The 288,358-nt window shown below is 40.8% G+C and overlaps 3 protein-coding genes, 1 long non-coding RNA gene and 1 pseudogene across 18 annotated transcripts in view; 3 read left to right on the top strand and 2 right to left on the bottom strand.

Moving 5' to 3' along the window:
* MEGF11 (multiple EGF like domains 11) overlaps positions 1-106,596 on the top strand; it is a 339,010-nt gene extending 232,414 nt beyond the window's left edge. For 3 of the 6 annotated variants that reach the window (XM_081049863.1, XM_081049864.1, XM_081049865.1), the window contains 21 exons: positions 31,025-31,271; positions 32,658-32,778; positions 40,217-40,353; positions 45,077-45,289; positions 51,991-52,165; positions 72,423-72,543; positions 73,834-73,997; positions 75,096-75,198; positions 80,478-80,624; positions 80,985-81,119; positions 86,413-86,541; positions 87,505-87,633; positions 88,138-88,266; positions 88,788-88,916; positions 89,716-89,952; positions 91,718-91,836; positions 93,642-93,708; positions 94,352-94,453; positions 96,944-97,000; positions 103,264-103,470; positions 104,103-106,596. In XM_081049863.1, the coding sequence (XP_080905989.1) occupies positions 31,025-31,271; positions 32,658-32,778; positions 40,217-40,353; positions 45,077-45,289; positions 51,991-52,165; positions 72,423-72,543; positions 73,834-73,997; positions 75,096-75,198; positions 80,478-80,624; positions 80,985-81,119; positions 86,413-86,541; positions 87,505-87,633; positions 88,138-88,266; positions 88,788-88,916; positions 89,716-89,952; positions 91,718-91,836; positions 93,642-93,708; positions 94,352-94,453; positions 96,944-97,000; positions 103,264-103,470; positions 104,103-104,263 (3,029 nt within the window). In that variant the 3' untranslated portion in view covers positions 104,264-106,596. Of the gene's footprint in view, positions 1-31,024; positions 31,272-32,657; positions 32,779-40,216; positions 40,354-45,076; positions 45,290-51,990; positions 52,166-72,422; positions 72,544-73,833; positions 73,998-75,095; positions 75,199-80,477; positions 80,625-80,984; positions 81,120-86,412; positions 86,542-87,504; positions 87,634-88,137; positions 88,267-88,787; positions 88,917-89,715; positions 89,953-91,717; positions 91,837-93,641; positions 93,709-94,351; positions 94,454-96,943; positions 97,001-103,263; positions 103,471-104,102 lie in introns of those variants that run through there. The other 3 variants (XR_013993445.1, XM_081049866.1, XM_081049867.1) reach the window with 3 other exon arrangements.
* Positions 106,597-109,090: 2,494 nt separating this feature from the next.
* RAB11A (RAB11A, member RAS oncogene family) lies at positions 109,091-130,753 on the bottom strand. The gene is made up of 5 exons (XM_081049868.1): positions 130,472-130,753; positions 122,964-123,159; positions 122,520-122,713; positions 121,455-121,535; positions 109,091-113,134 (listed from the first exon to the last, which is right to left on the bottom strand). The coding sequence occupies exons 1-5, from the start codon at positions 130,509-130,511 to the stop codon at positions 112,995-112,997; spliced, it is 651 nt and encodes a 216-aa protein (XP_080905994.1). The 5' UTR covers positions 130,512-130,753; the 3' UTR covers positions 109,091-112,994.
* A 23,326-nt stretch (positions 130,754-154,079) lies between these two features.
* LOC308497884 (ferritin light chain-like) lies at positions 154,080-156,471 on the top strand (annotated as a pseudogene). Its single transcript has 2 exons — positions 154,080-154,110; positions 155,961-156,471. The product of its transcript is annotated as a ferritin light chain-like (transcript).
* Positions 156,472-159,683: 3,212 nt separating this feature from the next.
* Positions 159,684-187,612, bottom strand: LOC308498254. The gene is made up of 4 exons (XR_013993446.1): positions 187,404-187,612; positions 164,800-164,907; positions 163,360-163,477; positions 159,684-162,297 (listed from the first exon to the last, which is right to left on the bottom strand). It is a non-coding gene; the product is annotated as an uncharacterized lncRNA (long non-coding RNA).
* A 140-nt stretch (positions 187,613-187,752) lies between these two features.
* DENND4A (DENN domain containing 4A) lies at positions 187,753-287,568 on the top strand. 9 transcript variants are annotated; one of them, XM_081047310.1, is made up of 35 exons: positions 187,914-188,051; positions 212,165-212,242; positions 217,506-217,603; positions 218,272-218,603; positions 222,947-223,196; positions 228,591-228,660; positions 230,274-230,443; positions 231,417-231,658; positions 235,313-235,379; positions 236,747-236,805; positions 238,835-238,979; positions 239,268-239,443; positions 243,022-243,122; positions 245,632-245,850; positions 247,156-247,301; positions 257,941-258,074; positions 260,505-260,640; positions 261,013-261,219; positions 261,314-261,442; positions 261,704-261,845; positions 262,248-262,379; positions 264,567-264,683; positions 265,285-265,416; positions 270,283-271,376; positions 273,310-273,502; positions 278,259-278,353; positions 279,614-279,789; positions 279,884-280,030; positions 281,063-281,267; positions 281,507-281,761; positions 282,789-282,906; positions 283,026-283,052; positions 283,539-283,701; positions 283,866-283,930; positions 284,965-287,568. In XM_081047310.1, the coding sequence occupies exons 4-35, from the start codon at positions 218,293-218,295 to the stop codon at positions 285,099-285,101; spliced, it is 5,760 nt and encodes a 1,919-aa protein (XP_080903436.1). In that variant the 5' UTR covers positions 187,914-188,051; positions 212,165-212,242; positions 217,506-217,603; positions 218,272-218,292; the 3' UTR covers positions 285,102-287,568. The 9 variants fall into 9 exon arrangements, with proteins under 9 accessions (XP_080903440.1, XP_080903441.1, XP_080903435.1 ...); XM_081047309.1 differs by lacking the exon at positions 217,506-217,603 and having other exon boundaries at positions 187,756-188,051; XM_081047311.1 differs by lacking the exon at positions 217,506-217,603 and having other exon boundaries at positions 187,785-188,051; positions 262,251-262,379.
* Positions 287,569-288,358: the final 790 nt, after the last annotated feature.

The raw sequence follows: 288,358 nt of genomic DNA, 5'->3' as shown, positions 1-288,358 counted from the left end.
TCACTGTGTTTAAATTTTAACTCCTTTCTTCCAGGAAAAAAAAAATTGCATAGATAGGAAGGAGATTCTTTTTTTTAAAGAATAGGACGACAGATTGTTTTGTTTTTATTGGAAAATGCAGGATTGTGATTCTGTTCCCAGATAAAATTCTTTGAACCCTGTAAATGAGGCTGCCTGCTGCTCTCTGGTGGCAGCACAGGAGTATTGTAGGAAAAGCACTCAGGAGGAGAATATTTTGCAAACCTGGAGTAATGAGGGTGGGGTAGCAGTAAAAACTCAAGTGATCTTAACTGATCATTGAAAGAAAAAAACAAGGGGAGGATGGGTGGAGAATTGATAAATTGAAACAAGATTGGTCATTCAAATATATGGTGATGGAAGGAGAACTGACTCTGGGTGGTGAACACACAATGGGATTTATAGATGATGTAATACAGAATTGTACATCTGAAATCTATGTAATTTCACTAACAGTTGTCACCCCAATAAATTAAAAAAAAAAAGAAACAAGATTGGTCATATGCTGATGATTACTGAAGCCGAGAAAAAGTGGTTTTTAAAAATTAGTTAAATAGAAAGAAAAGATAATTCTATAAAAAAAGAAGCAAATTCGTTGCCTTATCTCATTCTATGAGTTGAGGCCTAGAAATGTCAAAGGATCTGTCTCCTGTCACAAAGAGTGATCTCCCGCCCAGCCATCCGGAGTGGGTGGGCTCTGACAAATGTGCTGAGGCTCCACCCTCCCTCCACCTCACTAACCCCCTCAGCAGCACAGGGAAAGAAGAAGGGCGCTGGATGAACAGAGATTCAGAGCCAGGAGAAAAGGGGACCTTGTCACCATCCTCCCAGGCTGAGGCCCAGTGGCCGTCCTTGCACTCCCCAGGGCTTCTAGAGTGGCACCTCTCTAGTGCCATGCATTTGACTATTTCCTGCTGCAGATTTCCTAGATTTAACAATCACTTCCTGAGCCCTTAAGTGTTCCAGGTGCTGCATTGGAAGCTTTCTATGTGTGTTCTCATTCTATTTTCTGGAGCAGACCTCTTACCCCATAGTTGAGGAAACCAATACCTACCCCAAGATATTATCATTTTTACCACTCTAGTCTCCACTGTGAGCTTCTTGACCAGAGACTACGTTTTATTTTTCATTTCTATTTCCCCATCATCCTATCACCGTGAAGATTAAATAATTGTTGAATGAATGGTTAAACCGATGATTAATCATTCAACAAGGGGTTATACTTACCCGGCTTAAACAGCTAGCAAGTACCAGAATGGGGACTCACCTCTATTCCAGAGCTCCTTTGGCAGTACTGCAGCTGCCCAAATGATGCCACCTTCCTCAATGAGTTTTGCAATTTCCGAACTCATATCAGTTGGCTGATGACCACTGCAGAGATGCTAATCCAAAAGGGTGCTGGCTGGTAGGGAGGGGATCGTGTGCATAGACCCCTCCTCACGCTCCCGGGTCTCCAGGTAACTGCGTGCAGTGGTGTTCTGGGGCTGGCTCACTCGCGCTCATTAGGGCTGATTGTGTGCAGCTCTTCCCAATTCTGTGTTGTTACTTCATACTGGTAGCTTACAATTGGCGGGAGTACTTAAACTGTGGAAACTGGCAAATGCTACAAATCAGGGTTTGTGCTTTGTGATTTTTTCTCTGAAGATGTGATTGGTTGGTAAACATTGATGAGCACCCCACTAAGTTACAGCTGATAACAGGAAGCTTCTAGAGTGAAATGTGAACATGAGTACACACCTCCACGTGGTTATTTTCTCTGGGGAGGGCTGTTAATCCTCATAGTTCATTTCCACACTGGCTACACTTGCTGCATGTGCTGTGATGCTGACAAGAAGTCCAGGAAGATAAAAGAAGAGACCTCTCAGCCGCTTTAATTCTCCTGCCTCTTATAGAATTTGGCATCTCCATGTTGGGGGGCGGTGCTCCCCTGGGCACTTAATGAGTGATGGACAACCCAGTTCTTGCTCCAGGGTTGCCCAGGAAATCTCAAGGAGTTTTTGGTGACTATCACTATCCCTTCTGGGTTTGTCCTTCCAAATAGTCTTTCTAAGGTTTCCCGACGAGGGAGGGATTCTGGAGCAAACCGTGCCTGGAAGAAGAATAATGGAAGTCAGGTAGTTATTTCACATCATGGTATCTCACATAGCCCTGGGAAGGAACCACCCTATAAGGCAGGTGGACTATTCCCTTGTGTGCTGGATTGAACAGTACAAAATTCATGTCCACCTGGATGTGACCTTATGAATGTGACCTTATTTGAAAATAGGGCCTTTGCAGATGTAATCCAGTTAAAATGAGATCATATTGACATGCCCAAATGCAGTCTAGGGGTCCCCACGTGTGATCAGTTGCAGGTGCTACCACCTTACTGGAGTCTTGCTGTTGCTGTCTTCCCCATCCCTCCCACCATTGCCTTGGTTCTATGGCTCCTTGGCTTACGCCTGCACCACTGACATACCTTGCTGATGGTCTCCACTTCATCTGGTCTCTCCCCACTCAGACCCATCCTGATCAGATCAAGATCCCGAACCATGGATCTCCTCTGTTCAAAGCCTGAAGCTGCTCTCACTGGCCCCCAGAGAGGAAGTCTAGACTTTCCTCCTGGAATTTGTAAGTCCTCCATGATCTGGCCCCCACCTGTTCCTCCAGCCTTACACCCACCCCCCACCTTTGCACTGTTACTTGCCTTAGGTCATCCTGTATTCACATCAGACTACTCTTGTTCATTCCCCATACTTCCCTATTTTTGCCAGGTTCAAATGTCACTTTGCTGTTTATTGACTGGGTGTCTGGACCCCTTCACTGTGTTGTTATAAGGACCACTTGGTACATTCTAGAGTCTCCACTGTTATTTGCCCCTCCTAATTCCTTTTTCTCTCCTACAAAAGAATCATGGTGGCTTTGGAGTAAGAGTCCCCGGTTCAAATCTTTGCCCCTTATTCGCTGTGGGAATATGGCAAATTACTTTCTCTCCCTGAGCCTCAGTTTTCTCGTACATCTGTCCTTCAGTGAGTTGTGGAAATTAAATTAGATCACGTGTGTAAGGTGCACAGCACAAAGAAGGCACTTAGGAAATGGGGTTTCATCTGGATCCCCAACGACTCAGGATTGCAGGCGGATATAAGTCACCATAATGATATCAAGAGCAGGTGTGGCATCTGGAGAGCTGGGGGTGGGGAATGGGAGACCTGAATTCTCCAGGACTAAGAGGTACTAACGGGAACCAAGCACAGAGCCAGGGGCCAAGGACAGACAGGGCTGGCTCACACTGGGTACCAAGCTTCCGTGCTTGGTAATGGGCCCCCTCGTAGAAAACAGAGACACAAGATGAAACTTATCCCTGTGCACCAGTCTCCCCCAGCTCAGCTGTGCACACTTTCTGCTTCACTTGGATGGGAAAGGACAGGGAAGCCAAAAATTTGAGTTCCAGCCCCAGCTGTGCAGGGACTCAGAGGGCCGTCTTGGGCAAGATGCTGGTCCTCCACTGACTTCGGTTTCCTCTTCTATAAAATGTCCGGAGAGGAGGATCTCCAAGGTTCTCCAAGGTCTACACAAGGGACAGTGAGATGGAACTTGCTCTCCACCCACTGACATAACAGCAGAATTCTAAACAGTCTAAATAAAGCCTAGACCCACTGGCTGGCAGGCACTAGCTGATCCTTTCTGTTAGAGCCCCTTGCGCCACAGCAGGCCGGTCATCAGTCACCTGCCCTGCTTCCTTAGGGAAGCTAACAAGGGTTGGGATGGCCTCCCTAGGGCTCCTAAGGGAAGATCTGCTGCCTGATGGCCTTGGCAGCTGTAGCTCTGGGGCTGGGGGAGGTGGGGCAGGTGCTTCTGGGAGTAGTTTAGGGCACAACAGAGATGACAGCCACATCTGCCCTATGTGTGTTTTCTTTATTTGTTCCTAACAGGAAATCGATGATGTCAGAAACTGTGGGATAACTCTGCAGCCCCAATCAATAGACCCTGATTAATTCAGTCATGGCCATTGGGTAAATTTGCTGCATCATAATTAGAATTATTAATTAAAAATAGGAAATCGATTGACACAAATTAAGCAAAAGAGGAGTCAGTTGGGCCACTTTGACGTTGCTTGGGTAGGTGCTTGAGAACATTCCATGCTTGGCTCTCGCTTTGCAGGTCTGGCATCCCATATGACCCCCCGCCCCAGACTCCTTTGGACTGTGGGAGTCCAGCCTTTGGGCTTCACAGCTAACAGGGGTGCAGAGAGCTCCCAGGGCCCCGAATGCCGGAACTGGAGGCCCCTCAGGAGCATCTCACCCAATACCCTTATTCTTTAACATAGAAAAAAATCATTTAGGGAGGACAAGAAAATCTTTACTTTTGTTCATTATTTTTCATTCTCAGTTCACATGCATGCATTATTTTATCATCATTTTATATATGTATATGTATATATGTATATGTATATATGTGTATATATATGTATGTATGTATATATGTGTATATATGTATGTATATATATATGTGGTATGTGATAGTACGTTCTCTTTTCTCTCAACAACATGGCATAATCACTCTTTCATTTGCCACATAATTATCATTTTGAATGGCTGCATAGTGTTCCGTGGATGTACCATAATTTGCCTAACCAGCTCTCTGTTGTGGACTGTTTCAGTTGCTTAATAATAATAATAATAGCTAAAAGTATTGGGGGTCCATTCTCATAGCTTGTAATATGTGCACATATGTGCACTGTTGTGTCCAACATCACCACAATCCTGTGAATAGTACTTAGTCCTAGGTACTATAATCATCCCCATCTTACAGATGGAGCAACCGAGACTCAGAGGAGTTGAGGAACTTTCTTAAGCAACTTCCCAAGGTCACGTGAGGCTTGCTGGAGGCAGAGATGTAACGAACTGAGAGTTCCTGAGCACGAAGCTATTCTGCCTCCAGTTTCTCTATATTCACAGGAGCGAGTAGCCACACAGTTTCCGACATCTTGATTTTTTCTTCTCCAAATATCATTTTGACAGACAAGGAAACTGAGGTCTGAAGTAATTTGGTCCAAGTCCCACAGCTGGGCAGTGACATATCCAGGAAGAGAGCCAGGCCTCCTGCCTGCTTGGTCAGGAGGCTATCTGCTCCCACTTCCCCACCCCCATGCCACCTTTCTGCTTAGCCCTCTCCCTCATCATTGCTCCCTTGGGGTTCTCTGAAATCTGTGGTGGCCAAATATTGGCAGAGCAGTCCCTGAAAACATCTCTCCTCAACTGACTGCAGAGGCCAAAGCTGCGGGAGGGACAGACTGGGCGGCTTCTGCTGCATCTGGCCATTTCTATCCCAGCTGTGGGACAGTCGCCACCTGTGACTGCTTCTGCCCTGTAAGCACACCCCCACATCATACCACATAGAGAGCCTTGGGGTTCCCCAGCGCTCTACTTGGGGAATTCCTTCCCTATGTGTTCTACCCCAACCCCACTGCTGCCCCTAATAGCTCCCCATCTAACAGGAGCAGACCCCAACCACGTCCTCGAGAGCGGTCTTCTCAATCTGTAGGCCACTGGGACACAGTGATGTATGCTGTTCACATGGGCTGGAGCCAAGAGAAGCTGGCTGTGGGTTATCAACAATCTCAGGGGTCCCTGGTGGTAGCATGCCACGCTTCCTCCCCCATTTAAGAAAACACCTAGGCATGCAAGTGATACAGAGGGAAGTTGTGCACTTACAACCTTGACATTTCTGTTATTTGGTATGAAAAATACATTATTCGCCAGCTTTGTACTACTTTAGTAGCAAGTCACTGTGATGTATGTCACACTCTATTGTGTTACGTTGGTTTGTCACGCGTGACACAACGGTACGAGCACCTAGTCTAAAATACATAGATTGCTTTGCACTGGCACCAAACATTCTTTTCTAAAATGCCTGTAGCTGTAGATTACGTTTTTTAAGACGCCTTTTATTTAGAAGGTCAAGTATGACCCAGCATTTTCACATGCTAGATTCTGCTCAGCAGCTCCAGCCTCTGCTTTGGAAATGCCCACACTCTGCCACTTTCTTTCACTCTAACACCCTTCCTCCCAGAACAGAGTCACTGGGTCTGGGGGAAGAGGATCTTGCATCACAGATGTGAACCTTCCCGGCCCAGATCACATCTTCACTCCCTTCTCTGCCCCTTTCTTCCCACCCCACAACCCGCAGTCCCCCAACCCCTAGCATGGGGGCCCCACAGACAGGACATGCACCTGTCCTCAGAATAAGGTGCATAGCCCCTGTGACTCCCAAAAGTACCATTAAGGGATTGGTTTTCCCTCTGCTGGTAATTTATAGCACTTGTGTTCCATAAAAAAAGTTAGTTTGAAGTGTTCTCTAACCAACTTAATTACCACAAGCCTCCTTCTGAAGATCGTTCCAGCTACTTGAATATTAATCTGCAATTCAAAGAGTCCCAAGGCACAGATTGCAAGGTTTTGTACACTCAAGTAATTAAGACCATAAGTAGACAGACTCCAAAGAACTAGGAATTTTCTCCCAGAATGCAAGTGAAAAGCTCCTATTATGAGCTTCAGAATACGTTGCTGTCCTTCCCACCAGCCTCCCAGCTCACCTGGCAGGGCAGGATGGGACAGGAGTTCAGGTTTTGCTATTTCCTGGGTTCTTGAAGAGGGGACAGAAAGAGCACGAGACTGCGAGTCCAGAGCTTATATTTCACCTTGGGCAAGTCACTGTACCTCCCTGGGTAAGAGTATTCTCACCTATAAAAGCAGGGGGTTAGACCAGACTGTAAGCCCTGTGGGATTGTGTATGTGCCCTCACATGGATGAGTTTCTGTGTGTAACTTTATTTTCCTAAGATTGTCCCACGTGTGGGCTTGATTATTACATGAGGCTAAACTTTGATAAGTTTCATGCTGATAACAATATGTGTTAACTTTGCCATCAGCACCAGGAGGGAGCAGGGCTGTCCCCTGAGCCTTCCTATATTAGCTCACTCAGAGCTGGCAGCATGGACCCCTCCACCCAAGGCAGGTCAGTGCTGTGCAGCCATGGAATCAGAACCTGAATTAGACTTACGGACAGCCATGGAGCCAAGAAGGAAAGAATACTAGGTACAGACATACCTCGGTTTATGGCGCTTCGCTTTGTTGCACTTCACAGGTGTTGCCCGTTTTTAAAACTGAAGGCAAGACCCTCCACCAGCAAAAAGATAATGACTTGTTTTATTGTGATACTTGCTTTCTTCGGATACTCGCTTTATGGCGGTAGTCTGGAACAAAACCCTCAATATCTCCAAGGTCTGCGTGTAGTAGTAGATGGAAAGAATGTGGTGATGTATACCCCTGGGGTAGAAGAGTGAGGGGCTTGTGTGTGCTTGCACAGCTGAATGTTCAGGATCTACTTCCCCTTCATGCACAGTTTTCTCTTTCCTGGAGACTGGACAGGATTCCAGTAGGCTCTCTCCCATCCCTGGAGCCCACCTCTCCATGCTTACTGCTCTGGCCTTTAGAAAGGGCTTTTATGTACACGTTATTCAATGCCATTCAGATATCTTATTCCTGGGGTATAGACGGGAACATAAAGCAGAATGACAACAGCAATGAATTTTCCTATTGAAGGTGCCAGCAGCAGGGAGAGAGCCAGGCCAGAGCCAGAGAGCTCAGCAGAGTCTCTGTTGAGCTCTCCAGGGCCCACAATGTACAGGTCATTCCCGCTTTGGGGCTCAGCCACACGTGAAGGCAAGAGGGAAGGGAAGCCTGCTTACTCTCTGGATTTTGATGCTCGGCACTTCCAATCAGCGATGAAATGGAAATGAACGTTGTTGGCTTGGCCCCTCCTCACTCCCTCGGAGAGCTCCAGGCCAGCATGGCTTTAGCACTGTGGGCTCAGAGAACCCCGGGGGAAGCCTGGTGCTTGGGTATGTAGGACATTTTAGCTGGCAGGGACCAAGTCCCAACCTTCATGCTAGACATGTGGAAGCTGAGGCCGTGCAATTGAATCGTGGTAGAGCAGACTAGAACACCCCGGTCTCTTGACTGTTAGCTTTGCATCTCTCCTCTGCTCCATCCTGTCTCCTTTCTTCCCTCACAGTGATAAAATGGACATGTGGGTGTATGACTCTTCTCCTCATCTTTATTCCAATTACAAGGTCAGGCCTTAGATCTCCATTCTGCAGATGAATACTGACACTCAGAAACTTTAAATACCAACCACTGTACAGTGCTACGGGTTAGCAAGCTCTTTGTTATCCCCAAGGCTTCATTTTACTCTCTGAGCCGTCCTGGTGGATAGATTTTAGTACACTTATTTTCCACCAGAGAAAGCTGAGGACTGGAGAAGTGAAGTGACTTTCCCAAAGTTACACAGCTAGGCGGTGGGTATGTTGGATTTGCGCTCAGCTGCTCTCCACGATGTGAGCAGGTTCGCGGCAGAGCCAGGACTAGAATGTGGGCCTGACACTCAGCCCTCCTCAGTCTCAGTGAGACTGTCCCTCAGCTCACGGGGTGTGAATGACACCACACCATCTTTTCCACTTAGAGATGCTTCACTGCCCACCTCCACTGTGAAATGCTGTCATGTTTGCAAATGTCACCGTGCACCATCTGAAAATGTATTCATTTACCCTCAGGGAAGCCACCTGGACAATTTTTGTCAAAACTTTCTCAAGCGTTCTCTCAGCTTATCTAACCCCCTACATTCACTGCCTTCTTTGCTTCCCATCCTGATAGTTATTTCTACTTCATACTTACTGGAGCAGGAATCATAATTGTATTACCAATTAATGATCATATTGCACTTAGGTGTTTTTGCACGCATGTTTTCAGGCATCCTGTCACCTGCTGCAATGCTCTCCACTTGACAGGTGAAGGAGAATCAGAGGCTCACTATAGTGAAGGGGTTTGCTCTGCGTCGTGCAGCCTTGTCAATGGCTGAGCTAGAACTTAATCCTAAACTTTCTGGTTCCCAGTTCTGTGTCTTTTTAGCAGAAGGTTGGGAAAGAAGCAAATACTGGCAGAATGTGTGGGTGGGAGAAGAAGAGCAAGTACCAGAAACTCCTATAAGAAGGGCTTCTTCCTGTCATTTTGATCACCAGAATGTCCGGGAAGTTGAAGCATTAATCTGTGTATCAGAGTGACACGAATGGAAGGCATTATTCCTCTGCTTTCCACGGCGTGTTCAGAAGTTAATTGGTGTAGAATTCAGTACCAAGGACAGTGCCCCTGGCCCCGTCGCCCTGGCGTTCTCAGACCTGAGAATTAGCTGGGTTCTCTGAGGTTGCAGAGCCCAACCTTCACCTTCTGTACAAACCACTTGCACCACATTTAGAGCCCGTCAGCCTCTGCTTGAACACCTCCTGCAGTGGGGGGTCTTACCACTCCCAAATTCAGTCCTCTCCATTGATGTATGGTTTGCACTTGGACAGGATGCTTCTTTCTCTTGTGAGTGGAAGAGGTCAGGGAGATGGTTACTGCTGAGAAGGGGGTCACCAAATTCTTTTCTAAATTATTAAATATTTGTGACACATAGAAAAATAAAGAAGATAGTATGAAAAATACCCACCACTCAGACTGAAAAAAATCTTAACATTCACTATATCTGTCTCAGATGCTTTAAAAAAAAATGTTACAACAATATTTGAAGCCCATTTTGTGCCTCTTCCTGATCTAATTCCCTCCCTCCCACTTTCCTCTCTCCCCAGGGGTTATATGTGTGGTTGTTAAGACCTTGCAATCCAGAAAGTTATATTGAAGCCAAAAGGGTTCCTGGAGACCTCCTTTTCTTAGCCCCTCATGCAGCAGATGAGGAAACCAAGACCTAGAAGAATGACTTCACTTAAGATCTCAATGGTGGTCCTAAGCCTTTTCCTGGCCATTATCTTCTCTTTCATTTAATCCCAGTCTTTGATGTGGGGTGGGACATGGATTAATATACTGCTTTATAGGCCTTTGGGTTGTACAACTGCCTTTTTAGTTCAAGGTCTCAACTCAGCGATATCAAGTCACCCTCTGTTGCATGTGGAAATATCATGGAAATCATATTTAGAAGAATCCCTTGGATCTTTCCTACATGACCCCATTTCCTATCTGAGAAATTTGAGTCATGATAAAGATAACTGAATCATAAGGTAAATGAAAGTGAATTGCTTTATGGGGGTGTACAAGGGGATTGAGTGGAGCAGGACCTGGTGATGGAGCGGGGCAAATAGCTTTGGCAGAGTGTGAGGCACACGAAGGTAGGGTCTGCTGGGAACCTGGGCCTGAATGGAGGGCCTGGAGGGGCCGGGCAGTAGGAAGGGTGAGCCTACAGATGCCAGGCCCCCATGCACTTGAGCCTGGAGTCTCTGGGGAACAACGGAAGGACCCTCCGTAGGACAGTGACCTCATAGACTAGTGACTTGGAAGGTCACTCTGGAAGTTAGGCAGAGGTTGGTGGGAGGAAGAGACCAGAAGTGGGGCACTGGTTTGGACATTTGTTGCAACAAATTACAGCCACCCATGGCTGCTTTCTCCTGGTGCTAGTGGGTTACTTGGCAGACAACAGACAACTCTCCGGCCCTGATGGCTTATGCTGGGCCACCTTCTCCTCCCTACCCTCCATTCAGCCACTCCCAGGGATAGAAAACTTGTTTTCATAAGATGTGAGAAGAACATGGAAAATAAAGGAAACCACCACAGCCCACTCTTACATGACAGGGAAAAGGCAAGCAAAGGGGAGTGTTTTATACTATTCGTGTATGGCTGGCAGCTGCGGTTCAGCTCAGATGCTCTTGTAGAAGCAGCCCTGGGCCTCTGGAAACCGGCTCTAGGCGCAGTATCTCCACTAATTCGTCATGTGAGCTGGAACAAATCACTTTCCCTTTCTGGGCCTCTGATTCTTCACCTGCACAAGGGGAGACCTGGACTGGCGAATCGCTCAGGTGTCTGCAGTTCTAATACTTTGTAATGACATCACCTATGGGATTCTTCGCTCTGAGTCCTGAAAATAGTCTACTTAGCCTTGGTCCTTCATAATCATAAATGCTAAATTCATTGGCCATCTGTCACATGCTTGGCACTGTGACACTGTGCTAAGCAGTGTGTAATCACATTTAATGACTACAACTAACCTCCCAGGTAGGTGCTATTATTTTCATTTTACAGATGGGGAAACCCAAGCACCAAAAGTTCTAGTAACTCTCCCAAGGTCACTCTATAGAACCAGGACTTGAACCCAGGTCTGTTGGCTTCCACAGCCACGCTCTGAATTCCTACACCTTAATGCTCAGCCCAAGCTCAGGCCCAGGCCGGAACCCCATAGTAGTGCCTTCCAACTTCTCCTTGGTCCGCATCCAACTATGAGGGAAAAACTTGTTGGGGGTTCTCCTGGGCTTTGTGAGTGACCAGACCGCACTCCTAACCCTACCTGGAGATCTCTGCTGAGGAGCCTTCCACCTGCTTGCTCATTTTAATAAGATCGTTCTCTCTCCCCTGAGCCTGAGTGATGACAGGTAGCCAGCTAGAACTAACTACAGTGTTAACTTTGCCTTGAAATCCTCCGTGAGCTCCCCAGCTGGAGACAGTTTGAGCTATGAGCTCATTAAGCAACAGAAGCCTGTCTCCCCACCGCCTAGATGCAAGCAAACCCTTAATAGAAGCGCTTTTTGCATTGAGTTGAAAAGAGTTGTGCTCACCCAGCCCCAAACAACTTGCTTTCTGTCCCCTTTCCACTCACCCCACCCCGTATTTAATTAGCTGCCAATTAGACATCCAGAGTTCCCTAGCCCCCTGCCAGCCCCGACCATGAGCAGGCAAGGACTACAGAGCTCTCAGCCCAGGTTCAAAGGCATTTTGATTGTGCGCCTGAGTTTATCCTGCTCCCTTCACTTGGGCCTGGCTTCCTTTGAAAGTGAAATGCTTTAAACGGAAAAGAAAAGAAAACCCCACACATTTAGGAGGCCCACTGGGACCCCCTTTGGCTCAAACATCCAGTTCAGAGGGCCTCCCTATATCCCAGCAGCTTCACTGAGTCCTCCCACCCCAAGCCCCTTGGGGTTCCAGCCATTGAGGGAGGGAGATGAGAGGGAAAGAAAGGCAGGACAGAGGAAAAGGGGGTGAGAGTGGGGAGAGAGGCAGCAACAATGGAAATGGAGACAGGCAGAAAGAGATGCAGAGACATCTCCATCCTGTCCTCCCAGAGTAGGCTGCGCTGCTCAATGTCCTGCAGGCCCCAGAGAATCGGAGCGACATCATCCTCTACTAGGCTCTGGAGTGCTGGGGCATGAGGTTCGATGGGGTCCCACTCATTCCAGCCTGGGACATTGTCCCTTCTTCCTCAGTTTCTAAGCACCTACATCATCCCTCTCTCCTCCCTTATACCAGCCAAACAAAGCAGCTGTGTACAGATGTTCAGGTTGTGCACTGCACAAAGCAGACAGAGAGAAACATGTGGGCGGCTGTGGGGACTCAAGCAGTCCCAACAGGGCCTCCCCTACACACAGTCATCTGCACACGCTGCCTAGAAGCTCTTCCCCATCCTGACTCTTCCTAGACATGGCCTGAGGTCCCTTCTCATGTGAGCTTTCTGTGGGGACAGAGCCCCAGAGTGCAGTTTCCAGGCTCTCGGCTTCACATAGAAAAGTGCCAACTCAGGTAGTAAATGGCCATCAACTGTGATTGGCTGGCCATCAGCTGTGGCTAGTTGGCCGTCAGCTGTAACCAGTGAGCCATTGGGCGCTAATATAACTGCCATGGCTACGCTAGCAGAAAATGGGGGCTAGTAAGAAAATGGTGGCTGAGCTGGCAAGAGTGGATTGCAGTTAGCACGGCAGAGTGTGGGTTACAGATTGCAGAGAAGTGGACAGCAGGTTGCAGATAGTGTGGCTGCTGCTTCCTGTGTCTTCAACCCAGCCTCCAGCAAGAATATAGTGGTATGACTCCCCTACCTATGTCTCTGTGGGTGTTCCTTTTTGGCCTCACCATGTCCTGCGTTCTTATGTGCGGAGCGGGAGCAGAGACCCCGCCTGACACCCTGCGTGACTCCCTGCACGCCACATGGCACAGCGAGCAGTGTCTCCTGCACGACACTCTCTGAGGCCAAATGTTTGTCCCCACCGCTCCCCCCAGCTCTAACCCAGGTTAGAGAACCTAGAGACACTGGAACCAGACTCTCCTACCAGTCTCCTACACACCTGTGATGACATTTCTGCTCCAGGCCTTCGCTTGGGCTGCTCTTTCAAGCCTCCCCCCTCCTCTCCCTTATACCTAAGTCCACTCTTTCTTTGGACCTAGCTTCTCCTTAAAGCCTTCCCAGCCCCGGAGGCCACCCTTCTTCTGTGTACCTCAAGTTCACAGCGCCCTCACCCCTGCCTGGGCGTTAGTTCCTTGACTTTTAGTGTGACTTTTCCTTTGTCTGTTTTTAAAAAATTATTTGTTTGTTTGGGGTTTTTTTTTTTAGCTACAATTGACACTCAATATTATTGTACTTAGTTTAAGGTGCACAGCATAGTCTTTTGTGGTTTGTGTGTGTCACTGTGCCCCCTCTATCCCCATCCCCAGGTCCTGAGGACCTGAGGCCAGGAGCCATCTTTATCCCCGGCCCCTCGGTCCACCCATTTCTTACTGAGAGTTTGTTGAACAAAACAGACTTGGTTCCTGTAGCAGACGCTGTTGATTCCCCAGACCACTCAGCGCTCACCTCTACACACCAAAGGCTGCTGGCGACGAGCACCTGCCACTCAGCCGTGGGCAAGCAGAAGTACGGAGAGTGAATGCCCGCCCCAGCAGCCCTCAGCCAGGGGCAGGACCGAGAGGTGAATGTGCCTTGGCTTCCTTGCCCCTGGACTGGGAAAACTCAAGGCAGTATTCATCCTTGTCTCCCAGAGGCCCAGATGGATTAATTCCTGTTGCTCTGTAACTCCCTTCCCTTACCCATGGAACCACCTCAAGGTCTGCTTCTGGGGAATTTCACACCAAGTCCCTGCCTGAAGAAGTTTATAACCAGGGATGGTGATAATGACCTATTATTAATGCAGCTAGTAATGCAGCTACCTAAGGAGTTTATCCTTGCATGTAACATGATGCCTTGATGGATGGCTTTGTTTATTGATTTAACGCCACATTTTCTTGACTGGTTTGTTGAATAGTACTGAACACAAAGTATCCTTGAAGAAGATACTTTTGCACCGTCCCCTGAGAGCCCTGTGTTGTGGGTGAGATGAGGAAGCTAAGCCTCATGGGGTGAGGCAGCATGCCCAAGGTCACCAGGTGGCAAGGGGCAGAGATGGATTTGAAGCCAATCTGTGTGATTCCAAAGGTCGGGGGCCTGACTCAGCAGAACAGCAGTAGACACAATGAGTTTAGAATAAGGTGGAGCACAGAAAGATTCCTGAAAGCTTCTCTAAGGAGGAGGCATTGACTCTGCGCCTTCATGGATAAGGGAGATTTCTTTCAGGAGGTGGAGAAGCCCCTCCCCTGTGTGGGGTTGTAGGGCCGTCAGGAGGGACTTGCATGTGGAAGACGAGGACAGCACTGGAGGAGGCCGGGCACCCCCAGCAGGATAAGGGGTGCTGAGGCCACTGCTGCTGAGTGAAAAGCATTCAATTCCCTCCCAAGTCCTAGGCCACTAGGAGCTCACGGGCTGTCCCAGAGCACAAATATGCACGTTCTGCCTGATGAAGGTGCCCGCTGCTGCTGCCCGCTGCAGGCCACGCCTGCGCTCATCAGAAATCCTGAGTCTTTAACCCCTGTGCCCATGTCTTGTTCCTCACGGGTAAGACTGGGCAGTCAGCTTCCAGGGGGGCCCTGGCCTTCCCCACACCCCAAAGCTCTACCTCACGGCTCTCAGCAGCACAGGGGGACCCACCCCTTCTATGACTGGCCCTCTCACCTCTATAACTTCTGGCAAACACAGCACCCATGTGTAGGGATGGGTGAGACAGGCTTCAGGAGTCACTGCTTGGCACCCAGAGACATAACTAATAAAGGGGACTATATTTAGCAAGGCTTCCACTTCTCCTAAAGGGGCCTGTAATTTATGAGATCTCAGCTTGTGTACAACTAACTGTCAGCACATTTTCTGACTCACCTGGATGCCGACGAGCACTGAGCCCCGTCTGACTCCTCTCCTCACTCATGCCCCCTCCCCGGCTGTCTCCTGCCTGGCACTGGGGGGTGGCGGGGGACATCTCACAGGCACCAGGCAGTGCTATGAGCCAATCTGAACAGTGGAGGGACTCTCACGCTCCTGCTCTCCCTCTCGCTCCTTCTAAGCCGGGACAGCCTGGCCTACCCGGGATGACGGTGGGCTGCAGAGAGGGACCGTGTACCTCCTAATCCAGGGTTTCAAGTCCTATCAAACCATGATAGAACCCTTCGAGAGCTTTCCATTGCTCTTAAAACCCCAGCTCCATGCTGCAGCCACATGTGATCTGGCCCTGTCTACCTCATCTAGAGTCCTTTCTCTGTCTCATTGCTCTCACAGCGTTTCAGCTGTCTGCACCCCGTCAGTGCCTTGACTCTGCTAGCCTTTCCCTACCTCAAAACATTTATCCACACTCTTCCTTCTACCCAGAAAGCTCTTAACTTCCTGCTCTTTCCATGTCTGCCTCCTTCCGATCCTTCAGCTCTCGGCATACATGTCACCGCCTCAGAGATGTCTTCCTGGACCTCCCTATTGAAAGGAAGTCCCTCTCATTGTTTTCTGTGAAGCTCTTATTTGCACCTTCATACCCTTACTGTAACTTATATATTATACATAGAATGTATATTTGCTTGTTAATTTATTTACTGGTTCAGCAAACATTGATTGAGTATCTATATGCTAAACGTCGTTCTAGGCAATGAGGGTACAGCAATGAATTAAACAAAGCCCCTGCCCTCATGGAGCTGACATTCTAGTGGGAGTCCCAGACAATATAGATGAAAATAAAAGATGAAAATAAATATACAATTCAGTGATCACATGATATCAGATAGGATAAATTCTAGAAAGAAAAATTAAAGCCAGGGAGATGGGAGAGAGAACTTACAAAGGGTGGCCCAGGAAGGCTCTGAGGAGGTGCCATTTGAGCAGAGGCCAGAATAAAGGCCTTTATTCCTCCTTGTCTACACTGCTGGCCTGTTAGGCCCAGGAAGGTGCCACAGGTGGTTATGCCCTACTTGATCCCCAGTACTTAGCACCTAGTAGGCATTTAATAAAGTCTCATGGCATTAATGAACAAATGGACAGCTGGCCAGGCCTCCTACTGGTGCAGCACCAGTGTCTTTCCTTGGCTTCATGCTTAGCAGATCCCAGGTGCAGCAGGTCCCTGTCCTTTGATAATAACTCTCAGTAGAAGGGAAGGCCATTTGTCACTCACACTCAGGCTCGTCTCTCCAGAGACATCCGAGGTCCTCACTAAGCAGTGATGGATGGAGTGTCCTCTGACTGGCAGGTCTAGCTAGGAGCTACTCTCAGCGTTCTTCCCTGTGCTGGGATGAATGGAGCATGACACACATGACACAAATAGCAAGACAGAGTTGAGCAGGGGACCCCATACCAAAGAGATATGGCTTCCTGCTGATGAGTGGGCCCTGTGTTAAGAGACCCCACTGGGGAACCAGTGCCGTGGAGAATGGTGGGTGGGATCAGAATACCTAGTCTTGACTCTCCTACTAACTGGACTAGTGTGGCCCTGGGCAAGTTGCTTCACCTCTCTAGGCCTCAGTCTATCCATCTAAGCAATGGGAATGCCAGTTTTTGCTTTGATGACCTATAAGCATAGAGCCACATGTGATCTGTGCTTTGGAAGGGCCACATGTGCTTTGGAAGGGCAAAAGTATACAGATGAACAGGTTTATTCCAAACAGAAAGTTAATTGTACAGGGATTTGGAAGAATGATTGTATAAAGTGAGGTAAACCTGAATTTGTTGTCTTTGTTGTGGAAATTCTATTTATGCCTATAATTCAATGGGTGCCTGTGAGCAGAAATTCCGAGCACACACGTGGGTGCCAAGATTCAACACTTTGCTTTCTCCTTTGGATGTACTGTTCTCCGCATCCCTGAGTCTTTGCCTCTCAGAGTTCCTCCAGTTGACTCAGCAAGCTCAGCATGTCTGAGATTGAAGAAATCTTAAGGATCACCTAGTGCTACCCTGTTTACTTTACAAGGGGAAACTGAGGTCCAAAGAGGGGAGGTGATTTGCCTAAGGCCACTCAGAAAGTCAGCAGAGAGACCTAGACGACTACCCGGTGGTAACTCCCAGGCGGGGCCAGAGGCAGGGATGGGATGGAGGGCTTCCCCGTGACTCTGGCAACATCTGGATGCTCTGCTCAGGCAGGATATTACCTATTTGTGTCTCAGTTTCCTCATGTGAAAGTGAAAGTTGTAGGATCGTTGGGAGAGTTAAATAAGACATGACTTGCAAAGAGCTCAGACAGCCCTTCATCTGTACCAGCGTGATAGCTGCTGCTGTCCTGGACGTAAGAGCAGGCAGCAGCCACAGACACTGTGATCAGTGCGTGCCCTGCTCTATCTGTAATGTCACTCTCGGTTACAGTTTTCATTCCCAAGCTTCTATTCCTTTAGGCAGCACAGCAGCCTCTGGGAGTCCATTGGACTTCCCAAAGGAGACGAAGAGGACAGAAATCTCACCCAGACAGAGCTCCAGGAAAACCACCTGTAAACCTGTCTTGGTTGGCTCTTCATCCCTCCAGAGCTGTGTTCTAGCCCAGAGCCACTCAGCGTGGTCGATGGACTCAAAATCCAGGAGTTGTCACTGGCCAGAAGTGAGAGATGTCACACGTTGAAAGCAGACGTTTAGAAACTTATAGCAAGTTTGACATTGCTGTGACAGGCAAGACCATGATTGGTGGACACCTCTGCTGAACAGGGCACAGCCCAGGGTGGGTGTTGTGAGAGCCCCGTGGCGAGCGCCACGTGTGTGGCCCACATATGAGTCGTACTCAGTCAGGACCAAGTTTGTGTCTGTGTTGGATTGGAAAACAAACACACACACAAAAACCCTGGTCCTTCCCCTCGGATAGTTTGAGAAGCGGTGATCTAGTCTTCCTTTAATGTAACAAACTCTTCCACCTGCGTCCCAGGTCCCCTGCAGCCAAGGCTGTGTGCACCCCACCCTCCAGCCTGCTCTGCACCCCGAATTTTCCCTCCCTTTGCTGTCTGCTCCACTCAAACTGTCTTCCCCTCGCTTTCCCCTTGCTATTGAGGTCATATCCCTCTTTCTAGAGCAAACCAAGTCTCTTCGTGGGCAGACTAACCCTTTGCCCACGGCCCGCCAGCGTTCCTTTGCGCTTCCCCCTCCAGCAAGCACCCAGCAATCTCCCAGTGTGTCTCATGTGACCCACGGAGGGAGGCCGCCCATGTGCCTGTGGCCCCTGAGGACCTCCCAGGCCCTCCCATCCTTTTAAGCCCCACCCGGTCTGGACCTAACATCCAATCAGTTCTCAGTAAATGTCAGCCAAGCTGATCCAAAGCTCCAAGAGCACCAGTTGGCTCCAGGTACTACTTTTGCTGGAAAAACAAAGAGGCTCAGGTGTGAATTCTTTTCACTGGGACAATTGCAGTGTAAACCTTGCAGGGCAGCCCAAGGAGCCGGTGTGTCTGCTGGTGAGAACAGGCTTCCACGAGGCCTCTGGGGCATGGCATTAACTCCCAGGATGAGTGACTAGGGTGCTGGGTTCCAGGCTCATCCTGCCCCTGGCCCACAGCCTTCTTCTAGCTGACTCTAAACATGTTTCTCAGGCTGCCATGGCCCAAATTACCTCCACTTGCTTTACCTCTCGCTGGTGCCTGTGAACCGCTAAATGAGCTGCTGGAGCAGCTTCAATACAACCCCCATCTCCCTTTTTCCTCCTTCCCACCTTCTGAGAAAGGCCCCAGCTTTGTCATGAACGGGGCAACAGGTGAGCCAGGCCTTAGTTCAAAAATGCTCTGTGGGCCCCCTCTGCATGGCCTCCACTTGTATTGCTTCTCTTTCTGCTTCCTGAGTATTCTCTGTGGGGGGCTGGCCATGGTGCCAAACAGGAAGTTCCTTAAGAACCGAGACTCCGAGCACCACTTTTCCTGTTTCCCCATGGGCATCCATTGCAGTGCTGGGCTTTGAAGGGGCTGCTCAGGGAGTGAATGCCTGAAGGAGAAGAAATTGCTTTAAACTGCAGCAAGAAATTCCTCAGTCAGACCTAGAGAACTTTCTTTTTTTTTTTTTTTTTTTTAATTAATTTTATTGGGGTGACAATTGTTAGTAAATTTACATAGATTTCAGGTGTACAATTCTGTATTACATCGTCTATAAATCCCATTGTGTGTTCACCACCCAGAGTCAGTTCTCCTTCCATCACCATATATTTGATCCCCTTTACCCTCATCACCCACCCCCCACCCCCTTACCCTCTGGTAACCACTAAATTATTGTCTGTGTCTATGAGTTTTTGTTTCTCATTTGTTTGTCTTCTTCTTTTTGGTTTATATACCACATATCAGTGAAATCATAGGGTTCTCTGCTTTTTCTGTCTGACTTGTTTCACTTAGCATTATTAGAGAAGAACTTTCTGACTGAGAGGAATTAAACACAGACTTTTGAAGGTAAACAGCATCTTAGAAATTAGGTTTTCACCCTCCACACTTTTAGCTGCTTAATCCTTTGTCCTTCTGTGAGAACCCAGCAGAAAATTCAATAGCTCTAAAGCTGTAGAAATGGGGGAAGGGGATTTGAGAGCCTCTGTCATGGCCCAAACCCCCACCCAAAGCATAGGACCTCTTTGGACTCCATAAGTCACGGCTTGACACCCATTCATCTGGGCTAATCCTGTCCCTTTGCCAAGGGGGATGCTGAGGCCTGGAAGGGGGTATCTTGCGCAAGGCCCATGACAGAGCCCGAGAGAGGCTCTGTCCACCAGGCCAGACTTCACTGATTGAAGAAAGTCGAAGGGAGGTGGAATGATGGGAAACTGGTAGACAAGGCCGTGCAATGAGTTCACTCCTCACAGGAGCCGGGCTTGGACCCTATGACCTTCCTGTGTCCTTCTCTGCTTGGTTTGTGAGTTCATTTCCCTTAGAGCCCACACCGGGGGTCTCACTCCCACACTGGGCAGCTTCACCAAGTTCCCTTTGACCCCCAACCTCCCCTCCTCTCCATCCACAGCCTGGGGTTTGCTGGGAGCTTTGAAAGGGAAGTGAGGGGGGACCAGGCTGGAGAGAATACAGGGCAGATGAGGAGGCCCCCTGGCAGGTGTGGCGTCTTTGCCGGCTGCCTTTGAAAGGCTCTTCCAAAGAGGTAATTCCTTTGTGCACAGACATGATTTATGAGGCTTTCTAGGCAAATTGTGGAGATAAATGGTCTTTGGGGCTGGGAAGCTTCAAAGGCAGTGATGCAGGCAGATCAGAGGGAGTTGGGCAGCCGGGAGCTAGGCCCTCATTAAAAGCCTGTTGTGGGGAGAGGGTTGAGCAGAGCTGAGGACAGATTACCTTTTGGCGACCCCTGGGTCCATTTGGGGCAGCCCCCAGCTTATCCCTCACCATGGGCCTCACTGACCCCATAGGTGAAGTGTACGAGACAAAAGTGCTGGGGTCCTTGAGGCGCATTTATCCCAGAGATGGGGGCAGCAGAGGGCAGAGGTGCTGAGAGTAGAGAGGGGTGATGATGAGTTCTGGCTTGGACTCTGAAAGGGCAAGCACCCTTGGAGGGCACGCCAGCCTCTCTGCTCAGCACGCCCCAGAGACTTCAGCTTGGACCTGGCGTCTCACCCTGGCCTGCCTCTCACTAATGACCTGGACAGTCCCTTCCCTCTCTGGTCTCAATATCCTCTTCCACACAAGGAGAGCACAGGTATGAAAGAACTCCAGTGTTCCAGCTCTGCGGTTTAAGGGCCTGGAGTTAAATGCCCCTCACTGAGAAATAGGCCAGAGATCACGCTGGCTGTGAGATCATGAGCAAGTCACGTACCCACACCTAAGCTGGGTTCCTTCCTCTGTCAAATGGGGAGAACTATAGCAATCCTGAGGACTCGTGGCTTACATTGAAGTTAGGTACTTCAAAGTAACTAACACCTCGTTTTCTTCCATAGCTGTCCATAGCTTGCCCATAGCTCAAACCTGTAGCGGTCTACATCCAGAGCAGTCCCTGTGAAGCTGATATATTTGATAACTTTGACTTTCACACTCTGCCATCTCCTCTTTCCATAAGCAGGTTAACACACACACACACACCCCCTTCCTAATCTGGCTCCAAGATCTGCTAATTATCACTCAGATATTAACAGATAACTGGGTATTAACGGCTAATAATGCCTTATGATGTGACTGACAACACCCCCCACACACACACACCTACACAAACATGGGATGATGTACATTTTAATAGAGGATTCCTGCAAACCCTGAGAAATGCAGTCCTGAAGGGGGAATCCCAGGCAGACTCAGCGATATCTTAAAGCAGGGACCCAGTGCAAGTGTCCAGATACATCCATCCACGGAGAGAGGCTGGGCTCTGGTAAAATGGTGTTACTGAGTCTCCCCACTCCCTCCTGATATTCTGGTGACGTAATGTCTGGTTAAAATGGGCTTGGCTGCCTGGAGCTGTGGTCGAGGCTGTGGCGACGGAGATGAGGGAGGTCAGGAGTTGAAGGACTGACTGTGCTTAGGGCATGTTGAGGTGCCCTCCGGCTTAGTTCCCTCCTTCTGCCCTGCTCCCCCAAGACCCTGCCGCCTCCCAGGCCTCCTGACCCCTGACCTGAAAGTGGGGCCCCCTTCCTCGTTGTAGCAGCGTGCCTACCACCCCTCCAGTCGTCTCAGGTTTTGATGGGTCAATGTTTCCTGTTTGTCTGTTTCTCAAACTGACAGTGGGCTTCTCAGCCCCTAGAGCATAGTAGGTGCCACAATGGGATGTACAGATGATGTATTACAGAATTGTACACCTGAAATTATGTAACTTTCCTAACAATTGTCACCCCAATAAACTTTCATTAAATAAATAAATGAATGAATAAATAAATAAATAAATAAAAATTTAAAGTAAAGAACATGGTAGGTTCTCGGTAAATGTTTGGCAAGCAAATAATGAGCCTAACTCATCTCCTAAAAGCTGATGTGATGGGATGGAAAGAGCCTTAGATCAACATGGCCAGCGACTTTCAAATCTAGCTCTCCAGGGCATTAGCTGTGTGGCCACAGGCCAGTCACTCAGCCTCTCTGAGCCAGTTTCCTGACCTGTAAAACATATGTGTGTTGAAGGAGGCAGGTAAATGAGGTGAACACTAACACAGTCTCTGACTCAACTCTCTTTTACAATCAGGGGCGCTTTTGCCCCCAAGAGGACATTTGTTAATATCTGGAGACATTTTTTGTTGTCACAGTTGTCGAGGTGTGAGGCTGCTGGCATCTAGCAGGTGGAGGCCATCAATGCTGCTACAAATTCTGCAATGCACAGGACAGCCCTTGCAACTAAAAGTATTCTGGTCCAAAATGTTGATCGTGCTGAGGTTTAGAAACCCGAATTTACTTATTTAATGTCTCTGAACCTCAGTTTTCTCAGTGGAAAAATGGAGTAATCATTTTACCTTACATTGTTTGCTTCAAATCCTCTTTGGAACAAGGCTAAGTATGAATAAATGGCGTCGGGTTAGTAAGAGGATTAAATGAAATCACCCAGGTGAAAACACAGCTCTCAGGGTTGGGGTTCTTCCTGCTTGTGGGTGTGTACCCCTCCACCCCTGCCTCCCTAGCAGACTGTGGGCCAGGGAGGGGCTGCCTGCTTTCCATGCAGCCACTGTGAATCCCGCCTCCCCTCAGAGGTCACAGGGAGATACAGATAGTATGGTTAAATAACACAGAGGAAGTAACAGTGTAATAAATGGATCACTGAGTAACTAATGATACATCATTATAATCCTGTGCTGTCGGCATCTACTAGGCTTAGGGACTATGTCAGGAGATTTGGGTTTTAATCTATGGCACCTTGGTCTGTTAATTTAACAACAATCTAAAATTTAATTCCAACAATCTAAGTGGTGGAAAGGTAGGGAGCTGAGCGATGGCTCAGCCCAGTCTGGGTAACCACCTCAAATTTTTCTTTTCCGCACAAGGACAAACATACCGCCTACCCCATCCCCTCTGGCCTGTCTCTCAAGTGGGAACATTTAGCAACAGAGCAGGAATCATACAAAATCTGCTTCTTTGTAAACTCAGGAGCAACCCCATGACCCAACAATCAGCTCCCTTACTACTTCTTGCGATGGGTGGGGGCATGGGGACCATGGGGAGCAGACTCGGGGACCATGGGCCGTTCCTGGGAGGTGCTCTGACTGCATCAAGCCTTTCCATTGCTAAAGGGGAGCTGGGGGAGCGTTGGCCCATAGTACAGGCTGGAGCACACTAACCTCGACCCGAAGGTCATTCTTCTTCCTCGCTGACTCTCGGGATTTCTGTCTGTGGAATGAGAGGAACCATCCGTCTTTCCCACCCCCACCTCATCCTGCTGCCCATCCCCTGAGAGGACCAGTAAGAATGCAGATCACCAGGATGATGGTAGTTCTCACCGGCTGAGCTTTCTAAAAGGGCCTATGCTTGGGCCACACCACATCAGCATTATTACATCAGAAGTCCACGAGTGAAGCCCAGGCACAAGTGTTGTTGGCCTCCGGGGGGATGCTGATGAGCAGCTAGGCTGAGAACCACCGTCTGCGGAAGCGACTCCCCGTGAGCAGCTGGGAGGAGGCTCTCTGGTTGCTGGAGAAGAACCAAGCACCCTCGTCAGCCCTGCAGAGGGCGAATCCTGTGCCCAGCTCTGGGCTGGATGCTGGGTGAGACTATGCGTCCTGTAAACAAGGGCACACCCCAGCTCCCCCACTACAACCCACAGGGACTCCAAGGCTAATGGAGGAGATTGGACTCCAGACACCTGAACCTGCTTGTATGGAAGCGGTGACAAAAATTAATGGCCAGCCGAGCTGTTATTCCTAATAGAGAAAGTTAATAAAGACATAAATACCCGGTAGTGCCTTTAATAAATGACCTTCCGGGACTCAAAAAGATACCTGCACACCGATGTTCAAAGCAGCATTATTCACAATAGCCAAAAGGTGGAAACAACCCACGTGTCCATCAAGAGATGAATGAATAAACAAAATGTGGCCTATTTATATTCAGCCGTAAGAAGGAACCAAGTACATGCTACATGCTGTACTAAAAGCAAAGTACAAAATACATGCTACAAGATGATGAACCTTGAAAACATTATGCTAAATGGAAGAAGCCAAACACAAAAGATTAATATTGTATGATTCCACTTATATGAAATATCTAGAATGGGCAAATTCATAGAGACAGAAAGTAGATTAGATATTACCAGAAGGGAGGAAGGAATGGGGGCTTATTGCTTAATGGTTCCAGAGTTCCCGTTTGGGGTGATAAAACAAGTTTTAGAAATAGTGGTGATAGTTGCCCATCACTGTGGATGTAATGAAAGCCACTGAATTAATTGTACACTTAAAAATTATTAAAATGGCAAACTGTATGTTATACATATTTTATCACACAGAGCTCTAAATAAATAAATTTTCTTAACTGAAGAGAATAAAATGATGGGAAATTGGGCCAGTCATGGAAAACCTGGGACCTACAACCACCATTCACACATAAACCAATCCCTGGATAAGGCACTTGTGAAAAATGAGCCTCTTCTTTCTCATCTCTTTGTGAATTATCCAAAGTGGCTGTTTAAGCCCAGGCCAGCTGCCAAAGTCCACGTCATCTCTTTTATCAAAACTAGACCACATCTAATCGTACAGAAGGGATTAGGAGCTCAGACACTCAGTCCCTAGCTGTGTAACCTTGGATAAGCTATTTAACCTCACTGAGCCTCTGTTTTCTGATCTGCGAAATGGGCATAATAATGGCACCCACTGCAAATGGGTTGTTGTGAGAATTAAATGAGAAAATTTACTTTGTGCCTTTATCTCATGGCCTGGCACTTGTTAACTGCTCAATCAACTGTAGTCACAAATTTAAAAGCACGTCTCTGGAGAAGGGAATGATGAAGCCACTCCCCTTCATGGGGAGCCAGGAGCACACTAGTCCTGAGACCCAAAGTCTGAATAGATCAGCAGGGACATGTACTGGCTGGTGACGTGGTCAGCTGAAGGGAACAGAACAAGCCAGGCCATACACTTCTGGGTGCCCCATCAGCCCTCAGTAGCTACCCAGAGAAAATCCATGCACTTGAAAACTCAGCCAAAGCTAAATATAATTAGGAAGGAGCATTTTCATGACAGGAAAAAAAAAATGTGTGAGGGGGTAACATTTTAAGGCCAAATTGGGAAGACTGTGTGATTATCTGTGAAAGAATACAAAGTCCTGTTATAATTTTAATGATGATAGTTTTTCTTCACCTGCAACAGAGTAGATAATTGACTCACTGCAGCTCTGCCTCATTTCTGTCATTACTGGGGAATGAGGTGTTTTTAAGTGGATATTCTAGATAACTGAAGCTTATCCCTGGGAACCGTTTTTTTTTTTTAAATTTAATCACTCCGGCGGAGGGTGGGGACTGTCTGTGAAATGGATTGCACACTTTAGAATATTCTAAACTGAATGTAACCTCTTCCCATCAGTTTGGATATGAGGGGCTACGTGCCCCTATATTCATGGCTACAAGTTGCTTTGCTTTTTAGTCTACAATGTTTTCTGCTTGTTTCCATGGTTTCCTATTGCGATGTAGTGCTCTTGCAACTTATTTTTTTAAGAATCCTGTAAAATACACATACGTGCATGTAGACACAAACATATACATGTGTGTATGCACACACCCCCCGCCCCCAGTCTGTGGGCTGAGAACCCAGATTGTCAGGCTTAATAGAATTGTGTTTGCATGCGCTGCTCTAATGTTCTGAACTGCCCTTATGCTTGCACCTTCACAGTGTACCATAAATGCTGCTCCGCTGGCCCTGTCCCCAGACTGTACCCTCTAAGAGGGCAGGACATTTTCAGGCACTGTCAGGTACTTGCTAAATGTTTGTTGAGTGGCATAGAAGAATGAAAGCCCCCAATGTTAGTGCGTCCATTAGTGGTAAGTGAATGGGTTTTGATGCCCCCTTGGATGTCCCTTAGATACCTCAACCTCAATGACCAAAATTAACCTCTTTCTCCTTCCCCCAATATTTTTTCCCCCTTGTGCTTCCTATAAAGAATGTGGCACCAATATCCACCTAGCAACCTAAGCCAGAGCTGGAATGACATCCTTTCTCCCTCCTCTTCCTTCACTCAGCACTCTCTCAATCACTAAATCCTTGCTGCTTCTACCTCATAAATGCAGCTGGAATCTGTCCCCTTCTGTCCGTTCCAAATGCTATGAGTCCCTTAGTCAAGGCCTCCGCCATCTCTCTCTCATTGTAACGGCCGGTCCCCTGACTCCGCTCTCACTCCACCTGGCCTGCCCACAAATCTGTTCTCACCAGAGGTCTCGCTACAACCACACCTGACCACGTCCGTCCTCTGCTTAGAACACCTTCCGAGCTTTCCGGCCCTTGTATGAAGTCCACACCCCTGCACGTGGCTCACAGAGCCCTTGGACCCCGTGCAGAAATCTGCCTCACCTTAATGTCTACACTCCAGACACACATACCTTTTCCTCTCAGATGTCATACTTTCCCCACTTCCAAGCTTTTGCATCTATTACTCCCTCTGCCTAGATGCATTCCCCACGTGCACACCTCCTCCCGGCCACGTTGTGTTTATCTGCCCAGCCCCCCCAGTCTGGGTTCAAACTCACCTGTGTCTTCCTCTAATGCCCTGAATGACCCCTATTGGAGTCCTTCCACTGTATCCCTCAATGCTGTTCCAGCAGCTCTGTCCCCACTGGACTGTACCCTCCAAGGGGGCAGGAGGCTTTCACGCACTAGCAGGTATTTGGTAGATGTTTGTTGAAAGGACAAGTAAAAGAAAGTGAGCACCCAAGTGTCAGTGCATGGACTTCGTGACAATGTTCCAGCTCCCGTATCAGAGGTATAGTTTTGCCTCCTACTGGGTTTTGGCCGTGCCGGAGAGAACAGAGGCCACTGCTGATGAGCGGAACATAACTGTATGCCCTGGTGTGCACCGAAGACAAACTGGCTTTGGGCTCCAGCCGTTAGGTGCAGAGCCAAGGTCCGAGGATGGTAACTAGGGCCCCGACAGGGAGGGAAATCCCCTGTTCTGGATCCTGGGCTTGTTCACAGTGAGAGGAGAGAAGACATGGCGTCTCTTGTGCTTTGCTGCTGCCACCTTGTCCCCAATGGCACCTCTAAGTTTCTCTCCTCAGAATCATCACTCGAAAAGTGTCGCGGAGCCAGGAGACCTAGGCTGCTCTTGACTATGACCTTGGACAATCCCTTAACACCTCTGACCCCTTTTTCTCCATCTGTACAATGGAAAAATAATAAAACCTAACTTACAGGGTTTTAAATGTCACAAGTGAGCATTACAAATGTGGTTGTTAACATTATTATTATAATGGAGGCACCTCATATGTACATTACACTTATGCAAATTCAACTATATGTGCTTGGCAACAAGAGCCAGAGAAATGATACAGGAAGTAATTCTGCTAGTCTTTCCACTCACTGTGCATATGTCCCAAAGAGAGTGAGATGAGAGACAGCAAACTGCTGGGCATTCTGTCACTCTGTCCTGTGCGCCTCTTTCAGTGTGAATGGAGGTTGTGACTATAACTGGAGTCGATTTTTTAATTGAGATATAATTGACATATAACATTATATTAGTCTCAGGTGCACAACATAATAATTCAACATTTGTGTACATTGTGAAACGATCACCACAATAAGACTAGTTAACATCGTCACCATACATAGTTACAAATTCTTTTTCTTGTGATGAGAACTTTTCAGATCTACTCTTAGCAACTTTCAAACATATAACATGGTATTGTTAACTATAGTCATCATGCTGTACATGACACCCCCAGGACTTATTCATAATGGGAAGTTTGTACCTTTTGACCACATTTGCCCATTTTGCCTACCCACCCCCACCCCCACACCACCTCTGGCAACCACCAAACTTCTCTGTATCTATGAGTTCGGCTTTTGTTTGTTAGATTCCACATATAAGTGAGATCATATAGTATTTATCTTTCCCTGACTTATTTCACTTAGCATAGTACCCTCAAGGTCCATTCGTGTTGTCACAAATGGTAAGATTTCCTTCTTTGTTGTGGCTGACCACTATTCCACTGTATATATAATACCACAGTTTCTATCATTCATCTGTCTATGGACATTTGGTTGCTTCAAGTCTTGGCTATTGTAAATAATGCTGCAGGGAACATAGGGGTGCAGATGTCTTCTTCAGTTAGTGCTTTTGCTTCTTTTAGATAAATACCCAGAACTAGAATTTCTGGTCCATATGGTAGTTCTAGCTTTAATTTTCTGAGGAACTTCCATACTGTTTTCCATACTGGCTGTACCTAGTTACATTCCCATCAATACACAAGAGTCCCTTTTCTCTGCATCCTCGCCAACATTTGTTATTTCTCATCTTTTTGATAATAACTGTTCTAACAGGTGTGAGGTGATATCTCCCTGTGGTTTTGATTGGCATTTCCCTGACGATTAGTGATGGTAAGCACGTATTCATGTACCTGTTGGCCATCTGTATGTCTTCTTTGTAAAAATGTCTATTCAGATTTTCTGCCCATTTTTTAATCAGATTGGGTTGTTTTTCTTTGTTTTTTGTTTTCTTTTTGTTTTTGTTTTGCTTTAGTTTGTTTGTAATTCTCTCTATATTTTGGATATTAACCCCTCATCAGATATATGATTTGATTTACAAATATTTTCTCCCATTTGATCAATTGCCTTTTCGCTTTGTTGATGGTTTCCTTTGCTATGCAGAAGCTTTTTAGTTTGATGGAATCCCATTTGTTTATCATTGCTGTTGCTGCCTTTGCTGGGTTAAATCTAAAATGTCATTTACCAAGACTGATGTTAAGGAGCTTATCCACCCATGTTTTCTTCTAAGAGTTTTATGGTTTCAAGTCTTATATTCAAATCTTTAATCCATTTTGAGTTAATTTCGGAATATGGTATAATACATTATTTTGCATATAGCTGCCCAGTTTTTCTAGCACCACTTATTAAAGAGACTGTCCTTCCCCCATTGTGTATTCTTGGCTCCTTTGTTGTAAATTAATTGACTGTATACACATGGGTTTATTTCTGAGCTCGCTATTCTATTCCCTTGATCTATGTGTCTGTTTTTATGCCAATGCCATACTGTTTTGATTACCATAGCTTTGTAATATAGTGTGAAATCAGGAAACATAATGCCTCCAGCTTTGTTCTTCTTTCTCAAAATTGCTTCTTTGGTTATCAGACTTGATTTTTGCCTAACTCGCTGTAGTACCAGGGGGAAAATTCAGGGTTATGCTCACTCATAATTTGGCAGCTCGGTTTGTGTGTGTGAATGTTTGGGGCACAGATGAAGACGGGTGAAAGCAAAATAGGGTGATTAGGATTCCGGGCCTTGGGTGGTTCCACGTGCTAAAGGATGACAGACAGTCTCCCTGACACTGATCACGTGACCCTTGCCCACAAGTGGGAGGTAATGCAGGGAGTTGGTGGGGCTCAGGGAGTGATTCCTCCATCACCCCGTAGTCTCCACAGATCCACTCACTGGCTTCACTGTAGCTTTGTCCTCTCGTACACGCGTAAGACTTGAGTGCCGCTGTCTCTTAGTTCACACTGAGCCTGCCCCAGTTACACCTTCCCTGGTCCCACTCACCTGCCCTCTTTCCTCTCTGAGTGTCTAAACCCTAGAACCACTGGGCACAAAGGCCAATTCGTCATCTCCTTGTCTCCAGGCAGTAGGGTGACCAGCCCTTCCAGTCTGCCCAGGACTGAGGGATCTCTCGGAATGCAAGACCTCCCAGGCTAAAACTGGGACAGTTGGTCACGTGATAGGCAGGCAAGTGAGCCATCTTTTACAGCCCATTTCAGATGCCTTCTCTTCTAGGAAGGCTTGCCTGGTGTCCTTAGCTAGGAGCAATCTTTCTCTCCAGTGTACATCTCCTAGGACACTAGTGGTGCCTGTCCATGCCTGAATTCCACATCCAGCCCTACTCCAGGATTCGAGTGAATGAGGCTTGAGTTTGAGGATATCTTGTTGTTGTGTGTCCTGTATGCGTGAGGTGAGGGTCAGACTGGGACGTGACAGCAGGCTCGTGCCCTACCTGGTGCTCTGCCATTCAGCCCCTTTCCACAGCTGTAGAGTATGCATTTCTGCAAAGAAAATTAAACGCAAATATATGCGTTTAATTACATATAAAGATCTTGAAGGCTGTCTGTCACCTTCTTTTTCCTGATTCTTCTGAAGTTGGCTACTTGGAAAGTAATGAAATTGAACTGAAGATGAAGCAACGGGGGGAGGGGGGCAGGGATGTAGGCATCACTGAAAGGGAGAAGCAACAGGAGGGAGAGACAGGAAAGGGCGGCAGAAAACTGGAGCAAGGGGAGGGACAGAGTTAGAAGACACGTTCAAGGAGAGTGAGGCGCAAGAGGTGAGAAAACTAATGAGTTTCTGGATGAGAGGGAAATAGTTGGGAAAGATAGAAAATGGGAGCTGGGCTGGGCTGGGCTGGGCTGGGGGAGGTACCAAGAAAGGGAGTAGGGCCACAGAGAAGAGGGGTGGCAGACCCAAAGCAAAAGGGCCTGGCGGAGAGGAACAGAGACAGCCAACCAAGAAGAGTTTGACAAAGGCAAAGGGAAGTAAACAGCTGGCAGTTCCAGAATTTCAATACAGGAGAGGGGGCTTTGGAAGGCATTGGTTGGAATAGAACGGCCCCACTTGGGAGCTGCATTGAAGAAACAAGCTTCTTAGCTGGTATGGTTATTTGGATGGCTTAGCACAAAAGCTGATGGAGGTTAGGAGGCGCCAAAACTTCCACCCAGATACAGCTTACTACTTCCTGTCCAAGGAAAAGCCATGCAGATACAGAAAGCCTCTTGGGCATGGGTTCCCCACCCCCACCCCAAGCAGAGTGCTTGGGTCCCTCAGCCCTGACTGGCTCCTCTCTTGCAGGCTGTGACAGCGACCACTGGGGCCCCCATTGCAGCAACCGGTGTCAGTGCCAGAACGGTGCCCTGTGCAATCCCATCACCGGCGCCTGCGTGTGCGCCGCCGGCTTCCGCGGTTGGCGCTGCGAGGAGCTCTGCGCGCCAGGTACCCACGGCAAGGGCTGTCAGCAGCAGTGCCAGTGCGTCCACGGCGCCAGCTGTGACCCCCGCACCGGCGAGTGTCTCTGCGCACCTGGTTACACCGGCGTCTAGTGAGTAAAACGAACAAGATGCGTGGAGGGGGGTGGGGAGGGGGACGGATCCACCTGCCCTCTCAGCAGACAGCTGCGGGGTCCCCACCTGCTCCTCAGGTGGGCCGGGTGATGGGAACAGATGGACGTTCAGGATAGTCCTGATAAAATATCCTGCCAAAATATTAGAGCCCTGCTATGCGGGCCAGAGGGACTGGTGCAAGCCGAGTCTGTGCAGGGATGGGCGCTACCCGGCCAGAGGAGCTCAGTAACTGCCTCCTAAGAGTCCCTTCCTGGTCAAGACTCAGACCTTCACATGGAGTTCTCTTTTGATCATAACCCAAATGCCTGCTCGCCTAGGGCCTGGCCAGTCCAGGCCATTTGAAACAGAATGCATAGATTTGGGCTTTATTGTGCCTGTTCCTCTCCCCTACTTTCTCCCCTCAGACCCCAAACAGCCCCTCACTCCAGTTCCCTGAAGAGTCTGTATTGACAGGGGACCGCCAAGGCTGCTTAGCTGTGACCCCCTCAGAGGCAAGATTGAAGCGCACACACACACACACTCACTGACACTCTCACACACGGACACAATCACATACAAACACTCACACATATACACACACTCTCACACACACTCACACACACACACTCACTGACACTCTCACACACACACACATACAAACACTCACACACACACACTCACACATATACACACACACACACACAGCAGAGGCTCAGTGGCCCCCCAACAGCCCTGAATCCTGCTAGGACACTCAAGGACTGTTGCCACAGACACATGATTGACTGCAAGTGTTCTCTGCCCCCATATCTGGCCAGCTCCAGCTAGAGGCCAGGGCCACTGGACTAAGGGCCAGGGTCGAGACCCTATGCAAATCCTTCCCCACACCTCAGCAGTGCCCAGTCCCTGCACATAAGCCTGTCCTGGTAGATGAGACCCTTCCAGAGCCTCGAAGGGGCACATGCCCCAGATTTTCCCTCTTTCCGTATCCAGGCAGATTCTGGAAGGCCAGATTCCAGGCCCACTTCTCAGTGTCTTTGCCTATGCTGTTCCTTCTGCCCTTCTTCCCATTTTCCTGGCGAAGCGAACTTCAACTTCAAGACTCAAGTAAAATGTCTCCCTCTGAGGGAAGGCTTCCTCAGCTCTCCCTGCCTAAGAGAACACTCTTCTTTACACTAAAACCCAAGCGTTCCAGTTCATTATACCTGAGCTCTGCTTTCCCCTCCTGGCAGGAAGCAGGACTGCACCTCACCTGACAGGCCTAGTACAGTTCATGACTGTGAACTCAGTAATTCCTGGGACGCCCTGGAGCACTGGAACCGGCAGCACTGGGGCCCGGCCATCTGAGCTGCTTCTGCTGCATCTAACACCTCTGCTTCCCCATGCAGCTGCGAGGAGCTGTGCCCACCTGGGAGCCATGGGGCTCACTGTGAACTGCGCTGCCCCTGCCAGAATGGGGGCACCTGCCACCACATCACCGGCGAGTGTGCCTGCCCCCCAGGCTGGACGGTAGGTGGACCCGATCTGGGTGGGGCACTGTAAGAGGTGTGAGCGTGCCTCACACGCACTGCAGGGCTGAATTCCTCTCCCACCCTGAATACCCTCCCTGCTATTTATGGTCATCAGCATCATTAGACACTGCCCTAGACATAGCTTTGAAGCCTAGGTCTGCCATCTAAGTGCTGTGTGACCCGAGGCCACTTACTTAACCTGTCTAAGTCTGTGGTCCCTCCAAAGAGCTGACTTCTTCTCATAGATTGCTTCTGTCCTTCTGCATAGGTACTCACTTCAGTTGCCATGGGCTCTCACGCCCAATGCTGACCCTGAAAAAAGCCCTCAGTTACTTTGGTCTCTGATTTCCCATCTGTAAAATTGACATAGCAATAGTCAGCCTGCCCTTCTTAGCTGCCGTGGTTGGCAGAAGACTCAGATGAGGACGTGTATATCCAAAGTGCCTTGCAAACTCAAGTGCTCTACAGGTACTTGTTTTATGGGTCCCTGGACGCCACAGACGATCCACAAGCCTCCTTTTAGCCAACACGCTCCACCTGTGGATGCCCTGTCTCACTCTTCCCGGACCCAAGCTCCTCAGAAGCAGCGACTCATCAGGCTGACTTTCCTGTTTCCTGTTTGTGGGGGAAGCTCAGTGACATAGCTCCCCCTGGGGCCTGAAGCTTTGCAAAGCCAGAGAGGACCGGGCTGCAACAGGAGCAGGATATCTGGGGAGGCTGGGAACGTCTCGGTCACGCGGGGTGAGCAGGGCCCATTGGTGTAGGCACAGATTTGCCAGACTTTTTTAGAGCAGGAAAGGACCTGGGGGGTCATGTGGTTCGGCAGCCCCCAAACCTGGCTGCACACCAGAGTCACAGAGATTTGGGGTAAAGGACATTTTCCCAGGCGCCACCAGACACCTTCTGGGGCCCGGGGATCTCTATTTTTAATTAGCTCCTCAGATGATTCTGAGGCAGCCAACTCTGTCTGCAGGTCTGCATTTGGAACCGTAGCTTGTTCTTCTGTTTTTCCCAGAACCTTAGGCTTTCTTGAGGGTAATGGTGGGGATAGGGAGTCTAATAATTAGGACCCTGCTCCATTTTACTTTACATACTTTCTCTATTGAGATTCTAGGTAAGATTTCACATACAAACAGGGTCTCTCAGCGTTAAGATGTTTGAACACCACCGGTCAATCAATACCTTCCTTTCTTATGTGACGTAACTGAGGCCCCGAGAAGCTAAGTGATCTGCCCAAAGCCTCACTGCTGGTTAAGAGGGAGGCGAAGCGAGAATCCAGGTCTCCTGACTCTTGAATACCAACCCTTGGCGTCTGTCTGTCTGTCTGTCTCTTCTGAGGACAAAGGGGCTGCTGCCACCTGTCTCACACCTGCCCACTTCTCCCACCCTGACCCACTCTCTGGAAAGGCCTTCTCATCTGCAGCCAGCTTCTAGCACCCCAGCACCCGAGAGCTGTGTCCTCGGAGACCCAGCAGCAGGCAGTGAGGTCGGTGAGAAGGTGGGGAGAGAGGGGGCGACAGGCAGGCCCTGTGCCTCCAAAGGCCTCTCTGGAGAGAATGATGGAGGCCGGGGATTGAAGAGGGTTTAGGGAGGAAGCCAACATATGGAGAGATTTGTTTTTCTCCCCAACACAGAGAGAGGTCTGTTCTTTCCGAAGACAGGAAACTCTGTCAATAGACGCTTTAGATTTGGGGACTTTAGGTTTTTACTTTTTATTGTAGACAATTGCATTTCTATTTTTGACGCAGCATTTAACTTGCAGATTTGTATGAATTATTAATACCCCTTATGCATGCAGAGTCAAAGTGTCTTGAAGCTGCGTCTCAGACCCGAGGCCACTCCCTGGGAAGGCGAGGGTCAAGGAGAGAGTGCTGGGCAGAAGGACCCTCGCTTTGTCATCCTCCGTGGCTTCACTTTCCTGTTGGCCCCAGGTGGCTTCAGCCACACTCCACGACCCGAAGAATGCAATTGCTAACTCACACAGTGCAGCTCCCCAAATAAATGAGGCATTGTGCAGAGCTGGAGAGGAGCCACCAGGAGAGACTCCTGGCCCCCAGGCCCTGACTGCCCACAGGACACTCCACTTGCCCAGCTGTGGTGAGCCCCTTACAGTAGGGGGATTTGCAAGAGCCTGGGGAATTATTTCCTTTCTTTTTCTGGGCTCTGAGACCTTTCAGAGGAGAGAGACCAGGTGTGAGCTGCTTGACGAGAGGGCACTGCCAACAGACATGGAGGTAGGAGGAGATATGCTCGCTCCCCGCCTCCAGGCCTTCCCATCTGATGGTGCAGACTGGGTATAGTGTGTTCACCTGAATGTGCATAGACACACTCACACATACATGCAAACATCAGGCCTGAGGAGCTGGGGTGCAGGACCAGTTAGCGTGAAGGGCCAAAAGGAGGCGTTGGAGGCTGAGGGTGTACAGTCGTAGACGCTCCAGTTTGGGAAGAATGGTCCATGGAGCTCTGTGCCCTGGCCTGTAGGCTGGGTCATCTCCACAGCACCCACACCACCTGCTGTTCACTGGTTGTTGAGGGCATCGTGCCGTCTGGGACAGCAGTGATACTTAGAAATGCCTTCAGCTGCTTGGAGAAGCAGTTGTCTCATTGGCATGGTCTCGCATCCTTTCCCCACCTTGGCCCCTCCTTTGTGCTCCATTTAGCCACCGTCCACTTAACGTGCGGCTGGTTTTCAGATTTTGACAAAACCAGTTAACTGGTCTAACCAGTTCTGAAAGGAGCAGGACGATTGCTTCCCCTCATCTCCAACCTCCTAGATGCCACACAGCCCGAGATCCCACTGCAAGTGGAGACACACACTCAGTCGTCGATAGGGCATGTGTGTTAGGGCTTTCAGGGCAAAGCAGCACAGATGGGTGGCCTCAGCAACAGGGTTTATGTTCTCTCCGTCCTGGAGGCCAGAAGTTTAAGATCAAAGTGTTGGAAGGGTTGCTTCCTTCTGAGGCCTCTCTCCTTGGCTTGTAAAAGGCCGTTTTTTCCATGTGTCTTCACGTGGTCGTCCCTCTGTACCTGTTTGTGTCCTAGTCTCTTCTTATGAGGACACCAGTCACACTGGAATAGGACCCACCCTAATGACCTCATTTTAACTTGATTACCTCCATAAAGGCCCTGTCTCCAAACAGTCAGATCCTGAGTGCTGGGGTTAAGATATATGAATTTGGGGGGGAAACAACTTAGCTCATAACAGCAGGAGAGAAACTGTAAGGCCACAGCCTTCTCTTAAACTGACGTTTCCTGCCTGCTCTCTCCCGCTGCCTCCCCACAAAAGGCTGTTTTTCCAACCAGCTGTAATTGACTAGTTACAAGGTTCTCTTCCACTCTTTTCAGTCCCAGGTTATACTGGGCTCCTACCCAATGTCACCTTATCAGATACCCACTTGGGTTAAATTAATATTAATTAAGGGTCCGCTCTTTAAGGCCCTGTACTAGGTTCCTTCACATTTCTAATCTCACTTAATCTTTACAACCACCTGGGAGATCTGAGGTTACCACTCCCGTTTTATAGATGAGGAAACTGAGGTTCAGTATGATCACATAACTTACCTTGTTCAATCATTTTTGAATGTTTATGTGCATATGCCCCCATATGTCTTGTTACTAATTTATCCCTAAAACTCTCTGCAGTCATCTGGGAGGAGGTAGAACTGGGATTTGAGGGCAAGTCCTGCACTGGATTGGAGGCCGGTGTTCTTTCCACCACACTCGGCAGCAGGCCTTGCAAGGTATCAACTTATTTAAGGTCCCAGGGGCTCAAACCCAAGGAGGAGCCTGCGGCGCCTGCAGTTGGGGACTACTGAGTGGGGCTAAAAGAGTTGTTCACCCACCTGTCCCAAAAGTCTCCAGGATGCCTAATTTTCCCCAAAGTGTTAGAAGGCAGTATCCTATGCACCAGACTTTCCTCCTGCCCTCTTGGGGGGCCCTGGTCCTGTCTCAGGAACTCTGAAGAGAAAAGGAATCTGCAGCCTAATAGGATGGATGGTGTATGTGCATGTGTATATGCGTGGTGTGCGTGTGTAAGTACATGAGGGCCTCACAGTGCTCCATGATGGGGAGGTAGGAGGTACAAACACTGCCCCCCAAGATGACTCAAAATGTCTTGTCAGGATTAGTGTCCTTCTCCAGGCCAAGACTGCAGAGAACTGACTCATGGTGTCCAGAAAGACTCCTTTTTTCTTTTAAGAATCCCTAGAGTTTTTGGGGTGCAGTGAGAAAGGCAGGCCCCTGCCACACCCAGGGCACCCCCAACCACCTCCAGGAGGAAGAAGGACCCCCCTCTGGTAGCTTTTCCCTGACCCTCTCCTCACACACACACTCATCTCACAGCTGCTGCCTCTGTCCCCTCAATCCTCCCTTTCCTCCTCCCCTCACTCTCAGCCCCTCACTGTCTGACCTGTGTGTGGAAGAGAAATCTGAGCTGAAAAGCCTCTCACTTAATTCATTACAAGTAAATTGGATGATATTGAAAGATGTCTCTGGTCAGCAGGATTTTCCTGACTAAACTAGCTTCCTCGGGGTTGGCAATTGTTGGTACTTAATAATTATGTGTTGAACTAATTGATTAATTAATTGTGGGAGAATCCTTCATCTCTGTAAGAGATATAACTATCTCTGGTGCAGGAGAGACTGGAAGGGCAGCAGGAGACAAGAGCAGGTTCAGACTTCTGTTTGATAAAGACCTAAGATTCATACGTATAATTTTAAATTATCTAACACCACAAAGCTAATACTGGAGGGAGGGGAAAGTCATTCCCCTGCCCCATTCACAAATCCCACTCCCCAAAGGCAAACATATTCAAATCTCCTAGTTTCTTCTGGCATTTCCCTCCATAATTCTTCATAACATGCTGTATTGCCATTTCCTGGCTTTGCCATTGTAGACATTTGCTGAATCTATTGGCAGCCTACGGTAGGATGAGATTCGCCTCTGTCATACACGTGCACACAGGCAACCCTTCCCTCACCTTCTCAATGGAGTTTTATTACAATTTGGTTAATCATTTTTTAATGTTTATGCACATGTGCCCACATATGTATTGTTATTAATTGATCCCTAAATCTCTCTGCAGAACTCTAAAATGCCTTTCTCTAAAGTCAGACACATCAGAAATCTCTCAGTTTGGTTTTCGTTTCTGTTTTGATCTTGAGGCCACGTTCACAAACTCCTGCGTGCTTCTGCTCCTGCTGTGTAGTTGTCATTCTAGGACTTCCTTTCACCACCATCCTGGAATGCCTTTCACCTCTCTCTTCTGTGGAGTCCCTATTTCCAGAAACCCGTGTCTTTCTTTTTTTGAATAATTATTTTTGGTGGAAAAAAAAATCTTCCAGTAGCTTCCGGAGAAAGTACTCATGGAAAGTAAAATTTTTGAGTCTGTTCAAATTTGAAAATGTCATGATTGAATCCCCCCACTTGAATGTTAATTTAGGTGGGTGTAGAATTCTAGGTGGGAAATTATTTTCCTCCCAAAATTTTAAGGCATTGCTCCATTGTCTCATAGTTTCCGGTTAAGAAGTCTAATACCTTTTGATTCCTGATCTTTTGTATGTGAAGTTTCTAAAAACTTTGAGACTCATTTATTTATCCATAGAAATGTAAAATTTTTGCAACAATTGGCCTTAATGTTGGTCTCTCCATTTTTTTGTGCTGAATGTTACATAGGCCCTTTCAGTTCAGAAACCAATGCTTTCCAACCTTCCATTCTAGGAAATTTTCTTGTATTATATTTCCCATTTAATTTACCCATCTCCACTTTTCTTTTTCATTGTCTAAAAGCCCTGTTAATTAGATGTCAGAACCCCTGGATTTCTTTTCTAATTGATTGTATTAATTAGATTAATTAATTCTCTCTCTCTCTCTCTCTCTCTCTCTCTCTCTCTCTCTCTCTCTCTCTGCAGCCTGCTTTGTGGAAGATTTATTCACCTTTATCTTCCAGCTCTTCTATTGCAATTTTTTAAAATTTCTGTCATCTTATATTTACTTTTTAAGCACTATTTACTATTCTCTGGATATCCCCTTTTTAGCTCTCTGTTCTTTCACAGATACAAATACTTCATCTAACTGCCTAAGGATATCCATTTTTATTATAACAGAGGCCTTTTCTTCTGTTTTCTTTGCTCCCTGCATTGTTGCTTTTGTCTATTTGTCTGCTTTGGTTTTCTTTCATGTTAAAGTCTTCTTGTTAGAAGTCTTCTTATGTTAGAATCTTTCATGTTAGAGCCTCGTTTCGAATATGTACTGATCCTTGGCCACCTGCTCATGTTTTACCATAAGCCTCAGAAAATCTGGTTGGAAGCCTGGGGGAAGGAGGAGATGTGGTTGTTGGCTGATGGGATCCTCAAATATCAGTATCCATCGGTCTTTCCTCTTGAGCTCTCAGTGTCCCCAGAAAAGAGTCCTCCAGAATCCTGCCAGAGGGAGTAAAATTTGGGAATGAACATTCTGGGAGTTGAAAGCAAGCGAGGAGAGCAGAGAATCTGCTCGTTCAGCAGGCAGGGTTTCCCAGCACCCCCATTTCTCACAGCCCCCCACCCCCAGCTATGCTTGGTGTCCCTGTGTCCAAAGCCATTGTGGGTCAACGTGTCTGAAAGGTAACTGCCGGTCTTGGGAAGTCACCTGGCTATTTGAAATAGGGGCAAAAAATCTGGGGTCTAATTCCCTCTTTTGTAAGTTTTCAGACAGTTCTCTTGTTTCACCTGCACCTTGGCCTTCTGAAGTTCCTGGTGTCTCTGATTCCTGAGCTTTCTGAGGTTACGGAGCAACCTGATGTCTTTCCACACTTCCTTTGCTGGCGCTTAGCCTTGCTGAGAAAGCAGAAGGCTCAGCAGTTCCATTCCTCCATCTGCTCTTCCATCTTCCATTATGTGACATCTCTTGTCTTCTGCGGTCTCTTCTCCCATTCCTCTTATCCTTCTGGTTTATACCTTTCCTTCTCTCCTCTCATGTTACCTGGGTTTAGGAAAGGAATGGAGATGAATGTGTTTCCAGACTACATGTTTAATCACAGTCTCTTCCTTGTTTTTCCTCAGCACTTTATTGTGTACCAGTGTGAGAGCAATTAGAACCTGGTACTTGGGTTACCTGTTTTCTTTTCTCTCTCCCCAGTAGACTGGGAGGAATCGAGTCTTACTCATATGTGTATATTCTTAGTGTCTAACACAGTGCCTGGTATACAACAGGCACTCAATAAATGTGTGCTGAATAATGGGATGAGCAAATTGGCCTTAGTCTCCCCGTCTCTAAAATTGGGCTTTGGAGCCATGATATCCAGCGTTCTGTGCTTCTGTAATTGAGGAGAACGTCCCACTGAGGGAATGGGTGGACCCTTGGGCTGTAGCAGCTGTGTCATTTCCAGGAGAGAGTGGTCCCAGATTCCATGTCCGAATCACCATTTGTTTTTGTCTTCCCTCCTCTGTTTCAGGGAGCTGTGTGCGCACAGCCCTGCCCGCCAGGGACCTTTGGGCAGAACTGCAGCCAGGACTGTCCGTGCCACCATGGAGGGCAGTGTGACCATGTGACTGGACAATGCCATTGCACAGCCGGATACATGGGGGACAGGTAAGGATGATGTTAACTATTGTCCTTGCTGTTCATGTCACTCATTCTCACAGCAGCCTTGCAGAGACCAGCTGAGGTTTACCAGCCCACAGCATTCTCCTGCCAGCTTTCCCATTCCTTTCTCAGAAAGTATTCTGAGTCCTCCTGCTGGGGAGATTCATCAGTTTATCCTCCCTGACCCTTGGCTTGCTGTGTGTACCCCTCCCCCAGCCCAGTGACCTGAGCCCTGAACTTGCATTGACTCACTTGGGGAAGCAGGTGAGTACCTACTGTGCACTCTACTTTCCGCCCTCTTGGAGGGAGGCAATGGCACCCATAATCCAAGGAAGCTGGGAGTGCCAACTCAGTTTGCACATTTTGCACGATTTCTTCTAGAAGGGGACTTTTATGCCTACTGTGAGTTCTGCCAAATGGATCATGACATCAGTTTGCATCCTCAGAAGGCCTGTGGCTTGAAATCAAACTGAACAAGGACACCAATGTCCTGGGATCAAACCAGCCTTGCAGAATGGGTAATCCACAAACACATAACTGAGGAATTACCGCGTGTGCACATTTGCTACAGGAGGAAGGATGCTAGGATGACAGGAAGGTGCTGTGAAGGAGAAATGAGAAACAACGACCAGTGTGGTGGCGAGTGACTTCAGAGACGGAGTTTTTTGCCTGTAGGACCCAGGCTAAGCCTCCTGCCTCACACTCTCAACCACACGCATGTCTTCAAGCAGAGAGAGGGCCGGGGAGCGGAGGCTCTCACATCCTTGCCTGGTTCTGGAGGATCCATGTTTCATCTCTGACGCTGGGTTTTGTTACTCTTCCCAAACAAGGTGAGGCAAGGAGAATGTTTGTTCACCACTCCTCTGCCTTCCTGGACCAGGTAACATCAGGAAGCACGGATAGGGGCTGAATCAGCCAATGAGTCCTTCTGTCCAACGTAACTGGGCTCCTCCAACTTCCACTGGAGTCAGCCTAAGTCCTTAGTGACAACCTAAAAAGAGCTTTGCCATTGTTAGCGCAGACTTGCTGACCCCTAGCCTGAAGTCTTCAAGACAGACCTGATCTCTTTGTGAATCAGTGTACATCTCCATGAGCTTCCCAAGCACAGAACGTGCGGTGTTACGGCTAGGGATCCAGCCCATCCCTCTGAACTGTGTCAGAGACTGGGTCTCTGGCCAAAGTGGGGGAGAAAGAACTGAAACAGTGAGCCCACCTTCCCGTCCTCACCATCTCCCCCAGTAAGGAAACACTCAGAATGAACCAGGAAGGACAGGAGCCGGAAGACCCTAGAACCAGAACAGGGCCCCTTTGTTTCAGTCCACTTTCACATGAGCAGGAAGGCAGCCCATTTAGAGTTGGAGACGAGCAGGCTCAGGGCTCCGCCTGGCCGTACTCAACACCAGTAGGCCCTGCCTCATTGGCACCCTCGATTTTCAATGCCAGGATGTCCCAAATGGAGAATCACTCTTCTTGTTGGGGCCCAGCCCGTGATCCTGGGGCAGAGAGAAATCCCCAAAGTCATACGGTCCTCTAGCAAGCTTTGCCAATCAACTACAGAGACGAGTTCAACAGAAGGGCCAGGTAACATTTGGGTTTCCCACCTAAATGGGCTGCCTGGTATTTAATATTTTGTAAAATTGCCTCCATTAATTTTGTAGGTGACAGCTGCATTAACCCACCCGAAATCATCACGAGCATATTAAAATTGAGTGGGTGTAATAATGCAAGCCTCCCCAGATAGGCAGAATCCAGTGCAAATTAAACACGAAACATAACGAGGGTTTTGCAGCTCATTTTGTAATTTAATTGAGCAATGTATCTGGTTGTTAATGGCAATATCAGACACATTAGATTGATATGTTGCAAAGGAAGGATGTTTAAGTAGAAAACTAATTCCTGCTGTGATTACCCTTCTGTTCCACAGGCCCTGTTATTAGCGTGCTTTGTGTAAAATTCATTAGCAGTCATTGCTTGATCTCTAAATAAATAAGTTATTTAAATTGTGAGTAGAAAAAAAAAAGAGGCTGATTATGTAAATGGATTAGGTTGTCAATATTTCATTTCCAGATTCTTTTGCTGGGGCTGTGGAGTCAGTCCCTTCATAAACATGGCAGGGAGGGTGAGGGAAATGCCCTTCAGAGGAAACTCACTGCTCAGGGCTCTGCCCTATGCTGCCGGGTGGGAGGGAACAGGAGTGTTCCAGCGACAGGGATGAGAAGTCAAGAGGTATCTCCTGGCTTGGGTTCCTTCCCCTGATGTCTGAGACATCTGAGGAGAACCAAGCTCCATGACTTCGGGAAAAGTCCATTCTGAGGTTGAACAGGGACTAGCGATTCAGGTAGTGATTTTCTAGCTCTTCAATGCTCTGTGTCCTCCCCTTCTGCCTCAGTTTCCCTTGTTACCTCCCCTATCCTGCCTCCTCTCCTCCTTCCTGTCTTCCACCTTCCATTCCTTCTCCAGATATCTCTTTTCTTTCTTTCTTCTTCCTCCCTCTCTTTTCTGTTCTCTTTCCTTTCACGAGGCCTCAGACTGGCTAAAATGCAGCAAGATTTGTAGGAAAATGCTCTGGGGGTGAAGAGTCACCTGACCTGTCTGCATCTCAGCCTCCTCAACTGTAAAGTAAGGGTTAGAGGAATATCTGCTGCTCCAGGGGCCTGGGGACGTGCTTTGGGGCCTGCGCAGCTAGAAGTCCCTCTCTATCCAGTGCCCAGAGAAGAAGCTGGGCACCTCTCTCTCAGTGCCTAGAGAAGAAGACCCCTGCTCCCCCTTCATTCTGCCAGAGTCCTTTTGCCACAGTGGCTCTGAGAGGGGAGGGTGAGTGGCATCTTCCTGTGAGGGAAGTCCTCAAGGCTAGACCCCGTCACCCTCCTCAGGCCTCTGTCGTTATAGGCTCAAGGCAACAAAGTCAGAAGAGAGACAGAGACACCCCAACGTGGAGTTGCCAAGACTTAAGCCCAACACACTGGCGGCTCCATCCCCCGGGTCCTTGCTGGTGGCCGCTACTGCTTCACTGGTGTCTGGCCACTCATCCTCACGACAGCTAACCGAGGCCGCCCAGGCTCAGGGGTTCCGGACCTATTGTGGAGAGCACTGATTCCAACTCAAGACTCCATGAGATTAATAAAGAAGCTAGGAATGTGTTGTTTTTTTTTAAAACATCTTTTATTGCTTCCCCCCCCTCAATTATTGTATAAAACCTGTAGAAAACCTGGAAAATGAGAAAACATGACAATTAAAACACTCTAATTCCTCAGGTCCACTCCATTTTTAACATTTTGGAATTCTTCCCTTCGAGCTTTTCATATCAGAATCTGAGGCAGAAGGTCAGACGGGCTGTGTTATGAGAATTACAGAAACAATATTTGCAAGAGTAACAATAAGTTACATTCCTAATTGAGCCCTTACCATGGGCGGGACACCTTTCTCAACGTTTGTACACTTTATCTCCTTTAATCCTCAAACAACGAGGTGAGGTTTCATTATTATCATCCCATTTTATGACGACGGAGCGGAATTGTAGGTCAGTTCTCCATTCCTTGCACCATTGAAGCAACGCTGGGACACGGATAATCCATAACCTCAGAGGCCATTCCCGCTGTCTCTGGGACACAGGAGTCACCCCCCCGCTTTTACCACACAGGCCCCGAGGTTTACCCCTTAACTTGTCAGGATCCAGTTGCTATGACAACAGATTGGCATCCCCTGGGAAATAGCCCTGCGCTGTGGTGTTGGGCAAGTCCAGGAGGCCAGGAAGTCAGCAGCAGGGGTCACACCCTCCCCCAGAGAATCCGTGACCAATGGCTGTGCCTCTGTAAGTCAAATAACTATCACGATGCTGTGAGCTCTAAGTACCAGGCCTGAGCAGAAGGACACAGAGGGACCAGTCCTACTTTTTGAGGGACTTACCAGTTGTTGGGAGAAGCTTAGCCCCGGCCCTGAGGGGATCCCCAGTCCAAGGAAGAGGAATTCTCCAGTCTGGTCAAAGAAGACGCCTCTTGTACTCAGGGAAATTCCACACTGGCAGAGGAGACACATCTCCTCGTATGACAAAGGGAAACCATACATCTGCTCCAAAGACTCAAAAAAAAGCAAAACAGAAACAGTGAATAGAAATAAAATTATCCCATTTCATCAAATCTAAGATGCCACCAGTTGTAAGATGCGTCATTATTTTATATACTGCTAAGGATAAAAATCACAGATAATTAAACTATGACATGCCATCAGTTATAAGATTTAACTGATTTCAGAAATGTTAAAATATATTTTTAAAACATAAGGTTTAGTGTTTAGTAGGTACAGAAATTTCAGTTTGGGAAGATGAAAAGCTTCTGGAGATGGATGGTGGTGATGGTCGCACAACAGTGTGAATGTACTTACTGCCATGGAACTGTACACTTAACATGGTTAAAATGGTAAATTTTATGTTATATATATTTTACTGTAATCAAAAATGAAAATACAAACACATAAGGCCTATAACTAATGAAATACGATAGTACAAACTCGGTGCTGAGGAATTGAGGGGACCTGGCATGAAGGGGTGACTAAACCACGGAATCCTTCCTGGAGGAGGAATCCTTCCTGGAGGAGGAGAGGGAAGAGGGGAGGAAGCTGTGAGGGGGGTGCAGCACACCAGGCCCCGGCCTGGAGACTGGGGGTTGCATGATGTATGGATCTGGAAGGGCAGGTGAGGGGTACAACCTCAACCCCCTCTGCTGTCCCACAGGTGCCAAGAGGAGTGCCCCTTCGGGACCTTCGGCTTCCAATGCTCGCAGCGCTGTGACTGCCACAACGGGGGCCAGTGTTCGCCCACCACTGGCGCCTGTGAGTGTGAACCTGGCTACAAAGGCCCACGCTGCCAGGAGCGGCTGTGCCCCGAGGGCCTGCACGGCCCAGGCTGTACCTTGCCCTGCCCTTGTGATGCCCACAACACCATCAGGTACAAGCTGCAGACGAGTGGGGTGGGCACAGGTGAAGAGGGGGCTGCTCAGGGCACAGACCGCCACTTCTAGCCTAGTCATCCAGGTAGGACAGTGCAAGAGCCGGGACCTCAGCAATCATCTTTGCTGACCACTTTGATGAAAAAAAGGGAAAACCCGGGCCACACAGACAGAACCAGGACCCAGGTCACCTGCCTCTGTCACCACACTTGGCTGTCAGCATTGCAAATGGGCTAACCTGAGACTCCACACCCAGGAACAAGGAGGGAGCCTGGTGACCCTCAGGGGAACGGGGTAGGGTGGGGTAGAGCCACACAGTCCAGGAGGGGCTGGGACGGCTGGGCTTGGGATGCCACAGGCTCTGGAGACATTGTCCGAGAGAACATTTCACCTCCACATGCTTCACATTTAGCCAAGAGCTTCCCCAACCCCAAACCCAGAAACAGGACTGCCAGGGCAGAAGCAAGAGCCACAGAGGACCAGTACTAGAAGGGACCTTAACAATCAGGGTGGCTTGCCTGGGCCTGGGGAGGGCTGACCCAGCAGCCCCTGACTAGTGTGGAGGAGCAGGAGTGACAGAGAGCAGGAGCTTTGTCAGGGCCTTGGCTTGGGGCCAGCCTCTTCTGTACTGTGTATTCTTTGGGGCTTGGGGACACCTGGGCTGAAGCTAGCCTCACCCCTGTTTCCAGATGAGCCTGAATCTGGGGAGCAGAGAAACCAGAGCTGCCCTGGGCCACTTCTCCCATCTCCCTTCACTTCATGCACCAGCGGGCCCCTCCCTCTGCTAATAAATGAGGCTGTCAGCCCGCAGACAAATGCCTCCACGGCCCTTTGTGTGGCTGCCTCTTATCTGGGTGCAAGACAGTTCAGGGAAGGACTGGTTGCTCCAAGCAGTGGATGCTGCTGCTGTTCGCAGCCCTGACTCTCGGACAGCCAGGACTTAGCCTCGGCCCCTCTTCATTTCCAGCTTTTGATGCTCCACAAATTACCCAAGAGCCTCTGGTCACTGCAAGCAGAGGCATCTTAGTGACTGTTATGGCTTAGATGGAATCTGTCCTCAGTCCTTAGTTCCTGGAGCTGGAGAATGCTATGGTGGTCAGGAAGGCTTCCTGGAGGAGGTGAAATCTGCACTGGAGGGCAGGGCGAGAGCTCTAAAGCTCTAAACACAGGAATTGTGCATGGCTGGTCAGTGGGCTGGGTAGCTACCTCAGACTGTTCCATGATTGGAGGACAGCACTAGGACTCCCCACCCCTGCATAGAAGCCAAGGGAGGACCCTCTCCAGGACAGAAATCAAGGCTGCTGCTGAGGTCGTATGTAGGGTGAGTCCCTGCCACATAGATCCAACCAACCCTCAAATTAAAGAGCTATTGTTTTCCTCCTGTGCTTGAGCAGCCATGCCCTGCATAATTTATCCTTCCTCTGAAGGAGTCCTCGATGCATTATTAATCTGGAAGGACTCCCTCTTCTCCGTCGCTAATCTTAGCCCATCCAATATTGATGATTATTTGCTTTACTGTCTTTAATGCGTGTCATGTTTCAGGGACTGGGAGGCAGTAGCCCTGCTTAGGAGTGGGGGCCCCGAGAGCTCCTGGCAGCCAACCCCTAGGCGGGGCTCCTCAGTGTCTGCATGCCTGCCTCCTGGCAGAGAGCTGTGTCACAGCCCGGGTTCTTTGAGGGCAGGAGCGCCTGGCTCGTCCATGTCTGCAGCCTCAGCACTCTGCCCCTGAGCTGATGTCTGCCCTGCTCTTAAAATACATTTCACTCCTTTCTCTTGGCACACTGCCCCAGTGGCTGAGCCCCCAACATTTACAGTTTGTGTTCAGGCCAACTCAGGGTTTCTCAGCCTCACTGCTATTGACATTTGGGGCTGGATGATTCTTTGTTGTGGGGAGCTGTCCTGTTTTTTTTAGGATGTTAGAAGTTTCCCTGGCCTCTGCCAACTAGATGCCAATAGCAACACCCCGCCCCCAAGTTCTGAGAACCAAAACTATTTCCTGGGTGGAATGGAGGGAGGCAAAATTGCCCGAGATTGAGAGCCTCTGGTCTAACTGAACTCTCTCATGCTGCACTGGCTTTGTTCTCGTAGACATAGAGAACAGCTAGCTCTCTTCCTCTCTGTGGACACAGGTCATTCTTCTCTTCCCATGAAACTTTGTCCCATTCTAGAGCCTTCTTGTGGGATCCAAGGAAAGCGGAAGGGCAACTCTATATATAGCTCCTCATCCCAAAGCAGTTCAGCTGCCGGTTCTGGTGGCGCCTGAGGAGCCTGAGTCCTGACCTCAGAACTACCTCTGTCTAAACAAATGTCCTGATAAGTTTGCTTCTCCTCTCTGTGTCTCAGTTTCCCAATCTGCCCATCACCTTTCATCAGCCCAGTGGGGGTAAATGTTCTCTTGGGGTCTTTGAAAGTGAAGCTTCCATCTAACTCACACGAGATGAAGCATGGGACTCCCAAAAGCCTAGCCTCATTTTCCCGGCTTTTGCTTATTTTTGTCGTAAGCGCTTACAACAGAGCCCCACCAAACCGGCTTGCAAGGCCTTGAGTACTTGTCTTTCCTAGGAAGACAAGTACTCCCAACCCCCACCCAAAGAAAACCCTGCTCATCCAGCCCCAGCCCCTGGAGAGACTGCTTCAAAGAGGTCAAGTCCACATGCCTCGGGAAGGAAGAAGTGGCTGATAAGATTCCTCAACGCTTCATTCCCTTTATAAACGCTTTGTAGCACACACAAAGAAACCATCCTCCTTCATAAAGAATAACCTTGAGAAAGAGAGTGTCTGTGTGCTGGGCCTCTTCCCCCCACAATTGGATTATCACAGACAAATTCCAGCAGCCACCATCATGTATTACCTTTGAAAGATTTGTTTTAGCCAACAGAGGCAACATTGATAGTAATCTGAGAGTGGGGGTGGGAAAGGGCAGAAAAATCCACCCAGAAAAGAATCCTGTATTGTTCAGTTTTCGGCCTCCCGTTAACTTGTGATTAATCTGTGTCTGGGGAAAATGGGAGAAAAGCGAAGAAAAAGAAACAGAGCAAACGGAACCATTAGCCTAACCACCGGATGTCCATGACTTTTGCCTGAGCCTAACCAGCAGTTACTTGCTGGCCGTGTGGCCCACGGGAATGGCTCTGCCACCGCTGGGAGGAGGCAGCAGGAAGACGTGATGAAGGTGCTTGTTTCTCAGTCATCGTCAGCAGTCGTTCCCCACTCTCCTTTCAAAGGGATTTGGGGGTTTTTATAATACTTGACAAGCCATCAAATTAAGAAAATAGAGGTCTCGCTTTTTAAAATAGAATTTTAGAACATAAAAGGAGAGAGAAAGACATGATTTCAGGTTTGGTTTTGAGCTTTCTGGCTCTCGGAGTGGAAAGTGAAATTGGCACAGAGAAACAACCCAGAGCAGCCAAAACGTTGGCAGCTGCGATGGAAAGCGGGAAATGCGGGAATGCTTAGAAGTCAGCGTTTTCTGGTTCACTGCGTGTCTAGTAGGCTTTTCACGGGGTGGTGTTCCTGAAGTGAGAGATTCTGTTGATGGAAAGGCCACAAGGATGCCTGGTACTGTTTAGAAAATCACCCAGGCTGGGCAGAGCTGATCTCTGCAGTCAACGCTGCCTGCCAGGCTATTTCCTGGGTCCAAGCATGTCATCTCCACGACTGTGACTGAGCCACCCTCTAGCCCTAAGTCAAAACCCCAGAGGAGGCCCCTAGAAAGTTGGAACGGAGAAAGGCCATGCCTGCGGGCTTTGCTCGGAGTGTTGGAACAGAGGGGAGAGCGCCACTGCTGGCGGAGGGTCAGCGGCAGCAAATAGGGCTCCCTGCCCCATGGCATTTCCCCTTACAGTGCGGGGCTCAGATCAGAGAGGAATTTTTCTGGAAACACGAAGATCAGGAAGTCTTCAAACACTCATCTTCTACATGCATTCTTCTTTTTAACGTATTTACAATTTTTATCGCTTTGCATCTGTTTATAAATATAACAGATGTTCAGGTTGGGAGCATTAGAGAATATGTAGAAATTTAAAGAAAAAACTCAGAATCACTCATAATTTCTCAACCCAGAGGGGAGTACAAAAACCATTTTGTTGTAATTTGTTTATCCATCATCCATGTCTGTATATATCTGTATCGCTTTTTTCACATTGTAGATCATGACTTTGTATATAATTTGCTTATTTCACTTAACCTGATATCATATCATTAAATAGTGTGGAAAACATTTGAATGCTTCTCTAACATCCTTTCCTGTGAATTGCCATAATTCATTTAACCAGTACCCTGTTTTCAGAGGCGGCATGAGGCATCAGACAAGAGTAGGTTCAGACAGACCTACGTTTGGATTCCAGCTGCCACAGAGTTAGCTATGTGACCTTGGGCAAGTCACATAACCTCCAAGTGCCATTTGTAAAATAGAGGCACTATGTCTAACTCACAGGCTTATTCGATGACTAGAAATATGTGTAAATTGCCTGGTGCTTTAATAGCCTGGTCACATATTATTTATTATTTAAATTGCTTCCATTTCCCACTGTTATAAATAATGCTTCAGGGAATATCTGTGTGCATAAATCTTTCCCCACAACTATGATTATTTCCTTAGGACAGATTCTTAGAAATGGAATTACAAGACCAAAGAGTCTGAATATTTTTAGGACTCCTGATATATATTCCCACATTTTTTTCCAGAAACCTTTACCAGCATTGAATATTATTCCTTTAAGAAAAATGTTTTTACTGTTGTGATAGAGAAAAAGTGATATCTAATTATTGATTCGATTATTAATGAGACTAATTAATAATTCAACATTTTCCAAAATGATGATTAGCTACTGCACTTAACTATTCAGGAATGTCTGCCCCTGTCCATCCCTCATTTTCCGTGAGAAAACCAGGGCTCCCAGAAGAGAAGTACCTTGGCTGGGCTTCATACAGTTAGTTTTTCTTTATCTCATTCGCCAGGTATGTACTGAGCATCCCCAGGGTACCAGGGACCCTGCTGGGTGACAATGCAGAGGTGAAATAGAAGGCCTTCCCCCGAGGAGCTGTCATCTGGTAGGGGAGACAGAAGACAAACAAGTCAACAACACAGAAAATAATTACTTGCAATAAAAGTATTACTCATGCCCAGTATTTAATTGGGCCGAGAATATAAGCCAGGCCTGGAGATCTTCCAATGACCCTGGCGGACAGAGACATGTCCTTGTGGGCCTTAGCAGAACTGAGACTTGTACCCAGGCACCTCTGCCAGCCCAGATGCTCCTCCGGCCACATCCCTTCAGCTGGACTCAGGTGCAGGGAGGCAGGCGTCTCAGGGAATCTCAGAGGCTTATCTCTACCATCCAGCATCTTCTCTGGAGTGTACTCTGGGCCCTCTCAGCAGGAGATGCAAAGTATAAGAGATTTACTAAGGAGAGAGCTGTGAGGGGAAATGGAAAGGACACCGGGGAGGCTGAGAGAGCGGCAGGCTGCAATGCAGTTCTGACCCATGTGAAGGAGAGAAGGAAGGGAGAGAGGGAGGGAGGGAGGGAGGGAGGAAGGAAGGGAGAGAAGGAGGGATGGAGGGAGGAAGGAAGGAAAGAAGGAAGGAAGGAAAGAAGGAAGGGAGAGAGGAAAGGAGGGAGGGAGGAAGGAAGGAAGGAAAGAAGGGAAGGAGGAAGGAAGGAAGGAAGGAAGGAAGGAAGGAAGGAAGGAAGGAAGGAAGGAAGGAAGAAAGGGAGGGAGGAAGGCCTTAGACTGCAGCACAGTTCTAAGAAAGTTTGGTAAGGTGCTAAGTCTTTAAGCCAAAGTTGCCCATCAGAGGAGTCCCAGATCTCCCAGGAATATGCCGACCTCAATATCCCTGCTATGTAATAGCTGGGAGCAGCCCAGGGGAGGTGTGTGGCCTCTGAGCAAATGTGGTGATGGGTTTCAGACACAGCACCTGGGGCCATCAGTCAGTTACACACTTGCAGAAGCTCTGAGAAGCGCAGTCACCATACCCCTTATCCCCTCTGGTCATGAATGGTATTGGCTGCTGGCTCAGACTTTTGCCGACCAGAGTTTGCCCCACCCTCTGGAGGTCATGACAGGCAATTCCTGCCTATAGCCAAGTGGTTCTTTCTCTGACCTAGACAGGTTTGGGATGGACACGATCTCCCTCACGCTTAAGTTGCCCTGGCAAAGCAAATAGAGGGTATCCTCTCCAGTGCAGACGCTGGGGGGTGTAGGGGGAGGGAGGCACCTGCCCGGAGGTCTCAGATGTTCGCTGAGTACCTGTGGTGTGCCACGGGGTCTCCCTCTTGTGCCTGCCCCCACACCAAGCATCTGCCTGGGGTGCAGAGTGGATGAAGCGCTGGACCCCATAGTACCGAAGGGAAGGGACTAAAAAAGGCTGCCTTCTGCTTTGGTCTCTGTGTATTTGTACTATAAAGACTACTTGTTTGGGAGTCTGGAGACCTGTCTTCTAATCCTGCTTTTGCCACTTACTTGCTATGTGACTTTAGGCAAATTATATAACTACCATGAGCCTCATTTTTGGGGGGGCTAATGAGACCACGGGACCTTGGGTTCTTCTGACAAACAAATGAGGCTTCAAGAAATTTCGCCTCCAAGGCCCTTGGATCCTGCTACCCCGGGCAGACCAGACATGGTGTGGGCAGGGGGCGGGACATGCCCGCATCCCTGACCAGACTGTCTTCTTGTTCTTCTCCCCGCTGCTCAGCTGCCACCCAGTAACCGGAGCTTGCACCTGCCAGCCAGGTTGGTCTGGCCGCCACTGCAATGAGTCCTGCCCTGCTGGCTACTATGGCGATGGCTGCCGGCTGCCTTGCCCCTGTCAGAATGGGGCCGACTGCCACAGCATCACTGGGAGCTGCACTTGTGCCCCAGGCTTCATGGTAAGATGGGAGGGGCTTCCCACAGCTCCTGTGCCCCCCACCCCACTCAGGAGAGGAGGGCCAGCTCCTCCTACCTCCAGGTGGGATCAGGGAGTGTGGCCCTATGCCCAGGGAAGAAGAACTGGAGTGTTTCCATGTCCCCCTCAGAGACAGAGCCCATGACCAGAGACCCGCCAAGGCTGTTCTCCAAGGCCCAGTTCTGCTGGGGTTTGTATTAGTAAAAGTAATGGAAGGAGGAGATTTTCTCCATTGTCCCTGTCGCCCCGAAACACCAGTTGTCTTCATGCCCAGCTCCCCCTTGTCCATATTCTTATGCACACAATACAGACAGTCCTCAACTTACAATGGATTGACTTACGATGTTTCAATTTTACGATGGTGTGAAAGCAATAACTCTCTGGAAACTGTACTTCAATTTTGAATGTTGCTCTTTTCCTGGGCCCGTGATCTGCTGTACCTTACTCTCTTGTGATGCTGGGCAGCAGCAGCGCGATGACTGTGCCCAACTGCAGGCTACTGTAAGTACTCTAAGCACGTTTCAGGCAGGCCCGGCTAAGCCATGATGTTCGGCAGGTGAGGTGGATTAAAGGCATTTCTGACTTATAATAGTCTCAACTCACGATGGGTTTATCAGGACATAACTCCATCATAAGTTGAGGAGTATGTGTATTTTTATATCATAATAACCACAGTGCACATGGGCAGTTTTGCCTTCTGCTTTCTTTCCCCCACATCTGCTGCTTCGGGCTTCTTAATTATCATTTTATATGACTGCATAACACTGCAGGAGCTGATATACTCCCAGTTTGCTCAGCCATTCCCTTCCTGCTGAATACTGAGCTGCTTCCAGTGTTCCCAGCAAATGTTGCACTGAGCATCTCCCTACAAACAGCTTTTCCCTGCCTGTTGAATGATTTCCTTAGGGTGAATTTCCAGGGTCAGTAGGCATAATTATTTATGGCTCCTGATGGATGTTGCTATATTACTTTCCTCAAGGGTTATAGAAATCTATACTGCCACCAGCTGTGTGTGAACATACCTATTTCAAAACAACTTTCCTAACATTCTTTTCTTTAATTTGGGCTAATTATATAGGTAGAAAATGGCTCGTCAGTGTTGCTCTAATTTGCATTTCTCTGATTACTAGGGAGAGTGAACCTTTTCCCCACATGTTTGTTTACTATTTGTATTTCCTCATGAATTATGCCGGTCTTTATGAGGTTTGATTCTAGGGAACTTGACAGCGGAAGTGGAATCCTGTTCAAAGGTGGAGGTGGGGTGTGCCCAGTGGGTCTCAGGACTCAAACACTCTTCAAAAGAGAAAAATCTGCTCCTCCTGCAAGTTTCCTCTCTCATGGACCTTTATTGATGTGAGCTGTGTCTGTAACTTCCATAGAAAAATGGAGTGCCCTAGCTTTGGGGTTTGGGTAGGACAGAAGAGTTGTTTGGGATGAGAATCTCACATAGACGAGTGATCAGGTGACTGAAGGGGAAGTCCACTGCCCACAACACACTGCTGGTGGCGCTTCCTGACTCCAGTCCCAGCTTGGCTGCTAGGGCATATCTACGGCTGTGGGCACATGGCTTCCCCTCCCACAGTCCCAGTTCCTTCATCTGTAAATGAGAAGTTTGAGGTGAAACGGGAGAGATGAACCACATTTATAAGATGGTCTCCTATGCAGACTCCACAGACCAAGTCAGGAGACACACCCTTCTGGGGGAAATGAAGGGAAGTAGGAGCAAGGAGGTGTGTGTGTGCGTGTGTGTGTGTGTTTGCAAAGGGGTCTCACTGAGATTATTACAGTCTGATTATATACATTGTCTGTGGGCCTGCTGGGAGTTCCACCTCCCTGTTCCCCATTCTTTACCTCCAGCTGCCGACCTAGTCACTGTTCCTCAGAAAAGGGGAAATCAGGACCCTGGGAGGGCCTAGGAAGGCTGGTGTCTGTGTGCCCACTGCTCCCAGGCCAGAGCTCCAACAGTCTGGGGACCAGGCCACTGCCTCTCTTCCTCCCCTCCAGGATGCAAATGACTTCCTGCTCCTGAACTCTGGGGGGACTTGGCTCTTATAGGAATCACCTCGCTGTGGAGTCCCTCCGGCCTGGAGCTTGGGGCTAAGACAGATTGTGAGCCAAGCTGCCCTAGTGAGACCACGTGAATTCTCATCCATCTCCTCCTGCCCAGCCTCATTATACCTGGAAAGGCTCTTCTGGGCCCTGTCGCATGTTGAGCAGGAGCCGCTGGAGGTGATTACAGAGCAGTCGGTTGTTCTCATGCAGCGTGACTCATTCTTGCATGCACCAGGCTCCAAGGGGGAAATCATCATTGCCACCCTCACCCCAGCTTCTGAATGAATGGGACTTCCTGCAATTAGCCAGCTTTGGTAGGGGAGGAGGACTGGGGCAATGAGCAGAGCAGACTTGGCTGAGACTTCCCCCAAATGTCCCATGGTCAATCATAATGAGCAATTCCTTTATTTATCGGTTGGTTTGTGAATTTATGTACCTGCCTTTTTCCTTGAAAGATTTTTAGGATGGGCAGTTAGAGACTAATTTAAAAAGCCTTGAGTGTTTGGAGACCTTGATCCTAGGCTTATGTCCCTTGGACATGGCACTTCACCTTGCTGGACCTCAGTTTCCTCATCTGCAAGAGAGGAGTCACATCAGTCCTGCTTGCTATTGGATGTGAGTAGCTCACACGGCCACATCCACAGCTGTCCTCCCCCTGCCAAGGGCTCCTTAAGGAGGATGTAGGGATAGGTTTAAGAAAGCAGTCTCCGAGGGCTAGGAATGGTCTCAGGCTCAGCATAAATGTAAGGAGTGCTGGTAAAGTGGTGCGGAACCACCCCTGGGAGCCCAGTGACATACCTGCTCCAGCCAGGTGGTCCCCCACCGCCTGAGATCACGAGCATGTAGGGCAGAAGCAAGTCCTGCCTGGTACTCTGGATGTGCTGGCCCTGACATTCTTTCTCCTTCCTACTCACCTTCCCAGCGGGGGATATGGGAAGTCTAATCATGTACCCGTCCAGCCATCAAGGACCTTGTACCCAATAACAATCATATTCACATTAGCAGCAAGCAGTTATTGAGTCTTTGCTGCGTGCTTCATTTCTATTCCTCACAATGGCCCTATGGAGGTACACTTTTACATTCCTCAGTTTGCAAACGAGGATGAAATTCAAACAGGATAAGTGACTGGCCCAGCATCACAAAGCCAGTAGTGGTGGGAGCCACTGAATTCTCATAAGTGAGATGACAGTCTTTGATTGATGGGTCACTATGGAACCACACAAATCTGAGTTCAAATTCTAGCCCTCCAATCTCCACCCTGCCTACTTACAAGTCACTTATCCTGCCTACGACTGAATTTCCTCATCTGTTGAGAGGAGACTTGGCCATGAGAGTGAGACAGTTCATATGGAAAGTTTACAGTTCAGAGCCTAGAACACAATAGACACCCAGTAAAGATGGTAGTAATTTATGGGTGAACTATGAGAGCATTGCTTTCCCCGAGCTCAGCACCCCCTTCCAAAAAAGTGTCAGGATGAGCTGCTCCCAGATGTTCACATCAGAACAGAGCCATGAGCACATACAGCTGCTAGTCCATAGGTCTGCCCAAGCATTCTGAATGGTCAGCCTCAGGAGGCACGCTGGGGTGGACACACCTGTCAGTGTTTGAGGAAATAGATGTAGAAATGGAGATGGGAAGAGACTCTGGGCATTTTACATGTTAGTGTGGCAGCAGCAATGAAATCACTTGGGGCGTGCATTGCTGAATTACGTTGGTGCTGCCAGGTGGCAGAAAACAGCCCTGGGCTAGAAGGCAAGAAACTAAGTTCCTAGTGTGGTCGTGCTAACTTTTGAGGCTTCTATTTCTCCATTGTAAGGTAGGAATGAAATTCTCTACCCAAAAGAAACAACGGCGTGGGAGACAGTCATTAAAATGGAAGTGCTTCAAGTTGGGAGTGGCATTGTTTCAGCACCTTGGACAGCCCCACAATCTTCTCCAAGGTTGTTCTCGCCCTGTTAGAACCCAGGATCCTCAACCAGTCAGAACACCATGATTAACAAGGGTGAGAAGGGACGGGTGAGGGTCACATGACAGGGGGCTCAGGCCAGCAGAGTCCTGGGAGTGTCATTGTGAGGAATGATCCAGAAAGTGAGGACCTTTTTTCCCGCCCACCCAGGCTAGGGGAGTAGCTGAACTGTGGCGAGGTCACTAAGTGGAACTGCCCACCCACTTGGAGGTTAGAGACACATTACCCCTCTCCACGGCTTCTCATTATCCACCAAAGCTCAAGCCCCAGTCCTCTGTAACCTGCCCTCCAAACCTGACCTCATCTCCTGCTAAGTCCTGCTACAAACCTGTGCTGGTGCCACACATAACTCACTTTTCCCCAAGCATTGTGTCTGCTTTGGGGCTTCAACCTGCGCTTTTCCTCAAGCGTTTTTCTCTTCCTAGAATGCCCACCTGATTACCCTTATCTCAGTCTATGAAAATCCTCCTCTGCCTTTCAGGCTAAGATCAAAGGCTGCCTCTTCCATGAAGTCTTCCCTGAAAACGCTTCTCTTCAGAATTAACCCTTCCATCTCCTCTTTTCCCACAGAACATGGCTCATACTCAGCATCTGTCTCCCTCCAATCCTGCACCTCCTACTGCCCCCTGCACCATGCCTATCATGTGAACATCTTACTCAATATGCTCTTTTTGGAATGAATGAAATTCTTGGGAAGGGCAATGTCCTTCAGTTTCCAGAACTGACCTTTATAGAAAGAAATCCATTGCATTTCCCAGCAGGCCTTACCAGGAGGGCCGGGGCTTGAATCTACTCGTTAGCTTCCCTGCAGTTCAGATAAAAAGGCAGCGGCAGTGGGACTGGAGCAGCTGTCGCCTAATGTCTCCGGGTTCTTTGGTTAAAAGGTGTGAGCTTCCACCTTATGCAGTACTGTATAGTGGTTACACAGACTCTGGAGCCAGACTCCCTGCCTTCAAATATCAGCTTTGCAGCTTATAAGCTGCGTGGCCATAGGCAAGATGCTTTACCTCTCTGTGCTTCTGTTTTCTCATATATGAAAGGGGAATAACAATAAAGTCCATCAGATTACTGAGCTGATTAAGTTAATTAGTACATATAAAATACTTAGAATGCCTGCATATTTATTGGTAATCTTTCAACAAGTATTAACTACTGTTATTATTGATGACGCTGCCAGTGCTATTATTGTTGTCGTTATTTACCCCAAGGGGTCCCCCCACCTGAAGAAGCTGACTGGCCCTGGATTGAGTGCCCTGTTTGAGGGTACAGGTAGAACTGGGGGTGCGAGGAAGAGAGCAAAGTTAGTTGCTGACTGGGAGCTGCAGGCCTGCCAAGGGCAGCCCCAGAACCAAGAATAGACTTTCTTGTCGCGGGGGAGAAGGCCGGTTTCTCAGCCCCACCACACTCCTCCGCTGACCATCCTTCCATAATTAGGCCTCACCTACGCAGCCAGCCTGATGAAGCCTCCTGCGTTCCTCTAGGACTAATTGCTGCCACCTTGGCACCCGGAGTGAATAGCTTGTGAGGTCACTGCCAGAGCTGCAAGGACTTGATTTCCCAGACCCCCTCTGCGGTGCCTCCTCCCTGCATGGAGCCCGTGTGGCTGGGAGATAAGGGGCCCTCTGGTCATTGCTCAGCGCAGATGCTTCCTTTCAGTCCTGGCTATAATCGGGATGGGGAGCATGGGAGGCGGAGGAGAGGGGCCTGGTGTCCCCTCCCGTGGGATTCCGGACCTATATTTCTCCCCTGGATGACAGAATTTCTATTACCTTAAAGGGCTCATCTATTTATGCTGCAATTTTTTGAAGCCCTGTCTGCTGTTATTGAACCCTGCATGCTGGCAAGGGGAGCGGGCACTCCATCACCCAAATGAACAAACTCGTTTCCACATTTTTCTCCCCTTTCTCTGTGCTGTCGGTAGGTCATACACAAACCTCAGCTGCTCTGGCTGGGGATAGCGGGAGGGGGGTGAGAGTTATGAAAATCCAGATCAGTGGAGCAGTGATTGAATTTTCCTCCAAGGTTTGTGATGCCCTTTAAAGATGTCACCCTCCCCCAGCCCACCTCCACTGTCTCACGCTGAGCAAAGTGCGTGTCTGCCTCTTGTGTGGCTCCTAAACTGGAACTAGGGAGCAAGGACAGCTGTGGGACCACAAGAGACTGTAGACTGAAACTCATAGCCAGGTGAGATGTATATAATGTGTGGGTGTGTCCTATTCTAATTGTTTTGTTCATCAAACTGAGGTCTGCAGACTATTAGCCCTAAGAGTAGAAAACGAGCTTCTTATCCCCCACCATTGACTAGCTTCCTAATTATAGTAAAAGATTTTCCTGGATGCGGCCATGGGGATGAGGAATTCACCTTCAAGCTGCCATGCCCAGCAGGGGAGTCCCGGTGAAATGATCCAAAAATATTCACACATACATACACAGACTCCTGTACTCAAATCCCAGTACAGCCACCACTTGCTGGGTGGCCATGGCCCAGTTACTTAAGCTTCTCAAGTCTTAGTTTTTCATCTCCAAAGCAGAGTAAATAAAGGTACTATGTAATACTGTTATTCTTACGATTGAATTAGATAAATTATGTACAGTGCTTAGAACAAAGCCTGGCACATAGTAAATGCTCAATAAATGACTGTCAAGGTTCCTTAGGTAGTGGTAGAGATGACACATTGGAGGAAAAGGGTATGAACTTTGGGGTCAGACAGGCCTGAATTAGAATCCCAAGTTGTTGCTTTCAAGTAGCTGTGTGACGTTAGACAATGTGCTCAGCCTCTCTGAGCCCTCATTTCCCATCTATAAAATGGGTTAATAATGCCTGTTCTTCAGGGTTAGTGTGAACACAAAATGGGAATTATTCTTCATAATGGCAGAGATGGAAGAATGTTCAGCCCTTCCCTCGTGTGTCCTCCCTGTACAAAGGAAGAAACCAGGGTCTAGAGAGGGAAGCTGACTTACTTAGGTCACACAGCAAATCATTAGCAGAACTGAGATGGAAAGCAGGTGACATAGTTCCCAGTCTGATGCTCTTTCCACCTTTGCCTCCATCTCTTGAGTTTGCTGTCCCCAGAGCAGACACCTGCTGATTTTTCCCAGGTCAGAGAGGGATGGATGGAGGTGGGGTTCCCTAGGGTGTTAAATCGTGTTGGCAATTAATCCACAGAGTAGAGTTGGGAAAATTGGCTTTATGTCGCTAAGTCTGAGTCCAGCTTCTTGCTCTGAGACCCCCTGCGGTTTGTGGCTTTATCAGGGAAAACTGCTGACTCTTCTGTTCTAAAAAATAAATGTTCCCCACGTCACACCACCCTCTCCCTGTCACGTCCTTATCAAAGCCCTCATTACTGGGTTCTGCAGCTCTCTCCGCGCAGCAGCAGCAGCTGTTGGGACAGGTCTGAGGCATCTATGCTCTAAACACTCCCAGTTATCTATTTTGTCCACGTCTCTGGTGTTCACTGGGTTTCCGCTGCTGCCCGCTCGCCATCCTGGGCACCCCACAGATGCCTGAGGGTGGGGCTTCGGGTCAGAGGAGCTTCCCTGAGAGGTCCGGAGGAAGTGGATGACTACGTCAGTGTGGTGTCACAGGGCCCAGGCACTCTGCTCTCCACACGTTATTTAATCTTCACAACAGCCTCGTAGGTAGGGGCTGTTAGGATTCCCACTTTGCCGATGAGGGAACAGGCTCTGAGAGAAGTAACCTTCCTAGTTAATTTGTGGCCACCAGGAGCTGAGACTATAGCTGTCTGAACCCAGAACCTGCCCTTCTTAACCACAAACCAAAATGCCTGGAGAGGAGAGGGCTGTGGATACATGGGAAGTAACCAGCTGTGAAACTCTCAGGCCTTTCCCCAGGAAGGGGACCACCTTCTCAGCTGCCGCCTGGTGACCTCCGACCTTTGTCCTCTAGGGGAGGTCGGCTGGGATCTCAGTCTCCCTCCTTACTTTGGGGCCCACTCAGCTCACACTTGAGCTTGTCAATCCTCACAGCTGTCTTGTGAGGCAAGCAGGGCAAGTATTGTTAGCTGTATTTCACAGATGAGGAAACTGAAGTTCAGAATGGTTACGAGTCTTGTCTAAGATGATCGAACTGAGCCTAGAACACAGGGCTTATGGCTCCAAGGCCAGACCCACCTCAGGGCAGCTGGGCGGGGAGGAGAGGTCAGTGCTACGGAAAGGACCAGCCGGAAGTCGGGCCTGGGCGTCAGCCCTGGCTCTGCTACCTACTCACTGTTTGATTTTGCCCACGTCACTTCACCTCTGTGTGCTTTAACTTTATGTTCTGCAAAATGGGGGCACCAACCCTGCTCGCTATGTCCTGGGGCTGATGTAAAGCTGGGCTGAAACAAGCTCTTGGGAAGGACTAGAAGAAATGCCAGGATGTGTACACCGAGAGGCATGAGGGGGAGCAGTGGGCCCAGGGCCCGCAGACCAACCTCCCAGCAAGGCTGTGGGTCTAGAACAAAGGAAGAACCCACTCCCCTCCTGCTACCCCTGCCCTCAAGCTCCAAGGCCCCACCCAGCATGCCTCCCCCACCCCCAGCCATCTCCCCACTTAGTCATTAGCACCAATAATCGCATCTGCAGGAGCAGTTATGGACCCCAGGAGGGGAAGAAATTCCTGCCAAAAGATGTGATTATGTCTGGAAAATGAAAGATGTTGCAGAAAAGGTCATGAATAAATTATTTCAAAGGTGGGGCTAATAAGAAAACTAGCAATGGGAGTAAAACAACGACAACAACAATAACATAAAAACCCTCAAGAGTTCTCTCCCAAAACATGACTAAACAACTGTTCTCTCCTGTTCTGAAAGTTCTGAAGAGGGATATTAATTCCCTGTGACAGGCACAGAGAAGCCAGGCCAGGGCTCCCCGGCCCTCAGGCCCAGGTGGCCCGGATGAGCAGGGGTGTGGTGAATAGGAAGGAAAATAGTGGGCGTGGAGCAGGCTGGGTCCTACATGCCAGGTGGGGTCTGTGCTGAATTCTGCAGGCAAGTGGGAGCCTTGTAGTCTTGAGCGGGGGAGGGGGGAAGGTGACAAAATGGTACTGACTTGACCTCCACAGTAGCGAGATGGTAACATCATAAGCGGAGAACTCAGCACGCAGCAGGTGTTCAGTAGGGCTGGCTCCCATCACTCCCCAGGGTTCCTCAGTAGAGGCAGCTTGGCAGAATGGGGAGAGCTCTGGGAGGGCTTTGAGTCAGGGAAGCCTGTTTCCATCCCAGCCCTGCCACTCACCAACTGCATGACTGAGGGAAGGTCACCTCCGAAACCTCACCGCTCACAGGGATCCCTTGCAGGAGGGTTGTGAGGTGAAACAAGGCAAGCATTGCAAAAGTGGCACAGAACAGGTCAATCTGAGTCTCTTTTCTTACATCTGCCGTAGGCCTAGGCTCTTATTGGGCCGTGCGTAATCATCAAAAGGCCTAAAGCATGTAGAGCACTTTCTGTGGGCCAGGCACTGTTCTAAGAACATTACATATATCCACTTATTTAATCTTCACCGCTACCCTTGGAGAAAAGTACTACTATAATGCCCATTTTGCAGCTAGGGAGACTGAAACACAGAGAGGTTAATAATTTGCCCCAGGTTTGTCAAATATACCCAAGTAAAGCTGAAAAAAATAAAATAAGTTGCCCAAGGTCCTGTAAGTGTCAGCGCCAGGACCTGAACCCAATGGTCAGGTTCCGGAGCCCATGGGCTTGACACAGCCTCCTGCCACCTCTGTGATCTGCCTTTTCCGTGGGCAGACGCTGAGTGATCCTTGCTGCCCCCCACCAGGGTAAAACCCTAACCACAGCCACAGCGGCGCTACAGTCATAGGAGCTGAATTTGGAAGTGGTGTCAAACTGTAGGGCAGTCAGGCGTCCGTCAGGTAGCTCAGGTGGGGTGGATGGAGCACTCCATCATCACCAGGACCTCATCCGTATCACAGCCCTTCCACTACAAAATGCTCTGATATCCATCTCCTCAGGACTTCTCAAAGCTTTCTGAGGTTAGATGCCACTGTTGCCATTTTATACACAAGGAAACAGGCTCTGCGAGGTGACTCAGCTCTGAGCATCTCCACCCACCCCACTCAAGCCCAGGGCCGAGCCACTCCCCCAGGCAAATGCTGCCCGGAAGAACCCCTCCTGCCCCATCTCCCTCCGAAGCCCTGCTCCCCTCTTTTCCGTCTGCCCCTGCAGACCCCACAGCCCCAGACAGGGTCTACCCCAGGCCGGAAGCCACCTCATCCCTTCCTACAGGGAGGTCTGATCTGAACTAAGCTCCCTTCAAACTTGACCCCTGGGCCTCAGGCCTTAAATGGAGAGACGTTCCAGGCCTATATTATGTGTAGTAAAGCATTCTATGAGAACTTGGCTGAGAAACCTCCAGGAGGCCAAAAAAATCCAGCTTTATTAAGACTTGAATAATTTATAGGAACTGGGCAGCGGGAAGGACAGGTCCTGTGACAGTAGAGGCAGCCTTTCCCACGCCCGCTCCTTTCTTGTTCCCTGCGAAGAGCCCCTCAGGTTTCAACTCCTCGGCTTTCTTGGCCTCCAGTCTATGATTATTTTTGTTTTTTAATGATTCCACAATCAATACATGGTTGGATTTGCCTGAGTCTGGACTCTCAACCTCTCAAACAGAAAGGAGTAGCCCAGACTCCTGCCTTGGAGGAGGGCGTTCCTAAAATAGGTGGAATACTCAGTCCCTTGCCTGCTGTCTGGGACCAGCCTATGTCTTTAGGGCAAAGTTTGAGGCCCGGCCCTCCAGGCCTTCTTGGCTGGGCCACTCTGACCTCTAGACTACTGTCCACTGCTGTCCCTCTGCCTGATGCTGGCACGCCAACACTGGTGGCACAGTGTGGATGTTTCTGTCCAGTAGATGTTTCTTTTTCTCTATAAACAGAAAGCTTCTGATTCATGCCTGTGTCCCTACGTTTCCCCATCCTGCCACCTTCCTGACGCCAGCCCACTGCCAGGCCTCACACAGTCTCCGCCACAGAGTTTGATCCTAAATGTTCAGGGAATAAATGCACAGGTAGTTTAGAAGCATCCCCTGAGTCGTGAATGTGCCACATTTTGCTTAGACCTTAGTAAACAACCCCCCTTGGCTTCTGCAGGACCCTCTGTCCCCACAGTCTGGTTCTCACTTGGGACAAGGTCACCATCACTATAGTCAGACTCTGGCTCTACAGGCCACTGCCCTGAGCTCACACCACCCAGCCATCACCCCAGAGGGTCTGGGTTCTGCAACACACATGCACCCCATATATCCAACCCTCACAATGTAGACCCAGCATGTTCATACCATGCACACATGCTCAAAGCCACCATAATCAAATCACCCTTGGGGCTGTGTGGCTAGGATTGGCTCAAAAGTCACACATGCAGATGCTAAGCTTACCCCACAGCTGTCACATCACTGATACACACTCACACAAATCAAACTATGGTAACTGTCACGTGGTTGGCACCTCCAGAGTTGTGCAGTACACAGCCTACACAACTGTCCAGAGCAGCCTCAGGTCACTGACAGCCTATTCATTTTGGACAGACCTAAGGTTTCCAAGCCTAACTTTCAGCCCTTCTCCACCGATCCCCCATGGGAGCCAGACAGAATGACTCAGCTGCAAGGACCTGGGCCTTTCCCCCTCCGCATAGGGAGGAAGGAATAGGAACGTGTGTAACAAGTGGATTCCACCTCTCTCTCCCTCTCATCTCTCTGGCTCCTCGTGCCTTATGCAGAGTTTCTTTTTCCAAACCTGTATTCGCTGTCAGTTGCTGCTTTATCAGTGACAACACTAATTAGGTCCAGCGAGGTTTGCTCTGCATTGAAAGGCTTCTGTGGCTGGCGTTTGGTCCAAGCTGTTCTCTCTTTGCCTTGTGGGCCATGTGTTACCCTTTTCCCCTGGAAAAATCACAAATGCGGCTCCCCACCTGGGAGTCCCAATACCTAAGCCCTTTGAGCTGGGAGTGGGGGTGACTGAGAAGGGTGGGCACTTGCCTGACAAGGGGCTTTGTAAACAGTAAAGCACACACCCCATGTATGCCGGTTTCATTCACGTGACATTGGACATCAAAATCAGCCTGCACTATTGCCCTGAGACTCCAGGAATACCAGGGGAAAGAGGGGGACAGGAGCAACCAGAGGCTCGGGGAGGCCACTGAAGGCTGCCTGAGGAATGTCTGGAAGTAGGGAAGGGCTGTGACCCCTCTGTACCACAGCCTCATCTGGTGCCCTACCCCCTTCCAGCCACTAGGGGCTGAACTCCATGAGGGCAGAAAGATCTGTTCTGCTCGCCGTGTATCCCGCGGCCTTGCACGGTGTCTGACACAGACTAGTGCTTAAAAAGCTGTATTCTAAATAACTGAATTAATTCATTGCATCTGCACTGAGCACGGACTGTGGGCGAGGCGCTGCTAGGGCCACACAGTTGAATAAAACAGATCCCGTCCTTACCCCCATAAATCTTACCATCTAGTGGATGACAGCTGACTTTTTAAAATTAAGTTACAATTGTAGTAAGTGCCACAAAGGGGCAAGTAACAGGGAAGCCTGCTCTGGAAGTGGGAGGGCAGGGGTAAAGTTAAAGAATATGGGAGCTAAAAGGGACCTGAGGTCGCATGTAGTCTAGTGTAATGGTTAGTTCAACCCAGTGCCATAACAATGGTACTTAGACTACAGTAGATGTTCCACAAATGTTAATGGATTGAATGAATGAACAAATAAGGCCAAGTTACTTTGAGCCAGTGTTTTTGCCTTACTTAAACCTGTTATTCTGACCCCAGGTCCAGGCCCTTTCTTGCCTAAACCATCCCTACTCCTCCGACAACAAGACACGTGGGCCAGGGCAACGTTTCTGGCTCCTGTCCCAGAGTCCTCTCTGCTGAGCTCCCACAGGCTGGCAGGAGCATGCCTACCACCTTGGGCTGGATCTAGAAAACTCAGTTCCACTCCGTTTACGCTGCATCCCAGCCACAGAACATATTTAAAGGGACCCAGAGACAAACTTACACGATTGCCTCCCACTTTTGTGTGAGGGAGGGTCAACTACTTTCCATCTTCGTCTTTCTTCCACTCCGAAAAATACTCATTAACCTCTTGCCCATTGCACGGAAAATAGATGGTCCACACAAGAAGCCCAGCTGTTGATTAATTTTCCCAAACAGGGCCAAGCTACAAAGCAGCATGTTGCAGGGGAGAAAATTCAATAAATAGCATTTGAAACAAATTTAATAGAACATATAACTCATTACCCACGGGGGTCTGGGCCTGTGCTGCCACGTTGTGCAAGGAGACCCCTGGAAGGCAGGCTGGAGGGGAGATTTGCATCTTTTTAGCGAGACCAGCTCCCAGGGTTCCATTCTGCGAGTAGCTTTTTCAAATCAAGTTCAAAATGTTAATAGCCAATGCTGCATCTATAATTAACGGGCCTTTGGATGGGAGGAAGAGTTTATATCCATCCTCCATTCACAGAAGGAAGACACTGAGCAGGCCTGGCAGGCTCCCTCCAGGAGAAGAGGAAACCTCAGGGACCCTTCCCTGAGCAAGGTGGAGGGCTCCCTTTCCTGGGCTGGGAGGTAGGGGAGGTGTGTGGAGGTGAGATGAAGATAGATAAGGACATGAAAATACCCAGACATCAACTTCCAAGTGTGGAGAAAGAGCCAAAGCATCTGGGCCTCAGCAGGTGGCCCTTTCTCAAGGTCAAAGCCATGTCCTCTGGATGCTCTGTGCTTAGGTGGTGAGTGTGCTGTTCATATAAACAAAGCAGCATAGGCCACCCCAGAATGTCACCATATCTGGGCTCTTAGCATTCTGTGCTAAAAATGGCAGCCAGGGGGTGGCCGGACGGCTCAGTTGGTTAGAGCACGAGCTCTCAACAACAAGGTTGCCGGTTCAATTCCCACATGAGACGGTGGGCTACGCTCCCAGAAACTAAACATTGAAAACAGCGACTGGACTTGTTGCTGAGCTGCGCCCTCCACAACTAGATTGAAGGACCACAACTTGGAGCTGAGGGGCCCTGGAGAAACACACTGTTCCCCAACAAAAATTTGGAAAAAAAGAGCCAGGAAATTGAAGTTCCAAGCCCACCTCTGTTTAGTATCGGCTGTGTAATCCTAGCCAAGTCGCTTTCCCTCTCTTGGCCTCAGTCTCCTCACCTGTAAAACAAGGCAAAGGGACTAAGTGATTCCCACCACCAAGAGATTGCCACCACCCTTAGCCCTGGCACAATGGGCTATTGCCCCACCATTAGGAATGGGTGTGTGGCCAGTCCTAGGCCACGTACTAGCAGAGTAGGTGGCCACCCAGCTGGTGTAGTTCTTACAGGCCCAGGAGCACTCCCACCCCTGGGACCACTTTCCCACAAATCCTCACTCCTTTGTGTTAAGACCCCTACTGCAGGCAAGAAGATGCTCAGTGATTCAGCGCTGAAGGACCCTTAGAGATGACCCAGCCAGTGGTTCCCAGCTAGACACCTGAAAACGCTGTAGCAGGTGGCCAAGAGTGGTTTTGAACATTTCATAAAGCCAACGGGCAATCTTCCGTTACCTGTGATGAAACGAACTAAAACACCAAGGTTTTTGTTTTGTTTGTTTTTGCTTTTAATTGGAATTAAGTTAACTCTATGTGATATCCCAGGTTAGCATACGCTCATCAGAAGCTCTGATTGGTTGTAGGTGACATCATGGGAATTTCTAGGTCATGGTTGGTGGACAAGATGCTGCCACCAGAATCACATGGCATGTGGTGGTTACTGGCCAAATTGTACCTGTTAAATACGTGACTGGTCTTAAACACCACAGAGTGACAGCAGTGTCTTTACAATTGAGAAGTTTTTGTAGAGGGAGGATATTAACAAGGATTCTTGGTGGTGAAAAGCTAGGGAGACTGATTGATTTCAATAGCCACATATAAAATTGATAAGGAAACCAAGATCTGTCTGTTACCTAGCATGCACGGGAGTCTATCAGAAGAGAAGACTGTTTTCCAGCAGTAAGATTTATAGGAATTCTGGATGGAGATCGTGGGGAACAGCTTCCATAAAGGGCCTTAGGGTCCTCCTGGCTGAGGGAGTGAACAGAGGTGCTAGGCTCTGTGAAGCACATCAGAGGCCAAATGAAACTCACAACCCTGGATTCGCATCCTGCCTTTTTCCAGGAGTGTGAAGAGATCAACAAATGTGAATTCAGGGCTGGTCTGGGCAGGCACTGGGCTAGGGCTGGGGAGGCGGGCTGTAAAGCACGGCCCCTGCAGCCAGTGCCCTAAGAAACACTGGCCTGCAAGTCCCAACTCTACCTCGTGGGCCCACTCTGACTTTGTCTCCTTCTCATGAAGTGGATTTGATCATCTCTAGGATTCTGTTCAGATCAGAGGGTCTTGTCTCCCTGAGTGGATGCACTAGACGCCAACAGGGTACTTCTGGCTGTACTTCTGACCCTTCGCCTGGCTGGGCAGGGTTTGGGTGTGGTGGGAGCATAGACCAGGATCTGACCTGCCTTTCCCTCATTTGTTCAACACTATTTATAGAGTACCTCCATTCTGTGCCAGGTTCTGAGCCGGAGATGCTAGGCAACCCAGACAGGTATGATCCCTGTTCTCATGGAGCTTCTTGTCTAACTGGGGAGACAGTAAGTCAGTGGACAAATAAACACATCTGAATGCAGACATGAGTATGGCCGTGGGCTCTACCTGCGCGTTACCCAGGACAGAGGCGAGTCTCAGGCTCCATCCAGTGTGTCCCGGGGCCCACTACCAGGGCTGGCTCAGAGTTGGCCCCCACTCAGCAAACATGTGTTGAAATGCCTGGCGTGAGAGAGAAAGCATATGGAAAGTGCCCAGTCCTTCTGGTTCTGTCCACAACAGAAGCTAGTGTGTACACACAAACATCTCATTTCAATTAAACAACATTTACCAAGGGCCCATTATATACCAGCAGGATCCCAAGCCCTGAGAATCTAGACGTGAATAAAATTAGATTCCCGTCTCCCTGAGCTCACAGCCCAGGGCTGAGGCTGGCACGTGAGCCAACCAGGACCCCCAGTGTGCTGACACGATGGTAGCTGTGTGTGTACCCAATTCCCACCAGGGCAGGGCTGGGGGCCTGGGGAGGGAACACACCAGGAAGGAAGGACAAGGAAGGAGTTAGAAATTTACACCCGAATCCACACAGATGAATAAACAGATTCCCCCAGAGATGAATATATTGAGCCTCACAGGTGTGTGTGCTGACTACCTACACATGGGCAGACATAGATAACAACCCCGTAGACTCAGACGCCACACAGGGCATCATGATCAAAGCCTGCTATGGTGCCCCAAACCAGGGAGGTGTGTGAATGAGACAATGGCCTGTGTGTTGGGGGATGGGTACCCGGGAACCCTGGGAATCACCAAACCTTGGCCAGGCGCCGCCCTGAGGCAAGAAGCTAGGCTGACTATTGGCTTGCTGTGCATGTCAGTCACCAAAGATGGCCAATCAACTGCACACCAGGCCTGACCAGATCAGAGACCAGAAAGCAGGGAATCTGACAAAAAAAATTAACAGCTAGTGCTTGGGCTTATGGAGGAGTTTGAACGAGGGTGGAGTCAGGACTGTGAGGTGGAGGAGGGAGAGTGCTTGTAGTTAGCTGTACTGGGCTCACATTCCTTCAGGGCAGAACTGTGCACTTTAGAAACTGCCTGCTTTCCCATTTGGACTTTTTTTTGCTATTAGGAGCTAACAAAGGGAAAGTGGAATAGCTCCTGGCACATTAATGCCCCTCAATGAGTGCTCATTCCATCCCCCAAGACCATACCCTTGGCATGTGGTGTTTTCAGTCTGTTCATCTACGAGGAAGGAACCAGGGAGCCAGCCTGGAGGAGGTGGCAGGAAGGGAATCTGTTCTCCTGCACTGATCCAACATTTGTTCACTGACTGAGAGATGGAACCCTCCTCCAGCACTGCCTTCTGCCAAAATCATGGAGGGTTTTGCGTATTCCTTTTATAAGAGCTATTCTTTCTTTGCAGTAATAGCTTTTGTAGTGCTTTCTGCCTGCTAGGCACAGCTCTATCTGCTTCACATATGATAACTAACTTAATCCTTTAACAATCCTATGAAGTAGGGATGTTATTATTCTCATTTTACAGATGGAGGAACTGAGTCCCGAGTGGTTTAGTAAATTGTGCAAGGTTACATCATAGGATGGCCCCAGAGTCTGTTCTGTAACCACTGGTCCCCAGAAGAAAGGTCTGGCTCTTTCTCCTTCACCCTCACTAATACCCTGTGGGGCCCTGGATAAGTCACTGCCCCTTTCTGAGTCTCCATTTCCTGCTCTGGAAAGCAGAAAGTCCTCTCAGCCCGGTGGCCTCCCCAGGCTGTTATAAGACCAAGCTGGCTGATCATGTCCTTGCATGGGCTGCGCTGAGAGAAAAGGGTGTTCAGCCTCTGGGGAGCAGGTATTTCAAGCGAGGTGCTCTGCACTAGCCCCCTGGAGCAGGGCCAGGGTGGGGAGTCCTCTTTGAGCCCCACCTGCTGACCCACAGCTGTTGCCCAGGCACCTCAAGCCTTTCCGGGAGGACCCGGGTTGGGGACACGACTGAGGACGCCAGGAGAGAAACCGCTCTCAATGTAAACTCATGCAGAGAAAACCATAAACTGTGCATGCAATTTGCACCCGGGCCAAGGCCCTCCAAGCTTAACTATAGTCTTATGGGCTATTTATAGTCTTGGATAAATTAGAGTTGTCTGGGTAATGGGAGCACTGACAGACTCCAGCTGGTCAAGGCCTGCCAGGAACTGGCAGAGGAAAGACTAGGAACCGTGGAACCTTCTGGTGCGGGCCTCTGCACTTCCCAGTTCTCCTCCCTGACCCAGCCAGTGCAGGTGAGACAGGAGGAGAAAAAGGCTGGAGAGGAGCCTCCCTTTACCAAGGGCCCATATGGTGGGTCTCTGTGGCCTTAATGGGAGTGACACCAGCTGCCTGGGACACTTAGTGTTGAGAGGTGAGTTCCTCTGCCTCAAACCTGTCTTTTCATAGATGCTGGAATTGAGGCTCAGAGAGAGGCAGTAACCTAGCCAGTGTCACACTAGTGGGGCCCAGTCGAGCTCTGGTCTCGGTGCCCAATCTCCACGTCGGCATTTACACAGTAAGCCTGGGCGTAAGACCTGAGAAGCTGGCTGGAGACACTCCCTAGGGGGAGAGAGTGGGAACTCAACATCCAGTGACCACATACTCCAGAGCAGATAGCTCCAAAGTGGGCTCTGAGTGGGGAAGGCATGTCTTGGGGGGACTCAAAACAGAAAGCCCAAACTCCCTTATCTGGCAGTCAAAGCTTTCAACTCCCCTTTTAAATATTTCCGTCACCCCTCCCTACACAAACACCTTCCTCCAGCTAACCTTAGAACATTCCCAGCTCTCATACCGTGCTTCCCCGAAAATAAGACCTAACCGGACCAGTTCTAATGCGTCTTTTGGAGCAAAAATTAATATAAGACTGGATATAATATAATATAATATAATATAATATAATATAATATAATATAATATAATAAATACTGGGTATAATATAAAATATAATATAATACTGGGTATAATATACCAGGTCTTATATTAATTTTTGCTCCAAAAGACACATTAGAGCTGATTGTCCGGTTAGGTCTTATTTTTGGGGAAACACAGTACTTCTCGGCACTCTTGTCCACACTCTTCCCAGCTGGATTGCCTTTACCCCACTGTTCTGTAACTGAAGTCCCCATTCCTGGTCCCCCTGTCCTGTGACTTGCCTTCACTCTGAACCTAATGGGCTAACAGCCCACCCAAGGAGGCCAGGTGTAATGGATGTTGTGTGTGCCGCCCAAAGTCACAGCTCAGGACTGAGGTCCTCCGTCCTCCCCAGCTGCAGGAAACTTAGTGGCTCCTGGCCAAGTCCTTCTCCAGAACTTGCCCTCAGGCAAAGACCACCAATTCACCTGAAGTCATGCCTTCTGCTCTGGGGCAGCGGACATCCAATGATTGGAGGGGGTACTTAGGCTCTCCCTCCCTTTCCTCTAGTGGGACAATTCTAAGGGCCATCCCAGTGCCAGAGCTTCCTGGCAGATCAGCTGAGGCCATTGTTACAGCTGCTCCTCAGTTCAATTTCTCCCTCTGCCCAACCTGTTTCCTTCCCCTCAGAGGAGCTATTCTCGGGACCTCACTAACCTCCATCTCGGAGAGTGCTTTCCAGGGAAGCTGGTTTATGACACCTGGTAACAGAATGGTTAAGCAGCCAAACTGGGTTTAAATCGAGAGCAACCATTTTTAGACTTGGGCTGAGTTACCTAACTTCTCCATACAACTGTTCTATCTATAAAGTGGGAATAATGCTGAGGCAACAGGTCCGATCTCCCAAGTGTCTTGTGAGGATTACAGGAGATGATGTATGCACAGTGCCTGATAAGCATTAGCTATCATTATTTATTATATTACATTTAACTTCTCTAAGGTTCAGGTAAATAAGAAATTATTATCTGTGTCATAGGGTTGCTGGTGAGAATCAAATAAGATTGCAAGACAAAGAGTCAAATTCTGTGCTGCTGTGACCTGATACAGACTTATGGACATATTCCATAAGTGGGCGCTTTGCCCATCCTGGAGCTGTGGTCTAGAAGCCTGGCCCTCCCCCTATCCGTGAACTAATCCACTGTATTAGTTCCCGATCACTGCTGTAACAAATTAGCACAGATGTAGAGGCTTAAAACACAACACATTTATTATCTTGCATGTCTGCAGGTCAGAAGTCTGATGTGGGTCTCATAGAACTGAAGGCGAGGTGTGGGACGGCTGTGTTCCTTTTTGGAGGTTCTAGGGGAGAATGTTTTCTGCTCCTTCAAGTGGTTGACAGAATTCAGTTACGAGGGTGGTAGGACTGAGGTCCCCTTTCCTTGATGGCTGTAAAACGAGGCTTGGTCCTGGCTTCTAGAGGCCCCCACCTCCGTCTTCCAAGCCAACACAGGCAGGTGGAGGGCTTCTCCAGGCTACCTTTAAGGATCCATGTGATTAGACTGGGCCCACCTGGATAACCCAAGCTCGCCATCTCAAGGTCCTTAATCATGTGTGCAAAGTCTCTTTTGCCACGTAAGGTAACATTCACGGGTTCCAGGGATTAGATCATGGACATCTCGGGTAGGGAAAGGCAGAGATCATTATCCTACCGACCAGTCACCCACCCCACATCGGACAACCTCTGATCCAAAACTCACTCCTTTTTCCAGGGAGAGGTCTGTGCAGTTCCCTGTGCAGCAGGGACCTACGGCCCCAACTGCTCATCCGTCTGCAGCTGTAACAACGGTGGCACCTGCTCACCAGTAGATGGCTCCTGCACCTGCAAGGAAGGTAATGTGCCTTCTTTCCCAGTCCCATCCCCCTCAGAAATGCACACTGCCCAGGGGGTCCACCAGCTGAGGGGTCGGAGCCGCTCCTGCTGCATCCACCCACATGCAGGGTCAGGGAGCCTGTAAGTGAGGTTCCAGCCAAGCAAACTAATGCCAGGGACTCCAATAGCTGGGGTGTAATAAACGGGGTTTGTTACCATGGTGTGAGAAGAGCATATGAGGGAAGGTGAGCAACCGGAGATTAGCAACTGTGGGAGGAATTGCTACCATTCCTAGGAGTGAGGGCCACCTAGTGGGAGCTGGACGAGGACAGAGAGCCTGCACAATAGTGCTGGAGCAGGAAGTCGACAGTCACCACCAGAGCCCTGTCCAAGGCAGAGAGGGAAGAGGAGATGCCTGGTGTTTCTCCTGCTCCTGCCCAGGTCGCCCATTGGCAAGCCCATCTGGGAGCCAGGTGAGGCGGAGCCTGAGACAGGCAGCTGCAGGGTGTGGGGGCAGAGTCCCAGAGAGCAGTTTCCAGGCTCTCGGCCTCACGTGGAAAAGTGCTGGCTCGGTTATTGGATGACCATCAGCAGTAATCAGATGGCCATCCGCTGTGGCTGGGTGGCCATCAGCTGTTACCGGGTAGCTATTAGCCACTAATATAACTGCCGTGGCTGAGCTAGCAAGCGCAGATTGCAGTTATCAAGGGGTTGGTTGGTTGGCAGAGAAGCGGACGGCAGATTGTGCATTGTGTGGCTCCTGCTTCTTATATCTCCAACCCAGCCGCCAGCGAGACTATAGTAGTATGAATCCCCGTCTATGGCTCCATTGGCGCTCCTATTTGGCCTCGCCATATCCTGCGTTCTTGTGCGAGGAGCGGGACCAGAGTCCCTGCATGACACAGGGGTTGGCCCCTGTGACACAGACAGGAACAAGGATGGGGAGAAATGGATCTGAGGGCAAACACTACAGTGACCAGCCTCAGAATGGGAAATCAGGCTGTCCTGAAAACAAGCAGCCTGAGATAGGCTGGCTGGCCCAACCTCAGCTGATTTCCTGTCCGAGGTGGGGTCATCAGCCCAAAGTAAAAACAGTGAGAATGGGGAGGCAGGAGACCCGCATTCTAGCCCCGGATCTCCTAACAGCTGTGCGTATTTCTGAGGGGACTCTTATGTGGAATGTGTGTCCTAACCCAGCGAGCAGAGAAGTGGTGGTTTGGGTGAGATGCCCCGTATAGAGCTGGGGGAAGTGGGCAGAAAGCTGTGCTGGGCCTGAGTGGAGAGGTGACAGCCTCTTTCCCTCCCCTCAGGGTGGCAGGGCCTTGACTGCAGCCTGCCATGTCCCAGCGGGACGTGGGGCCTAAACTGCAATGAGAGCTGCACCTGTACCAACGGGGCGGCCTGCAGCCCCACAAACGGCTCCTGCTCCTGCACCCCTGGCTGGCTAGGAGACACCTGCGAGCTGCCCTGCCCGGTGAGTGCCCAGTGCTGGGAAGGACCTGGTGGTCTCAGCATCCCCTCATGCCCTTTTCCTGTGGTGATTTTTGTCCCCAGAAGAGCACAAGAGACGTGGGGGGAACCCTTGGATCAGGTCTCAGCCCTTGTCCTAACCTCTCTGTGGCCACTTTTCTGCTTCGGGCTTCAGCCCTCTCGTCTATAAAAATGGCAGATACTTGGCATACATGGTGATGTGGCATTCTCTCCCCTTGCTGCTCTCGGGAAACCTTATTAGTTGACTCTGGCATGTTTACCTGAGCCCAAATGCAGCTTCAGAATCCTTCACGACACAGTGCTACAGAACAGCCCTTACTCATCCAACAGAGTTGCCATTCGTTGATCATGTCTAAGCTTCTTTCTGGTTCCAGCAGTCTCTAATTTTCTGATTGGAGTCTGAGAGGACTAAACCAAGCACTACCCGGCAATAACCACCCAGACTTAATCACTGGGTCTCAGTCTAAGATACAAACAAGTTAAACCAACCAATGTGATGTTATTGAATGAGTCCGTACAGTCCTGGGTTCAAATCCTAGCTTTGCCACATTCCAGCTATATAACCTTGAGCGTGATAGTTCCCCTCTCTAACCTTGTGTCTCATCTTTAAATTGTGACTATAATGGAACCATCACAGAGTTGTGAGGCTTAAGAGGAATGAGTTACATAAGGCTCTCGATACCTCATGAGCACACAACAAATGTTAGTTGCCACCTTGTTCCCCGGTACCAAAGAATAAATCAGTCCTTCCTCACGTGATTGATGTTACAATTTACAAAGGGCATTTTCATTTGCAATTTTAATTGATCATTCCACCCACCTGAGCTTGACCATCGAGAAGTAGGGCAGGACCCGTCACTTTGCTCTTTACAAACCCATACTCATTAATGCAGCTCAAGAATTGTTTGGAGTGGCTTCATGACCACGTCGATCCCCAATTATAAAAAGTGCTCCCACTGTGCTCCAGCCCTAGTCTCTCTGCGACCTTGTGGGACAGTGAGTGTTTTGTCATCAAAATCCAACAAAAGTGTGTGAAGCTCTGGGGAGCTAGGTCTGCTTATTTTTCCCCTTCTGTCCACAGGATGGCACATTTGGCCTGAACTGCAGTGAGCGCTGTGACTGCAGCCACGCTGATGGCTGTGATCCTGTCACCGGCCACTGCTGCTGCCTGGCCGGATGGACAGGTAACCCCCCTTTGCCTTGCCACCACCAGTTCTGTGAAATTGGGTCCTTGAGATTCTCCTGCTTCTCTTGGCTGCTCTCGCTCTCTCCTTCTTGCTCCTTAAATATGCACCTATCCCTTTATTTCCTGGGCTTCAGTCCTCCATTCCATTCAATTCGAGTAAACAAATATTGATTAAACACACCTATGATGTCCAGGCTGTATTATAAGGGGTAGGGCACACCTGTAAGGAATCAGACAAAGGCTGACACGTGATGGGTGTGGGTGTTTGCAGAGGATATGGAGAAGGGGAAAGGCACTTTCTCCTTACCCCAGGCTCAGACTCCTTGCGTCTACATGTGGCCTGTCAACCTGCCTCCTAAACATGGCAAATCCATCTACTTTTCTCTATCCCACTGCCCCACTCCGGTGCCTCGGCCTTCTGCTTGGGCTCTGGGCCTCCTCTTGACCAGCTGCACCCATTCTGTACATAGTGGCCAAAGTGAACTTTTTAAAACCCAGGTCCATTCGCATCCATGCCTGCTCAGAATGCCTCAGTGGCTTCCTACGGCACTCATATAAAATCCAAAATCCTGACTGTGGCCCCGGGCCCACGTGATCTCGCCCTGCCCGACTCCTCCATGACTCACTGCACAGCAGCCCCGGGGGCCGTCCACTGTCCAGGCTCCAGGCCTTCGTACGTGCAATCCCTCTGCCTGGACCACTCTGTACCTGTCTCTTCACCTGAAAACACATTCTCATCCAGATTTCAACTTAAAAGTTACGTCCTTTGGCAATGCTCTCTCCCCCTGCTACAACCCAGCCCTTCAACCTGACCAAGACTATATAAAAGCCCCTTTTGTTGATTCTTATAATACCCTACCGTTTTCCTTTCGCAGTATATACCTCAATGGTCACTGAGCTCAGATTAGAGTATTTATTACCTGCCTCCCCATCTCCACCATCAGCTCTGTGGAGACAGGGACCACATCCGCCTTTTCACCGCTGTATCCACTGCCTGCCTCTCACTGAGGTGCAGATAACACAGAGGTTACGAAGTCGGAGCTGGAGCCAGACTACCTGGGTTTGTGACCTTAGGCAAGTCCTTTAACCTCTCAGGGCGTGGACTCTTCATCCATAAAAGGCATATAATTATAATCCTCCTCACTACAGGGTCATTTTGAAGTTGAAATGAGTTAATACCTGTAAATGCTTACCATGCCTGGCACATAGTAAGTGCTCAGTAAATGTAAACCTTGAATGCAGGAAGTGCTTAGTAATGTACTCCGAGAATGAACCCACTGGCCTATCCTAAGGTGCTAGACAGCAAGGAGAAAGAAATGCAGGCATTGCTGGCAGTGTAGGTCCTCAGATAAACAACCCACACCAGGCTGCTAAGCAGCCTCTGTTGTCCACAAGTAGAAAGTTTCTGAGCAGCTCTGGGCCGGGGACCTTGCTTCCTCTGCAGCACCTTCCGCCTGGCTCTCCCTGCCCTGCCCTTGGGTGCACTGGCACCCTAGACTCTTAGCTGGAGCCAAGTGGAACTCCACTTTAATTTTTCACTGCCTTAATTTCAAGTGAGCTGCTAAGATTTTAATGACATCCGGTGCTTAGAAATTCTGTCTTTGATGGACAACCTTTCAGCAAAGCCTCTGCTGTTCTAAAGCTAATTTCCCCAAACATGGTCCTGAAGTCATTTCAAAGGAACGATTGATAACCTGAGGTTTATCATGCAGAAGGGGACCAAGGAGAGAGGGGGGGGGGGTACAGGCCGCAGCCTCCCGCTCAGTGAGCCCTCCCTACCCACGCGACTCCCCAGCCCCTGGCTTGTACCTTGGCTCAACACTGGTTTTCCTCTGCCCTGAGTATATGCATGTCTTCTCCCCTCACCCCCAAAAGCCACAGGCTTCTTGACGACTGGCACCATGTCTAATCCATCTTGCCCTGCACATAGTAGGTACTTATGAAATGTTTATTGAGATCTTCTTATGCTGCAGATGAAAAAAGGGAGTTGCCCAAGGTCTCAGGACATGAGTGCCAAGAGGATGGGAGACACAGGATTGCACTTTTGGGGGAGCCATTTTTTCATTCAATTAGCATTTCCTGACTCCAGCAATCACCGTCTTCATTGAGAGCTACCACGTGCCCAGCACTCTGTCAGGCCCTGCAAAATTCCTGACGTAGGCAATAAATGGCAAAATTCCATAGCAGCAATAGTCTCTGAGTACCTACTGTGTGCCAGACACTGCTGGGCACCAGAGATGCCAAAACAATCAAGACGGCATCTTTGTCCATTACCAGCACCCCATACAGAGGGTCAGAAATGTCAGGAAGCCATAGTTCCTCTTCAAACTGCTGGCAAGGGAGACAGGACTCATATGTACGAGACATTCAAATAACAGGTGAGGACAAAGCTGTATCCTGGTGACTATCACTTAGACGCCTAAAGCCCTGGGCAGACATCCAAGAAGGCTTTCTGGAGGAGGAGGGCTCTAAGCAGCCCCTGAGAGGATGTGAGCTGCTGAGTTGCTGCTGGCCTTGTGGCATGAACTTGAGATCACAATATATGGATTCTCAGCCTAGCTTTGCCCGCCAACATAGACATGTGGGAGGAGTGGGGGCTGAAAAATAAAACGGGGAGATTCCCTAAGGGTAATGAGCATAGAGACCTCTAAGGGGAATTATTATCCCCCCTCAACTCTGGGGAACATGGGGCCTAGAGAAGGTAACTGATGAAGCTATGCCTCTTCAGAAGCTATAGGTAGAGAGCCTCCCAGCAGGCCAAGGTCAGCCCCTTTGAGCACACCAGTAAGTCCCTTTCTAGAACGGGGCACTCAGCGCATGGGGGAATGCTGGACCCTTCTCCCCACGTAGGTCCCAATGTCTTAAGTTCCAGGGAGCTATTAGGACAGAGAAGAACCTCATACAGGAGCCCCACTCCCACGGAACTGGGCCTAGAATAGAATAACTGCCAAGTTCTAGAACCCAGTGGGCCCTTGCTGCCACCTGCTATCTGACCATAATCAATCACTTGCTCCCTGTGGTGCTCAATCTCCAAGAAAGAGGACCCTTTCTGGGGGTCCTCTTTGAGGATCCCACACAAGAGTACCTGTACTTTTAATATCCACCAATTGGGGGGAAACAATAGCAACAAGCTGCCATGAATTCAGGGCAGCATCTGCAGACAGTGTGTTTTATTAATCCTGGTAACATCTGCATATAGTTTGAGGAAAGAGCCGGGTCTCGTATGTGTGATGCGTGTGCGTGGTCAGCCTCCAGAGAGAGCTTGACGCAGAGGTGGATCAGAGACCCCATCAGAGGGTGGGGGCCTCCTTCGTCCGCTGTGCTCCCTGGAAACAGCAGTGTCGCTGGACCTGCAGTCTGAATCCTGGGTTTCCAACGACCCCAGGCAAAAGAATTCCTTGGGGCAGATCACGGCTTCTGGTTTTGCACAGCCCATGGTTCGTGGTTTCCTTCCCCAGGCGCCCCTTCAGTCAATCCAAGCTGCCGGTTTAGAGTTCACCTCTTGAGCACCTGACACTCCACTGGGAGAGAACTCCATCAAGGGGTGAAATGTGGCCACCAGATTCTCACTGGTGAAAGAAACATCCCATTCCTTAGGAAGAAGCTCCCCCATCAGTCCACACGGAGATCTATTTCCCAGAGAGTGGTATCTTAAGCCTGCAACCTGCTGTGAAAGGGAGCCATCACAGGGCAGGGAGCAGAGCAGTGGGGCAGCAGGGCAGGAGGGTAGACTGAGGCACTGGAGGATGAGTAAAGCCTGTTGCCTCCCTTTCCTCTCTGTTCTCTCCATCTCTCCTGCCCCCCTCCTTTTCCCAGCAGCCCAGGTGGACTTGGACAATTCCAGCCGACCTCTAAATTGGTCCCACTGTTCTCCTACCACTGCTAGGCTGGCTCTCTTCACTGGGCCGGAGTGTCTTCCTCCCTCTTTCTTTCTCCTAATACCTGTCCTTGTAACAAGGCAGACATGATTTTTAAACTAATTCTGTTCCTCTCTGAGCTTCTGATATTCACTGTCCAAAGCCATGCAGGTCTCTAGAGCCCACCCAGTCCATTCATCTAATTAATGCATGTCAGACTGGAAGCCTCTTGGTCTGGGAGCAAGCCCCACCCGGCAGCTGGGGCCTCCAGCCTCAAGCCTTTTAAAATTCCTTCTTAGCCTTTGGCTGCAACCATCCCCAACACATATTTCCTCTCTCTCAGCTCAGAAAGAATGTGTAGGCCTTGCTCCTATTTCTTACTGAGAAATTCCATCCATCCCCCATAGGCCGCCGTTTGTCAAAGCGAGGATCATTAAATCCATTTGTTGGGTCACAACTACTAGCTTTTTTTACCTTAATGAATAGAATACATCATAGTGCAGAGAAAATATCAGAGTGCATCACACACAGTAAATGTCGTTTTTCACAGCATTGGTTTCTGTTATACCTATGTGTGCACATATGGTATAAAATACATGTTACACTGAGCCCACCCACTCTCTGGGCCCCTGCCCCAGGGCTGCTTGGCTGGAACCCAGGGAGGGCCAGTGGTTCCTGGGCTAATGTGGGTGGTCATGTAGCTCATTCCCAGCTTGTGCAGCCCCCCATAAAACAATACTTACTTGCCCCATACTGTGTTTCCCCAAAAATAAGACCATGTCTTGTATTATTTTTTGCTCCAAAAGATGCATTAGGGCACATTTTCAGGGATGTCTTATTTTTTCATGTACAACAATCTACATTTATTCAAATACAGTCATGTCATCTTTTTTTGGAACATCGTCATAACATACTAAATGTGTCCGTCTGGCTAACGATCTTAACTGGGGCTTGTTTTCAGGGTAGGTCTTATTTTCGGGGAAACAAGGTAGTTGGTTTCTCCCAGGCCTACTACCCTTGGATACCAACTAATTGTCAAAAACGAAGGAGGCCCTTCATGACCTGGTCCCGTATTTCCACAATCTCATATCTTCCCATAACTCATTTTCTATTTTGTGGTTCAGCCACATGCCACTGTTTTTTTCTTTCAAAGCATGATTCTCTCTCCTGCCTTCTGCCCTTTGCACATAGAGTTTCCTTTAGCTCCGCTCCTCCTTGGCCCTCAGGACTCAGTTTTGGCATCACTTCTTCCTGGAAGCCCTCCTTGACAGTCCAAGCCCCAGCTGGGTTTTAATTCCACATTCCCAGATGCACCATGTTTGCTGCCACCTTTTCACACTGCACGGTGCCCTCTTCCCACCATCCTTCTTTTTGCCCTCACTCCTCTTACCACTGACCTGAGTCTGCCTCTCGCCCACAGGCATCCGCTGTGACAGCACGTGTCCACCTGGTCGCTGGGGTCCCAACTGCTCCGTCTCCTGCAGCTGTGAGAATGGCGGCTCCTGCTCCCCAGAGGATGGGAGCTGCGAGTGTGCCCCTGGCTTCCGAGGACCCTTATGCCAGAGAAGTAAGGCTGAGACCCCCATTCTACAGACCTTGGGCCGTTCATCCTCCCCACTCCTTCCCAGTTGAAACTAGTGCTGGCCTGAGAGAGTCAGGCCCATCAAATCCCTCCCTCTAGTCCCTTCTCTCCCTTCCCTGGCTTTTCTCTCCCCAAGTTCAGGGTCCAGCCTGGCTCCTCAGTGGAAACAGGACCAAACTACAGCTCCTCTCTGCGGAAAGGGACAGGTCTTCCAAGGTGTGGGGTGGGTGTAGGTCTCCCCCTACTTTTGAGGAGCTTCCCTTCATCATTATGTGAGATTGGAGGGGTAGCCAGCCTGGCTGGGGCCTCTGAGGCTGCTGACCACATCTCCCTTTCTCTCCCCAGTCTGCCCCCCTGGGTTCTATGGCCATGGTTGCACCCAGCCCTGCCCCCTCTGCGTGCACAGCAGCGGGCCCTGCCACCACATCAGTGGCATCTGTGAGTGCCTTCCTGGGTTTTCTGGAGCCCTCTGCAACCAAGGTACTGTCTCCAGGGGAAGGCGGGGGCCAGGGAGGTGAGGAGTACTGGCCAGAAAGGAAGGGATTGGGGATTCTCCTCATACCCTGTGGAAGCAGCTCCTTGCCTCTTCAGGGCTTGGGCCTATCTTACTAAGAACTGGGTACCACAGGGCATGAGACAAAGCCATGATGCTATTAAAGGAACAAGCTTAGAGAGGTTAAATCACTTTTCCATGGTCTCACAGCTAGCAAGTGGAAGAGCTGAGAAACAAATTCTGACTCCAAAGCCTTTGCTAAATGGATGAAAAATGAAGTAAGCGTAGGTAAGGTCCACATAAGTGGTCCCAAATGGTTTCTGCTGAGTGCCAAGTGGTAAAGGCAGAGAAGGCTGTGGGAGCTCAGAGGAGGCAGTTCCGGTTTCGGCTGGAGATGGAGACTTCCCAGCCCTTCTCCCCGCGTACTCAGGGCAGCACCACCCACTTTCCTGTCTCAGCTGCAGAATCCTCACAACACCAACTCCAGCCAATCTTTACCACTCACCAGGAGTCGGAAAGGGAGAGAAAGCTTATTTGCGTTGGTGTGCTGCTAAACTGGCTCTCTGTGGGGAAAAGCCGATTTGTAGCATTTGCAAATTTCCATGATAAAATATTCCCACCATGGCTGATTCCAAGCTACCAAAGGTTTAACACCGGTCCAAGAATTCCTGAATATTTAACAACCAGTGTGAAAGTAGAAGCTTGCTCTAGCACACACCATTGCATATGTCGTCCATGGCTTAGTTAGGCCAAGGCAAGGTGGAATTGGGGGACGCCTCCAAGCTGTGCACAGCTTCAGCCAGGCCTGAAGGTCTGGCCTTTCAGGGAAAGGCAGACAAGGAGGACAGGCATTCAGGTAGAAGCAGCAGCCTGGGCAAAGCACAGGGGAGTGGACATGCGACTGTCCAGCAGGAGAGAACGGCTGAAGAATGGCCGAGCCAGGGATGAGAAAGGGGCTGAGAAGGTGGTCTGGGGCCTTCAGAACAGCGTTGAACACGAGATTGCAGAATTTGCACTCTAACCTGCAAAGGAGCAAAGGGATCTTACGCTACGGTAAACTCAGAGCTAAAAGCAACTTCAAGGTCATCTGTGTAACCATCTCATCTGGCTTCTGCTTAAATACTTCCATTGAGAGCCCACTACCTCCCGGGGGAACTGATTCTTTTGATGAATGATCACCACGGAGCTGGGCTATTTTTGTAAGTCTATGGGCCGTTAATATGTATGAGTGAAAGTTTACTCCATGATGCTTTGAGGTCATGAGAAGTTTGGGCCCCAGGGAAACGTATGTGACAGTTTCATTTGCTTGTATCCCTCCTAGGACAGTTAAATCATAAGCTGACACGTTGAGGTTTACTTATTAAACGTCAGAGACCCGGCCATCAATACAGATAAGCTGGGTCTAAATTAGGACCCAAGCAGCCCTAGGAGTAACTCTCCGATCCTGTGATGTCTGATTTATTGCCTGCTGGCCTAATGAGTATTTTCCACATATAGAAGACATAGAGTTTGCTATTAATGGCAACTGCCCTGGTTAAGTCTCAAACCTTGTAAAAAATTGAACTGACACTTTCTAATGACCAGCTTTCCTGCGAGTTACAAATTATAGACACTGCTTATGCAGAATCATTAAACATAGATTAAACATAACCAGATGTTTTCTTTTCGGCCCCCCTTCTCTCCGCTACCCCCCTCTTTGCCTCACTCTTGATTTAGCTAAGAAGTCGACCAATTAATGTATTAGACTGATCGCATTAGCAGCTCCGTGAGTGAATTTGTCAGCCTTGTGTATGTGAGGAAGACTTCCTTGATAAGACTGTCTTGTTAGAGAAGCTCAGAGTTGGTTTAAGGGTTAGGGGGAACAGCTCTGTCACCCCATTTCCCACAGAGGGCCAGGACTGGGGGAGAGGCTCCCTAAATCAAGTACCTCCCAGAGGCACAGAATAGGAGGCTTTTCAGTTAGCTGAAGCTGGAGCCTAAGCTTCAAGCAGGGGAATGAGTGTCAGCCTCCTGGCCGCGGACCTGCCCTGGAAGGAGCTGAGGATCTTGCCAGGAGCACAGGTCCCCAATCAACCAGCCTGCTCATAGCTATTAACCACAGCCTGAGCCCAGTGGGCGAGGCTTATCATCCTCATTTCAAAGATGAAGAAACAGACTGAGAAGGGTGATGTGGTTTGCTCAGAGCTACTTAGCCAGTAAGTGGCAGAACTTCCCAGCTGTGTGACCTTGAGCAAGTTACTTAACCTCTCAGTGCCTCAGTTTTCTCATCTGTAGAGGTAATAATGGTATTACAAAGTTAATTGAACTCATATTTGTGAAGTGCCTTGAACAGTGTCTGCTGCACATAAGTGCCATAGAAATACTTGTTGAATGCATAAAGAAAAATATGACCCGAGCCCAAGGCTTTGGAATGGCGAGCCCGGTACACTATGCTGCCTTTATTATTTGTCCCACCCACTAATCACGTCCAGGAGAGGCACAGAGTGGACACAGATCCCAGGCAACAGGTGCCCACAATCTGGTTGGGGAAGGACTGGCAATATGAGTGCCAGGCAGCGTGGCATAAAGGAGACAGTGCAGCTCAGGGTTTGAGAGACCTAGGCCCTAGAGAAGTTGCTTCCATAAACACTTCCCCGTGATCCTCTGTGTGACCCAGCGCACTGAGGGCCTCAGGGATATAAGGTGTTCCTCCCCCATGACAGGAATGCAAGGAAGCTTCTTCGGGGATGCAGAGCTGGCTGGAACTGGGCTTTGAGGAGAGCATGTTGAACTGAGAGGAGCTCAAAGAGACGGGTGTTTCCAGCAGAAATCACCGGCAGGTCGCTGCTCCTGGGGCTTATTTGGGCCATTTGGGGAAAGTTCCGGAGTGTTTGCTGTATGCCAGGCGCTGTGCTGGGCACTCAGGCCCAACAAAGAATGAGAGAGCCAAGTTCCCTGCCCTCGCAAAGCCCATAGTCTAGAGGGAGAAATTTGTTTCCCCTTTTTAAAATTATTTTATTGCTAACCACTACAAAGACCCACACACGGGATAACAAAAATACCATGAAGAAGTTCTATTCTTCTCGTGGACCCTGGCCCATCTTTGACTTGCTCGTGGCCATGCCGTGCCCCCACACCCATTCTCAGTGGATGTGGGATGCTAGCTAAGCTGCTGGGAAGGCTGGGTCGTTCAGCTGGCTCTGAATCGGAGTAAGTCTTCCCCCTCCGATGGGCTCAACTGCCCTGGAGGGGGCCAGTTAGGCACACATGCCTCCAGGCAAACAGCAATAATTGAGATAGGATGTGCCCAGCAGACACTTCTTCAGATAACAGAAGTTCCAGAGACTCAAGAGGAGAATATTGCCATGGGAGCAGAGGCCCCTGGCCACGGCCTTTCCTGCTCTGTGTAGGACAGCCACAGAGAGGGAACTTCTGAGCTCAGCCTGTCCCAGCAGAACTCGGGGAAAAGGGTAGTCAGTTTCCACACGTTCAGCCAGCATGCCTTGAGTGCCTGTTGTTTTTCCAGGCATTGTGGGGGTCACTGACATGAGTGGAACCCAAGCCTGGCAGGAAACAGGCTCACAAGGCACAGTAACAAGAGGCCAGGGAAGAAACTAATGGAGTGTTCTGGAAACTCAAAAAGGGACACATAACCCCCAGCACAGAGGAGTGAATCAGGTAGGATTGAGTTCAGCTATAAGTGATACAAAAACCTAAAATATCTGGTTTGAAAATGACAAGCATGATTTCCCTCACATATTCTCTCTCTCTCTCTCTCTCTCTCTCTCTCTCTCTCTCTCTCTCTCTCTCTCTCTCTCTCACACACACACACACACACACACACACACACACACACACACACACACACACTATCCAGAAGCAGGCCATGGGGGAATGGTAGGGCAGCTTACAAAGATGTCAGGGGCCCTCCTATCTTGTTCAGCCATCCTCAGCACATGGCTTCCACATCTGAGGAAAGATACCTGCTTGAGCTCCAGACAGATTACCCAGGTTTTATCTGATCCACATTATCCTTCAACAAGGAGGAACCGGCAAAGAGACATACATTTCCACTTACCATTGGCCAGAATGTAGTCACGTGGCCACACCCAGCTGTGCAGGAGCCCAAGAAACGAAGTCTTATCCCAGGTGGTCGTAACCCCAGCTAAAACTCAAGATTCTACTCAGAAGAAAATTGATGTTGAAGGACTAGCAGCCTCCTACAGAGGGATCTTGAGGAGGTGGCATTTAAGATGAGTCTTGTAGGCAGGGTAGGATTTCCACAGCTGGACATGAGGGTCACGGAAATCCTGGAAGGGAACAGCTGGAGTAGACACAGGAGAGGAGAGGCATGGGGTGTATTTGGAAAGTGGCTAATGTATCTGGGTGAGGGAGGTCAGGTGCTGATCTCTAGGGTCCAGATTGTATTCGGGGGAATGGGGAATCACTGATGCCGTCTGAGCAGGCACGCGCTTTAGAGAGCTCAGGTTGTAGGAAGAAGGTAGAGGGTGAATTGCAGCAGGACAATAGAGGCAGATGCTCAAATAACACGCAGACCTAGCCCTGAAGGAGCTTGCAGACTAGTTGAGAAAACCAGCCCTTCCTCCAGGGACCAAGGAGTGACTCCTCCAGGAGGGGCTGAGACCCAAATCCTACAAGTGACTCAGAGTGGAAATGGGAGCTCGTAAAGGAGAGCGCTCTGTGGACGCAGGGGACTCTCTTGAGGAGGTGGCTGAGCTGAGGCGTGAGGAACAGGTCAGACTTGGAGAAAGAGGAAAGAGGTGGACAGGGGTAGACATTCAGAGCCAGTCCTCCAATAGTCTGACTGCAGACAGACCTACCACCTGCATTTGTCCCTCTCCTTCCGGCTACATTCCCCTCTCTCACGGCAATGGGATCAGTGCTGCTGGCGGAGTGCGGTCCTGGTCCTGGGAAACGGAAGGCTGCACAGCAGAGCCTGAGCTCTGGACCCTGTGCAGCGGGGGGTCCCAGCCTCTCCACTTGTGTCTGTGAGACCTAAGTCAAGTGATTCTATCCCATGTGCCTCAACCTGCTCCTGGCAGACGGGGTCATTAACAGAGCCTCCTGAAGAATGCAGCTGTGGGCACAAGAGGGAAACTCATTTGTGAGCAAATAGAGACGGGAGATGGGGGTGCTGAGGTGGGCAGTTCCCACCTGGATCTGTGGCCCCACAGCGACCGTGGCTGTGTCCTGGGAACTTCTGGGGCTGTAGCTGTGGGTGGATGGTGGTCTGAGGATTACAGGTGAGAGGGCAGGTGCCAGGCTGTCCTGTGCCCACAGTGTGTGCTGGAGGGCACTTTGGGCAGGATTGTGCCCAGCTCTGCTCCTGTGCCAATAATGGGACCTGCAGCCCCATCGACGGCTCCTGCCAGTGCTTCCCCGGATGGATTGGCAAGGATTGCTCCCAGGGTAAGCTGCTGCCCCCCGAAGTGACCCTCACCTGAGGTCAGGCCTCAAAACACCCCATTCCTTGCCCAGAATCTCTCTGCCCCTGGTGCCTCCACCTGCCAGGGCTAAAGTCTCCTTCTGCAGATCGGAATGTCCATCTGAGTCCCACCTAGCTCTCTGGCTGACATGATGAGTTATTAGGATTGATCGCTGACATTGTTAAGTGCTGGTATTACAGGTAGTGACGTTTTGGTAGTACCATAAATGCTATTAATACTGAGAATTAATACTTCACCAGCAGCTGAGCAAGGATGGGGAGGGAGAGGAGGCAGGGACGGGCATGCCGGAATTTGGGAGTAGGGAAGTGAGGCCAGGGCGGCCACCTCAGAGGAGTGAGCGTGTCCTTTGGGTGGCCCACGCGAGTGACGGGCGGGCATCAAAAGCCTCCATGCGGTATTGTAGGGGCTGTCCGTGTAAGGTGTACCCAATCTGGCACGGAGTTAACAGGGGTCTCCTAATCTAAGGGCAGCACCCCTCGGGGAGGTCCCACTTAGATGCTCTGGCCTGAGGCAATTTCCATTCTGATGGCGGAGACACAGCTGCCAACCTCCAAGAGCTCACCAGCCAAGAGTCGCTACCATGGGAAAGTTCCCGCCCTCGGGGAATTGAGCACACACCGCAGTCACACAGTAAACAAACGGCAGTGTTTAGTTCACCACACACACCCACACTCCAAATCAGTCAGTCCTGAGAGGGAGGGTTTAGAGCCCGGAGCTGGGAGAGTGGGCAGAGTCTGGGCGGAATGGGAATCATGGGTGGCCGGGCCAAGAGGTGACTGGAGGAACCCTGGGAACAATTCTGTCATGCCCCATGAAAGCCAGGAAAGGCCACTTGGGTGCATCATGGCACGTTGGCTGACATGCACCCCCCTTTCCGTCTGCTCTTCTGCCTTTCCCTCACCCTCTGCATCCTATCCACCCCCAGCTTGCCCTCCTGGGTTCTGGGGCCCTGCCTGCTTCCACACTTGCAGCTGCCACAATGGGGCGAGCTGCAGCGCTGAGGACGGGGCCTGCCACTGCACCCCTGGCTGGACAGGACTCTTCTGCACGCAGCGTAAGCCCCGCCTCCCGGCCTCCCAGCTGTTCTGAATCCCGAGCTGCAGCCTGCTGGCTGCCTGGAGTATCGGCTAGGCCTGCAGGGAGGGAGGGAGGGAGGAGGTGGGCCCCAGGGCTGGGAGCCCTCCCACCCCTAGGACTGGGGAGCCTGGCTGGATTTAGGGCTGGATGGGCCCAAAGTCCTGGAAGGTCTGGGCTGTAAGGTACCCTACCCCTCACCAAGACCAGACCCTTCTTGGACAGTAGGGCCCAGAATGATGAGGAGTGGTCTGTGGCCGGAAAGCCAGGTGACCCCATTCCAGGGCACCCCATTCCAAGGCCTGATTCCAAGGCACCTTTGTCCAAAGGACTCCCCACCTCTACCCCCTCATTGTGAGGGTTCAGAGTGTGGAGATGGCTCGGGTGCATGGCCTCACTCGTCCTCACCTGTGCTCAGAGGTGGCAGAAGATAGGTTTGGTCCCAGCTGCACCTCCGCAGTGGTCCCCACCGTTTCTTCTCCAGGCTGTCCAGCAGCTTTTTATGGCAAGGACTGTGGGCGCGTTTGCCAGTGTCAGAATGGCGCCAGCTGTGACCACATCAGTGGCAAGTGCACCTGCCGCACAGGCTTCACCGGGCGACACTGTGAACAAAGTAAGCTGTCCCAATCCATGACGCTAGGTGTCGCTGCCAGGCCTCAGCCTCCGGCAGGGGAAGACGCCCCCTCAAGGCCCACCCATTCGGGGCTCTGCAAACCTGCTCACTTGCTTCTGGAGCAAACCCCAAGGGAAAGGCTGAAGGCCGTGCCTGCAGCGCTGGTCGCAGTGTCTTCCTCCACTTGGGTGGAGGTGGGGGAATGTTGAGGCACAGCAGAGGCCTGAGCAGGTAATGAGGGACACAGGTGTTATTGATTCTTCTTTGAAGCCCCTAGGACACCCAGCTCTGGGCCCAGCATGTGGAGGATGCTGCAGAAATGTGTCAAGTGACGAAGCGGGTGGCTGTCCCCTCACTCAGGGCTAGAGGAGCTCTCTATTCCCAAGTATCAAACAAAAGCAGGGAAATAGGCTTCCCTGTGAGGCAGAGCTGGCTCATAGGCACAAGTGCCCTCACATGGCCTGGGAGGGCTTAGTATGGCTGCGTCTCCCTGTCTGTCCCAACTCTTCTGTGTTCCACAGGATGTGCTCCAGGAACCTTCGGCTATGGGTGTCAGCAGCTATGTGAGTGCTTGAACAATGCCACCTGTGACCACGTCACCGGCACCTGTTATTGCAGCTCTGGGTTCAAAGGAATCAGGTGTGACCAAGGTAATACAGAGGGCAGAGTGCCCAGGCAGGGGGCTGTGAAAAGGGCCCCATGGAGGCACAATCTAGGGAGAGTCCAACGGGAACAACTGCATTGTATAAGGACACTGTGACTTCCCTTTATTCACATTTGGGAAGAAAGCAGGAGTGGGGTGCGCTGCAGAGTGGGGGGGGTGGAGGCTCCAGGTGCTGGAGAGGCAGATGGAGCAGGCAGCCTGTCACGGTTTCCCTGTGTCACTCTTGGCAGGCTTCCCGTGAGCCGAGCAAGGGGAACCACAAGCTAGTGCTGTGGACAGGTCAGCAGGCCGTCTGAGGAGCTGCCGAATTCCGGTTCTGCCAACCGGCTAGGTGTCCTTGGGCAGGTCATTTCCTTTTCCTGGGCCTGTTACTGCACATGCAGAGTGGGAAGAGGAGATTAATCCTTATCTCCCACCACAGCACAACTCAGGGACTCAGTTTCTTCATTTATGAAAGAAAATGAATGAAATAGTCCTTATTTCATAGAGCTGCTGGGAAGATTAAATGAGTTAAAATCTGTAACTCATTTTTAAAACAGGATGAAGTAAACATTACCTTGTTTCCCACCGACGATTATATTTGTTCCTTGGGAGTTCCCTAGGAGCAAAGGGGGGGGGCTCACCCCCTTTAGGCAGTTGAAGCAACAGGCACAGTGAGGCCTGGGACCCCAGGGATTGAAGCCTAGGTCTCCCAACGTCAGAGGAGCCTCGGCCTGGCAGGCGAGGGCGGAAGGAAGGGCAGGGAGGCCTGCCTCGGCTCAGGCCCGCCCTCCTGCCCCCCGCAGCTGCCCTCATGATGGAGGAGCTGAACCCCTACACCAAGATCAGCCCAGCGCTGGGTACAGAGCGGCACTCGGTTGGTGCCGTCACAGGCATCGTCCTCCTGCTGTTCCTCATTCTGGTGCTGCTGGGCCTGTTCGCCTGGCGCAGGCGGCGACAGAAAGAGAAGGGCCGTGACCTGGCTCCCCGCGTGTCCTACACACCTGCCATGAGGATGACCAGCACGGACTACTCCCTCTCAGGTAAGGGCTACGGCCCCAGCGTCCCCCCACGCCCCCTCCACACACACACACAACCCAGGAAGAGTCGCACTGTATCCTGGGGGACACCCGAGTTTGCGGCCAAAGGTGGGATGGTCGTGCCTGCAGGGCTGGCGGCTGGGGCTGGGTGCTCCGGCTCCCCTAGAGAGAGAATAGGAGTGGAGAGCAGGAGCCCACTTGGGAAAGGTAGATGGGGTTCCCTGGGGTGTCATTTCCTGGGCCCCCAGCAACAAGTGCCTATTAGGAGCCTCCTTCCAATTCCCCAGCGCTTCCCATTCCTCCGCACAGGAGCACCCATACTAAGCAGTAACTTTCCTAAACCCTCCCAGGGAGTCTCTCCCCAGCCTGATGCCTGTGATACCTCAGGAAACTGGCCTTGGGGCCCATTGTCAAGACCCTGTCCCAGTGTTGCTTGCTTGGGTGAAGGTTTCAGAGTACCCCCCTTCCCAGTTCCCAGTTAGGAGGGCACCGTTAGTATGGTGGAGGGGATGGTGTCTGACTTGGGGGACATGTGACAGTGTGGGCAATGTCCCTTTGGCAAGGCCTGCTGGGACCCAGTCTGTCCACAAATGTGGTCACAACTCCGGTGGGAGTCTCGTGGAGTAAGAATAGGGCTGTTGGGCCGGATCCTTCCTCTCCCGAGCCCTGGCCTGCTGCCTTAGAAATAAGGCTTTTTGCTTCTTATTTAAACAAAAGAGGTCAACATGCTCTGAAGTTGCCCATAGCCCTGGGCCCCAGGAGGCAGGGCCTGTCTGGGTGAGCACACGGATGACAGCTCACTCCAGCTGGCTCCAGAGCTCCAGAGCACCCTCCTACATCTTCTGCTTATGAACCAACATCACATCAGCCCATTCCTGCTCCGTGTTTCCCCGAAAATAAGACCTAGCTGGACCATAAGCTCTAATGCGTCTTTTGGAGCAAAAATTAATATAAGACACGGTCATATTATATTTTATTTTATATTATATTATATTATATTATAGATCGGGTCATATATTATAGTAAAATAAGACCGGGTCTTACATTAATTTTTGCTCCAAAAGACGCATTAGAGCTGATTGGCTGGCTGGGTCTTATTTTCGGGGAAACACAGTAGTCGCTGCAGGATCGACAGAGGCAGCCGACACACAGGCCTGGCCTTGAGTCCCTGGCCTGTACCGCCCCCCTCTAGTTTCAGCCAAAACACTATCCTCTGTTGAAAGCCCAGGCCCATAGAGAAGATTTGGGGATTTTCTTCTATGACTACAATGAGCATGGTTGGCCGGGTTTTCCCGTGCCATTCCACTGGAATTCCCCAGGCCTGTGGAGAGGTCCTGGAATCCACAGGGCAGGAGGGCAGGACTGGGGCCAAGAGGAGTGGGTTCTCTTTATGGCCTCACTACTGGGATCTGACCTGGGGAAAGGCAGGGGAGGCTCAGCACAGATAAGCAGTGACTCAGGGACATCTGAGGCTGTCAAAGCCAACACTCCCCCCTCATCCACGCTCCAGCTGCTGGTGCCACCCTCCACAGTGGCAAAACTAACCTGCATCCTGTGTGCTGCGGGGAGGGCCACCCCAAGGGAAGGGGCAAATCAGGCTCCACGAATTTCTGTGGGGGTACTGAATGTCAGGAATTGGGGGATGGGGGACTTGGCTGTCTCTTTTTACAGAGCACTCTCAAGGCTGCCCAGGCCAAGCATTAGTATTGGGGCATCTCATGCCAGGGGCAAGAGTATGATGGTATGTGGCACCTTGTTCTCTTCCCAGATTTGTCTCAAAGTAGCAGCTATGCCCAGTGCTTTTCCAATTCCAGCTACCACGCACTGGCGTGCGGGGGGCCTGCCACCAGCCAGGCCAGCAATCTGGACAGGAACAGCCCCACGAAGGTACCGGGCCCCCGACTCCCCAACCCCTACCCACTGTCCACCCGTTCAGCCTTCACCTCTGCCCAGGAAGGAACTGTACACACCCACAACCATTTGTTATAATCAGAACCAGCGCAAGGGATGTGGAACCCAGAAATCAGCTACAGCCAGTGTTCTTGTTGACAGCGAGTGCTAGGGGCCTCCCCTCACAGCTGCCAGCAAACCCTGGGCTGGTGGCAAGATGTCCTCTTACAGGCCCTGAGGCAAGGATGTCTCAGAACACACGTGTAGTGAGCCCCACACGTGTAGAGAGGACCCCCACTGGGCAGAGTGGGAGGTTCAGAAATGAGGAAGAGCCTCAAGGACCACAAGGTCTGACGGGCTCATGTGCACACACCTCCTGACACCCAAGCATGTGCACGCACGCACGCACGCACGCACGCACACGCACACACAACAGGACCAGACTCCTGGCTTCCTAACACCCATCCTGGACCGGGAACATGGACAGGAGCAGTTTTCATACTCCAGGTCTCTGCCCTAGAGCTCCGGGGAACCTTTCTCCCTGTCGGCCCCACAGAAAATGTCCCTCAGCCAGCCCACAGACCACACCTGCTGCCTCAGAACTGGTGGCAGTGCCGCCTGAACACCCTAACAATAGCACAGACACTGTACAGCTCCCAGGACAACCACCGTCAAGCCAGCACCCCAAGGCCACCCCCTTCAGGAGCGCTCAGCCTCCAATTTCCTATGAAATGCGAGGGCGGCATCAGGACCCCTGGGGCCCCTATGCAAGGCCTGTAGCCATCAGCCCCACACACAGCCCTGTCGCTTCACCCCCTCTTCCAGAGTGTCTCCTCAGCTCAGACCCCATGCCTAGCTTCAGCGTGAGGCTTGTCTGAGGAGCTGAGGCTGAGGGAGGGGGCCCTTGATTAACTAGAGCCACATGATTAAGGCCGTAGCAGGTTCACGACAAAGGATGCCAGGGATGTAGGATGCCATCATTCTTGGTCGCATTCTACCAGGAAAGTGCCAGCCACCCTCCTTCGGTAAGGAGCTGGAGTGATGCGGAGGAGCTCACTTGGTGACCCTCTGACTCAGCTCACCCCAGGGGCCCCAGGTGGCTCTGTGTGGTCAGGGACTCCTCGGCCTGGCACAGTCAGGGCACATGTAGCAAAAGCAGACCGCTGTGATGGCATGGGAAGGATATGGGTCTGGACACTGAGACTGAGTTGACCCAGCTCTGCCACTGACTCCTTGTGTAACCAAAGCAGGGCCCACGAGTAGGACTCAGGTCCCCACCTGTGAAATGCGGACGACCATCCTTGCCTCATACTGCTGAGAATGTAGGAAGAGGAAAAATGGTACCCTAAGTACACTTGGTCATCTGAAAGGGAGACGCACTCAGCCCAGATCAGGGGGCAGAGGTGACAGAGTGTGGCAGGCTTCGTAGCAGCGCAGGTACTCCAGAGCCCCCCCGGCTGACCCGCTTTCCCCGTCAGGACCAGCCAGCGTGGCTCAGGCCAGTTCCTGGCTCTCGGGAGCATCTGTGCCTGTCCTCCTTTGGGGAGCCTAAGCTTCAGGCAGACAGCTTAGCTCAGGGCACACTCTGCCCCCGCTGGCCTCGGCCACAGCGTGCTGGCCTCGGCCACAGCGTGCTGGCCTCGGCCACAGCGTGCTGGCCTGTCCTAGAACACCTAGCTCTCCCTTCCCCACAACCATCTAGGACCAAGGTGCGTCAGGATCCTCAGACGGAGGGTGCATAAGGCTGGGCAGGGGCCCCTTGGGGGCACTAGGCATTAACCGGCTCTCCTACTCTCCCACAGCTCAGTACCAAGTCCCTTGACAGAGACACAACAGGCTGGACCCCCTACAGCTATGTGAACGTGTTAGGTCAGTAGTGGTTTGAGTGTGGTTCCCCACCATCATGTCGCACCCCGTTCAACTTCTTTACACTGAGAAGGGCCCTGTCCTAGCTCCAAGGGAGAGGAGTAGTAGATGAATTCTGAGCATGGTTTCCCCCAGGGAGAAGGGGGTGGGGAGGAAACCCAAGTCCCTGTTTCAGCTCTTCTAAGCAAATGAAGCCCAGGACCCTCTTCATTCCTATACTAGGGGGTAGGGAGATGGTGGCTCTGACCCAGGGACAAGGGAGACAGCCCAGGGCCCCAGATGTGGGGATTCCAGATGAAGGCAAAAGATGCACTCACCATCTGGAAAAGGAACCCCTGCCTGACCCAGACCCTACCAAGGTACCCCTTTCAAGGTTTTCTTCCCTCTGCCCCGCTGGCCAGGTGGACACCAATTCCTGTGGGACGTAGGGGGATGGGGGACGGGGTGAGGGGAAGCAAGGCCAATGGCCTCAGCTCTAGCAAAAGCCCCAGGCCCTGCTGGCCCCAGCCCCTTTGGATGCTACACAAAGAAGCCCTAATTCCTTCTGGCCTGCCCTACCCTGACCCTCACCCTGCAACCCCCACCCCCACTCCCACCTTACCAGGCCCTGGGAATAATGGCTCGTCCCTGTCATTCCTCTCACTAGACTCCCATTTCCAGATCAGTGCCCTGGAGGCCAGGTACCCGCCCGAGGACTTCTACATTGAACTTACACACCTCAGCCGTCACGCTGAGCCACACTCACCAGGTTAGACGCCCCCAGCCCTCCCCTCCACCCCGGGCCCCTAAGGCTCTCAGACCAGTCTAGACCCAGCACTTGCCCTATCTCCCATTTCTGCCCCTTGCCTGACTCACCCCATCTCCCATTTCTGCCCCTTGCCTGACTCACCCCCATTGGTTCCAGAACTTTCAATAGAAAGAGGAGTCCCGCTCCTTCCCGACATGATTAGTCACAGCGCAATTCCCTAACAAGTGAAATCCTTCTGCTCCCATCATGGTCAGTGGATGTGGACAACTTACAACGGTACTAGGTGACCAGGACACGACAGAACTGCATTCCCTGCAGTCCACAGAATACAGTACCAAACCACTGAGAAGGGACCTGGGGACGGCAACGCCTCTGGCGTTCTCTGGGCCCTTGTGGGTGTGGATGATAAACAATTGGTTCTCTGGCCAGAAAGCGCAATATCCCCCAGAGAGAGAGCCCAGAGCCACCTGTGGCCCAGGCCAAACTCTCACTCATCCTAGCGATCTGGAGAGATTGGGGCAGGATTGTGTCAACAACATTCTCTGTGCTCATGTCTCAGCTTCAAACGTGGTGACCTGGGCAAGAGGGAAGAAGGAGACTTTGTAAGTCAGTCCTGCAATGGGAGGATGTGTGTAGGCGTTGCACAAGGAGGTCCCCATAGTGAGTGCTATGAATGAACAGAGAATGCTACGAATAGCCCCTTCAGGGCAGGGCCTTCGCGTGTTAGACAACCTGGGCTCTAGCTGGTTTCTGGAACTCAAGGGAGAGAGAGGCAGCTGTACCAACCCCTGTGGGTCCCTAGGTCCAATAATACTAACAAAAGTGAAGATTCTAAATTCATCTGCTGGTTGAGTAGGCATGGAGGCAAAGACCCTGGGCCTGTACCCAGGAGGCTGTGCTCTTGGCTATGGGATCCCTGGGCGGTATCCAGGGCATTCAATAACCCCACCAATACAGCCCCCCCCCCACACACACACACACACCACCACCCTGTTATCTCCACATGGGAGCGTCCTCTGGGCTCAGCCCAGATTTCGCCCTGCTCTGAGCTCTCCCTCTTTAACCAGTAGAGCCACAGCCACCAGTCATTTTCTGGCTTACCCTCAGGCATGCTGGTGGCCAGTGGGAAAATACTTGGGGAGATCTGGGCTCTAGTTGTCACTCAATGTCTCGCTTGCTAGTGTGGTCTCAGGCAAGTCACGCCCCTCTTTGGGCCTGTTTCCTGTTCTGTGAAACGGGGAGGAGTTAACAGCCCAGCCTCCGTCCCGCAGGGAGGGCAAAGGAAGCCCTTGTCTGGTATGAAGTGCTGAACTGATGCCAGGGACGCAGACTGTTGTGATCGTGTTCTAAAGGGCACAGGTACCCAGAGGCCCTTTAGAAAAAGAGCAAACTTGGGAAAAGCTTAGACCTGGTTCTGCCCTATCACTCAGAAATGTGTGGAAGGCAGGCAGGCAGACAGGAGTAGACTCCTGTTAATTCTAACCTTGGGGACTCTCTGTGGGAAGGGACGGGAGGTACCTAAACAGCACTGGAGTGGTCACCAGTGTCAGAAACCGATGAGAGTCAAGCAGAGCCAAACTGTACTTTCGTAAGCACTTGCTTCAGGCCTTGCCCGGTATTGTGTCCTCAGTTAAAAGCTGAGAATAGAGTGGCTTTGGCTCTGTGCCAATGTCATTACTGTCCCAACCTAAAAATGCTAGACAATTTCTTTTCTGGGATCAGCAGCAGCTATGAACCTGAGCTTGGTCCCTGAACCTGTAAGTCCTGCTTACGGAGGAGCTCAGGACCATCACTGTGGGAGCCTAAGATGCACTGAGCCAAAAGGGAGAAAAGAAATCCTTGGGATTAAAAAACATTGGCAATACTTTACAAAGACAGCTCTCAGGTGCCAGTGGTCCACCCAAAGGAATGGGAATGACTGTACGTCATATAAAGATTAATCAGGAGCCTCAGCCACCTGTCCGCCTCCCTCTCTGGGTCCCATCGGTCGAGCTTGAGATCCAGGAGAGGAAAGGCAGGATCAGAGGTGAGAGGTAAGAAATAGTCTTTAACCCTATTCTAAATCCAACAGAACTGGGCTTTGGAATGGCATGTACCCTTCCCCCAAGCTAAGCACTGGTTTTGATTTATTCCTTATCCTGTACTTTTGCAGCCTGGAACTTCCCCTATAATGACTGCAGGTGGCATCAGAACTGCCTTTGATCACCTCCTGGAAGGCATTCCCCTCAGAGTGAAGGCTAAAGAGGAGGAATGCTGCATATGCCAGGGGGCGCTGTAGACCACTGCGAATGCTTATAAGCCCTTTAAGAATTCCTGTATGGTCAAAATGATTTAGGGTAGATTAAACCCAGAATAACTTTCTAGCACTAAAGAATTATTTATTTTCTGGGTAGGGGAGAAAGAAAAAGAACAAAGATGAAGCCAACAACACATATGCAGTTTAAGTAAACCTCACTCACCCCCATATTTTTTCTTATACTCTATCTGCAGGTGCTTGTGGAATGGATAGACATCAAAACACATACATTATGGACAAAGGCTTCAAAGGTAGAGTATCCAATCCTGACATCCCATTAGAAAGGGCTTAGCAAGATAAAGAGTGTGGATCTGAAATGGCCAGGAATTCTACCAGAGAGAAACTTTATCTTTTCCCCACCCCCGTCTCCCACAAAAAGTTAAAAGACCACAGGACCTGGGGCTGCTGGGTAGCTCTGCCCAGGAGGAGCAATCATAATAATAATGGATTCATCTTTCGATTTCAGTTGCACCTGCTTAGCAAACACTGTGGGTTTTTTATAGATGCCAACTAAATGTCTTCGGAAATGGAGAACGTCATTATCCAACCAATTAGTACGAATTAAATTGATTAAAAAACCTGAAATAAAGTCAATGTACCTGCCCCAGAGGCCTCCTGTCATTGCACTGGTAGGAACGCCACCCTACACCTGCTGGCTTTCTAGGGCACAAAGAATGAAAATGATACCCTAATGTACGGCATTCACCCTCAAGAGAGCTCTGTCCGCTGAGCACAAGGAACCCAGGAATAATCCCAACACATGGGAACTGCAAGTGAGATCATCCTTCTAGGAAGTCCACAGGTGAAGCCAAGATGAAAGTTCAGGTCCTGCCCCTGGGCTTAGGCCCTAGGTTTAAATGACAGAACGTGTGAAATAGGTGGCTTTGGAACTATGTCACTTATTACTCTGTCACTTATTAACTGTGACTTTAGACTGTGAGCTCTCCAAGGCCCACTTTCCTTACCTGCAAGGTTTGGGATAATTGTGCCTGTCCTATTATTGTCTAACAGGTTGTCATAGGCATTCAATAAAATCACAGATGGGAAGTGTTTTTGCATATTGTAAAGGATTGATTGTACCTACGTAATAGGGCTGTCATTTTGTTCATTTTATCTGAGGTCTATTTAAGAGTCTCCCCCAAACTGAGTAAGAAATGACTGAAAGCAGAAGTCCCAATGGATATCCTAAATCTAGCTGTGTACCAGAATCACCTGGAAAGCTGGATAAAAACAGATTTTCACTCCCCATCTCCCCAAGATTCTTATACTGTAGACCTAGAGTGGGGCCCTAGAATGTACATTTGTGCAGAGTACCTGAAGCTATCCATTGTAACGTATCACCCAACTACCGCTTAGAAACCTCTGGTCTACGCTGACCCAGATTTCCCGGATTACTGTTCTGGTCTTTCCGACTCCACTTTGGACACATCCAAGATAACCATTTACTAACCAAGGACAGCTGGTGGTCTACAGCCCTTGGTGGGGTGGCTGTTAGAAATGGGGTGAAGTAGGGGCAGGTGATGGTCGTGAGAAGTGTGTCCTGAGCAAGAGAACAGGAAGGGCAAGTTTCCATCAGCACGTGTAGGATACGCATGGCTTAAGAGAACAATCTGGAGGACCAGAGGTCACCCCAGGCTCCCGGCCAATCAAAGGACACTACTCCCTTGCGAGCATCATTCTGGCAATGTCCTGTGAGTTTTGACTTAAACTATCCAAAGGAAGACAAGTGCCATTACAGTAAGTAAGGCTAAATACAGAAAAAAACAGCACTCCTGTTTTAGTACTGTGACCTGGAGGCTCAGTTGCTTTCTCAGAGGCCTGAGGATTGGGCAGAAATATAGTTAAGAGCTTTTCTAGCTCTGAGAATATGCATGACTCAGTCGTGAATAAGCTGAGACAGGTGCCGACACCTCAGTACATGAGCACACAACTTTCCCACGCACTTCGTCGTCCTGTGCACTGTGAGAAGAGTAGCTCCTCTCAGACTGGCAACCACAAATGTGAAAGCAAGCTCCAGAGAGCCCATCTCCGCCTCAGCGCCATTCTCGTGGGACCACACGGGTCCTGGGGCCTGAGTGCAGACTGTGTCGCCCCCGATTACAATCATCCTTTAGAGAGAAAAGAGGGCTGTGCAGGCAGATGTGACAGAAGGTGGCGGGGACCAACACATCAGAAGAATTCAAAATGAGGAAAATGGAATGTCACAGTTCAAACCTTTACAGAAGCACTTCTCAAAGACAAGGAGTACACCCCACTAACTGGCGCAACTCCCACATAAACACTTAATAAACTAGTCTGTACCAGGAATGAAATTATTCCCTAGAACTACGGAGCCGGATCAAATCACAACTGCTACGAGTCAAGAGCCTAAGTATTCTCTGAACGCAGTGGGAAAGGGCCCTGGTCTGGGGGTTACAAGATTTGGGTTCTAGTGTAGTTCTTGCTGTGTGTCCCTGACTAGGTCACAGCGTTGTTTTCTGGGTCTAGGTTTCTTCCTCTAGGACAGGGGGTACTAACACCATCTGAGGCCCTTCCCAGCTTGGACATTCTATGTCATTACTTCACTCAGTGCTTCCTCTTTTCCCTTACTGAAGACCTCCCCTCACTTTCATCCTGGAGGTCATGAGACCACGCACACAGCTATGCTAACCTCCTCTTACCCTTTAAACACCTCTGCCTCCCCTTCTCCGTCTCCCCCTCAGCACAGTGATTCTACAACAAACTGCCTCGTGTTCAGTTCCTTGTCTATCAGCATTTCAAACTGCTGTAGAAGAAATCTTCCCCAATCCTCTCTGTCAGCTTTAGGATCCTGGAATCCTGGATCTCACTGTTGCTTCCCCTTTTCCCACCTGTATGCTCCTTGGTAATCTAACCAAGTCTCTTCCTGTAGTGGCCTTGTGTCCACTGACATCCTGGAAACTTTTTCAGCTAATGTGGTTCTTCTGAGATCTCCCCATATCATAGCCTTGTCTCTCAATCAAGAGGATGTTAACTTAGGACCCAGGAAGAGAGAAGGCAGTGTAGCTTTCTAATGAGTAGTAGTCAGCTGGGAAACAAGAGATGGATGTTCAGTGCCTGGGTTTTCCCCGACAGTGAAATACTGGTGTTAACTATATGCTAGTGTGAAAGTAAGGCCTGGGTAAGTTCAGATCCCACTCACAAGGTGGCCTGGGAAAGTCACTTCCCTGTCTGGATTTGCTGCTTCCTTTTATAAAATGAAGATGTTTCCATGAGCTCATTTTAGAGGCCCCTTCTGCCACTGATTCCGGCTGTGTGATCTGACGAGAGCAAATGCCAGGGCATTATAGGGCCAAGCCTTCAGTACTGACACTAATGACAGGCCTCGGAGGAGTGACTCCCCAGAGCTTGCTGGATGCTTCCCCTTCTTTTGCAAAATGCCCCGAAGTGGAGGGATCAGCGCGGGGGCGGGGGAGGGGGGTGGGGGGGTGGGAGATACAATGAGGAAGTGTCTAGAGCAGCTGGTTGTTCTTCCCCTCACCACGCCCTCGCCCTCTCCCTCTCCCCTCTCCTCCCTCCCTTCCTCTGGGCAGGCAGGTGGATGACTCAGCTGGAGAGAAAGAGTAGCTCCCTGGAGTGGAGTTTTCTGGCTCGCCTAGACCTTCCCCAAATTCCAGTTCTCAGAGACAAGATTATTCCGTAATTCAATACCTTCCGCCCACCTCTCTCTCCTCTCTCCTCTCTCCCTCTCTCTCTCCATCCTTTGTCTTTGTTGCTGGCCCTTTTATGAAAGACACTGCTTCTCTCTGAGACTAACCCTCTCCCGCACTGTCCCAACTTCTCTTTCATCCATTTAAGTGCACCCCCTGCTGCAGAGCAAACCATTTCTTCCCCCCAAGTTGGAAGCAGCCCTGACTTTTCTGGTGGAAATGAGAAGGGCACTATTGGCGGCTGAGGCTCTGAGGCATTGAGCTAAGGCTTCGAGGCTCTCCCAGGGCCGTAACTGAATCGGTCCTGGCACATCCACAGAAGCTCCAAAGCTTTGCCTTTCTCTCACCTGGGCTTGGCCCCACAGACAAAAGGTGTTCCTTGCTGAGTGAGGGGAAACTGCTGCAGATACAGTTTACATTTCGAGACACAGGAAAGGAGCATGGGGAACAAGATGTGAGGGGAAAACACCTTGACTGGGTATCAGAGAAGACGGGTTGAGTCTTAACCAGGAGTACTTACTAACATTAAGCACATTTTATGAGCTTCAGTTTCCTCATTTCTAAAGTAGTAATACTAGTCCTTCCTGCCCAGCCTCCTTCACAGATGTCACAAGTTTCATGACCTAACCCGAAAGACTAGCTATGGGTGCCACACAAAGTGAGCTATCAGTGCTCCTTGAGTTTGAGAAAATATGCAACTGAGACAGCTGCCAATCAAAGTAAAAGGATGTGTCTGGGACGGGAGGTGGAGAGAGGTGTTAGGAGACTTCTCCCTCAGGAGACGGCCCTTCTTCAAGCAATTCGTCCTCAGCTTCCAGACAAGCAGCTGAGTCATATCACCTTACTCCCTGGCTGATTACGTTTGGAACACCCAAAGGGGGACCCATTAGCCATGCTACTAGGGTTCCTGGACTTAGCCCCACTCCCTTGTTTGAGGAAACAAAGTACTCACTAGAGGCAAATGTATGTGATCAGGCAGGTTATGACCGGGGACCCAGGCAGGTTATGCCACCTTTCCCCATGTAAGCCTCACCAGCAGCTGGGTCGAACTAGCCCCCCTTTAGCCCTTGCTGGGACTGGCTGGGACTGCTCATTATCGAGCAAGAATATTTTCTCCTCTCCAGGGTTCTAGGCTACAAAGAGGCCACAATCTAAGAGGAGACCAAACCAATACCCCTCTCCACTGGGGGCTAAGTTGTGATGGAAAGTGTTTGAGCCTGGTCTAGAGCTTGCTTTGCTACTGTTAAGCAGTGTGACCCTGGAGATGTCACTTCCCCACTCAAAGCTTCAAGTTCCTCATAAGCAATGCAGGGGAAGGGGAGAATAATATTGCTCTACCTACCCCACAGGGTGTCGTGAACACTTGAAGGAACTAATGAGTCGATGTACTTTTGTACAAGATTGAGGAAATGTTACCTGCTGAAACAGACATCAGTAACTCCACACTAATACAAAAGTAAATACCCTCCCAACCAGTCACCTGTGAGGGGAGAAAAGACTGCTTGTGACTGACACACACGGAGTGTTCTGTTCTGCTCTCGCTGGACCAAGGGACATGTAGCTACCCCCGACTTACACGATCACTTTCACTTTTTTACATTTCCATTCATCTCACAAGTTGAAGGCAGGAAGCATAAATACCAGCCCAAAATGTAATTCGTGGTGGTTCTAGTGAAAGATCATCCAAGAACATCACCATCTACTACCACTTGTAGAAATTCCGAGGGGAGAGGCCTCTTAGATCACGCAGCACTTTTTTCTAACCTCCCCCGCTGGCAGCGCCTCACAGAAAGAGCTGCCAGATCACCTAGAGGAAGAGTAATGGAGTCCTGCCTCACTTGGGACAATCTACAGAAGGCGGTGATCTTCTCCCAAAGGGGAATGGTGTCGGGGTTGAAGGAAGAGGGCTCCCCTTTCCTCCTGTGACTCCCAGTCACAAAGAGAACTTTCTGCCTCCACTGGAGCTACTTACTTCACATTTGGAAACTAGTCTGCATTCTTTTGTACCCTAACATACCCTGAAGTCTTGGGGACTTGGCGTGCCTGAGAGGCAGCAGAGAGGAAGCACGAGTTCTCCTAGCATCAGAAAAAGTTACTACTAAAATAGGGTGCATTTAGCTTTCATAAGAACTATGGCAACTGATCCCAGAGGAGACACTGCAGGCTTGCTAGAAAACAGGAATTTTCCAAAGGCTAGCTTGAGACCGAGGTGCTTTTGACAACTCTATTACACTTCCATCTGCCCACCTCTAATCACAAGCTTCTCGAGCCGGGATGCAGCCAGTTTGCTGCTGTTAGCTGCCAAATTGCTGACACCTGTACCAACACACACACACCTACTTCTGGTAGCCAAAAAGAATTCACAAGAATGGTATCACAGAACAGGATTCCCAAGGCATGGATTCAAGTGTTGGCGCTGCCGTGCATGAGCTGTGTGGCCTTAGCCAGGTCATTTCATCTCTCTGGCCTTCATCCTATTAAAATGCGTCCTGGGCCTTCATCCTACAAAATGCAAACTATCAACTATCCTTGAAGGATCTTGTAAAAAATATATAATAGAGGTGAAAGCACGTTATGAATATGCTGAATTAATCTTTCTCGTCCTCTACCCTATACCTGACTACTAAAAAACATGTTCCTATCCCTCCAAAAACAGAGTTCTTTAGAAAAAGAACTCTGCCTACCTAGGAAAGCACTCAACATATTTAATAAGTAAATCTCGGACGACCACAGGCTTTTACAGCTCCAGGATCCTGAAAACACATGACTCCTCTGCAGTCTGCTTCTGGTATTTAAATGAAGTCTTATGTCCTTGCTTGTCCTAAGGAATTTCTCTTGCCTTGCAGATTACATGAAAGAATCCGTGTGCAGTTCTAGCACTTGTTCCTTGAATAGCAGTGAAAACCCTTACGCCACAATTAAGGATCCACCCATCCTCACCTGCAAGCTTCCAGAAAGCAGCTATGTAGAAATGAAGTCGCCTGTGCACAGGGGGTCTCCGTACACAGATGTGCCATCCTTGTCGACAGCTAATAAAAATATATATGAAGTTGGTAGGTGTCTCAAATAAGTAACTTAGCGAAATTAGGATAATAGTCAGCAGCTGAAGTAAAAAACAATCCCTCTCCACTCACCCCATCTTGAAAACACACCCTTTTTTGGTTGCTTTTTAAGGAATCCAAGGTGAACTGTCTTTCCTAGGACTGCCCTCCTCTCTCATGCAGGAAATCGAGTTCTTGTGCCAGCTCTGCTTTAAAAAAACACCAGGACTAGTATGAAGCAGAGACCCCGAGGAAGTGGAGAGTGGGTACACACACACACACACACACAGTTCAACTGACTGTTGATACAAATCCCAGCTTAAAAAAGAAAATCAGGACATTAACTTTCTAAATCACCTTCTACTTTCCCCCAGTTTAACCCATGTCCTTGGGCTCATTGATAAGACCCCTACTTGTAGGATATTCAAAATTTCTTTTTTTGACCAGAGCTTAGGATTCTGACAGTACACTCACTTAGGTTTTTCATTTCATGAGCAAGTCTCAGTACTAATCCTCATACATTTATCAGATTTATAAATCCCTGGCTTCTCTCCCCCCACCTAGTTAAATAGAACTCTCTTCCCTCCAACAAGGCAACCAAAGCTAATGTGTTCTCTGAACTCATTTTTCACTATATTCCTTAGAGCCCACAGTCAGTGTGGTCCAAGAAGGCCGCGGTCATAACTCCAGCTATATCCAGCATCCATACGACCTACCTAGGAACAGCCATATTCCTGGTCATTATGACCTCCTCCCAGTAAGACAGAGCCCTGCTCACGGGCCCTCCCAGGACAAGCAGTCTTAAGAGGGATAAGCTTCTCTCTTGCAATGTGCGCGGCTGAATATTCTCTGACTCTGAAAGAAGACAATCCTTTGACTTGAAACAATGGTACAGACTGACTCCAGCTGCGGGTTAGTTATTACTTTCACCTGGAATTAAAGAAGAGCTTCCAAGTGGGACTGGAATAATTGTTCAAAAGGCCTGTTTGCAAAGGCAAATCCTATCACTCACCCAACCCCAAACCCCAAATCCCTGGATTATATGGTCTTTTAAAACATTTAGGATACAGCTACTCGTCAACATCAGCTAAATATAGTTAGATATATTTATTTACATACTTAATTATCTGAAACATAATGCTTAGAAAACATGTAGAATAAGTTTTACAAACGTTCCTAGGGGGAAACGAGGACTGGGGAGGGGAGTGGATTACTTTAAAGCACCTGGAATAATACATCTGTCCTTTTGGTTGCTGTTCCCATCATGTTTGATTACCTAATTAGTACACAAACTGTGCTAATATCAATCCTGAAGTACCTACATGTCTGGTCCATCAAATTACAATGGCCAAGGTTACAGAGTTAGTATATAGTCTAAGGCTGACAGCTTCCATTTTTTTAAAATAAGACTTTAATAAACACAAATTAACTTTCCCTCTTCTGCCCTGCTGGTAGTAGAACCAAGTTTCCCAAGTGCAGCAGCCTCTTTCGGTCTACGACAGTATTTCTAGGCCAAATTCCAGAACACTGCAAGTCGTCCTGGCCTTGTCACGTCTCCTTAGTCCACCCAACATCTGAGTCATTCCAGGGGAAACACAACTCTGCGGCGTTGCTTTCAGCAAGCAGTCAGACTGATAAGAATTAAGTGTCCCTACAAATGGCTATTTGGCCTCCCCAATTTTTTTGGTTGGCATTCCTTGACTCAGAAGAGTACTTGATTTTCAAGCATTTCTTCATAAATCTTGAGCTTGATGTAATCATTAGACAAAAGTGGATACAGCAAATTTAAATTGTTTAAAGTACATTACGTTTTTTGATGGAACTAAATTGAAATGACCAAAGAAAGAATGGACTGTCACTGGCTGCTGTAACATGATGTTAAAAGCTTTATAGTAAAGAGCATGGAAAGATAGGAAGTACTTCTACCTTAAAACCACCACCTACTGACTGAGATGGCCCAAACTGAATTAAATGAGCTAATGCTCCAGATCCCAGTATTCAAATGTGTCACCTACCATTAAACATAGGTAAACGGGGGCTCAGATGAGTCAAAAATGGAGCCAACTCCCAAACCCCATAAAGAGGACCTCCTCACGAGGATTAAAGATCAAAAGGGCAAAGCAAGGAAGCTAATGGTCACCCCTATACCACTCCATTCTCTGATAACAGTCCAGCCAGTAAAACTACTTCCCAAAAGGTATACAGAAGAGAATCCAAATGACTGCAAAGCTGGAATGGGGGAGTTCTGAAGCCCTTGATAAAATTTGAAGTCTGCCATGGAACCCATTAGTTTGGGTAATAACCAGCAACAGCAAGAAAAAAAAAATGAGTACAAGCCCTTCACCACTTCATTGAAAGCTTAAGCAAATGTTGTTAGGGGAAAATATCTAATACTTACATGAATGCTGCATGTGTGCATGGGAGCAAGTGATCAGCAATAGCAAATTTACTTTCCAAAAAAGCCTTATTAAAATATAAATACTAGAAAATTACTTTGTAGACCCAAGTAAATATTTCTCATACGTATGTAGAAAGAAATATAAATAACTTACCTCAGTATATCAGGGCAGCAAATGCTCGATTGTCTTTGTGAAGCAAGGATCAAGAATCATGGCAAAGTCAGATCAGCAAGGAGAAACTTCATCTCAATCCCAGGTTTTTCTCTTCTCCCCTTTCCCTGCATGTACAGTAACAGCTGCCTGGCAAACTGCAAATAAGCAGCATCACTCAAGTTTCAAGTTTCACCTCTTTTTGCCAACTATCTTCTGGGCAAAATTCAACAAGAGGTGGCAGGGTGGAATTGCTAAAGCACTGGGTCAAGAGATTTGAGTGTTACTTGCCCTCTCTGGGCTCCTTTTCCCCCCATGTGTCAAAAAGGGAGAAGTAAAGATGTGTAAGGGAAACCTAACATCCCTTCAGCTCTAGCATTCTGTTTAAAGAAATGTACCACAAATCAAATCAGACAATACAGGGAAAAGGAAAGACAGAGGGTATGATTAATCTATGGTGGCAACGGCTGTCTTCACGAATATTAAGTTATTGGTGTGAAAGACATTTCAATCTTACAGAGCAACTGTTAGGAACATCTGTCTAGCACTGTCACAGGTAGGGGTCATGGTCAACCTCAACATGTGCACTGTGCATTTTATTGGCAACTTGGAAAGATTTGTTCAATTATTTTACAGAAACTAAGTTTTCAAAGTGATGTGTACATAATTCAAATTAATAAAGAAAACAATTGTTGTACAATAGCACTCAGACTATGAAATGGCAATACTTTTTTAAAGCAATCCAGATTTGTAATATATTTGTTCACTGTGCAGAGGGATCATACCTTGTACAAAATAAATTAATTTCTCAAACTAATTTATGGGAATGCCTACTGTTATGTTGCAAACCAAAAATGTGTCTATAATCTACACTTCAGGTTTAAAAGGTAGAACTAACCTATGTTTTTTGTGGTCACGTTAGACAGAGAAGTGAAAATTATGCCCATAAATGCTTGAAAATAAAGTGAAAAGGTCCTATCAAATTTATAACAAGTCTCTTCCTTTGAAGTAATGAATGGGAGCAACATATTCTTAATTCATGTTCAAAAATTACTGAAAATCTCATAAACATCAGTATACTCAAATAGAGAATTCCTCTGCTGTCACAAAGATGTGGACTCAAAGACAACTATCACAGCCTGTGTTCAGCTCCAGAGACACAAAGGTAGTTCTATGGAATGGAATAAAGGCAAGTATAAAGGCCACCTAATTTGCCTAAGTGCAATGAATAGCTTTCCACTAGAAGTTATCACCTAGGGCAGTATCCTGGGTGAATCTGTCTTTAGGACCTTTTAAAAAACATAACCTTGTGACCTAACTAGTACAGAAGCAGCAGGATTAATTTTGTTATAAAATACAGATGCTAAAAAACAGCTTACTGAATGCAATCAGTGGTGTAAGTTTAAAATTTCTCCTTCATACTTTCAAAGGTTTGTACATAATTCTCATATCTAAGTCAAATTAAAACCTTTCAACTTGTCAGTTCAAAAGGCCTAGGTGATACTCAGTTATTCCCATTTAATAAAATGTTGAACCAAGAATACATTTTTACTAGAGATTAAGAGTTGAAATTCAGAAAAAATCCTCCTACCATCAGATAATTCTCAAGGGCTGGAGCTTGACATCTCAGTGCAAGACGAAGTATAAGCAAGAATTATAAGACAAAAAACGGTCCTTACCAAGAATAATAGTGTCAGATTATGACTTAGGAGGCTCAGAATACTACCCAATACCTAAATGATAACCAAAGGCTTGAACTCAATACAGAAGATCCATTCTCTTAGCCATTCATCTAACCAGAGGAAGACAGAAGAGGCCCATTTAATATGTGCCAAGAGAGGAAACAGAAAATCTTTCTTAGAAGGGATGGATGGATACATTAGGGATTCATTATACTATTACTTTAAATTTTGTAATGTATTAAATTATTTGTAATTTTATACAACTTTTAATGAAAAAAATCATTAACCTGAACGATAATTCTCAAACTATAGCGCCCCAAGCTAAACCAGAATGAACCCTAGGGTTAGCCCCCTTACTCTTTTAGATGGTCCTTATTCTGACATGGGTTTGGTTGCAGGGGGGTTACACAGCAGGAATGTAATTATGAACAAAGCACATTCCCTGTCCTTGTGGATCTTACAATGTAGCAATTTCCAAAGGGCAGGAATAAATGCAGGGACCTGGGGATTAGTGAGTGCTGATTATACATTTTCTTCCCTGACTTGCAGAGCTAGAAAGACTCTGAGCAGTCCTTCTACAGAATGTGGAAGCTCTGGTCTCACATTCCCTCCTCATTCTAGCTTTGCCTCCCAAGCTATTGTCCAGCTCAGCAGATGGCCCTCCAGAGCCTGGGGTAAGAGAAAACACGGGGACCTGAGATCTTACAAAGTCCTGTTACTTAGGCATCCACTTAAATGTAAACCAAAACCAGAAACCTCCTCCAGAGTTGGTTTCCTATCAGATAGCCTACATAAAATGTTGCTTCCTGCAGCTTCGCAGACTGTCCCGTTTCCGGCATGACCTTCTATATTTTTTAGGCCCATATGATGGAAGGCTTTAGCATGGAGGCTAGTACAATAGTCAGCAACTTCTTAAACATAAGGAACCACTTCCCTAGAGGGGTCTGAGAAAATGGTATGTGGAGAGACGGGCAGTTTGCAGTACAGGAATGGGTGCTAAAGGCAGTACATTTATTCGTTGGCATGGGGATAATAAGATCCGAGATTTTGAGACAGGGCAATGTTAACATCCACTGACTCAACATAGGGAAGGAATCCTGTTGGCTACTAATTTTCACTACCATCACTGGTACTGGTAACAGAGTAGTTAACAGCCAATAAAATCTGCCAGGACCTACCCATTCTCTGCTTAATAATGCTTAATAACTAAATTCAAATGTGTAGACTACTAATAATTAGATTACTAGACTAACAGCCAAAGGATGCCATTTCGTATCGTATGTACACACATACACCTATATGCTTGGATTTAATCATTGGTTCTACTGAATTGCTAGCTCTACAGACTGGTGTACCTTCTTGTAGCTTCCTATTAACGACAATAAAAAAATAAACACAAAATGTTTTTAAAAGTTCTCTACCAGACATGAATATATTTTAAAGTATATATTAAAAGCCAGCAAAATTTTAACAGTAAGAATCAAAAAACAAGCAGTTCTCAATGTACAGTTGACACAGCAGCCCATCTCCTCCCCTTAGCACACATATAGTACTTTTGTTACAAATTGTTGAAATTGAAAGTCATTTTGCAAATGATATGAAAGCTTTCATCTTATTTAATGGAGTTAATATGCAAATAAAAGTAACATTCTAGTGGAAATAAGAATATCATTCTAAGGCCAAAAACATCTTGCAAAGTGTACATTTCATTTTTACTTATCTATTATATTTGAGTTAGAATGTATAATTTGGCTCTAGTACCTGAAGAGTTCATTCATAGAATCACTGAATTAGAGCTGGGATGAACCCCAGAAATGATCTAATGTGGTCCCAGGTCCCCTCATTAACTGAAAGGTGAGACTCAGAAATAAAATGACTAGAAGAGCTGAGACTAGAATCCAAATCTGTCACCCAGTCCAGTGCTGTTATACCTGCTACTTTCTATCTTTTAAATCACAGAATTTGCATATTTTCTAATATATACCTTAATATATACCTAGTACCAAGGTCCTTTCAAATATTCTTTATCTTCCAATTCAATTTTCAGAGAAATGGATACTTCAATTAAAATTATCTCTCAGACTATTGGTCTCCCTTAATGACAATAACATTTGGTATTACTTTATTGTTACCACCGGCCTGGTCTCTATAGTTTGGAGAACCACAATCATTCTTTAAAACTTCAGAATGAAAACTTGCAGGGTTTTTTTGGCACATAGTATAGATGAATGGAAAAGGTGACCTGTCAAATCCCAGAAGAGGGTATGGTACCAGCACAGCCCAGGCCAGGAGGACAAAAATCAGTCCTATTCTCTTTAGCACAAATCTGGCTGTTATGCTAACCCATTATATGATGTGGATCCTTTCATGAGCTTCATTCATTTTTTTTTCCACACAGAGAATGGATGCCATGCACAGTCCTTACACAAAACTCATACATATTTTGTTTTGAAAATGTTTTCAGGCTTATGATGTTTGTGAAACATCAAGTAACCAATATCCATATTTCTCCTCTGTTAAGGAAAAAAAAAGTCCACAAACTGAAACCTAACAGGCTGGGATACGTTTATACATATCCACACAGCCTTTGAATTATTCTGCTTTGAATTATTCTGGTATTGACCAAAATTGTTTAAGTGGTAGTTTTATCTCTTTAAGGTAGATGGAAGAGATTATCACAATAGCCCAAACCACTGAGTGTTTGTATTTTATAAATCCAAGTCACTAAATATGTTCATTTTCCCCAATGATGAAATAAATATGACTAGCTCTGATGAGCAATCCAAACTCTTAAGAAGTCTTCCCTTTTCTGCAGAACCCTTCAGAACTTAAAAGACCTCTGGCATAAATCAGAGGTTTTAGAATTTAGCTAACACCCCTTCTTGGGAGTATAGCATATTCAATGCAATGGCTAAATTAGAAAACTTCCCCCTTACAAAGTAACAACTACTATTAGAGAAAAATCAGATAGCACTTAAGAACATTTACCTACAAGGTTAAACCAAGTCAAAATGGCTAACTGACTTCTCAGGAGAATAAGTTAAAAAAAATATATATATATATATTCAAAGTTAAAATAACTGAAAAACAAGGTCATGCAGCAAAACACTTCTAATAAACTGCCTTGAGCCCTAAACGATCATATTATTTTAAAACTTAATGTTTTTTACTTGAGACAGTTCTGTCTCCTCATACTATTCAGAATTAAGCCATTTATTGAAATGCAATCAAAGCTATTTTTCTACTACTGCTTCTGGTTTCTTGGAATGCTCCCAAGAGCCAACCACGCCCAAGGCAACTTAAGTCTATACGTGGTAAAAATTCAGTCACTTTATTCATTTTCAATTCAATACTTAAGTTTCTCCTTCTCTTAAATTAAATTTTGTAAAAAGACTACCAATTTTCAGTAAAATAAGTAGTGATGGAGCCTCTTCTTGGGTATGGTGACACTGTTATTATGAAAGTACTGAGATTAATTACTACCCTTATAGTTTTGGTAATACTTTTTCTAAGAAAAGCATAATTGAAGTACATGTCTAAAATCAAAGCTGAATTCACACAATGGTGCCTCCAATTCAATGTTTACTTTGTAATGCAAGGGCCTATACACTCTCATTCGTTAGAATCAAATATCCATGGCTGCATCCAAACCACTCAAAGGGAAAATGTAATCTGACAAAGAATCGGCCCCCTATAACTGTTTATTAGAATGCAAATATATTCCAAATCAATAACTAAAAAAAGTCAAGTTACAGAGCATGCATAAAATACAAAGTAGCGATTTACAAATAGATAATAGTATCTTCATACCAATACACTAAAATAAAGTGGCTACAGAAGCAAACAGAAAGACCAACCACAGCAATGCCTTCAGTGCGCCCCACACGTCATGAGCATCGCAAAAGACAGAAGATTAACTATGAAACATAGTAATCTATGCAAGCCCACACATACATATTTTGGGGACATTCCACCATCCTGAATAGTATCACTTCAGTTGACACAACTTTCAGAACACTGCAGAGTAAGTGTTTAATATTATCCACAAGAAAGTAAAACTAAATATTAGTGTGCACACTTCTGAATGAGAAACTAGTTGCTCTATTGATTTCAATGATGTAGTGGGAGAAAATTATTTCAGGTCTGTATAATGGCCTAAATGCATTCTATTTAAACTCAAGGTCGTATTTCATCTTAAGTACTTAAAGAATACATGCCTTTAAGTGGTACCACTTGAGGAGAAATTAACCTCTCACTGTATTCTTTTGACATACTGAAACCTGATATTTAACTGGACTATATTCCATAATATACTGCAAAACTCAAAAATCAGCATCATTAAAATAACTACCCATGTCTGCTGGTGGATATGGTGATAAAACTAGGTTGCATTTCATTTAATGGGAGGTTTTAAGACAAAATTAACACTTCACAATTTGGTACTAAGAGCATTAAACCAGTTATTGCCTAAGCAATAAAATGCCACATAAACTACTGTTGGGAAATTGGAAAACTTAAATGACTTATCATTAACTTGGGCTTCTTGATCTTCCAAGAGGCACCTCGGATGGAATTCCACCAGTCTATCCGGTTCCCAGCCTGCCGGGCAGCAATGTCTAACATATGGCCCCATAACCATACCACCCACAAACGAAAATATAAGTCTTCTGTGTTTATTAAGATAATTCTTGTCCAGAAAAAAAGTGCCTCTCGAATCAACTTTGATGCTTACAAAAATTAAAAAACAAAATTTACTAAACTACATAATCCTATTAAGGCATTTTAGAAATTGACTTCCAGAATAATGAAAAATTTTCAAGCTCTCAAAATCCTACTATGTTTATAGGGCAATTCTTAGATTTGCGGATATACTGCACTAAGAGAAGAGTGTATGAATTACAAGCTGCTTGTTATAAGCTGCTCTGTGGCAAAATGATAGCTTATTTCTAAAGTCTTCCTAGTTTGATTTGATCAAGACCAACAGGTCTGAGCTTCAAGTGATCAAGTTCTATTATGTCCTACAGTGACAGGCTTCCATCATGAAAAGTAAACAGTAATTGAGGAATCCAAACATTCAGTTTATTAAACTAAGGCTAGTGAAGCCATAGCATGAAAAAAAGCTGCAGTCATTCGGGACAAGTGGATAATTTTATAAAGCTAAAATCAAAAGACTTAAGACATGGAAAATTTGTAAGTATGAGGAAGTAATAAAACACAAAGGTGACCACAAGAATTACAAATATATTTAAATCTCAGACCTGGGAAATGGACTATACACAGCCTTCTAGGGGAGAAGAGAAATGCCTTATATGTTCTGACAGCATTGCACCTTTGGCTTGTTTTCAGTGGTTGGTGGAACATGAATAGGAACCACATTGTTGCTTGGAGACATGTCATTTTCACGTCTGTCTGACATTTGTTTCTGGGAAACAATGCGGTATATCTCTGAGCGAAAAGAAAAAAGAAACAGCAATACTCAGTGTGAATAGACCCATCAATAGTTGACATAAAAGACACTTAGAGAGAGAAGATATATTTGAAGGAAAAACTGTAAATAAACTGAACAGAGAATGCATAAATTTAAAGTTTCATTTTCAAACAGCCACTGATTAGAGTCAATTCAGTGTATTTAATTTCTCTTAGGGTAAGAAAAGAAACAAATGTTTTCAATTTCAGAGGGAAAAATTCACCAATTAAATCTTGGATTAAAGAGATTACATAGTTTATAGGCTTAGATCTAAATTAAACCATGAGAGTATTTTCATTCTATCCTTACCAAAAAAATCTACATACAGTGATATTGTACCACAGAAAAATAAATTTGCACTAAAAAAATCTATATACAATGACACTGACCACAGAAAAATAAAAACAAATTTGCACTATCAGGCTCATTAGGTATTTTTCTTGGTTGTGTAGGGAAAAAGCACAACTTTCCCATGCCAAAATCCCAAAGGACTCTTGGAAAAGGAGGGAAAGATAATGGTTATCAGTGCCTCCTGAATTAAAGCTAAATTATAATTAAATAGTTATTCAAAACAGGCAATTTAAGATTTTATATGACACTTACCAAAACTAATAGTCTAGTATCTATCTCTTCCACTAAATGTTAAACTCTATGAGGACCAAAACTGTGTCCACCTTATTTATTGCTGCATCTCCAGCACGCAGCATATAGGAGGGGTTTGACAACTAACTGCATGAATAATGTTATTAAATTCCTCTACAACAAGTATCTTTAACACATTTTATTTGGTCTCACACTGCACTGCCTAAAAGTAGTTCCCTCTGACTAGATTACAAACTCCTTGTGAACAAAGAGTGTATCTTTTTTTTGTGATAAAATACTTTTATTTCTAATTTTGAAAGAGTATTTTAGCTCATTTGGAAAATCTTATACCAGACTAGTCATAAAACTGCAAATGTGAAACATATTACTTTTTAAAATATTTTTTTTCAGTTACAGTTGACATTCAATATTATTAATATATTCGTTTCAGGTGTACAGCATAGTGGTTAGACATTTATATAGTTTATGCAGTGACCCCCCCCAGATTAGTCTGTAGTGCCCACCTGGCACTATACATGGTTACTGCAACACTACTGACTATGTCTCTATGTTGTACTTTACATCTCGGTGACTATTTTGTAATTACCAATTTGTACTGCTTAATCCCTTCACCTTTTTCACCCAACTCCCCAACCTCCACCCCTCTGGCAACCATTAGTTTGTTCTCTGTATCTATGAGTTTGTTTCTGTTTTTTGTTGTTGTTGTTCATTTATTTTGTTCTTTAGATTCCACATATAAGTGAGATCATATGGTATTTGTCTTTCTCAATCTGATTTATTTCACTTAGCATACATGATGCCCTCTAGGTCCATCCATGTTTTTGCAAAGGGGAGGGTTTCCTTTTTTATGGCCAAGAAATTGTATCTTACTAATCTCTGTTCTCCCAATGCTCCTTCTCTCAAAAAAAAATACCCTCAAAAGGTAAAGGAACTCTAAAAATGGGGCAAATTGACCTGATATACCTATTATGATGTAACATGAAGGATACATGCATTCCTATGAAAGACATCTATAAAGCCCTCCCAAAAGTGTTTAAAATGAATTTGTCATGAGGAAATAACTAAATAAATTCGGACTGAAGGACACTCTATCAGACAACAGGCCAAGATGCTTCAAAGAAGTTATTTCATAAAATACATTGAAAAGATGAGGATAAGTGTTCTAGATCTGTGCTGTCCAATCCAGTAGCCACCTATTTAAATTAGCTGAATAAAACTAAAAAATCAGTTCCTTAGTCCACTAGCCATATTTCAAGTACTCAATAACAACCTGTGGCCAGTGGCTACTCTATTTGATACCTCACATATAAGACAATTCCATCACTGCAATGTGTGATGTCTAACCAGATCCTAGACTGAAAATGTAAAAACCAAATCTATAAAGTAGTACACATGGAGAAACCTAATATGAACTGCACGTTATATAATACAGTATAAACACAAATTTCTTGCATGATACATGGTATTGTAATCATGCAGGAGGATGCCTTGTTCTTAGGAGGGAAAATGCTCTAGTATTTAACAGTAAAGTGCCACAATGTCTATAACTTATTTTCCAAGGATTGAGCAAAGGGGATAAAAGTATATATACACATGTGGAAATAAACCAGATGTGGCAAGTTGATGATTCTAAATAAAGGGTATAGAAATAATATATATTATTGTATTATTTCTGTAAACCTCAAAATTTTGAAAATATAAAGTTATGGGGTAAAAAAAGAGAAAGTGGACTCTTTTTTTTCAAAATGCTCCAAGAACATATTACCCAAGTGCAATATGAACATTATTTGGATTCTAATCTGAACTGTAAAAAAAAAAATGTTGAAACAGGACATTTTAATATTGTTTGAATAATAGATAAGAAATTACTGCCAATTTTTAAGTGGTTTTGTTGTTACTGGTTTAAGTCTTAATCTTCTACATATACATCATGAAATGTTTACAAATGAAATGCTGTAATATCTGGGATTTGTTTCAAAATACTGGGGGAGGGACTAGGTGGAGGAAAAACTGGCCATGAACTGTGATAGATGAGAGCTACACGGGAGTTCATACTATTCTACTTTATTATGTTGGAAACTTTCCAACAAAAAGTTAAAGAAAAAGAAATGCACTAACTGAATTAATACATTTTCTCCAAATTAAAAACTAATTTCCCTGAAGTTGAATAGCAAACTGTACTAGTCCACTAAATATATAAACTAACAAAAACAGGGACAGCTAGTATACCTTTTCTTATGTTTTTTGGGGGAAGCAAAGGAGTGCTAAAATTTATGTTTAAGAAGGTCGACGGTGGTTCAAAGCTGAAGAACTATCAAGAGGGAAAAAATATTGCAATAAAGGCTATCAACTAGAATTTTAAAAAAACCAAGAACAACAAAGGGTATGGAGTCTTCATTTAGATTATTTTCATTGAAAAGGGACGAGACTGTAGAATATGTCAAGGGTAAAGAGAAAGACAGTCATTCAATCAGGCTGGTGGCTAAGGAATGAAGATAACCATCAAATTACTGTAAAACTATACCATTCATCCTTTATTCTTCATGTTTTCTCTCTAATCCCAAACTGGATGGCTCTTCTTTTTCAAGTGCAAGTGACTAAATGTGACCCTCTATAAATTTCAACTTCTCTACAAGTTGTTTTGAACACTAGGTTAAGGGGAACCAAAGCAAAAAATATTTTGCAGGTTCTTACATGAAAAGCAAATAATGGAAGAGAAGAAAAGGCAGAGTTCTTGGAGAACATAGAAAGTTAAATAATTAAAGAGATCTCATTACTAAGCAAGAAATTTGAGCAGTGTTGTGTAACGGTCTAAAAGTACAACATACTGTTTTGTAGAAATAGATAACTGCTATATTTGCTCCAGTCACCAAAAAAGATGTCTGCTAATAAAAATGATAACCAAGCAACAAATAAAAAAGGAAACTGTTGGTGAGGAAATTAAGAGAAAATTTTTCTTTCGGGTAGAATGGGCACTAAGAGTCTATACAACTAATTTACTTAATGTCTCTGTGGCTAGATGTGTCACTTAAAAAAAAAACACTTTGATAAGAAAATAGGAAGCAGGTACCTTTCTAGCTGGTATCTGATTTAAAGAAGGTTATTTAAGTGGGGGGAAGGGAACAGGAAAAGTAACTTGCTAAACCAGATGCAAATATTTTCCTCTTTCAAGGGTATGTTCTCCTTCAGAACCAAATATATACGACACGCCAATCCCTGTGCAGTCCCTTTACAAGCTGTCCAAACAACAGGTAAGGTTAGAAAGAAAAGGAATTGTTTTATTGTTCTTATAATCAGGATCTCTTATAGATCTAAAGTAAAACATTAATATACAATAGCTTTAAATACAACCAGGTAAAGTTAAATAAAAAAGACATATATGCCTATTTTTATTCTAATGGAAGTATGGATCAAGCTGCCAAAAAAAAAAAAAAAAATTCTAAGGAAGTTAAATGAAACTGTTCCAAATTGGAGAATAAAGACAGATAAAATTGTTCAGTGTCTCCAAAAATTTGAAAACAGCAGTGGCCTGAGTTATTCTACTATAGCCTAGGTCAGAATTTTTTAAGTCTTCTTCAAACCCACTGCTCTCCATTTAAGTTTCTAAAAGATAAAAAAAAAAATGCTGATTTGATACACTGACAAGTATCTAAAAGGTTGCCATATGCCAAGAGCAAAGCAACTACACCTAACTGAAATTCTCACTACTCTAGTAAAATTACAGTAGTCCCACCCCATTATCTGCAGGGCAAACGTTCTAAATGAACGTTCAGTGAATGCCTGAAACCTCAGAGAGTAATGAATCCTGTATATTTTTCCTATAAGTACAAACCTTTTCACTAAATGGAGGAAGTACTTTATGGCTTCTCTTTGGCATATCTGAATTGCCAGCACAACTACTCTTGCGCTTTGGGGCCATTATTAAGTAAAAGAAGGGTTACTTAAACAAGCACTGCTATATAGTTGATCTGAAAACCAAGAAGACTACGAAGTGATTCACGGATAGGCCAGCCTGTACTGCAGGAAACGCAGGACAAAGGGATGAGTCACGTCCTGGACAGGATGGAGCTGGACAGTGCGAGATTTCATCCCACTGCTCAGAATAGCGCGCAATTTAAAACTTATGAGTTGTTTATTTCTGAAATGTAATCTTTTCAGACGACAGTTGACTGCAGGTAACTAAAACCACGGAAAGTGAAACCTCACATAAGGGGTGAGACTACTACTATAATGCCTGGAAACTCTCACCCCACTTTTAAGTGTCAATATGCTAAGTGAATTACAATTCTTTCAACCACAAAAGAATTTTGTCTTTCTACTAAAAAGATGGCTTGGAATTATTAATTACACTGAGAAACTTGTCACATATCACCTTAGCCAAGTGATCAGAGTTAACATTACCAGTAATGAATAAAACAAACCAATATCATGAGCCTCCCTATCTAATGCACTGAGAACACTTTTGTGATGTTCCTGCTGAAATAACCTGAATTTCATCATGAGGGAACATCAGACAAACCCAAACTGAGGGACACCACAAAATAACTCACCGTATCTTTCACAAATGTCAAATAAACAAAAGACTAACAAACTGTTCCAGATTAGAGGAAACTAAGATACAACAGCTTCGGAAATGCAATGCACGATCTGATTCCAGACTTTCTTTTGCTAAATAAAGTCATAATTGGAACAAATGGCAAAATCTAAATAAGGTCTATAGCTAAACAAAGATATTTAGAATTATTATCTAACTCCTGATTTTGATAATTATACTATGGTTAATTATGGTTATGAAAGAGCATGTCCTTATTTTTAGAAAATACACAATAAAAAGTACTTAGGTATAAGGGGCAACACATCATTTGAAATAATACAGAAAAAACATGTATATATTAAGAGAGGAAGAGAAAAGAAGAAATCAGATATGGTAAAATGTCAACATTTGGGAAATATGGGTGAAAGGCATTTGAAAATTCTTTGTACTGTTATTGTAACTTATTTAAAGCAGAAATTGTCAAAATTCAAAGTTAAAAGAAAAAATAATAGATTATGGGAGGTATTTATTGAAAACATTCTTTAATGAATTTGAGGATGAAAGAAAACAAAACTGCACTGAAATGCAGAGGCTACACAATCAGTCAGGCTCACTAATGTACTAGCTCCACGTAATCAACTCGAAAAAATACCATCAGCAAAATTACGTCATGGAGTTACTGTCAAATTCATGGATATCAAATATGCTATGGGTTTATTCTAAAACAAGCAACACATTAACTTTGGAGTAATAATGTAAATAAATTTTCCAATATATAACTTTGCATCTTAAAAATTAAAAAGCTATTTTTTCTTATAACAACATCAAAATGCAATGTAAATGCTCCCTTAATACTGTTAACATTTGAGGTACAATTAAGCATAATGAGATTATTGTTCTCTTTCCTGTTTTGTCTACGCATTAATATTCCCAGTGGTATAAAGAAGTGTAGAACAAACATCCTAACACTTGCAAAACAGCACAGATGTCTGCTGCCATATGCAGTGATCTCTGTACAGATCAACACTGAGATTTATGGGGAAAGCTGAGGAAACAGTGAATAGAGAGACGTGAAGTGGTAGTAAGTAAAGCTTAAGTCCTTTGTTTTCAAGCAACATGAGTCAAGCAATAAAAAAAGTTTAATCTACAGAGAATCATAAGAAAAATAGCCAGATGTTCTTTAAGGACAAAACAGCTCACTTTTAAGTACATATATCACTGCTTATTGATTAGTTCATTAGTTCACTTAGTAGTAGAATAAATGGGCTAGAAATGGAGATCAGAACAGATGAACTAGAAATTACAGCAGAGGAGATTTAATGGGACATAAAAAACATCCCAACAAGGACTGACTAAAGTTTTTCAAGTGAGGTTTGCAGAAGCCGTAAGAGACTCAGACCTTCAAGATTACTCACTCATTTTAAGATACTATGAATCTGAGGATCAGTGACCTTAGATACACAGAGAGTGGGAGCAAAGTGATGGAACAGTAATAGCATACCACCACTCCTGGTTCTAAATTTATACTCTACATATTGACAAAAGAATCCACACTCAGTGTTTACAAAGAATTTAAAAATACCAGATTGGAAGACATACTACATATTTAATCAAATCTTGCTTGCTTGAAACAATCTGCAATGAAACTTGACATAGAGAAGATTCTAAAGGAAAGCTACTGTGTTCCAAAGACTATTTATCCAACCCCAGCACCAGTTCTTTTAGTTACTATTCTTCTGGTTAACAGAAAAGAATTCTAATAAAACAGGCATGCAAATCACCAATATTTAGTTTAGTTTTAATCAGTTATTTTTGCTCATGCCTTAACTGCTACTTAACTACTAATTCATCAACTGTTCACTATGTACCAGCGATAGCTAAGTATTTTACATGTATGAACTCATACACTTATTTTTGGAGCCTAAAGTAGATGTCTCAGTTACAGACAATTCTTTCCTATGGGTTATAGAGACAAAAACCTTGAAGTAACAACATAACAGTCAAGTCAAATCATATGACAAGATATTTATAAATACAGACCCTCTCCAAAAAGAACATAACAGGACTCCCGAAAACATATTTAAATTTTACAAAGAAATTAAGGTCTAAAAAGGTTAAGTAACAGCTAAGATTATAGAGCTAATAATAAGTAGAAGAGCCAGGAAAGAAACCAAGTCAGGCTTCTAAGTTCATGTTTTTAAATCCTAGGCTTATTCCCTACATTTTTATAGTAGAATAAGACATTTAAAGGTTAAAATCTGTTCACCTTTACTACAAGTGCTGCATACAAAGAAAAAATTAAAACCTTGTTAGAATTGGAAACCCACTTATTTAACCATTTCTCCATATAGACTTTTTAGAACACCACATAAGACTGTACTACGTATTAAGACTGGTGAGTTCTTAAAAGTAATATACAATTTTAAAGTACTTAAAACAATCTATCAAAGTACCTAGTAGAGAATTAAGATGAAATTTACTGATAAATTGGTTATTCTAATAAAGTCAAGGTAACTATGAGTTAACACAAATAAAATGCTTTCTTATCCCTGAGATTGACCTGGTCCGCACATCCACATTCCAAAACAGCATGCACTTTGTTCCTTTCCCACTATTTAGTTAAAACTTTTCTATATGCAATCACTGGCTTTTGATTTTCTCCAGAGGTGACACCTAGCTTCTACAGTGTATCACGGGAGAATTTTATTTTTTTGTTTTTTTTCATTTAAATTTTAAGAATATATTTTTTCCCTAGCTGATTTTCTAACCAATCAGAATGAAGAATGTCTCTTCTTTACTGAATTTCAATAGGGCACTTTTATCTTTCCATAGCCAGGATTTCAATATTTATCTAAGAAAGCATATTTAAGCATTACTTTGTGTTTGTGACCATGAATTATGGAATACGTGGACTGGAATATCAGAAGTAAGTGAACAAATTTCAAAGTATTTTTCACACTATAAACCAGATGAATTAGGATGATTAAAGTTCAGTAAGCAAAGGTTGTAACTGATTTTGCACTCTAAATAACTCTTGCTATAGTAGCTCTCATATGATAGTCATTCTCAGATATATGATTTGGTTTCCCAATTAAGTTGTTTAAATTACCTTCCTAAAACTTCCAATTCCCACTAGTATAATCTGAAAATGCAAGTCTTACCTGTCAGAATTGTCTGAAAAGCAGCTTCTACATTTGTAGAATCTAAAGCAGATGTCTCAATGAATGACAAACCATTCTTTTCTGTGGGGAGATACAAAAACTTCAGTCTTGTCCAATTTTAATACAAGGGATATAATATACTCAAGCCTTTGGAAAGGGAAATAAAACACTGCTAAGACCTAAGATCTCCCCAACTTCTTGACTGATAAGAGTACCATTCTATTTACACTTTAGTACATTAAAAATAACCATGAAAAATTTTTATTGGCTTCTTCATTAAAATAAATATTTGTTACAACTAAATACTATCACCAGAATAAATGACACTACTCAAAATATAGTAAATTTATCGAACACCCAGTTATTCGCATCCCTTACTGTCCTTTTCTCCCCATCAACCACATGGCTACGGTATGAATGCGGATGGGTATATGTGATTCACTTAGAATTCTGTAGCTATATTGTTTGAAATATGGTTCTTGACTGGAAAACTTAAAAAACTGTTATAGAAAATGGTACAATACTAGTGGAGGGTCACACACAACCTTCACTAGCCAAGAATGCACAATATTGCCTTCGGGTAGGCTGCCTCTAACAAAACAGGGGCAAGAGACAGGCAGACTCTCTCTAAAGCTAAAGAAGTTTTAACTCCTAAGCAGCTTACATGCCTGTTTGTCCTTGACGCTCCCTGGCCACTACTTTTCAGACCCACATAGAGCAACCTTGGCAAAACACAGAGACATAATGGATAAAGACATGGGGAACACAGAATAAATGTAGTTCATCTAACCTTTCCAAGGAGAGAAAAGATGACGGTCTTTATATTCAATTTTTGGCAGCAAAAACTCAAAATACTATAGTGTTTTAATGACCCAAAGTTAAGCAAAAGAGCCATACAGTCATCACACACTTTCAAAACAACAAGCCTTCCTGAGCATTCATTCAGGTTTACCTTTTCAAAATTACTGTAACTGATTACCCTCACTGGAAGGATTATCAAAACTGCAAGATATACCAGCAAGAAATACAGAATCACTGTAATATCATGGAATTCATATCACTAACCTGCAAAAGCTCTTGCTTCATCTGTAGGAACTGCCCTGAGATGACGCAAATCACTCTTATTGCCCACGAGCATTATAACAATGTTACTATCAGCATGATCTCTCAGTTCTTTCAGCCATCGCTCTACATTTTCATATGTGAGATGTTTAGCAATGTCATAAACCAGTAAGGCACCTACAGCTCCACGATAGTATCTGAAAACAGAAACATGTACTTAACTATCAGAAAACAACCACAAAATGGAAGGGAACACCAGGAAGAACTAAATATATGGGTTATATATATTTTAAAACACACTTATAAATTTCAAAATCCTAATACTGGAATTTTTAAAAGGAAAAAAAAGTACCTTTTCCATTACTAAAACTCAGCTACTTCACTCAATGGCAGCCAACTCACTTGATGGCAGCCTATTTCACAGAACGTAAGAACTGTAAGACTTACGCTGATGTTATAGCTCGGTATCGTTCTTGCCCCGCTGTGTCCCATATCTGTGCCTTTATTGTTTTCCCATCAACCTGGATGCTTCTTGTTGCAAACTCTACTCCAATGGTGCTCTTGCTTTCGAGATTAAACTCATTTCGAGTAAATCGAGACAGGAGATTACTCTTTCCAACACCAGAATCTCCGATAAGGACAACTGAAAAGACAAAGAACTTTATGTCAGATGAATGAGGCAAACACATTCAGAATATCAGCATGCGTTAAAGCAAAAACAAAACAAAACAAAAACGATAGGGCATCTGATTTTTTAAAAGGAATGGGGTAGGGGTGAATTGAATAGCCCAGGTTCTCTACCTGCTAGCAACAGATAAAACCAATTTATTATTTTTATCTTTTTCTACCTGCATAATGACTTCCACGCATCATCTGCTTAGCACAGATACAGTATCCCATCTTACCCATGCCAAAGTCTACTACCGTGTTTCCGCGAAAACAACCTAACCGGAAAATAAGCCCTAGCATGATTTTTCAGGATGACATCCCCTGAACATAAGCCCTAAGGCGTCTTTTGGAGCAAAACTTAATACAAGACCCGGTCTTATTTTCGGGGAAACACGGTAGGCCTGATGACAGGCTAATGCATTAACTAATCATCAATACTATACCTATCTTATTTCTTCAGAAGGTAAAAACTTGACGGATAAATCCTAAACTAAATGAACAATTTGTGATATTAAAATGTGTCAGAGTCATATGAAAGCAACAAAGGATGGTAGTGGGTGGTGAGGAGAGAAAGAATACTATGTTCTACTTAGTTTCACCAGAGTGTGCGACACCTCACACTTTGGTGTGACCAAATCCTGGGTGTAACCTCAGGACTTACACCTATGCAAAAATGAAACACATTTAACATGAGACATCAGGTTTATTAACTTTGCCACCCAGGTCACAGAAACTACAATGACCCTTTAATAGACACATTTATCAGACTGGCAAGAAACCAGAGACCCCTCCAAAAACAAACACCCCATTAAATTTAATAAGGGCCGTAGGAAGCTGACTAGTAAATCTGACTTACTCTGAGTCAAAACCAAAGCAAGGTGGACATACACTTTCCCTTATGACTTCATGAAATTTTTTTTTAAACAGGTTCTGATTAGATGAATTTATTTCTTACTATTACTATAAGAGGCAGTTTATTTACTAACTAAATATATGGAGATTGTTTTACACCGAAGGCAATATTATACCTAAGAACTTCAAAAACAATAGGGAAATAGGCAGTTATACTAAAGCGTTTCCATCTACATTTAATCAACAAAATGAATTCACAGATTTACAGAAGCTGAGAGCTCGATAACACTTTTTTCCTTTGTAGAAAATTTTATAAACATTAGTAAAAAATATTATACTCATTCCTACTGTTGACTACTAATGCTTTTTCTTCTCACTAGCTAATCAATTTAGACACCAGGACTAGAAAATCAAACATCCAAAAATGACACCAAGGAATTAATACCAAACCCTACTAAAGAGATTGGGATTTGGTGGAGGTGGAGAGGGGGTAAACACTGTGAGAGCTCACTGCATTCTGGTCAGAGGGCAGAGAGAATCCATTACGTATTCCTTCCTTGCCACAAGAGCAATATAAGCTGGCCTCTGGACAGTCTTGGAGGGAGTGTATTATCAAATGCATATCTTTTGGGCTTCCTCTATCAGCTGATTCAGCAAGAAATCATCCAGGCGGCAGTGCTTCCATGTAGCACACGGAGTCCTTTCTAGCTATATAGTCAGAGGTGTCAATGGTATTGTGGCAAACACAGATATTATAATAAATACTTTAATCTGGATACCAGGGAAGAAGACATTATGGTTATGAAAGGAACGTACAAAAACAATGCACTTTCAATTTCACAGGAAAGTTGGTGGATATGTTCATTTCCCAAGTCCACCATTCTTGATGTGAGGTCAAATCTCAGGTTCAGCAATAGTTGACCCTATTAATAGGAAACTCACTATTGTTTCTTAGTGCAAGAGGCTGGATGTTCCGTTGAGGAAACCTCCTTGGAATCATTTCTGGTCCCACACTAGCACTGAGATATAAAAGCCTCACTTTAAGAGGGAATAGGAAAGGAAAAAACCAAAATGTTGAACGTTTCTACTTATCGGCACTCAGATATCAATCTACTGATTCAGGAACCAGTCACTTTGTTTAAAGCCAGAAAATAAGACATCTAGAATGATGACAACTTTGGAAAATAAACTCAAAGAACACCCTCCCACAAAAACTCTGAAAACTTTCAAGTTTTTGGTTTTCTCCCTTTCAACCTCCACTTTAACTAATGATTATGTTCATTGCCTCCCCATCCTCAAATCTTTAAGCCATCATAAAGTAAGTTAGTGAGGGTATTTTCCCCCTCAATGTAACCAATTAGTTTTAACATTATAAAAAATAGCACCTTTATCTGAAAATAATTCAAGACTCATGAATGCTTTATACCGGGGTGTCCAAACGTTTTTCAACGTTTTTCACCAAGGGCCATACACGGTAAAATACACAAACAGCCGGGCCACTCACTCGAGGTGAAGTACATATTGCCTCACCTGGTTTATTTAAGTAAACTAAATATATTTTTGGAATTTGCTACGGGCCAATAACAATAGATCATGGCCCGCAGGCCGCAGTTTGGACACCCCTGCTTTATACAGTATAAAAGTCATCTCAACTAGACATGGACAAGATTGTCAGAATTAAGACTAACAACTTCTTAGAGGATTATATTTTATATGACAACAGAAGATATCGGTTCTTTAAGAATAGTGCTGCCAAGATACTAAGATACTGAGAAATGACACAATAAGGAAAGATGCTTCTATTCAGTTACCAAATGAGAAGCCAAACCAAGCAGTAAACATTTAGGCTAAAGAAATAAACTAGAATAGATTAAATTACCTAAGTAACAGAAGAGAATTTACTGGCTCTAATTTTAAAAAACAAACCAAAACATCGTGGCCCGGTTCAATGCAGCGGATGACACTGACATGACCTGCCATGCCCACCAACGGTGATGGAAGGTTACAAGTGGCACTTCAGTGGCACTGTGCTCACTGTATAGTTAGCACCCAACTATTGCTACCAGTGGGCTGCCTGGGCCAGAAGGTCCAGATGGGGGTGGGGAATCAAGGCTGACACACTCTTTAATTGCCACCCTCCAACTTCCAGTTGTGGGAATGTGGCAGCCATCTTGGCACGAGAGGAACATATCCAGAAAGATTTGATCATCTTCCAGGCTGCTCCCCAAGAGACACAGGGCATTCCCTCCAAAAAGCCCATAGCTGACTATTTCCTGTGCACCCCTTCGGCCCCTGCCCCCCTCCAGCTCCTCTAGCCCTGGGACCACTGTGACTGCCTACTTCTTCAGGTAGAGGCTGGGCAAGGGGACGCTGTTCTCAGCACCGCTCTCCCCACAAAGAGGGCATTTCAAGGGTGAGGACTTTCTCTGGAGAGGCTCAGAGCCTCAGCAACATGCTCCTCTTCTCCTTTCTCCCCACTTGAACCATCATCAAGTTTCCAATAATTTTTGGGCTTTTTTTCCTTTTTGTTTGTTTTTACATGAAAAATTTTTGAGAGAAAAAATTCTAATAGAAAATGGTAAAAAAAAAGTTCACGGACTCAAACTTAGTTTCTAATAAAATAACTTCCTCTCATTGACAATATTTAATTGCTTTTTAAAAATGTGCCAAACTATATGATCACATCTATAGTTCAAGAAAGGAATTTGGGGTGACTTTCCTGTTTTCCATAACTAGTTATTTTAGGTTAAAAGTACTTAAACGTTTTATAACTACAGCCATCGATGTAATGTGTATACATACGCGCATGCGCAACAGCATCTATATATGAAACAGCTAAAGCACTTCTAAAATAACCTGATAATATTTATGACCACTTGGTTAACATCTGCTGAATTTTAAGTATCTCTAATAACTAATACGAAATTTGATTCAATAAAATATTAGACTCCAAATGCCTTAAAAACAGGATATACCTATTAATTATCCATTATTTAATTAAAATTCCCACCTCTTTAACCACATTTATTTTTACACACTCTCTCGCAAGCTAATACACCAGACTAAAATTTAATTCAACAAATCAATCATAGCACATTTGACCGACTACAAGTTATCACCTGAAGGAATAAATGGTAATTTCCATACTATTTTAAATAAACAAACTTAGAAATGTTTCCTCTTTCAACTATATTCATAGTCCAATTTCACCAAAAGAATTGTTAAAATAAAATGCATTCAATATGGCTTAAGTCTAGACATGTTTTTCCAGATTCAGCAGAATCTGAGTTGCTCAACCAAAAGTTGTGAAAGAAAAACTAGCAAGCTGCAAGACAGCAAAGTTCCTACGATCATTTCCACTGACAATCAGCTGATGGCTAATTACTACCGACCTTCAATGAGATTAGAAAGAAAGTGGTATAGACAATATATCCGGATAATTTCAGAAAATGTGACTTTGATTGGATTGGTGTCTACCACAGCATTTGTAAATAGGAACTATGATTGATGTTTGTTTCACGTATGTGTCCCACAGGGCCTTAACCACACTGTGGGTAAATACTTGTAGAGTTAAAGTGCTTAAAAATAAAAAGTCAAGTTTTTTAAAACAAAATTAACTCCTACCCCCCAAAGTCTCAATATTCAGCTTAACTAAAGGTTAATGTTCAAGAACAAATACATCATTTAGAATAACTGTCCTGCTCTCCCTATATTACATTTCCATTTGTACCACTCCATCTTATATGAATCAAAATATCCCTTCATTTTCAACTGGTTAGTTACGAACTACAAATTCCCTCAACTATTAACTTTGCTAGATAAGCCTTCTTCCAAGTAGAGCTGCAGCTCATCTCAGTAAATAAATCTCTGTTGAATGAAATCATTTTAAAATAAAATCATTATTGCTTCATTTTTGTTTAATTTTAAATTATAATTGCATAAAGAAACTGGCTAAATAATCAGCACTAAAGTAAAAAAAAAAAAAAAAAAAAAGAACAAAAAAGTGACACATCCTGTTAAGAGCTTTAAAAAAAAGTGGAAGAAATCCTTCTCAGCAGAATTTTTAAACACCCTACCTTAAACGGGAAAATGTACAACAAAATGAAACCAATAACCCATAGAAATATAAAATACTTTAGAACTTTTAGTTTTTAGTTTCTTAATATTTAAGTGCTCTTATAAAGATTCATAGTTAAAAATAACTGACAAGAACCACAGTAACTTCTTTCACATTATTACCATTTATAGAGTATTCACAAGAAGTTAAAATTGTACAGCCAGTCTCGTTTCATTCTCACAACAGTCCTGAGAGGTATGTATTGTTTTCTTTTCATAGATGAGGGAAATGAGGCTCAAGAAAGTTAACTTTCTCAAGGTTACCAAGCAAATTTAAGACCTGGGTCAGGATTTGAATCCAGTCCTGTGTGATTCCAAAACCCTGTGCTCTCAATCATTGTTAGATAGTCTAATCCCAAAATTAAGTTAAAATTCCTTAAACCAATCCAGGATAACATTACTAGTGAAAAAATGAATGGCTTCTATAAGCAATATTTAAGCTCCCAACCAAACAGGAGAAATACTGATAGTCTCTTATTCTAAATTAATTACTTCAAAGGCAGCTAGCGGCCCACTGCCACTGTACCTCATTATTTAAAAAATAAATAAAAATCTCCCTTTAATGGCTAAACCCCAGTCTCCAGGGTCTCACTTAAGTAACTTCACCAGACCTCAGATGACTTCAGCAAACAGTATGTAAACTAATGCACGTTTCCTTTTTGTATTTGTAAAATGCGTTAAGTACCCTCTTCTCTGCAAACGACTTTCTACTGGGGAAAGGGGGATGGATACTGAAGGTACTCACAACATGTAACTGAATTTTCTGGCCCAGAGGAGTAAGCGGTGATAAGAATATATCATCAGCTAGATTGTCAAGATTTGCAAAGTATTGGTAAAGCAAAGACATGTTACCGCCTTCGTTTAGTCATTCTGAGCACCCAATGGCAAAGTCAGAAACTGTCACCATGCTTAACACTCTTTTTAAACTCCACCCTCCACTGTAAAGCTTTAAAGCAATGGCTTCTTCCTCCCTGGTAACGATCTTTGTTCAGTTTACCACTGATGGCTGCCCTCCTAATTCAGTAGCAAAGAAAGAGCGTCAGAGTGAGAGCGCATTCACCGAACAAAAAAGCTCTTAGTGTACTCTTTTTCTCAGGGAAAACTGTACCCTTTATCTGTTGATTAAAAAAAAAAAAAAACTATTTGGATTCTTTCCGGACTGCCCAATCAGCCATTCTTTCTATCCATTCCCCACCCTCCAAGAGGTTTTACTCAAGGGCACTACGATTCTCTCTTATAAGAAACAGAATTTCCCCAAAGGGCACACAACCCCCGCCCCCAAACACACACACACACACACACACACCTTTGGAGAAAGGTATGGAGCCAACTAGGACTCTTCCCTTCTGGTTCTAAAAACACTGAAAGGCTGGACCCTCCCAGCATTGCTGCAGGAAGCAATCAGTCCAGGACGACAACACGAGCTGGTGTGTGTGCGGCGCACAGCCTTTCCTGCTCAGGAACTGGGCCTGCAGGTCTGGCCAGGATAACAGCCACCACCCATCCGCAACCCCTTCCCGCGAGCGGAGGCAGGAGTCCCCCCGGGCCGGCCGGCGCCGGGCAGGGAGGGGAGGAGGAGAAACGGCTCGGAGGGGAACCACATCCCTCCGCCGGGTCACTGCGACAAGTGCGTGCGTGGGTCGCCACAATCCCTCTGGCCGTACTCCCCACGCGCGGGGTCGCACAGGAGACGTGGGAGAGCTCTCAACTATTTGGGGAGGGAAGGCAGAGAAAGAGCCACGGGGCCCGGGGCAGAACTGTGGGACGGGTGGGGGCCCCCGGCCCGCGCAGACTTTCCCGGGGGCCTGGGCCCGGGGTGGAAGCAGACGGCCAGGAGGGCCGCGTCCGAGGGGAGGGGGATAAGACGCCCTGTGGTGGGAGTCTGCGCCCAAGGCGAGACGCGGGGCCCAGGAAGGGCTGGTCGAAGCGGGCCGGGGAGGGGAGCGAGTCCAGCAGGGTGGACACGGGGGGCGGGGGGCGCCAAATCGGCATGGTAGGTGGTGGAGGGGTGACCCCTTAGCCCCGGGACGCAGGGCGATGTGGGCGACGCGCGCCAGCCGGAGAAGGACACACGGTGCGGCGCTGAGAGGCCAGCGGAGGCCTCTGGGCAGGTCCCTCAAAGATCGGTGTGTGGCGACGACTCCGGGTCTGAGCCGAGGCACAGGGGCCGCGCCGCGCCACCGCGGAACACAGCGCACCGAGAGGGAAGGGCCAAGGAAGGCCGATGTCACACAGGGCTGGCCCCCTCGCGCGTCTCCCGGGAGTGCCTCGGGCCCCCGAACGGGACCCGCGGGAGGTCGGAGAGCCCACGACCTCACCTTTGAAGAGGTAGTCGTACTCGTCGTCGCGGGTGCCCATGGCGCGGCCGAGCAGCGAAGGGGCGGGAGCAGCGGTGGTACCGGTGGGACGAGGGGGCGTCGCTGCAGGGGTAACCCGAGCGCCGAGCTTCAGCTGCCGGACCGGGTGAAGAGCCCCGCCCTGCCGCTACGCCACTTCCGGCGGGCCCCAGCCCCTTAGGGGAAGTGCTTCCGGGGGGGTGCCCTGCCCCGGAGCCTGCGAAGGGCGGTGTGCTCGGCCACGGCGTCCGGTTTCAAACTCTTACCCCGTCCCAGAGGTTCAGAGGAGACACTGAGGCTTTGCACTCCAAGCCGATCAGAATCCTAACAGCCGCTCACCCCACTCTTGGTGGCCTCTCCCTCATTCCTCCTGCCGCCCTCCCGGGGCTCTGGGGAGAGCGGCAACCCCGTCTCCAAACGGTAGGTTGGGGAATGGGGGCGGGGTTCGCTAAGCATTAGAGAGCCCGAGGCGGCCGCACACGTGTGGTGGTTCCATGGTGTAATGGTTAGCACTCTGGACTCTGAATCCAGCGATCCGAGTTCAAATCTCGGTGGAACCTATACCCTTCCCTTTTTTTTCTCCCTGGCCACCGTGTTTCTTTTTTCTGCTTAGTTGCTAAGTGATTGTTACACAACTATGGTATATATCGCCCTGAACTCAGTGGAGAGGGAATTTCACAAAATGTAACCTTTGCCTAAGAAGACCTCACAAATTTCCCCCTTCAGTTCTGTACGTTTTGTTACCTGGGTGTCTCCTAAGGAGCCTCTTCACTTCTCCCCGTTTTTAACCTGGGTCCTCGGCCTCAAACCTAAGTGAAAAGCGTCGATGAATCCTGATTCCTTTCGCTAGAATTTTCAACCTCCGATACCGTGCAAGGGCAGGCGCTTTTCACTCGCTCCCGGTCTCGGAAATCTCCAGATGTCATTCAGAGAATTTCGCCCACCCGCCTCATCAAGAGTCATCAAGAACTTCTTAAGCCCCATTTGTCAACCTCTAAGCCAAACTCGTTTACATAATTATTTCATGTAACACGCAAAGGATGGCAATTTTCATTTTAGCGGAAATGTGGATACTGAGACGAGTGATTGGCCCAAGATCATAGCAGCAGGGCCTCCCTAGATTGAAAGAGAGTTTTGTTCCAAAAAGTTTTTCCTATTGCTTTGCCACACCCCCATCACCTATATGCCACCTTCAATTTACCCTTGAGCAGGGGTGCCTGTACTAATCGGAATGATGGCTTCCTAAAGATGTGCACTTCCCAATCCCTGGAAACTGTGACTATGTTCGGTTACATGGCAAATGGAAATTAATGTTGCAAATCCACTGATTTTAAAATAGGGAGGTTATCCTGATTCTCCAGGTGGGCCTCATGTTGTCAGAAGGGTCCTTAAAAATGGAAAAGGGAGGCAGAGGAGGTCAGAGTGATGCAGTGTGAAGGGCCTTCTAAAAAATAATATAAACAGAGCCACGTCAAATCCCAGAGGAACTACCTTGCACACCTTACTCAAACCTTTGTGATGTTAAAACTGGGCAAAATAACCTTTGGACTGGACCTAAAGCAGCATTGTATTCCAAAACAACTGTTTGCAAAACTAACAGGAAGCAGATAGGATCACAGGACTGAAAATTAAGGATATTCTTTAGAATTAGCATCATCAGTATGTTAACTTATCTGTACATATATTCCTTCCTAAGGAAATTCCTTCCTTAGCTTAACACCCATAGAAATTCCTTCCTTGTATTCATGTAATGATTCCTCTTCCCTTTCTCATAAATACTCCATGCTTTTATCTCCTAATCAGAACACTAATTGGGTTTCTCTTTCTGAACCAGTGCTTCCCAAATAGTTATTGTTTTGGATCTCAAATAAAGGCTTGTTGCCTCTCACTTTGGCCTTTTTTTTAGGTTAACAGCTTTGTAAAAAAAAAAAAAAAGAAAAAGAAAAAGAGGAGGAAGAAACAACAGGCGAAAGTGAGTGGAGTCACTTTTGCTAAGCCATGTCAACAAACCAAAACTTAACGATTATGCTAATTGCAGTTTCAGCCTCTCCCAGGCATAGGTTTTTAAAAAGATTTTAATTAAAATATAGCTAGCATGCACTATTATATTAGTTTCAAGTATATACCATAGTTATTCAAACCGGGAATAGAATTTTTAACCAATCTGTCTGGCAGTCTGGAATTTCTTCATCAATTCTATGAGGTAATCTGCATGATAAAACGCCTGCCATTTCCTACCCAGAAGAATGTGACCTGGCCTAAAAATAATCCTTTCTTTTCTTTTGCTAATAACACCCCTGCCATACCTTTCTGCCTATAAAAGTCTTCCCATTTTATACAACCCAATGGGACGCCTTTCTAGTTGCGAGATAAGATGCTGTCTGATTCATGAATTGCTTAATAAAGACAATTAGATCTTCAAATTTATACCATTAAATTTTGTTCTTTAACAGCCTCAGCCAGCCCTTGTGGCCTTGAAGATGGAATGGAAGAAGAGCCTAGGAATGCAGAGGTTTCTAAAAGATGGAAAAGGCAAGGAAATGGATTTTTCCCTAAGGGCTCCAGAGGGAACAGCACCCTTGATTTTAGTTCAGTGTCACCATGTTTGTGGTAATTTGTTACAGCAGCAATAGAAAACTAATACAGTACCATTTTCAGTGCTTCCTGTGACAGTATACAGCAATAAAAGGTGTATCTAAGGCCTAGATACTGCCTGTGTTGGGGTGAACATTATCCATTCAGGAAGCACAGAATTCAAGCAGCCAAATATTATGTGTACTACAGGTTATTTATAAGACACGTTCCCGGCCCTACTCAGGTGGATACTCTAGATGGGCTCAAGAAAAGGGGAGGAAATAAATAACGAGAGTTCTGGTGATATGCGCCACAGTTAAAAGAAACTGAGATAATTCGGAAGAACCCCTTGGAGGAGGAGGAACTAGCGTTGATCCCTGAAGGAAGAAGCAGGGAAGGAAACTCATTTTGGGAAATGAAGGAATTTAGATAAGAACAAGTTGAGCAAAGCCATTAATGCCAGAAGAATAATTAAGAATTTTTCCCCTTAAGTCACAGTTTCTCAATGTCTGTTCTGTCAATAGTGCTCCTCAAAAGGACTGCATGGTCAAATGAATGGAGAACTACACACTGTCTCTCCCTCCCTCCCGTTAGAAGTTCCCTGAACACATTGGCATTTTAAACACTAGCTATTTCACTTTGAAGAAATCTTGTTTTAAACTTGTTGAACACAACATTTATCAAATTCACCAGACCACAGAATTCTCTTCCCATGGAACATCTGTTAGCACCGACTTTGGGAAAGCCATCAAATGTTTGTATACAGGATTGATTGAAGTAAACCCGGTCTTTGGAAAAGTAAGCTGGCTGTGAGCTGCAGGAAAAGGGTGAAGAAAGACTGAAAGTAGGAGTATTAGTTAGAAAGCTATTAGTATTAACCAGGCCCAAACTAATAGAAATGGGGTATAGCTATGGGAATAGAGAAGAAAAAGAAAAATCAAAGGCTGTTGTGGAAAAAATGGTGAGCGGATTCCAACAACAAAAAAGAAAATTTGGGTTTTACTTTCTTGGGTTTTTTGGGGAGAAGGGGTAGGAATTGCTTGATGTCTTTTTTTAACCTCTCAAGAAATATAAGAATTTGATGTAAATGACTTAATACCAAATTATAGAGTCAATCCTTCAATTCCTCCTCCCCCTCCATTCCTGTTCCAACCCCAGAGATAAAACTGCTTTCTTTAAATAATATAATCATGCGCCAGCTACATAACCATGTTTGGGTCCACAACAGACCGTAAGATTAGACTGTATAGCCTAGGTGTGTAGTAAGCTATACCATCTAGGTTTCTGTAAGTGCACTCTGCACAACAACAAAATCACCTCATGATGCACTGTGCATTAAATCAGGTTATGTGGACTGTTCTTCATCTTGAAAAATCTTTCCACATTAGTCCATACTGAGTTAATTTGCTGCATAGTTTTCCTTAGCAAGCATGCACCATAGTGTGTAACCATTCTCATTCCCTTACCTTGGATGTTGTAAATACTAAGGGTTCACTAAATAAAAACCTATTCCTAAGTCATTTCTTCCTTGCCCATTTCCCCTGTAGAGGCTGGAAAAGCCAAATGTTCATTTTCCCAGCTATGCTGAAATATTTTACATACAAATATAAAAATACTCTAGCAATATTTTTAATTTTTGCCCCAGTTTTGCCCAATAATTCCCACTTCTCTGATACCTAGTGAGTATAAACTTTTTCTCTTAATGTTTATTAGCCATTTATATTTCCTCTGAATTGCCTGTCAATATCCTTGTTCATTTTCTTGTTGGCTTGTTTATCTTATTGATGTGAAGGATTTCTTTATATTCTTACCTTTCAATCCTTTCCCGGTTATAGCATAAATATTTTCTCCAACTCTATCACCTGATTTTTAAATTTTATTAATGATGCTTTTTTCTGTACTGAAGTTTTAAATTTTTATTTAATCAAATCTCAGTCGTTTCTTTTTTCTTTTTATAAATATTTTTTTTTCAATTACAGTTGACATACAATATTATATCATTTTCAGGTGTACAGCATCGTGATTAGACATTTATATAACTTATGAAGCAATCACCCCAATAAATCTAGTACCCATCTGACACCATACATAGTTATTACAACATTACTGACTATATTCCTTAGGTTATACCCTACATCCCCATGACTATTTTGTAACTACCAATTTGTACTTCTTAATCCCTTCAACCTTTTCACCTGTCCCCCTAACTCCCCTCCTACCTAGCAACCATCAACATGTTCTCTGTATCTATGAGTTTCTGTTTTGTTATTTTGTTCTTTAGATTCCACATGTAAATGAGATCATATAGCATTTGTCTTTTTCTGTCTGACTTACTCCAGTCAGCACAGTACCCTCTAGGTCTATGCATGTTGCAGATGGCAAATTTCATTCTTTTTTATGGCTGAGTAATATTCCATTGTATATATATACCACCTCCTCTTCATTCATCCATCAACAGACTCCCAGGTTGTCTCCACATGTTGGCTATTGTAAACAATGCTGCAATGAACATACGGATGCACGTCCTTTCGAAGTCGTGTTTTGGGGTTCTTCCAATAAACAACCAGAAGCAGTCTTACTGGGTCCTTCTTTGTGTCTAGTTATAGCCTTTGTTTTAAAGTCTGTTTTGTATGGTATAAGTATTGCTACCCCAGCTTTTTTTTTTTTTTCATTTCCATTTTCATAAAATATCTTTTTCCATCCCTTTGCTTTTAGTCTATGTGTGTCTTTTGATTTGAAGTAAGTTTCTTGTAGACAGCTATATATGTAGGGGTCTTGTTTTCTTATGCATTCAGCCACACTATTTCTCTTTTTTTTCTCAATTTCAGGTATAAAAAGCAACATAGTGATTAAACATTTATGCACATGTTAAACATTTAAACACAAAGTGATAACCCCAATAAGTTTATTACCCATTTAATACTGTGCATAGTTATTACAATATTATTGACTATATTCCCTATACTTTACATCTTCGTGACTGTAACTATCAATACCTTCACTTTTAATCCCTTCACCTTTCTCACCCAGCCCCTCAACACCTCTCCCATCTAGTAACCATCAGTTTGTTCTCTGTATCTATGAGTCTGTTTCTGTTTAGTTTGTCCATTTATTTTGTCCTTTTATTTATTTTTTTAATTTATTGGGGTGACATTTGTTAGTAAAATTACATAAGATTTCAGGTGTACAATTCTGTACCACATCATCCATAAATCCCATTGTGTGTTCACCACCCAGAATCAGTTCTCTTTCCATCACCATATATTTGTATTTTGTTCTTAATATGGTCATATGGTATTTGTCTTCCTCAATCTGACTTGTTTCATTTTTCGTAATACCCTCTAGGTCATTCATTTTGTCACAAAAGGTAAGATTTCATTCTTTTTATGGCAGAGTAATATTCCATAGTATATATGCGTACTACATCTTCTTTATCCAATTGTCAGTTGATGGGCATTTTGTATGTTTCCATATCTTGGCTATTGTGAATAGTGCTGCAGTGAACATAGAGGTGCATGTATCTTTTCAAATTAGTGTTTTGGATTTCTTTGGATAAATACCCAGAAGTGGAATTAATGGGTCATAAGGTAATTCTATTTTCAATTTTTTGAGATACCTCCATACTGTTTTCCATAGTACCTGCACCAATTTGCAATCCTACCAACAATGCACAAGGGTTCCCTTTTCTGCACATGCTCGCCAATACTTGTTTTTTCATTTATTGGTGATGGCCATTCTGACTAGTGTGAGGTGATACCTCATTGTGATTTTAATTTACATTTCTCTGATGATTAGTGATGTTGAACATCTTTTCATATGTCTACTGGCCAGGTGTATGTCCTCTGGAGAAATGTCTGTTCAGGTCCTCTGCCCATTTTTTAATTGGGTTGTTTGGGTTTTTTTGGTGTTGTATGAGTTTTTTATAGATTTTAAATATTAATCCCTTAACAGATGTATCATTGGCAAATACCTTCTCCCATTCAGTATGTTGTCTTTTCATTTTATTGATGGTTTCCTTTGCTATGCAAAAACTTTTTAGTTTGATGTAGAGTCCCATTTGTTTATTTTTTTCTTTTGTGTCTCAGTCATTTCTTTTATGGCGTCTTGGTGTTGCATTTTGCATAAGAAGCCTTCTCCACACCAAAATTATTCAAAAGTTGTTTTCTTTGAATATTTTTATAATTTTCTACTCCATCTGGGTTGATTTATATGGAGGATGACGTGAAGTAGGGATCTAAATTAATTCCACATGGATAGCCAGTTGTTTCAACTTCATTTATTTCAATAGTCCATCTTTTTCCCCACTGATTTGAAATGCCTGATTTATTATTAGTAGTAAGTTTCACGTATGTAAATGAGTCTGTTCTTGAATTTTCTCACCAATACCTCTGGCGGCCACAGAGGATCGCTGCTCAGATGTCTCCAAGACAGAGCCTATGGTGAGACGTGTAGTTAGCTGACCGTCTTCAGCTGCCATGCCTCCAAGATCCACTACAATGTTCTCACTGAAACCGTGCTCCCTCTAGACTGTTCCCAGACAGTGACTGAGCACAGTAAGGGTACTAGAGCTGAATCAGTTCTGTCCAAAATAGGGCTCTTCTAATGGGCAGTGTTTGCTCTGGAGCTCTCCTTTGGCCTGGCTGAGATTTTCTGAGAATTGCATTACAGTCTAAGGTTCTTCCTACCCAATCCTCCTTTCTTCTCCCTTTCCTTGCATAGATATTGGACCTAAATTGTGATCTGAAGGACCTACTTCTCCCTTTTGTCCTTCACAGGCATTTTCCCCAAATGAATCTCTTACGCTTCTAATTCATCTGTTATCAGCTTCTGGAGGACTTGGTCCTGATACAGTCCCATGGGTCACGTTTTATCCCTATGCTAATATCATACTGCTCCAATTATTATAGTCTATGTTGATGTCTCGTACGTGGTACTATTAGGTTGGTGCAAAAGTAATTGCGGTATAAAAGGTTAAAAATAATTGCAAAAACTGCAATTACTTTTGCACCAATCTAATGAGTAAATACTTGTACAGTGTTTAGAATAGTGCCTGACACATAGTAGGAACCATGTGTATTTGATAAATAAAAATAAATATGGTAACTCCCTCTCACTTTTTTCTTTCTAAACTTTGGCTATTTTTAAAGACTTTCTTTTTCAGATGCGCCTTAGAGGAAACTTAAGTTCCAAAAGGATTCATATTGGGGTTTTGATTAAGGTTTCATTACTAATCATTAAGAATGCATTTTTTAGAAATGAAATACAGAAGTTAGACAGGACTTAAGAAAAATATGAGAATCTGCCTATGAAGATAGCCAGAGAGATCTAGGTTTAATATCTATTTGGAAGCGTGATTAACAGAAACAGGGAAGTGAGGAGAAGAAAAAAACAGGAAAAGAGCAAAAATGGTGACTTTAGTTTAAGGCATGTCTAATTTAAACAGTTGGTCAGAAAACAAAAAGGAAAGATCCAGTAAAAGGCCTGGTAATATAGATTTAGAAATATCTTAGCCTTAGACTATGTGGAAAAGCAAGATCTGGAGGACATCCCACCCTCCACAGCCTGAGGGGCAACTTCACATGGTTGTTGAAAACAAAGTGGGCGCTGATAGGTCTGTGTTTAAACTCAGCTCAGTTCACTTGTTATCATTTTTAATAATATACCTAATCCTGCTGAAGCTCAGTTCCTTATCTGTAAAATGAAGACTAACAGGAAGATCGAAAAAGCATATGCCTAGGTGTTAGAACCATGCCTGGCGCATAGTAAATGTTCAGTTAATTCATCAGGTTTCAACAGGGGTCAGTTTGCCCCCAGGGAATTTGATCATGTCTGGAGACCTTTCTAGTGTACATCTGGGAGGTGTTACTGGCATCTAGTGACTAGAGACCAGGGATGCTGGTAAACATCCTACAGTACACAGGACAGCTCCCCCACCACAAAGAATTATCTGGCCCAAAATATCAATAATGCCAATGTTGAGAACCATGAGTTAACAGTAAGGATTAGCCAGAGGCCACGCCAGGGTCTATGATAGGAAAAGAGCGGGATGCTAGGAGCACCCCTCTCTAGCCTAGTTCATTTTTGAAAAGCCTAACATGCTCCCCAGGCCCCAAGAAGGAAGAATGCCTAGGACAGGCACACTTCCCTTCACTATCCCATAAAGCAGGACCCAGGGATCCACCAGCCCGACGTGTGGTTCCTATTTATTTAGTAAACAGACCTCAGTATTCTAATTCTTGACCTAAAAGGATTTTTACAGTATCGATCACTTTGTAACTATTTGTGAAAGTTACAAGTTTCATGTAATTTTTTCTAATGATACTAGGTTTATTTCACACTCAAAAGAATTTTTTGAGAGAGAAAAGTAAACAGACCTTATGAAGTGGTCAAATTTGTATACTGTGCTATTTATCTTTTCTATTAAGTGTTTATTATGAGGTAACATATTGTATACAAGATCAGGAAATTCTCAACTTTGATTGTCTAATTATAGTCACTACAGCACCCACTAGTCTTAAAGAAAGAAATGTTAATATATATTTATATATAAATATATTTAAATTATAAAAATGTATAAAATACATGTGTATTATAAACAGCTTAATATTTATACCAAATGCTATGTAGTGCAATCATAGATTTTTTTTCCCCATATCATGAAATCTCAATTAGAGTAACTTCTTTTATAACAGTTTACTCTTCACATATTCTTAGCCTCCTAGGTTTGGTACTCATAGTTCATATATTATATGGCACAGTCATCTTCCAAAAATTAAAAGGAAGGACACTGTCAAGAGAGTTAAAAGATAACCCACAGAATGGAGAAAACACAAATCACATGTCTGATAAGCAATTAATATCCAGAATATATAAAGAACTCCTAAAAGTCAAGAATAACAAAGAAACAACCCAATTCAAAAATGGGCAAAGGACTTGAATAGAGATTTCTCCAAAGAAGATAAACAAATGGCCGATAAGCACATGAAAAGATGCTCAACATCATTAGTCATTAGAGAAATGGAAATCAAAACCACATGAGATAACTGTTTCACGCTCATTAGGGAGGCAAGGAAGGAAAGAAGAAAGAAAATAAGTGTTGGAGAAGATGTGAAGAAATTGGAAAACTTGTACATTGCTGGTGAGAATGTAAAATGGTGCAGCTGCTGTGTTAAACAGTTTGGTAGTTTTTTAAAAGGTTAAACATACATTTACTATATAATACGGCAATTCAACTCCTTGGCATATACTCAAAAGAAGTGAAAACAAGAACTCAAACAGATACTTACTTGTACACCAGTGTTCATAGCAGCATTATTCACAATAACCAAAAGGTAGACACAGTACAACTTTCATCAACAGGTGAATGGATAAACAAAATGTATATACTAACAATGGAATACTATTCAATCTTAAAAAGAATGAAATTCTGATACATGCTACAACAGGGTGAATCTTGAAAACATTCTGCCAAGTGAAATAAGCCTGGCACAAAAGGACAAATACTGCATGGTTCCACCTATATGAGGTACCTAGAAGGAATAAATTGTTAAAGACAGAAAGTAGAAAGGGGATGGAGAGCTATTACTTACTGGGTACAGAGTTTCTGTTTGAAATCATGAAAAAATTCTGTTAAGGGATAGTGGTGATGATTGCACATCCTGAATGTACTTAATGCCACTGATCCACTTAAAATGGTAAATTTTATGTTACGTATATCTTAATGTACACACAAAACTAAAAGGAACTGGAGCTCAGTTAAAAAAAAGAAAAGATAAAAACAGGAAGCAGAAGGTCAGGGTTAAAGGGCAGATAGTGGCATAAGACTGGGGCTGGCTACTCCTGAGTTCCTCAGTCTCCCAGGGTCCCAGTCATGCTGCGGCTGTTTGCCTCTTTCCTGACAACCTCCCAGAATTCCTGAGTTGGCTGGCTGTCTAGACCAAAGTTAGCTTGTCCATCCTCGGCCATACAGCCCATAAACGACATCCCCACGCCTCTGAAATTCCACTGTTACAGAGTCATTTCTTTGGAGGAGTACCAATTCCCAGCCCCCTTCCTTCCACACACTTCTTCCCTGTGCCTCTACATGTGGTTGTGTGTTTACCACTGCCTGCCATAAAGGTAAATTGGCTTTAGCATTGTGGCACCCCAATCAGTCCGTGCAGTCTCTCACACAATCTTCTCTTAAAAGAAAACACCAGACCACCATTTTTTCTTAGTCGTTTATTTGGAAAAAACTAGACCTTTTAGTAACTTAAAAATACCACAACACTAAATGGGTGAGCAGAAAGAAGAGAAAGGTGACACATTTAGATATAAAGCAAAGTTTAGAAGAGGAATAATTACTGGATGACCCAGTCAATCCACTCCTAGGTATTTATCTTAAAGACATAAAAACATACCCATACAAAAACAAGCATATAAATGTTTATAGCAGACTTATTTGTAATAGCAGAATATTGCAAATAACCCAAATGTCCAATAGATGAATGGATAAGCAAATTTTTTTATATCCACACAATGGAACACTACTCAGCAATAAAAAGTAACTACTGTACTGATACACAAAGCAGATGAATCTCAAAATAATCATGCTGAGTGAAAGCCACAGAAAAAAATACATACTGGATGAATCTGTATAAAATTCTACAAAATGAAAACTGACCTATAGTGACAGGAAGCAGATCAGTTCTATAGAGACAGAATGGAAAAGAGAAAAAGTATGAAGACACCAAAAGTATGATGGATGGATATGTTTGTTATCTTGATTGTGGTGATGGTTTCATAAGTGTGAAACTCATCAAATTTCACACTTTAAATGTGCAGTTTATTTTTATTTTTTTTTAAAGAGAGCAAGGGAGAGAGAGCGTGCAATAGCAGACAAAAGGTCCTCCCTCATTTCTGATATTCTTGGAGGCAAGGTTGGAATACACAAATGTAAAAAAAAAAAAAAAGAAAGAAAGAAAAGAAACCACACATTGCTGCTGTTTCATACACTAACTGGCCCTATGTTTCCTTTACCATATCTCTGAGTGGTGTCCCTTTCCATTCCCACTGGTCAGGTCTAAATTCTCCTTCCCCATGGTTAGGTTACACCCTAGTCCTACCCTCAATCCTATATGCAGGTAACTGTCAAAATAATCTTTTCTTATTGGGGAATATTGGGGAACAGTGTGTTCTTCCAGGACCCATCAGCTCCAAGTCAAATCACTGTCCTTCAATCTTAGTTGCAGGGGGCACATGCCACCATCCCATGCAGGAATTGATCCGGCAACCCTGTTGTTAAAGAGCTCGTGCTCCAACCAACTGAGCCACCGACCCCGCCAGACTAATCTTGACAAAGGACATTTTCAACCACCTAACTCCTATTATCTAGAACCATAATTGGAAAATCTCGATATCACACCTATGCCTGAAAAAAGGCTATATAAAAAACGTTAGCAGTGGTTATCCCTGGGGAGTAGAATTACAGGTGATTTTTGTTTTTTTTTTTGGCTTATCTGTTTTTTATATTTTGCAGTTTTTAAATAAAATATATTTGTTTTGCTTATTACAGAATGAATACTTATTGTAAAATATTCAAATAATATGAACAATATGGGACTGTAGTAAAATTGCAAAGCGGAGCTTATTTCCTTGTCGCCAACACTGTGGTTGCCTCCCCTATAGCCACCCCACCCCTCTCATCCAGGAAGCAGCCAGGCAGTTTGGGTGGGATTATCTCTCCCCCCAGCTCCAGGAGTGGCTTCCGGAATGGTCTAAACCAGTGGTTCTCAACCCTAACATCCAAACCTTATATTGTATCAAATGTTTCATAACACTGCCTTACCATCCTACTTAAAAACTCAGTTGATTACATATTATGATATACTCGTATCTTATGATACAATGCTATAATTGGAAGGAGAAATACTAGGAAAGTTTTTTATAAAATGATATGTCCTTGGGCACAATTATAATAGAAGACATACGAAGTAGTTAGCTGCTTGGCAGAATCACCATTCAACAAACAGTTGTTGAGCACTATGTGTTGGGCTCTGTCCTAAATTTCCTGGGGATACAGACAGAAATCCCTCCCTCATGGAGCTTACATTCTAACAGGGTGGTGGGATATAGACAGCAAATAATCAACATAATAAGTAAGTTATATCTGACATTAGAAGGTGATAAGTGTTACTGGGGAATAAAGTAGAAGAGGGTAAGGGGAAACCAGAGTTCACAGCAGTAGGATAGTGGGTGGTGGATGCAGTTTCAAATGGAGTGGTCAAGGCAGGCCTCACTAGAAGGTGACATTTGAGCGACGATTTGAAGGAGATCCGGGACAGAATCATGCAGGTATCTGGGGGGAAAGTAGGCAGAGGGAATAGCCGGGGCAAAGGTCCTAAGGTGGAAGCTTATCTAGTGAGTGTTGGGCTGTAAGTGGCCAGTGAGGTGGATTGGAGTGAGTAGTATAAGAAAAAGCAGAAGTAGGAGACAGGTCAGAGAGATAACAGAGCCAGGGCTCTCCTCATAAAACAGCGTAAGGCTTGTACTCTCAGTAAAATAGTACATTAGAAGGTTTTGAGCAGAGGAGTGTGACATGATCCGACCTACATTTTAACAGGAAAATCTGGCTGCTCTGTTGATAATAAATTGTAGGGTGGAAGCAGGGAGACCAGGTGGGAGGTTGTTACCAGAATCTAGGCAAAAAAATGAATGCAACAGCTACAAATGCACACCAATATTCAGTACTGTATTTCACAGAATCTAAGATGTCCTTGATTGTAGGATACATCCAGATTTCAGAGATAAAATATCGTGTGAATTGCATTATGCAGGGCTGAACTGGTGACTCAAATACCACAAGTGGTGTTAGTTGTTGAAAGCGTGATTTTTCTGAAATAGTGAACAACTCTTGGTAAAGTTCCAAACAAAACAGAGTACTCTTTTCTCTCAATTTACCCATAATTCTCACATCTTTAAGTTCAGTTTACATTAAGATCATGCAAAAATAGTTCATGTTTATATGTAAATAGAGTTAGGGTCTAGATTCAGATTATTATAAACAGGTTTTATAAATCTACATTAATGTCTAGTGGGACATTAAAAGTCATGCAAGATGTGGGAACATTCTGTAATGCGTTAGACTGTCCTGTACATTATCAGAAATCTAATTATCTCTGGGCCACATTCCATAAATGCCCAAACACTGTGCCCAAACACTGTGACAAACAAAATTGCTCCCTAAATTTACAGAGAGGTCCCTAGAATGTGAAGCCAGCATGGTGCATAATTTAGGAACAGGCATGTGACCATTCCATTATGGTCCAGTCGGAGGGAAGCCCGGGATTGCTGTGTGACAAGTGGAAGGGAGACACCACCCCACTGGCTGGCCCTGAGTGAAGAAGCCCCGTAGGCATGAATGCGTCAGCAACACTCTCATCGCTAGGGGGAGCCAGCCTCGGGGTGAGGATTTTACCTTCTTTTTTAAAATGTGGTAAAATATAAAATTTACCATCTTAACTATTTTTAAGTGTACATTCACTATATTGGGCACCAATATCCATAACTCTTTTCATCTTTCAAAAAGAAACTCTATACCCATGCCCCTCTTCCCCTGGGGGCCGGCAACCATCATTCTACTCTCTGTCTCTGAATTTGACCTCTGTAGATACGTACCTCATATAAGTGGAATCATATCGTATTCGCCCTTCTGTGTCTGGCTTATTTCACTTAACATAATGTCTTCAAGAAGCTTTTCCCTTTGACAACAAAAGGCAAGACAGGAAAAGCTGGTAGCTGAAGGACATGGTTAAATCCCTCCCATCAGCCCTTCACCAAAGCACACTTTACTTCTGAGCACTTTGGCTATTTGGCCAATATATTCCACTATTATATTGGTACATTTATGTCTAATTTTTATTGCCACCTAAAACACAATAACCCTCCCCTTCTTTCCTCATATAGTATTAACAGTTTGGTGTATAGTCTTTCAGACTCTTTAACGTACAAATAAAGATGTAGATTTTATTTTTACATAAGTGAAATCCTATATACTGTTAAGCACCCTAATTTTTTCTCTGACAACTGTCAATGTTAATAAATATAGATCTAGCTTCACTTCTTTTAGAGCTCCCTTGTATGGATGAACCATAGTTTATTTAACCAATCTGCTATTGATAAACATATAGGATCTTCTCAGTGTTTGGATACTACTAATATGCTGTAGTGAACATCCTTCTGTCCATTTATTTCCTTTGAGTACATTTCTAGAAGAAATGCCTTCCCAATGGTTGTACCAATTTCTATTCCTAAAAGTAATTTATGTGAGTTTCTGATTCTCCTTTCAAAATTTTCATGGCTTACCTCGCATTTGTGTTTTCCAGTTGAACTTTAGAAACAATCTGAGAAATGCCAAATAATCTATTGGGATTTTGTTTGGAATTACATTGCAATTAATTATAGATTAATTTGTGAAGAAATGACTTATTTTTGATATTGAGTTTTTCTTTCCATAAAATTTTTGTCTATTCAAGTTTTATGTACTTTAGTAAAATTTTGTTTTCTCTGAAAAGGTCCTACACATTTTAGATTAAGTTTATTCAGAGATATTTTATAGCTTTTGCTATTACTATGAATCAAATATTTTTTCTCACTGGCATATATGTTATTGTCTGTGTTTGTGTTTACATACAAACTTATATAGCATATATATCCTCTTAGCCATCTTGTTGAACTCTTTAAATATTTTTTTCTTCTTTTTTGGAGTTACCTCAATAAATAATGAAATAGTTTCTAAATTTCAAAAGGATTTTAAAAATCTCTTTCAAAAGTTATACCTTTTATTTATTTCTCTTGTTCTATTGCATTAGGCCTTCCAGAAAAACATTTTTAATTAATTTTTATTAAACTTATTGGGCAGACATTGGTTAGTAACAGTATATAGGTTTCAAGTGTACATTTCTGTAATACATCATCTGTATCTTGCATTGTGTTCACCACCCAGAGTCAGTTCTCCTTCCATCACCATATATTTCAGAAAAACATTTAACTGTAGAAGTAGTGAGTGGCATCTTGGTCTTGTTTCCTTTTTTAAAAACAAGTTTTACTAAGCTATAATTCATGTACCATAAAATCTACCTGTTAAAGGATACAATTCAGTGTACACTTAGAAAACTAAGGTGAATCCTAAAGGCACTAACAGTTGGAGGCAGCTAACTATAGGCCTCAGGGCTACTGAGCATCGTACTTGTTGCCATATTTTTGTTGTAATCTCTTATATGTAATCTCACGAAGTTTAGCATATCGTCCTCCTCTTAAAATAATACTTTGAATCCTCCAAAGTGCCTAGCATAGCTTCTTGCCCAGAGTAGGACCTCGTTAAACATGTGTAGAATAAATTAATAGGTACCTACCCAATAATTTCAGAATCTTTAGATAATTCTAGGCAAGAAAGCACACGACACCACCCTTACCAGTGGTGTGCTGTAAATGTCTAACAACGGGTTGTTGGAAGCACTGATTTCTAGTATTTGCTGATTTCCAAGGTATAAATATTCCCACCACGGTTAATTTCGATACCCACTTGATGTTAACTAGTTTGCAAAATTCCTGAAAATTTAACAATCAGTCCTTTCAATCGGGTATGAGCCAGTTCCGGCACACCACTGGTCCTTACCTTCAAAGAGTGTTTTTGTGTGTGCTTTTTCTTTCCTTTGGGTTTTTATTTATTGAAAGATAAAATTAGAATAATATTAAATAAATATTAGAAAAATATTAATATAATAATATTAAATGCAATTTTAAAAACTTTTATCCATAATTCAACTATTCTAACAGCAAACATACCTTTATTTTTCTGTGTTATCCCCCAGTCTTTGCTGTATGCATACATATTTTAACTAGTTATAATCATACAATTTAAAAACATGTTTTATTGTGGCAAATTTTAAACAGATACAAAGTATACAGAATAAAATATAATGAACCCCATGAACCATTACCCAGTCCCCCTAAAACATTAACCTGTGGCCAACGCTGTCCCACCTATATCAGCAGCTACTTGCCCCCCCACCCACAGTTTTTGAAACAAATCCGACACATCATAGCCTTCCATCTGTAAATATTACAGTAATAACCATTCAACCTTTCATTCTGTTTTTTTCACTTGCAGTCTAACGAAGACAAAGACATAGGTAATTCAACTAAGAAAAATATTTAAGTCTTCTGATATTGGCAGTGAGGATTGATTTGGGGGGCAAGGGAGGAGTGTCTAAAAGCTACAGCATCTAAAGAACTTTACTAATGAATCCTTTCATTTTCCCCTCTCCTTTTTGTGATAAAGTACAATAGAGCCTAATTAAAAGTCCACATGTAATCATGTACACACTGAATCACGTGTAATGTGGACCAAATCAGTGTCTCTGCATATGAAAAATACCCATCAAAACAAATTATATTTAATACAACTAAATCCCAAGGCAGTTATTAGTCATCGTTTCCAGTATTAGCTTTTTTTTTTAAAGGATTTCACTACAAACCCCTTTGGACATATTTTATTTTTTAAACTTTCCATCTGATTAGTCATTGGTCCAACATTCCTAAGAAGAAAGATTGCTGTGTCCTTCCCTCATTCTATACTTCCATTAATGCTGCAGTGTCATGAACCATAGGTGAGGCAACATTGAAGCCCAGTCCGAAAAAGAAATTGGGCAAACAAGAAATCCTAATTACTCCCACATTTACCCTACATGGTATTTGACATTCTAGTAGAGTAATTCATGGTGTAAACTGGGGAACCAGAGATTGTCCTTGTTAGTTTTATAAACCCTTAGACTATTAATTACAATTCTGGGCCAGTACACTACCTCTTACCCAGGCTCTACCCTGCAAGGTAGATTTTATGGTATTAAATTTTCAGATGAGAAAACCAAGACTCAGAGAGTCTTATTTGAGATCAAAGACTTCAATGTGATGGAGCCAAGATCTGAACCCTAGTTAATCAATTCGGGTTATTTGGTTGCAAACGAAACAGACTGGCTAAGTTCAGTCCCCAAAGGGGACATTCATTAGAGAGATATTGAACAGCTCACAGAATGAATGGGAAGGTGGAGAAGACAGGGCAGGAACCAGGGCAACAGGAATGACACCATCCTCTATTGGGGAAAATGTGAACATCAACTTGAACTCCATTCTACTAATTCTGTGCCTACATAACACCAAATGAAACAAAGGCTAACTATTTCATATACCCTTAGGCAGACATATATACACAAGCACACATGCGCGTGCACACACACACACACACAAAAAACACAACACAGTTTGGTATCTGATGCAGAAATCTTGAACTAAAAATTTAACAAAAACTCTTCTGTAATTAGTGAAACGTGCAAGGTCTTGGCAGCAGCAAACTGAAACGGACCTGTTGGAAACACCTTCAAAATCAATGGCACATAGAACACCATGGGAAACAACCTTGCTGCAGATAAGCTCAAAGTTAAAATGTACAAATCACATAAGGAAATAAATCACTAAGAGGGAGACTAAAAGAGGGAGAGGCAGAAACAACAAACAGGAAAAATGTACTTTCAAAACTCAAGATAGTCAACAATCTAAAGAGATTTTAAAATGAGTTTCTTTAAAAAGGTTAAGGAATATTTATGAAAAAACAGGACACTACATAAAAATACCAATATGGTAAAAGAACCAATTAGAAATTTCAGAAACAAAAAAATATATATAATCATTGTGAAAAACACTTAATGAACAGGTTATACAGTATATTTGACATAACTGAAAAAGAAATTAATGAATAGAAAGAAATCATCAAAATGCATCACAAATAAATAAGAAAACTTAAAAATAGATCATAGGCATGGAGGATAGAATGAGAAGATCCCACACACATCCAATACCGTAGGAGTTACAAATAAAGAAAATGGGAAGAGTATTTGGAGAAACATGGGTGAAATTTTAAAGATTTGGTTTTTCAAATTGAAGAAGCCCATCAGCCAAGCAGGAAAAATAACAACACCCTTCATCTAGACACTTGGAGTGAAACTGTAGAATATCAAAATCAAAGAGAAAAATCTTAAAACTACCAGAGAGATGATAAAGCTTATCTTCAAAGGTATGACTATTTATTAGACTTAACAGACTTCTCATGAGCAATAATACGTTCCAGAAGACTGGAGTATCATCTCTAAAGTGCAGAGGAACAATGACCTAGAATATCAGACTCTTCTACACTCTCACTTAAGATATTTTCAGACAGACTGAGAATTTACTTTTTACAGGTTCTTGCTGAAAGAGCTATTAAAGGATATACTTAGGAAGAACGAAACTGGACTCTGAAGGAAGGAGTGGGTGCCAAAAGCAATTTTGAACAAGGGACCTGGTAAACATATGCAAATAGCTTATAAAAAATAACTAGCAGATAACGTATTAGGAATTAGATTTTGAAAAAAGAAAAGAGGTGGGGCCGGCCTGGTGGCTCAGGTGGTTAGAGCTCCATGCTCCTAACTCCTAAGGCTGCTGGTTCGATTCCCACATGGGCACCCTCCACAACTAAGATTGAAAGGATAACAACTTGACTTGGAAAAAAGTCCTGGAAGTACACACTGTTCCCCAATAAAGTCCTGTTCCTCTTTCCCAATAAAATCTTAAAAAAAAAAAAAAAAGAAAGAAAGAAAGAAAGAAAAGAAAAGAGGCAAATATTCTGATAGATGGACACAGTTGTAAAATCACCCCATGGTACAAAAAGTTACATAAACAAATGAGAAGATATTGTTTTCATTAATTCTTCATTTTAACAAAATTACTTTCTACCAAATTGTTTTTTTAAACATGTCTTTAGCCAAATCACTGTGTATCTATTATCTCCACCCCATCTCCAAAGACCTTTAGTTATAAAGGAACAACAACAACAAAAATCAATAGTCTCATTTCAACAGCCTAAATTTTAAACATCATTGTGGGTGCCGCACAAGGCACGTTATCCAGGTACAATCCCAACATTTTAGTTAAGGGGGAAAGAAGTCCTTTCCACTCCCAGGCCACATTTGGCTGTTATCTTAATTCTATCTACTACACAGATCAAGTATCAGATGAAATGTCATGACTAATAATCTGAATAATAGCTTCTGGCTTTAAAAGTCTTTATTAGTGATATTCTAAGAGCCCTCAAGACAGGAATGATTTTCTGGGACCATTTTCTCCTATGGAATATAACACTGTCTATTTTCCAAGAATAACATTAGAGATTTTTCTAACCAAAATTCAGGAAGATATCATTACAACAACTTGAGGTAGGAATAAAAATATTTTAACTGATGATTTTAGCTGTTTACTTTTGAGATTACGAACTCAAAGGTCTACATTTTTTTAGCGCGGGATATCTTTGTGCAAACATCAACTTCTGTGTATCTGTCTCTGTGTGTAAAACTCTCAGAACTGTGTTTGAATTTAAAACATCTATTTTTGTGCCTTTCTTTCTTTGTACAACTCCATGTCTCTCTCTCAAAGCAAACCAACCTTATCTTCCCTCTATTTCTTTACCTTAACTTTCCAATACTGAAAAACATTTTTTAAATAATTTGTTGGAGAAGTGATATAGAGGAAAGAGTACAGGTTTCCGATCACACAAGTCCTAGTTCCTCACTTCCAATTACTGTGGACCTTGAGCAAATCATTATCCCTGCTAAGCCTCAGTTTCCTATCTGTGAAGTGGGGAAATGAAGCCTACCCCAGATTTGTCAGGATTACCTGAGATAAAGGTGTGAAACAGCCAACATGGAATAAGTACCAAAAAATACTGGTTCACCTTCTCACTCAAATAGGGTTTTATGATCTTTGTTCTTAACTTTGAAAGCAAATAAATGGAATGTTTTCTATTTCTCTCAAAAACTTGTTTTATACTTAGCAGGCCTGAACTTACTTTCTTCCATTAATAATTAGTGGGCCTTTAATGAAAAACCATTTCCCACCCATCACTGTTTCCCAAATTGTGTTCCATCGAACACTAGTATCATATTAGACATTAACAGAGATCCAATAAGTTTGTATATGATGTGATAACTTCTCATAGATTCATGGTGCACACTAGCCTATTAAAAACAACTCTTGGCGCAATTTCCATGAGCAACTTTAACTCAGTGTTTTCCATCATTAGTTGACCATACCCGTTTTTCATGTAATATCTATTAATATTCTGCGCAACATCCAAGCAACCCATTTTAGAAAATGCTAATCTAGAGAGATGGACGGACTTCTATATACTTCAAGCAATTTTCCATACATATAACTTCTTTCAACAGAGAGATACGAGCTAATAGGAATAGCATCCAATTAAAAGTATATTCTTTGGCCAGGGCCTAAAGCATTTCAGTTTGGTGTTTTGGTTTGTCTTGGTTTTGACTGTTTTGTTCTATTATTTTTCAGTGTGGCTAGTTAAAGGACACTAGCAGAGTGTGCCCTACCGATCACAATGACAAATCACACACACTCCTTTAAACCTCAGTTTTCTTGTCACGAATATGGGAGATTAGAGGCCTTTTTAAAGGCTTGTTGTGAGGACCCAACGAGATCACCCATATGAAAGTGCCACCTGAGGAATATGATCAATAATGTTGTAAAGATCACGTAGGGTGACAAATGGGCACTGGACTTATCAGGGGGATCACTTCATAGACTGTGTAGATGCCTGACCACCGCGCTGCACACCTGAAGCTGAAGTAGAATAGTATTGAATGTCAACTATAATTATATATATTATATCATATTATATCATAATATCATATTATATCATATTATATTATAGTCACGGGATGTAAAATACAGCATAGGGAATATGGTCAATAGTATTGTAACAGCTATATATGATGTCAGAGGGGTAGTCGACTTGGGGGATTATCATTTTGGAGGGGTGTAAATGTCTAATCATATTGTTTTGTACACCTGAAACTAATATAAAAAATAAAATTAAAAAAACAAAAGTGAGTTTTTCTTTATATAAAATATACCTTAATAAACCTATCTTTAAAAAGAAAAGAAAGTGCCGTCTATATCAGAGTAGTTTGGACTGGTTACTGGTTACAAAATAATGCCCTTGGGATACTGTCGATTGCAGGGATAGAAGTAAGGGAGGGACACTTAATGGTTCTAATCAGAAATGATCATTGCTGCACAACTGGATTGGTCTTTAAGCTCAGATCCAACTAGTGTACGATTTTTCTGTCCAAAGTAATTTTAAGGGTACCCAAAACACTCAGATGACCCAGGCCTGGAAATAGAGGTTAGTTGGAGGAAGAAAAGAAAACACACTACCACCTACCTCATAGGGTTGTGAGGAGGGTACAGTAAAAATATAAGAAAGGTTAGCTAGTATTAGAGAGCAGTACGTACTGTACTGTTTGAGATCGCTATATCTAAGTACCTAATGAAAGGTACAAATGCACACCTACAGACCTGAAATCAGGTAAAATACCCTCAAAATTATCAGGAAGAAAAAATTTCAAAGAAAACACAGAGAATCTACTGAAAGACAGAAAAATGAAGATATGCCAAAGAAGCATAAAAGCAGAAAACAAAATAAGATTACAGAATAAAATTATACATAATAATTAAAACAACAAATGTGAATGAGGTGGATTTAATGAAAGAAAAATACTCAAATTGGTCAAACAAACTGAATCAGACTACAAAAGCCATATCTAAAACCAGAAATCGATAAAACCCAATGTTAGTGATAATGGGGTAAAAATGTCCTTAAGTACAGTGTTGATGGGAAAATGAACCCATGTAATTGTTCTGGAAGGAAGTTAGCGTAATGGTATCTAGAAATTAACCTGAAGAGAAAATTGCACAAAAGTAAAAAGCTAAACAGAGGATGTATATCATTATGCAGTTTATGGTACAAATAAATGGGAACAACCTAAATGCCCAACAGTAGGAGACCTGTTGAGTGAGTATATTATAGTTTCTAAATATCCTGAATGGTTAACTAAAATTAATAATCATGGTGCTAATTTTTTAGTTATTGATTGGCTATCCATCCGTTGCATATTGAGTGAAAATAGCTATTACACAAGAACATGTAAATTATGATCCCATGTATGTGAAACTGGACACATACACCTCTGTGTGTGTACACTGCATAGAGATGGCTAAAGGATGTCACCAAAATGCTTTTGGCTCTTGTTCTGGGTGGCAGAGCTTGGGGGGTGACTTTATTTCCTGTTTTGTGCTTTATGTTGGATAAAAACATTGGTCATGAGAACCCTATTTTTATTTTATGAAGTGTCTAAAAACATATATGCTTTTGAAGTCACGGGATTAGCCTCACAAGGTCTCAGATGCCTCTACGCTTCATTCCTATCGTTCTCCCAATGATAAGCATTGCAAAGGGGAAAACAATGGGTGGCTATCAGGAAAGCCATGCCCAGGCAGCCTTCCTGCCTGGAGAAACCAACAGGGACTAGTCATGTAGACCCATCCACCACGCCATCTCTAGGGCAGTACTTAAAGCAAACTCTTAGGACAGGAGTTGAAGAGTTACTGAATGCAGGCCTTTGTCCCTTTGTTTATAACAATTTCTTGGCTTCTATGTTGTCTATAATAAGAGGAAGGGATTTCCCCCAAATTAGAAGCCTACAGTGACTAATTTCTGGGACTTCCTGAGGCTGCTCTGTGCATTGGGCAGCTGCACATGGTGGCTGCCTGGCAGCTGAGGGCTCCTGCAGCAGTGAGACGGGGTGAGCCTCGGAGGAGCCTCCTAAGGCTTTTATTTATTGTTTGACTCTTTTATAGAAAGAGCATCAATTACTTTTGTTAAAACAACCAAGATATTTTTTAAAGGATAGAGTGGTCAAGGGTGCCCGAGTATGAGAAGGCCTGAGACGAGTTCCGTGGATGTAGCAACAGGGAGGTTAGTGAGTGACCTGGCCCAGAGCAGTGTCTGTGTGGTGGGGGCTGGGGGGTAGCTTAAGAGAGAGGGGAAGTGAGGAAGTGAGTTTGGACAACTATTTCTGGAAGTTTGGCCATGACGAAAAGGCAGGAGATAGAGCCAACGAGTAACGGAAGGGAGGAATGGGGAAGCAGGAAAAGGTACTTAATTTTTTTGTTTGATTTTGTTTAAGATTGAAAAGAGCTTGTAGATAGGAAGTGGATGATTCAGCAGGGAAAGGGAATGTTCCATAGTGGAAATGTCTGGAAAGGGGGAAGGGAATGAAAAACAGAGCACCAGGAAAGGAGTTGGCTTTAAACAGAATGAAGATGTTGTAACCGTGGGAAGGAGGAAACACCATGTGGCAGTCACATGGAGAGCTGCCTCTGTAATGATAACAGAGATTGGAATAAAGATGGCCCTTCAGGGTCAGCACCCCTGTTTTGCAGAGGAAGGTATTGCTTTTACCATAGTTTTGAACCGGGAGCACTCATCCTGTTCAACCCTGAAATGGAAAAGCTGTCTGTGATGGAGACGTTCATTGTCTTGACTGTGGTGGTTTCACGGGCGTATACACCTGTTAAAACTCATCAAATTGTACACTTTAAACAGTGCAATTTGTAGTACATCAATTATACCTCAAACCTGTAAAGAATTTTTTCCTGTGGCTTTAAGCTGGCATGCCTCTGTCAACAGGGGGCGTGGTTGTGCACAACAAGAGAGAAAATGGTTTCCCTGAATTTTAGTTTCATGGTTCTGTTTTTCCTGATCTAGTCTCAGATGGCAGAGCTCTTATTTACAAGCATTAAATGAAAGCAATTATATAATTATAGGCATGAAGATATAGGCAAATGGATACGCGAAGGTTAGAGTAAAGCCGGGAGCTGCGGAAAGACTCTCAGTGCCTGAGTAGCAAGCATTTACCGACTCAGCCAGAGAAAGAAAGAGATAGCAGGACAAAAGCATTTCTTCACAGTCATGTGGGAGGTGTGTACAGGATTCTCTGTTGGCAAAGATTACAGTTGTTGCCTTCCAGAGAACAGTTTTGTTACCCATTTTTGTGAATAGGTCAATGCCAGGATAGATATCACACTATTGGCTGATTGGAGAGGTAAAGGGAACAGAATTGAGAAGAGGCTTTTTTGTACCACATGCAGGTTGGAGGACTATCTGGCAGCTTGGGACAGAGTGAGCCTTGGCCCCTGACCCACGGGAGCAAGCGGGGAACATTGTCGTCTCTCCTTTTTCAGTGTAACATTTTGGGGCAATGAATTTCTTCTCTTTGGGTCTCTGTTTTCTCATCTGCAAAATCAAATTGATAATCGTTGCCTTGTCTGCTTCTTAGAATAAAAGTGAAAGATTCTAATGAAAACACTGAAAACGTAAACCGAGCTGTGAATGTGAGAGCTTAATGCGACTGTAACAATTTGGCAACACAAGGGGTAGTCGTGGTTTGTGAAAAGATTACATGTCCCCTGGGCCTCCCTGCCTCTCCCAGCTACTTGTGGCCAGTTTTGTTCACCGAGGACACTGATAAGCGGCTCCTTCATCCCACCCAAGGCGCCATCCACCTTACCTATCACCACACCATAAGGTAGACATGCTAGCCCATCTTACAGCTGCGTAAAAAGAGGTACAGAGGTTAAGTGTCTCTCTTTGGGTTACAAGCTAATAACATAAGAGCTGGGATTTGAACCTAGGACTCAAACACCAATATCTGGCCTACTTTTCTCTGCTATCTTTTAAAACACTAGTATTTCTCCAGTATGCTCAGCAGTCCCACAGACCTGTCTCTTGCTTCAACAGTGTTCAACAGTATAAACCAACCCAGGGACGTCCGTTCTTCCAGCCTCCAACCACCCTCCAAACTCTTTCCCAGCCGCAACCTTAGAAACCATCTCAGCCATGCTCTGCCTCCAGGACCAGCAAATACCTTTTTTTTTTTTTTTTTTTGTAGCTTAACTCCTTATTTCCTAGCAACCATAGGTTCCCAGATTCGTCATAATTATTCCACTGAAGTGGAGGCTGCAGTCAACTGCCTGGTCAACCTGCATCTGTGGGCCTCCTACACTTACCTCTCTCTGGGTTTCTATTTCAGCCACGAACGATGTGGCTCAGGAAGGCGTGGGCCACTTCTTCTGTGAGTTGGCCAAGGAGAAGCGTGAGGGTGCCCAGTGTCTCTTGAAGATGCAAAACCAGCGTGGCAGCTGTACCCTCTTCTAGGGTTGCAGAAGCCATCCCAAGACGGGTGGGGCAAAAGCCAGGATGGAATGGAGCCACCATGGTCATGGAGAAGAACCTACACCAGGCCCTTTTGGATATGCATGTCCTGGGTTCTGCCGGTGCAGACCCCCATCTCTGCCACTTCCTAGATGAGGAGGAGAAACTCATCAAGAAGATGGTCCCCACTAACCTCCACAGGCTGGCCGGGCCCCAGGATGGTCTGGGCGAGTATCTCTTCAAAAGGCTCATTCTCAAGCATCACTAGGAGCCTTTGGAGTCCAGAGGCCTGTGAGGGACCCCTGTGCACCCCCCTGGTGTCAGGCTTCTCGCTGGAGCCCTCTCCCATGCTGTGGACCAAATGGAAACAATAAAGCTCCTTGCAACAAAAACAAAACTAACAACAAAAACACAGTATCTCGAGTATAGTAGTCCCATGTGACTATTTGAATTTAAATTAATGAAAATTAAACTAAAAACTTCAGTTCCTCACTAGCCGCATATCAAGTGCTTGGTAGCCATGTGTTGCTACCATATTGGACAGCACAGACGTAGGATGTTTCCATCATCCCAGAAAGTTCTAATGGACAGTGCTGCTAGCATCTTACTGCATCAGGAAGATACAGTCAGGCAGATGAAATACTTACCTTTACCTGATTCTGTCCCTCTTTTATCATCACCGTGTTTCCCTGAAGATAAGACCGGGTCTTGTATTAATTTTTGCTCCAAAAGATGCATCAGGGCTCACGTTCAGGGGATGTCCTCCTAAAAAATCTTGCTAGGGTTTATTTTCCGGTGAGGTCTTATTTTAAGGGAAACACGGTATATATATCTAATTCTGAGTATTCTTCCCCTTCAGTCTTCCATCTCAGCATCCAGAGGGCATGCCTGGGGCGGGCCTACTGGCTCTGTGAGGTACCCAGCACACAGGGTCAGACACTGGGATTGTGATGACAAAGACTGACAGCCACACTTTGCCTGAGCCCAGGAGACAGCAGCTCTGAAGCATTCAGCAACAGCACCAGTGTGGGAAGTGAACCGCCTGTTTCTATACATCTGCTGTATTTTTGCCAGATCTCTCAGAAGTAGACAGAAGCAGACAGGATAAAGGGAAAAATGTAAGAAGTGAAGTGAGAGGAAGAGCAGTGCAGCTAACGACAGCGAAAACTTGGTGATCAAACTGTCTTCTAGTCCTTCCAGTCACCAAAGTTTATCCATCAAAACTATTTATGACTTCATGTGCCAGTGGAAGGAACTTAATGGTTACTCCCTTATGACATCCACCAAACATGAAGTTATACAATCCTGGATCAAATTATGTGTTAAAGTTACATCCTCCTGATGATGAAGACCCTAGAATTAGTGTTAAAATGAGGTGATGCTGAAAAAAAAAAAAAAGGAAAAAAACAAGGCCGTGGGTGACCTCTTACCTCACCTGTTTCTGTCAACACCTAATGTGTTGTTCTCATGCTGTAGTGGATGGATATTTAGAAGCCTCCACTTTGAAACTCATCCTGCCCCAGAAATCCCTTATTTGAGGACTGGTGAAGGTTTTGGCACTCTTTCTGACATCACAAACTGCCCACCCCATCTAAATGCAACAAGTTTTCCTTGTACTGCTTCTCTAGCTATGTTTCTCCAGCTCTTTGTGTAATTTAGGAAGTAGCACCTTCAGAACGTTATAAAACACGCCTTAAGTAATTTGGAGGTACTCTTTTGCAAGGCCCTGCCTCACTCATGTGAGTATTATTTTAAAATCCTGCCTCTGTATTCTTGGTCTTTAATTTGAAACTTGTACCTGCTTCAGCACTTCCTTCCCATTGAGAGCCTGTGGCCTTCCTCCAAATAACACTACACATCTTCCTCTAAGTATCCAGGTTTCTTTTGATTTCCTGTAACTGAGCTGTTACTCTCTGAACTGCTGTAGGCAAGCCCGCTGGAAGGAAAACAAATGGGCCTCCCTGGCACCACACACAGAGCCAAGGAACTTGGAAATCACCAGGAGGAGCAGCTGAGTGAAAAGTAGCATGCTTCCCTGGGATCCCTGGTCCCTCCCTATGGGGATACAAATGACACTGGAAGCCTGTGCTTATAGTGTCTCAAAGGTCTGGCACTTTGCTCTGTTGTCCCAGTGACTCACATGATAATTTTCCAGGCCTTCAAACTGGGTCAACAAGCTTTGTTTGTCCAGAGAGCTCCCCTGGGAGGCTACTCTAAGAAAAGCAGGCTGAATGGGGATGTTTGGCTAGGTGATTCTTTTGCTGGCTTTTAGCCAGAGGAAATATTATCAGTACTCAGGCCAGGTTTGGAGAATTATAAGCTGCCCAGCATTTGGGCTGGATCAACATACCCCGGTATTATTAGTTATGTGTTAATTACACTGCTAATGGTGGCTCTTGCCATTCGAGAACGGAACAGATGACGGGAAGGCCTTAAACAAGATGTCCACCTCTTATAGATAAGAAAGGCAACGAGCTTGTGCTCTGAATCTAGCCATAGAAGCTTCCATTAACTCTGTGAGTGTGACCTGATCAATTTCTTTTCTTATTAAATAATTGAGTCGCCCTGGGTCAGTAGTTCTCAAATTTGAGAAGTCACAGACCCCAAAAAACATATACGAAGACTTATATGAGACGTGATCAAAAACTATGGTGAATGTTTAAATTTAAAAAAATTTATCATAGTAAAAGACACATTGTCATTAATCCCCCTCAAAATACTACCTCTTACTTCGAATACTTATCCCGTCATTCTTGCCACTTTCTGAAGCGGTTCTGGAAGTCCTCTTTCATGAGTGTCTTTAGTTGTGCTGTCCTGGCTGCCTTGATGTCCTGAATCGATTCAAAATGTTTACCTTTCATGGTCATTTTGACTTTGGGGAAGAGCCAGAAGTTGCACGGTGCCGGAACCAATGAATAAGGTGGATGAGGACACACCGTAATGTTTTTATTTGACAGAAATTGCCTATCAGAAGTGATGTGTGACATGGCACGTTGTCATGATGGAGGATGAAACCGTTTGCCCATTTCATGTTAATGTGCTGTTCATGATCCATGATTTACGGCACACTTTAAAACACACCTTCTCTCAACCATAGTTGACACCCAACTGACTGCACTGAACAAGTTGAAACTTGTCACACACTGTCACTAAGGTTCGCTGCCCGCTTCCCATATTGAAGATCCCTGCCTTTCGGTTGGATGGCACTCGCCAGCAGCATTCACTATATGTTTGGATCACAAGTCGTAGACCCAAATTTTTATAACTTAGAATTAAAAGTTTCTCATAGCAATATTATTCCTAATGTCCAGAAAGTGGAAACAAAGCAAATGTCTATCAACTGATGAATGGATAAACTGGGATACAATGGAAGAAATATTCAGCCATAAAAAAGAAATGAAGTGCTGATACATGCTACAACATGGGTGGACCTTGGAAACATGCTAAATGAAAGAAGCCAGACACAAAAGGCCACATATTGTATGATTCCATTTATATAAAATGTCCAGAATAGGCAAATCCAGAGACACAAAGTAGATTAGTGGTTGCCAGGGGTAGGGGTGGGAGGTGGAGGAAAATATGTAGTGACTGCTAATGGGCATGGGGATTTTTTTGGGGGTAATGAAAATGTTCTAGAATTAGTGATGATGGTAACCATAGTGATGATGGTTATGAATCATCAATCTTATGAATATAGTAAAAACCACTGAATTGTATACTTTAAAAGGATGAATTTTATGGTATGTGAACTGTATTTCAATTTTTAAAAACTTACATGATTATTATTTCAGTTGATTACTAGGTATCAAGAGTAATACTTTGCGTTGGATAGTGAATCCTTGTGTCCTGATTGACTTACGAAGTGCCTAGGCAGGTGGTCCAGAAGGTATTTTATGTTAACTTAGGATAATCATAGAAGGATATCTAAAATTAAAAATATTCATAGATAACCTCTAGATCCCAAGAACTCACCAGTGGAAGTCCCAAGGGTCCATGAAACCTTTTGAGAAAGGTTTGAGAAAGATTGGTCCAAATAACCTCCTAGGATTTATTATGCTTTTACATGCTGCGTAATGAAGACTTTTTATAAGGTGCTTTCCAAACGCAAAGGCTGGCCAGAGACCCCTTGGGATTTATACAAGTCCCTTGGCTAAGCCTTGGTAACAAAAGCAAATTATTTCATCTACACTCCTGGTAGTTGATTAAACATGTGATCTATGAAGATGGAAATGCATAAACCCCATCATGAAATGCAAAAAGAGTTCGATAACCTGTAATCTAACATGGAAAACCCTCTGAGAAGGCTGGGGTCTCATTTGGGTCACGGACTGACCACCCCTGATTGAAACACTATAACCTTCCAAAAAGGGTCCCTAACGATGGAATAAAGCTAGATGCTGCTAACTGAAATCAGAGGGGAAGGCCAGTGGGCATTTATGTAAGCAAGGGGGCTTTCCTACATGGTCTGTTTGGGCATTTACAAAAGTCAAGGAGTATAGGATGTGGTTCATGGCTGGTTCTTCTACTTACTAAACTGGAGGGCAACTATTTTGACCTTTTTTTTGTTTCCTCACCTAGAAAAAAAAATCAGAAAGTATCCCACCTCTTGGAGTGGTTGTTCAGATGAGTTCAGTTCATCAAACTTTTACTAAGTACCTGTTTTGGACACTGAGCTGAGAGGAACTAGTATAACCTCAGCCCTCAGGGAGCCCACAGCCTGGGGGGATACTATTGTACTGAGTGTTATGGAAAGAAACTTTATTTTTAAAGGACTTTGAAAACTACTGAGTGCTCTAAAATATATGGTAATAATGTATCTTGATTACTCAACATGAGTCAATAGTTGGTCTGATTCCTGGCTCTGGATATTTCTCTCATAATATTTTTGTAGAATGAAGCACTGAGGCAGTTATTGAATGCCATTTACCTGGGTAATGACTTACCATCTCCCATAAAGACATTTTCATGTTGTGCCCACTAGGTGTCTCATTATTTTGCAAGAAAACGGAAAAGCACAATGTTTCCACCTGTGTCATGAGTCGACTTGGCTAAAATCTCAGCCACTTTCTGGCAACCATTGTGTAAAATGCCAGGAGCGTAGCTGCTTCTCGTTTGAGAAGTAAGGGAAGATGATGTTTTTGTGGATTCTTTCTTCCCAAAATCCATGTACCTGTAAATTGCTCTCCTAAGAAAGCTAAGAATAGAGAGACCAAGTAGAAATTCTTCTGCAGTGGGTACTAAGACCTTAACAGGCAGCAGCATTGCATCCCCAGGATTCCTGGGCTAGTGTTTAGCTATTGTCTACGTATTCGTATGAGCTGACATTCCCAAACCACACCATCCTTCCCACCCCATAGGTGTCAGTCAAAGGAATCATTTTCATAGTACAATCCAGGGTCTCTTCTTGCATTGTGAATTTCAGGTTTGTAAATGATACACAACTGCTCATCCCAATATTTTCACCTTTGTGTTGTATGACTTTTCTTTAGATGGCCTATGGCAGAACCCTTTGCCTATGAGTGACAGCAGAGAGGAAGGCACCAGATAACAAACAGGAGACTGGTAAGTTCAAAAATCTATTGCATCTTTAAGAGCTTTCACATACTATTAATTGGAGTGTAAGTGCATATAACCTTTCTGCATTGCAATTTGGCAGTATCTTTCAAGAATGTCTTTTAAAACTTGTGTCTGTTAGCATCCCAAAAGGAAAGTGATTTCATCCAGGATAGTTCAAATGAAGAGACTTCAATAAAAGAACTACTTACAGATAGATAGGTCAGGTTAAGGAAGTAATAAGGAATGTTGAGGCACCTAGAGAACAATAGTAGGAAGCTGTTACCATTCCTGGAGATAAATGGACAAAGGTTGGAAATAAACTTATGGAATCCAGTAAGAGCTGAAGTGGTGGAATAGGAACCACCATGAAAGGGGGCTGGGCCGGAGGTGGGGAAGGGCATGCAGGCACTGCCTTAAAGCAGAAAGACAGTGAGGAGGAGATACCCCAACTTCTCTCTCTCTGGCCTTCTAATCTCCTCCTGGTGCCACCCATTGAATCCCAAGGACACCAAAGGGTAAGGAATCCTGGAGATGCAATCTGTAAAGAGAGAATAAAGAAATGCAGAGAAGGGGTAGGGTTAGGAATGGAAAATAACCAGCACAACCTATAACTCCATTTCTAGGAATATATCTGAGAGACATAATCAAAAATGAAAGCAAAGAATTAATTATATGCAAAGATGTTCTTCATAGAGTTAAGTATAAGCATGAATAAATGAAAATAAGCTAAATATCCTATAATAGGAGACTAGATGGATAAATTATAGTTTATGCATACTTTGGAATACCATTATGCCATTATAAACATTTTTGAAGAATCGGTGATATATGGGAATGCTTACAGTAAAATGCTAACTGAAAAAATGAAACAAAACTATATGCATAGTATTAACTCAATTCCATGACCACCTATTTGCAAAAGGAATAACACCTAAAAATGTTAACAATATTTCTTTTTGATGATGGGACTACATTTTTTCCATCATAACTTGCAATGTTTTTCCCTTTTCTTTTCACAATATGTACTTTGTGATCAGAGAAAAAAGTCAATGCCAAAAGGAGAGTCGATCTCATTGAAATGGACTCCAGTCAATTTAAAATATTAATAAGGAACACAACAATTGTTCGAGTAAATTAAAACCAGTGACATGAAGGATAAACCTCAATCTATTTGATACCTGGACAAAAAGTGAAAGAAAAATCAGTCCATTTCTGCATGATATCAAATATCTGTATTTTAGATGATTTTTATTTTTTACTAAATTTTATACTCTTCACTTGAATGACAGGTATCACATTAGTTCAGCTTTAGTTGGATTCATTCTTATTTTGCTACTCAGGAAAATCCAAGAAATTTCTATAATCTAAAAGTTGTTTTTCATATTGAAATAACAATATTCTTTCTTTTAAATTTTACACTTTATCATTCCATGTCATTTTTAAACTACATTTTACTTTTTATCAATTAGCCAAGTAATACACAAAGGCATTCTTGTTTTAAAGATTCAAACAATACAAAGAACACAATAGTTTTCCTTGGCCACCTGTTCACACTGGGTCTCCTTCCCCTAGGTAATCTGTCTTCAGTTTGTTTATATACCTTTCAAGGTATTTGCTTCTCAGGAGTGGGCGGTTAGCTCAGTTGGTTAGAGCATGGTGCTGGTAGCACCAAGGTTGCTGATTCGATCCCTGCATGGACCACCGTGAGCTGTACCCTCCTTAAAAAAATAAAATAATAATAATAATAATAATTTAAAAATATGTATTCTTTAAAAAAAGATATTTGCTTGTCATTTACATGCATATTTATGTATATAGAAATATATAGTTTTACTTTCATTTTCTAAGTAAATGCTGTTATCTTACATTATTCTGCAGCTTGCTTTTTTTCTCACGTTGAAGCTCCATTATATTCCTTTTCAATGGTCATATAGTTTTCCATTGTTTGGATGGTCCGTAATTTATCTGACCACTCCACTTGTTGATAGTTATTTAGGTTGTTTTTAGTTACCTGTTATTTCAGAGAATGCTTCAGTGAAAAACCTTGTGCATGCTTCTTTGTGCCTGTATGTGAGCATTATTTCCCTAAGGGAGAGGTTGAAAAATAGAATTTCTGGTTTGAAGAGTATGTGCACTTATATTTTAACTTGGTACTATCTAGCAGCCTTCCATGATACACTTCCAATAAAATGATGAAAAGATGCCAAGCCTCGCTAATAATTAAGAAAACGTAAATTAAAATAAAAGTAGGACACTGTGTTTACCATTTTGGCTTCACAGATTTTAAGATTGATAGTGCAAAGTGTGGAGGAGGATAGAGACCAGTATCCTCACAAAAAGGTTCATTTTACAACCAGCATCTACACATTAGGGAAAATTCCTTGGAGACTTGTTAAAAGTGATTACACTAGACTGTTATGATAAATAAAGGACATTTCTGTTACAGGACCATTGATTTATATATATGCTAATAGCAGTCCTGCAGTTACCAGGTATTCACCCAGAGCATTTTTATCAGGTATTATTGTTTTGTAATTTCTAATTCCTTATTTACCAAATTGATATGAACTTGTCCATTTTAATAACCACATTTTGTTTTATAATTTATACAGCACTTTCCCATAGGTAACTTCAATTGATCTCTGCTTCAGTGACAGAGTGAGGTGCTATTTTAGATGAAGACACTGAGGCTCAGCAAAGTTAAATGATTTTCCAGGGTCACAAGCCAACCAGTTATAAGTGGAAGGCTCAGGTCCTCTGATCCCAGTTCCATTAGCTTCCCACTTTCTCAATTGCTTTTGAAACAAAGGACAGTGGAAGTCCTCCCAGGCCCTGCCATGGAGTCCAACTCATCCGAAAGGAACCACAGGGGGCAGGCTGGTGCGGTAGCAGATCCAATACTAGGCTGGAAATCTGAGGACTGGCTTTTTGTCTCTGCTCTGTGCTCCTCCCAGCTCTGTGGTCTTCCTTAGGCAAGTCATTTAGCCTCACTGGGTCTTAGTTGCCTTTTTAGAAAAATAGACATGATGGTCACACTTACTAGTATTGAAAGAAGAGGTGATGTTTGCAGTTCCTCCTAATTGTTAGATTTTCTTTAAGCCCAACTGAGACCAGTGTTCCTTCTCTGCTCATACATTGGATTTATTCTCTGCAAATATGAAACCACAAAGGAAAAACTTATCATACAATGCTTTCTTTGATTGAAGCCTAGAAACGTTTCCTTATCTTTTTCTTTTTCTTTTTTTTTTTTTTTAAGCATTATTAGGTAAACCCCTTACTGAAGGCAAAGGAAATCCCCAGGGAACAACAGCAAAGGTTTCAGGTAGCTGGCTGTATCTGAAAAGATGTTTTCTACCTGGATCTCTTACTACTTGGCATGGCCCCAATTCCACCTACATTTTTTTTGTTGCCTATTAGTACAGATTTTTTAAGTAACTCATTTTTCCATCCTACTTTCAATAGTGTAAAAGCTTTAACCGGAACTGTTTTTACAGTTCCAACTTCCATAAGCCAAAGATTTTAGGAGCTGGAAGGAGCCTAAAGAGATCACTTGATCCTGTCCTCTATCTTAGAACAGATAAATATTTTTCCATTTAACAGAGGAAGCATCCGATGCCCAGAAAGCCTGTGACTTATTCAAGGTTTCACAGCTAGAAAGTCTCCTTATACAGTACTTATTCCATTCTTACTGCATGACAATTTATTGGTGATCCTGGCTCTTCCAGAAAATCACATTGCAAGTCAAAATGAGTAAACCATATGATCATTGGTTATCTTCATGGTATCACACTTCATGAATTCTTCTGTTCCTAACCATATTTTGATGCATTATTTATGAGAGCCATCTGGTTACAGGTTTAAAGAGAAAACTCTGGAATTTTGTGTGCTTCGTTTTTCCAGGAAACACACTGCATAGCTTGGATCTATCCTTTACCTACTCATCAGTGATACATGGGGCAACCAGATTTGTTAACTTGCATTTTTTTAATTTGAGGTATAACTTACATTTGTGAAGTGCATAAACCTTAAGTGCACAACTAAAAACATTTTTACATCACAGCAAAGGAAACCATCAATAAAACAAAAAGGGATCCTACTGTATGGGAAAAGATATTTGCCAATAATATATCTGATAAGGGATTAATATCACAAATCTGTAAAAAACTTACTCAACTCAACTCCAAAAAAACAAACAACCCAATTAAAAAATGGGCAGAGGACTTGAGGAGACATTTTTCTAAAAAGGACATACAGAAGGCAAGAAGACATATGAAGAAATGCTCAACCTCACTAACCATCAGAGAAATGCAAATAAAAACCACAATGAGATACCACCTCACTCCAGTCAAAATGGCTATCATCAATAAATCAACAAACAACAAATGCTGGCGCGGATGTGGAGAAAAGGGAACACTAGTGCACTGTTGGTGGGATTGCAGATTAGTGCAGCCACTATGGAAAACAGTATGGAGGTATCTCAGGAATCTGAAAATGGAACTACCCTATGATCCAGTAATTCCACTCCTAGGCATCTACCCGGAGAAATCCAAAACTCCAATTCAAAAATCTGTATGCACTCCTATGTTTATTGCAGCACTTTACACAATAGCCAAGATATGGAAACAACCGAAATGCCCATCGGTAGATGACTGGATTAAGAAGCTGTGGTACATTTATACAATGGAGTATTACGCAGCCATAAAGAAGAAAGAAATCTTATCATTTGCAGCAACATGGATGGATCTAGAGAACATTATGTTAAGTGAAATAAGTCAGAAAGAGAAAGACAAGTACCATATGATCTCACTTATATATGGAATCTAAAGAAAAGACTATGTGAATGAACTAATCAGAAACAGTTTTGGGGACACAAAGAAAAAACCGAGAGTTGTTAGATGGGTGTGGGGGGGGGTTGGGGATAAGGGGAAAGGTGAAGGGATCTGGAAGCAGCTGGTAACCACAAGATGGCCTCAGGGTTTTTTTGAAAATTAATTTGGGGAAGGTATTCAATAATGTTGTAAAGATTTTGTTGGGTATCCGATGGACATGCGTCCTATTTGGGAGACCACCTCAGGGATACTGTGGATACCTGATCATGGCATTGTACACCAGAAGCTAAACATTAATGAATGCCAACTATAATTTTATATATATAATGTGATGGTTCAGTGTGAGGTCGGAGGGATAGTGGATGGGGGGAGGGGGGTTCACAGTGTGAGGGATATAAATGATGAACGTCTAAGTATTACCTTGTCTTGTACACCTGAAACTAATAAATAAATAAAAAAAAAAAAGAAAGAAAAACAACGACTTGACATCCTGGAAAAACATACTGTTCCCTAACATTCCCCAATTAAAAAAAAAAATGAACTAACTGGAAATAATCTAGAAGACCCAAAATATGGGATGCAACTCTAACATCTGCACCTCAGTTTGCCTATCTATAAAATGGGAGTAACAGTGTTGCACTGGATCTGTAGAGGAATATAAATTTAATAAGCCTTTTATACCTCTGCTTTGTAATCCTCAGAAGAAAAGGCACCATGTAAATATGAATTAATCTTATCTTTCTGCCTCATTATTTGAGCTTATATTTACTATAGAAAAGTTATGTGAAATAAAATGGGTACTGGGATAAAACTGCAAAAAAACAAAAACAAAAAAAAAAAATTTTTACATGCGCATATACCATGTAACCACCACCTAGATCAAAATACAGAGAATTACCAGCACCTCTGAATAACTCTTGTACCACGTACTAGTCACCACTCTCTAAGGGTAACCACTGTTTTAACTTCTATCACCAGAAATTAGTTTTGAAGTTCAAAAACAGAATTTTTTGAACTTCATGTTAATGGAATTAGAGAGTATGGACTGTGTGCTTTCTTTCATTCAACATTATGTCTGTGAGATTGTTAGCGGCACTCTAAAAATGTAATTCACTTTCTGGCTCAAGTTCTTGGGGAATCTCTCAAAATTAGGCACAATATACCAGCTCTACACAGGTATGTGTAGTCTAAAAACAATGCAGTGTAGAAAAGAACTTTTTAAAATGACTGGAATAGAAAAATCTATACAGCTCTTGTCACTCCTACTACATATCATCAATTTCCCTCTTCATCTTTGCTTTAAATGGGCTCTGATCCATCCAAGTATTCTCTTTTCTTCTTCCATTAATGGATAAATAACTTATACAATTTTCTTTACTTATTTATGTCCAGCTTCACCATTAGTGCTCCACAATTATTGGTTTAAAAGCTGGGAATGACCTCAATCTATCATTCAACACAGACCCCTCCTCAGCAAGAAAAGCATTATTATCCCCTATTTTCAGATTCAGCAGATATTTACTGAACACATATAATCTTCAATGTGTTTTTTTAGGTATTATGGGGGGAATAAAAAATATAGCAAGCATTAGCCATAACCTCATGAACTTACAGCCTAGCAGAGAAGCAGCGTAGTACAGATATCTACATAAAAGACCATAACACAAGCTATAAAGTGTTAAATGACACCATTGAGTTAAAAAAAAAATGCTTGTTGAGATCAGAGGGAAAGGTAACTTCTAGCTGGGATGGTGTCCAAACAGTTTGGTAGGGGAGTATTTGTATGAGGAGGCTTATTAAGACGCAAGATGTCACGGCTTAGGTAGGTTTAGTCATGCAGAGATGGGTGAGGCATTTTTAGTAGATAACTGCAAGGACAAGCATATAGAATTGGGAAATCAAGCAGCACGTACAGGGAGCGGCAATGCAGTTTGACCCAAGAGGAGGGCAGTGATGAAGAAACTGGGGCCCAAGGTGGTTATGGATTACCCAAGATTACAGCGCTAAGGAGCCCTAGAATGGGGATTGAATCCCAGGCATCTTCCTTCTTTAATGCTCTTCCCATAATTTGATCAACATTTTAGCCACTCCTGCTTCCCTTACAACAGTCCATTATATATTGTCCATTAATTAATTGATTCAACAAACATTGATTGAATGTCTCTTACATTCCAGGCACAAATGGACTCTGTGGTCTCCAAGGCTGATTTGGTATGTGTTACAAACATTTTTTTTTCCAAGTGGGGAGTGGGGCTAATATAATATTGGGCTAAGACAGATTTCCTTTCTCTTTAATTGCTAATACTTTATTGAATTATACTTCAGAGCAAATACTATAAATAACAAAGAGAATTAAATAAACCACAAAAAAGGATCTCTCAATAATGTTTTTCTACGTGACATCAATACCCTGAATCTTAGCATTGACCACACATGTGGTTTTTCCATAACTACTTTTACTGATGTTTGAGCAAGGGGTAAACAGGAGGATCTGAAACCTTCCATTCTTGAGCAAAAGTTTAAAAACATTCCTAATATTGTAGTACAACAAGACTCACTTCCTTTTAGCTTATCAACCACCAAAAGACATTTCCCTTGTTATGTTTAACGTAACTATGGGGATGCAATACTTTCTATGCAACTGACACACAATTCTGGCTTAATGTACTCATTTTCTGAGAAGTATTTAAAAAAACTGTGGTGTGGTCATGAGTAAACCTTTGAGCTACTTTGGTATTTCAATGGAAATCCAATACATGCGTGTAATACAATTCTTGAGGGAATAGTTAAATACCAGGGACTATGGAATCTTTATAATCCCATTGAACTGTTCCTAATTAAAGCTTTGGTGCCAGAAAAAAAAATAAAGGTAATTATTGGAACAAATTAGGCTATCAGATACTTTATAAATTGTAGGGTATATGAAGTTGAGCTCTGAGAGTTCTATTGTCAGGCATATGGCAGGCTAGACATTCAGACTGCCATTCCTACTGGAAACAATTTTGTAAAAGGCTGAATTTTAGAAGAATCCTAAACTTCTTAAAAGCAGGGAACCTAGAAAGGTTCTGTGGACTAGAAAGCAAGGAATTATCAGTTCAAAGAGAAGTTAAGTAGGACCCCAACAGGTAAGTGGACAACACAACACTGTTCAGGTATATAAGACCAAGAGGCACCATTTACAGTCTATTCACCTAAATGATGTCCCTGGAGTGGCTCAGTCCTATGGCCTTGAGGTCACTTTGCTCAAGCTGGTGAACTTCAGCTTTGGCTTCATGGGGTGTGGTGGGGGTGGGAGGGCAGAGCTGGGACAGAATACCAAGTCTAAGGCTTGAAGAATCCTACAGGAGACCTCCCTTCCAATAATGCTTGGACCCTGTAGGTGGGGATAAATAACCTACATACCCATTCATCCTCAGACAACTACAAGGAAAATCCCTGTGGTGCTAAGCGTAACCGAGGGCCAAAAACTCTGCCCCTGAAAAATTGTAACCTCATGATAACCCACAGCCAAAATAGGTCCCCCCAAAACCTCAAGCCATTACTATAAATTAAGTAGGTCCCAGGTGTATGGGAGCAACAAATGCAAATCTTTTCTAGAGGAATGTACCTCAATAACCTGCAAATTATTTTCTCAAGAAAAATAAGCAGCTCACAGTAACAAACACTAAGCACCCAAAGAAATAACTTACTATGAGTGAGAAACCACAGAAATAATGTTCACTGGAAACAACAGAAAGCTCCCACAAAGACTTCAGATATTTAAACGATCAGACACAGAATGTGAAATAACTACATTTTATTTTTTAAAAGTAATAAAATACAAAGTGGAAAACACCTATTCAAACAAGAAACTATAGAAAATAGCCCAGTAGATTTAAAAAAAAAGATGAGAACTAGAGATGAAAAGCACAGAAACTGAAATCAAAATACAATGTTCCAAAGGATTTAAGTATACAGTATACCTCACCAAAAAAGAGGCATGGATGGCACATAAGCAATGAAACATCATCAGTCATTAGGGAAAGTAAATTAACACCATAATGAGTTAGTACCATTATGAACAACAAAAATAAATAAATAAAAATAAATAAATATTTAGAACAACAAAAATAAAACAATCTGGAAATATGAAGAGCTGGTGAGAACAGGGAGCAGCTGAATTCTCTCAGACCTTCTCATACATTGCTGGTAGCCACTGCACAGTCGCACAGCCACTCTAGAAAACAGTTTGGTGGTTTTTTATAAAGTTAAACAGAATTATGACAGGCACAACAATCTCCCTCTTAACTATTTATCAGAGTGAAATGAAAACTCATGTTCACTCAAAAACCTGAACACAAATGTTTATAGCTTTATTTGTAATAACCAGAAATTGGAAAGAGCGCATATGTCCATTGAGTGGGAAATGGATAAACAAACTATAGTACATCCATAAAATAGAATACTACTCAGCAATAAACTGTTGGTACACATAACAACATGGATGAATCCCAAAAGCATTTTGCTGAGTGAAAGAAGCCAGTTAAAAGACTACACATTACATGACTCCATTTATTTGACATTCTAGAAAAGGCAAAACTATAGGAACAGAAAACAGATTAGTAGTTGCCTGGGGTTAAAGGTAGGATGAGAGTTTGATCAAAAAGGGGTAGCACAGAGGAATTTAGGGGGTTGTGTCCCATATCTCGATTGTAGTGGTAGTTTTACCACTCTATACATTTGCCAAAACTTATTTTTACTGTATATTAAATAACTTTAAAAAAAAAAAAGATTGTCAGACTGGGTAAAAATATAATAGGGTCTGACAGTCTCTGTTGGCTAAAGGCAAACATTGCTCAAGAAAAAGTTCAGTTCTCATTCTGAAAACTCTTATGAGATTATGTACCAAACCTCATTAAAAAGTGAACAGTATTTCTATTTTTAGATTGCTAACATCTAGCAGGAAATAAAAACCAATACACATCATAATTAAATATATTTTAATGTACCATAGTTTTGTGTATCTTACACAACTGCAAAACATATAGAGACTAAGAATCAAAGAACCTTTTTGCCCATTATGTTATCGATTTTAGTTGCTATGTTTTTCATTTCTAAAAGTTCTAATTTTTTTAATCTACTAGACTATTTTTCCATAGTTTCTTGTTTTGAATAGGTATTTTCCACTTTGCCTTCTATTTCCTTAAAAAAACGAAATATCTGAAACAATCCAAAAAAATATCTGAAACAGCAAGCTGAGTCCTTGAATTTTTCACTTTTCATCCAGCTGTTTTGCTAATTTTAGAAGGAGTAATCTTATAAAATACAGTGTAATTAAGAAAAGTAGGTTTGGTTCTTTTTCATTTTTATTTTTTTGAGACTTCTAATTCAGAGTTGAACAGGGTGCTTGGTTTTCTGAACCAAGCCAGCAGCCTGAGAATAATCTGAACCACAAATCTAAGGCTAAACCACGAAACTTTTTAGCTAAAGAATCATAGTTAGCTTCTACAAGTAGAATTCCAGCTCCTTTATATTAATGGACTTTAAAATTAAGTTGCAAGTAAAGTTTTTTTCTCAATCTGTGAGAAACAATATGGAAATCATAGTGTGTAATGGATTATTCTTCCTTGCAAGCTGAATGACTGCATTTTCCCTGTAATGCATGTGAAAGGGACATGCTTGCCTATTTTTGCTGAAGAATATAGCTGCTTCCCTTGCTTTCTTTTTCTGATGAGAATTATCACATGGAACACATTACCACATTTTTTGAGCAATGTTTCATTTTGTTTTTTTAATGTAAGGAATCAAACCCAAAGAGTCTACTTCAAACCAAATAATTTAGTCCACAAAAGCCAGGGTAGTCTTCTCCATTTCTCAAAATAACTGAAACTGAGTCCACACCAAAATCTCTACTTTTCATTGTGCCATGTAGACACTGCCACAAATGTAAGAGATTCTTTACTTTTTAGGTCACAATTAGGCCATCCTTTTCATTCTGTTACATAGGTGAACAATGGCTTTTCACTTATTATGAAAGAAAATGTATTAAGAGAAGACAATTTCATGTAACTCCTCACAGGTTCAAGTGCCATAGGAAGAAGGATTTAAATGCTGATAACAGCTTATTCAGTGATGAGTTTCCATTAAACTACTTAAAAAATTTTTATTTATAGAACAATTCAACCAACCTCAAGGTCACCTAAAGTAAGTTATGCAATCAGCCAAGAATCCAAGAAACTTCTATAGAAAAGAAGAAAAAAAAGACCAAAGGAAATTGGCATCTTATATTGTCCTAGAATCATGCTTTTTTCTGAGGCTTTTGTGTCACCTAATTATCATAAAATAATGCTCCAAGTCACACAAAAGATCATGAGACCACTGACTTGCTGAACATAACTTTGTGTGGTTAGGAAAGCATATTGCTGAACTGTTGGCCACTGGCTTGTGACATTTATAAGAACCCACAACCACTGAAAAAAAATTTTTTTTAACTTTTCTTCAAGTGTCCACATTTAAAATGATCTTATGTGTATAGGAATGGAGAAAAGTTACTCTTGTTAGACTGGCTTTGAGTGGACACACCATGTTTATAAAATGTTTCCAGATGGTCAGATAAGCAGTTCTAATGACAGCATATTGCAGTTATCACGAGCCATGTGCGGCCTACGGAGAATTTTCACTCTATCAGAGTGGCCCACATGTTGCTATTTGTCACTTCAATTTCATATCAGAAATAAAATTGAGAAGAAAAAAAACTTTGAAACCCACGCAAGTCATCTTTGGCTAGAGTAATGAAGCCTCTTGCAAACAAGCAAACAAAAAGAAAACACATACACAGAGATGAACACATTTTTGAGAGAGGCTTTGGTTTCAGAGCATTATTGCAGCTGTTTAATTCATTTGCTGTTGCAGCTCAACTACACTGCCACTTGGAGCAAAATTTTTAAAGGGTTTATATGCCCTTAGTGATTTTACCATTTCTAAGAGAAATGAGAAACACTGTGATAGTTACCAAATAGTAGCACTTACTTATTTTCAGATGTTGCATTTTAGTGACAAAAGCAGTACTGGTAGGTAATAGGGTTAGGTCTTAGTTGCAGTCCTTTAACTGAACTTTATAGCAGTTGAGAACTTTTTGCTATAGACAGGGTACAGGTCACTTAAAGATGTCTCCTAAAAAGGTGATAGCTTTTCCTATAAGAAATGGGAATCTAGCAGACACCAGTTTCATTTATTCCATTTGGATTGCTTAAGTTTTCAACTGGGCAGTATTCTATTTCAAGGCCATTTTGTTGCAAAACATTGCCGTGTGGTTATAACATAGCTGTGTCTGTTGTAAGCCGGAGAGGACAGCAGAAAAAAAAAAAAAGAGGAAAGAATACTTACTCCATGTTACTTTTTACATGAAGGTCTTACAGTAGCTAACTGATTTTTAAAACAAAAAATACTAATTTCTCTGAGCTTCTGTCCTGAAGGAGCCCTGTTTTTACTGAAGTTTCTGCAGAGACTAAAGTTTAAGACCTAACTGGACAATTAATTGTCTAAATAAATGATTGTCATCTTTATAATATGAGAATTATGAAGACCAATGCAATAACAACAGTTGATCATCATTTATCAACTACAGATAAGGTATGTAGTCCTATGCAATTCCTTTCGAGGTTTCAGGATTTGAGATGGGGTTTAGGGATAAAATGGGTGACCCAAAATTGATCATATAAAATGATTATCTTGTGTTAAGGTTATTTTTGGTTGATGGAAGAAAGGGAATAAGTCTGTGGAGTTTCTTTTGTAAATACCTTCTTATGTGGATATAGACACCCGAATGTTTTTGATAATGATAATTAATCATTCTATCCAAATACATAAGTTGCTATACACTGTATAATTAAAAACTGGGATAACATATATTCACAAAATGAGTGATAGGCAATATGATGAAAAACCTGAGAAATCCTTCAAATAATTATAGCCATGATCACAAAGTACTCAAAAGGAAGAAATGGTTAAGATTCAGTTGGGGTCATACTCAGAGTGGAAGGGAGGTAGTTCATTGAAAATTAAAGGTCAGATTTTCTCCTCTCAGTATTCCCATATCTGAACTAGGATTTGCTAATATCTTCATGTCGGGCCTTTTGCTCTAGTCTTCATCCTATATAAAATTCCCTTTCCTGGTCCCTCTAAAGTTACAGATTTTTTAAATAAAGGATCTTACAAAGGTTTCTCAGAGTAATCTATCTGCACAGTTCTTGAAAAAAATTAGCATCATAACTTCCCATTCCAAGGAATTTAACTAGGCCAAAAAGAAAAATATTGAGTGAGGTTTCCTTTTCACAAACAAAACATATGTCACAAATATCTTTCCTGTTCCAGTTCAAAAAGTGACAGATCTCACTCTACGCGTACTTAACATCCAGAACAACCCTTGTTTCATAGACAGTGCACTCAATTCAAGCCATAAACTTTTTCTGACAATTCATAGTAGTACCATGTTTCCCTGAAAATAAGACCTACCAGGACAATCAGCTCTAATGTGTCCTTTGGAGCAAAAATTAATATAAGACCCGGTCTTATTTTACTATAAGACCGGATATAATATATGATATGATATGATATATGATATGATATGATATAATATAATATAATACCGGGTCTTATATTAATTTTTGCTCCATAAGATGCATTAGAGCTGATTGTCCGGCTGGGTCTTATTTTGGGGAAACACAGTAGTAGTGACAGGAGCAAATTCTTTTGGAAGATATTTTCTGACCCACTCTAGTTAACAGCATAGATGTGTCTTATTTACCCAAATCACTTTCTGGTCCAGTTATTCAAATTCTTTGAATTTATTAGTTCTGAGGACTAACGTGGGCATTAGCAATTCTTCCTCAAACTTTCATCTGCAACTATTTCTAATGGACTCTAACCCCCAAATGTGCTTGTTTCAATTTCCCTGTTGCTTGGAAATCCCTATATATCATCATTTAGAGTCTATTTTGCATTACTGTAGTTCCTTATAAATAGAATCACTGTGTTCTCATCTCTAGGTATGAAGATTTGTTTTCTACTGATTGTTTTTACACATAAGACTTACAATGTTCTAAAATTTTGCTTTTCCTTAAATATATGCATTAGTTGAAATATTTAAAAAGTCTTTGCATTAAATTGTGTAGATCATATTAAATCTACACATGGTCTGTAGATTTACACAACCTAAGTAAGTGAAATACAGGGTCAACTAAACAATCCAGCAGCGACTCTCCCAAAGCCACAACCACTTCTTACCCTAATTTATAGTTTCATTACCGGCCACACTTTTATTCTGCTTACTTTTTTTAGTTTCTTCCTTAGATCTATCCCTTAGTTTCTTCCTTAGATCTATCCCTTACATATGCTGTTGGATAATAACACTAACCTGTACTGAATTCCTCCTTCTGATGTAAGTTAGCCACTTTCTTTTGAGCTCTAGGTGCCTTGTATGATACAAAAGGCAATGTCCTGAAGGCCCAGGAATGTAATGGTGATATTTCTACTGTCTTTTTTAAGCTATCACCACTAATGCAAAACTATTGTTAAACTACAAATGACCATGCCTACAGTCAATTACATACCCCTGCTTGTTTTGTTTTAATACCTCTGTTTTCAGTTTTCGAGCTGTGAGTATCTGATTTAGTAATAATCCAATCATCACAGTTTCTTGTTTAAAATTTCATGAAAGCTTACTTAACATCGTTAGTCACTAGAGAAACGCAAACTAAAACTACAGTGAGGTACCATTCTACCATTTTAACCAATTAGAATGGCTAAAAAAAATCCCCAAACCTGACAGTGGAACAACTGGAACTCTCATACTGCATTCCTGGTGGGAACGCCATAGGGGACAGCCACTTTGCGGAACAGTTTGACAGTGTCTTATAAATAAACCCTTATCATAACACCCAGCAAGCAGAAGTATTACCGAAGAAAAATAAAGGCATGTGTCTACACAAGGACCTGTGTACAAACGTTACAGAGGTTTTATTTACAATCACCAAAAACTGGGAATGTCCCTCAACTAGAGAACAGATAAACCATGGGTGGAATATTACTCAGCAAGACAAAGGGAGAAATCTTTGATGTATATAACATGCAACATGGGCAAATCTCAAATGCGTTATGCTGAGTGGGAAAAAAACGCCAAAAGGGTATATATAATTCTATATATTTGTCATCCTGGAAAAGGCAATATTGTGGGACTAAAAATCCAATCAGCAGTTGCCATGGGCTAGGACTGACCACTAAGAGGCCTGAGGAAATCTTGGGGGTGATGAGAATGTTGCATATTGTGATAGTGGTGGACGTGCACAGGTGTATATATACCTCTGCCACAACTCAACAAGCAGAACGCTACAGAAGAATGCATTTTACTGTATGTACGTTTTATCTCAATAAACCTGACTTTAAAAAAATTACATAAAAATCTTTATGAAAATGTTGGAAAATGATGAATTTGCCCCTTGTCCCTTGTACCTAGAGGTTTGTATTTCCTCATATTAATTACTGCAAAACTCTTCAAAGAGAATGTCAGCAGAACTTGATGAACTCCTGAAAGATTCCACTATTATACAGGGAACTTAGAAGTAATGAAAATAGGGGAAGAAAAATATTTACAGTAAATCAGCCAGTTACAACTGGAATGTCTGTATTTCACGAGCCATTAAATTTTGACTAAATTTCTTGTATTAAGAGGAAGTGACCTTGTTAACGATCCTTTCCCTACCTCCTGATAGTAAAATAAAATTAAAAATGCTTTGCTTTTGAGTGTAGGTTTTCTGCAATAATTCACTGAATAAGTTTTAATTTTAAAGTATTTTAAACATACAGAAAAATGGAAAAAAAGAAACCCATGTACCCATATAAATGTAATACATGCTACATTTTGCCATATATTTTTAGATGTTTTTTAAAAAGGCAATCCGATACTACATTTGAAGCCCCAGCTTCATCCCATTTCCCAGACTCCTTGTCCAGAGGTAGCCACTATCCTGAAGTTGGTATGTATCCTAGTATGCTAGAGATTTGTCCAGGTCCACATCGTAAGATGTCAGATTTCACTTCTTTTAATTATTGGATACTGTTCCATTGCATGATTATAGACATTTAGTTTTTGTCCAGTCACCATTACTACAAAGCATACCCCAATGAACATCCTCAGGATGTCTCCTGTTGCATATGTGCAAGTTTCTCTAGGTGCAGGGGTTTTCAAGCTTTCACGGCCGATACACATGGTGAGAAATAATTTTACATTCAGATCCTGTACATGCACATATGCACATATCATCACAGACGCGGTTGCCTAGGAAGTAGATCTGAGACGAACATTTGTGTAGGAGACGTTTATGGGGGAGTGTCCCTGGATCTGCACCTGTGGGGAAGGGAAGGAAACAGGAACGGGCAAAGGGAGTTTTGGACTCTAATGAAGCCATAAAGGCCTCAAGTGATCCTGCATTGGCTGCAGTGACTCCTCGGAGTAATTTCGAATTGGGGGAAAGGGGATCAGGCCTTTATACACCTGCATCGATCAGTTACTGAATACAGCTGACTCAGGAAGAGGGGCTGACCTTGGGCAAGTATCTCTCTTCCTGGAGAGGGACTCAGCTAAAAGCTGTCGGCAGTCAACCCTCCTAGCACCTGGGTGAATGGATGTTTCAGTCTTGAAGAGGGAAAGTCTGAGTGGCACGTAAAAGTTCACAAAACAATCCTTACCCTGATATTTTCAGTTCTATTTCATTTGTAAGAAATGTTTGTTGTAACCCTTAAATCGATTTCACAATCCACTAATGGATCATGAATCACAGTTTGAAAAAAACCTTTAGAGTATATAACTAGAAATGGGATTGCTGGATCATAGGGTATAAGCACTTTCAATTTTACTTAATATTGACAAACTGCTTTCCAAAAGGGTTGGGCCATTTGACATGTGTCCACCAGCAGATCAGGAGAGTTCCAGTTTTCCAACAGTCTCAACAAGCCTTGGTAATGCCAGACTTTTTAATATTTTCCCATCGGAGAGATATATTACGTGGAATCTGGGTAATACAGTATACAATCTGAAACATTTCCAATATTGTAGTACATTACTTCCTGCTAGCTTATCAACCACCAAAAGGCATGTGCATTTTCCTGATCATTAGGTAAAGTTCAATTTTTAGTCTTACAAAATAGCAATCTAGTCTGACAAAACTCATCTTTCAGTTTTGTAATCTTTGCTACCTAGCAGAGTGCATAGCATAAAACAGTACAAAGTAAAATACCTGTAGGTTGAAGGACAGAATGTGCCTAAGCACACGGCATTGAAGATTTCACCTGTTTTGAATCTCAGAAGAAGTGTGGTTTGGTAAAAGCCTATTGGCCCAGGAATTGTGAGGCCTGGGCTCTGGTCTAGTCCACCCATGTGATCTGGTGGATTCCTTCCACCTTTCGGATCCTCAGCTTCTTCATCTCCAAAATAAGGATTTTCCTATGTATCTAGCTTACTTCATGGGCACTTTGGAATACTGAGTTCTCAGAATGGATAGATATTGATGCAGTCGAGAAATCAGAGAACTAGGAATCCAATGATCTGGATTCCAGTCCTAGCTCTCCTCTCGCTATTGGATGTATATGACCTTTGACAAATCACAAGTAGACAAATGGTAATTTCTGGGAAAATGAAATGGTCACTAGATGATCTCTAAGTTTCCTTCCTGCTCAAAAATACTTTGTGGTCAGAGAAAACTGAAATCTATTTATGAAAGTGTCACTCCCGTAAAGCCATCATGACGTGGATCAGATGACACATTTTAAATCCGTTCCTAATTGCCTGCCCCACCTCAATTGCTCTATAACCCCATTCATTTAGCCCTACCTTTATCCAATTGCCCTACATGTTACCTGAATTCCACCCTTGAGATGCTCCTTTGCCACCAACAACCATTTTTATTATCTTTAGTATTTCAATTCTTGCTCCTAACCTTACATTATGTGAGCCTTACACTATGTGAGCAGGAGAATGTGAAATGGAAGAATACATTTCTTGTCTCTTTTCATAGTTCCGACTAGTTCCCCCATTCCTGTTTAGCTCAGAGTTTGTTAAAAATGAGCTGCATCATTATACATGCTCACCAGTCTAACATCAAGGATTCTGTGGCTCTCCTTCCTTCACTTACCACCCACTGCCTTCCGGACAGCATTGCACAAGCAGGCAGGACTTCACCAGCACTGCCCTATTGTGTCATTTCCAAGCCTTTCTTCCATTCAGTTCCAATACATTCAGATAAATGCCTCGTGTCAACTTCCTTCTACTTCCCTTTTAGCATAATTTTAAACTCTGTAAGTTAGTATTACAACATCTAAATTCTATTAAATCAATAAGGTGATGTTTATTAAATTAAAAATGCTGCTAAAGTAATTACAACCAAATAGAAAAACATGCAGGGTTACAGGCGGAGAATGTAGAGGAAGGATATCCGTTTCTGGGAGATAGTGACATGATGCTGATACTAGAGAGCCCCAAATAGCCTTAGGAGCGGCTCTGAAGGTCTTTTTTGTCTTTAATTTAAATCTTTGTTCCTAAAAGTCTATTATTCTCCAAATTCCAAATAAGTTAATTGTTAGAGTCTCTTTCCTTTCTGGATTAACTTTGCCCTTAATATAACTGGCTTGATATAACTAACCAATCCATCTCTTTGTGTGTACTTGTGTGGGAAAGGGGAGCACGATGCTGAGGGACTGCAGAGGCTTCAATTCTCTCTCTCAATTAAGAACCTCCTGTCCTGAGTCTGAATGTGTTCCGAATGAGAGGCTGTAGCCACCACACTGGAGAGGGGCAGGGGAGAATGAAGCACAGGCCCTAACGTCCTGTTCTGCTTAGGTAATAATATCAAGAGGGGGCAATGATGAACTTTCCCACCAACATCATAGAAAAAAGAGAGGAGGAAGCTAGCAACCTCAAACTATGTCTGGAACAACTGATCATATTCTTTAGAAAGATCAGCCTGGCAACCAAGAGAGGCATGGATCAAAGAGCGGAAACACAAGAGATGGGAAATCCAATTAGTTGCTTGCTGCAAAATTTCAGGTTAAAAAAAAAAAAAAGATGTGAGTTTGAATTAGGTCAATGGAAATGGAGATTGAGAGGTGAGAAAGGATACAATGGATGTTAAGTAGATGATATCAATTGGTTTTGCTGGTTAAGTGTTAAGTAATGGGGGACAAAAGAGGAGTGGATTACTCACAGGTTTTGACTTCTGAGACTGGTGCGTGGTGGGTACTATTCAAGAAATCAGAGAATATAGGAGAAACAGGTTTGGGGTAAACATGAGTTTACATTAAAAAATGTTGAGTTGCAAGAGTTATCTGGAGGCGGTTGAATACACAATCCTGAAGCATAGAAGAGAAGCATGGACTAAAGATGTGGCTGTCTCTCAGTCTGAAGGATTATATAGAAAACAAGTATTTCAAAGTTTATTTTTTCAATTGCAGGTGTTTCCTCTTACCGGCAGGGTTCCTTAAGCCTTGACAATAAAAAAGCGGTGGCCCTGTCGTCTACCCTTGCAGGATGCATGTCTGGGCCAATTATTAAAAAGAAAAGACTTAAGGTGTCTGATTTGTTCAGCTTCATGTTTCCAAAATATCCTAGCTGTAACAACAGTGCTGAGTACACGAGAAAAGCTGACTCACATTTCCTGCGAGTCAGCACAAATATCCATTCTTCCAAATTATTTGAACCTTTGGCTACTCCCAAAGAGCCAAAGTGTTGGAACAATTTGAGTATCTCTTTCATTTGTTGAGAACAATTCTAATACATCTGTTATAAAGATTCAGAATAAGTTTTCTGCACAGCAAAAGAAACCATCAAAGAAATAAAGTGTCAACCAAGTGGATGAGAGAATTTTGCAAACAACGCCTCCAATAAGGGGCTAATGTTCGAAATGTATAAGGAACTCATACAGCTCAACAACAGCAACAACACAAATCCAATTAAAAATTGGACAGAGGACCTAAATAGACATTTCTCCAAAGAGGACATGCAGATGGCCAATAGACATATGAAAAAAATGCTCAACATCACTAATCATCAGAGAAATGCAAATAAAAACCACAATGAGATACCACCTCACCCCAGTGAGAATGACTATCATCAACAAGACAAATAGTAACAAGTGGTGGAGAGGCTGTGGAGAAAAAGGAACCCTCATACACTGTTGGTGGGAATGCACACCGGTGCAGCCGCTATGGAAGGCAGTGTGGAGGTTCCTCAAAAAATTACGAATAGAATTACCATATGACCCAGCAATTCCTCTCCTGGGTATCTACCCAAAAAATGTGAAAACATTTATCCATAAAGATATATGGGCTCCGATGTTCACTGCAGCTTAATTTATCATGGCCAAGACATGGAAACAACCTAAGTGTCCCTCTGTAGGTGACTGGATAAAGAAGATGTGGTATATATACACAATGGAATACTATTCGGTGGTAAGAAAAGATGAAACAGGACCATTTGTGACAACATGGATGGATCTTGAGATTATTATGCTAAGCTAAGTAAGTCAGACAGAAAAAGTCGAGAACCATATGACTTCACTGAGATGTGGGATATAAAACGGAAAACAACGAAGGAACAAGACAAACAAAGAAACAAAAACTCATAGAGACAGACAATAGTTTAGTGGTTACCAGAGGGTAAGAGGGGAGAGGGGTGGCAGATGAGAGTAAATGGGATCAAATACATGGTGATGGAAGGAGAACTAACTCTGGGTGGTGAACACACAATGTGATATATAGATGATGTATTACAGAATTGTACACCTGAAACCTATGTAACTTAACTAACAATTGTTACCCCAATAAACTTTAATTAAAAAAAAACACGGATTCAGAATAATTTTTAAAAAGCTGTTCCTGCCTTGTACCCCAAACAATGACTCCCTGACCTGTCACAGAAAGTCTAGGTTCTCTCAGGGCTGGTTCAAATTTCACCTGTTTGTTACCTTCAATACTCACAATCAGAATTAATCACTCAACTCCCTCAAGCTCCCCAGCAACAAGTTTATCCATCCAATGCAGAACTTCTAATAGCTTAATTTTTATTAAAGTTACATGCCTGGTGCTTATCTATCTTTGTTTTCCTTCTATGCCTAGCCTAGTGCTTTGTGTATAAATACTGACTGAAGTAAATTTGTTAAAAGTTAAAAAATACTGTCCTACTATTTAAAGAAAGTCAGGGGGCATACCTGACAGTTGACAATGACAGTTGAAAAGACACAACTATGTAGAAATAAGTTTCTTTTGCAGATAATTTAAAAAGTAAAAATTGAATTTAGAAGGAATTTTGGAGAGTGGTAAAAGGTGAACTTGAGGAAGACGTTGAGAGGTGATCATTTTCAAATTTGTGAAAAAGTGCCGAGTTGAAGATACCTATGACTCTTTCATTGGCCACCAAGAAGGTAAAGACACCAGTGGCTCAAGCTGCTCCCCCTCCCTCACCTTCTCCCACCCCCATTCCCAGACACTCAAGTGTCAGGTTTAGAGTTTGTCGTTTCCAACACAATATTTCTCACTGTTATTCTTGCTGGTTATTCAGATAATTTGTCTTTCAAAAGTATTTAATCATATTTGTGCTAAGAAATAATCATCACTACAATTTGACAACATTCTTAATAAATTTCAGTTTGTGTATTAAATATACTGGAATGCCATTCTAACACTGTTTCACAATGAATAGAATTTGGCAACATGTGTTCTGTTTTGGGACATATCCAAAGAGTTTCTAAAGGACTATCAATACTTTCTCACACATGAGGAAGCCTCATGGTATTGAAATCAAGAACTGCTTTATAAGCAGAGAACCCTATGATTTCACTGATATGTGGTATATAAACCAAAAACAAGACAAACAAATGAGAAACAAAAACTCATAGACACAGACAATAGTTTAGTGGTTACCAGAGGGTAAGGGGGGTGGGGGGAGGGAGATGAGGGTAAGGGGGATCAAATATATGGTGATGGAAGAACTGAGGGGGGTGGGGGGAGGGAGATGAGGGTAAGGGGGATCAAATATATGGTGATGGAAGGAGAACTGACTCTGGGTGGTGAACACACAATGGGATTTATACTTGATGTAATACAGAATTGTACACCTGAAAATATGTAATTTCACTAACAATTGTCACCCCAATAAATAAATTTAAATTAAAAAAAAAAAAAGAACCGCTTTATAGAAGGCTCCAGGTTTGCGTTTAAAGATGTGGGAAACTTCTGGCATAGCCATTAAGGTGAATAGATTTAACAGGTGGAGAGGATTAGGCTGTTCCACAACCTGAGCTCCCAGTGCCTTAAACTGTTACTGGTTTCCTAGTTTTTCTTCATTGTTCAAACCACAGTATTTAAAAATAACTTCTAACAAATAGCCAGATAGAGTTCCAGGTGTAAACAGTGACATCATTTCAGAAATGGCATGGAGCCCAAATTTCTAAGGCACCTTTTTCTATCTGGCCCATGTCTGCATTGTTAGACTCCTTTGCCCAAATCACACTGAGGAGTTAAGTTCGTTTAACTGTGACCATAGTGACACATGCCTGGGATGTTGAGGACTCAGGAGACGACTGGTAAGGGCTCTGAGGTACCTCAAGGTGCTTCCTGAGCATGCAGTCAAGGACTGCTTATTGTTGTCTACTGCTATTTACTGTGTTCTTTCAGAAAGTGATTTCTTTGATTAAAAGGAAAAAAGTCAAACCTTCAAAACTTTGGAAACTTTTTAGAATCCCATTCTGTAAACTAGGCTTGCAACGATATGTTTATAATATTTTAATTGGTATTCTGTAATGTAGATGAAAATACTGGAATCTTTTTGCAAATTAAAAGAGTACTTTTTGTCGCTAGTAAAATGTTTTGATACACCAAGCTACTCCTCTAAGAAGAATTGACCTTACCTATGTCCCAACAATTAAAACCTACGAAAGGCTAAATCTGCATCCAATGGGGAAATGGGGAGTTCCTATTTTAATTTTTTTAATAGCTTTATCGAGATATAGTTGACATACTACACGTTTACAGTGTACAACTTGGTAAGTTTGACGTATGTATACACCCGTGAAACCATCACTACAATCTAGACAATGGATGTGTCCATCATAAGGCCAAGTTCCCTTGTGCCCCTTTATGCTATAGCCCCCACCTTGCAATCACTGACTGCCTGTAGCCATGACTTCATGTTGGGGATAAAAACACTGGGATGACAGGAGCAGCAGGAAGGGAGGATCCAACGTGGAAAAGAAATTTAGCTTGTTTACTGGTGCTAAACTGTTGTATCTACCGTGTTTCCCTGAAAATAAGACCTAGCCAGACAAGCAGCTCTCATGCGTCTTTTGGAGCAAAAATTAATATAAGACCCGGTCTTATTTTACTATAAGATCGGGTCTTTATAATATAATATAATGTGATGTGATGTGATGTGATATGATACGATATGATACAATATCATACTGGATCTTATATTAATTTTTGCTCCAAAAGACGTATTAGAGCTGATTGTCCGGCTAGGTCTTATTTTCGGGGAAATGGGGTAGCTAGGATATACTTAAGAAAGAAAAAAGTTATCAACTATTTTCAAGTCAAAATCTTAATCTTTTGAACTTCAAAACTTTATGGAATGCTTGGTTATTTGAAATATAGCAAAAACTTGCTTTCTTCTCTCTTGTCCTTTTCTAATACATTCTTCACAGAAGAGTGATTTTTAAAATTAAATTTACCCAGAGCTGGAATCACTTATTTTTTAATGAAAATTAATAGCATTAAAAAGACATGCACTTAGAGATCGCCAGGTTGTCTGGGTCATTGTGGAGCATACATTTACAAGACACATGTTATTGTCGTGGCACAAAGGTTTTCCATGCTCAAAATTAATCAGTCCTGTATTAGTACTCCTCATTAATATGATGTGTTAGTCATCTGAGCGAAAAACTTACACTAATCCTTATTTCTTGGGTAGTGGTTTCAACTTATATGGTATGGTCCATTGAACCCTTCAATGGGAGCAAATAATCCTACTGATCAAGGCCATCTGCCATTTTGGGGTGGGAGGAACTCATCAGATACTTTTAAAGAATTCATGTCTTAGAAACTAGAATAGGACTTATTGTTTATTGCATACAATTTCGGTTTGGGATAATGAAAAAGTTCTGGAAATGGATATGGTCGCACAACACTGTGAATGTACTTAATGTCACTGAACTGTGCATTAAAATAGTTAATATGGTAAGTTTTACGTTATGTATATTTGACCACAATTTTTTTTTTAATCCATGTTGTGATAGAGAATTTCAATAGAAAACACAGACATAAGCACTTAAAAATACATTTGGAACTATAGCATCAAGAAACTACATATTTGTAACAGTTCATATTCTTTTCCTTAGTAGCACATTGTGAAAACTAAGAAAGACTGGTTTGGAATGCTACTCTGAATCAATTAAAAAATACAATAAATGTGCTAACAAAATACCATTGATTAGGCAACTATACACAACATTAAGAAAACACTTAGAAACAAATTACATTATTTACAAATTTTCAGTGAAAGTAGTATTTTTCTGTACAGTCTTATGTGATACACGTTTTTTAACAGTAAGGTAACTGAAGATCAAAACATATAATTTGACCAAATTAGCATTGAAGAAGCTCAACTCGTTTTTGTTTGCTGTTTTACTTTAAATCCAGCTTTTTTTTTTGCCCGTATATTGCCAGAAATATATAGATGTCAGACAGCAAAGAGCACTGTGCCGAACTCCCTTGCTCTAACAGTCATTCCTTACCCTTCAATGGCTTTCAGTTGCAATTTCAGTAAAATCCAATCTTGTTTCTATGTCATCTACGTCCTGGGGGAATGGGCCCTCACTCACCTCTCCAGTCTCCTAACAGTCTCCTCTTTGCTCTTTGCATTCCTCAACAGCATGGACTCCACGCAGTTCCAACAGCCAAGCTCCTTCCTACCACCGGTCCTTTGCACAGCCATTCCCTCTGCCTTAAATATTCCCTCTTCACTTCTCACATTACTGTCTCCTCCTCATCCCTCAGATGGGCCTTTCCTGACTTTTATTTTTAAGCTGTCCTGCTATTGCCCAGAATTCTGTTCATAATCTTTGTAACATGTTTTCCCAAAAAACGTGATGGAATACTCTTTCCCAATAGACTCAGCTCCACTAAGGCAGAGGGAGCTCTGATTCCCTCAATACTGTCTCTTCAGTGAATGTTTGTTGACTGACCGAATGAATATTACAAGGGAAGAAACGGAGATAGAAAATTAGAGCTACCAATTTGGTTAGTAAAAGGGATCAATGCCTAGTCTGAGCAATTTAGGAAAGTTGACCTGAAATCAGAGGGATTTTTAGGGTCTCACTTCTTCATTTGTCCATGGAATAATACCTAACATTTATTGAGTACATTCAGGCACGACGCCAAGCACTTCGCATGTATTATAGAATTTAAGCCTCAGAGCAACCCTTTAGGGATAATCAACCTTTATTATGCTCATTTTTCAGAGGCAACTTGCCAACAGCCCCTAATAGTGGGGCCATAGCCAGGTTTAAATAGGCCATATCCCATTAATGCAATGTAATCTACACCCTTTCGGTCAACAATAGGTGTTTCATTTATTATACATACTTTTCAGAAAACCCCCCTGAATTCCGCATTTTACCTGACCTTCAGTATCTTAGGATCGAAACCTAGTACTAGGTGGCTGCTAACCCCTCGGGGGCTTTCCTAAGGAATCTGAGCGCCCTCGGTGGAGGAGCCGCCGCTCCGACAAACGCACCGAGCTCCGGCGAGGCAAAGCCAGGTCTCCCGGGGCTCCTGCGCAGGAAGGAGGAAACAGGTCAGTTAGCCCAAGACGGATCCTGACCCTTCGGGTTGTGAAAGGGGAAGGGAAAGTGTGTCTCGCCCACACCCGCCCCGGGCTGGGTATCTCCGCGCGGGAGGAGAACCGCGGCGCATTTCCCCAACAACAATGCGCGTCACCGGCTCAGCTCCGCCTACCTCCTCGCATCACTTCTTCGGAGTTCGCACCCCGCGACCCTCAACCCGGTCCTGCCCCGCCCCCTAGGGCCGGGCCTGGCCCGCGATTGGCCCTTGCGGGACGCGATCCCGCCCCCGTCCCTTCCGTCACTGCCAAGATGGCGCGGGTCGCCGCGGCGGCGGCCGCAGCTGCTGGAACCAGAGAAGGAGGCGGAGGCTGCGGCGGCCGCAAGGGGAGGGGGAGTCCCGTCTGACTGAGACGGCGGCCTGGGCGGGCGGGGGTGCCGCGCAGGGCGGAGCGCCGGGCTGGGGATGAGCTAAGCGGGCTCTGATCGCCGCGGCATTCGGCCCCTGGTGTCCCGCTGCTGCTCGTGAGGTGCTGCTCGTGAGGGGACCGGGCACCGCTCTACAAGCTCGACCCGCCGCTCGCGAGGAAGCCCCCGGTGAGGTGAGTGCGGGGGCGGCGACGCGGCCAGCGGCGGCGAGTGGAGCTGTCACGGCCCGGAGCGGTGACAGCCGTGGGTGCGGAGCGGGGCTGGCTGGGCTCGGAGAGCTGGCGTGGATGGTCGCGACCTCGGTCCGGGCGCTTCTCCGCGCCGGGCGGTCCCCCGCGGGCTCGACCCGCCCCGGGGTAGCGCCGCGGTGCTGAGAGGAGCACGCGCGCCTCTGCGTCGGACGCGTGGGGGGCCCCAGTGTTTTCCTTCGGGTGTCTCTTCGGGGATGGCCTGGGGCTCTGCGTGTTGGGAGGTGGGGGTGGGGACGGGGGCGGTGAGAGGGGAGGTCCTGGGGCTGGGATTTTGACAAGCCGGTTACGTAAGACGGAGGGGGCTTCCCGGAATCCCACCTGCCCGGCGTTTCAGACCGGCGGCCGCGGGAGCCTGGCGGGCCCCTGGAGACCCGGTGTCCCTCCCGGGGGACTGCCCAGCCTACCCTGGCCGGCGTGAGCTGGGCCAGCCTCCGGGACCATCGGTTCCCCGCCACCCCGGGGGGGAGGGGGGTGGCGGTGAAACGATTCCTGCTGGCCACCGTTCCCTTTGAAGTTGATCGCATTCTGGGTGAGGAGAGAAAAGGGAAAGAGCGTGTGACCTAAAACTGGGTCGCAGCGGCAGCTTTGCGTGATCGTGCTTTTAAATGACAGCTGTGCTGGGAGATTTTTATTACCGTCTCAGTGTGCTTTTAAGCGAACGTATGGTTCTGCCTGGAGCCCGAGAGAAGTGTGTTTGTCTTACAGGACAGTTATTTCTTGTTTGCAGCAGCAAGGGCGGGCATCCGTCAACAGGCATGTATTTATTTGCGGAGAAAACGCGTGTCAGTCATCTAGAAACCCGCGAGGGCAGAGATTGTATTCCTCCGTGAACATGTTGTTCTTGAAAATGTATTATGCATTAATGAAAATAGTAGCCCACGTGTCAAACAGCAATTGTACGAGATTACAAGCTGTCGTTCGGTGTGTGTAGCCTCTTTCTGTTTTCTGCGTGCCCTGGTCTACCTCTTCTCGCCTCCTGGTGGAAGGAGGCGGAGCCACCTGTAAACAGCGTAGCCCAGGTTACACTAATCTATTGTAGCCCGTTTGAGATGATTGTAAAAAGTAGTCTCTGGGAGACCTATGAGTGCGTAATAAGTAAAGACTCTTGGGCACATTATTCAGTTTATGTTTAAAGAAGATAGTTCTGGGATTCAGCTTTTGAAACTTAATACAGAATTTCGGATCTATTTGAACCCTGTTTGAATTTACGATGAAACAAAAGATTGTTATTTTGGCCAGAATCAAAGGTTTGGGGCAACTTTTACGTCATTTTCACAATTTCCTTTTGCACTGCAGCTCTCCACTAGGAGTCCAGAATAGAATATATTATTAGCATCATTATATATACTGTATGTTATGTAATTTTCTTTTTCTGAATGATTAAACATAGATCTACTTCATTGTGGAATTTCATAAGAATGTACTTGTTAGGGAAGTTAATTGATCTTGATACCAGCCCAATACAGGGAATAAATATGAGTAAATTTGGGCCTGAGTTTTGAATTTATGGACATAAATCTACAATTTTGAAAACAGGTGAAGTGATATCAATTTTCCATTTGTGCAAGAGAGCCAGAAAGCTCATGCTGATATGTTCTAAATTTTTCCACATGAATTACCGCTGGCTTAGTTATTGATTCTTAAGCTCCTGTAGCTGTTGGCCTATTTATGGCAGCTTGAATAATATTTGGAATAATTAGGCAGCTATAAGAAGGAAGAGATAGAGTGCATGACATATTAATTCATTCAAAAATAATAAAAATCATGACAGAATTGTAAAAGAAAATTTACTGTTTTCTCATTGATTGATATTAGTTACATTATCTTTGTTGTTTACAGAATTTTTCTAAGCAGTCTACGTACAATAAAAACTTGGCTTTAAGCACCAACATAGAGATATTTGATATATTACACATTTTGTGCTATTCCTATTTAAATCCATGGTTTATTATTCTAAGTGGAAAACCAAAGTGACTCTAGCAGGAAAATTGACTTATTCTTCTTGTCCTCTCTGATGTCAGAGACTTATCGTTATGGGACTTTGCTCTTTCTTACTGGATATAGAAGAAGAGAATATATAGATGGATATGGATATAGAAGAAGCATATTTTACAAATGTGCATGTATTTACCAAAAAAAATGCACATTATTACACTCCAACCTCTTTTCTGTTTGCGTCTTACACCCAAACTGTTCTGTGTTGACAGTGCCACCTATTGATGGACTGCTTGACTCAGCCTTTTTCTCATTGCCTCATCAGTCAGCAGCAGCACGTTGGTTTGGAATGTTTATGAAATGCCAGGTACAGTTGACCCTGAACATTGTGAGGATTCAGAGCGCCAAAACCTCCTTGCCCTGTGCAGTTACAAATCCACTCTGACTTTTGACTCCCCAATCACTTGACTACTAATCATAAAGCCTTACCAATAACATAAATAGTGGATTAACACATATTTTATACATGTATTATATGCTGTGTTCTTACAATAAAGTAAGCTAGAGAAAAGAAAACGTTATTAAAACCACAAGGAAGAGAAATACGTTTACCTTATTATTGAAAAAATCCACTTATAAGTGGACTCATACAGTTCACACCCGTGTTATTCAAGAGTCAACTGTACTTTGCTAGTCAACTGAGGATACAGTGGTGAATGAGACATGATTTCCATCCTCATGCTGTGATTGAGAACACTTTCTTTTCTTCTTGGGTCATCAGGGCATATTGTGCACTCTGTTTTTCCTGTTTCAATGCTCATGGCCTGGTACGTCAGGTGGTATTAGGTTGGTGTAAAAGTAATTGCGGTTTAAAAGGTTAAACAATTGCAAAAACCGCAATTACTTTTGCACCAACCTAATATCTTTTTCCTGGTTCTCATATTCTCTTTTTACTTTTTTTTATGGGAAAATATGTTCTGAGTTCCAGACAACTAGTTTACAAATACATTTTTGGGACATTACTTGATTGTATGTGGGGGAATCTTATATTCTGAAGTGCTGCATGTATGTTCATCTGTGGCTGTTACTGTTACAGTTAAAGTGTGTGACAATTTCTTGGTACCTTCTTGCTTCCTTCTTTTAAAAAGCACAAACAGGTAGAAAGAAACAGAGAGAAGAGACAAACTACCGTGTTTCCCCAAAAATAAGACCTAGCTGGACACTCAGCTCTAATGTGTCTTTTGGAGCCAAAATTAAAGAAGACCGGGTCTTATATTATATTAAAGACCTGGTCTTATATAATATTATATTACATAAGACCCGGTATTATATATTATATTACATTACATTACATTACATTATATTATGTTATACCCAGTCTTATATTATAGTAAAATAAGACCAGGTCTTACATTAATTTTTGCTCCGAAAGACACATTAGAGCTGATTGTCCATCTAGGTCTTATTTTTGGGGAAACACATTATCAAGAAAAACGAGGTAGAAAGATATCAAGGGAGTTTTCCTGCTAGTGCTATTTTCACTGAGAATAGTGAGTCATCAAAATGTATAATAAGGGATACTGTTTCTGATTTAGTATCTCTTTTGATCCCTGTAAAAATACATTTTCCATGTGTATGTTAAAGTGTATATACAAATATAAAAGTACAGTTTAGCTGTGTTCATTTCAAAATCAAGCTGAAGTAGGGAGATTGGAAATTTCTTAAATTTCTTTTTTTTTTTTTTGTAATATTGTTTTAGAGTAGATGAGACATTTTTATTTTTGAAAAGTTTTAAAAATACAGAAAATTACAGAAAAGGTAGTAAATACTCACATGTCCACTATACAAAATGTTAACTTTTTTTTCATTTTTGCTTCAGATATATGTTTAGTATAAAAAAGTATGTATATCATAGTTATCACACTGAATTCTAAAAGAGCAGTATAGATCTTTATAGTGTACTTGAACCTTGCTGATCAAGTTAAAGTCCCTTTTATTCTCCCTAATTTCATCCTCTCCCTCTCTCCTCAGATCCCCTCTCAGAGGCATAAATTAAATATGTATCCTTCCAGTTTACCTTTTAATGAACTATATAATATATGAACATGGCCTTTCTTTGGATGCTTTTTAAGAGTGTGGACTCTGGAACCATACTCCCCTGGTTTGAATCTTGATTCTGCTACTTACTAGTCTTGTGACTTTAGGCACGTTTTTAAACCTTACCATGCCTCCTTATCCTCATCTATCAAACAGGGATAATAGAAGTGCCTATCTCGTAAGGTTGTTATAAAAAGTAAATTTCTTTACAGAAAGTGATTGAAACGGTGCCTGGCACTTCTTTTTTTATAACGTGCTGATAAATTTAAGCAGCTATTAATGTGATTGTGTCATGGTAGATGTATTTTAAAACTTGGTTTTTTCATTTTACTCTTTTCCCCCCTCAATCCTTGTTGATCCTATAGGTTTAGTTCATTCTTTTTGACTGGTGTGTAGTGTTTCATTGAATGAGTATACTGCAATTTATTATTTCCTCTGTTGATGAGCATTTAGATTGTTTTTCTTATCTATTATAAACAGTGTCTCATAAACCTCCTTGTAGCTCCTGAAACAGTATGCCAGAATTTCTCCAGGTCGTATAACTGATTGTCAAATTGCAGGATCTTAGGATGTAAGCATTTTTTCTTTACAAGATATTTATAGGATGTTGACAAACAAGTTCTCTTTCTCCATATCCTTCCCAGCAGTTAGTGTTGTCAGACTCTTTGATACAGTATTTTCCAATCTGATTGGTGTGAAATAGCATTTGATTTCTATTTTTATTTCCCTTCATCTTCTCTTAGGTGTGAGCATTTTTGGTTATCTCTTCAATGATTTGCCTGTACATTTATATAGTTTTTAATTGGGCTGTCTTTTTCTTACTGATTTATACGAGTGTTACTGGTTTCAAGTCTGTGTGCCCAACGCTTCAAAAGGCCAAAACTCAAAGTGTTAGGGTTTGGAGTAAGGAAAGTTATCGATTAGTAAAGTGCCAACCGACAAGATGGGAGACTTAGTGGTACCTCAACTCCATCTTAAGAAAGTACAGAGGTCAGGCTTCTTTTATGTCACGGGAATGGGGAAATGGGAGGGGCAAGAGGTGATTGACTATCACAGACAGCTGGGTCTCAGCAGGGCACGGAGACAGGTTGTGCTTAGTATGTTGACCCGCGTTGATGTGAGTCCAGTCCTGATGTTCCTGTAAATCTTTGATAAACAATAAATACATACTTCCCGTATCTCCTCATTAGAGGCATTTTCCAGTATGGGGCTGCTTTTGTAACACTCAAGCCGCAAACAGAATTCCTGTAATGATTAGCATGTCTATATGCAAGAAGCTATTATCCTGAAGGTCCTGGGAACAAAGCTGGCTTGAGCAAGATGGAGTCAGAGAGGCCGAGCATTTCACTCTGTTACAAGAGGTTTTTTATTTGTTTTAAAATAGATTCAAGATAGTTACCAGTGTTAGTGAAGTTTGTTTTTATTTGTTTTTTGAGGTTTCCAAATCTCTTGAACATGACCGTTTTGGACCCAAGTTATTGTGAATTTTACATCATAGCATATTGTTATTAATGAACTTTCCAACATGGTTTCTTAGAATATATATAATTACATTCCTTTCCTTCTGAAACTAGGAGGAAATGTTTCAGTAATGTACTGTAAATATATTTCACCTAAAACTATTTAAACTGTGGACTTGAAAAAGTGGAATTTTTATTAATGTAATTAGTACCACGGCTTTTCTTTAGTCCAAAATTTGAGTGGCCTCCTGCTTAGAGGAGAGTTTTCTGCTCCTAAAGTGCTTACCAACTAAGTAATAAAAATGTACACATATGAAATGACTTTAGGCACTTAACATGTAAACTGTTATAAACTGTTCATGAATGTTGAGATTGTTTTGTACAGTATTCACTGTATTTCCATTTTGGTCCAACCCACTATACATGACTTAAAGGACTAAAATCAATCTGACAATAAGGCAATAGCTTTTATTATGATTATTAACAACTTAATTTTAGAATAGCTTTACATTTACAGAAAAGGTGCGAGGAGTCACCATATACCCTGCACCCGGTTCCCGCTATTGTTAAAGTCTGGCATTTCTATGTTGTGTTTATCACAACCAAGGAACACTGGAACTTTGCTATTCACTAAAATCCACACTTTCTTCAGATTTCATTAGTTTTCACCTAATATCTTTTTTGGGGTTCCAGGATCCCATCCAGAATACCACAGTACATTGAGTTGTCATGTTTCCTTCGGCTCCTCTGGGCTAGGACAGTTTCTCAGATTATCTTTTTTTTAATGATTTTTGACAGTTTTGAGGCATGAGTCAGGTATTTTGTAGAAGGTCCCTCCATTTGGGTTTGTCTGATCTTTTCTCAGTGTTAGACTGGGTTTTTGGTTTGGGAGGATGACCACAGAGGTCAAATACCATTGTCATTCCATCACATCAAGGATACATACTAGCTCAATGATTTATCACTGATATTTTCAACCTCTGTCACCTGGCTGAGGCAGTGTTTGCCAGGTTTCTCTACTGTAAAGTTTTCCTATATTCTACTGTTTGGAAACAAGTCACCAAGTGCAGCCCACCCACTCAGTGGGTGAGGAGTTAAGTTCTAACTCCTTGACAGGGGAGTATCTACAAAATTATTTGGAATTCTTCTGTAGGGGAGCCTTTATGTATTTATGTATTCATTCATTCACTCAATTATTTATTGGTATCAGTATGGACTCATGGATATTCATTTTGTAACTTTGGATTATAATCCTATACTACTTTATTTAGTTTGTTGCTGAAATTGTTCCATGTATTTCAGGTTGGTTCCTGTGACCAACAGGATAGACGCCATTGTTTTCTTTTTTGAGCACTTCCTTACGTTTTAGGACTACAATATACTCTGGGTTCATCTTGTATATTCCCTGCTTCAGCCCTACACCATTTCTCCAAGGTTCCTTGGTTACTTTTCTTAGAGAATGATACTAGAAACCAAGATCTGGGCGCTGAGGGTGCTCATTGCAGCTGGGGTACTATTGCTTCTAGGCCCCCTCGTACCTAGGAAACACATACTAACCCGCATATTCAACCATATAACTGTGTTTCTGTCTATCCATACGTGTCTCTATGAAGCTAAACGTGAGTTCTTATTGGTATCTTTGACTCTACTTCGATGCCATACGGTTCCTTTAGCCTTTCCTCCTTGCTTATCTGTAACCCCCCTCTCCAAAAGTGGAAAACCTGGCTCTCATCAGACTGTCTGGGATTGAAATCTGGCTTTGCTATTTGACTGTTATTTATACCTCCTGTAAAGTGGGGCTAATGATGTCTTTCTAAGATTGTTGTGAAGCCTAAATTTATTAATGCAAGTGAAATACTCAGAACAGTGGCTGATACTTAGTAAATGCTCGGTAAATAATCTGTCATAGCTATTATTGCCCTTAGGATGTTTTAATTTATTTAGCTGTGTCTCTCCTTCCCCCGCCCACTAGCCTAGAATTAATGAATGAATTAACATGTCCTGGGTTTTAAAATGAAACTACATTCCTAGATTTTGAGACTGTCATGGCAGGTTGACCATTAATCTTTCTTTCTAGTAGCTCCAACATTTGGTGTTCTGTCACAAATTTGAAATTGGCATTAATGACGATTCATATTTCTTAGTTATTTAGATTTCCACACACTTTTCTTATTAATAACACTGTTGAAACTCTAGGAAGGCCCTTTATTTACTCTTGATCTTTATATAGCCTGTACTGGAGCATTTAACCAGTCTTTTCTGTTTTAGATTAAGGTGTGAGGGTGAAGCCTCTGCTAAGATTGTGCTTTTTTTTATTAATTTGGAAGAGAAACTAAGCGTGTTGTAAAGAACGATTGAACAGGGTGCAGAATAGAGAAATTGGAAAACTTACTAACTACCTCTGAGCCAAACCTGCATAGTACTCTTTCACTATTTGGTTTAAAATAAATTCTCAGAATATTAGGCACTCATAATCAAATGTAATTTCAGTAAACATTCTAGAGGCAATATAAGTCATTGAAGATTACCAACGCCTCTGTCTTCTTTTATTATTATAAACAATTGAGACTTGTTTACTTAAAATCATTTTATTGCAATCACTGTTTAATTTTTCCGTAAACCTTTCCTTTTATCCTAAATTTAATGTCTCCCCCCGTTTTTGTTTTTGTTTTGCTTTAATACTAGAACTGTGTATATAATCTTGGTGAATTTGATAGAAGTACTTTTTATCCTTTTGTGTGTTTTTGTCTTTGAACTTGCTGTTACCTTTGTAGATTTTCCCAGTTTCACTAAATTTTGATTATGTGAAACTAGTCAGTTTTTCTTACAAATGTAAGTTTGTCTTGTTTTTAACATAGGAACAGTACAAGTTACTGGGATTCTTCTTCACTCTTCATTTGAAAATTTACTAAAGAACCTAGTTTTTTGGTGTTTTTTTTTTTTAAGTCTGAGTGTAAAAAGGAAACTTCTTACTAACAAACTATCAAAATAGAATAGAAGACCTAATATATCAGCCTTGTTTTAGAAGTTAATGCCATGTAATCATGGCTGTGCCATTGGAAAATGCTTCCCGTTTTTATAGGTCACTGTCTTCTAGTACCGACTAAGTATTTTAGTTGAGGATTCTGAAGTGTCCTGTTTTTAAGAGAAATGGGGATAGACGGATGGGAAAAACAGTACAATGATATTTAGGCCTGTTAGATAGAACTAGCTGTTACTAACCAGAAAAGACATATTCCTAACCAATTTTTTTTTTTTTGGTCAAAATTGTAGTGAGTGTATTATTTTTCTTAAAAAAATCATTTGTTCTAATAAGCTGTAAGAGATTCCCTATACCTTAATCTCTCATTTTTTTCTGAACTTTGAAATAGAATTTTATTCATAATGACTCACAACTCTGCTGAAGTTGGATTTATAGGAGATTGTTTGAACCTGTTATAGGTGGTGAGTATTTTCCATTTTCTTATGCTGAGGAATGCCTGAAGATACCACTGTAACAGCCATTTTTTAACAAGGCTTTTTTTCCTCCTATGATTAACTGACATTTTTATATTCATACTTGACCTTTTCTTTTTTAAGGTTTTCTAAATCTCTTTGGTTTATAAGTACTAAAAACCACATTCAAACTAAGGTACTCAAAAAAATGAAGGAAAAAGAAAGAATTACTATTAATGGCAAGGATACTGGGGATTTCACAGTACCTGAAGATAGAAGTACAGCCAGGCTTCACAAGGGGGAGGGGAACCAGGAACTGGAAACTCATCTGTTACACCAGCAGCTATTTTCTCACCGCCCTCAGGCAGCGTGGCCTCCCCGCTTCTCCTTACTTGTCCACTTCATGTTTCTCTCTCTGCATGTTGTCTTTTACTACTGTGCATGGCTGAACAAGTCCTCTACCTCTTAAACTCATATATTCACTTATGGTTCTGTGATCCCATTTAAACCCCTGAGAGAAAAGTCAACTTTGGGCAAGTGTTTCCAGTCCGCTATGAGGGGGGAAACCGAGGTTTCATAGAACATTTCAGGCCCCATTTTGACGGTAGAGGAGTGGATGCAGGACATACAGTTTTCAGAGGAGGTATGTATGCCAAATAAACATCCTAAAAGGTGGTGATTACAAAGGAATACCAGATATGAAATACAATTAAGATTTTTTTTTAAATAAAAAAGAGACCATTCATTGGCTTTTTTATATATTAGTGAAGAATTTAAATTATTTCATCCCCAATCCATAGGTTGTTATTGTGAAAGCTATAAAAATATCTCCCCTTTTCAAATAAAAACCAATGGAGCTGATTTTTTAGCTTCTGCATATAGAATTTGAAGTTTGAGTCATGCTATTTTATGAACACAAATAACCTTATGTTAATATTATTATTAATACATCATGTCATTCTCTATTCAACAAGTATTTACTGACTGCCTATCCACTGCTAGGTTCTGCTAAAACAGATATTTACAGAGATAGAGATGTAACATTGTCTACTTTCAAAGAATTACTAATCTAGTTGATAAAAGTAGACCTTCACAGAAACGATTGCAGCACCAGTGTGGTAATCATAGTAGAAATATGTGTAAGATGCGCTTGGAGCAGAAGATGAGAGAATGACACTCTCTCCTGGGGAAGGCTTCAAAGAACCTAAGATATTATACAGGAGTTTGCCATTTGAACAGGGGCATTCTGGCAGAAAGAACTGGATTTACAAAGGTGGTGTGGAGTTTGATATGACTGAAGTGAATTTTGACACCATTCAATGTAATGAAACAAATGAAAACTTAAAAAATAAGTTTACGTTTCATATTTGCCCTTCACTTGATAGTGAATACTACTGTTTTCAAAGGAGGGTTGTAGATTTTAGACTACTGAAATCATTTTGTTCTATAACTTTGATGGTACTTTTCAAAAGGGGATGTCATTGATCATTTGCTTTCAGCACCCTTCATCAAAGATTTCAAATAGTGGTTGGTTGGTTAGTTTGTTAGTTTACTTTTATGGTGATTTTTCTTGTGCAAGCATAGACCTCCATACAGTGGATGACTGAAAATGCTAGAGTTTATAAAACTTATGAAGATCAATTTTTATAAAAGTAAGCAGTGAAAATAATACATAGTATAAGGCCTACTGTAATTTTAAAAGATAAATCTCTAAAAATGATCTATGTCAATACTGAAATTTTATGAGTTTAGAGGAAAGAGCATACATACACCGTTTTACAAAATGTTTTATATCAGTTTTTTTTCTCCTGTAGAATTGTACCCACCTTGAAGCAAGACCAGTATAAGCTGTTGGCAGAATGCTTTGTGCTTCATCACTCTCATCAGTTCATTAACACCTTCTCTTTTCAATTCCTTTGTCCACTCATTCATGATTCCTACACCACCCCCACCACAAATAACCAACCAACCAAACGAAACACCCCCCGCCCCCCCTCCAAAAAACCCCAGAGCACCATGGTTGACTTCTGAGAAGTGACTGAGGTAGGTGAGGAGAGGGAAAAGGGAGGTGATTGTGGCCAGTTTTGTGGCTGCAGCAGTGATCATGGTGTGTGTGTGTGTGTGTGTGTGTGTGTGTGTGTGTGTGTGTGTTTCAAGCATGAGGTTCATTTTCATATAGCGAGCTCAAAAGTACCATCATTGTCACACAGGTCACCAGTTGTGACTGTCTCCTCCTTTTCTACAGACCCATCAGTTGACTTTTTGTCACTTTTGTCCTTCAAATATGTTTTTGATATTGTGTAGGAAGGAGGTGATGAACACAGAAAAGGTTATATGCCTTTTACTTACTGATCTTTTTGTTTGAAATGCCCTTCCATCCTCTGTTATTCTACTCATATTTCAAAATTTAGGTATCTTTTTCTTTTCTGATTCCTCAAGCCTAAACTGTGTGTCCTTCTTGTGCTTTCTGTGACCACTCCTGTTATATAGACTTATGTATTGTGCTTGCTTATTTACTTGTCACTTGTCTGCCTTCTCTATTATACTCCTGTAAGGCAGGGCTATATCTTCTTTGCTTTTGGGCTTCCGGTGCCTAGTACGGAGCCTGGCACCTGGTAGGGTTACCATTTCAGGATTCTTAGGTGAAAATGAAAGAAATCAACTCCAGTTAGCTGACATACACACACAAAAGGAATTTATTAGAAGGATATTAGTTAGTTTACAGAAATGACTGGAAGACTGGAGAACCAGATTCCGAGAACAAACAGGAAACAAACCAGCCAGCCAACCTCACTGCTAGACCATAGCCAAAGTTATGCCATAGAAATATCTTTTTTAACAAAAACAATAACAAACATATTTTAGAGAGCTCAGTCAGAGGAATGTTTCTGCTTGCAAAAAAAGTTTTTTTGTGTCTAAACCATCTTGCCCACTAAATATAAGGTCTTATTACAATCACTTTGTAACACCGTTTGGCATTATGTACCAGAGTTGAATATACATATATTCTGTACCCTAACAATTTTATTTGTAGGTATTTTTTAAAAAGTGAATGCACTTGTGCATCAAAAGACATGTACAATAATTTGTACATGACTTTACAATTATTATAATAGTCTCACTTTGGAAACAAGCCAAATGTCTATTATAAACAATAGAAGGGATAAAATTATGATATATTCTCAAAGCGAAAAACTATACAGAAATGAAAATGAATAAACTACTGCTATGCATATGAGTATGATGAATCTCAAAAAAACATTGTAGAGTGAAAAAAGCTAGACCAAAAGAATGCATACTGTATGACTCCTTCCATGTTCCATTTATAGCAGGTTCAGAAACAGACAAAACTAATGTAGTGTTAGAAGTCAGGATAGTGGTTCTTTTGGGGAAGGTTGGAGGAAGATTGAGGACTTCTTGTTACTGGTAATATTCTACTTCTTGACCTGGGAGATAGTTATAATGGGTGGTGTGTTCACGTTGTGAAAATTCCTATAGTTGTAAACTTTTCTATACGTATGTTACTCTTTAAATAAAAAAAGTAAAAAAAAAACAAAAACAAAAACGAAAATCAGACTTGTGTATGGATGATCTGGGGGAGTATGGCTCAGCTAATTCCTAAAGTTGCATGGAAAGTTTTATCTGAATATTCGTATGTGTGTTTTAAGGGAGAGATGATTCATAGCACTAATCAGATTCTCAAAGGCGTTCATAACCCCCCAAAAGTTAAGAAACCACATCACCAAAGCCTGCATATTCAGAAAAATTGGTAAAAACATTATTATGGAAAACTTGTTTCTACAATAAGATAAATCCTTACCTCTGTGATCAGACCCTTTATTACTTGGAGCTCATCTCTTCACCCTTTCCTAAGGCTTTTGCTTTTACAGTCACCCTCTTTTTCTTCTTCATCCTCATTTTTTCTTTCTGCTGGATAAGTGCCATTGACAAACCCCCCTTAATTTTATTCATTTTTAAAAAAACAGTCCTGTTGATTCCATGTCTTCTACCCGTTACCACTCCATTTCCTCTCCCCTCTTCACATCAACACTCCTACAAAGGCTTCTGTACCCTTCCTGACTGCCCATTCTCACTGCTCAGTTCATTCCAATTGGGCTTTGCTTCTCATTAACACTTTCTTGAAATGAGTCTTGTCAAGATCACAGTGACTTGAGTTTTCCTGAAACCGGTGATTAAATAGTTCTTTGGGAAGAAGGTGGGTGAGAGCACCTTAGGTACTGAGAATTGATTTTATCACATTTCTTATTTCAGGGCACACTTTCATCATTGACCCCTGTGGCACCCTGCTTTAATTTTATTTTATCCTTCTTTATCCTCCATCTTCACTCCCATTTCCTTTCCCCTATAGGTATCCATTTTAACACGTTTAGCATATCATCCTGAGTATATCTTTGAAAACTATAGTGCTATTTTGAGTGTTTTTAATTTACATAAATAATATGTTGCTGTAGATTCCTGTTTCCTACTATTTTCATTTAACACTAAATTTTTAAAAATTATGTTGCTGTGTTTACATCTATTTCTTTGTTTCTGCCTGCTACATGGTATTCAAATCATGGTATCTGCCACATTTAAAAATTATTCCTTTACTTACGGGCACCTCAGTTTGTTTATTCATTCACTCAACAAATAGGAACCGCATACTATTCTCCAGGCACTGTTCTAGATGCTGGTTATATAGCAGTGACTCAAAAATTTTATACAGCAGTGACTCAAAAATTTTTAAAACTCAAAAATTCCTACTCTCATTGAACTTACAATCTTGTGGAGAGAGATAGTAAATAAAATGAGTGAGTATAGTATGTAGTATATTTATGTTACACAGTGAAAAGTAGTAAGGTGAGAAAATTAAAACAAGGAAAGAGAATATCAGTGTTGGATGTGAGCAGTTGTTGCGATTTTAAATAGGGTGGTCATGGAAAGCCTCTCTTAGAAAGTGACTTTTTAGGAAGAAGGACCTGAAGGTGCAGCTGGCTCAGCACCTGAGATGCAGCTAGCTGGCTCAGCTGGCATCAGGCAAGGTTATTCCAGGCAGCGAGAGCACAAAGTATAAAAAGCCCTCAGACTGGAACATGCCTGGTTTGTTCAAGGATTAGTAAGAAGGCTGGCACGTTACCTCAAAGAGCGCTTTCTAAGAGTTTTTTGTTTAGTATGCTAAACTTTGTCTCTTATTATTGTATTAGGACTTAATTCCTGCCATTTTATTTTATATTTCTATTCACCCTACTTTTTCTTTTCTCTTTTTTCCAATTTTCTAAGGATAAATAAAATTTTTGGTGCCAGTTTGAAAGTTATGTACTGTTTTCATCCTTCTGGTGGTTACCCTTTACTTAGTCAAATTCATATTTACATTTATTTTTCTCTCTCAGTTTTTTAAGCTTGTTAATTATATCTTCCCCCTGAACAAGACATGTATCTTAGAAGGCTCTCACAGTCCTAGATTTTTCCCTCATCTTTGCCCTTAACGTGTTAGGGCTCTCTAGCCTTTTGATCGTCAGGAGTGTTAGGTATGTACTTTCCTTTTTATTCCCCCTTCTTCCTTCCCTCCTCTGACTCCCATTGTTTACTTAGCAATAGTGAACCTTTAAGTTATTTACTCACCCTTTCTTGCCGTATTTTATAGTCCCCTAGAGTTATCTTCTTATTACAATATTTTCTCATAGGTTTTTACTCTAAAATTGAGTATTTAAGGATATACAATTTAAATAACCTTTAGAACAATAGTTTGATTTTTTTGTTTGTTTAACTGTTTTCTTGGTAAACCTTATCTGAGTACATACTTGTATTCCTAATAATATCTTTATTTCACCCTTGCATTTAAATGATAAGTTCAGCTCTATATCAAATTTCCTTTCTTTCAACATCTATAAAATATTGCTCCGTTGTCTTTTTACATCCAGTGTTACTGATTAAAAGTCTAGAGTTACATTTTTTATTTTTTTCAGTGGATGAACTACTTTTTCTTTCTAGGAATTTTTAGAATTTTCCCTTTGAGGTGTTCTTAGATTTCTCTATAAGGTGTCTAGGTATTTTTTTCTTACCTTTATACCAAACTTACATATCTTTAATTCTTGGAAATTATTGGTGATTATTTATCAAGTATTTCCTTATCTCCTTTTGTTTTTTCTCACATTGTGAAAGTCTTATTATTTAGATGTTGACACTCATCTCTTTTTGTAAACTCCATATTTGGGGAGGGGCATCAGAACTAATCAGAACTAATTCTTTTATTTTTTTCCTTTTAAATACATTTAATTTTTCAGGGCAGTTTCAGATTCACAGCAAAATGGAGCAGAAAGTACAGAGAGTTCCTACATGTTCCTGCCCTCAAACAGACACAGCCTCCCTCACAAGTACCATCTCTCACCAGATGGTACAGTAGTTACAATTCATAAGCCTACACTGACACATTATTATCACCCAAAGTTTACAGTTTCCACTAGGTTTCACTCTGTGTTGTACATTCTGTGCATTTGGACAACTATGTAATGACACTATCCACCATTAGAGTATCATAGAGTAGTTTCACTGCCCTAAAAATCCTCTGTGCGCATCCTGTTTATTCCTCCTCCCTCACCACTGGCAACCCTTACTCTTTTTACTGTCTTCAGTTTTACCTTTTCCAGAATATAGTTGGAATCATATATTTTCAGATTGGCTTCTTTCACTTAGTAACATGCATGTGATGTTCTTCCATGTCTTTTCCATGGCTTGATAACTCATTTCCTTTTTTTCAAACTTTTATTTATTTAAGTGTGTCTTTCCAGGGCCCGTCAGCTCCAAGTCAAGTAGTTGTTTCAATCTAATTGTAGGGGGTGCAGCTCACAGTGGCCCATGCGGGGATCGAACCGGCAACCTTGTTGTTAAAAGCACCGCGTTCTCACCACCTGAGCCAACCAGCCGCCCGCTAGCTCATTTCTTTTTAACGCCAAATACTGTTCCATTGTCTGGATGTGTCACAGTTTATCCATTCACCTACTGAAGGACATCTTAGTTCCTTCCAAATTGTGGCAATGATGACGAAAGCTGCTATAAACATCCATGTGCAGGTTTTTGTTTGGAAATGTTTTTAACTCATTTGGGTAAATACCAAGAAGTGTGATTGCTGGATCATGTGCTAAGAGTATGCTTAGTTTTGTAAGAAACTGCCGGACTGCCTTCCAAAGTGACTGTAGGTACCATATCTTGGATTCCTACCAGCAGTGAGAGCTCCTGTTGCCCCACATCCGTGCCAGCATTTGGTGTCGGCAGTGTCCTGGATTTTGGCCACTCTAATAAGGGTGTGGTGATTTCTCATTGTTATTTTACTTTGCATTTTCCTGATGATGTATAATGTGGAGCATCTTTTCATAGGTCTACTTTGCCATCTGTATATCTTCTTTGGTGAGGTGTTTGTTCACGTCTTTTATCCATTTTTTAATCAGGTGGTTTATTTTCTTATTGTGGAGTTTTAGGCATTCTTTACATATTTTGGATGACAGTCATATCAGATATGTCTTTGCAAATATTTCTTCTCAGTCTGTGGGTTGTCTTCTCATTCTCTTAAGCCTCCATATTTTAAACCTTTTAAAATACATATTTTCAGTTTCTTTATGCATTCTTAACATCTCATTCTGATCATCTATTGACTTTAGTTTTTACAACATTCATTCTGTTATTTAACCTACCTGACTTTAACTTTTTTAATTATTATAGTTTTATCACTGAGTATTTTTAGTTGGTTCTTCATTTTTCCTTATTTTCCTAATATCCTACTTTAGTTTTCTGAGGATATTTGTTATGCTTATTTAAGAAATGTGTTCTGTTTGGACCATAAACTCTGTTTCCTCTGGGATAGGGTGTTCTGTTGTTGGATTTTTTTTTCCCCACCTCTCCCTTGTACTCCTGCAATGTTTATTTTTTTTCTTTCCTGAAGCCCATATTCCCTTGAGAATATCAACTACCTTGACTGATAATATGTACATGCAAAAATCCCAGGTTCAAATTTGTGCCCTTCCTGGTGAATTTTTAGAGTGTAAGTTGTGTGTGTGTGTGTGTGTGTGTGTGTGTGTGTGTGTGTGTGTGTGTGTGTGGCAGAGAAGTGGGGGTTTGGGTCTAAAGATGGAGATTTGCCAAAGAAATAGTTCTGATTTGGCTGTTATAGCTACAGATACAGTTACAAAGCAGGCATGTTGAATCTCAATGGAGAGTCATGGTTGGTGATGTAAATTTGCAAGTGAGTAGCAGTTAGTGGGACTAACACATTTTCTTGGGACTATGAAGAAAGGGAAGATCCTGGAGGTTGGTTTGATTGTTGAAAGTAGGTTAAGGGAGTTTAAGAATAGAAGGTATACTTTGTCCAGGGCTGGTGCTGGCCATCAGAATGTTTAGAAAGAGCGATGTGTCATCTAGCTTCACTAAGTTGATCTGCTTGTCCTCTTCAGTTCTGGGTCATTGTTTCAGGCTTCTGTGCAGTAGTCTACATAGTATAGTAGCAAGATATCTGGGATAAGGCGTTTCAGGCCTTGCCCTGCTGCTGATGAACTGCGCTACTTTGGGCAACTCAGATTTGCCTTTCTACACTTGAATTTCCTCATCAACAAAATGATGAGATTGAACCAGAAGATTTTTCAGGTCCTTTTCTACTCTAAAATTCTATGAAACTTTAAAGAGGGTCTAAATAATCTAAACCAACAGTGTGATTTTTTTTAAAGATATTTTCTTGAGATGATTTTTGGTATCTTATATACCAGTGTTTGGTATATATCTTATATACCAAAATAGAATTAGTTGTTGATAGGAATATGATTAGTTTTAAGTAATTGCTGTATTACTTTTCAGAAAGTTTTTTCTAATCCATAGTGCCATTAACCGTTTTTAAGTACGCTTATTTTTCTTACAATACCACCAACCAGCATTAGGTTTAATGTTTTTTGTTCATACTTGTTAATTTAGTGGATATGATGTAGTACGTCAAAGTTTAATTTCTTTAATTATTTGCAAGGCTAACAGTTCTTCCAAGCATTTCAGTATTTGGGTTTCCTTGTGTATGAACTGTTTGTTTGTAGTCTTTCATTATCCAGTAAGTTTTACAAATCAAAAAATTGTATCAATCATTATTAACTGGAAGAATAACAATTCTCAAAGTTGTTTTCAAGTATTAATTCTCAAAGTCCTTTTCAGGTCTTGTTAACTAATGAATTTATTTGTTGCAGTTTGTGGGGAAAAGTGGAAAAGGATATTTAAATAGGTGGTGAAATGACATAGTTCAGAAATTAAAATGTTCGGTATTAATCAGAGGACAAAACTATAAATCTGTACATCTGTTATTCAAGAGGTGATATTTTTAATCAATGGATCTCTTTTTTATTACATATTAGTATAGCTGAATTTTAGATTGCTCATCTTATGCAAATGTCTTTTTAGTTATCCCAAGGAATATTATTTCGAGTAGCTTGTGTATGATTGTGAAATAGAGAATAAAAAAACAGATATTGTGTGTTTGAGAGAAACTTGTGGGAAGATTTCAGTGGAACCAACAATTCATTGTATTAGGTTGGTTGGTGCAAAAGTAATTGCAGATTAAAAGGTTAAAAATAATTGCAAAACCACAATTACTTTTGCATCAACCTAATAGATACTGGCTAACAAATGCTTGTGATAATTCAAAGAGGAAGTAAGAACTTTGCGATATGGGAGTGGTATGCATATGGGGAATTAAGATGGTGTGAGAGACAAAATAAAACTCGACTTCCCTTTCACTTTAGACTGGTAAGCATCATATATTTGCATTTCATGCAGAGTGAAGAATATGAACAGATTTTCAGTATAAGACATAGTTGATTTTTGTTGTTACTGTTAGTTTATACAGACTCTGATTTCAAAATAGGAATGGTAAATCTCATAGTTTCTTAATTTTAAAAGAATGTAAATAGCATTAAAAATTCTCCAGATACCATTTCCCCATCTCTCTTTAACCGTTTCTCACTTTTCCCCATTTCTGCACTGTTTTTTACTTTTATCCCATTTATACTTTCCTCCCTTCATCTTTTGTTTTCTTTTTACACCACATCTCTTTGTGTAACTTATTTTCTTTTGTGTTTTATCCTTTTAATTTTGGTCATCTTTTTTTTACGTGTTAATTGCCCCACTCTTCAACCAGTTTAATTTCTCCCATTTACCTGTTAACTTTTTTTGTCCATCAAAGCCAGTGCTCACTAATTAATGAACAGGTTTCCCCAGGGAATTGCTTTCTTTTTCCATTCTTGAAGTATGGTGTATACTCCACATTAAATGAACAGTTTAGTCATAAATTGATGTATTTGGTCTTAGGCAGGCTGTTTAACTTACATGCTTTAATTTCTTCAAGCATAAAAATAATTGAAACTAAATCCTCCTACCTCTAAAATTCTGTAATTCTGTGGTGTCTTAACTTTCCCATTCTTCCTACTGTGCAGACTTTATTCATTTAATAAATATTTACGAGTACACACTTACCACGCGTTTATAACTGCTGTAAACTATGTGAGAGAATCAAAAGAAATAAAAGACAAGCTTCCTGCCTTTCAATTGTTTATAGTCTGCCTGGAAAGACAAAAGTTACCTGTGTGTTAACATTTAGTTATTTCTCATCTGTGCCTGTTCTGTCCAGATCAAATCTGTATTCTCAAGGGAAAGTCAGCTACTCTAGTTCCAACTTTTTTCTTGAGGGGCAGAGTTGCCCCTGAACACAGTAAAAGACTCCTTTTTATGTTCTTATATATCTAGGAGTCCCATTGTAGTTGTTCTGTAGCATTATTTTATGTTGTCCATTTGATTCCAGTCTGAAATTAAACAATAATAGAAAATTTTATCTCAGAATTCAGGAGATTGATCTTCATTGCAATTTAGTAGATGAACACTCCTTCTTATCTTTTGTGTGCATACATATGTCTTGCATTTATATGTTTGTATAATCATGTTCAGTTATAATGTTCTAGATGGCTGAGTAAATGTGACTAATAAGTCTTTCCACACCGTATATGCTTACACTTTTTTCTTTGGTTTGTTTCTGCACTTATTTTGTAACAGGGTATTGCTTTTAGACACATTATTTTTTCCTTTCATAGGCTGTACGTGTTCTCTGTTAAAAATACACCACTCCACAGGGATTAGGGACAGTGGTGGGGAGGGGACAGGACTTACACAAAGTTAACACTAAGGATCCTTGTGTTGGAACTATTTTGTATCTTGACTTTGGTGATAAATACATGAAGCTGCTCCTGTGATAAATTGCATAGAACTTTAAATGAATGAATGTGTAAATGAAAATGTACTGCAACCCAAAATGTACTGTGTTTTGGGCATAAAAACAGACATATAGCTCAACGGAATAGAATAGAGAGCTCAGAAATAAATCCATGCATATATGGTCAATTACAACAAAGGAGCCAAGAATATTCAATGGGAAAGGACAGTCTCTTCAGTAAATGGTGTTGAAAAAACTGGACAGCCACATGCAAAATAATGGAACTGGACCACTGTCTTCTACCATACACCAAAAATAATTCAAAATGGACTAAAGACTTGAATGTAAGACCTGGAACCATATAACTTACATAAGAAAATATAGATGGTAAGCTCCTTGACATTGGTATTGGTGATGATTTTTTGGATTTGACACCAAAAGCAAAGTCAACAAAAGCAGAAATAAACAAGTGGGACTACATCACACTAAAAAGCTTCTGCACAGCCAAAGAAACCATCAACAAAATGAGAAGGCAACCTACCAAGTGGGAGAAAATATTTGCAAATCATATAGCTGACAAGGGGTTAATATCCAAAAAATATAAAGAATTCATACAACTCAATAGTTAAAAAAAGAAAAGAAAAGTTTGATCTAAAATGGACAGAGGGGGTCGGCCCGGTGGCTCATGCGGTTGGAACTCCGTGCTCCTAACTCCGAAGGCTGCCGGTTCGATTCCCATATGGGCCAGTGGGCTCTCAACCACAAGGTTGCCAGTTCAATTCCTCGAGTCCCACCAAGGGATGGTGGGCAGCACCCTTTGCAACTAACAATGGCAACTGGACCTGGAGCTGAGCTGCGCCCTCCACAGCTAAGACTGAAAGGACAACAACTTTAAGCTGAACAGCACCCTCCACAACTAAGATTGAAAGGACAACAACTTGACTTGGAAAAACGTCCTGGAAGTACACACTGTTCCCCAATAAATTCCTGTTCCCCTTCCCCAATAAAATCTTTAAAAAAAAAAAAAAAAAAAAAAAAAAAAAAAAAATAAAATGGACAGAGGATCTCTAGAATTTTTTCCAAAGAAGGCATACAGATGGATAACAGGTACATGAAGAGTTGCTCAACATCACTAATAGTCAGGGAAATGCAAATCAGACTCACAAGGAGATCTCACTTCACACCTGTTAAAATGGCTGTTATCAAAAAGACAAGAAATAACAAATGTTGGTGAGGATGTGGAGAAAAGGGAAAGCCTTGTACACTGTTGGTGGGAATGTAAAGTGGTATAGCCACTCTGGAAAACAGTATGGCGGTTCTTCAAAACGTTGAAAATAGAACTACTATATGGACCAGAAATTCTACTTATGGGTGTTTATCTGAACAAAATGAAAACACTAACTCCAAAAGATACCTGTACCCTCATGTTCATTGTAGCATTATTTATAATAGCCGAGACATGGAAACAGCATAAGTGTCCATTGATGGATGAATGGATAAAGAAAAAATATATAAACACAATAGAATATTATTCAGCTATAAAAAAGGAAGAAGTCTTGCCATTTATGATAACATGGATGGAACATGAGGGCATTATGCTAAGTGAAATAAGACAGGTAGAGAAACACAAATACTATATGATTCCACTTACATGTGGAATCTTAAAATAAAAAAGCTAATCAATACAGAGAACAGATTAGTGGTTGCCAGAAGTGAGGGGTGAGGGTTGGCCAAAGTGGGTGACGAGAGTAAGACACAAACTTCCAGTTACAAAATAAATTCATGAGGATGTAGTGTACAGTTTGGCAACTATAGTTGATAGTACTATATTACATAAATGAAATTACTGAAAGAGTCGATCTTAAAAGTTCTTAGCACAAGAAAAAAAATTATGTAACTATGGTGAGGGATGTTAACTAGACTTATTGCGGTGATCATTTAACAATATATACAAATATTGAATCATTATGTTCTTTCTACAGATAAAAAAACAATTTAAAAGAATCTGTGCTGAAAGGTAATTTGACATATGTAGCTCCAGGAAGCACACTCTGTGGAGCATGACTTTCCATTTACATCAAAGAATGCTCTACTAAATAAATTTTACCCATTTTCTTTTCCCCCCCTTTCTTCTACCCCCCTAACCCCACCACGCTGGGGCAAGCCGTTGTTTCTCAGTCTAGGACACAGCTCCCTGGCCCATGCTGGTATTATGAGCCTTGTGCTCCCTTGTGCTCATGGCAGCCCACGGTAGCCCACAGTAGCCCATGGCAGCACTCAGCAGCCCATGCCAACCTCCGGCTGCTCACGGCAGCCCAGCCCCAGGGAGAGCTGTTGTTCACAATCTTAGCTGTACAGGGCTCAGCTCACTGGCCCAAGTGGGAATCGAACCGGCCACCTTGGCTTTAGGAGCATGGCGTTACAACCACCTGAGCCACCTGAACAGCCTGATTTTACCCATTTTCTATTCTAAGTTTTCTTATGCATGTATGGAAAATAAAGCAATAGCTGTGATGTGTGTTTTAATTAGCAGACGAACTTTGCAGACAGTTAAGTGATGCCAGTTTTATATTACTCTCATTTTCTGTGTAATGGAAAATCAGTTAATTCTAATAATGGGTCAGTTTTTTCATATAATTCATGGAATCAAAGTAAAGGTTTTTCCTCTCTTAAAATGTATATACATTTTTCTGGCACCCTCTTTATATTAATAAACTCAGTGTAGCAGAAAATGTATTTGGAATTGGTTATAGCACATTCATAATTCATAATTGCATCTAAACAAGCCTGATATTCTACAAATAGCTGTAATTTTCAAAACTTAAAAGTATTTTATATACATAAATTATTTCTACCAGAAAAATTTTGTGATAATCTGATATTAAATTTAAAAATGCTTCAGGAAGTCAGTATTTACATTGTCTCTCTACTACCTACTAAACAACTTACTAACTCATCTTTAAGAAAATATGATACTGGCGTATTGAATCCTATAGTACAGCAGTGTTTGTTACCTTAGACAGAAGACTTGGGTTCCTTGATGAGATCTCAACCATATCTTGTTAAGAATTTGTTGTAACTGATTCTATTTAAATAGTATTTTTAAAACTTGTAACAAAGGGAAAATACTTTCAGGTTGACATCTTTGCAACTTCCGTGTTTCCCTGAAAATAAGACCTAGTGGGACCATCAGCTCTAATGCGTCTTTTGGAGCAAAAATTAATATAAGACCCAGCCTAATTTTAATATAAGTCCCAGTCTTTATAATATAATATAATATAATATAATATAATATAATATAATATAATATAATATAATATAATTAATATATAAAATTCCAAGTCATATAATATAATGTAAGATCGGGTATAATATAATACCGGGTCTTATATTAATTTTTGCTCCAAAAGACGCATTAGAGCTGATGGTCTGCCTAGGTCTTATTTTTGGGGAAACACTGTTGTTATGTATATGTAAGCTACTGGCGTCTATATTTAAACTATCTTAAATGTGTATATTTTTTTCTCGAATGAGATACTATATAATACCTCATAAGTGGCATGTTTTTCTTAACACTCCTTGTTCTATATATTTACTCTTGTGTCATTACCTATTCTAATTCTTTTGTCTTTCTCTCCCTTATCTGCTCTGTGCGTGTGTGTGTGTGTGTGTGTGTGTGTGTGTGAATTCTTGACTGAAATGTGTTTTCTGGAAGAGCTGGTATTTGAAAATTACTTATTGTCTCTTAAACATATGAAAATAATATATGCAAGCATTTTGTTTGAAAATTATCATTGCTAACAGAACTCTAAGTATCCTTAGACATCTTAGGGGCAATGTTTGACTGGAATTAAACTCAATTCTTATTCTTTTCAATGCAGTATTTCTCCAACTCTGAGGCTTGCAGAATTCCCAAGTGAGATCTGGCATCATTTTCAGAAAAAGATCTTCAGTAATGTGTAAGTAGTTTTTGTTTTTCGTTTTGATTTGTTTGTATTAGCTGTTTTCTGTATTAAACATTAAAAGTTTAATTTATCAGATCTCTTAACAAGAATTTGGCATATATTTACCACATAATGATTATGAGTAGTGACACAAAAGAGCTTATTGAAAGAAGATGTCTTCAGACAATAATTTAGTGGTTACCAGAGGGTAAGGGGGTGGGGGGTGGGTGATGAGGGTAAAGGGGATCAAATATATGGTGATGGAAGGAGAACTGACTCTGGGTGGTGAACACACAATGGGATTTATAGACGATGTAATACAGAATTGTACACCTGAAATCTATGTAAATTTACTAACAATTGTCACCCCAATAAAATTAATTAAAAAAAAAAAAAAGAAAGAAGATGTCTTAAGATGTGCCTTGGGTCAGTATTAATGACCATTTATTAGAGGCAGCATCCTCAGATGTAAAGAACACTGAATGGAGGGACCTGAGTTCTTGCCCAGGCTCCACCACTAACTAGCTAGATATCTTTAAGTAAGCCACTTTCTTTGGCTATAAAATGAGAGATTAGACTATGACTAACAATAAGATCCCTTCTCCTTTAAAAGTCTATTATTCTTAACGTTTTTTTTAATCAGGCTTTGGCAGTCTTTCAGACGGGAGCTGTCGAATTATACAATTATGTTTTGATTTTTTGTTGTTGGTTTTTGCTTGAGAATAACTATTTAGAGAGGGGAGGTGGTTCAAAGTATACTAGGGGACAAGTAAGACCCCTTGCTCAAGAAATTTGCCCCACGTAGTCCATCAATTTGGGTTAATAAAACTTACTTTTAAAAAGCCAAGTTTGCCTTAGGTGGGCTAAACCATTTTAAAAAGAAGTTAGCATACTCTTAAATATGATATACAAATAAGATTTCTTTCCTTTCAAAATCTCCATAGAATGCTCATGCTGAAGGAGTGCCAGTTTTCGAGGAGATGGGGAAAAAGGGACAATAAGACAGACGTTTGTGCATTTGGAGCTTTGTGGGGGAAATGGTAGGGAAATGTTGGGCGTGGTAAAGGCAAGCACTTGGAATCTGGAAGGTGACAGAAAAGATGGCTATAGGAGATTGAAAGTACAGAAAGATATGTGGGAAAGTGGAACTAAACAAGAAACTCCTTGAAGGCAGGGCTATTACTTTCATCAGTGTTGTCACTGGCTACCAGAATAGTGTCAGATCTTAGTAAGTATCTATGAAAAATTTATGGAATGAATGAATCAATTACTTATTCAGTAAATTTCTAAATTTGTCTGAGGTCCTAATGGTTTTGGTTTTGATTTACTAGACTCAAATCATCTCGTCTATCTATGTCCTACATTCAACAACTGCAGTATTTAAGGTGATTGAGGTTCAGAAAATTGATTCTGAATTACAGAAAAAAAGATACATATTTAGTCTAATATGCTTGAGAAAGGTTATAGAGTGAACTATTCATTCTTTTAACAAATATTTTTTAAGCATACCTACTTTACTTAGGGTACTAGCTGGGGATGGAAAGATGGAGTACTGGTTGTAGTGTATGCTATTTTTATTTAATGGAATATTATGTAGTCATTTACTATAATTATGAATATTATAGCAGTTTAGAAAAGTGCTTATTAAATAAATATAAATATTTGTATTCTATATTATACCTGTGCATGAGGATTAGAAGGGCATTTCTGTTCTCAAAGGAAAGTAGGAAACATTGTCGATTTATTATTGTGAATGGGATTGTTGAATTTCTTTTTCTTTCTGCCATTCTGTATAATTCATAAAGTTGAAATGAAAATCACATAAATTTAATTTTTTTGAAAAATGCGATGAACAGATATTGACTAGAAAGAGGAAATACTGTAGTATATTGAGCAAAACTACATTTGAAGGGAAGTAGATAGGTTACCTTAGCTGGAAGAAAAATGAGAGATGTTTAGAAAAGATGGGAACGAGGGTCTCTAGTTTTGATAATGTAAGAAACGATGAGCTAGATTAGGTTCTTAACTGTGGAGTTATATTTGAAAAGGAAAATTTCTTCTAGCTTATTTATTCAAGTTAACTGGAGTGAGAGGCAATTGAATTGGTCCAGTTAGTTATCAGCCATTTTTACATATGTCTTGAAATTGTGACTGTTTATCAGGCTTTATCCGAAATACATTTTGCTCCTTTTACCATTTCATAATAGTTTATAATTTGGTAAAACTTTTATGTTCAGATTTTTCCTTTTTCATGTATCTTCAAAATGTTTCCTTTGATTTCCACTCTTGCCTTTTCTTGTTCTTATAGTTAGCCTAGGTAGCAAATGCTTAACTACTCTGACCTCATAGAGTGATTGAAGAAATTTAAAAACAAATAATAAAATAAAATCTGAATTGATTGGTCAGAGATTGAAAGGGAGAAAAATAAATCAGTTGCCATTAGTTGCTGAATGGATAAGAACTTTCTTGTAATGATTTCTTAATTTAGTTCTCATGTACCTTTTGGGGAATTAGAGAACACATCTTTCTTATTTGCTCTTCGCAAAGAAAATAGATGTAATTTGAAGTGAAATACTAGCTAAATGGGTATCTGAAATTTTAAGAAGATGCCTATAAACATTTCATGAGCTAACTCCTTATCTATATCACGTTGAACAAAGAAGAGTTAAGCACAATAATTAGTTAATGATGTATTACATATTGTTATTTCAGCTTGACTAAAGTTGTTTCAGGGTTTTATATTACTGTGGTTCATTAGAGAACTGTTGGATAAAATGCTTGTTTTGTGTGGCCCCTAGTTTCCAAAATGAATTGCAAGAAATTTACCTCAAATAAATAAATTAAATTAATAAATAAGGGAGGGATAGAGGGAGGGAGGGGAAAAGGAAAGAATACCTCCTACTTTTTTAGAGGTTTTTGCTCTGATATACTAAACTAAAAGTCCAATTTGTGTGTGTGACTAAGAATGCTTTCCTCTAATGCTCTTTCCAAGTAATTTTTAGTGGCTCTGCCAATACAAGCATTTTATCTTTATTTAGTATTTTCTCTGTAATTAGTATTTTCCATGAGGATTGTAAATTTCACATGTCAATGGAAGTCTCTTGGTTTAATGGAATTGTTAGAAAATACTATTAATTATTCATTTCTATATTAAAGATTTTCAGTATTTTCTTTGCCTTGTAATTTTTAACAGTGTCTTCCCCCTACCTTCTAAACCTCAAATTTACTTGATTTATTCTATTTATTTTTAATTAAATTTATTGGAGTGACATTGGTTAGTAAAATTATATAGGTTTCAAATGTACATTTTTATAATACATCATCTATATATCACAGTGTGTGCTCACCTCCCAGAGTCAGTTCTCCTTCCATCAGCATATATTTGACCCCCTTTTCCCTCTTCTACTACGCCCTCCCATTACCACTAAATTGTTGTCTGTGTCTATGAGTTTTTGTTTCTTTGTCAAATTTACTTTAAAAACGGTTGATTTAAAATAAAAAGTAGAGGTGCATTTTCAGAATTATAGATTCTTCATGAATGAATTAAAAAGCATTTAGATCTTTCAAGAAATCACCTGGAATGCTGCCAGCTAAGATCTTGGCATTATATACTTTGTTAACCCTGCTTACCTTCTTAACCACTCTCTGCCCTCAAATGAACAAATGGAAAATAACAAGGCAAGAGAGCTGAAGTGATGCATAATTTACTTCTTTCTCAATAAATGTTAGAGGATTTTATCACTATTTTAAAATTGATTGTTCTTTTCATATATGTATTGATGAAGAACAATAATTTGTTCCCTTTTAGTAGTTATTTACTGTGTTCAGTTGTGAATGAAAACAAATTATTAAAATTTGTGAGCCAAGAAAATCTAACAAAACCTAATCTTCATACAAATTTCTCCCAAATATCTGCTTATTAGTATAAGAGCTGTTTATTTCAATGACTAAGGTAGTAGCTTTCAAAATACCTTATTAAATATATTTTTATGTTTTTATAATAGTTCTATCCATTCCCTTTCTGTTCTCCTGCATAGTGTACATAAGATTGCATTGTATGAAATAGTGACTATATGCTTTAGTTTAAATATTGTGAAGTTGGAGTCTAGGAAAAAGGAAATTATTTAAATATCTTCATTATAAAAAGAGAAGAGTGCTCCATCAAAAGCTGGTAATTTAAAATTCATACACTCACAAATACACATAAACACTTATAGAGGCTGGTTATGTACCTTTGAGTAATTCAACTTCAATAAATTTATCCTGAAGAAACAAGAGTTGTAGCCAGAGGTTTATGTTCAAGGTTATTCACCATAGCATTTAAAAAATATTACTAAAATAAGTAGAGTAATAAATGATCAACAATAAGGAATTGGATCAATAACGTTATGTTCATAAAATAAAATACTATGCAGCCGTTAAAAATTATTTCAGACTAATGAAATGAAGAAAAAATTAAATACAAAAGTGCCTTTTTAAAAAGTGCTGTTGTCTTTTTACTTTTTGAGCATCAATAGATGGTTAACTGGGTAATAGTGCTTGTTATTTATGCTGCACTTGTTATTTGCAGTCAGCTGAGAGCAACTATTCAACTTGTAACAGAGTCTTCTCTGGATAACAGGTTATTACTTTCTCTTTACTGTCAGTCTAGGAGGCATTTCTGAAAAGTTGAAGCCCACTATTTTGTGCAAAAATCTTATATGTAAGGGAATTGCTACATAGAACCTATATACATCTAAAGAAAACAAATAGGAACATTTGGTCCTTCTTTAGGCTTGTTTCGTAAACAATATACAAAATAGGCATGTGGTATATATGCCTAATTTATTTGTCCACGGAATTCTTTCTTTGCATTTATTGGAACTAAGTCTAGCATGGGAAATTTCTGTTTTAGATTAAACTTTTTTTGTATAACTATTATTATATAAATAATGACAGTACTGTGAGGGGGTGTATTCTCCTAAAGAAACAAATATGGTTTAAGTGATACTGGACAACTGAAGGAGATTTTGCAATTAAAGTGTTTACAAATACATGATGGATTCTACTTTGTGTATTTGTTCTTTGAATTTGTTATAAGCTGCATTCCTATTATAATCTCTGCCTTTTATTATTTGAAATTCTTCTGTTGTATCTGCTGAGACCCATTCAGAGTGGATTTTTCTTTGTGTGTTTTTGTGGTTTTGGAATAGGAAGTCGTGGTCAGTTGTGCTTTGTGTGGAAAACCTGGGTTGAGTCAGGTATCCCCTCGAGAACTGTTTTGCATTTGCTTCCCCAGGGTTATCACTAGCCTGGGATCATCGTTATTGTTAATATCTCAGTTTGGAGCTGCCTGGGATCATGCAGCTGGCTTAAAGTCAAACCTCAAATCCAAGTGTGAGTAGGCCTATTATACATTCGCAGAGGAGACTGTTTTGTGGTTGTTGTTATGTTTTTTTAACCCTTCAAAGCAGGGACCAGATAGATTGAGGCAACCTTTATCTCCCTGTACCAGTCGATGGATTTTAAAATCCATTCTTTAACGGGATATAGTCCTTTGAGGCTCTTGTCTATATACAGATGTCTCAGTTCCAATTGCTTGTCCTATCTGGTCCCAAACCCTTGTAGTCTGTCCCTGTAATACCTTTTAAAACACAAATCCTTTGATTACTGAGGAAGTCAGCAAACTTCCCCCACCCAGTATCAGCTCATATATTGCAATCTGGCCTTTGGTTTCCTCACTGTTTTGGGGCGCTGGGCCCTTACATTTTTACACATTAATCTATGCATTTAAAGGGATGTAGGTCTTGTTTTTTTTCTGTCTGCTTAGGTCATCTAGGCATCCGTATTGCCCAAACTGGAAATTCTTGTCATTACTTTTATAATCATAAATAATGCTAAATATATTCCCATTTTTTGAAATATTAAAGTAAAATGGGTAGTCCTAGTGTGTTTATCAAGGAAGTAGTGCTCTTTTTGTAGTTTTTTGTTCTTATTTACTCATAAACCACTTATATTTATTTGGTTTACTATAGGAAAATATTAGTCTTTTACTTTTCTTTTAGATGTAACCTCTGTAATGGAAGATGATTGAAGATAAGGGGCCTCGTGTTGCCGACTACTTTGTTGTAGCAGGATTGACTGATGTTTCAAAGCCTCTTGAAGAAGAAATTCATTTCAATGACGCCTGTCATAAAGTAGCTAAACCAAAAGAACCTATCACAGATGTTTCAGTTATTATTAAATCTCTTGGGGAGGAAGTGCCATTGGATTATACGTGTATTGATGTTACCCCAACTGGATTGTCAGCTGACCTCAATAACGGAAGTCTTGTAGGGCCACAGATTTACCTTTGCTATAGAAGAGGGAGAGATAAGCCTCCGCTTACAGACCTGGGGTAAGTCTTTTTAAAAAAATAATTATTGTTACGGATCCAAATAATATGACTTGTAGATTTTGAAGTTAACTGTTTAGTTTTTTTCATTAATATATGGCAACTTTAGAAAAATAGACATTTATATCCAAAATCCTGTATTCTCTCACTGTGTTCATGATACCTTTTCAGGGTCCCTTTGTCCTACAGGTTTCCAGCGCTTTTATCTTGTCTGAGTTTCTTTCTGTTTAAGGTAGGGGAGAGAATTTGAAAATCATTTACAGAAAAATACCAGGAAATTAATGTATTATCACGAAATTTTAAATTATTTTTGAAGTACGAGAAAAGGATGGCTTTTAAGCACCGGTTATAATGATCATTACAAATGAATGCTTATGTCTGTATACATCAAACAAGGATCTTGGGGTAAATTGGTGCTTTCCTTAGGATACTATATTGAAGGTGGGACTCCTTTTTTATATAACACCTTTATTGAGATATAATTCACATACCATGCAATTCACCCATTTCAAGTGTATAATTCAGTAGTTTTTAGTATATTTATAGAGTTGTGCAACCATCACCACAATAAATTTTAGAACAGTTGTATCATGGCAAAAAGAAATCCTGTATTCATTTTGGTCACTATTCAATTCTCCCTAACCCCCTGAGCTCCAGGCAACCACCAGTCTATTTTGTATCTCTATGAATCGATTTGCTTATTTTGTACATTTTATGTAAATGGAATCATACTGTATATGTTTTTGCATGTGTATGACTGGCTTCTTTCATTTAGCATAATGTTTTCAAGGTTTATCCATGTTGTAGTATGTGTCAGTACTTTATTCCTTTATATGGCTGAATAATAGTCCATCTTGTAGCTACACCGCAGTTAATTTTTTTCACTCATCAGTTGATTGATATGTGGGTTGTTTTCCACTTTTTAGCTATTATAAATAATGCTGCTGGAAATATTCATGTACAAGTTTTTGTATGGACATATGTTTTCATCTCTCTTGTATATTTACTTAGAAATGGGATTGCTGGGTCACGTGCTAAGTCTGTTTTGAGGAACTGGTCAGACTGCCTTCCAAAGCAGCTATAGCACTTTGCATTCCTACCGGCACTGAATGAAGCTTCCATTTTCTCCACATCTGAGAACATTTTGTATTGTCATTTTGATCATAGTAGCTGCCCTAATGGCTGTGAAGTGGTATCTCATTGCGTTCATCTGATGGCTAATGATGTTGAACATCTTTCATGTGCTTATTAGCCATCTGTATATTTTTGGAGAAATGTCTATTCAGAATCCTTTTCTTGTTTTTAATTGGATTGTCATTTTATTGTTGAGTTTGAGAGTTCTTTACATATTCTAGAAGCAAGTCCCTCACCAGATACATGATTTACAAGTATTTTCTCCCATTCTGTGGGTTGTCTTTTCACTTTATTTATGGTATCCTTTGAAGCTAAAAAGTTTTTAAATTTGATGAAGTCTGATTTATCTATTTTTTCTTTCATTGCTTATGTTTTGGTGTCATATCTAAGAAGGCTTTTACTAATCTAAGGTCATGAAGATTGACACCTAAGTTTTTGTCTAAGAGTTTTACAGTTCAGTCTGTACATTTGGATCTTTGATCCATTTTGAATTCATTCTTGTATATGGTTGAGGAAAGGGTCCAACCTTACTCTTTTTTTATATGGATAACCACTTATCCCAGCACCATCTGTTGAAGAGAATATTCTTTCTCCATTTTGAAAAATTAATTGACCATAGATGTAGGGTTTAATTCTGGACTCTCAATTCAGTTTCGTTTGTCGACATGTCTATCCTTATGCCAGTACTATACAGTTTTAATTACTGTTGCTTTGTAGTAAGTTTTTACATTGGGAAGTGTAAGTCTTCCAACTTTATTCTTCTTTCTCAAGGTTTTTTCAGCTATTCTGGGCCCGTTGAATTTCCATGTGAATTTTCAGATCAGCTTGTCAGTTTCTGCAAAGATTGGGGTTCTTTATAAAAGAGAAATATATGTATATATGTATGTATACATATATACACATACACACACGTATACATGTATATGAAGATTATATAAATTTAAATGTATGTAATTTTTTAAATTAAAAGAACAAAATTTTAAAGGTAAAAAATAACATTCCCCTTGGGAAACTGAAAGTAAAAGACCAAAGGAAGGCTAGGAGTAGCTCTAATAATGTCTTCAAAACAGATGAAGAGTTTATAAGGAATGATTAGCCGTCTTGTTTCCATTGCTCTGTCGCAAAAGGTGATGGGCTTAACTTACTAAGGAAGCTATTGATATCCCTACTGAAGGAGCTATACAAAAGTTCCGTCTCCTAATATATTAAGTCTGAAAGTGGATACGTAATCATGTTTACTAAGGCCTGATATGGGATGAACTCCTGAAGTTTCTTCTACTTTTAAATTTCTATCATCTAATGGTTGAGGTCAAAAAGTAATATTAAAAATCAGTCTTTATTCTGTTAATTTATGAGTTAATTGCTGTAATTTAAATTGGTTTCAGAACAGCTACTATATTGCTTGCTTCATACGTAGTTTACATATTTAGTAAGTGGCTTGGGAACGTAAGCCAGCTGTTAGATCTTGTTTTCAAAAGATTAGATAAATTGCTCCTATGTCTACTGACCATCAGAATTTTAGCTTGTAGATAAAATGAAGGGAATGTTGCAGATTCTCAGTAGAGTGTTGGAGTTTAGATAAGAGTAGATATCTCTAGAGTAGAGATAAGGAATTTTCCAAGCATAGAATGGATTCTCCAATAGGAAAGGATTTGAACTGGAATGAATAAATTAACCACTCTTATAGTTACCCTCATGTTTGTCATTGTCAAGAACATGACATCATTCTTGCCTTTAAAAGCTTACAGTTTAGTTAGATAGGAAAAGTTATATAACAATATAAAAATTAAAAATGATAATACAAAATACATACAACAACCTGATTAAGGAAAATAGGCATTTTATGCATCAAATGTATTTACATTCCATATCTTTCAAAGTATATTTTTTGAAGTAATAAATGGCGGTTTGTTGTTCTGCATGTTGTGTTTTTATTTTCTTGTTTTCAATTGAGCATCTGTATCAGGCAACATTTTGGAGACTTTATACACTCATTTAATTCTATCAAGATCCTAGGAGTTAGATTTTTAAAATTTTGTAGCTGAGTAGTATAAGGCTAAGAGAGGTTAAGTAACTGCCTAAGATAGTAACAAGTGGTAGGAATTTGAATTCAGATATGTCTAACTTCTCTCTGTAACAATGCCTTTTTTTAAGATTAAAAAATAAAACAGAAAGGCAAGGTCAAAAGGAGGAAGAGGAATAAGCAATTAAGCTAACATTAGTATAAACATAGTTGCTATTATTAGGTATCCAATTTAGCTCTAAATTTTCAAATGTTGAGCAATTTTGTTGTTTGCTAACAGCCAGGACAAAAAGAGAAATTAAAAGTTATATTAGGAAGGGATAATTTGGCCCATTTCTAACACTAAATTTTATTTGTATAGTGGGATTTTATATTAATGAAAGGGAATACAATTCATTTTGGGGACATTGCTTGTTACAATTTCTATAGCAAATGTAGAAACACACTTAATATAGTAGGCCTTTGATTTTTTTTTTTTTGACTGATGCTAAGGACTTAGCAATAAAGTCAAATCAGTGAATTCTGTGAAAGAATAAACTAGTTATTCAAACATGACATTTTCTTTGTGTCCCCAAGTACTTTAAGTATAGTATTTAGAAGACTTAAGGTATGGATTCCTGGCCTGCCCTTTATTAAAAGCCTATGATTTCACCACAATAAAGAAGGGAAGAAAAGCCTATGTTTTTCACCCATACTTTTGATTAAAGATAGATTTGAGATTATTTTCTCTTTTGAAAGCCTAAAATTATCTCTTAAACCTGAGGGAAATATTAGAGGTAAAAATGCAAGTAGGTTCTATACCATCTGGCAAAGGAGCCTTTTGTAAAATGTTAACTTTGGTCACAATACAGAGTTGCTTTTTCTAAAGAAAATGCTTGGTTTTAAAGACAAAAATAAATAAGTAAATAAATCTGTTACATGGAACACTAAAACAAGTTCCGTGCATGTAATCATTGTCTTTCTATGGTTTATGTTAAGAAACACAAAGATTAATCTGAATTTTTTTACATTATTTTAATTTTTGGTAGGGCAAACAGTTATCCTTTAATTTCATATGGGGCTGTGCAATTCAAGCTTGCAATAAGATTGGAATATCTGCTACAGTTTAGGATCAGTGCATGATACCTGATAATGTTACCTTTCATATTTTGAGGGTATTTTATATTTGTGTATTTATTTTATTTTTTAGGGTTTTATATGACTGGAAAGAAAGATTGAAACAGGGGTGTGAAATTATTCAGAGTACTCCCTATGGACGCCCTGCCAATATTAGCGGCAGTACCTCATCACAAAAAATTTACATCACTTACCGAAGAGCCTGTGAAAACATGACTCAGAACACGCTGGCCGTTACAGACATATGTATTATTATACCCAGTAAAGGAGAAAGTCCACCACACACTTTCTGCAAAGTTGACAAGAATCTCAATAACAGTATGGTAAGTGACTCTTTTGCACTGATAAAATTAGCCACTGATGAACAGACCATAATCTAAAATAAATCTTTGTTTGGAAAGCAGCGTAGCACAATTACTGAATTAAAAATATGTTTTTAAAGATGTTGAATATATTATTTTTAGGAAAGTACTTTAGTTGTACTTTCAAAAGGAGCTATGCAAAAAGGTTGGTTTTTTTAAATTAAAAAGTAATTTCTTCCCCTTACTGCAAAAGTAATGTACTAGCCAAGGTTAACCCCTCCTTCCACTTGTGCACTAGATCCCATATACCGGAGGGACCAAAAAATGTAAACAGGTGGGCACTTTGGTCAATGTTGCTCAAGCAGTAGCTCGCCGTAATCAGAAGTCTGGACACTGATGGTAACCACTTTGAGCACCTCTTGTCATTGCAGAAGTCAGATGTGACTTGTAGTCATCTTTTGGTATCAGTGTATATTGAGTATTACAATTTTCATACAGTTTTCCTTTCTTAAAATGTACATATATTTTTTTGGCACCCTCTGTACTGACCTATTTGAGGACATGGCTTCAGCAATTCTCCCTACTTTTTGTGAATCATCAGTTTTTCTCTCTGTATTGGATTATGTCTTCCAGTATGCAAACCATATTGCAGTATCTCCCATCTTTACAAAACGGGACCCTTATATCCCCTTCCATCTATTGCCCCATTTCATTGTTCTCCTTTACCATAAAATACCGCAAAAGAGTTGACTATATTCTGTTCCCTTTGACTCTTTTCAGTTAGGCTTTTGTCTCCATCGTCCACCAAGACTGCTCGTTGAATCCAGTAATCAATTCATCTTATTTTCAGTAGGTTTTGACATAAAAGATCATTTATTCCTTCTTGAAACAATGGCAGGAAGAGAAGATATATTATTTTTCTAGGTACTCTTCTTGCTTTTTCCCCTCTTACCAATTGTTCCTTTTCTACCTTTGCTAATTCCTTCCCATCTCCCTAACCTCTACACAATGAAGTACCACCCCAAGGTTCAGTCCTCAGACCATTTATCTTCATCATCTAAATTCACACTCTTGATGATCTAATCATTTAAATAACAGGTTATGTATGGATGATTTCTAAATATATATGTCTAGCCTGGACCTTTCTAATTCATCATCTCTTCCTGAATATCAAATAATTTCGGTTTTGCAGGTCACATACAGTCTCTGTTACATATTCATCTTTTTTTTTAAAACAACCCTGTAAAAGTATAAAAACCAGTTTTTGTTCAGAATTAATAATTTGGTTTGTGTCCTTCCAGACCTATTTGTGTGCACATATGTGGAATACATATAATATAGATAAATCAATTCTTTATTTTTCAGAAATTGGGAATTTCTATATATTCTGATATAAGCTTTTTTCACTATCATCCATCTCTATCAGTTAATATGACTCTCTACTTAATTCTTTTAATGATTGTATAGTATTCCAGAAACTACAAGTGAAGAATAATGAATACAAATTATTTCTAGTTTTTCCCATTACTAATAGTGCTGCTTTGATCAATCTTGTGCCTTTTTCTTTGTATATTTATTGGAGTGTCTCCAGAAGAATAAATAATTATAAGTGGAATTGATGGGTCCATGAGTATGTTATACATTTTGAAAAGTGTTGACAGATTGCTCTGAAAGGTTTGCCAGTTTATACACTCCCAGCATAAGAAATAAGAATATTTCAGTTTATGGCAGTTCATACACTCCCAGAATAAGAAAGCACTTTCCCAGGTCTCACACCTTACCAGCACTGGTTGTTATCAATCTATTTTTAATTATTGACTATCTAATAAGCAAGAAATCATTCTAATTATAATTTGCATTTTTTGGGTTATTGTGGGGGTTGAGCATATTTTAACATATAATAACTTTGAATAGCTGAATATTACTGCACTAAGTGGATGTGCTACAATTTATTTATTCCATCTTCTATTGTAAGACATTTAGATTCTTTTTTAAAACAATATTTAAAGCAAAGCCGTTATATTTAGTTAAAACTAATCTTCCATAAAATGAGTTAGGTTTATTGAGCTCTTATGTGGCATACACTATTCTAAGTATTTCACATCTATTATTAACTTAGTTAAATCCTCACAACCACTTGGAGTGGTATTTTTACCCCCACTTTACAGAAAAAGAAATTTGAGAATTAAAACGATTGTTACTTACACAAAATCATACCTTCAATAAGTAGTTGGACCAAGACTAAAACCCAGACTATAAGACTTTAGAACCAAACTCCTTAAAACTGTTCTGCATAAAACTGTTCTTACTTCATTGTTTTCTTATATGTCCTAGAATGTCTGGATCAATGTGTGTGTTTGCTTTTAAGATTTTTATCCAGAAAGGTTTAACCAATTTATATTCCTTTGAACAAAGTATAAAAAGATTGATTTTTTAAAAATAATTTTGTCAACAATTGGATTTTTAATTACAAATTTTTAAATTTAATTTCTTAATGACCCTAGAGCAGATATATACATTGTCCTGTTATAACTTTTAACACTTAGCGAAGAACTTGAAGATTGTACATACATCTGATCATTTATTAAGTTTTCATGAGCAGTTGATTTTTAAAACTATTATTTATCCTTCTCTTAAGTTAGCAACCTAAGAAAAACTGAAGGTTTACTTAAAGCTAAAAGAGGAAGAACTGGAGTGTATTGATATGTGGTTGCATACAGTGCAAATTTCAGGACCCTGAAAATGCTTTTGAACCCCCTTAGGAGAGTTAAGTAGATCTATGTCTGTAGTGGTTCAGGTGAGCCTACCGGTTCAGAGCACAGACTCTGGAGCCAGAGCATCTGGACGTGAATTCGTTCTCTGATACTTATTGTGTGGCTTCGGGCAAGTAACTTAACCTCTTTCGCCCGTTTCACAATTTTAAAAGGAGGATGATGAGAGCGTTAACCTTATAAGTTATTGTGATGATTAAATGAATTAGAACCGTGTCCCAGTAGATATAAGAAAGCACTATATTTATGTTAGCTTGTTATCTATAAGCCTCTTTGAATTCTAAATTTTCTTTAAGAAAAATCTGCAATTTTAAGATAGTAGCAATATTCGTTCAAAATGTTTAAGTAGGTAATTTTTAAAATGAATATTCACAGTACCTAAATTATATCCTGAAAGAATTATCTGTAGTGGTGTGACCCCTAATTAGATGACCATTTTTGTCAACAACCATTCATATAAAAAACACCCTTTTTTCATGCCATTCTTGGATATTATTTTGATTTGGTGATGACATGTGACGGTTGGAGAGATTTAGTGGAGGAAGAAGAGCATGGTAGCAAATAGGGTTTTACAGGCCTTGGGTGGTTCTAATAGTGATGGCAAGGGGATTTTTGAACTCTTCCATGATAGGATGTACAGCTTAACATCATTTCAGATTCCATTTGGTATTTTAGCAAGATTATACAGGCTCACGGAGAGTTGCCATTTTACCATTGGTGAATTTTTCGTTTACTTTGTGGATGTGTTGGTTTTGGATTCAAAACAAATTGAAAATGTCATTAGAACCATTTCTAGGTCTTATTAGTTAATCAAGGTGTTCAAGGTAGATTTACTGCATTGAGACTAAAACCAGAGATAGATAGGAGTTTCAGGTTTTCCTTACCCTAAAAAAAAATTTAAAGCAAGCCATGAAATATTCAGCATATCACCATTTATGTAAAATTTTAACATGCACAAAACAATAATACATACTTGTAGATGTATATATTTGTGCAGTGGAAAATTTTTAAGTACATGTGAATGAAATACACTAGCTTCAGGCCAATAGTGAACTCCAGGGGACAGAAAGGAATGGAAGATGAGGCTTTAAATAAACCTGTAATTTTTTGTTTCTTTATAAATTCAAATATCTGAAGTAAATCTGGTAAATTGTTAACATTTGTTAAATCTTGGTGGTGAGTAAATGGGTATTTGTTATTGCATAATATTTAAATAGTGTAATATTTAAGTGTAGTATAATATTTTAAAAGTATTTCTTAAAGTAAGTTTATTTTCTCTATATATTTGTCTTGAGTGCTGCGAATCTGTCTGCATGTACTGGTTTATGCAGGCACTCGTATGTATGCACAAAATGTCCTGTCTCATTCATTTAACAAGTATTTATTAAGCATTTCTACATAATGGGCACTGTTTTCAATGCTACACATATAGCAATGAACAAAACAAAGCCCTTACCATCATGGAATTTATATTTTAAGGGTAGGAGGCAGATAGTTAATAAGAAAATATGCCAAATGGTGGTAAGGGCTATGGAGGGAGAAAAAGCAAGATGGGGTGATAGGGAGGGCTGGGCAGGGTAGAGAGAGATTTGTTATTGCCTATAAGGTGAAGAAAGAGGAGCTCTCTAACAAAGTGACGTTTGAGTTGAGACCGAAAGGAGGTGAGAAAGTGCTATGCGAATCTGTCACCACCTAATATCAAATGGGACATCTCCCAAGTTACATCTCTGTTTCAGACCTCTTGCCTTAGCTCCATTTGATTCTTCACTTGGGTGTCTAATAGATGTTTCAAACGTAATGTGTCTAAAACTGAACTCCTTTTCTTCACCCCCAAATCTGCTTTACCCGCAGTCTTCCCCATCTCAGGTGCAGCTGGGACTAGACATTTGAGACTCCCTTGGGGGTAGCTGTCATTTAAAACCATGGGACTAAACGTGTGAGAGCATTTAGAGAAAGTAAAGAAGAGATCACGTTTAATGATCAGGAAGAGAGAGGCTGCTACAAAGGAGACTGAGGAGGGACCAGGAGAGTGTGATGCCTCAAACGCCAAGAAAAGAAAATGTTTCCAGAAGGGAGTCATTAGTAGCATCAGCATCTGTTGAGAGGTTGAATAAGACGAAGACTAGGAATCAACTATTAGATTTGGCATCATTAAAGTTGTTAAGGTGTTCTTTTAGGAAATGGTGGGTTTAAAACCTGATTTGGAATGGATTCAGGAGAGAATGGGAACTAAGGCAATGAATAGGGCAAATTACAACTCGAGTTTCGGTATAAAGAACCGTAAAAAAATCTTGAAATATCTCAAAGGGGTTGTGGAGTCAAAGGAAGGTATACACACGAGTCAATATTTCTTAGTATATCATTTCTGCCCAAAGTTTGTACTTAGAATAAAATCTAAAGTATTGTGGATTCGCTTTATTTTAAAGCATGACATTTTCTTCGTGTTGTTGCTGTTGCAAGAGAAAAATACGTTAAATTTTATTTCTGAGTGAAAAATGGGCAATAACTTCAACAAAATGCTGACAAAATAACCAACTGAAAATAGCTAACAGAGAAATCTGCTACATCTTAGATAATATATACTGGAGAGATCAAAGAGGTTCCATTTTAAAATTAAATGATGTTTTCTTTTTTTTTAATTCAGTGGGGATCATCAGTATACTTATGTTATAAAAAATCAGTGGCAAAGACTAACACTATATCTTACAAAGCTGGTAAGTATAATTTTTCATGGGATACTTACTATATAAGTGTATTGTGGGGGCCAGTAAGATTAAAGAAAAAAACCTGCCTTACAACGTGTTGGTGTTAGGACTGGAACTATAACCCACGTCTTTTGAATCTGTGTTATCATCCATTTGTTTATTTATTTTATTTTAATGGAAGATTAATATTAAAAGAATATGCGTTTTTTTAAATGTTAGGTTTAAATAAATAACTAATAAGTAGATGTTAGTTCTCTCTTAAGTTTTTAAGTCAGTAGAAAATGTGGCAAAATATTTTCCTGTTAAAGTAGTGTTTCTTTAATATTTATACTAAATTTAGTCAAATCTATAATTCACATGTAATTATGTTTCATAATAATCTGAACTATGATGAACTAATGTATGATTTTATAATATGTAGTTGAAATTTTCAATTGCCAGAAACCTCAAAATATCAAACATACTGATCTTATTCATAAAAGAGCGGATTCAGCCTTTTAAGTAATATATTTTTAAAATCCGTGTCCTAGACTTCTAGTTTTCTCTTCTACATTTGATATTTTAGGATCTATGATTCATCAGTATTTCTGTATTTACTTAAGGCCTATACTGTTGCCTCATGATCTGATAGAGTAATGGACAGTTAACTAGATCCTCATGGGATCTGCTGGCTGGCTAGCATATAATAAGAGAATTTCAGAACTGCCTTGGACCTTAGTATATCTGGTTCATATCACTTTATAAATGAGAAGACCAGAGTCTTACAGGCATGTGATTTGTCCAAAATCACACCGATATTAGTGGCAGACCAACCATTGATATTCCCAGTTTATCATTTTTATCTTTATGGGCATGTCTATTGATGGTTTCCACTTGACTTGTACTGTTCAAGGTAGGGAACGTATTTTCTATTTCTAGTCACACAAAATCCATTATGAGACTGCTTGGAGAATGTGTTCAATAGAAGATTCCTGGATCACTTTCTAGACTAGTCTATTTAACGTGAATTCATAGGCTACTTGAAACTTTATCTTCATTTACTTTGGAATTATTCAGAAGCCAGGCTTGAGTTGATACTACTTTGAAGATATTGTAAATATGAGATATGTAAATATGATATTGTAAATATTAGTATTTTTTCTTGTATTTATGCTAGAAGTTATGTATACACTCCTATAGGATATCTATTTTAATGTGTAAAAAAAAATAACGTTCCCAAGGGAACGTTATTGAGAGCTGATGAAATGGATATAGGCAGGTAACCATATTGAAAATTTCAAAACAATAATATATTCACATGCCTTACGATAGTGTGAATGGCAAACTGAATTTCTGAGTGTGTGTGTATTTATGTATGTTTCTTTAGGATAATCTTTTCTTGTTTGCCTTACTTAGCCTTTGTGAATAACGCTTGATAAATTAAGCAGTTAATATGAATCGTTTTAAAGTTTGAGCATTAAAATCTATATGAATACTACTGAAGCATTTAGTTATTTGATGAACATATAGATAGTGTTTTGGTCTTCCAAATATGTGAAATAAGAAAACATTTCAGTATCATTTATATTACAAGCACCTAATTTCAAGACATGATGACCTAAAATTTATTGTTATTTTTATAGGTCTGATTTGTAGATATCCTCAAGAAGATTATGAGTCATTCTCACTCCCAGAATCTGTTCCCCTATTTTGTTTACCAATGGGTGCAACTATTGAATGTTGGCCACCAAATAGCAAATACCCTCTTCCTGTATTTTCTACATTTGTGTTAACTGGAGCCTCAGCTGAAAAGGTACAATGTGTTTTAACAAATGCTATCTGCAAAATTCTTGTACATTTTTAATTCTTAAGTTTTATATAATGCAGGGAACAGTAGAAAAAAATAACTAGTTAATTGAATCTATTATACATAACTCTTCCATTTGGTTAAGATAACTATATCCAAGAACATAGCAAAAGAAAATTTTCATTCTGTTCCATATACCCAAATGTTTTTTTTTTATTAAATTTATTGGGGTGACAATTGTTAGTAAATTTACATAGATTTCAGGTGTACTATTCTGTATTACATCAGCTATAAATCCCATTGTGTGTTCACCACCCAGAGTCAGTTCTCCTTCCATCACCATATATTTGATCCCCCTTACCAAATGTTTTTTTTGTGAATATGGTGAAAGATATTTTTATCATCAAATGATGATCCTTCAGTGCTTCATTTTCTGTGATACAGAAGCTTTGAAAGACATTATTAAATATGCAATGCTATTTAGAATTATAGACTATTATAGGTAGAAGGGACCTTGGAAATCATCTAGTTTAACATCCTCATTTTATAGATTGAGAAATTGAGGTCTAGAGAAATTCAGTGAATTGCTTGAAGTTGGAATTCCTTATTTACAATTGTGGCCTACTGACTACTAAATATTTTCAATCCCTTTCTTATAGAGAATATTGATACAGTTGCTTTCACTCTTTATAAAACAAATGCAATTTAATTGAAACACCTTTTTTTCAATAATAAGGAGATGTGAGAGTAGCACTTGTGTAGTTTTTAAATTTGATTTTTTAATGTTCTGCAAGAAAGCAAAAAGTGATGTCTGTTCACGACTGTATTCCTAGTACCTGGAACATTGCCTGACTCATAGGCGTGTAACAGCTCATAATGGCCTGGCTAATAATGGCTGATCCATTAACTATTTAACTAATGATGTGATTTAAATAAATGATATAAGGTGTATTTAGTAAATATATTACTTGTTTTCCAGGTCTATGGTGCAGCTATTCAGTTTTATGAACCATATCCTGAGGAGAATCTCACAGAAAAGCAGAGACTTCTTTTGGGTTTAGCATCATTGGCAGATGGGAAGTCTGATAGTTCCAGAACAATTCACACTAATAAATGCATCTGTCTTCTTTCTCACTGGCCTTTTTTCGATGCATTCAGGAAATTTCTGACTTTTCTGTATCGTTATTCCATCTCTGGACCACATGTCCTTCCAATTGAGAAGTAAGTTAGAAGCCTTTTGTGTTCAAAATTTGGCAGATCTTTCCATTATGTGTGGTATATCTGTACTGGTAGTTTACTACATTTTATATGGAAACTAGATTTGTCAAGAGTTATTTGAAAAAAAGATTTTGGTTGTTTTAATCAGGAATATTTCTCTATTATAGTCATGTTATTTTAAATAACTTTATCTCTAACAAAATAAAATGTTTCATTTTTTGATGCACTTGTGAAGTTTGGAGATCCTAATTGGAATTTTTTTTCTAGTTTTGTAATTCTTATTTTACATATAATTTGTGTTTATTATGAACTTTTTTTTTAACTTTTATTTATTTTAACTGTGTTTTTCCAGGACCCATTAACTCCAAGTCAAGCAGTTGTTTCAAGCTAGTTATGATGGGCACAGCTCACAGTGGCCCTTGTGGGGATCGAACCGGCAATATTGTTGTTAAGAGCACCGCGCTCTAACCAACTGAGCTAACCGGACGCCCCTATTATGAACTTTTAAAAATATTCCTTACTGTTTTTAGTTATCATAAATTTACAGGAAAAATTAGATAAGAGCATTCTTTCTTTTTAAAATTTTAGTGGTTTACTTTACGATCACTAAAACTGAATACTGTTTCATATCGTAAGATCTGATGCAAATGAGGATCTAAATATCTCAATTGTCTGACTGTTGTTTATTTTATACAATTTATCACTTAAGCTCTTTTGCATTCTTAGGCAGATCTCTAATGGCAATTGGAAAGTGATAGAATTATCATAAGAATCTTTGGTGTATGGGATTACTCTTTCATTTTTCTTATACTTTTCTACTGTAATATCAGTATTCTAATACAGCAGTTCTCAAATTTTTTGGTCTCAGGACCCCTTTATACTCTTAAAAAATGAGGACCTCCAAAGGGCTTTTTTTATGTGTTATATCTGTCAGTATTTATTATAATGAAATTAAAATTGAGAACTTTAAAAATATTTATTTATTTTTTAAATAGTAAACCCATTACATGTTAATTTAAATATCTTTTTTTGAAAAATAACTGTTTTCCAAAACAACAAATAATTAGTGAGAAGAGTCATTAATGTTTTACATTTTTGCAAATCTCTAATGTCTGGCTTAATTGCACATAGGTAAGTTCTCACATATCTTTATGTATTTGATCTGTTGCAATATGAAAATAACCCGGCCTCACACAGATATTTAGGTGAAAAGGGAGGACACTTGATTAGTCTTTTCAGAAAAATGTGGATTTCCTTTTTTGTCAGTGCAACCAAACTTGACAAGTGTAGTTTATTATAGTGATTAGCAGATATTTCGTCTGGTCCAAAACGTCCACAGCGATATTTGATACATGCCAAAAGGTCCTTGATATTTGGTACTGTCCAAAACATCCATAGAGATATTTGGTTCATGCTGACCCATCTGCCTAACCCACGTACCGTTACCAGCTCAGCTACTGAGGCAAGTAGGGTTATTACTGGCAATACAGCCACAACACAATTATTGGACCAATAAGACATGATAGTATTTTTTATGCATTAACCCTATAAACCAAAAGTATAAAAAAATGTTATGGGCTATTTGAACCCAGGACGTTTTCTAAGCATGGCCATTTTTGACAATTTAGTGTGAACCAAATATGCATATGGACGTTTCTCATAGGACCAAGTATCAAGGACCTTTCGGCATGGAGCACGTCTCCAGGGATGTTTTTGAAAGACCTTTTGGCATGTTCCAAATATCTCTGTGGACGTTTTGGACCAGACAAAATGTGTGCTAATCCCTATAATAATGCCCTGCAAGGATTATAAATTATTTGCAAGGTGGAATCTAAAACTTCAGTGATTAACTTCCCCTCTCTCTTACATTAAAATCTCTTTGTCTCACTCTTTGAGTGTAACTTTTATACATGCATGATTGGTAGCATTGTACATTGGTTATTTGGAAAATACCGGTTATTCAGTTAATGTAGATATGTTTCATTATCAATATTTTTAAAAAATCACTTTTGTTAATATTACCACCTATCTCATAAGAAAAATTACTGAGTGTTGAGAAGTTGTCATGGTGGCAAAAATTCTAATTTTTGCTTGAAAGCCTGCATTTAATTATTGGTGACAAGTACTATGAGTTATTTTTCTTGAAACAATAGGCACACTTCATTGATGTAGAAAATATATGCTGAATACCCAACATTAGATAACCTTAATTTGTCAATTGTTCTTTCAAGGAAGAATGACATTCTATGGGGGGGAAAAACAATAGCTAATTCACTTATAACTCAATCACACAAGACAACCTCTTCTATGTACAGCAGAAAAGCTTTATGCTTTCATCACACAGATAATTGCAAAACTGTACACTGCAGTAAAATTAATAATATTTACTGTTTCATCAAAGACATTCATAAGTGAAACTGAATACAACAATTATTAATACAGTTTGGTGCCACTGCCTTAATTCATAGTAAGATGCTATCAGTTTTATCCACAATGCTTTTGCACCACCAGTGCAAATATTGACACAGTGAAAAAGGCATATGATGTCTTAGTATTGTCATAAAATAGTTTTCTGCTCTTCTAACTAATTCAAGAATATTAAAGTAAATGTGTGTCCTCTGGAACTTATTCTCCTTATCTTTTTTCCTTAGTTTGGTGAGTACCTTCATGGTAGAAACTGGTAGTATATGGCTTTTTAATAATTCCCGTAGTGTCTGGCAGTGTCTTATACATAACAAGCAGTTGAAACATGTTTGTAAAATTTGTAAATTTCTCTTCTAATGTTCTCTATCCAGTTGCATTTATCTCAAGTTCTGAAACCAAGATGATTTTGAAGTAATGTTTTAAAGAAAAATAATGCAGAAATAAAATAACTTATTCCTAAAAAAAAACAACAAAATTTTGTACTATTGTTGCCTGTTTTCTTTTCCATAGTGTTCAAAACAAAACCCATCAGTCTAGCTTCTTATCCATTTTCTTCTGGGGAAAAAAAAAAACCCATAAAATCAGTAATAGAATGTTTAACCTATTGTTAATAGAAAGTACAGGCATAGCTTGCAGGTATTGAAAGTTCTGTTCCAGACCACCATAATAAAGTAGTATTGCAATAAAGCAAGTCTTAATTTTTTTTCCGGTGGAGGGTCTTGCCATCAGTTTGTAAAAAAGTACAATGAAGCGAAGCACAATGAAGCGAAGTATGTCTGTATATTGTTCATCTTTTAGAAACAGTTAAGCTCTTTCATTTTTCTGCAGCACTCTAAATGGTATTTCACTTTTAAAATATGAGCAGTTGACTAAAAAGTATACTACAAATGCAAGAATTAGCTTCTTTGGTAATGTCCACATCTCTTATATGTTGTGTGTTATCTAGTTAGAGAGGGGTAAAAGTTAAAATCGCTTTTGAGACATGGATAACATAAACTTTGTTCAATGTAAATAACTATTAATATGAAAATTTATTGGATTTAGGTAGAAGCATCTTCAATGAGACAAATGACTTTTGGTTTTTGTTTGTTCACTTGTTTTCATAGTACTAGGATTTCGAAATTACAGGTACACAGCTTTTGACTTAACTTGGACTTACGGTGACATGTTGACCTTTGTAGCATATGGTACTTACTTTGGAATCAATTGGCTTTTTGTTTGTTTGTTTTTAAGGCATATTTCTCATTTTATGCATAAAGTTCCTTTTCCATCTCCTCAGAGACCACGGATTTTAGTTCAGGTAAGAATTTCTTGATGTAAGTGCCCTGTTGAATGAATATTGGCTCTGTCAAAATGTGATATAAGAATAACAATTTTGTGGGGGAAGAAATCAAATGAGATCAAAATAAAATCAGATGCTATTTCATTTCAGAGTTTGGGCCCTTATTATTTTATTAACTCCCTTTCAGACGATTAATGTTTCCCTTTAAATAAAGGGTTACAGCGTTAAAGTAGACAACAGTAGACATTTTGAATACACAAAAAGAACTTCCCCTAAATTTGTTCTAAATATTTGAAAGTTTGTCTGTGCCTTTAGCATTTATTCCCTAAGTTAAATGTATTAGAATAGATAGAAGAAAAAGTTGTGTTTTTATACATTGCAGGAAGGAATGCTCATATCTTTGTGATGGGGCAAGTTTAAAATGAATATGTTACATTCCCCATCTCTTTTCCCAGTTGATTGTATTTTTCCTCTTTTATTTGCATTTCTTTTTTGTTTGTACTCTTGATATGTAAGTTTCTGCTTATGTAAACATTTATGAAGTGATTTATATATACAGTATTTTCATGTATTATCACTATACGTGCCTTACTGTACTTATCACAGCCCTTAATGGGATATCATTCAGAATTAGGAATCATTTAGCAAATACTTACAAATTTGTCGAAATTGGCATAAATTTGAAAATGTGGATTAAATAATTGTATTACTGTATGGATACAGATAAAATGTCTAGAAAATATCATTTTGATAAGCTTTATAATCAGTCTGCATATCCACATATCATCTCTGTCTTACTTACTAGTGTTTAATGCCAGAATATATATAACATACTCAGTTTGAATACATATAAGGATTTGTTTTATAGCAGAGTTGGCAAATTTTTTTCTGTTGAGGACAAAACAGTAAATATTTTAGTCTTCACAGGCAATACTATCTGTCAAAACTACTCAGCCCTGCTGTTATTGCACAAAAGCAGCTATAGGTAATATGTAAATGAATGAGCATGGCTGTGTTCCAATAAAACTTTATTTATAAAAACTGGTGACCTATGGATTTGCCCTGGAAGCTATAGATTTGCTAATCTGGTTTTATGGCATTAAATGAGTAATTTAGTCATTCAATGCAAATTTGTTAAAATGGCGTCAGGGAAACATTGTGGAACAGAAGAAAAGATACAGGATTTAGAATAAGAACAGTTAGCCAGATGAGGTCAGTGATTGGGACATATTTTTCAGGACCTTAGTAAGTGATTAAACAGTTCCTACAATGGCGAACAGATATATTGAAACTTCATGGACATCATGAGTCTGTATGTTTTTATCAGAAAGTGATGTTTTAAAATTCATCTGTGTATTTCAAATACTTTATTTTAAATCTTCCAGTTATCACCACATGATAATCTGATTCTCAGTCAGCCTGTTTCTTCACCCCTTCCACTAAGGCAAGTAAAACTTCACTTCTATTTGTTTCTCTAAATCTGGTGTGAGCCAAAGTAACATTCAGATATTATGTCTCTCTCCTAGATAAAATTTCAAATGTTGACGAAAATACTTCTCATTTAACTTTATCTAAATTCCTTTTACTTAATATTTAGGTTACAGTTCCTTAAAAGAAAAACTTTTACAATAGTGTTTGGTATTTTGTGTATCCATTTCGTATCATCAAGTACTTAACTATATTACATAAATAGGTATGTATGTATGTAGATTGTGAAACAGTTATTTTTAGCTTTAAATATCCTCTGAAGAACACTCAGATACAGTTAATTTTAAATTTAACCTCAAAATAAGAAGATACTTACAAATATTAAGCCATGGAGTAGAACAATATATTTTATCACATTAAAAATTCAGAGAAATTACAAAACATGTTTAGAAAAATGTATCTAGAGTATAATTTCTTGAAATTTAATTATCTGTATGATTTCTCTAGCAGAGAAGTAGTTACAACATAATTAAGTTATTTTGTAGCACGTACCTAAGGGAGACCAGCTGCCATCTTTGGCATTAATTTTGTAAGAATTGCAGATTATTTCATCACTAAATCTCAGCCCAAAGTGATCAGTGTTTTCTTAACATTTATTTGAAGCAAAGGTAAACTAGAAATACTGACTGAGACTATGTAAAAAAGATTCTAAATTACCCTAGGCCCTTTTTTTCGTAACAGCGTTATTGCTATATAATTCACATACCATACAATTCATCCAATTAAATTGTACAATGCACTGGTTATATTCACAGTTCTGCAACTGTCGCTATAATCAATTTTAGACCATTTTCATGGCTCTAAAAAGAAATTTTGTAGTTTACCCTCTTTCATTCCTCCCATCCCTACACATACAAACACATATACACACACCTCCCAATCCTAGGCAACAACGAATCCTCATTCTGTTTACAAATTTGCCTGCTCTGAACATTTCATATACCTGGAATCATAATAATGTGGCCTTTTGTGTTTAGCTTCTTTCGCTTAGCATAATGTTTCTGAGGTTTATCCATGTTGTAGCAAGTATCAACAGTACTTCATTTCTTTTTATTTCCAATAAATAATGTGTATGGAAAACCACATTTTATTTATCCATCATCAGTTGGTGGGTGTTTGGGTTGTTTTGACTATTTGGCTACTAAAATAATGCTGCTATGAATATGCACAACTTTTTTGTGGACGTGTTTTCATTTCTTCAAGAGACTTGTTATTAGTTTTGCTTTATTTTTAAAAAGTTAATTTTGTACACTTGAAAACTATAAAATTTTATTAATCAATGTCACCCCAATAAATTTATGAAACCAATTAAAAAATAGTTAATTCAGTAAAGCCAATTATTTAGCATTATATAGACAAAGTACTGGTTGGCTTACTGAATTACTTTGTCAGTTCAGTATTTTGTTACTATATAGAAGATCTAAGTTTTGATTATGAATTGGCTCTGTATGTGTATGTCATCACTTGGTAGCACTTGATTTCATTTACTATTATCATTACAATAGTAAAGATAATCTATCTATTTCTACATCTAAATTTTAATATATGTATTTACTTTATGGAAGGTGGGCCTGTAAATCATTTAGTTTTTCTGATAATTACAGTGGAAGATGAGCCATGTTAAAAAAAACTTCCATTAAAGGATTTGCTTCCAACCAAAGCATCCCTCTTATAAACTGAATTCTTTATTTGGACATTATGTACATAGCAGCTCTTTTTATATAAAATAAAGTGGATGACTTTTCATTTTCCATGTTGAATCTGATGCAGAAGAATTGAATGATTTTGAAACCTCATAAAACTTCCTTGTTTTCATAGTGTGTTTTTGATACAGTGTTTTTCCTACGTAAGAGCAGCAATCACGTTTAAAGTTGAATATATAATACAAATCCTCCCCTAATCATGAACTGTCTTTTCATTATTTTGGATAGTGAGGTGTTTGGATATTTATTTTTCTAATTATATATTTTCGTTTGGCTTGACAGTGGTGGCAAGTTTTCGACACTGCTTCAGAATGTAGGCCCTGAAAATGCTGTGACACTACTGGTGTTTGCAGTAACAGAACATAAGATTCTTATCCATTCCTTACGGCCTTCTGTGCTTACCAGTGTGACAGAAGCATTGGTGTCTGTGAGTATCATAGTTTCTTACTGGCCATCAATTTTGTTTTAAACATAATTTATTCATGTAATTTAAAGCTATTTTAATGCTTAACTAAAATTCATAGAGTAACAGATTTTTATGTTGTGAAAACAATTTTAATTTTCTGACCATTAACATTAGTTGGAATTATTTAATTCATTATCAAGCATTAAACTTTAGGTGTGAATATTTAAAAGATAATTTTTTGTGTATACTGATAAATTATTCTTCAGTTGTCAAAGAGCTAAATATTCTCCTCTCCTTTGTTTATCCAAGATGATTTTCCCTTTCCACTGGCCGTGCCCATATGTTCCGCTCTGCCCACTGGCTTTAGCAGATGTCTTGAGTGCGCCATGTCCATTCATCGTAGGAATTGATTCAAGATACTTTGATCTCTATGACCCTCCACCAGATGTTAGTTGTGTTGACCTAGATACCAACACCATTTCTCAGTAAGTACATGTTAGTGATTCTACACCCAATAATGTACAACTTCATAATGTATGTATTTAATTGTGTATTTTATGAATACTCATTAGAAGTTCTTTTGAGCTATATTGTTTTTGTAGTCAGAGCTACCATCTTTGAACCAGCCCTTATTATATACTTTAATGGGATAGATTTAGGGTCTAATTAGAGAAGGTTTTATTGGAAAGAAAATATACCTTTCATCCTCAGGTCTTTAAATATTTAAGAAACATTATAATCTTATACTTACTTAGAAATTTAGCAGAAGGGAAATTAAGGTTAGAAATAGAAAAAGTTTATTTCCCTTTAGTCAGATGAGTATGGGTAGAACCACAAATTGGATTGAAATATTATTCCTTGATTAATATTTCAATCCTATTTCTAGTCTTATGTAATACTATTAGAATACTAATATTTCATGGCAAAATTGATGTAATTTTTAAATTTTTTAAATAACTTAATTTGTACATAATTTTATCACTTTTATACTTTAGGAATGTAAGGATTTTATGTTTCCATCTTTTTATTGGAATGATATTTAGGTTGTAGCTACTGGAGCTATATGTATTTTATAGCTTTTTTTGTAATTCTGTTTAATCATACCTTATTTTCAGTTTAATCATACTTAAGCCATTCAGGGAAGAGGAAATTGATGCAGTGACCACATTGACTCAGGACGTACTTAAAATAACTACAAGTTAGTCTTTCAGTAAGGTCCAAATTGTAGTATGCTTTTTGCAACATAAATATGTATGTGTGAAATAGGTTTTTCTTCATCTTTAATCAGCATGTCTTATATTAAAGGATTTGATTTAATTCTGAAATCCTATATTAATTCTAATCTTGTCATATGTCAAAACCTCAAATACCTAAATCATCAAAAAAGTTCAGCAAAAATTTTTTTTCTGTTATAAAGCATGTATGCTTTCAAAAAGCTTTTGTTCAGAGAAAGCCTAACCAAGAAAATATGTGATGTATTTTGTGCATAAAAGCCATTTTATAATGGGATCGATAGAGTCAAAGTTTCTTTACAAGGAACATTTCACTCTTTACCCACAATACTTAATTCTTTAAATGTTAAAGTAGTATCTCTTTTCTATGCCAGTTGTCAATGTTACATGACATATTGTTTTTAAAAATTGAAATTAAGGGTGGTAAATAAGTATACAGTATGCTTATTATAGTAATAAATTACTTTTTCCCTCTTTTTTATACTTTCCCTCAATTTGTTAAAATAATTTTTATTATTACTTTATCTTTCTGTTTTGATCCACTAACGAGTTAAAGAATCAAAGAAACATGAATCGTTTGCGTCATCAGTAATCTTCCTTCTTGATATTTTTGTCCTTACAAACCTATGGGAGGACTAAACTAGAGAACTAACAGCTTTCTACTTTCTTTCATCCAGAATTTCTGGAGCCTCAACCTGAAATTTGAAAGAAAAACAAATCCTGAGTATGGATTTTTTAGGTTTCCTTTTCCCTCTCTGACTGTCAGATACATGTCATACAGAGTATATTATGAATATCAAGAAATTTCTAAAGAGAAATTATTATCTGATATGTACTAGACATAAAGCTGTATGTAGAGCCTAAATTATCTCATATTATTCTCTGTATTTTGTGGGGTAGTTTTAATTAACCTTCTGATGAATAAGGAAACCAAAGCTTAGATTTTCAAAAGGCACATAGCTTTTACATCCAGAACTGGATTTTGAAACCATCATCGTCTGACTCTAAAACTAATACATCTACCACTAATTATTGGCTAACTTTTTAATGTAATAGTAATCTTGTAAATGAAGTTTCTATGATTGAAAATGCAGAAGGCATCATAGATCCAAACACAGGTGCTAAATAAAACTGTCCTACTCAGCCAAGTTTTAGAGTGAACATATCAAGGGCACGAGAAGGAAATTACTTGAATAAATAAAAATTAGATGTAATGAAATGATACCAACGTATTTGTCATTCATTTATGCTACAGACATTGTCTTGAGTGTCCTTTTTGCTAGGCACTGGGAATGAAAAGGCAAACCAAGTACTCTCTCTTTAAGTGGCTCATAATCTAGTCTGGCAAGGCAGGCATGCACACAATGAATGGTAAGATACAGTGGGAGAGCTGTGTTGCAAAGTTTTATCAAGAAAATCATGTAAACAGTGTTTCTATGTTGTGTTCTCACAGTAATGTAGGATTCCATGCTCCCATTATAAATGAAATAAAACCTCCCTAGCAGGACATCTGCAATTTGACCCTGCCCTATCTGTATTTTTATTCTCATTTGTGGAAAGATAGGATAGAGTCCAAGACAGTTCTTTGTCAGCTTAAGTTTTCCCATCCACTCTTTTTTCTTTGTTTAGTTTTCAAAGTGACATTTGCCCTTTTTGTTCTGTGGAAGTTTAGGGAACATTAAAAAAAAAAAATTCAGCAAGTTTCACTACCCACCTGTACTATGTTGTTGTCTTTGGCAGTTAGAGCATGAGTGATTTACTTTTCTTTTTTCTCTCTACATTTTTCAAGTTTTCTAAAATGAGTATCTGTTGCTTTTGAAATGGAAAAAAAGATTTAATAAATCAAAAATGGAACCAGCAAAGCTATAGTTAAGTCCAAAAACTTTATGGTGTTTTATCACCATGATCTTTCCTTCTCCTACTCCATATATAAAGAGCAATTGTGTTGTAATAGTTGTAATAAAGGAGATTGTAGTTGTAATAAAGGAGATGGTTTGTTTTCTTTAATTTTACTATTACAGAAATGCCATGGAAACAATAAGCATTTTCACTTGTGTACTTTCTTCATACATAAAATAGAAAGTTAGTTTTGAAAATCTAATGCAGATGGTTTAAATTACTTTATGAAATCCTTGGTTTTTCAATGGAGTGAGAGCTGGTTTATATACTTTTCACCTTCATCGGATCTTAATGCTGTGCTTATCTCAAATAATTTGAAAATAGAAGCTGGTCATAGAAACAAAGATACCACTCCTCTTTTATAGTTAAAAAGTATTTTAGAATGTTATACTTTATTCAACTAATTTGATATAGATTATTTCTTATCTGAAAAAAATACATTTTACTTGTACTTTTAGGAGACTAAAAAACTAAAAAATATACCAGAGGTAAGTTTTATGGATCATAAATTTATTGAAAGTTTTCTACAGTGTTTTTATCTTGGAGCCTATAAGAAAAAAAATCCCATAGTAGTTAGGTGTGTAACAACTCTTAAATGGGGTTTAAGAGTAATGACCACCACATTAAATTTTGTAGTTCTAGCATGATTCCAATGCAAGTGAAATTTACCCAGTACCAACATAATTACAATTTTTTGAGCTACATTTAATTAATGCAAGTTTCCACCCACATATGAATTAATTTTACATATTCAGCATCCCAGTTTACCAGAGTAGTATTTTCCTCTTGTTAACTAGAATATTGTGTGTTTTATTTTTTTGTTTAATGTGTTTTCTCTTTTTCCTTTTTTATATATAACAAATATATACTTCCCACTCCCACCCTCCCCCAAAAGAGTCTATCTAACAAATATATTATTTTTGCCATTTCAGAACTGGTGACAAGAAAAATGTAGCCTGGAAGATACTCCCAAAGAAACCATGTAAAAATCTGATGAACACACTGAATAATTTGCACCAGCAATTGGCAAAATGTAAGTGTCTAACTTAATTAAAGGAAGTAATTTAATCTGAGAAAAGGACTCCAATTACTTTGCCTTCCTTGTAAAAGCATAGTGGTTATCTAAAGGAAAGTGTTTTTACAATCTTAAAGGCAAATGAGCATTAATGCAAAATTTGTTAGAAACTGAATGAGGGTTTATAAAATTTAGTTTTTATATCTGTCACATTTTCATAGAACCATTTTAGAATAATAAAATTTTAAAAAAAGGTTGGTTTGTTTTCTTTAATTTTACTATTACAGAAATGCCATGGAAAAAATAAGCATTTTCACTTGTGTACTTTCTTTATACATAGAATAGAAAGTTAGTTTTTAAAATCTACTACAGATGGTTTAAATTATATTAGGAAATGCTTGGTTTTTCAATGGGGTGAGAGCTAGTTTATATGCTTTTCACCTTCATTGGATTTTTTTTTTTTTTGACCTTCATTGGATCTTAATGCTGTGCTTATCTCAAATAATTTGAAAATAGAAGCTTGCTGAAAGTATTAGGAAATTAATCAAAATGAAAATTGATTAGGATATGGAATAGTTCAGTAAAAAGCTTACATAAGAATATCTTGGTAGTGATCCAGAATTTCTAATAAGAATTAAATCTTCATTTATCTAATACTTTTGGTATTTATAACAATGGTCCATTCAGGGTCCATAATTTCATACTTACTGTATGAAAAATGGTCAGTAATGGTGTAGCAATATTTGAGGTTCTCATTTATGTAATGGGTAAAATATAAACATAGGAGTTGGCCTACATCCTTGAAGGTTCAAAGTGCATATAGTATACTTGGAAATAAACATGGAAGACCATATTTACAACGTAAATATCACAGCAAGTAGATAATTCAGAAGTGACTCATAAATATTGTGATATGACAAAAATGACATCAAATAGAATAAAATTTTACCTTATGGAACAGATAAATTATGTATGGAATTTTGTTTAATCTACCTATTTTTAGAAAGCTACTTTCTAAAAATGCGTTCACTTCTTTTGAATAGCTGAGAAGTCTAGCAGTTTTTGTAACAATATTTAAATATTATTAAAATCAGTGAAATAGTCCATCTAACTCTACTGAAGGGCGGAATCTTAAAGCTTAAAACTACAGACTTTTAAACAATACTATATAGGTAAGGATCGTATTATACTTTATAGCTTCAGAGCACTTTCACATACATTCTTTTATGTTTGCAACTATAGGATAATAAGGTTGAGAGAGGTATAGTACCTTCTCAGAGATCATGCAGTTAACAGGATGACACCAATGACTAGGCCTTCTGTTCCAATGTCCACGTTCTTTCGAATACTTCTTTTTTTGAGAATAAGAATTCCCCAAAAAACTCAACTAAGGTGATGTATTGTTCCTCATATTTTAAAAAGTTTTTAAATTTTGAAGCAAACACAAACTTTTTCCCTTGGCCCTTTGAGAATAGATGCCCCGTCACCTCCAAATGGAATGTATTTACTACCAACAAGTACATTCTCCTTCATCACTACACTGTAACCATGAAAATCAGGAAACTGACGTTCAGCATTACTGTTATCTTTACTCTTAGATCAGATTTGAATTTTGCCAGTTATAATAATCTTCTTTGTAACAAAATAATCCATTTCCAAATCACTTGTTATATTTAGTTTCAAGTCTCTTTGGTCTCCTTTTCTCTTAAACAGTTTCTCAATTTCTCCTTCATTTTCTTGACACTTTTGAAGATGATATTTACTCTTGTCGATGATGTGGTCCATGATGTGGGTTTGTCTTAGTGTCTTCATGATATGTACAGATCCTGCATCTTTGACAGGAATGTTGCAGAAGTGACGTTGAGTTCCTTTCATAGCATCCTTACCCGATGGAGCAGTATGTCCATTTGTCCCATTATTATGATGTTGTTCACTTTGATAACTCAATTAAGGTGGTGTCTACCAGGCTTGTTCTCTACTGTAAAGTTACTCTTTTACTATCTAATGGTGTTAGCATTGAATTGTGCAGGGAAAGGCAGCAGAGTTGTTTTTCATATTGTAATCCCTGAGTGTTCCTCCTGTAGGCACTTATATTAAAAAAAGAAGGGTGGGGAGGAAGGACTATTGCATTTAACCCTGTGTCCAGTTGATATGGGTGTTATGATTTTCATTTATTAATCTATATGTAGTTATTTCAGAACATGACATTTTTTTCTGGTGGTAGTTGGATAAACTGGGATTATTTTATGTTTAATTTGGATGAAATGTATTCAGCAGAGCCTAAAAAATGATGTGGCAAGCTTTGCAGTTATTAATATATAAACAAATGGTTGAAATAGCTTGAGCCATTTTGAAAACACAACAGATTTTTTCTTTCAATTTTATTGATATGATTGACATACAGGACTCTATAAGTTTAAGGTGCACAGCATAATAACTTGACATACATATACAACAAATTTATTTTGATATCATTGTATTAGTTTTGACTGTTTGAAGAAAACGCTAACACTGTATTTCTTCACAGTGCAGCAGAGACCAAGGGATGATGGACTAACGGACTTGGCAATGAATGACTATGATTTTAATTCTGGAAAGAGGTTGCACATGATAGATTTAGAAATCCAAGAGGCGTTTTTGTGTTTCATGGCCTCTATTTTAAAAGGTTATAGGTCATACTTAAGACCAATAACACAAGCCCCGTCTGAGACAGCCACAGATGCAAGTTCTCTTTTTGCCCTACAAGGTGAGTGATTGCATAGTTTTCTAGCTGACATGTTATTGAGCTTCACCTTGTGATGATTTAATTGCTTTCTGGGTTAACAGTTCCTAATTATCAAAATATGTACCTATTTCGAGAGTAAGTGAATATCAACTCTGTTGGTAATCTGTTCCTATAGGACAAGTTATTTCTCAGGCACATTAGGTGTAATCCCATTGGCCAAATATGCAGAAGAAACTATTTGAAAATTACGAGCTTCCTACATGTACAACTGTACTTGTTGTGTCACAGGTGTGTTGGTATTAGTGCTTTTAGCTTTCGGGGCAGCCAGGCAATGCTGGGCATACAGAGGAGCCCCTAAGTGGTCACCTCAGGCTTGAGCCTCATTTGTTTTACTTCAGTATGTTCTGTAAATATTTTTTTCTGTCTGTGCCACAATGTAAAAAAAGGATGGGAAGCCCTGGAGTGCATTTTGTGTCATGATGTGTATTTGCTTTCTTTTGTAGTATTTAACATTTACAAGAGAAATTCATTTAATGAACATATATTGACTGCCTCCAAATGTTAGGAAAAAAGAGACCACAGAAAAAAAGAAAAGATAGACATGGTCACTTTTCCCATAGAGCTCATGGTCAAGAAGATAAGCGATTTGAAATAATATGAATGAACGCTTCAGTTCACAACTTTAGATCACAGAGGTATTCTGAGGTATTCACATCCTAGCGATGATTAAAGGGAGGAGTAAAAATTAGCCAGGCAAAAGCAAAGTACAAGAGTGTTTTAGGCCGAGAGAACAATTTATGCAAAATCCCTGAGGCTTTGAGTTCATGGGCCCAAAAGAAGATCTAAGTGTTGTGTAACTGAGCATAGTGAGCAAGGTAAAGTGTGAAATCAGGAAATAAACTTTCACTGTTTCAGTAAGTAAAACAGAAACATAAATGAATACTAGAGAGGTTGTCACTGCTGCTTTGAAAAAGCTACTAGGAGAGAGGGAGCATGCACCACGTACACATAACATGCAACACCTAAGGGGGAAAATAGCAATTTTTAAATGCTTTCACATTTCATAGTTTATGTGTAATCTTCAAGGTAGTGAGGGGACAGCAGGGACAATTCTGGATGAGAATTTAAAATCCTGGATTCAAGTTTCCTGTTGTTATCTTTGTTAGGTCCCTTCCCCTTCCCTCTCAGGAGTCTTAGTTTCTTTGTCTGCAAAATGGTGAAGTGGGGGGTATAGATGACATGGTTGATTAAGTTCCTTCTAGCTCAAAAATTCTATGTCTATAAATGGTATTCTGTATTCTGACATTATAAATTTATGTTGAACAGCTTTCTTAAGAAGCCGGGACCGGTCACATCAAAAATTCTATAACATGATGACCAAAACACAAATGTTTATTCGCTTCATTGAGGAATGTTCTTTTGTCAGTGATAAAGACGCAAGCCTGGCGTTTTTTGATGATTGTGTAGATAAAGTAAGTAACAGTATGGCTACAGTGCCTTCACTTATTTTGTGTGACTGTTATAAATATTAAGAATTGTAGTTTCATAACTTTTACTGGCTTTTAACAAAATCTAAATTAATTTTATTCCATCACTGACCATTTATTATGAACATTTTGGTGGCCTACTAGATATAATAGAACATAACAACCTCTTAGGAATACCTTGCAGGATTTTACTACATAAATCGTGAGTTTTATTTTTGCAGTCCGGTCTGTAACCCTGCCTGCCCACTTACAGACGATGGGAGTTTTGTTCAAGCCTGTGAACCTCTAACTTGAGCATTCTTAATTTCTACCTCTTTTTGTGTAAGGCGCATTGTCACATGCTGAGACATAGGCATAGAGCATAATGAATATTTCGCTTGAATAGTTCTACAATTTGGGAGTGAGTTTGTAGCATAAATTAAGTGAATTATATTTTAAATTCATGTGTGAAACCTTCGCTTTTCCTTCCGTCCTAATATTGTTAGGTAGGATAAATAGAGCAAGTTGGGTATCCATGCAGGAGAGAGGAGGTTGGAGAACAGTGGCTCGGAGAGAGCTATCAAAACCTGCATGGAGTGAGGAAGGAGGAACAGCCTAGCATGGGGTGTCAGAGCCCAAGCCAGGTGAGGAGAGCATCCATGAAAGTGGTGGCCTAACATAGAGAATCAAAGGACGAGCAGGATAAAGAGAGTGTCCATGCTGGGGGTAGACTAGACTGCTGCAGGGGGTCGGAACCTAAACAGGATGAGAAGAGCATCCATGCAGCAATGAGGACAGCATGGACTGTCAGGCTCTGAGCAAGGTGGGGAAAGTTTCCGCATTGGGTAGGAATAGCAAATGGGGTGTCAGAGTTTGATCCGGATGAGGGAGATGCCAGCTTGGTGGGGCAAGGGAGTTATCAAAGCTATATTAGGATGAAGAAGTCATATGCATGGGGGAAGGGTGGTGGTACAGATGGGAGAATGTTACATAGGGGGGATCAAATAAATAAATATATTAAAGATAACAAAGTCTTTTACTATCAAAGTAGGGATTGTCGTGCGGGGGACCCTGCTCACTGTGCCATTTGTTGTGCGAGGCGGCCTGCGGGGTCTCGGCTCCCACTCCCCACATAATGCAGAATATGGCTAGGCCAAAAAGGAACACCCCGGAGACATAGGTAGGGGAGTCATACCACTATAGTCTCACTGGAGGCACTACAGTCTCACTGGAGGCTGGATCCACAAGACCTGCAACCTGCTGGCCACTTCTCTGCCTGCCAACCAACCAACGCAGCCGTGGCAGTTGTGTCAGTGGCTAATTGGCTAACTGGTTACAGCTGATGGTAAATTAGCCACAGCTGACGGCCATCTACTGGTAACCCAAGTCAACACCTTTCCACTTGAGGCTGAGAGCCTGGAAACTGCTCTCTGGGACTCTGTCCCCACAGGATTTACAAATAGAGAAAGGGAGAAAACCAGAATCCTGTAGTATTGAACGGAACTGGAGGTTTGGTGTAATAGCGTTGGTTTTCAGTATGTATAGATAAGAGACACTACAGTCTCACTGGAGGCTGGATCCACAAGACCTGCATAGATGTATAGGTGAAAGTATGGATGTCTATGTTTATACACACATATAGTCCCTAGATCTGTGCACTGAGAGGACCTTGGAGCAGCCATACCCCAATAGCCATGAGTATATCTAATATACTCATTTTGACTTCTAAATACCTTACTAAAAGGATTCAGGACTCCTTGGAGAAATTATTGGTCCCAAGTCTAGGACAAGGAAAGTACAAAATAAGCCTTGAAGTAGTAGCTTCTGCTAGAAAATGAGAAATTGATCTAAGAATGATAGAGACATATTTTTATAAGAACAGTGCACACAGAAACACGAGCCCGTTTGAAGGGACTCCCACTGACTACATCAGGGACAACCTGAACATCAAAAGTTAGTCACAGATTACAATTTATTGAATAAAATAGGGAACTATGAGTTTACACAGGTACCAATCGAGAGACTGATGAGAAACAGGATTTTACACAGTTTCAAAGTACCTCCACACAAAATACATTTTAATTACGAAAGAGGAAAGAGTAACTTTATAGTGGAACCAAAAGCCTGGCAGACAGCACTTTAAATCCAGTGATCAAAGTGAACACCATCAATAATGGGCCACATCAATAGCATATGGCTCTAATAGGCTGCAGTGAGAATGCAGCGTCCATTCTCTGTATTCCTGCCAAAGATGTATGACCTGTATTACACCAAGGAAATATCAGACAAATTAGGGGACATTCTACAAAATACCTGCTCTGTAATCCATATTATGTCAGGGTTAGGAACATAAAGGAAAAATTGAGCTATTGTTCAAAAGGAAAGGAGATTTGACAACCAATTACAATACATAGTTCAAAACTGGATGCTTTTGCTATAAATTATTAAAATAATCAACAAAACTCAAATGTAGTTTGACGATTAGGCAGTAGTAGTATAATCTGTTAATTTCCAAATCCATGTACTGTAGTTATATAGCAAAATGTCCTTGTTTATAGGAAGTATACACTGTATTTGGAAGTGATGGGTCATTAGGCCAGCAACTTACTCTTGAAAGTTTAAAAAGAAAAAAATTATTTGTACTTGAAAAGTTACTGTACTTGAAACTTTTCTATAAATTTGTAAATATATATATAGTACTCATGATTTTATGTCCATGATAGTAGAAAAAAGAAAGCAAAGCTTTGTCATATATTTTCTCAACAGTTTATTCTCGTAAGTTTATATAAAGAAGTCCATCACTTTCAAATTTATGTGACTATGAAAGAAAATCAGTGACTTTTCTTGGGGGGGAGGCACAACAACCAAAATACAGTTCGTCCCTCAATATTCAGAAATTGGCTCAGTTCTGAGTTTGACATGAAAATGTCATTTACTAATTACTAAATAAGTACCAAATGATATCTTATAAAAATGAGAAATGATTCTCACTATGTAAGGTGTAGTGGGGAAAACCCTGCATTACGAATCAGGAGAACTTGAACCACAGCTCTTATACTTGTGATTTTAGTAGAATCATTTAGTCTTTCTAAGTTGTTTTCTTATCTATGTTTTTAAAAATATTGTGGGGAGAAATCATTATAACTGCATGTTTCCCACTATTCACAGTAGTGTTATATTAACTAAAAAGTAGAAAACATTATGACTAATTTTATATTTTGGTTGTTTTTATTCAAGTTTATAAGTTAGTGGTTCATTTGGTTTTATCATCTCATGACAGTGTTCAACTCTTGAATGACTTACACATGTGAATAGCAGGAACAAGTTCAGAGCCTTATGTAGACCCACCTACCCTTTCCTTCAATTTAGAAAACTCGAGGGATGGCTGATATAGAGAAATACTCTTTCTGGTGCGGATAGAGAATTAACTAGCTAAGGTGCTTGAAGTCCTTGGAATGCTTTGGAATAGGGAAAAGATGGATATATGCCATTATCTGCTTAGAACTCCTAGTTCATTTTCTCATGGGAACACTGATGTAAATGACGATTAGCTGTAGTTCAAATGGTGCAAGGCTACAGTGTGCTGGAAATATGTATTAAACTTCTTTTTGGTGGAATGATACTCTAACCACTTTTTAGGACATTAAAAAAAATTCACTGAGATATATACCAATAATAAATGTGCTTTTGAAGTGTACTGTTTGATAAGTTTTGGCAACTAATAGATTTCCAGGTGACCATGTCTCCAAAATATAGAACATTTCCACCACCCCAGAAGAAATATTGTTTTCGGGGGAAGTTTATTTTCTATATTTTGAATAACCTATTTACAAATGGACTTTTAGAACCATACCTTTTTGTAAGTTGACCCCTGCCTATATAGAGCTTTGAAATCCTATTTATTTTGAGAAGTAATGTCATAGCTCCTGGAAAATTTTGTCTTCCTTACAGTATTATATCAAGAACTTGGTTTTCAATATTTTAATCAAAATTTTAAGTTTGCTTTATTTGGTGCCTATAAAGTTAAATATTAATAGAAAAAAATAAATAAATGGAAAGGTATACAACAAATAGAAAAATGTGCTTTAAAAACTGATTTCTCTAAATCCTTTTTTATAGGAATAATTATGTTGGGTTTTGTATATAAAAATGGTGTTTCTGACTAGCATTTTGCACTTCAGATGTTGTTCCCATATGGTGTTTCCACTGGTCAGATATATGTACTTGCTGAGCTTCCCTTTTGAGCTCTGGTATACATTTGTTTAACAGTTGTCCCCTGTGCCAAGCTAACTGAATATTAAGGGGCCAAATTAGTGACCAGGACTTTGCTAATTGCATGCTTTAGCCACTAGATTTATTAATTCACATGAGAACACTGAATTAGTTGTAGGAATCCAATTAACAATGCAGAAGAGAGAAATCTTGTGTTGTTCTCTTTCAGATTTCACTCATTTTATGTATTTTGTTCACACTTTTTGTTTCAGCTAAGAACTCATATTGTAGTATCACATGGTTTAAAAACTACTCATTAATATTGTAAGACATACAAGACTTGTAATTTTGCTAAGTATCTAGGACATCATGTTCTAAGGATATTTTATTACTGATAATTACTACATTGTTTTGTCTAGGGTTTTCTGAAAGTAGGTCACCTGCTCTTTACTTGGTAAGAGTCAGTGCAGGACGTTGGAATACTTGCTTAAAGAATAAAAATTCTGAGAAGTCTCTAAAAAGAAACAATTCCATTAAGTGTATAACCATTGTTTCTAGGAAGACTATTTTCCTACAGTGCTATTATTTACCTATTTAAAGTCTAGATCCAACAAAAGATCACTTATTAAAATGGATTAATGTTATACTTAAAGAATTTAATGACTACCAAGAAAGTCAAAACCAAAAATTAACTGAAATATGGTTACTTGTATTTGCTTTGTTATAATTCAAGGGACTCTTTGATTAAAGAAAATAAAATGTCACAAGATCCAAAATATATCTTAACTTTCAAATATAGCTAGAGTAGATGTCAATTATATTCTTGCTATTATTAAGCAAGAACTCTCTGAAATAGTAAAAATTATACAGTGCTGTTACTACTTTTCATATTTTAATAACACAATTTAAGTACACTCAGCACAGCAAGTCAGTGCCTGCTTTCAATCTGCAAATGTTTTCTGAATATCAGAAATATTTTCAAAATAATCATTAACGGGGGGCTATTCCTTAGTTGACTACTTTGCACTTAATTTTTAAGTGAACAGATCCTCTTACTTCTGGCAGTTTAGTTATGAAAAATAAATAGTATTAGATATACATTAACTACCTAAGCCAGTCCATGACTAAGATTGAACAGAAATTAGACATAATTCCTCTTTTGATCTTAGCATATTCAAACAGAAAACATTTGACTGATTTTTAAAAGCTGGAGTGGTTAATGCTGAATAAGAATAAGAAAAACAACGTATGAGAATTATTTGAGTTTCATGTATGACTAATTTAAGAACCATGTGTTCTTGTTCTTCATATGGTTATATTTTAAATCCTTACAATCTGTTCCTGTAGGATGGAACTTAACTAAGGGCAGCTTTGTGTAACAAATAGTCTGGTAAGGTTTTTCTTGGTTTCCCAAGCATCCCTTTGTGTTTTCTGAGGACATTAATGTGAGACAATATGAAGAGAATACGAAAATTATTTGAATTTTGTATTGCTGTGGGTGTTGGATTTCTTTTTCTCCCAATCGAGACAGATGTCACTGTACATTCACAAGACAGAAATATCCAACTGATAAATGTAGGAATTATTGCATGGCTGTTTTTATGTTGAAATTAGATTTTATTGGTATGGAAGTTAAGGGAAGTATTTTATACCAACATTTTGAATCTATTGTGCAAAATTTTAATATTTTAATAGACTTTACAATACTGCGTGTTATAGCAGTTGTCCTTGTCCATACGTTTTTTTTCTATACGAACAAAGTGTCTGGAGAGTGGAAAGTAGGCACAGGTCTGAAAAGGGAGAAGCTATTAAATAAATAAATAAAAATTTAAAAACACCTCGTGCTTACAGGCAAGCAATTATCTTATAATGTTCCATCATGGAGACAGGAGTAGTTACCAGCTTCCTTTCCAATGACCTTGGGTATTTGTTTTAACCTTTTTATTCTGGCCCATCTCTTTTATTTCATTATCATTGCTGCCCTTATAATTAGATAAACCCCATTTCATCTGCATAGAAATGTTTGCATGTAGAGCTTCTCACTTGTTCTTGGGTTGCCCATGAATACCATATCCTACTAAGGATACCTGTGATTGATCACTGACCTGTTTTCACCATGAGTTGTCACTGACATGTTCTTAATGTTGTCTTTTTAAAAATATTTCTAGGTTTTGTTAAAAATGGCTTAGGTGTTCTCTGTTTTTTTTGAAAGATTAATTTTTAACACTTTTATTAAATGACTAAAGTAACAGGAAATGTGGAAAATAAAAGGGAGAAAGGCTTTCATAAGCCCTGTGCCCTAATACCCGTTTTACATTTACTTTCAATGTGTTTTACATAATTGTAATAGTTTCCTAATTTTCTTCATAACCACATCTTATAAGCATTTTTAATATTGCTGCCAAATCTCTTAAAAATACTTGTTCATTTTTATCACAGTGAAACATAGCATAATTTAGAAAGCCAAATAATTTTATAAGGCTAGGTCCCATTCCTTCCCACCCCTAGTTTCTACTCTTCGGATACAGCCACTTTCTCTTTCATCTATTTCTTGTCATTTACCTTAAGATTTCTAAATAATGTGTTTTTATTGCTGCTTATTATTTTATAAATTATCTGTTAATGTCATACCTACCACCACCACCACAATTCTCCCAGTGTAGTTATAGCACTACTTTTGGTTGAATGGTTGTTCAATGTTAATATTACTATTACTTTGTATAGAATTATTGCTAGACCCTATATATATATATATATGTTGTAATTAAATTTCCTTTCATGTATGGATTTTGTTTTCTCTGAAGTTAATTACTGTATTTTTGCTTTGTGTCTACTATTAATTCATCTCCAAACTCTTCTACAAGAGTGAAAAATCTAAAATCTCTCAATATTTCCAACATATCAGGTAATTTATCCATTTGATTTTTTAAAAAATTCTTGCTGGGCCATTCTGTCTTTATGTTTCAGTCTGAACTGATTGCTTTCTAGTCTGTCATCTTGGGATTTTCCTTCATCATCATCTTGGGAATTAATTGTCCTTTTTCTAGAGTTGGATCACCTTCTTTCTGGCTTCAATAACTTCTCTTTCTTGGTGTATTTCCTTGTTATGGTGGAGCACATCTTCCAGTACCTTAGTGAGAAAAAGTACATGGGAGATATATTTTTTGATGCCCTGTTCATTTGCATATTTCTTGATCCTCTTATAATACTTGATTGCTAATTTGGTTGGGTATAAAATTTTGAAGTCATTGTTACATTGTCTTCTAACTTCAAATGTTATTGTTAAGAATAACATCTAGTCTAATACCATCTTGATTTCTGATCTTTTGTGCCTCATCTCTTTTTCTGGAAGCGTTTAAGTCCCTGATGTTCTAAAATTTTGTAAGGATATGCCTGGTATAGGCCTTCTTTTCTTCAGTGAATTGAATGCCTTTAATCTGTGGACTCATTTCCTTCAAATTTGGGGGAATTTTCTTGAAATTTTTTCCTTTCTTTAATTTTTTTTCCTCCATTTTCTCTGTTCTCTTTTTCTGAAATATGTATTATTTGGGTGTTGACCCTCCTGATCTGATCCTCTTAATTTTCTTACTTTTTTCATCCCATTTTCTGTCTCACTTTTTAGGAGATTTCTTCAATTTTGCCTTCCAATCTTCATAGTATGCTTCTTATTTCTGTTATCATATTTGTAATTTTCATAAGCTCCTTTCATTCTCTGAATGCTCTTTTTTTTTTTAGCATCTTCTCGTTTCATGAACATAGGCTTAATCATTTCAGTTATTTTGAAGGTTTTCCCCCCTGCATTGTCTCTGCTTCTTCTGAGTACCTTTTAATATTTGTTTATATTTATTCTATTTCGAGTTATTGGTTTTTCTTGTGCGATCTTTGATTGGTATTCATTTTCAAGGGTGAAGCACAAAGAACTCATTGGCACTCTTTCTGGGAACGTGAGGTTTGGGGCTTCCTTAGGTATGAGATTAATGATCATAAAGGAACTCAACTATTGCATTAGAGTCCGTGTCTGATCATTGTCTGTAATTCTTTTCTTTTAGGCTGCTTAGTTTCCCCAGGAGGTATGTCCAGTCTTTAGCCTGGGGAGCATAAGCCTGACTGCCAGTATTCTCAGAGCTGAGTGGGGAAGGTAACTGAGGTTTTCCCTTTATTGCAACATGTAGGCTTTTACTCACTTCACCTGCTTTTATTAACTTCCTCATCTCACCCACCTCTGCTTGGTGTCCTCAAGTCTAAAATCCCTCTGGTTCACTCAGAAAGATCCAACCTTGTCTTCTGCCACGCTGGGAAGAGGTAGTGGCCTAACGTACTGGGTTGGGCCAGGAATCTGGGAGTCCTGAAATGCAGGCTTTTAATTAGCTCTCCTCCCACCTGCACGCCAATATTTAAAGACATCTAGCACTTTTCCTTACCTTTTTGGGACTCTACAGAGCAAAATGGCTTGCTTTTGTCTATTCTCCTCTGCACCCCCCCTTGGAGCCAGATATATGACTTTGAGCTTTCATAGGTCGCATCAGTCTACTTTGCAGCTTCTACAATATTTTGAAGTCTGTCTCTGCTGTTGTCCCCTCCCCAGTTCATTTTGTCTGTTGTTTTTTGTTTGTTTGTTTGTTTGTTTGTTTGTTTAATCCCCTTACTCTCATTTTGGTAAGATTTCATAAGGAGTTGAAGATAAATTATTGTGTTTAATTTGTCTTATTTAACCAGAAGTCTGCATAATCTTTATTGTTTTCATTTTTAATGTTTGTGGATTTTATCTATTTATCATACTTTATTCATTTACCTATTTTTTTGACATGTGGATGACTTCCAATTTATTGCTATTGGAACATCCTGCAAAAAAACATCTTTCATACTGATAGCTTTTTTTATGTTAGGTTATTTTTTTAGAATAAGAATAAGGTAGATGTGTTTAAACACATCTTTCTAAAGAAGACTGTACCAATTTTGAGTACCAGCAGGGTATGTTATTATTTAGCTTACAGTATTTATTGTGTTATTGCTAGTTTTACCATATAAAAGTCTTTTTGACAGGCTAAAACAGAAAGGTACCTTACTTTATTTGATTAATTTTTAAATATCCTTCAACAGAAGTGAAATAAGTGCTTATTCTAAAAGCAATATATTCTACCTTGTTTAAATTTTTATTCTGAGCATTTACTACTTTTTCAATTTTTAAGGAGCAAATGAAAGTAATATATATTCATTATATTTTAATTGGAAAATAAATAACAATGTAAAGAAGAAAATTAATTGCCAGTAATACCACTACCCAGTGATAGCATTTTGATAATTGTGTGTGTGTGAGAGCACACACCAATATATTTGTATAGCATACATACTCTTTAATAATCTTAAAATCATACTATACATATGATTTAATGCCTCATTTTTTTATTTGTCATTACTTTGTGAACATTCTCTCTTGTTGTTAATTATAATTCTGAAGCATGCCTTAATAGTTAACTATTTTACTGTATGGATATAACATTAAAAACATTCTTTAACCCTGGAGATTATGTCATGTAATGCTGTGAAGTTAAAACCCACAGTTTGTATAAGACTCCAAGTGTATCAGCTCTTTTTAAGAGTAAGAAAAAATGGAAAGTTATCCCTGTCCTTTTTTGCTATACTTTGCCCTAGGTCCTTGTCTTAAAGATATAACTGGTTAATAATTATTGCTCTTCCATTTATTCCTAACTGGTATATGATATTATTCTATCTAACCTAATAAAGTTCTGTGGGTTATATATTTTGTTATATGTATGACATGTGGGTATTTTAGATTAATATTAATGTCGTGCTCTTTAATTTATGAGCTCCTTTTGGGCATTTTAGACTCTGTGAAGTTTTATTTTTTTATGAATATTACCTTGCAGTAGAATATCTGGGGAAAATAATACTACTGAAGTGCTTTCAGTATTGATGTGACTAGAATTTAACTCAAATGTGCTTCTATATTGGGAATGTGTACATCTTTAAAACACTATTTCTTGAATACATTCTCATCATTCAAAATGCAAAATAATATGAAAAGATATACATTGGGAAATCTGGGTCCTATCTGATCCTATCCGTTCCATTCATCTCCCCTTTCCCATATGGGTAATTACTTTTCTTAGTATTCTTTAGTAATTCTTTATGTGAATACATGCAGAAAAATGAATATATGGTCTTATTTTCCCCTCTGTCTTATTCAATAGAGAGTATACTATGTACGGTATACTATGTACAATGTTGTGCGCCTTGTTACTTTCACTTAATTATTTTGGAGATCTTTCTATAGTGGTTGTTCATTCTTTTTTTTTTTTACTAGCTCTTTAGTGTACACTTGTGTAAATGGTTTCTTTAACAATTCCCTTATAGATGAATACTTGGCTAACCAATGTTTTGCTTTTAATGTATGTTTTTTAAACTCCTATAGGTGGATATGGACAAGAGTGGTGAAATGCGACTTATAGAACTGGATGAATCTTTCAAAAGTGAACATACTGTTTTTGTAACACCACCTGAGATCCCCCATCTACCCAATGGTGAAGAACCCCCTTTACAGTACAGGTATTCAAGAGGCAGAATGTTTGAGATTGAAAGAGAGAAGCAATCCATCATCTGTGACGTAGCTTTCTAAGGACTGTGGTATTTTCAAAAATCCAAACTTTACAGATCCCTAATTTTTAGGTGGTAAGCAAGCTTATCCCACATCCATTATTAAATTTTGAGGTATAAAAAGAAAAAATAATAATTTTGCATAATATAGATTTGGGAATGGGAAGCTCTCTATATCTGCATACCTATATGTTCTCATGTTGATTAAATTTAGTTAGGACCCCCCCACACACCCCACAAAAATGCAGCACTTTTGTTATAAAATTTTGATTTTTTGTTTCTCACTAAAGCTGGTTTCCCCATCTTCATCCCCTCCCCCATACACATTGGTTAATGTAATCTTGGTTTACAGAAGATTAAATCTAATTTAGAATCAACATTTGTGGCCTTGATTTGGATGATATAATTTTTTAGGCTATTAATTTGTCCATGAATTTTTATTTTAAGTCATGGTAATAATTGTTAATTTAGGAAATTTGGTGAGACAGGGCAAACAAAGTACTTGGTATTTAGACTTGAATGCTACATGTTCCTGCCTTCAAGTCTAGTGGGAAAGAGAGAAAGTTCTGAGCACAGTGAAATAAAGGTCATGATAGAGGTAGACCTATATATCTATCTAGGTGTATGTATATATTACTTATATATGATATATATATATCAAAATATATATGTCATATACATTTGTTATATACTAGAGGTAGTTTCAAATGCACATTTATTTTTACTTAAAATGGAATTTCCTTTTAGATTTTAAATTATTTTTTATTCTCCAACAATACTTCCTTACTTTACTTAAAGATTCTAAAACCATTGTACACCTGTCATTCATTAAGTTAGTTATTTTCATTGAAAAAGGATTTTTCAAGACATCCTCATTTATAATCTAGATTAAGTTTTTCCTTTTACAGATGAGAAAGTGATGTAACAGATGTTAGTAAATGTTGACTGATTCATAGGCCACTTGATTCTTATTCTTTTCATCTAATGATGATGTTATTGATACCACTTTTAAGAAGTCTGTTTTGTGTCTAAGACATTTAAAATATTTCTTCTAATTTCTCTCTTTCTTTCTAAACAAGATTTCATTTCTTTGATCTCTTTTGTACATTATACTTCTAAGACTTCTTTTGGTGTGTTTACTGACATACTTTTGTTTCTATTTTTGTGGTTTGATTTTAACTTTAATTAAAATTTTACTTTTAGATTTAGTCTTTTAACAAGAAAATTACTTAACTTTAAAAGTTCCCCTTTTTTTTTTTTTAAGAATCTAAGTCATTTTTATTCCTTGAAACTACCCAATATAATTTTGGTGTAATCATACTCATCAATGGAAAAAAACAACTTAAAATAAATGTCTTTAATGAGCACAGTGGATTCTCTTAATAAGGGATGATTTATATACTTTATTTACATTGTCTCTATAAAAAGATAAGGCAGTAAATTTCTATAACATACACAGATGGTCTTATTATCACACCATGTACATACGATGGGTTTTTTAAATGACATGGTTTCCTGAACTTCTTTGCTATTTTATTCCTACTTAACATTCAGTTACTACCAATATTTTCTTATAATGCGGAAGTTGCCTATAGTAACATATAATAGATATAGTTTACCATCTTTTATTATAATTTTCTTCTTAGTTAATTAAAACTATTTATGTGCCTTTAAGAATATCATAAAGTAGGTTAAGTTTGTTGCTCTTCTTTTCAGCATATTTTATTCCTAGCTGCTGCTACCTTTTAAATGCCCAAACATCTTCCTCTAACCCCAAATTAAGCCCACCTCCTCACAGAGCTACCCATTTTAAACTTTTCTTCCTCTTCTCCAACCTCTTCTATTTTCGTTCTCATAAATGAGGCCCGAACCTGCTACCCAACCTGATAAACCAATTCATATAATGTGAAAGCTTGTCCTGGTGTCTAATATGTAATGTGCATCTTTTTAAGAGCAGCGTTCTACAGTAATATGTTAATCCAAAGCAGTGATACTAATGACTGTCCTTTTTGAAAGAATATTGATTTGGTGGGCCCTTTACCAACTATCATAATATGTGATATGTTTGCTATATATGTACATAAATACTAACAAAGTTTGCTTGAGTTATTTTGTAGTTTGATCTCAGTTCAACAAAATTTAAATGTTTTTCACTTTTTTCCTCCAAAATATGTATTCGAGTTTATACTTGGCTATTGCATTTCTAAATTTTATAGTAAAAAAAGTAACGTTAGTGTGAATATTTATTGAGTATATGTAATAGTCTGCTGGAAAAACAGTTAAAATAAATGCTAAGTTAAGTTATTGGTCATAAATTTTTTTAACTTGTAACCAATATGATCATCTGTGTATGCTTGAGATTTTTTTTTTTTTCAAAAACAGCTATAATGGATTTCCAGTTCTTAGGAACAATTTATTTGAGAGACCTGAAGGATTTCTGCAAACACGAAAGAGCAAATTGCCTTCAAAATCAAGTAGTCCTTGTAGCCCTTCTCCCATGTTCAGAAGAACAAAACAGGTGCTTTGATAATTTTGCATTCTTCATGTAATCAAATATTCGAACAAAAATAAATATGATACTCATCCTCCCTTAATATACTTTACTATTTCATATGTAACGATTAGTAGGTTATTATGCTCCCTGAAGCATTCTGAAGATAAATTAGAGTAAACTGACTTCAAAAAATTAACTAGTTCACTTGTTCTAGAACTTTACTATATATAATATATAATACAAGTTCAAGTAGAGGCTTGACTATATGTTAATTATAGACAGATTTTGTTAGGGAAACATTATAAAAGCATATGACTTACACATGTTCAGCATTTAGTTAAATAAGAATGCTTACGTGTGTAAATGTATTAATAACACCGTTGCATTTTTTTCTAGGAAATTAAATCAGCCCATAAAATTGCCAAGAGGTATTCTTCCATTCCTCAGATGTGGTCTAGGTGTCTTCTGCGTCACTGTTACGGACTGTGGTTTATTTGTCTCCCAGCTTATGTGAAAGTATGTCATTCAAAAGTCAGGGCTCTGAAAACAGCGTATGATGTGCTTAAAAAAATGCAGTCAAAGAAGATGGATCCGCCTGATGAGGTAACAATTATTCTTTAAAATGCATTATTTTATTCTAGATTTATGTACATAGATTTTTTTTTTCTGTACACTTGTGAATTTAACTGTGTTTCAGGTATGCTACCGCATCCTCATGCAGCTCTGTGGACAGTACGATCAGCCAGTGCTTGCAGTTCGAGTGCTTTTTGAAATGCAGAAAGCTGGTATTGACCCCAACGCCATTACTTATGGTTATTATAATAAGGTAACTACTTTGATTTCATGGAGAAAGAGTATGACTTTTTAATTCTACAACCTTAATTTAATGGCAAAAACCATTGATGCGGGGGTTATTTGGCATTTATTTGAGAGTATCTAAAGTATATTTTGTGAATCAAGTAAAAATTTTTGTGCTTTTTTGTGTTATACAGTCTACTTGGATGTTCATTAGTTTGACTCTAAAGCCAATGTGTTCATTTATAAAAATTATTATTATAATGATTATTTTATTTTGTTAAACAAATAGGCTGTTTTGGAAAGTACCTGGCCTTCAAGAAGACATAATGGCTATTTGCTTTGGACAAAATTAAGAAACGTTGTTTTAGGAGTAGCACAGTTCAAAAGAGCTTTAAAGAAACATGCACACTTATCACAAACAACTCTCTCAGGTAATTAAAGGTTCTGAAGAGGTGTATGTGTTTTACTTTTTTTTTAAAGTTAATGGGTGAGTTACATTTTACAATTTTTTAAATTTTTTAATACTTTCAAAATATTGGATGTTGTCTACTTTTTATTGCCATTAAACAAACTCTCATATTGGAGTATTCTCCGCATTTAAAAAACACATAACATTTCACTTTTTTTCTCGTAAGTTAAACTGTCAAACTTTGGTGGTCTTGTTTTAGTATTCATTAATAATTCACAATAGGGTTCTTTGTTACAGTTGTGGTTTGCTAATTATGTGGTATTTTTCATGTGTGGTATTAGTAGATATTAGCTTGAGCAACAAACTAATGTGTCTTCTTGGTATCTCCGTGAGTAGTAAAATGCTGTCAAATTGTGTTCTTAAGCAGATGGCAGTGACCTGGATGCTGTTAGTCATGGCAGCATGGATAGTGGTCATGGGACACACACTGTGGAGCAGGCACCTTTTAATACGGGTTTAAGCAAAGTATATGCTACTGATGATAGAGCTAGTACAGGTTTGTGTGTGCTTACCTCTACATTTCTTACAGTACTTTTTGAAAATTAAATTTGCTAGCTTACCTTTTTTAGATTGTAATTTTCAGTCATGTATTAAGTTGTCACTTTTGAATTTTACACATTAGGTACTTGATTCGATACTGTACTTAATAACTGTAATTTTGTTCATTGTTTATCAGAATACAAATAAGTTTGAGAGTTTCTTCAAGTATTTAGTCCATTATCATCCAGTTAACTAACTCTGGAGAGCACTTTGTAGTTGTGAAAATGTTATTAGAGTTTAAAAAAAGAAACTTACTGCCCTGAGCTAATAGTACCATATCAATATCAATTTTCTGTTTCATCTATGATATTATTGGGGGAAGCTGAGTAAAGAGTACACAGGAACTCTCTGTACTATATTATTTTTGTAACTTGTGAGTCTTAAACTATATTAAAATAAAAAGTTATAAAAATATTTAAATATATATAAAATTTGTAGCATTCTAGCACTGAAAATGGTATTAATTTCACTAAAATATAAGATTTGTACATAAGTTTTCTCTGACTAATATTAAAACTGACAGATTTTTAAAATAAATCACTTGAAATTCTATCATTTTTGTTATTACATTTAAAAAAGTTACACATGATAAGAGCCACGTCTTCACAGACAGAAATTTTAAATTTAAAAATTCAAGCATTAATAATAAAATAGAAAAGCTTCTGTCTCTAAAAAAAAAAAAAAAAAAAAAAAAGAAAAGCTTCTGTCTCTATAAACAGTAACATTATTTTAGTCTGTCTCCTTTTATGCCTACTTTTTATTTTATTTTATTTTAATTTATTAGTTTCAGGTGTACAAGACAAGGTAATACTTAGACGTTTATCATTTATATCCCTCACACTGTGAACCCCCCTCCCCCCATCCACTATCTATGCCTACTTTTAAGAGTAATAAATAAGCTAATTGTGTTGAAATGTAATTTTCATAGTTCTGACTTGGCTGTTTTTATTTCTTGATAATGCAATATGAATTTAATCAGAGCTATAGTAGCTATTCTCAGACATTATCTCTTAAATATGAAGAAATCTATCTTTTGTTTTTTAGCTATGGCCTTTACAAAAACGAGATCGGGCACATTCAGGGTGGTATGGCCATAGACGCTATGGCCTTTAAAAAGACTATCTTAAAGCAGTGCAGAACCTAATAAAATTTCATCAAGATTATCTTCACATTTTTGACATGTTTCTTTGGGAATAGAGCTGAAAATTTGATTAGAAAAAGTACCCACTCAAAAGTATAACAAAGATATTAAATACCTAGTGATAATACAATTTCTTCAGACAGTTCTTTACAAGTTTATAAAACCATTCCATATGTAGTCTCTCATCTGATCATAACAACCTTTTGTATTATAAATCTTGGAACTTGAGGATCCAAACAAAAAGGTTATATGGTTCACTTACAGTTATGTCTGCTCAGATAGAGAACTAGGAGTCAAAATCTTGGTTTTGATGCTAATCTAGTGAAAATGATTTGCTGAAAATTAGAGAGCCTCTTTAACACAATATATAAGGTATTAGAAGTTTTCTTGTATCAGTGCAACTTTTGCTTTTCTTAAAAGCATTAACACTAGATTATTTTTCATTCCCTTGTATTTGTACTCGTGCAATTCAGTAATTATTCAAATGAATTTTCAGAAAAAGTAATTACCTACCTATAAATTTAAATAAACCTGGTTGGTTTTTTTTCGGGGGGGGAGGGTTATGGGATTTTTTTTTTTTTTGGTAATATCATTTAGACATTCTGCGTCAGTGATCTTTGTATAAATGTTCTGTTATGAATTTCCTGCAGATTTTTCTTCTTCAGTGCTTAGCTCGAACTCACACTTTTCACCTAGAAAGGTCATGGATTTATATAGTGTCTGGTTTGTCTGTGTCTTTTGGAACCCAGGTAGTAGTATGAATGTATGTAGTTACTTTTGACTGCAATGTGGATCCAAAAATAAATTATTTTGAGATTATCTCTTTCTTACATTAGTAAAGATAGGGAGATCTAACAAAATAATGCTTTCAATTGAAAGTTAACCAGAAAAATTGCTAAAAATAAATCCAAATATTAATGTGTTGCTCCTAATTCCAGTTCTCACTAAAGAAGTTTATGATAAACAGCATAGAGTATTTTTCTTTGTGTTTTTTTTTTCTAGGTGGCCAGTCTGATCTTGGATATAATTCATTATCTAAGGATGAAGTTAGAAGAGGGAATATATCTACTGAGGACATTCAAGAAGAAAAAGATAAGAAAGGGAGTGATTCTAGTTCCTGTAGGTATTAAGTTGATATTGTATAAAATTATGAACTTATATTAATAGAAAACACAAGTGACTTTAAGTATAAAAGTGTTAATTTTATTTTCCACTTTCCCATTATAACTCCTCTTTCCTCCCATTACAAGCCCCCTCCACCACCTAATATTCCAACATACAAATCTTCATGTATGAAGTATGTAATCCCAGTGGCACAACCACTCTCCAATCATATACAGCCCTTCTTATAGTAGAAATGTATATCTCTTCAAACAGTGGCTCTTTCTGAGGCTGAGTTAATGATCTGTGACTTACATTTCCCTCCTTGCCTCCTCCCATCAAAAACAGTGTTTCACAACCAAAGAAGAAATATAAAATTTATGCACGGGTCTCATGTATCACCAGTACTTAGTAATTTGATACACACCTTGAGGCCTCAAATCACTTATTGATAAGTGGAATCACTTATTTCTGATTGATAAATAGAAAAGAGGTGTTCAACATTTTATTACATCACCTATTTTGAGATAGAAATATTTTGAAATAAAAGCTACTTCTCTTTACGCATCTTATGATGTGTATAGATTTCATCTTATTAATTTCATTTTAATCTTTACAGTGTCAGAGAGTGAGAGTGCAAAAGGAAGTGCTGATTGTCTTCCTAAGCTCCATTACCAAAGTTCTGCCAGTATAGTTCGCCTCAGTGGTACAAATAATGACAGTGCTGATAAAATAGCAGGAGAAAACACAGGTGAGTTGAATAGTACGCATACACCTCTGTTATGTCTAGAATAACTTGTGTCTGTATTTCTAGCGAATTTTTTTTAAGTCTTAATTTTCCAGGGTTATTTTTTTATATATTTGGTATGGTTTAGTAGCTTGACTTCTATGTTTAATAATATACTTTGTTCAGCTTTTATTATAACGAAGTATAGGGACAAACGAGCTACATACTATCTTTTGATACTATCTTTTGGACTGTTGGGACCTTTTGGAAGGAGGAACTGGGAGCAATTGAGATGATCAGTCAGAGAACCACATACCTAGCCAATTTTTAAATGAAGCATATGGTTCCTTAGTCTTCATATTGGTTTCTTATTCCCCCTTAGAGGCAAAAGGATAATACTTCAGTTAGTTTAGTAGCAGTGCCTAATACTTTTTCTTTTCAAAGTTCTTTTTATATATTATTTTATTTTTATTAATAGAGCAATGCTTGTATTCATGAGAGGTGATATTAGCACTGTTTTAAAGATGAGAAAACTAAGGTGTAATCTGACTGTTGGCAGGTCACATAAGTTATCAACTAGTTAATGGAAAAGTCAGTTTAGGATCTGGGATAATACTTCGTCCCACATTTTTCATCAGACCATTTGTGGAGGGTTAAACAGACCTAAGATTCAGAATTTCTAGTGTTAGTAGTCTGATCACATAATTACATTATTTCATTTTTGTATTAGCTCAATTCTGTATCATATTACAATCTAAACAAATATTGAAAAACTTGTGCTTTCAAGGCTAAAATATCTCTGTTTGTAAATGGCCTTGCTGCAATGATGTTTGTTTTTCTGCAGCATAGTTCGATATGCCTCTAGCTCAGGGGCAGGCAAACTATGGCCCATGTGCCAAATTGGGCCTGCAGCCTTTTTTTTGTACCGGCCCACAAGCTAGGAATGGGTTTTCAAACAGTTGGGGGAATAAAATCAAAAGAATAATATTGGAACATACAAAAATTATATGAAATTCAAACTTCAGTGTTCATAAACAAAGGTTTATTGGAACACAGCCATGCTCATTCATTTACGTATTGTCTATGGCTGCTTTTGCACTACAAAATTAAATGATCTATAACTGTCTTACTTTGCATTTCTTTATTTAATAATTATTATAACTTAAATATTAAGTTTGTTTCCTTTGGTATCATGGAATTGCTTCACAACCATTTAGTCCTTCCTAATCATTGTCTAATTATATCCTTAATATTAGGTTGGTGCAAAAGTAATGGCAGTTTAAAAGGTTAAAAATAATTGCAAAAACCACCATTACTTTTGCACCAACCTATTATCTTGTCTTTGGTGGTCTTTGCCTTATTGTTCTTTCATTACTGTCTGTTCATGCTTGCCTTTTCTTAAAATCTGTTTTTATGAGCTTTCTATTTTAATATGATTGTAAACAGAGTAATCATCTGACTCATCTAGCTTTTGGTTACTCTCTGTGCTTAACAGGCCAACTTTTTAAAACCTGTAATAGGTGTTCCAGGTGTGAATTACACTTGTTAGTTTATCCTTAAGATTTTTGGTTTTTTGGGGTTTTTTTAAATTTTATTATTATTGTTATTTTATTCAGGAAGGGGAACAGGACTTTATTGGGGAACAGTGTGTACTTCCAGGACTTTTTTTTTTTTCCCCAAGTCAACTTGTTGTCCTTTCAATCTTAGTTGTGGAGGGTGCCATTCAGCTTCATGTTGTCCTTTCAGTCTTAGTTGTGGAGGGCACAGCTCAGCTCCAGGTCCAGTTGCCATTGCTACTTGCAGGGAGCGCAGCCCACAATCCCTTGTGGGAGTCAACCGGCAACCTTGTGGTTGAGAGGACGTGCTCCACCAACTGAGCCATCCGGGAGCTCAGCAGCAGCTCAGCTCAAGGTGCCGTGTTCAATTTTAGTTGCAGGGGGCGGAGCCCACCATTCCTTGCGGGACTTGAGGAGTTGAACTGGCAGCCTTGTGGTTGAGAGCCCACTGCCCCATGTGGGAATCGAACCGGCAGCCTTCGGAGTTAGGAGCACGGAGCTCCAACCGCCTGAGCCACCGGGTTGGCCCTATCCTTAAGATTTTTGGCTTGAAACTTTCCCATCTGTTAAGTACTATGGGTTTATTACTGCTGCCAAAGACTATATATGGAATTTATAGGAATACTTATTTTTCAATAACACATTTCTTACATACTAGTACATGCTATGATTCAAAGGATTTTTCAGGTTTGTTTATATTTTTCAGATACATATACATATACATATACACATACAACAGCTTTTAAAAGATACGGGAGTAAAATAACCAGAGATGTTTTAATGTTTGATTGGATATTGAAACAAAATCATTACCCTGTAGTTACTTCATGATTATCTTGAGAATCTTAACATTTTGATAAAAGAATGTGGAATTACTGAGAGTTAAACCACAAGAAAAATACTCTGAAATAGGAAAACATACTCTGAAATGTTTTTCTAAGCCTAATTCTGGTTTTAGTGTTTTAACTCTTTATCTTTAGCTACCATATTTAGCTATAATATTTCATATTATACTATATTATACTATGTTATATTGTGGGTTTGTATTGGTGGCAGTTGTTTCCGGCAGACAATATTGATTAAGTAATTATTTTTTGAGATCCTACTTTATGCTACCATATGCCAGGTGCTACTGGGGATATAATAAGGTACGAAAAAGAATCATGGTCCCTGCCTTCATAGAGAAGACAGGTGAGAGGGATAGAAAAATATTAATCAGAGAATCAAGTAAATATAAAAATGCTCTGAGATTAAATACTATGAAGAAGAGCTGTAAATTGCCACAAGAACATATAATAGAGAGACATGACCTGGGTTTGGGTGAACATTGGTCAGGGAAGGCTTCCTCGAGAATATGGTTTTGAGCTTAGATCTGAAGGGTGAGTAGAAAACAAATGAAAGGGGTTGCAAAGAAGGAACTGAGAGGAGGCATTCCAAGCAGAGGGAAGAAATATGCAAAAGGCTGTGTGGTGAGCATGCTCAAAGAGCTGAAAAAGGACTAGTATATATCAGCTAGCAGTATAGTCTGTCAGTATACCAGGAATTCTTATACCAGGAATTCTTTCAGCTTTAAGAATATGATTAACAGTGACTTAACAAGTCAAGGGTTTTTTTTCTCAGATAAGAAATTCAAAGGTAAACAATTGCTCAGGATGTTGGTTCAGGGGCTTTGCCATCAGTTCTCTGTACCTAACCATGACTATAATGTGGCAACCTAGGCCATCACTCACCTGTGCAAGGCAGGAAGAATCACGAAGGGGACCACTAGCCCATTTATCCCCTTACCAGGAAAGCAGAAGTTTCTCCGGAAGCCCTCAGGAACTATCACTCTACAGAATTATGTCACAGAGTCACCTGGCCCAAGGCGGTTAAATAGTTTGCAGCCTCTATGTTAGAGGCACACAGCTACCAGCCTAATCTGGTGGAGGTTAGCATGCGTATAAAGTTAGAATCAGACAAACTTTTCTGTAAATGCCAGATAGTAAATATTTTACGCCTTGCAGGACACACAACAGTCTCTACTGTCTATTATTCATGTGTGTGTGATTTTTACAACCCTTTAAAAATGTAAAAAACATTTGAGACTGTACAGAAACAATTCACAGGCCGAATTTGGCTCATAGATGTAGCTTGTCAATGCCTGGTATAATTTGATAACCAGCTTTATTTGTCTTCAGGCCATAGCATAGTTCTGACTACAAAGGAAGCCTTGCACATCTATTTAAATGCCATCCCAGAGTATTATCTTTGAGTTATAAGATTTCTCCAAGTCTTTGATAATATTTGGACTGTTGAACAGAAAGTTTCCCAGAATATCAGAAGAAAGCGTATTCTTACTTTCTTATGTACTTAATCATAAGCTAGTAATAGAAAAAAAGAATAAACTTTATCTCTCTGCTATATTGTTTTCCTTGCTAATAGTACAGGTTTATTAAATAATATTAGTTTGTAGGCTTTTATGGTTTCTAGTATTCCCTTTTTATCTCCTATCCTGTTATCTGAATGTTTTACATGGCAGGAAAAAAGGCACATTTTTAGTAATTACATAGTTATAGAGAGCTCATTCTGTTGAATAAAGCATGTAAAAAGAATAGTTGGCAGTACCATACCTAGCCTAATGCTTTAGAAGACTCCCACATAATAAGGACAATTAAAGTGATCGGAAATCTAGAGTGCTGCTTTCAGCATTGGTACCTAAGTAATTTGGTAAGAAGCAGTGAATAATGTTTCTGGCTATTCTCATTTGACTGGTCTAAACTTGGCAATCAATATGTAAAGCAAAGGCAAAATTGTTTAGCCACTTCGATACTAATAAGGATTTGGAGTTTTTTAAAAATACTTTCTATTTATGGATAAAGCTAACATAGCTGCATTTTGTTTGGTTTGGTGTAGTATTTTTGGTTTTGTTTTTCATTTTTATAGGCAGAAGACCCAGAATCTTAAGGTCACCTAACACAACCACAACCATATAACCATTGTTATTTAATCAATTTAGTGGCATTAACATGAATTTATTATTATTAAATATACCCAGGATAAATAATTAATTTTAATTTATAAGTTTAAAAAGCAGCGCATCCTTCCATTTCTATCATTTCAGAACTGGGTAACTTTGGGCTAGATAATGAATGTCTCTGAGTGTCAGTTTTTTCTCTGTTGGAATAATTATGGTAGATAATATAAGTAAAGTGCCTAGTATAGTATCTGTCAAATAGCAGGCACCTGATTAGTGCTTGTTATCATCGTGTTCATTACTAGTATTTCAGGTATTTAAGACAATTTATATTCGCACATTACATTTTTCATGGCTAAAAACACTTTTCTTGTTTTTCAGAGAGCACAGCTGCGTCACTCTTAATATCATCTTTTGAGGCTACAAATGAAACAGGAAACATTCAAAGTAGATGCTTCAGGAAAAGACATAAAAGTGACAATGAACCTAATTTGCAGCAGCAAATGTCCTGGGGAAATAGAAACTGTGACCTTCATGGAGGAGTAGTGATGGGGCTTAGGCTCAATAGAATTAACCAGGAAGCAAACCCTGGAGATATGGTTGAAAAATTAGGAGCTGATGCAAAAATTCTTTCACATGTTATTTCAAAAAGCACAAGACCAAATACTCTTGATATTGGAAGGCCATCTTTAAGATCAAAAAGAGACAGTCTAGAAAAGGAATCTAGTGATGATGATACACCTTTTGATAGTTCTAATTGTTTATCAGAAAAAGTGGATTCTCCAGTTATTTTTGACTTAGAAGATTTAGACAATGAAACCAATGGGTCAAAAGTGGGATATGTTACACAGAATCACAAGAGGATTCAACGTGTGAACAGCATTTCAGTAAAACCTTTTGAAAAAACTGATGTGGCAACAGGATTTGATCCCCTCTCTCTTTTGGTTGCTGAGAGTGAACAGCAGCAAAAAGAGGAGGAAGAAGAGGATGAAGATGATAGCAAAAGCATTCCAACACCGTCTGCTAGGCGTGATTTAGCGGAAGAAATTGTGATGTATATGAATAACATGACCAGTCCTTTGACAAGTCGGACACCAAGCATTGATTTACAACGGGCATGTGATGATAAATTAACCAATAAGAAAAGCCCAACATTGATCAAGGCGTGTAGAAGATCGAGCCTGCCTCCTAATTCTCCTAGGCCAATGAGACTTACCAAATCTAAAAGTTATACAAAAAGTGAAGACAGACCAAGGGATAGACTCTGGTCTTCTCCAGCCTTCTCACCTACTTGCCCTTTTAGGGAAGAATCTCAAGATGCATTATCTCATTCATCGTCTTCATTTAATTTAGATACACTACTAGTACCTAAACTAGATACTCTAAGGAACAGTATGTTCACTGCTGGAAAAGGAGTTGCAGAGAAAGCAAGCAAATGGTATTCAAGGTTCACCATGTATACCACATCATCTAAGGTAAGTTTTGTTAATATTTTCTATTTTTCCTTTTCTCCTCCTCCACTGCCAAAAGTTCCGTACTTTAAAGATGCCTGTTTTTACCATTCTCCTTAAATACGGCTTTACAAAAAAGACTCTTGCTTAAGGTTTATAAGTGTCAAGAATTTAAACTTCAATAAAAACTTCAAAAGGAAAGAAAATTCACTAACTAAAGTTATGTTTATAATTCAGTTTTGAAAGAAAGTGATTTGAAGATAGATGCAAATTAGTGTTATATGAAAACGCCTACTGAGCTTCATTATTTCCTTCAAAATGCAGATTTTTCTTTAGATACAGTGTCCAGTGTGTAGATTTTCTTATGGATTACTGGTATAACCAGAAACAAAATTTAACTCTGGTGTTCTCCAACATGAAAACTAGAAATATATGTCTTTGAAACCTGGATGATTGTGGAAAAGAATAAAGTGTAAACAAATGAAATTTTAAAAGAATAAAATGTAATTCTAATGGTATCATCCTGGGCTGAGATTTGCAGGGAGGAAATGAACAATAAATGGAGATTTAAAGTCAGCAAGGTTAGCTTACTAACATATGATTATTTTGATCTAACTAAAAAATGCTGTCTTAAAAATTGATCTCCAGATCACATGGTACCTCTGTTTTAATTTTTTATGGAACCTCCATATTGTTTTCCATAGTGACTACCAATTTATATCTCCACCAACAGTGCAGGAGAGTTCCCTTTTCTCCACATCTTTGCCTACACTTGTTATCTCTTAGCGCTTTGATGGCAGCCATTCTATGATAACAGGCTTGAGACAATATCTCGTGGTTTTGATTTGCATTTCCCTGCTGACTAGTCCTGTTGAGGACCTTTTCATGTGTCTGTTGGCCATTTGTCTTCTTTGAAAAAATATTTACTCAAGTCCTTTGCCCATTTAAAAAATTTTTTTCCAATTATAGTTGATATTCAGTATTATTTTATATTAGTTACAGGTGTACAGCGTAGTGGCTAAACATTTATGTAATTTATGAAGTGATCCCTCCGACTAGTCTAGTACCCACCTGACACCATACATAGTTGTTACAATACTATTGACCATATTCTCTGTGCTGTACTCCACATCCCCGGGACCACCTTGCAACCACCAATAGGTTATCGAAAAAAATGCCCGCACCCCCATGTTCATTGCAGCATTATTCACAATAGCCAAGACACGGAAACCACTAGGTGTCCCTCAACAGATGAAAGGATAAAGAAGATAAAGATGTGGTATCTATATAGAATGGAATATTATTCGGCCATTGGATGGAAATCCTGTCATTTGTGACAACGTGGAGGGATCTTGATGGTATTATGCTAACTGAAATAAGTCAGACAAGAAGGACAAATACTGTATTTTATCACTTACATGTGGAATCCAAAAAAAGCTGAACTCAGAAACCGCAGATTGGAGGGTAGGGGAAATGGGGAGATGTTGGTCAAAGGGTATAAACTTCCAGTTATAAGAATAAGCTTTGGGAATCACAGCATTATGATTATTGTTAACAAAATTGATTGTATACTTGAAAGTTGCCAAGACAGTAGTTATTAAATGTTCTCACCACAAAAAGAAATGGTAACTGTATAATGGGTTCGAGGTGTCAGCTAATGCTATGGTGGTATTCATTTTGCATTATAGAAGTGTACCAAATCAACACATTATACACTTAAACTTACACAGAGTTATATGACAATTATAGCTCAATAAGGCTGGGGGGGAAATTGATCTCCAGTATGTCCGTCCAAATTAGCGCGCCCTTGTAAATTCGGTTGTTTTTTTCCTCTCGAAGTTATAATATGATTAACTGATATTCTGAGTAATTAGGCATTTCCTCTGCTTTCGAGGTGACTTTTTAAATAATAAGCTTTAAATATGAAGGAAAAGTAAGCTTATAATTATGTCCTTAGGATCAAAGTTCTGATCGTACCAGTCTTTCTTCAGTGGGAGCCCAGGATTCTGAATCTACCTCTTTAACAGATGAGGATGTCTGCCCTGAGTTGGAAGGAGCCACTTTCTCCCAAGAGAGCGGTGCCACCACCACAGGAACTAAGGGAATTGATTTCAGCAGAACAAGCCTAGAAAGTTCTGCCTCCTTAGAAGGTTTGTCTAAACAGTTCTGTCATGCCTCATTTGGTATGTGGTGCGTTTACTTGTTTTATGTTTTAATTTTGTAAAAGATTTGCATGGCTCCAAAGTCAAAACACTGAGAACTGGCACACTTTCAGAGGTCTACCTTCTGTTCACCCCCTGCATCTTGTTTTCTCCTTGTCCCTAGAGGTAACCATATTTATTCATTTTGGTTTATCTTTCCATTGTTGCTTTTTTAAAGCCATAACTCTGTGTGTGTGTGTGTGTGTGTGTGTGTGTACGCGCTTACACTTATTACCTCCCTGTCCTACCTCAAAAGGTAAAGTACTGTAAATACTGTCCCACTCCTGGTTCTTTTCACTTGACAATATCCTGAAGATCATTGCATATCGTCACACAACACTGTCCCTCATCCATTTTTACGGTTGTATAGTTCATCATGTGTCAGTATATTATTATTATTTTTTTTTTTTATATTTTTATTTTTTTATTTTATTTTATTTTATTTTTACATCCCTCACAACGTGAACCCCCCTGCCCCCATCCACCACCACCCAAACCTCACACCGAGCCATCACATTATACACATAAAATTATAGTTGGCATTCATTAATGTCCAGCCTCTGGTGTACAATGCCATGACCAGGCATCCACAGCATCCCTGAGGTGGTCTCCCAAACAGGACACATGTCCATCAGACACCCAACAAAATCCCCAAACACTATTGAATAAGTTCCCCAAAGTAATGCAGAAAAAGCATTTGATAAAATACAGCAACCTTTTATGATAAAAACCCTTAAGAAAGTGGGAATAGAGGGATCATATCTTAACATAATAAAGGCCATATATGACAAGCCCACATCTAACATCATACTCAATGGGGAAAAGCTAAAACCATTCCCCCTAAGATCAGGAACAAGACAAGGTTGCCCACTTTCTCCACTTCTATTCAACATAGTGCTGGAAGTTCTAGCCACAGCGATCAGACAAGAGAAAGAAATAAAAGGCATCCAAATTGGTAAGGAGGAAGTAAAATTATCACTATGTGCAGATGATATGATACTATATATAGAGAACCCTAAAGACTCCACCAAGAAACTATTAGAACTGATAGATGAATTTAGTAAAGTAGCAGGATATAAAATTAATATTCGGAAATCAGTTGCATTTGTATATACCAATGATAAAATAGCAGAAGGAGAAATTAAAAAAACAATTCCATTTACAATTGCTCCAAAGACTATAAAATATCTGGGAATAAATCTAACCAAAGATGTAAAAGATCTGTACTCAGAAAATTATACAACACTGAAGAAAGAAATGAAAGAAGACATAAATAGATGGAAACACATTCCATGTTCATGGGTAGGAAGAATTAATATAGTTAAAATGTCCATACTGCCTAAGGCAATATACATATTCAATGCAATTCCTATCAAACTACCAACGACGTTTTTCACAGAAATAGAACATATAATCCTGAAATTTATATGGGACCATAAAAGACCCCGGATAGCCTCAGCAATCTTGAGAAATAAGAACAAAGTGGGAGGTATAACGATACCTGATTTCAAACTATTATTTTATTTTAACCACTGCTCTGTTAAGCTTCCAGCCTCTATTACAAATAATGCTATGATGCATATATGTCATATTATATTTTTGCCAGGGTATTTTGAAAGAGACTTCAAAATTCTTCCTTGAAGTGATATTGCCAAGTTCCCTTCCTCAGGACTATACTATTTTGCATTCCCACTGGCAATAGTTAAAAGTACCTATTTCCTCGTAGCCTTGTCAACAAAGTATGTTGACAAACTTTTGGATTTTTGTCATCTGATTGGTGACAAATATATTTCAGTTTGGTTTTTATTTATACTTCTCTTACTAATTTAAGTTTTAATAGCTCTATTTATATTAGAGAATTAATCCATTCTCTCTTATGTAAGTGACAGATAACTTTTTCCAAGTTTGTCAAGTTTTGTGGAGTTTTTTTTTTTGGTTACACATATTTCATTTTATGTCATCAAACCTATCGGTCTTTTTCCCTCTTGCTTCTGGATTTTGGGTCATTAGGAAAGATTTCCCCTTTCCTAGGTTCAACAGTATTTTCTTCTGATACCTCTGGTTTCTTTTGTAACATTTTCTGGGGTCAGCATACTTTCTGTAAAGGGTAATACCATAAGTATTTTACATTTTATGGACCACCATGTACCTTTTTTTTGTCACATATTCTTTTTTTAAAAAACAATGTTTTAAAATGTAAAAACAATTCTTAGCTTGTGGCTATACAAAAATAGATTTGACCCCTGATTTAGATTTTCAATCCATTGAGATTTATCCTGGTATATGATGTGAGGAATGGATGAATGTAATATTCTTTCATTTACACCTTTGCTGTTTTAAAAAAGCTTTTGTGGAAATTTTCACACATTCACAAAAGTAGAAAGAATAGCACAATGAACCTCCATGTACTCTTCGCCCAACTTCAAGAATTATCAGCAAATGGCCAGTCTTGTTTTATCTTTTCCTCTCTCCCCTCTGCTGCCATATTTTTTCCTTCCCTAAAAAGTCTCAAATAACATATAATTTTATTCATAAATACTTCAATATGTATCTCTAAAGTATGAGAACTTTAATGTTACATATTTTTAATTTCTTATTAAAATTATTTAATTTGTTTAATAAATTTATTTTTAATCTTATGTGTTATACATATAATGTGTACACTTTTATGTATGTAAATACATTTCATAAATTGAGGACATCTGAGTAACCAGCACTCAGATCAAGAAACAGAATATTAACAGCACCCAAAACCTCCTCTCATGCCCAGATCTACTAGTCTCTACTCCCTTCATGGATAAACATTATCTTCTAACACTGTGTTAGCATGGCCATTTTTAAACATTTTATAGATGCACACAGCATGTAGCTTTCGTGATGCATTCACTTTTTTGAAAACATAATTGTAATACCATTGTATTCTTTTGAATGTGACAACATGTAGCATATAATATCTAAAATATTTATTTAATTTAAATTTGCACGATCATCTCATAAAGCCGTTTTTATAGGTGGTTTGTTCAAATTGGGATCCAAACGAGGTCCACTTGTTGCTTTTGCTTGATTTGTCTGTTAACTCCCTTTTGTCTTTGTTGCCTCTTTTTCTCCACCACTTTGCCATATATGCATGAAGAAATCAGGTGATTAGCTCCCCTCCTCCTGTTTTTCAATATACAAGAACAGTTTGTTGTGCTAAGCAAATAAAACTTACCCCACCACCTGATTCATATTTGTTAAAATGAATATTTATTCTGTGCTGATGATTAGTTGCAAATGATGGGCTGCCCACATAAATGACTGAATCAGCCAAGGCAAATAGAAAGTATTAGAAAGCACCTTTGAACTAGCTTTAGCTGAGGAATTAAAGGTTATTGGGCCGCCGTCAAAAAACAGAACAAAACTGCAGTTCCCATCAGTTCCAAACATCTTTTTTAAATCTTGAATATTTTTTATTTTTATTATTTTTTTTTATTAGTTTCAGGTGTACAAAATAATGTAATAGACATTTATCATTGATATCCTTCACCCAGTGATAACCCCCCTCCCCCCATCTACTACCCCTCTGACATCCCACAGAGCCATTACATTTCCACTGTCTCTATTCCTAATGCTGTACTCCGCTTCTTGTAAGTATGTATATACATATATATATATAGATATATATAGATAGATAAAATTGTAGTTGACGTTCATTATTGTTCAGCTTCAGCTTCAGGTGTACAGCGCAGTGATCAGGCATCTATATCATCCCTGAGGTGGTCTCCCTAACATCTTAAAGGATGGTGTGAGGCTTCAGCGCTCTCTGCGTCTCTGTATGTCTATCTCTGCATGGCAGGGCCTAGGGCCAGTGGTAGTTCTGAAGCTGTCTTTCTTCCCTTTGTCCTTTATTTGCTGAAAGAATCAGGTCTTTCATTAGTCTGGATTATGCTGACTGCATCCCCATGGTGATGTTTAACATGTTTTCCTATCCTTTCTATTTCTTGTGAACTGGTAGTTTATACAATTTCTTTTTTTTACCTTTATATTTATAAAAATACCAATGTTTATTCATAAAATATAGTAACTACCAGGAAAAACGTATAGAGAAAGTACTGATTACCTCCGGTTTTACTAACAAGATATAGCCACTGTCAATTGATTGGACCCCAGAACAACCCCTTTTGTTGTTGTTGTTGTTGTTGATATAAATAGCTACTAATTGCTCTGAAGAATACACTTGGAAACTCTTCCCTAGTGCTGAAGAGCAAGATTACTGTACCAGATCCTAAAAGATCCTTATACAGGGCAGAGAATTGACGGTAAATCTTTTCATGATTTGAAATAAGATGAGCTATTTTATACTTTTTAGGCCTTAGAACTAAACACCTTCTTGTATTTTAAACATGGAAAAATAGAAACAGCAAAACAGTAATTATAAACAAATGTAATGCCTTCTAATCTGTACGCACAATGCACTTAATAATAATAAGTGAGTAATGACTGAACACACTTAGCATGTGTGTTCAATAGAATTAGAACACATTTCCTTAGGTTTGTACTCAGAACAAAAATTCATGCGTTGAAAATCATTTTTTATTTCTTTTTAATTAGTTTTTTGAATAGAACAGTTTGACATTTTATCAGAGAATTTATGAAAGTATAAGATTCTCATATCTTTTCTCATTCATTTTAATGGTTTTACTCTTTGTATTTTAATAATGAATAGGATCCCTGTCAAAGTTTGCCTTGCCTGGGAAATCAGAAGTGGCATCTTCCTGCAACACGAGTAACACAAATATCTTCCAGAACTATGCAATGGAGGTACAATTTTAATCAAAAGAGCATCTTTATGTACTACTTTATAAAATGTACATTTATTAAGTGTTGGTGGTGGTCTCAGAGTAATAAAAATTTAAATATGTAGTATCTGAAAATTTCAGAATGTATTCTGCACCTGAATAAACTTAAAATATCTAGTATTTCAGATTAATGAAGTTGTACTACTTTATCTCTATTAAGAAAAGTTCCAAGCTTCCTTTGAGATTTATCAACATACAAAAGCATTTTCATTTTCAATATTTATATTTATCCCTTATTATATGTATGTTCTCTTTGAATTTTTATTTCACATCTCAAACACAACCAATTTTGCTATGGAAGTACCCTGTTTTGAAGAGGGGTACAGGGAGCAGTCTTGGCATATGTGTCAGCTTTTTCCATGTTTCTCACTCTTGTGTCAGTTTGATTTAAATATCTGCTGGACATGCTGCCATATCTCATCTTCTTACAATGAAAAGCTTACACTTTTACACTTTAAATTTTTTTCCTAATTTTGGTGTAAAAATTACTCCCAAATACACTTGTGAATGTTATTTCATGCTACTTTGCATAAATTTGGAAAGTTTCATGCAGCTGAATAGTAAATGAGTACTGATGTTGCAACTTACAAAGTTTCTAAGGACTTCAGGAATTTCTATATTTTATTAATGTAATGACAGCATTTATATTTATCTACAGCAGTACTTCTTAAACTATCTATAGTGACAGACCAAGGGTTTTTTCCTTTCTTTTTTTTTTTTTTTTGGTTATTGTTTTTGTATTGATCACACACTTAAGATGTTTCAACAATGACAAAGTTCTTAAAGGTAACCAAATCCTTTTCTCAATTTCTTTACTTATCTAACCACAAACCAGTAAGAATTTGTAGACCAGCACTGGTCTGGGGACCACACTTTGAGTAGCACAGGTCTATAATATGTAATTACAAAAACCTATTTTGAGTATTAACAAATTAATGCTTGGGTTTTCTTTTCCATTAATAAAACCATGTCAGGTTAATAGTAATTATAATGGTAAAAACGCTCACTTAAATGAAAGTTTCCCTTTTGGGCAAAAAATTTGGAATAGCTGAAATAAAGATGAGTGTCTTATCTAATGCACTGCATGTAATCCACTTTTTGTTTGTAACTTCTGAATCCTTCTGAGTTTTAGTTTTCCAATAGGTTTATTAATCAAAATGGTTTTTTAATTCATAATATGCACTAACCAGCTTACGTTATACAGTGCCATTTTCTTCCACAGGTTCTCATCTCAAGTTGCTCTCGGTGTAAAACTTGTGATTGTCTTGTCCATGATGAGGAAATCATGGCTGGCTGGACAGCAGATGATTCAAATCTCAATACCACATGCCCATTTTGTGGCAATCTTTTCTTGCCCTTTCTGAATATTGAAATAAGAGATTTAAGACGACCTGGAAGGTAATGATTTATGCTTTCTTTCCCCTTCGAATTTAAGAATTGTGTTTCCTAAAATAGCTGTTTTCTGAAATAGCTCCTTTGGTTCACATTACAGATACTTTTTGAAGTCAAGTCCATCTACAGAAAATATGCATTTTCCACCCTCCTTTTCCAGGCAAACAAGGCCGTCTTGTATCTCAGCATCAGCCTCTGGTCTTGATACATCTGTTATCTCTGTTCAAGGGGATTTTGATTTAAATAGGTAATTATGATTATGTGGAACTATATTTTAACAATTTATATTACACAAGTTTTTGATAATGACAAAAATCTGCTGACCATTTTAAGGTTTAAATTTCTATGATTCATAGTCTTAAATTCTTCTAATTAAAACAGTATTAAAATTCTCTAATAACCTAGATGTTTAAACAGTTACAGTTTATGCTTTATGAATCCCCAGGATTTAAGCTGTATAATTCATGTATGGTAATGTTTACTGGTATTTTAGAAGTAAAAATTCTGGAGAACACTAGAAGCTTATAATGAACACCTTTCTCTTATCTCTCTCTCTTCAGGAATTAAATCAGTACGAACTTCTATTTTGGAATATTTAATTTTCTACTTAGGAATATTTAATAATATAAGAAAACATTTGGAGCTGATAGAGGAACTGTAAAATTAAACTAAGACTCTACAGTAAGCCTAATATAAATAAATCTATGCTTAAAACAAAAGCAGAAATCACCTTCATTTCGGAGAAGTGCCAGATACACCATAGGTAGCTGGACAGATGAAACCATATTGGTAACTGCATGTGCAGAAGAAAATCTGCATAGTACTGGCAGGTTAACATGACCTGTTTAATCCTAAATGTTTAGGCAGCAAAATTGCAAATCTGTGCACCATCTTGCATCATGGGTCTGTTGTAACCCTTTCTCTGACTCTCTGCCACTGGCTTGTGAATAGTTCAGAACCTCTCTTCCCACTAGCTGAAGAAATAGTTTTCTCTGCTTTGTATCCTTTGGGCCTACCGTGGTTTCTGCTGTATAAAAGTTGTCTACTAAATGTTTTAAATAATTGAATGACTCTTGAATGTTTAAAGTTCACTGAATAAAAAGGAATTTTAACATGACTAGACTACTTAAAAATGTATCCTGTTTCCCAGCTGAAGACTGAGTTCCTTTGATTTACTTTGGTATGCCTAGCTCTGCTGCTAAAGAGAAGAATGTGGTCTTTCTAGATGAAATAATAAATCTAGACAGTGATGTGCTGTTTTCTTTTTTCAATGTCCAAGCAAATGTAAAGCACTGGAAAATACATGTGCCCGAAGTAGAAGTATTCCGATCCCTGCTGATAGATCGAAAACAACTATGTCCAAATGTCCAATATTTCCGTTGGCCAGGAGTGTCAGTACTTGTGGTCCCTTGGATAAAGAAGACATTGGGGGGCAGAAGCTCATTCCTACAGGCAGCCTGCCAACCACTTTACAAGGAGCTACGGTATGTATTTTGGTGGTGGTAAAAATTCAGACATTGATAATTTACATATGATTTTGTTCCCCTTGTCCTGAACAGCTGTATTGGCTTTAATTTTATTATTGTCAGGAAGAGTCTCTTGTCTCATGATAGAATTATAGTACCATTCTACTTATATGGAAATCATGGACAGGAATTTTTTTTTTCAATGACTGTATCATCAATCGTGTATTTGCCATTTATGGTTTTTATTTATTCAACAGGAGTCTTTAGGATTAGAATGGCGCCTTCCAAGTCCAGATCCTGTCACTGTTCCATATCTTAGTCCTTTAGTGGTGTGGAAGGAACTTGAAAGTTTATTGGAAAACGAAGGCGATCATGCAATAACAGTGGCCGACTTTGTGGACCATCATCCAATTGTGTTTTGGAACCTGGTGTGGTATTTTAGGCGTCTTGACTTACCCAGTAACTTACCTGGATTGATTCTTTCTTCTGAGCATTGTAACAAGTATTCAAAGGTATGAGAATATAAATTAAAAGGCAGTGCTACTGTCACCATTGTAATGTTTGCGTGTTCCCAATGACAAAAAGCTTAATGTATTACAGAATTGTACACCTGAAATCTATGTCACTTTACTAACAATTGTCGCCCCAATAAACTTTAATTTTTTTAAAAAAAAATTACTTTTTATGCTATTTTTAATAACCATCTGAATCATTAGCTCAATAAAATTGTTTTAGTTGCATATACAAATAGTTTTCCTTCTTACAATCGAGCATTAAGACAAAGTCACGTTTTTTTAGCTTTCTTGTAAAATTTACCAAAAATGGGCTTGTATTTTTGTGATAGCCTCAAGAATAAACTGCATGACTCTTATGAGAGGAGTTTGTGAGTTGGCCCCACTCATGTCTCATACCTCCTTCAAAAACAATTCATATTGCAGTCATGTGCTACCATTCTCTTCATGCCTTTACTTTGAATTTTTGCTTAACATTTAGGTAATCAGTTTGTTATGTGTTCACTTGTATTTTTAATATGTTGCTCTATAAAAGCATTTTTACTTTTTCATATGCTATCACCACCACTAAAATGCAAAGCCTCTAAGTTCAGGAGTTTCGTCTTCTCCTTTCTTGTACTTCATGTCTATGATTGTGCACAGGCTTTGGATTTTCAGTACATGATGAATGAGTAACCAAAGGTTAACTCAGAGTTATCTGGGCTGCAGCCTCAGACTGATATAGAATAGGGTCCCTGGATTCATTTTCCTGGGATTCATCTGAACCAGTTGAGATTAGCCCGTGTGCTCCCCTTCTCATTGATCTCTGTCCTAAAACCTACTTTAGAGCGGAAATCACTTTGGAGATCATTAGATTCTCAACTCAGCCCATCTTCCTTCAGTCAATATAAAACGAGTACAAACCAGTCATTTTCTGTTCTCTTTTCTCACTTGCATACATATATCCTAAAAAATAAGGATCTTTATAAAATATTTACAAAACATTATTATATAAGGGTCATTAATGAATGTTTGTTCTTCAACATAGATTCCTCGCAACTGTATGTCTGAAGATAGTAAATATGTTTTAATACAAATGTTATGGGACAATATGAAATTACATCAGGACCCGGGACAGCCCTTGTACATCCTCTGGAATGCCCACAGTAAGTGCTGTCATGCAAAATTGGCTTCGTTCATAGGACGGTAATCTCTACTTACTTTAAATAGCCTAAACTAATGTATAACTGACTCTTATTTTGCTATACTACTTTTTGTCTTACAGGTCAAAATCGTACTCTTTTGTTTGAGAGTGAGTGTTTAAATTTGATGTTTTTAGAGTTACCTTCCATGGAGGTTAAGGGTTTTTTGGTTTTTATTTTTGGGTTGTTTTTTTTAAGTAGTGCTATATATGTGCTGGAGGGGTTATGTTTTGTAGTTTTGCTTTTAGCATATTGCTTTTCCCAATTTCTTCTTTTTACTTATTGTTTTGTTTGTTTTCATCCTGGCTGCTGATGTAGAACTTCTCCAGGGGCTGTATTAAGGAAAAATGTCTTTTCAGTTTTAGTCTTTAAGGCCACAAAAAACTTTTTTTTTAGGCCTATTTTTATCATTATTTGTCTTGTTTTTTTCCTTTTTCTTTTCTTTCTTCATTCTTAGATTTCTATTCCTTTATTTATTGCCCTTAATTTATTTTTAGTGCTTTGTAACTTCTTTGATAGCTCTCAGTTGCTGCTAAATTACATTCTGTTTTCTACAAAGAACATTTTCCTTCATCTGCTCTTTTGTATTTTTACAGCCCAAAAGTATCCAATGGTCCATTTATTGCAAAAAGGTGATAATTCATTTAACCAGGAACTATTGAAAAATATGGTAAAAAGCATTAAAATGAATGATGTCTATGGACCAATGAGTCAGATTTTAGAGACACTGAATAAATGTCCTCATTTTAAAAGACAAAGGTAAGTCATTATCTTAAATGAATATATTGTTCCTCTAAGCATATTTATATTGTTTACTTAATAATTTGTTAGAATATCTTGTTCTTATATTAGCATAAAGTTTTTGTAGAGAACATATATACTTTATACATAGTAATATCATCTCCACTCCTTTCCCCCCCCAGGAGTTTATATAGAGAAATACTGTTTCTCTCACTGGTGGCACTGGGAAGAGAAAACATTGATATAGGTAATTCAGCATAATATGTAACATGTCATATTTACATATCATGGTATAGTTCTCAAAGTGTCTTTATATTGGTAGTCTTTATTATTTTAATATTGTTATATTAGAAGAATCTTCTTTGGCTTTTTTTGATATATTGTAAGAGATATTTTGATATTTTGGTAATGTTAGTGAAAATAATGATAAATAATAAAAGCTATCAGTAGAATTTCCATATGACGCAGCAGTTCCACTTCCGGGTATGTACTCCAGAGAATAGAAAGCAGGGTCTTGAAGAGATATTTGGACACCTATGTTCATAGCACCATCACCCATCATAGCTAAAATATGGAAACCACCCAAGTGTCCATTGATGTGTGAGTGAATAAACAAAATGGTGTATACATACAATGGAATATTACTATTCAGTCTTAAAATTGAAGGAAATTCTGACATGTGCTACAACATGAATGAATCTTAAGGACATTATGTGAAGGGAAATAAGCCAGTCACAGAAAGACAAATACTGTGGAATTCCACTTATGAGGTATTTAAAGTAGTCAAAAGTCGTAGACATAAATAGAATGGTAGTTGGCAGGAGCTGGAGGAGGGGAGAATGGGGAACTATTGTTTAATGGGTATAGAGTTTCAGTTTTACAAGATGAAAAGCGTTCTGGAGCTAGATGGCTGTAATGGGTGTACCACTCTGTGAATGTGTATAGTACCACTGAACTGTATAGTGAGACATGAGTAAGATGATCGATTTTATGTTATCTGTTTTTCCCTACAATTTTATAATTTGGGGGGAAAATCATTTAAAAAGTTGGCATCTTAAAGCTTTAAATTTCAATGGTCTGCGTAACGTAGCCCTAAAATGCTATGGACTCTAAAGCCCCTGGTCCAGCTTTGAAATTCTGTGGTCCTTGAGTTGTTGGAAACAACCTAGAGTCTCCCCCGTGGCCTTCAGTTTTGCAGTTCTGTAGTATCACAAAACTTGATTGCTGTTAACATCAAATATAAATTTCTTTATGCCTGTGTTTCTTTATGAATTTTTGCAGATGTATTTGATAAAGAATACAAGATGGCGTATGATCGTCTCACACCTAGTCAAGTCAAGAGCACACACAACTGTGACAGACCACCAAGTACGGGGGTGATAGAATGTCGCAAGACCTTTGGAGAACCTTATCTTTAAGATGTGTGAGTGTGTGTGTGTGTGTGTGTGTGTATAATTGCAATATGTATTGTATAGTCAGTGTATAAAAAGAACACTTTTAGACTCTCAACTTTTTTTCTTCAATTTTTGAGAATGCATTTGTAAATGATTCAGGAAGTCCATATAGCTTATGTACAGAATGTATTAAGAATAGTGAAAAGTGGGGAGAGAGCCACTTTGTTTTCCATTTCCTTTTTTTTTTCTTTACTTCCCCTGTAACAAGTAATTATTTTTGTGATGAGGAAGTCCCTAAACAAAATTAGTTCCCATAAAAGAAGACAACTGTTCTATGGTTTCTCTTGGAATAGAGATGGATTGAAATTTCACGTATGGAACATAAACAAATGTAAGAAGAGTATCTCCTGTTTTCATAGACTATTCACATGTTTGGACCATGAAGTTGTATTATACATATTTTAAATTGTTTATAGTAAGTTGATATTTTTTTATTTTTTAAACTTAATATAGCAACTTAAAATGAACTTAAACTTATGAAGCAAGCAATTAAGTGTTTATTTTCCTTGTGTGGTCTTCGAAGTAATTAGTAAAGCTGCAGATCTCTATATGTATAGCTACCGACATATATATATTTTACTACTCGGGAGAAGGATTCAGAAACATCAGTGCTAGTGTTAGTGTGCCCTCAGATCGCATGTGACTACTCCTGAGCCTGACTGCAGTGAGTGAGTCACGGCAAGCGCGTGCCCTGCCCGGACCAACTCATTGAGCCTTGTGGAAGGAGAGCCAGACAGGTTCCAGGTCTGCTTCTGCAAAATCAGGTTCACTATACCATGATTCCAAAATTTCTCTATTGCTAATACATACATACAGTACACAGGGAAAGTAGTTGACAAAGGATCAATTTAAATTTTAGTATTATACATAAGCAGTTATGTTGAGAAATATGTCAGACAGTGTATTCCAAATTTTACCCTTAATATCTAAAATATTGGGTATGATGCAAATTGTACTATATTTATCTGGAATATGACATACTGGAGTATTCTGTTAATATTGTATTTATATATATAAATATTCAAATTTTTTTCTTCAAAAGTAGAAAAGGGATAACTCTCTAATAAAAGTACAGCCAGATAGAATTTCCCATATTGAGGAACTTGGCTTTTTCAGTAAGCCTTCAGAATCTGAAGTTTATGGAATTTAAAAATCCAGAAATATCCAGAAATCAGGTAATAAACTGAATGTTTAAGCACCATGGGTAGATTCTAAAATAGACTGTAAAACATATTTTTAGTCCCATTATTTCTAATATCACTTTCTTTGGGTAATTTCTGATCAAAACTATCATTTGGCTGTTAGAATTATTTAAAGATTTTCAGTGTGTGTATTTGTGTATGTTTGCACATTGTCATTAAGAAAGGAATTCTTCAGCCAATTTGAAAGAACAAAAAAAAATGGATGGTCCCAAATTAGGTGTGTAAAGCCGGTAGAGTCCAGGACACTTGGACTGGAGATGTGATGAAGTCCTGAGATGCAGAATCAGTTCAGCTACAGAAAAACCACCTTTTGAGTTCACACCATTAGTGAATAGCACCACGCTGAAACATTGCACAGCTGTCTACTCTGGGAAATAATGAGGAGAGTTTAAAAATGTACAATTTTAGTTCAGTTAGTTTGGAGCTGAACTTACTTACTTGAAAAATCCGGTGCTATGCACATATATCTGCCTCTCCTTTGTAAATGCCTCTCCAGTTTTGTCTTTCTTTACTATTCAAATCCAAGCTTCATATTCTAAGTGAGTGTTAAGTTTTCTAAATCACTTGAAAGTTGTAAAGTGAGAAACATTTGATAAGTGAGGCTTTTGACGTTGGCCACAAACATCCTTCCAGATAGGATTTTGGGGTTCTATTCTACTTGGTTTGTTTGTTTGTTTCTGTTGATTTTTTATGTAGTTGTTCCCTTATAAGAACAGCTTTCACTAATGTTTACCTTTTCTTTAACATAATACGTAAGAATCAGAATCATAGTTTATTGATTTCAAATATCTGACAAAACAACAAGTGAGGTAAAGGCCAATCGTTATGGTTCAAATTCATTTGGAAAAGTGAATGTAATTTGTATCTCTTCTCCCCACTTCACCCCCACCCTCCCAGTTTTGTTTCCACTTTTGGTTGGGTTTTGCTTCCCTTACTTTTAATCCCCAGGGAATATTTTTTGCACAAATATAGTCTTAAAAACAGAAAAACCTAAAATATGAATGGAAGGTGGTAAACCCTGCTCAGGAGAAAATTAAAATATAGATCATCCTCTAGAATAACTCTGTACAAACTTTTCTTCAATTTTCTCTCTGTTGACCATACATTTTGGAGAATTATGGCCAGTCCTGTTGGAGAGAAATACCCTTTGTTACATTATCTGTCTCTTATTTTCTTACTCTTAGTTTTATGTGTTTAATAGTTGAAAATAAATTATGCTGTGTCCTGGTATAACTTGTTTACTACTTCCTTCCATTGTGTTTTGAGTGGCACACATTTGTAGTTTATATCATATTTTGATATTCAACTTTTTCATCCTATGGGCAGATAGGGAATTATGCAGTCAATTCATATTCTGATTTTTGTCTTTTTGTTCATGATATTTTGTGTTTTGGGTTTTGTTTTTCTTTACATCCTTAAAACCAGCAACTTATTTTATTACCAGATTTTCTAATATGTCTTTCCATTTTTGTCTCTAGAGAAATGGCCCCTGAAAACATTGGTTCAGTATTTTAAGTTTTAAATACTTATTTTACCTTAATGCTGGTAATTATTATGATACTTTAGTGCCACTAGCAAGTGTTAGCCTGCTGTATATAAAAGGCTATTATATTGTATCTCTAAATACGTTGTAGGTATATGGTTAAGAAAATACCCATTTGTATGATAATGTGTGATAGCCCAGCTTTATTTTTATTTCTCCCACTTGAAAGCTGCTATTTATTAGGCACATTCTCTCAGAGTAGGAAGGGAAAGAGCAGACTGCCCTTGGCCCGCCTTTGTGCTGGAGTGCGCATGCTCTGCTCTTCCTCCTTACCCTCAAGACTGAGTTGTATTTCAGAATTGAATTCTCGAGCAGCAGCAGACCAGTTTACCTTCAGATCCTCAGTATTTGGTCTCTTTATTATCCCTTCATACTATCCTCTTTCTCTTGTCTCAAAGTTAGTACATTTGCTGACTTAATTATTTTTGTTTACAAAATTAATATAGGAATTTCTGTCTCTGATTCAAAAAGTCTGT

This window comes from Rhinolophus hipposideros (assembly GCF_964194185.1).
Source record: "Rhinolophus hipposideros genome assembly, chromosome: 5".
NCBI lineage: Eukaryota > Metazoa > Chordata > Mammalia > Chiroptera > Rhinolophidae > Rhinolophus > Rhinolophus hipposideros.
The sequence above is the reverse complement of the archived record's forward strand: the minus strand, read 5'-3'. Positions and strand labels throughout refer to the sequence as shown.

Bases quoted from the DNA above. Each gene is read 5' to 3' on its own strand.
- RAB11A (XM_081049868.1), bottom strand. From the start codon at position 130,511: ATGGGCACCCGCGACGACGAGTACGACTACCTCTTCAAAG. The intron at 122,714-122,963 runs GTAAGTCTTACA...TTCTGTTTTCAG, and splicing joins TACCGAGCTATAACATCAGC to ATACTATCGTGGAGCTGTAG. The intron at 113,135-121,454 runs GTAAGACTTGCA...CTTTTCGCTCAG, and splicing joins TTTTCAGACAATTCTGACAG to AGATATACCGCATTGTTTCC.
- DENND4A (XM_081047309.1), top strand. From the start codon at position 218,293: ATGATTGAAGATAAGGGGCCTCGTGTTGCCGACTACTTTGTTGTAGCA. The intron at 231,659-235,312 runs GTAAGTTAGAAG...TTTGTTTTTAAG, and splicing joins CATGTCCTTCCAATTGAGAA to GCATATTTCTCATTTTATGC. The intron at 273,503-278,258 runs GTTTGTCTAAAC...AATAATGAATAG, and splicing joins AAGTTCTGCCTCCTTAGAAG to GATCCCTGTCAAAGTTTGCC.